This window comes from Microcebus murinus, chromosome 11 (genome assembly GCF_040939455.1).
Source record: "Microcebus murinus isolate Inina chromosome 11, M.murinus_Inina_mat1.0, whole genome shotgun sequence".
Taxonomy (NCBI): domain Eukaryota; kingdom Metazoa; phylum Chordata; class Mammalia; order Primates; family Cheirogaleidae; genus Microcebus; species Microcebus murinus.
The window spans coordinates 12518097-12786329 of NC_134114.1; the positions used below are offsets into that span (position 1 = coordinate 12518097).

The window sequence follows — 268233 nt, forward strand, 5'->3', positions numbered from 1 at the left end:
AATACGTCTATCGTCAGTGTATTCCAGAGACTCAAATTATAGAAGGTTTATTCCAGAGTCAAATTATCAGAGGGTAGAAGGAAAGTTCCTTTCGGCCCTATACAAACATGAGCTTCTAAAAAAAATAGTTTCATGTGCTTGAAGTATTATACTTCTAGGAAAATTGGTGTCCCATCTAATTTTCAATTATTCATTCATTCATTCAACAAATAGTATGGGTACCTACTAGACAGGAGGCACTGTGCTAGGTACAGGAGTTACAGAAACAATAAAATAGAGGCCCTGCTGTCATGGACTCACATTCTAGTTGGAGGGCAAAGGAGAGATATACAATAAACAAGTAAATACATGTCAGGGAAGATATGAGCCAAGGAGAAAAATAAAGGAAAGAGTATTTATGACCAGAGATAAAAAGCAGGTGCAAAACAAGCCTTCATTGTTTGACATTTTCCAAAGTTATGAAAGAAAGGGCAAGTAATAAAATTCTAGAGTTATATAATTAAACTTTGTCACAATGTTACTATAGATTCAGATATTTCTCAGGTCAAATCATGACCACTATAAAAGCATACATATAAGAAAATTTTAGCAGCCCACGCTACCTCATAAGGAGATGTTATTCCCAAACAAATATTGCAGTATGAAGACATAGTTCATTAAGATCATTATTACATGTACTAATATTAAAATTAATATTAATACTATTTGTACTATTGATATTTCCAAGGTTTTATTATATACGAAATTTGTATTTATCATGGAGCCTTAATTTAAAAGAAGCCTAGCCCCTTCTATTTTGAATCCATGGTGACCTTGATATAAAAAATTATTGTTTGAAAAGTCCAGTAGCATTATTCAGGGGGAAAAGAAAAACCTTATAAAGATTAAAATAATTACAAAAGCTTGAACTGAAATTATTTTACAAGTAGAAATACTCTTTAAAAGAAAGCTCTTTCAGACATTGTCTTCCAAAAAAAAAAAGAAAGCTCTACAACAAAATCTCTCCACAAATGTATTTTTTATAGGAGTCTCTGGTTTCTGTGTCCACAAGACTAGAGATTTCTGTGTACCTTCAATACCTCACTGAATTTCTAGACAGAGTTTCTTGGAAGAGACCCCATGATTCCACATCTTAATGTCCAGAACGTGTGAATGTGATACCATTCTCTTGATTGTGTTGTGTTACATGGCACAGTTGACCTTAAAAGAGGGGAGAGTATTGGGGTGGGCCCAATATAATCACATTAGCCTTTAAAAGCAGAGAACTCTCTCCTGCTGGTGGCACACGAGGAAGGCAGGAGAAGACAGAAGGAGAAGTTGGAGAGGTTTGAGGCATGAGAGGAACTCAACACAACGTCTCTGGCTGCAGACGGAGGGGCCACAAAAGGGGACCTCGGTCCTACAGCTGTGAGGAGCTGGATCCTGCCAACAACCTCAAGGAGATTAGACTTAGACGTAGATTTTTTCCCAGAGCCTCCACAAAAGCACATAACCTTGCTATGTTGCTAACCTTGACTTTAGCCTTGTGAGATTCTGCAGCAGAGAATCCAGCCAAGCTCATCAAGACTTCTGACCGACAGAACTGAGAACTGATAAATGGGTATTGTTCCAAGTCCCTAAATTTGTGGTAATTTGTTAACACGGCCTTAAAAAAAAACAAACCACACACACAAAAAAAACCTAATACACTTATCCCATGTCATGGCAAATGTCTCTAAACAGTTTCAGTTTCTGTTGTTAGGATTGCTTTATTGGGTTCACCCAACTGATCTGCTTGTCTCAATATTAAAGCACAGTGTTGTCTCTTCTTATGACTTTGACCTTGTTTGTCCTTTCCGCCCAGCGTATGTTTTCCCTGGTGCTGGTACAGCATCCATTAATTAGCGACAGACATTTACTCAGGGTCACTTTATGCTTTGCATTATCTGATGCACTGGTGGTTGTGTTGTCTGAGGCTGCTGGAAATTTTGTTAGCCTGGTTCTACCGTTCTTTCAGCAATCTTTGCCTTTATTGTTCTACTATTTTAACCAAACTGTAATATATCAAAGCAGTTGAACTACCAGTGAAATTAGTTTATTCTTCACATAATTTATTATTTTAATTGTACAGCTAGCTGTTGTTTTGATATTTGGTAGGTTGCAGTGTCAACAAGTTGAAGAAAAATGTCAGCCTCAGAAATCATTATTAGAATCCGGTAGCCATTGTTGCTGTAACACATAGCTCACCTCTCAGTCATGGTAAAATATGAAAATATTAGGGTCTTTTACAAAACTTTAGTCATAATTTATGACCTGGACTCTGCAAATGGACTCTCCTTTCCAAACTGAGTGACCAGGACTCTGGAATTTAGAAAATTCCACTTAACATACTTTTTAAAAGGATCTCCAACTGTGAAAAGGAAAGTACCTGGGTAGGACGGGAAGTAGATTCCTACACAGTAGATAAGGATGTCTGGGAATTAGAACCAACAAATTAAAATGAGAAGGGATAAAAACGAAGATTTGCAAATGAAAGAAAGCCTTGAACACAAAGTCCACCAAAATAGTTCTACAATAATGAATGTAGCCTCTAAGTTTGGAGGAAGCCAGAGACAAAGTTTTCAAGATATCACATAAAGAACAGTCCATTGGAGGTCCAATGGAGGGGTCCATTGTCACATTAAAAAGAAGTGAGCAACAGTTTTAAAAGCAGAGCAGGTGAGTATCTGGCTACAAAGACAGTTTAAAATAGGAATAATTTTAAAACTGAGAGGCATTCTTCTAGAAATTTTTCTTAAAAAGTAACATTATGCCAAAATGTGTATATAAGAATTTCTGTTCCAGCTTCGCTTATACTTTAAAAAAAATATTGGAAACAAGCTAAATGTTGAACAAGAGACATATTCTATTCTCCTGCTCAGCTTATCAGGCAGCTCTCAAATATGAAAGTGTAGATCTACATTTATTGTAATGGAAAAATGCTTGTGACCCATTGCCAAGTGAGAAGTAAGAATAATGGTGACATTTTAAAAAATATCAGGAGTGCCTACTGTGTGCTATTTGTTGTGTTTTTCTCATCTTAACCCCTGCAACAAGCCTCTGGGGTGTACATGCTATTGCAACCTAATTTTGAATGAGGAAACTGGGCCATGAAGTGGTTAAGTACTTTGTATAAAGTTACAGACTGAGAAAGAAGCAAAGCTGTGGTTTGAACATGGGTTTGTCTAACTCTAAAATTCATGCTCTAAACCACTATACAGAAAAAGCATACAGAATCTGATCTCTTCTGTCTTTAAGGAAAAATAATATTAAAAATGTAGCCAAAGTAAACTATTTCATCTACTCTAGGACGTACTTTTTTTTTTTTTTTTTTGGCAATTTGTTTGCATGTTATAATCGCGTGTGTCCTACAATTGTTGACAGCCTGGAATAAAGAGGTTGAATTCTTCCAGAGAGGATTTGGAATTGCTTCTGCCAGTTTTTTAATTAAATTAAATTATCTTCTTTAACATTTTTGGGCCACACGGGAGCTGTAAATTCAGGCCACAAACCTGCATATAGGTACCAGCTTGTGATACAAATTCTCAAGGGAGAGATTTTTTTTTTCTTCCTCTACCCAGCACTAACTTAAGAATAAAAGTTTCCTCCTGCTCCTTTCTGCATGTTGTGTAAGGAGCTTTTGTGTCTGGATTTATCTGGGAGAGGGCTCCTATTAGTCTCCCACTTGGTTGTTTTTCTCTCTCTTAGTGGTGTATCTTATAACCAGTCACTTTTTAGATTAGACAAAATGGTAACAGTGGTTATCATGAGTAGTGCTTTTATTTATTTATGTTTTTGCTTATTCTGTTTCCAAAGTTTTCTGCAAAAATAACCATTAACTTGTATTTTTAAGAAGCAATGTTAAAAAATTGAATAAGCCTGCATATTGTAATTCTGAAACAATCAATGGATATAGCTATATTACAGGGGAGGAAAATATCTTTTCCCTCTACCCTCGTAACAAAAGTCAGACAAATAAGAGAAAAACATACAAATTTATTTCATATATGTTTTATGTGACACAGGAGCCATCAGAAGGAAATGAAAACCTGAAGAAACAATTAAAAACTGAGTGTTTTTATACTAGGTTCGATGAAGTAGAAAGTTGTAGGAAAAATTGGGATGCCAGCTAAGAGGAGTAAACCAGGGACATTTAGCAAGCCCTGTGTGTTCAGACTCCTCCCAGCATCTCTCTCCTGTTTCAGATGCAAGTGTGCTTTTCTCCTCTGGGTATAGGGAGGACACCCCTCATGTAATGATCTTGTCAAGTTAAAATAAGTGACATATCAGGGGTGTCTACTTCCTTTATGTGCAACATCTGTAAAACTCTAGTAGCCCTGCCTGTTTTGAGGATATTTGTCTTGAAGCTCTAGGTACCTCTTTATCTCTGTTTTCCAAACCTCGGAGCCACTTCCATTTTAGGACAGTAATTTAGCCCTTTGCTTCCTTTTGCCTTGTCTTTAGAAATCAACATTCTCTTAACTTTGACCTGGAACAGTTGAATCTCTGGATCATATTGCCCTACATAGTTTGTGTGCATGCATGCATGTGTGTGTGTTGGGGAGAGGGGTAGCTCATTCTTTCTGAATTTTCCCTTTATCACCCTCCCTACTCTTCCAACCCTTCGCCTAGTAAACTTCCAACTATCCTTCTAGTTTCAGCTTAATATGTAGCTCTTTAATATGTTTTCCATGCCCTCTCAGTCTAATTAAGTCCCCATTATATACATGTACAGCACCCTGTAGCTATTCTATGTAGCACTTGTCATAATAGTAGTGAGCTACTAGGGTAATTGTTAATGTTTGTTTTCCCACTGATTTGTAAGCTCCATGAGGATAAGGACTGTTATTTTTGTTCATTATTATATCCCTATCCCCTCACATAATATCTGACATTGAGAAGATGTAAACAAATGTTGAATAAATGAGGAGATATTTTTCCATATTTGAGAAGTAACAGCCCAGAGGCCATTTTCTAATTTTTCATTCTTTAAATTTATAAAGTAATGACAGCTTATAGGATGAAAATAGTGCATGGGCGATTATCATACCAAAAGAGTTGAATAGAGTTGTTTCTATTATCCTCTTTTTATCTCTTTTACACGTAAAATATCTGTAGTGATATTTCCTTTTTCACTCCTTATGTTGGTAATTGAGCCCTCAGAGTTTATTGAAATAAAAATTTATATTCATCTAAAACACCATTAAGATAGTGAAAAGACAAACTAGAGTGGGACAAAATACTTGCAATATACATAACTGGCAAAGGGCTTATATCCAGAATATATAAAGAACTCTTTCAGATAAATAAGAAAAGAACAGATAACCCATCTAAAAAATTAAAGACTTGAATAGATATTTCACCAAATAGGATATTAAAATGGTCAACAAGCATTGTCAGTCATCAGGAAAATGCAAATTAAAACCACAACGAGTTACCACTACACACCTGTCAGGATAGATAACGTTTAAAAAGACCAACAACGTCAAGTATTGTCAAAGATGTGGGAGCTAGTAGAACTTTCATTCACTGTTGATTGGAGTGAAAATTGGTACAACGACTTTGGAAAACTGGCAGTATCCATTCAAATTGAATATATGTGTACCCAGTGACCTAACAAATCCATTCCTATGTAATGGTCCCAACAGAAATATATACATATGTGTACCAAAAGACATGTGCAAAATGTTCACAGAAGGATTATTTATATATGAGCACCAAACTGAAAACAACTTAAATGTTCATCAACATTGGAATGGATAAATAAATTGTGGAATATTCATACAATGGAATATCATACAGCAATTATAAAGAACAAATTATTACAACATCAAACAGCATGGATGAATCTCACAGATATAAAGTTAAGAAAGAAGCCAGATTTTTAAAAAAAGAGTCCATATATATCAAGTTCAAACGTGGACAAAATTAATCGATGCTAATAGAAACCAGAATAGTGATAGAAGATCAAGAGAAATGTGAGAAAGGCTTTTGGGATGCTGATAATGTTCTAGTCTTGATCTAGGTGGTGGTAACATGTGTGTGCTCACTTTATAAAATTAATCAGTCTGTATAATTAAGATTTACTTTTATTGTATGTTATACTTTAATAAAAAGTTTAAAAATAAATAAGAATACATTAAGAGAGAAAAATAAAATAAGTGACAAAGAGACTGATCTTCCAAAGCAAAGAGTTTATTCAGGAGTAGCAGGAGATTGCAATCTGGCGTACATGGGCTATGACAGATCATAGGTGCATCTGAGGGGGTTGGGGCAGGAGAAGCTTTTACAGACAAAAGGGAGAAGTCCACAGAAACTGTTTTGAAATAAAGACCATTGGTTGCAGGGGCTCGTTGCAAGAGTTGGCATTGACTCATTGGCAGAGACAGCCATTGTTAGGCGAGTGTCCTTATGCAAGTGACTTATCTGGAATGCTGAGGTTTTGGTGAGTTCCTTGCACACGTCCTGTCACAGCCATAGGTGCGTGAGGACTCCTTCAGGGCCTCCCAGCTCCATTTTGCTAGGGTTTGACATTTTGCCTCCACTTTGGTGTTGACAACTTCCACTGTCTTATGGCCTGCCCAGGGCAAGATCAGAGAGTCCTTCCGGCACCTGCTGTTTCTCAGATTCTCTAAGCTTAAAATATTCATTTCTTTTTTTAATAATTTATTTATTTATATTTTATTTTTTTTCTAGCCCACTTATCAATTCTTGCAATATCTAAGCTTAAAATATTCAATAGGCCAAAGTACCGTATTTTGGATTAGCATGTCCTAAACCCCATCAGAATCATAAACATACTAATACCTCGTCTATCTAACATATATATAAAATATATACACACATATACATATATAAAAAGAGAAATTATATATTATGTACATAAAATGCTATAAATCATAAATATATACATATAATTAATTATATTTGATATATACATAACATATACAATGTACTTTTATATTTTATTTATATTTTATATATAGAGAGAGAGGGATATATATAGAGAGAGACATTTTCAATATGCCATCACTCTCTGTTCTCTTCTTACAAGGGCACTAAAACCATCATGAAGACTCTAAACAGCAGCCTCACCAGGTCCTCATGACCTCATTTAAATTTAATTACCTAATTACCTCCCAAAGACCCCACCTCCAAATACCATCACATTGAGGATTGGGGCTTCCACATATGAATTCTGGGGAGACACAAACATTCAGCCCATAGCAATGCCCTTGGCAGCAACAGTTGTGGTAGGATGGGGTTAGAGGACACGTTGGAACGGGCTGAGGAAAGATGGAGGGTGTAGAAAGAGGACGAGGAGTGGAACACTCTTTCATGAAGGCTGGCCTCAAAAGGAAGGGGAAAAACAGGACAGTAACTTGAAAACAAGGGAGAGTAAAAACAGAAAGATATTTCTCAATGGGAAATAATTTTGTAACTTTATAGGCAGAAGGGAAGGGGGATGAGGGGATACTGAAGATGGAGGAAGGAGAAGGTGTGGCACAAGGTGTAGCAGGAGGGAATACGGCCCCCGAGCGGAGAGGCTGAGATTTAGGAGGACCCAGGACTTCTGTTCTTCTGAGGCAGGAGTCACTTCTAATTCTAAAGTGGAGAGGAAAGAAGGGTATTTGTCAAATAGCCTATTTTTGCTTTGCTAGAAGGTCTCGTCTTCAGCTTAGGGGTTGATGAGGGTAGAGCGAGGGTTTGATGGATGGTACGGGTTGGGGACATGCCAGAGACACACAAAGAACTTGGGCTCAATACTGAGGATCTCGTGAAGTGACTCTTTCTTAATTCGATATTTTATTTCCACTGTTAAAAGAGTGTGAGTGAAGTGAGGCCAGGTGACACAGGTATAAGCTTTTCTCCAAGAGTGCTTGCGCCCAGGGACAGAAGCTGAGAAAGGGCACGGTGCTGTTCCCCAGGGCTGGAAGTTGGCAGATCAGGTGTGGATCCTCTTCCCTCGCCCCTCCCCAGTCTCTTGTAACCACTGCTCTACTCTCAGCTTCTGTAATGTCAACTGTTCTTGTTTAAGATTCCACACTGGAGTGAGAGTATGCAGTATTTGTCTCTCCGTGTCTGCCTTATTTCACTTAACTTGATGTCTTCCAGGCCCATCCTCATTGTCACAAATGACAAGATTTTATTCTTTTTTAACGCCGAACAGTATTCCACTGTGTATGTGAACCACAGTTTCTTTATCCATTCATCCGTTGGCGGACACTTGGGCTGATTCCACACCTTGGCTATTGTAAATAGTGTTCCAGTAAAACACAGGAGTGCAGAGATCTCTTTGACATACTCGTTTTATTTCTTTTGGATATATACCCAGTAATGGGATTGCTGTACCAAGTGGTAGTTCTATTTTTAATTTTTTGAGGGACCTCTACACAGTTTTCCACAGTGGCTATAAAATTTACCAAGAACACGCGCAATAGAGAAAAGATAGCCTCTTCAATCAATGATGGTGCTGGGAAAATTGGATTTTCACATGCAGAAGAACAAGATTAGGCTCCTACCTCTCACCACATACAAAAATAAACTCAAAATGGATTAAAGACTTAAATTTAAAGCCCAAAACTATGAAACTGCTAGAAGAAAACATAAGAGAAATGCTTGAAGACAGGATTTTAACCCACGTCTTTCTGAATCTGAAGATTCTCCACACCCTGTGCAAAGGCTAAGTAACCAGTACGTAGACGCCCAAGGGCTGCTGCAGGTGACATGCAATTGGGCACAGATTGCTTCGGTTCTGGATGTCACTTTCTATCGAGAGAAGAACTCTGATGTCAGTGGGGCCAAGGAACTTCAGTGACTTTTGCTGAAAGTTCTTACTAAATTCTGCTTCTCAGGAGGCACCTGATACAATGTGATACTAGTTGACTCCTTAATAAAACTTAGTCTTACTACAACAACAACAACAAAAAAGCTGCAACAAATCACAACCTAGTAAAAAAAATCAAACAACAAGTTTCTTTTTCTGGAAAATTCTTACAGTCTCCTTCTTTTCCGGCTCTTGTCTCCCGCTGCTCTTGGTCATTTTAGAAGAGTCCTGTGCCTTATCTTCGGATGTGGTGCCAATCTTCAGAATTATGGCATTCAACCAAAAGCTGAACTCTGAAAATTCAACAGCTATTCTTCTACTTGATAGGGTGAAGGATAAATACATAAGTGTCTGGCTGAATAGTCAATTGCTTGACTTTCTTACCTCTTCACTCTACAGAATGTCTGCTCTGCCCCTTTCTGCTGTCTAACTCAGGCTTTGTCGCATTCCACACTAGTGAAACTCTCAAAACATACAGAAACTCTCAAAACAGCTAACGTGTACTTATGGGGCTGTAAGGGGGGCGTGCAGTTATAACTGTGGCATGCTGTGAGTCCTGTACTTTGGCTTAATAGCTAACTCTCTTGCTCAAAGACATTATCCAAAAAAAAATCAATTTTGTTGAAGTTTCTTTGTATTTGGAATGCAATAGACAGTTTACCTCTTGTTCCCAACAGAGTTAACTATTCTTATGCCATTAGATTAGAAGTGGTGTACGGTCGTATCATACAAAAGACAAGAATGGACCAAAGTTTACAATAAATGAACTGTTTAAAGAGCTATGTTCACACATGTCACGTTCCCTTGTTTGATCCTGGAAGCAGGAAGATTGACTCTCTCTCCAACTACAGCAAAAATGAAAGCACCCAATTATATAGCAAAGGTTTATCACACAAGGTCACAAGTTTAAGACCCACTTTTAAATATAGCTGGGTTGTACATTTTTATAAAACTACCAAGTTCACCCAAAAAATTACAAATAGAAAATGATTTTCGGAAGTAGAGTTTCTCCAATCTTCCCACAAATACAGCATGTGAATACGAACAAATCCTTTTAATTCTATGGTTCAAGGTTTCTCCAACTGCCTTGGTTTTGTGGTCCCCAGGAAGGAGACACCCCTCCACTCATGGACCAGACCTGCTGTAGACAGGCTTTTCCATTTGTGGGGAGTTTAAGGGATTGGGGAGCTGTGAGTGAAGACAAATATATGACCACTAGGTGGCAGTAGCACACACAAGCATTATTTGGGGGCCACTTTGACAAGTTTCCAGGCAGGAGGAGCCTGTCCAGAGGCTATGGTGCCAGGGCCACTATCCAGGAGTGGGGTGGGTAAGGAAACTCCCATGGAAGAGGACAATCGGAGAAGGCTCTACACACCTAGGTAATGTCTCTCAGCAGTGCAGCAGGAAGTCTCTGGGTCAGAGAGCTCCCAGGGGCAGCAAGCAGCCGCAGCCTGGGGTCTGTCTTTCCAGCCCCAGGGTTTACCTTAAGTATGGCCAGCAGGTGTTGGGCACAGTTTCATGGGGTGTGCAATGTAGGCAGGCTCTAAATGACTAAAAATCTGCTTATGTGGGCTATGTTTAAAGCAATCGATGTGTGAAATTTTGAGTTTGGTACTGGCAAGCTTTTGAGCTAACAAGTATCACTCCGCTGCAAACAAGAAAACAGGCTTGGGGGCAACCTGCTGAGGCCGCCCTTGGCTCACTGATGTGACACTGTCTCTTCCTTGAGCATCCTCTCTCTGCCTGGAGCTGCTGTTCCTGCCCAGCCACATCATCTCAGGCAGCTGTCAGGGGCCAGCTACGGCCATGTGGCGGGCCCAGCCCATTCCCCTCCAGTCCTATCTTTCCTTGTTTCTCCAAGGGGAGAAACCAAACTGGGGTTGTGATGCTCAGACTCCTACTTCATCTCTGACAGTCGCATCCTCCCTGGGCCCCTGTCCTTATCCTTGTGCTTTCTGTGGTCCCTGGGTGGTTCCTGCACCCTGGTTCTCTCCCCCTTCACTTCTTTTTTGTTGCCTTAACAACAGATATCTCAGTCTTGTTTATCATCTTCACTCTCACCTTTTTCTCCACTAGATTATGAACCAAGTGAAAACACACACCTCACTATATGCAACTACCAAGAAAGGACCACTGGACTTAGCAATGCTGTTGTCACAGATGATCTTGGTGGGAGTCATTTGAGTACCTTCCTAGGGGTGAGAGACCTTGCTGAATTCCATTCGGTTGGAAGAGAAAACTTGGTGATGGGGAGCAGAGGCAAAACATTCAAGAAGTTTTGCTTCCCTTAAGGGAGGGAGAGAGAGAAGACAAGGGCTGGAAGATGAAATGAAGCCAAAAGGTTTTTTCTTTTTTTCTAATAATAGAGAAATAGGAACAGCTCATATGCTGGTGGATGTGATCCAGGAAGCTGCCCGTGTATCCGAGAGGGTTTTAAATGGCTGGAGCAAGTTCCACAGCAGACACCAGTGGACGGGCCATTCAGTTTACTCATCCCTGGTAAGGGGACAAAAGTGAGATTATGAGGGCACAGGCACAGGTGGGTAGGCGTGGTGGCGGGAGCTTCTGACAATTCTCTTCTGATTATTCAAATTGAGATTCAGAGGTCGGAGAAGGGAGCCGGAGGCTGACGGCCTTGGGAGACAGCATGATTGCCAAGCAGCACGCACGGGCTGGAGGGCACTAGTAAATGTGGCGTCAGAGCGAGACCAGCCCACGTCACCATGGGTTTTCCAGCCGTGTTCAGGAAGCCAAGGAAATGCTTCTAATCAAGAGAGGGACAAGGGAGCTGAAGATACAGGAAAGGAAGTGATTTCAATGATGGACCCTAGAAGTTAAGGAGCAAAGTGAGGACATGAGAGAAGTGAGGGATAGGGAAATGATGACAGGACCCCCGTGGGTAGCGAGGTTGTTGGATTGCAGAAATCGGATACTAGAGAAAAGAGTTATTATATAAAGGTGGGAGGGGTGCGGAGTTGGTAGTTATTGAATGACAAGGAAGGAGTGAGTGGCTTGGATGGAGGAGGCTAAGATCACAATTAAGTGAAAGTCAAGGTACTTTGAGGGTACGTAGGTATTGAAATCCTCAAGAATTCATGCAGAGTAGCATGGGAGGGAGGGAGCCAGGAGCTACAGTCTTTAAGGAAGGAAAAAGAATGACGCTGTAATGATGAGAAGGACATAGGGAACTGACCCAAGAAGGCAGTGGTGAGGCGGGTGCAGCTGCCACACGTGTAGTAAGAGTTAGAGTCGATGAGATGTGACAAACCAACCACTGGATTCAGCCACACAGCAGCCAGCTGCTCCCCCTTCACAAGCATGGTCTCGGGGATGAGAGTCTATCCAGCAAATCTGCATAGAGAGCTGCCTGAAGCCTGTAAAATTCCAAACGCCAAAAGCACTCTATGGCGCTGCCTTCCGTTTAGTTCACAAACACAAACACAAAGCCACAGAGTAAAACGAACAGCTAGATCATTTGCTGTCAGTGGGGGAAGAACACAGTCTTTCCCAAAACCCCATGAAGCATTTCACAAGCCAGATCTTTAAATGCTCGGCAATGATTGGAGGAAAGTGTTATTTTAATTATTTTCACATGAAACATTTTCAAAACCGCCTCATGAAATTGTAGTCATGTAGCCTTTAATTATTCATCTTCTTGTTTCAGTGGCAAGCTTCGCCAAGGCAAGCCCACGCCGACGTTCCCATCCACCGCTCCTCTCTCCAAATTGGGGATATTCATTTCTCCAGCTCTGAAACAGCCACGCTTACCAGAATTAATGGTCAGTGGGACAGGAGTTCTATTCAAAATCAGGAAGCAGTTACATTCCACATGGTCAATAACTGAAAGAGTTATTTTTAAAAGGCATTCTCAACAGGTAAAGAGTAGACCATGTGCACTTTATTTAGAAATGCCCACCCTGGCCGAGCCTGTAATCCTAGCACTCTGGGAGGCCTCGGCAGGCGGATTGATTGCTCAAGGTCAGGAGTTCAAGACCAGCCTGAGCAAGAGCAAGACCCTGTCTCTACTTAAATTCGAAAGAAATTAATTGGCCAACTAAAAATATATAGAAAAAAATTTGCTGGGCATGGTGGCGCATGCCTGTAGTCCCAGCTACCCGGGAGGCTGAGACAGGAGGATCGTTGAGCCCAGGAGTTTGAGGTTGTTGTGAGCTAGGCTGACACCACGGCATTCTAGCCTGGCAAGAGAGTGAGATTCTGTCTCAAAAAATGAAAAATGCCCGTCGTGTTCTCTCTTTGAGGTCTTTGCACGTGTTGATCGGTCTCCCTCGAGCCTTCTCTTCTAAGACTTCTGCTTGGCTCGTTCCTTACTTCATTCGGGTCACTACTCAAAGTTATGTCATCGGAGAGGCCTGTCCTAGCAACCCTGTCTTACCCAACGCTCCTATCACCTATTAAACCACTCCATTTTATTTTTCTTGACCAATTCCCTGGGACCGGTCTGCTCTGGTCACTAGTGAGCATCCAATGCCTAGAGCCTGGATCTGGAGCAGAGCAGCTACTCAATAAATATTTATTGAATGAGTGAGCAGAAGAGAGCATAACTGAACAAAGAATGCAAAAAAAAATGTCATGCTGGGGAAAGAAAAGTTTTCAAAATGTTTTCAGTTCCTAATAAGAAAGCAGTAGTTTAAAATGCATTTTCTGAAATCTTAAATCATTAAAATATAGTAATGTCACACAAAAGGCTAAAATAAAACTTTCTGTTCAGAAGAGAATTCCACTTAGCTGGGAAAATGCGAGGAAGAAATGTTAGCCCTGGGAATAATTTTATTTGAAAGGTAAGTACTCAAAAACAAAGTCTTATAATGGAAGTGTTTCATCAAGCGCATTGCATGCTTGACAAAGCAGTTTCATTAGTGTGATTTATGTAATGGTGGGTTTGAGCACGTCAAGATACACACATATTAAACATAACAACTACGCAAAAAATGTACACACATATCCTTCTTGTCTAGTTCTGAGAAATAGGTAAGTCCTACTTCTGGTTGATAATCACATTGATATTTATGGGAACTGCTGTGTTAAGTTCCATGAGGTATTCCTTACCAAAGGATCAATTTAATGTTCTGCCCTAAAGAGCATCAATCGTCTGAATAATTTCCTCCTTATAGATTCAGGCAACGTGAGACGGCATTTTCAGATATTCCTGGCTGAATTCCAACCCAGTGTTCACAGATTCATTGATTTGGTTGGGGCAGTGTGGGAGGAGGTAGAGATGGGGTGAGAGGAGGGCTGGACACAGAGGCCAAAGTGAACCAGCCGAAGTGCTATTTCCATTCGTTGCACAGACCTACAAATAAAATACAACCATAGCTCCATCTCAGAAATTGCACTACCTCACTATCGCTTATTTCCCATTTTACCTTTTAAAGAAAGGAACCCTGCTAGCTTAGCAATATTATTATGTATAGAAATTTGTCTGTCTATTCATTTCTAAATATGTTGCTATATATAATTCACTCAACCCCATGATTTTGTTCCATTCTTTTATTCCAGATCCTTGGGCATCTACTTAAGCAGAAGTCTACAGATGCTCTTCTGGAATTCTTTTCTTGAGTTTGGACAACGTCAAAGGTAATTTTCACAAAAATCAGAAGGAAAAAATATTCACCTGTCTTCAAGACATTATGCCCAATCACCTACCTGAGTTAAACCACTGTACTCTTTCCTTAAAATGTCTGTTTCTTAAAACACTTAAAACTTGTTTCTAAGATTTTAATCCACACTCCTGACACATAGCCCTGTGGTGAACTCATAAACTTACCCAAGTAGTAGAGGAGCTATGCACGCAATTTTAATCCTATGGAACTTGACATTGACTTTCTTCTGTCTCAAACACAGCCCACAATCTTCCAAGACTAAGAGCCTTAGAACAAAAAAGAAAGACAAATATGTGTCTAGCACTTTGGATAATCCTGCTTTATGTGCTGGGAAATTTATCTTCGGTACGCTGAAAGTGGCCACTAGCCTTCATTCACTAACTCACGAAATTCAAATTCCATTCATTCATTTTTGTGTAGGCACCTCCTAAAGATAGAGGAGTGTACTAGGGGCCGAAACAGTACTGTCCTCGGGAATGACTCCTGCCTTTGTGATGCACCCAGCATTTTACATTCACCTAGTCAGCGACTCAGAGGGGTCGTGGAAGCAGCAGGCATTTCTTCGTGCTTATTATGCAAGTGGATGCATAATAGTCCCTTGAGGAAGAGGCTGTCTTTATTTTCTAGGGTATCTCAGGATGTCTATGGAACATGTTCAAAGACCCTTGATGCACTAATTTAATTAGGCTATGCCGGACCCAGGAAATGGTTCATCTCCAAAGGGTCAGATCAGATGTACTACGGAGTCTGATGTTTTCTTTACCTTCCGCCATGAATAATTTATCAAAAAGCATTCTCAAATTCTGAACAACACAAATACAGAATGAATTATTAACAGGAGCTTCCCCAACCTCATCGTTTTTTCTTCCTCTTCAACTTTATCCTCCTCACCCCTCTCGTCATGACTCAGTAGAAAAGTCCCTGTTCTGGGCTCTTCTGTCAAACAGCTGTACATTCAAAATGTTTGTGTCCCGCTCCTTTATCTGGAAAATGAAGGGCTGGATTAAATGATTTTATGGCCCGTCAGCTCTGATAGTTTGTCATTTTTATATCAAGATTTAGGAGTAGGAGTGATTCTTTTTCACCCGGTACAATCCAGCGGCTTCTCTGAATGAGGATTTGAGAAATCTCCCTCCAGCATTAGGCAGAGATCAATGCTCAGAATGCAGGGATAAGTTTTTCACTGGCTGATAGAGTAATGATGTGCCCAAGTCATTGGTAGCGCTTGTGCAAAACTAGAAGAAGATAAGAAGAAAATCAAGTAGAATAGAGAAATTACAGTTTGCTCATCAGGGCATCCTCTAAGAGAAGATTCTCCCGGTCACTCCCATTCTTCCACGGCCCCTCCCAGCAGGCGGCAGCTTTTCCCTGCTTGTCGCAAGTTCTAACCTGGTTGACTAACGTGCTTTGCTGTTATTTCCTTCTTGCTATTTCCCATCTCCTCTCTCGTCCCCACTCTGTCTCCACTCTCCTTTTTCTTTCACTCTACCAACCAGTGGCTATTTTTCCCCATCTGAAAGGGAGCTGAAAGACAGTGGAGAAAGAGAGAAAGCTGGGCATTGTCTGGTGGGAACAGAGAAATGCAATTAAGAGCAGGATGATTATCACACATTGGTTTCTCCGGCTTCTCCTCCTTCCGGTACAAGAACGCTCCACTGGGATGACGTGCACCGTGTGTCCCCTGGGCATAAAATGAAACCTGATATCCATGGCGATGCCAGATGTCTAGCCTCGGTGCACCCTGGAGTGAGTGACCAGTCTAGCACGGCATCGTGCCTCCAGGGACGTGACAGTGGCAGCTGTGAAGTCGGCAGTCGCCAAGGCGACTGGAGTGGGTACAGGGAAAGGAGGATGAGCTAGAGAAAGCAGGAGAGGGAAGTAAGGGGAAAAGAGAAAGGATATGTGCTGAGCTCTGAAAGTATTTGCATCTAGCTCAGCATATCTGCAAACCCAGGAATGCTTGGCTTGGGATAAGGGTAGATGACATCAGATTTCAAAGATTTTTTTTTTCCTTGACACCTTTAAAAAAATAACTACATCCACAAAAACTATGTTAACAGTGTAATTAATTGATCCTGAATGACAGAATGGTATATTATAAAATGCAAGACATATTACACATCACCGGAAAACACTATATCTGATGCATGGAAATGCTCACAAACGATTTCTTAGAGATTTTTAAAGTTTAGTTCAAGACTTACTGTGAACATATTACGTACCAGTACTCAGAGGACTAAAGGATAAAGACGTGATTCCTACCCAAGCTGACCATTCTGGTAGAACAGGGTATCAGTCATTCTTCTTGGTTGCCAGCAACAGAAACTATTCTATTTTCAACAAAAAGGGTAATTCTTAAGAAGGTCACCGGGTAGCTCGGAGAACCAGCAAAACAGCAGGACAGTCACACTGGAGCTAAGAGAGGCCGCCCTTGACACAGGCATGTGGAGAAGCAACCTTGCTGGGCCACTCCTAATGACAGAACTGGTGCCTGGACACTGCCACCACCATCGTCACCACCACCACCGGACAGCAGGTGAATTCTGAGATCCTGCTATGATTTTATGTCAGTCTGCCAGTATTAAAAGCTCCATGTCCAACCTTGTGAATTTCTGCTCCCAGGATGTCATCAAACTTATCCAATGGGGTTTATTTCGCACGTAGAAAGGGGAAATGGACACTGCCAAGAAAAACAACTAAAAAAAGATAAATATGCACTAAGTAGATATAAACTCATTCAACATGAAGTGGATGGAACTATCATGGCAAGGGTGTCGCAGGAAACTTCCAAGGGGAAGCTGAGTTTAAATGAACAGGTGGAGGTGTCCTGAGGAAAGACAAACAGACATGGAACAAGATGGTAAATTTGGAAATCTACAAATGTTTAATGCTGCCAGAGCAGAGGTTTTCCATCTTGGCTTCTCATTGTTCAAGGGGTGTGACTGGGAGTAGCTCCAGGTACCCCCAGACCAATCACATCAGAGTCTCCGGTGGTGGGGCCCAGGTGGAGATGCACAGAGATAGGACCAGTAGTGCTTCTCTCTCCTGCAGTTACAAAGGGACGTCCCTCTCTGTCTCCCTTAAGAGCTCTTGTCCATCATCACCACCACCATCATGCTCCAGGATATTTTGTTTCTCTTGGGTTTTTCCCCCTACAGGGAAATTCAAACCAGATTCCACTTAAAGCATAACTTTAGAAGTGAGCAAAAGGGAGAAAAAAATTCATTGACTTTGAAATGCATTCTGCTTTGGAACTGAAAAGGATTCTTAGGAGCAAAGAGAGAATATCAGCCAGACTTTGCAATTGACACGTATGAAGTAAATGAGCCAAAAGTGATCGATACCAACTAGTGAAAAGAATTCTACATAGTAATAGTTTAAAAGTTGTGTTGGACATCCATGAGTTGTATCAATCTTTTAAAAGACTATTTTATTAAATTCTGTAAAGAAAGATAAATAATGTTTTCTTGTCATGGAGCTATCCAAATCCGGGATTAAAATTTGCCACTTGAAAATATCCCTCTGCATTGTGAAAATACACTAAGAATGAGTGTGAGTCATTCAGTTGCACATCACCATAAAGAAAACAAATCAAGGCAATCAAATCTGCATATGGAAGAGCAATCAATACACTGCCACTGATATCATGTCTCTCTGTGACCAACCAGCCAGGGTGTCCCAGGACTGAGGGAGTTCCCGGGAAGCGGGACTTTCACTGCTAAATCCAGGGGAGTCTGGGCAAACCAAGATGGGCTGGCCATCCATTCCATGAGCTTCTCCTGCCCTGCTCTTGGTAAAGGAGAAAAAGAAAACTGGGATCTCACCTGCCATGTGTTCGGTGGCTTCATCCCTCGCCCAAGTCAGAAACAACCGTCGTGGACAATTGGCTGGCAACTGAGGCCTTGCTGACCCGCGGCACACTCAACCTGGTTAAGATGTTTGTGAGGTGTGGCAAGGAGAACCCATGTGTTGGTGGTTCTTCTACATTCGCTTAAAGATTTCAATAGAATGTCCCCAAGACATCGTTTCAAACGGCCTCTCTGCAGGCCTGGTGTTTGCTTTTCACTGTCTTGAATCTCTGAAGAGAAGAAAGGCGAAGAGGGGATGGCTTTGCTCATCCTCTGGTCTGCATGGTGGCCCTGTGCTTTTCTGCAGGCAATCTCTTCCCTTCTCTCTTCAGGGTGATTAGGGTGTATTTCTTAGGATTTTAGGGATGTGCTCATCCTCCCTTGACACTGTCTCCATCCAGATCTTTCGATATCTGTGTTGCCTGGACCTGGAGATGGTGGAGAAAATGCTTCCCAAGAACATAAAATGACCACCCATGCCCCGAAGTACGAGCAGCACCTAAACCTTGCTGGAAGGCTTCCAAGAGTCAAGAGCATTATGTTCATAGTCAGCATCCGCGATTCCCAGAATTTACAGGTGTGGGGGTCTATTAGCTGCTTTGTCAGCTGACGTTGAAGGATGTCAGTGAGTTTTCACTTATTCTAGCAATGTTACCATTACTTAAAAATGTTTAGCATTAGGCTAATGGTTTGGGGGAATCATTAAAACTGACCCTCCAGGGGCCCAGCAGGAAGCACATACATACTCATAAATTGGTCCATTGGAAGAGTTTAGCAAAGGGACTGTTTACAAAGACGTGGGCAGAGTTTATGGACGCCAACAAGGGACAGTGTCGTATCACTCTAAGACCTAAAATGAGAGGAAGAAGTTGTAAGATCCCTGACAGGAAGTGACAAAGGCCACCTGCCAGGAGTGGTGGCCTTCAGTGGAGGGTACACAAACCCCTGGTGACTTGGCAGGGAGAGAGATGAAGGAATAAATGCCTGCACCTCCCTCTCCTTCCACCATCTCCATGTCTAGCAATGTCCATGCTCTTATTGGTCAAAGTGACCCAGAAGCCAGGGCACAAGAGATCCACTGATGCAGCCCACACAGATCACCTTCCAGGATACAGAGACGGGTACAGTGGTCCTGGAAGAGCAAGTGATCCACGCTGTTATCCTTATCTCTATTGTCACTATTTCTGGGAAGACTGGAGAGTTGCGCTCCCACTCTTGGCATGCAAGAAGGAATCTGAGCGTCAACTCAGTCCAATCTCTTTAACTCAAATGTAAGCTCAAGGAGGGCAAGAATTTTTGCCTAGTTTTCTTCATGCTGTATCCCCACTCCCTAGGATTAATGTCTGGTGCATGATAGGTGCTCAATTAACATTTGTTGAGTGACTGGTTAAGATCACACCACTAGTTAGTGTCAACTTTGAGTAAAATCCAGATGTCCCAACTCTCAATCCTGCACTTCTTCCTTTATTCCTTTTGTGACTATAGCATAGATTTTGAGATTTCCCACAATTGTTGAAGGACTTATATAGATCTGTTCATACTGTTTGCCCCAATTTCCTTTGAGACACTGACAGGACTTTTTTTATTTTCTCTCCTTAAACTTTCTTGTCCAATGACTTCAACTCTCACATATGTGCAACCAACTCCCAGGTTTTTCTCACTGGCTCTTAAGTTTCTTGGGAGCATCAGCACCTGAATTTTCCTCCAGTGCAGAGGTTTTCACCCCAACTGCACATTGCAATCACTATAGCTCTTATAGAATACCAGCACCCTGAAATACCAGCACCACCCCAGAAATACTGATTTAGTAGGTCTGGGTGGGACCCAGGCATCCAGATTTTTTAACAACTTAGGGAATTCCAAAGTACCCCAGAGTTAAGAAACATGACTCCTGTCCCTTCAACTCTGCATGTCCAACTCTGCATCCCCACAAATAAGAATTTTTTCCTGATTTCCCTGTTTTTGTTATAAATTTACTATTTCCCAATTGCCCCTAACCCAAACCGTGGCATTCTCTTTGACTTCTTCTCCCACCCTCCTTTAAGCAACTGTTTGCTAAATCACAATGACAAGATTTCTCGTCACAAGATTTCTCCAATCCTTTCCCCATCTTCCATTTCCATGGTTGGCCCCAAATTCAGATCAGTAACAGCACAAAGTAGAGGTTCCCTCAGCCTCTAGAAGTGCCCAGCCCCCAGCTACCGCATAAGTAGATCCTGATGGGAGGTGGGGGGTCAATATCCACCCCACCCCATTCGTAGTCAAACAATATGGATTCCATTTTCTGTGACTTTGCAAGATGCACTTTTTCTCGTTTTATTTATAAGCTTCCAGTGTGAAATGTGGCAAAATCAGAAGTTATTTTGCCAAGGTGACAGAATCACAGGCAATTCTTTTCTTTCATCTTTTCCCCTTATTGAGGTTACATTATTATTTGTTCATAGAAAAAGAATGAACTCAGTAGGAAACTCAAGGACTTATCCCATCCATCCCAAATGTTAAACCTATAGAGGAGAAATATTTAATTACATCCCCAGGACTCTGAATACAAAACCCCAGGAACATTGTCAACAACAGCCTCCAGGTTGTCACCTCTGCCAAGAAAGCAATCAACTTATTGAGGTCAGGGGATCTTTCCAGACATTTACGTTTACAGTGACCTACAAGGCCCTCACGACTCTTTACCATTCCCTTCATTTGCACGCTCTCCCATTTGCCCACTCCAGCCATACTGTTTCTCACTGGATTTTTCAATATGCCTGATGACCTCTGAGCAAGGACTCTTGCCTTTGCACCTTCCTCTACCTGGTGGACCCTTGCCCTGGCCAGCCTCAAGTTTCAGATCCCCTCAGGCTTTGCTCCAATGTCCCCCTCTCAAAGAGACCTTCCCTGATGGCCCCGTCTTAAACTTAAACCCCTCCCCTCCCCGACCCCTGTCCTTTCATTTCTCTTTAGAGCACTTACCACCAGGTAGCACGACAGAATCACAACAAACCCTTCTAGAAGGCTCATTGTATGCCGGGCCTGTTCTAAGAGCTTGACAAACGCTGTCTAATGGGTTCCCTATCGTCCCATTTCACAGATCAGGAAACTGAGCCACAGAAAAGTTAAGCAACTTGCCCAATGTTACAAAACGATTAAGTGGGAGAACCAAGATTTAATCACCAGGAAGCCCGGCTGGAGAGTCCATGATCTCACCTGCCGTGCTTTCGTTACTTAACCTTTTTAGTTTGTTTATTTTGAGTCTCCCCTTTTATATTGCAAGCTCCACAGGGGCAGGAATTTTGGCTTTTTAAAAAAATTGCTGTATCCCTAATGCTCAACATAATATCTGACTCATAGTCGGTGTCTAATGTATTTGCCTAATTAATTAGTCCGTTAGTTAATATACATCTCTGTTGCCCACTTCAATTCAGCTGCTGGTAAATTCCTGAATCTCCAGGACTCTGAATACTCTTGGCACTCTGTTGAGTGCCAAGTAGTATTTTTTAACATGAAGTAAATCCCCAAGGTACATTTCCTTAACCATTTTCCCCCATTGCCCTGCTCTGGGAGGAAGTATGTAAATGGGTGTTGGAACAGAACTTTTCTGACTGTTGGTCAATGTCCCAAAGGCCAAGAACACAACATAAGTGCCAGGGCCCCTCATTCCAAGCCTGGTGCTTGGCCAGTAACTTGGGATCAGCACAGAAGGACTGAGGTGCTTTCCTGCAGCCGGACAAGCACGAGAAGCTCCGGGAGAGAGGCTGGGTTCTACTCTGAAGCCTGGTGGTCTAGACTCCTCTCTGCTCCAGAAACCAAACCTGACAGGACGGGCTGGTTCTGAGAGACACGTGTCAGCTTTCATCTCTTTCTCTGGGTCAGGACTGAAAACAGGCAAGACCCTCTTCTCAGCTCTTAGTCTAAGAGGCATGCAAATATCTCCGCCTGGGAGCTGGGAAACCCAGCTGAACCGGAGTCATCCTCCTACCTGACCCTTAGCACACACACCGGCATCATACTCTGCCCCTCCAAACACTCTTTCCTTTAACCCAGTTTGCAAGAAAGCCCTTTGAGCTGAATTTTTTTTTTATGGGAACTATTTCTTTATTCACAACTTTAACGTGAATATCAAAGTTCTTACCCAACTAATTTCTGATGATTTAGCAACATATTTTTTTTAACATTTTGGTTGCATTTTATATCTTTGCCTCTCCATAGCTAGAGGTATGCCCTTCCTCTCCACAATGCCTCTGAGCTGAATTTTAGGACCCCATGGTCTCTGTGAAACCTGTGCTCTACAATCCTTGCCCTCAGGACAACCCCAAACAGGAAATGAATCTGATGCTCCATAGTAGGTAATCCACAAGGACACTAACCTGCTTTGGAAAAGGCTCTAATTCACACGCACCCTATTCATCCATGCCCAGCCTCCCCCAGGCCCCCAGGCCAGAATACAACCCCCACCTCTAACGAAGACAAGAATGGAGGTGAAGACCAGAATCACTTTACTGCAATGCCTGCCAGCCCTTGGAATTAAGCAAGGTCAAAACGCCAAACCATAATGCCACCAGCCTCTTTATTGCCATGTTTGGTTAGTTACAAGATACTCCAGCTATGCTTGCCTCTAACCTTTGCAGAAGAGCTCAGGTTAAATAACAGGGCAGCCTGCCCTTCCCCAGTGCAACTCTCTGGATACAGTTGCCATCTCTGGGCAGCTGCCCACCCGCCTCACCATCTGTCAAGCTGGCCCTCTGCCCACAAGGGAAAACGAGCCTGTGGTTTATTGCACCCAGCAGAAGTGCCCAGGAAGACTGGGATTTGCTAGATCATTGGCATTGCATTTCCACATTCCACCCCCCCTTGCTGGAAGGCTTTCCTGATCACACTTGTTGACAACCATACTTGTGGAAGAATCTGGACACCCCACAGTATAAGAAAGTACCTGCCAACAGGGGAGGTTGGTACAGCAATTACTCCTGACAGCAGCGTCTACAATTCTTTCTGAGCCTGATGCCTTCTGAAAGAAAGGCTTCAGAAATCACAGCTCCATTTGTGTGCTCCGTCCCTGCTATTGCATTATCCAAAATCACCTGGGAAGAATTTGCCAATAGGGGCACAACTGGCCCAAGCTGCCCTGTTTGTCTCTTTGCAAGCTCTGGCAGCACATCTGAATAATGGAAATAACTAGAACACAGTGTCAGCTACAAGGTTGTGTGGTTACTTTAATTGCCAATTTGCTTCGTGTGTAACTGCTCAAGTGAGGGAAAATCAGTGTATGGAAATGACGCTGCCCCAGACACCCAATTAACCACATTCCTATCAACTGGGTTTCTATCTTGAGGCAGAATGTTGCCATTCTGCGGAAGTTGGGGGCTTAGAGGTAAGAGGGGAAAATGAGAATAAAGAAAGGATAATTAATTAAACAGACCAATTTGCAATCAAATTGGGGTGATGACGAGCCTGTTCCTATGCACCATTTAAGGTGAAAGAGAGAAATGTACATTTTTCTGGGATACTTTAGACTTCAATAAAACATCCATGGTGGTCACTACAGCCTTATACAGCCAGGCAGGTAGCATTTAGAGCACCGAATAGAAGCCTACTCTCTCCCACAGTTTGAGAGGGAAGAAGCAAGTAGCTGCAAAGTCATTCTTACAAAAACACACAGAGCCAACTCGGAGGTGCTGGAAACAGAATCCGGTGACGGAGTCACTCCAGGTATCTACTCCTTTGTGAGGGGAGACTGCAGTGAACCTGGCTTAGCAAATTTAAGGTCCCACCTGAGAGCCTGTGAGAGCAGCCCTTCTGGAAGACCAGTAAGACCAATAGCACAAGACCAGGCCCCAGGTGGCTCCTTGGCCTTGCTCTAGTCTGAGGCCACAGGAGGTAACCCATGCCCCAGTCAATTCTCCATGAATCTCCACTCCCACCACGGAGGAGAATTATAAAAACGAGTGGCAGGAAAACATGCTCCCCATGCCCTCCTTCCCAAGTACCAGTGGATCAATGGAATTGGCGTCTGTACAAACTTGGCCCATATTATTTTTAGGGGAACACGGGGGCAGGGGAAGGTCTGATTCAACATTTGCATTATCCAAACCGCTGCACTTTAGAGCACTCTTGGTCTTGCAGCTATTTTCTACTTCCTTTTCCTGTTATGTACTTTCAAGATACTAATTTATTTATTCGTGCTTCAGTGAGACTTATGCTTATGATGGTCAATAAACTGACATCGCTGTTAAATGATGCAAGCTCTCTGCAGGGCAGCATTGCCAGGCTGGGGAGAGAGGGCTCCTTTCTCACGGTGCGAGAATTCTTCTCCCACCCCGTGGATGAGTCCCCGGTCGCAAGCTTAATTGTGTATGGCACAGACTACTGTCCACGGTTTGCTGAGTCGAGACCATGCAATTTACTTTTCTTCGGGTTTCTGAGAAATCTGACTGACGCCATGGCATCGAAGGCCACTAAACGCATTTCCACCCATTCGGCAGGCCAGGAAATCTTTTATTCCTTTCGCTGAACTTCTCTACAGGAATTGAAACACTCGCAAAGTAGGCATAAGGGTAAATTATGAAACAGTATTGACTTTCCAACTTTAGTTTTCCTCCTTGATAACATGTCCACACTGAAACATAAATGATGGATTATTGAAACATCGCGTTGTAGTCTCTTTCTCTCCTTAGGAGAAATGAGTCCTATATTACTGGCAACTTTCACATGGATGTAGTATTTGTGATAAGGCCATGGTCTTAAAGAATTCGAATATAAAAAGGAATATTCCAGTAGGAAGGAAACGGCAACACAGAGCTAGGAAATGGCTTATTGCCAAACCACCTGCTCCCTACTGCCCTTTGATTCATATCTGGATTCTTCAATCTGACTTGGCTGTCTGTATAGGACCGAACTTCTCCAAAGGAACCTCCTGCAATAGCCTTCTTTATTCTGACCACATGCACTGCTTTACTTTCTTGCCATAGGCCTTAAGTAACCCAGATCCCAAACATTTCTCCCATCCCTTTCTTCTTTGTTCTTATCACTAAGGCTTCCAGCTTCTGGGAGAGCATCTCAGATGAGCCACACTTGCCCCTCCCGCATCCTCTGCCCAAACCCAGTGTGTATGTACACAAAGCATAGACACAGTCCTTGGGATTATTCTCGTGTTGTGCTGTGCATGCACTTGGTCGTGTGTGTGGTGGGGGAGAGAGATGTATCCCCAACACTAGACCTACAGATTCAAGAATTTTGTCATTTATATTTTACATCTCTGCAGGCCAAGGGCCTCTCAGACAGTGACCAAAACAACATGCTCATCAGATGAAGGGAGATCTCCCCATAAAATCTATTTGTGTGTGTGTGTGTGTGTGTGTGTGACAGAGTCTCACTTTGTTGCCCAGGCTAGAGTGAGTGCCGTGGCGTCAGCCTAGCTCACAGCAACCTCAAACTCCTGGGCTCAAGCAATCCTGCTGCCTCAGCCTTCCGAGCAGCTGGGACTACAGGCATGCACCACCATGGCCGGCTAATTTTTTCTATATATATCAGTTGGCCAATTAATTTGTTTCTATTTATAGTAGAGATGAGCTCTCACTCTTGCTCAGGCTGGTTTCGAACTCCTGACCTCGAGCAATCCGCCTGCCTCAGCCTCCCAGAGTGCTAGGATTTCGGGCGTGAGCCACTGCGCCCGGCCTCCCTATAAAATCTTAAAAGTCAACTCCAGGGCCACCCCTCTCAGGAAACCTTCCACAGTATCTCCCAACCTAGTCCATGTCAAAAATTAAATTTTCCTTCGGGTGTTTAGAGTACATGGCTTCTTTCACTGTAGTGCTTAGAACACACACCTGGCCATATAGTATACCTGAATGTTTCTGTCCCCTCTGGGCTGTGACTGCATCTCAGTCATGGACTGTATTTATTAAGGGCCTGCTGTGTGCCACTGTGCTAGCAGCTCAGCATGCATCATCTCTGATCCACACAGTGGCCCTTCCATGTAGATACTACTATTAGTACTCCCGTTTTAAAGATGAGAAAACTGGAATGTGCAGAGATTAAATTAGTACATAGTGGGTAAGAAGCTGAGCTACGATGTTGTTTGTGAGGTAATATAAAATACTTCTGCTCCTCCCTTGGTGTTTTCCTTCAGGAGAAGAGAAACCCATCCATGGTCCCCAAAACTCTAAGCTTCTCTCCGTCCCCTTGCTCCCTCCTCCCCTGGTCTCCGTGATGGCTTTAGTCTGGAAGGAGAATCCGGACATCACTTTCCTCTTCCCTTCCCTTCCTTTCCCTTCCGTCCCTTTCGTGCATGGAACACAAGTTCTCCTCTTCCTCTAATTGCCATAAGTCTTTTGAGAGTAGCCCCAGTTCCTGTGGCCAAAGGCACGGGAGACTCTAATTTGGGGGCTATAACCTCAAACCCACCGCTATCTGGCACAGCTCATCAGTAATCTTAGGAAAGACACCAGAAGTAAAACTCCAGGGGACTGAAATAACATAGAGTGATTGAGCCAGAGAAGTAAGTGGCGTTGAGCCTGGGATTTTAGTGTATGAGCAGGTGTTTCAACCTTGGAAGTTCTAGAGGCTCATGAACAATGGTTAATACAAATGTGTCGTTGGATTTTAACTGCTGCAGCCTGGGCAGAAGATTTGAGCCTTAGGCTACATAGTATTTTGACCTTGCTAAGTGACTGCAGCTTATGCCTGCTTTGTCCACAGGCTGTTGACTGCTTACAGAGAGGCAGGGTTGCTCACACGGTGCCAAAAGCTGATAATGTACACAGGCTTCATCAAAAGAGCAAGGCAGTGCAAGGATTAGCAAAGGCACAGGGGACCACATGGCACCAAAAAGCACAAGGGCTCCAGCCAAATATAGTTTGCACAGGTGTGCTCCATAGATGGTGTCGTCTGGAGCCAACACTGACCCTGCAGGCCTCTGCAAAGCTGTGGGCCATTAGCAGGTGAGGGTGGCCTCTGGGTACAGGTGCACCAGTGTGCCCTTGACCTACACAGGTGCAGACTTTCCCAATCAGGCACAGCTAAAGCAATGATCCCAGATAGAAAGCAGCTCATCGTCTCCCCAGACCACAGTCCTCAAAGTATGGCCCACAGACAATGGAGGGGTCCCCAGACCCTTTTGGGAGATCTGCCAGATCAAAACTATTTTCATAATAATAATAAGATGGTATTTTTGTAGTTGTTGTTGTTGACATTTTCACTAATGGTGCAAAAGCGAGAGTGGGTAAACAGCTGGCCCTTAGCACAAATCAAGGCATGGCACTGATGGGGTTTGGGACATGCTGCCCCAAAACATAGTCACTTGGCATTTGGGGAGACAGCAGAAACAACACAGGAAGTTGTTCTCTCTCACCTTTCCCACCCTTCTTCCCTAAATCAAGCCGTAAACCCTAGAGTTCTCTGACCTTCTAAAGCAGGTCATGAGACCCTCATGTGGAAGATGCCCACCCTGTACTTAGAGGACAGGAACATCCTTATCTCTGAAGACACAAGGACACAGAGAAGTTGAACAGGCCTTGCTAAGTTCCCCCAGTTTATTACTGTTAGATCACACCCCTTTGGCTCAATCATACTTCTTCACGACTACCCACCTCTTCATCAAACTTAGCATAAAAATAAATAGGTGTCCCTGTTTCTTTGGGTCTTCATTTCCTTATGAAGTCTCTCATGTCATGTAAAGTAAAACTTATTAAATCAACCCATATACTTTTCTCTTGTTAATCTGTCTTTCGTTATGGGGACCTCAGCCATGAACCTTGAGATGGTCCAGGGAAAGAGGTTACCTTCCCACCCCTACAGCACCCAACTGTACTAGCAGGCAGTGAATTCTTCATCAGCATGCACTCATTTAAAGCCACTTTCACTGAAGAATGTCCTTGGTGAAACTGTAAAAATTGTTAATTTTATTAAATCTTATGCATTGAGTACATGTCATTTTAATATTCTGTATGACAAAACCGGAAATTTGCATAGATTATTTTTGCAATTTACCAAAGTTCAAGGGTTGTTTTGAGGGCAAGCACTATGCAATTATTTGGAATAAGAACTGAATTAGTCTTTTTCTTCTTTTATTTAAAAATGAGCATCTTTCTACTTAAAGGAACTAAGTTTATAATTGTTCAAATTTGGGTATTTGACAACTATATGCTCCAAAAAGGAACAAGGAGAGCCTGTCAGTTCTAGCAAAAGCACTGACAATAATTGTTGCCAATCATAAAAGTCAAGCATTCAAGAGAAAACTAGAATTTTTTTTTTGAGGAGAAAGAAAGGGGAGTTTGTTAATATGCCAGTAAATGAGGAAGCTGTTAAACTCCCACCCCAAAGTACCAGTGTCCTGCTTCTGAGCAGAGTACAGAGGTTTTAAAGGTGCTGATTAATCCCATAGTTTCATCTTTGGCTAAGACAATCTTGTGACCTCTGCCTAGATTCATCCCATCTTCAGCTAAGATGATCTTGTGACCTCTGCTCAATTCATCCCATCTTCTGTGGCACAAATGACTAAGGACACTCCCCTGCCCCTGCCCACTGCTGGCCTGAAGTGAGGATGCAGGTCCTAGTTCTCCAAAAGGAAAGGGGGATGCTTTAGAGAGACATAAAGCATTTCTGCCATTTTTTTCAAGCCATTTCTTCTGTTATACATTCCCACTGTCAATATTACCCTTCCATATATATGAGAGGAGGGGCAACGTAGCTCCTGCTGAATTGGGGTGATGTTTTAGATGGAAGGTTTATACTTATGCATACCACTGCAAAGCTTTGGCAATATATTTCCAACAACAGATCACCAGGTGGAAAAAAAGTCATAAGCAATAACTACAACAGTGAGGACTGACAAGGCCAAATGGACTGTCGCCTTGCACACAATGTCGGATACAGGGCTAGGTTAGAAAGAAACATGGGACCTCTGAGTGCAGAGCTGTTAGCCGTACCCTGTCAATGATCTGAGAGACTGGCTTCTGCAAATTCAGAAATCACTGAACATTCAGAATGTACCTCAGAATAAAAAAAAAAAGAAAAAAAAAAAAAAAAAAAAGAAATCACTGAACAATGTTTAGGATGATGAACCCAGCAGCAAGACAGATTAACAGAAGAGGTTGTCCTCCATCCTATAGAAAAAACAAATTAGCAAAAATATCAATATTTCTATGTTTCCCTTTTCCTTTAATAGGTACTTTAGATTGCCTAAAGTTTGGCCTCTCCACTGGGGGCTTGGGTCCTCTTCTTCCTGATGTGATGGACTCAAGGTTCTCATTTCTGACAATTTCAATGAAGTGTGAGCTGTTAGAGGCACTTCAGAGGGTCTCTTGCACTTATTTGTTTCCAGGTGGGGCAGAGATCTGAAAGAGGAAAACTCGTGCACAGTGGTTAGCACCTGACCCACTTGTTGGACATATTGCTTTACTCTGTTCTCTTTATTCATAGTTATATTACGATACATACCTTGGGGTGCCAGGAAGGGTCTCTCATGAACTATTTTGGGGCGCTTAATTTAAGTCTACTTCTAAATGGATACCCTTATCCACAGAAGGGCAAGCAGCAGTACCTTATCCCACTTAAGGTGAGTTTCCTGCATCAATTCTAGGGCTTTGCTTACTTGTTGGGTTACCTCTGCCAAAAAGGAGGATCCATTATCATTCTTTCAAAATTCCCACGGCTCTGTGGAGTGTGCCTCTGGATCCTGTTGAGGATGGGGTGTCTGTTAACATAATCCAAGGTAGAAAATGGGGTGTAAGTCATAATACCTTGTTGGCTGCCCTTGTGCATTCAAGCCTCCTAGAGGGTACTCACTGCCACATGGAAACTGCCTGCCCCAGCTACGGGCACCCTCTGGCCCAATTCAGTTCCCTGCTGGGTAGGGAGAGACCATTCCCAACGCTGAGTCATAATCTAATGGACGTGGGATTGAAGAATGAGTTCAGGCAGTGTCTTCCCCGGCCCTTGCCATGGTGCCAAGATGGCGGCCAGCGGCAGGTGTTCCTTCCCCCTTGTTGTGCACCACTCGCCACTCAGGGGTGGGCCACATGCACCAGTCCTCCCTCCTGCTGGGTCCACCCTGGCTGTGGCCCCGCCCAGCACCTTGCCCTGGCCAGCTGCAGGGGTTCTGGCAGGGGCAGGAAGACCTCATTTATCAAAAATCATACAAACTGTAAACTGTAAACAATGAGTTTATCTCAAGCAGAGAGCTCGAGACTCAACATGCTATAGTAGCAGGTTGACCATTTGAGCTCTGAATTTTAAAAGAACCAACAGCTCAGAATAAACCGCAGTCCATTAACTGCCACTTTTCCTCACATTCTGCACATGCAGTACCAACCACCACTTTTCCTCACACGCCAAACAAGAGGTATCACAATAATCTTTAGACGTAGAGACGAAAAATCACAATCAAACACAAACAGTATAGGGAGTTCCCAGTACAATCTAAAATGCCACAGCCTATCAATCAAATGGGAATTTTCATTTAAAAGCTGCTTCCCCTCACACTCCAGCACGTACATTGGATTACAACACCGTTCTCTTTACACATAAGTTCGCAGCTACAAGTAAAACCATTCAGCCAAAGGTTTTCCCAAAGGACTTCGAGATAGAACTTCCTTATGTTGCAACAAAACTCACAAATAATGACACAGGGGATACAAAAATGCCAGAGCCTATCAAACAAATGAGAATCCAAAAGGGATATACACCACTCCAACTAGAAGGTTCAAAACCCTCCCCACATGGGTGGCCTAGTCCCCCCATTCTCTGGGAACCACAAATGAGCTCCAAATTCAAACCAGTTTCCATAGTTCCATTCAACCTCATGACTTCCATCCTCTAAATGTGCCTGAAAATAAACCAAACCAACAGGAAGTTCTGAAAAAACCCTATATGGGTAGAATTAGGATCTTGGCATGCAATCTGGGGAACTTACCCAACAAAAGGGCTGGCATCTGGATGTTTTCAAATCCATTTCCTTCTCCTCAACTCAGTTCAGGTTGCAGGGAGCTGCATTTACTTCAGGGAGACAGAGACGGGAGTTACCCAGAGCTAAAACAGGCTCCGGCAGCTTCTGGGGCCATCTCTTGCTCTCTCACCTCGAAAAGTTGTTCCTCCTACCAGCAAAGACCCATGGCTTTGACCCAGGGTTGTTCCCTGCCTCTTTGTGGGGTGCCATTCCACCAGCATGCCAATGGCCCACCCAAGGGGCCAAATTCTGTTACCAAAAGTTCAGTACTTGCCCCCAAGACTGCATCAGAAGAACAAGGCCAAGTGATTTGAGAAGAAGGAAAGATGAGTTTATTAATTTTCCGACAAATAAAGAGGCTGACAGACTCCCATCTCAATGTACCAGTGTCCTGAAAACGAGAATTTTAAAAAACATATATCCACCACCATGAGCTTGATGGGTTCCCAATACTTAAAGGCTTTTCTGATGAAATGGGTGATGATATTAACAGATGTGATTTTTTGATATAATGAAATATGTCAACATTTGTGAGATCTCCCTAACTTGGTAAATGAATATCTTCCAAGTGACCAATGTATGACACTGACAAAATCATGCCCGGTTAAGATGTCTTTTCAAAATGCAAGATACTTCAGTGGATTTTAATGTAGTAATGTGGAAAGTTGACTGGTATAGTTTCAGATTAAACATTATAACTAACCTTGAAGAAACTACCACTTGCCAAGTGTCAGCATAATATCAAAAAAGAAAATTCTCTCTTTGCCATCTTGTGGTTTAAAAAAAAAAGAGAAAAGAAAATCCACAATTATATGAAACAAGTATAAAATATACCTTCTTTTTCCAATAGCATCTCTGGGTGAGGCTAGATTTTCTTCAAATTCTTCATTTGAAATAACATATTGCAACAGATTGAATGCAAAAGCAGAATACAGCTGTCTTCTATTAAACATGAGACATGAAAAAGATTTGCAAACAAGTAAAAGAAAAGCCATTCTTTTTCACTATAATTTATTTTTTTAATTGACAAATAACAACTATGTATTTATGATGTGTAGAGATTATACATATACACAGAGTAGAATGATTAAATCTAGCCAATTAACATATCCATCACCTCATCTACTTACCATTTTTTGTAGTGAGAACATTTTACATCTCCTCTCTTAGCAATTTTGAAATATACAATACATTATTAACTGTAGTCACCGTGCTGTGCAATAATTTATCACCAAAAGTTATTTTTCATGTCTGAGACTTTGTGCAATTTGACCAGCCTCTCTCTTTACCCCATTTCATGTTATTGATGTTAAATAGTAATGGGTTAATTTTATTATGTTTAAATGAACAAGTATTTTTAAATGTCTCGGTTTTAATTTACAATATAATAAATATTAATAAGTACTTTGGTGTTCTCAACAATTATTCAGAGCTTAAAGAAATCTTGAGATTAAAAAGTTTGAAAACTGCTGATATAGACGATGAGAACCCTCTGGCTAAAACAGCCAGAATAAGAAATTGAGGGATGAGGGGACTAATATCTTTTAATTTCTAACACATTTGGAAAACAGAAGTTACTTCCAGATGTTAATTCCTGTATATGTTTAAACTTTAATCTACAAGGGGATTTAATCATTCAACTCTAATCTCTTGCTAGAAAATTTATAATGGGAGAAGGTTTGGAGTTAAATTTGAAATATCTGTGTTGTTGTACTATATTGTTGTACTTTGCTGTTCTTTGTCATGTAATTTTATCTGAAAATCACTGAATTAGAGACACCATAATGAACTGAATTTGGACAGTGTGGGTAATGATAATTGAAAATGGAAATGGAAGAAGGATTGCATTTTCAGCCTTAGCTTTGAATTTACTGATTTCAGAGTGGCCTTGGCTGTGATTTCACTAATCCACCTTTCTGACTCATACCAGAAACTTCTTTGAGCAAAATCTATACTTCCCTGGAGATATCAGGGGGGTGCCCAAAAGACGACAGTTGGTATGGGAGCAACATCAGAAGCATGAGTGGATCTCCCGAGAGCCAGCTGGTCTCCTTTGGGTGGAGAACAGCCACACCTCTGTGGGGCTCCAGGCCCAAATGCTCCATCTCCACCCCTGGAGTTTCCCCTCCTGAGACAGAATGGCCTTAGCACGCACTCTGCCCTCCACCACCCTGGCATTCACTGTGCCTCAGGGCAGGTGCTACAACACATCTGTTGGTGGTTTTGGAGTAAAGAACTGTTCTGTTGTGGCTCCTATTCCTTTTCTTCTGCAAGTGCCCAGAGAGCATGGGTTCTCTTCTACCCCAGCCCCTAGGGAGTGATTGGTGTAAGAGTCTGCCTAATTCTCAAGTTCAGAATTAGGAAGTCAACTTGCTCATGGATATAAGCCACATTCTCCAAAATCATCCCATCAGTAAAAGTGGTGAGATACTGGTTCCCATATATTGTCCTACCTTTCTGTCTTACCTCTCAGGAGGTTCAAAAGCCAGGTAGGGAAGCAGAAGTTGTTTACTGGGTTACCTCAAATACTATAAGAGACGAGCTTAGGTCCATTTGGTTCCGGAGGTCATGCTCTTTCCACTTCATTACTCTGCTTCTACTTTGCGTTTTTCCATAGCACAAAGATCAATACCTTCATAATAAATATGTATGGAATGCATGATGGATGAATGAATGAACAAGTGAAGGGGACACTATCCCAGCACTGCATTGTCTCCCATTGCATGAACTGGTATTCAAAATCAAGCAGACTATTTCTTTATGATTTCAAGTGATGACCAGCTTATAAAGTAAATGCTTGGATTTATTGAAACTCAGTGGCTTTCTTTACATTAAGAAGGTGGTTAGTCTTGAGAAGTAGGATGACATAATATACTGAGACAGGGTAAGAGTAGCTGTGAGAACTACATTACCTCCCTCCAAATTCATTAACTTCACTTAAATGAGAGGTAAGCATCTCTAAGAGAAAGCTCACAAGCATCCACAGACCATCTGAATCCTATATTTGTTGTTGACTGTGGCAGTGCACTTTTCTCCTTTGGCCACAATTCAAAGGAAATAAAGTTTTACCCCAGCTACTTCACAGGTAATTGACCCACCACATGCATGCATTTATATTAAAAACCATATTTAGTCATTACTTCCTATGTACAAAGATATGTAATGAGAAGATATATGGGAAAACCCAAAAAGTATAATATATGGGCCCCATATTAATTATCTGCTATTGCTTAACAAATTACCCCTGTGGTGTTATGATATATATATTTTTTTTCCCATAGTTCCTGGATTCTAACCCCATAGTCCCTGTTATAATGTAGGGGTGCTTCAGAGGTCAAGAGCAGCCTCAGGAAACAGAATCTTTCTCTCTCTGAACTTCTCCTGTCCTCCTTTCACCCGTCCAAGGCAGGACTCTAATCTGACCGTGAGTCAAAAGACCCTCATTCCAGAGAGGGTCCTGCTCCACACCCTGGAGGAAGGAATGCTGCACAGAGAGGCCAGGGAGACTCGGGACAGACCTTACTGGATTTAGATCATGTACTTTTTGTCCAATCACATATTTTCTTTCAATCTGTCCCACACTGGCTTCTCCAAATGTAAGGCATATTTGTATTGGTATTATTGCTCTATCTATTTCTAATCACATTTCAACACGGCCGTCCATGCTTCAGTCATGGACAAACAACAAAGTCTCCACAAATGGCCCAAAAGACATGGTTTCAGGGAGTTTCCAGACAGCTAAACACATGGAAGTTCCTGGAAGGTGGTGCACCCAGGGAGGGATGGCAGCTCCACGCTCCTTCCCCCAAACCTCACCCTACACATCTCTTCATCTGTATCCTTTGTAATATCTTTTATAAAAAACCAGTAAATGTAAGTGCCCCCCTGAGTTCTGTGAGCCATGCCAGCAAGTTAATCGAACCCCAACTTGAAGCCAGTAGGTTGGGAATTCCAGAAGCCCCGACTTGTGACTGGTGTCTGGTAGAGCAGGGGCAGTTTTGGGGACTGAACCCTCACCCTATGGAATCTCCAGGTAGATAGAGTCGGAATTGAATTAGAAGACACCCAGCTAGTGTCTACCTTTTGGTGTGTGGGGAAAAATCCTCACATCTGGTCACAGAAGTCTTCTGTGTTGATTGTTGTGGGGTTTGAAGGTCAACTAAATCCTCAGGAAAGATTAATTCAAGAAGGTCCCACTCTTAGGTAATTGTGTCTCAGAGGAAGGGAAATAGTTTATTCATTGAATAAAATTCATTGAGCTCTTAATAAATGCGGGGTACCAGACTGGCCCTGTTGACCCTTAGATAAATGTGGAGCTCACACGACAATGAGGAAATCAAACATGTGAACACATAATTATATATGGTAGGACACTGATAGGACTATGTGCTTCATACTTGGAAGGACTGAGGAGAGCTGCTAACTCAGTAGGACATGGGGGTATCAGGAAAGATTTCCAGGAAGAAGTGATATTGAATCTCAGTCTCAAAAGATAACTTAGAATTAGCCAAGCATACAGGCCAGAAGAGACAGCACGAGAAAAGGTATAAAGGTGAGACAGGCATGGAATGTGTAAGAGACCAAAGTCGGAGTGCTGATGGAGAAGGCAGAGATCTGCAGCATGGAGTTGGAGTCATAATCAGGGCCACTTGTGGAGAGCCAGTAGTTGGGTCTCTTGGATTATAAGCGATGGGAAATCTTTGGTTTTTGTTTTCAAGAGGACTAGTATGGTCAGATCTGTGTTTCAGATAGGTCATTCTAACAGCTTTGTGTAGGAAGAACTTGAGCAAAACAAGACTGCAGAGATAGACCAATTAGAAAATACTTGCTAAAGATGCAAATGGGGTGGTGAGAACCATGTCTAGGGCAATGATGACAGGCAAGGCAATAAAAAGACAGATTTGTCAATCAATAATGGATCCAGCACTGGGGACATCCAGCAAAAGGCAGCAGGCTCATTTTCCGGCAGGAAGGGAAAGTACAGTAAGTATGACACAATGAGGTAGAGGAAATTATTCTGGTGACCTGTATTCCAAGGGTAAGAGAGAGGATATTGCAGAGGTTGGTCATTTCTACAATTAGGTCTGGTTTGCTAGCCTATGTGTCTTGGACGAATGAGAGTCTACTTGTGACCGCCTAGACTCTTAGTTACTAGTAAAGGAGGGAAGAGCACCTTCTTGACAATAAAATCCAAGTTGCAGAATATCTGTGGACTGTCTCTTCATGTAAATCAAGCACTGGGATCTTTTTTTTTTTTTTTTTTTTAACATTGACTTACCTGATTTGCCTATTTCACCTGCAGGGAAGCCAGACCTGTAAATATACACTGAGAGACCTCGGTTCTTTCATGTAGCCAGATGTCCTTAACACCTCCACTGAGTATGGCATCGCTGCCTTCTACTTATAGTATTTTTCATATCAGAAATTTTTGGCCGGGCGTGGTGGCTCACATCTGTAATCCTAGCACTCTGGGAGGCTAAGGTGGGCAAATTGCTCGAGGTCAGGATTGGAAACCAGCCTGAGCAAGAGTGAGACCCCATTTCTACTATAAATAGAAAGAAATTAGTTGGCCAACTAATATATATATATAGAAAAAATTAGCCGGGCATGGTGGCACATGCCTGTAGTCCCAGCTACTCGGGAGGCTGAGGCAGTAGGATTGCTTGAGCCCAGGAGTTTGAGGTTGCTGTGAACTAGGCTGACGCCACGGCACTCACTCTAGCCTGGGCAACAAAGCGAGACTCTGTCTCAAAAAAAAAAAGAAAAGAAATTTTTGTTTGGTTCTTTATCAAATCCATCTATTACACTACATTGTATTTTCAATACTTTCTTTTATTAAAACATATCAGACATAATCACTTTACATTTCACATTCTATTTCTTATTTTAATCACATTCTATTTCTTATTTTAATGTCTATTGGTTTTACAAGGTTAGTTCTGTACTTTGTGTTTTGCTGCTGACTTTTGTTTATGGTGGTTAGTTTTTGCTTAATGTTTTTTAAAATTATGAACCCTTGTTCTTTGGAACTTTTATCTATGGGAATTTTTTTGAGGCCGTAGTTGAAAGTATGTTCATCTAGAGAGGATTTACATTTGCTTCTTCCAGCCTCCTGAAGGCACTATCAACACAAGGCTGCAGTAAATTAAATCTTGTACAACCAAACGGGCAGAGGAATTTTGGTCCTGTGATTGTAAACCTGTGGTTAGAAATAAGTGGAAAGTTTTTTTCCTCCAATTCACTGAAAGCCAAGAATGAGACAATCTGGTGTGTATTTCCAATGTCTTTATCAGCAGGACAAGTTTTTTTTTTCTATGTGTCCACCTTAGAGGTACTAGATTTATATGGGAACTCTGGCTTGACACCCCTTTCCCTGTTAGGGCAGGCTTTGTCTCCTGTCCCTGCGTATTTATCCCATTAACACCCCCAAAACAGGTATCAGGTTTTATTAAACACCCCTGGGCAAACACTGGCTTCAGCACTGCTACCTTGCTCTTTTAGATTTGTATTATCACGAGGTTTCTAGAAGGATCCTAAGAAATTGCTTTACTTTCTCAAAGCTCTACTTGCATCTTAAAAGATGGGAGAGGTTGATTTTTTTAATATAGCATTTTTAGGTGCTCTGTCCTAGAAAAGTTCTCTCTGAACATCTAAACTGCCACTTTGCAGAAATTGGAAGTTGGGGCTAATCTTATGCTGTGCCACAAGGAAGACAAGTCATTTACTTATGTCTTGTGCTTGAGATTCAATCAATAAAGAAGACAGTTGGACAAAAGGAGTTAAGAAGGCCAAGTTGTCTTTTGTTCCACATGGTCTACCAAAAAGGGTCATAAAGGAGGGCAGAATGGGCATTAGACAAGTCAATATCTGAGTGCTATTAAGAAGCAATAAAGTGTCAAAGGATGAGACTATTGCTCAATGTCTTAAACAAACAACAACAAAAAACCCACAAAACTGAATTTTTTACTTCCTTAAGTCACAAAGAGTTATACTGGATGGGAACAATCTCTCAGGAAGAGTAGGCACTTGATCTTATATAGGGTATTTGGAAAGTATGGCTTTCAGGGATTAGAAATACATCTACTCAGGTGAGACCATTGTAAATAGGTTCACTTTTAGAAGCCTGTTTACTGGAGTGAGTCCATTTCCTATGGGCTGACTTTCCAAACCAAGAGGCTGATGCTGATTAGTTAGTTGGCTTTCAGAAGCATATTCATTGAGGGGAGTTGTTGATTGATTAAATAGGTTTAAAACAGGTTCTGATGCTATAAAATTGTCTTCTTTTTTTTTTAAATAAGCAGGTTTAAACTTCATTTTGGTGGTTACTTGTTACCATGGCTACAGAATAATTAGTCTTTTCCTAGGCGTATGGGTACTTTTTTGTTGGCAAAAGAAAATGTCATCAAAAAGAAATATGCAATAATTTGTAGAATTAAATCCCCACAAAATTTCAGTATTTTTAGATAGGACTAAAATCCTCAAATTAGCATTAACCACAGCCTCTATTAACTGCATATGTGCATATATGTACATATTCATTCTATGAGAATGGTTGGTTGGGTGTCAAAAGGTTTATCTGGGCTCTCACACCTTCAGTGACACCTTCGCTGTACAATTCAAAGTATTACTCACCTTGTTCACAGGTCATAAAGCAAAGTTCTCAATCATAAAATAAGAGTTCAGTCATTGTTACAAAGTCTATATAGTAAAGGATGAAAGGAGACATGCAGCCTAGGATATTTTTAAACCAAGTATGAAATCAAAAATATTATGCTTGATGCTTAATGAATTAGAAAAAAATGAACTCAGACATCTAATTTCCTGATGATTTTACTTAATATCAATTACACGGAAATGAAAGTACAGTGAGAGAACCAGTAAGAAATGCCACAAGTATTGGTCTTACATTGTATTCAAAGGGCACTGCTAGGTAGTGATCAAGAGCACGGCCCCAGAGCTGGACTGCCTGGAATCACAGATCAGCTCTCTACCTGCCTGCTTCCTCATCTGCTGTTGTGGACTGAATTGTGTCCCCCTGCAAATTTATACTTTGCACTTCTAACCTCCTGTACCCCAGATTGTGACTTTATTTGGAAGTAGGGTGTTGACAAAGGTAATTAAGATTAAATGAGAGGGCTAGGCGCGGTGGCTCACGCCTGTAATCCTAGCACTCTGAGAGGCCGAGGCAGGTGGATTGCTCAAGGTCAGGAGTTCAAAACCAGCCTGACCAAGAGCGAGACCCCGTCTCTACTAAAAATAGAAAGAAATTAATTGGTCAACTGATATATATAGAAAAAATTAGCCAGGCATGGTGGTGCATGCCTGTAGTCCCAGCCACTTGGGAGGCTGAGGCAGTAGGATTGCTTGGGCCCAGGAGTTTGAGGTTGCTATGAGCTAGGCTGATGCCATGGTGCTCACTCTAGCCTGGGCAACAAAGTGAGACTCTGTCTCAAACAAAACAAACAAAACAAAACAAAACAAAAAAGATTAAATAGGTCATTTGGGTGGAATAGGACTGTTGCCCTTGTATGAAGAAGAGATTAGGACACAGATACATGCTGACAGATGACCATGTGAGGGCCCCGCTAGAGGGTGACCATCCATAAGCCAAGGAGAGAAACCTCAGAAGAAATCAATCCTCCTGACACCTTCATCTTAGATGTGCAGCCTCCAGAGCCCTGAGAAACTCAAATTTTATTGTTTCAGGCACCCAGTCTGTGTTGTTTTGTTATGGCAGCCCTAGCAAACTAATACGTCTATGAAATGGGACAATATTCAATTCACATCATAGGGTAGCTGGGAAGTGTCTGAATGTGTTTTGTGTTGCTACAAACGGATACCTGCAGGTGGGTAATTTATAAAGACAAAAGGTGTATTTGGATCATGATTCTGGTGGCTGAAAAGTTCAAGACTGGGCATCTGTGTCTGGCAAGGGCCTCGTGGCAGAAGGCGAAGGGGAGCCAGCATGTGCAGAGATCACGTGGCAAGAGAGGAAGCAAGAGAGAGAGAGAAGTCAGTGCCATGGTCTTTTTAACCAGCTCCTGCAGAAACTAATAGAATAGAACTCATTCACCCTCCTTTAATCTATTCATGAGGGGTCCACCCACATGACCCAACCACCTCCCATTAGGCCACACCTCCAACATGGGGGACCAAATTTCAACAGGAGGTTTGGAGGGGACACACATCCAAATCATACAAATCATAGCATGAGACCAAATTAATAAATGCAAAGTAATCATAGTGGTTAACATTTACTGACCACTTAACTATATGCCCTAGCACTATGATCAAAGCCTGGTGCATACCTGCTGCTCTATCAATGCACTTAGTATTTTTATTATTTTTCTAAAATATTAAGATTTGCTCAGTAAGAACAGAATGCAGTTCTAACCATAATTTTGGATTTGGTTTTAAGTATTAACTAGTCACCGCTCACCTTACTTCCAAACTTGGGAAAAAAGCATTATCTCCTCTTATAAGTGGCAAGTATGTATAGTTTTTCATTAGCACATAGCTAACTTGCAGTTTGAGGAGTGAAAATAATTCATTTAACCTCATCGAGTCCATTATATCAGGTAAGAGCAGGGGAATTTATGCTATTTTGGGTGTCAGGCAGTGATTCACTATATTAAATGAGATTATCACGTTTGACCTGCCCTTTTCCTCTTTAGAGATCTTAACCTAACTCTACCTTTACTTGGAGTGGTAGGGAGTTGGATATAAATTTTTAAGTGCTGACAGAAGAGACTTACCATGTCAGTGGGAGGTAGAGACAACTGGAAGAAAAGCATGCTTTAGAACGGAAGCAAGGATAGCAGCTCATAAATTTGCCCAGGTTGGACAGGGAACGAAGACAAGAAGATGGATATGTTGAGCACCTGACGGTGACTGGAGAAATTTAATGCAGGTTATGATACGATGATAAATGAGCACGTTTGGTGGAGTGTTTTTAGCATCAATGTGTAAGAGCTGAGAGGCAAATAGCCTTTAACATGATCCTAGAAAACCTGGAAAATTCCTGCAGTGATGGTGAAGGGGTCATTTGGTAAAGTGACCTTGTACGGAAATTCACTAGTAAATGTTCCTCTGGTCCTGTAGAAAGACGACGTGCAACGGAATCTAGAACTCCACGGAAGTCAAGCTACAACAGATATGCTGAGCTCTGCTCCACTCTAATCCTGGAACAGAGAAAAAGTATCATGGTAAAGTTTAGTAACACACATTAATAGGGAGAAAGGCAAGTTTGGATTTCAGACTTCAGAAGTCCAGTTTCTGTGTTTCAGGGACATGCAGAGACTTGAAATATTAATAGATCAACAAAATATAGGCCAGTGGAATTCCAGCTGACTTTGCTTTAGTAACTATTTAAGAATCACATATAATAAAGACGTATGATGTGTTTATATATAATGAACTGTTTGAATTTTTTAATTTCAGAAACAGAAACAGTTTTCATGTTATTCCTTGTATTAGTCAAATATTTTGTCATTAATGTATGAAGCTAAACTTCAGCCCAGCCTCTAGACCAATGATCATAAATTCATATTTATTGCATCAGGTAATTGAATTCTTGAGTGTTCTCTGTCTCATTGTCCCTGCTCTTCACCTCCCCTAAGAAGACTGCCCCATAAATTTATAACAAATCATCTTCCAGAAATTGGACAGACTCCTAGTTTGTGAGTTTCTTGATATATGATCTTAATGTATAGTTTGGTTTAACTTGATACGTTAATTCAGTAGATATGTGCCGAACTTTGATGACTTTTCCCCACAAAAACCCAAGCTCCACAAAATCAAAAGACAAAAATAAAAACAAACCTTTTCTCCCATGCAAGTTAGTCAATGTGATATTAAATTGCCTTAAACAGCATTTCCTGTTATGAGGTATTTCAAATACATTGAAGAGTCTAAAAAGTATATTTAAATAGTCTCACCTTTATCCTGCATCAACTATAGGGGGAGGAGGAGGAGCTGAGTTTAACCTGTTAACTAGGAATATTCTGGGTAGTACCAGTTTGGCTTTGTATACATACAATTACTAGCTGAGTGCCGATTGCAGATTTATGAATAGAATAAGTGAAAGAACAGGGATTGTTTGCTAAGCTGTTAATTGAGTTTACAGTTGTCAGAGTAGGCTGGGTGTGGTGGCACACACGTGTAGGCCCAGCTATACGGGAGGTTGAGGCAGGAGGATTGCATGAGCCCAGGAGTTAGAGGTTGCAGTGAACTGTGATTGCACCACTGCACTCCATCCTGGGCAACAGTGAAAAACCCTGTCTCAAAAAAAGAAAGAAAGAAAAAGAAAGCTCCAATACAGTTGTCAAAGTAACTCTCATTTTTATTTGTACATAAAACCAAAACGATAACGACATCACTGAAAAAGATTCTTGGGCCTATGGTTACATAAAGAACAACTCTGATACCTATTGGGTACAGTGAACACTATTCTGGTAACAGGCACACCAAAAGCCCTACTTAAGCATTATCTAAGGTATCTGTGTAACAAAAAAACTTGTACCCTCTTAATATTTTGAAATTAAAAAAAACAATTTGATAATTTACAGACTCAACTTATCAGATTAGCTGATTTAAACTTTAAAATTCTTTTTTTTTTTAACACAGCCAGAGGGGATTGGATGAACTTTAAAATTCATCAAACCAGTTGCTTTACTGGATTGACTGCTAATTCATTTTAGAATATGAGTGAGTTAGCCCCTGTATGTAGAATTTAAATTGCTACTCTATACTGTGGTTGCTTTCCAAGATAGGTAGCTGTAGGCCTACTATTCATTAGCAGTTAAAATTTCTATCTGCATGCTCCCTGCTCCATCTCCAACAATCCATGTAAACCACCTTTAATCAATGAAGAATCATTGTATTATAATCAGTGGTAATGTCATAAACTGCTATGAGACACTGCGACCAGCAGTCCCCGGATGGGAATGGAAAATGAAAATAGGGAAATAAAGGTGTCAATTTCCAGACGGTGAGAGATGCCTCCCTATTGTTCCTGCTCAATGATGGAAATTGTTATTACCCAGATGGATATTAACAAACAGCAGGAAAGTTGGCTTGCATTCACTATAATTAATGCATACAGTGACTTGGAGTGTTAATTTGTTATCAATGTAACTGCATGAGAGTTATCAACATAATTTCCTCTGACAAGTGATTCATTCTAGAAAAAAACACGATAAAGTCTCTGTGGCTAGTTATCGACATCTGTAAACTGCTTTTTTTCCTTTTCCCACCCAATCTGCAGGTATCCAGGCTGGCTTGATAACACTAATGGTATGCAAAGGGAAGGCTGTGATTTACTGAGACACACCTTCTTGTATAAACAAGGCAAGGTTCATTATCACTTCTAGAAAGTGTCTCCAATGGAGGTGACAACTCATGTTATAAATAGTGTTTTCTAAAGATCCAGAAACAAAATGAGCTGGGCTTGGGATTTGAAAACACATTGCAGACAGACCAGGGCGAATTAGTATGCACTGAGGAATTATCTCAGCCTCCTATTGATGCTAACATTTATTTCTACTTAATTGCAGAGAATGACAACTAGGAGAGGAAGACAATAAGTATAAAAGAATAACATTTGCCAGATAGAATTCAACATCCTGACCAATTTCAGCATCTCTTGGGAGACCTTTGTGTCAGCACTTAAAAGAAGGAAAAAGGGAGGCACCACCACCTTCCTTCTGTGCTTTTGTGGATCCATTTGCCTGCTGCTTGGGCCTCAGACTAATCCATGAGTCATCCTTCGCAGAGAGGGAGGATGGCGGTGGGAGGAGCGGAAATGGAAGCAGTTCTCTCTTATCTATTTGCAAGGGCTTTATTTGAAAAAGGCTAAATATAATTGAAGCTAATATTATTAGCATGCATCAACTCTCGGATTTTTTTAAAGATCCATTTGTTTGATACATTCATTTTCATAAAAGCTTTTGCATGAGTTGGATGCTTTTAACTTTCACTCTATTAACTGAAAGTGGTCAGGAAGAAAATGAATATTCTGGAGCAGCAATGGGCTCTTGTTTACAGATCTCTGACAATACACCACCAGTCCCCTTGTTGCCTAGGGGGGGGGTGCTGAGATTCCAAATAAACAGGACTGAATGCTTTATCCTTAGAAGGATGCCCCTCCTCAAAATGCCCTATATTTAGAAATGTAGAAGAAGTGGCTTGACCATTTTAAATATTTTTAGTGCCAATCTACCCACAGTTAAGCATCTGCCTTAATATTTCTGGAAACGTCTTTACTTGAAGGCAGCAGGTGGCATGTGCCACCAGCAGAGCAACTGGGTTTCATGCAAACAAATGTGTTTTGCCAAATGTAGCTTTTGAACAGAAAGCAAAGGAAGATGGTCGTCAATTCCAGGAAGGAGGTAAAAGGAAAGGATTTTTAGGTGCTGAGGACATCTTCTCAAATAAGCCCAGTGGTTAGGGCACAGAAGTAGCATATTTTTTTCAGGTCAAATGAGTGTAAGCTATTTACAACTGCTGCTTTTTTGAGGCAAGGAGCAGATTTTTAAGGATAAAATCACGCCCTCTAAATTTCTTGTTTGACTCACCCCTTCCTTGACTACAGACACAAATCAAAAATGAGATGATAGGAACCTGAAGTCCAAGAGCCTAGTAAAACGTAAACATATTTTCCAAATAATTGGAAAAGCTTCAATATTTCTAACCCTGGTTTCACATCAGAATTGCATCACCACCAGACTATTGATACAAGGACGTGTGACCCAACCTATAACGCAGTACCCATTTAGTCACTGGGTCACCTCCACATAAGACACAAACATCCCTTTCCTAATTGGGCAACATAACTTCCAAAAGGTTTTGAATATCTGAATTGCATGAGTTCAAACATGAACCTAGAAGTTCAAACTCATATTCGGGCTCAGGGAACTGTTCAAATAAAGCCCATTACCTGTATTTGTCACACATTTGCGCTCTCTGGCTCACTTCTAAATTTGTTCTTTGGCTATAACACTCTGTGAAAGAAAGGAGGGTCTGGGCCTGCTGGGCTGGGATATGGAGGAGATCACAGGGCTTTGAAAAGGAGACACTGCCTGAGGACAGAGAGGGGAAAAGGAGAAAAGGCTCAGAGACTCTTGGACACCCAGTGAACCTGGGGAAACTGAGAGGGACACAAGAGGCTCACGCTGACGTCACAAAGCTGGAGAAATAAGAAGAGGGCAAGAAGAAAAGAGCAACAGAGAAAGCACAGGTGATCTGGGGGAAGTTGGGCCTAGCGGGACATCTCACTGATGCCCTGGCATTACCAGTGGATGTGCCACTGTCTCCTTGCCTTCCTCCCTCCTCCCTTCAACAGGCATCATTAAGCACCTACTGTATTCCAGACAATGCCAAGCACTATGGATGATCGCAATGAGTAGGGAATCTCTGGTTTGTCCCAAGTTCAGTTCCAGCAACTACACAACACTCATACATTTGGACATTATTCCATCCTAAGAAAAATCCCCTTGTATCAGCCAGGGCCCAGAATCCTAGTGGCAAGAATTCTGTCACTAACTTTCAAACTCCTTGAGGACAATGATGCTTCTCCATACATGAAGCCCAGTGCCTCTCACATAGCACATGATGACAATATATTGTGAGTAAATAAATTAATGTTTAAATGGACATCTCAATGTATTTAAAATATTTTATGTCTACAAAATATATCGAGTCTATATAAAATACTCAAAAGAATTCATATTTATTTATTATATTTATTATTTAAAGAAAATAATACTGTAACAAACAGCTGAGATTCAGTTGAACACATAGGACATTTCTCTCTGGGAGGCGAGGCGGGCGGATTGCTCGAGGTCAGAAGTTCGAAACCAGCCTGAGCAAGAGCGAGACCCCATTTCTACTATAAATAGAAAGAAATTAATTGGCCAACTAATATATATAGAAAAAATTAGCCGGGCATGGTGGCCCATGCCTGTAGTCCCAGCTACTCGGGAGGCTGAGGCAGCAGGATTGCTTGAGCCCAGGAGTTTGAGGTTGCTGTGAGCTAGGCTGACGCCACGGCACTCACTCTAGCCTGGACAACAAAGTGAGACTCTGTCTCAAAAAAAAAAAAATAAAATAAGACATTTCTAAGTCTTTGAAGCCCTCTGTATGCATTTCCCAAATTGCCTCCTGGTCAATCACCCCATTCTGCAATAACTAATATCATGAATTTTGTGTTTATAGTTTTCTTACTTTTATTTATGATTTTACCACAGAAAGTTAATCCTCATTATTTGGGGAGTCAGTATTTGTGAATTCATCTACTCTCTAAAATTTATTTGTAATCCCCAAATCTATACTCATGGCTCTTTCTTGATCATTTGCGGACACACACGACGTGGTGAAAATTTTGAGCCAACGAATGCGGTGCCCTTGTCCCCAGCTGAGTCTGAGCAAGGCGACGCTCTCCCTTCTTATTTCAGCTCTCATACTGTGGGCAAGTGTCCTTTCCGTGGTCTTTAGTGCCACATGTTTCGCAACTTTGGGCTTTTTGTTGGTGATTTCATTGCTTAAAATGGCCCCCAAACATAATGCCGAAGTGCTATCTAGTGGGCGTAAGTCCAACAAGGCTATGATGTGCTTTGTGGCAAAAGTGCATGTTTTAGATAAGCTTTATGCAGGCATGAGTTAGATGCTTTGTTTGCGGCGTGTGCCATGTTAATGAATCAACAATATAAGATACAGGCATACCTAGGAGATATTGCAGGTTCAGTTCCAGACCACCACAATGAAGCAAATAACCAGAGTGAGTCGCCCAAATTATTTTGTTTCCCAGTGCAGTTGAAAGTTATGTTTACACTATGCCATAGTCTATTAAGTGTGTAATAGCATTGTGGCTGAAAAATACGCATATGTATTTCAGTTTAAAAATACTTTATTGCTAAAAAATGCTAACGATCATCTGAGCCTTTAGCAAGTCGTAATCTTTTTGCCGGTGGATCTCGCCTTGATGTGGATGGCCGCTGCCCGGGAAGGGTGGTGCTCACTGAAGGTTGGGCTTTGCTGTAGCAATTTCTCAAAATAAGACAACTATGAAGTTGGCTTCATCCTTTGACTCTTCCTTTCCTGAAAGAAATCTCTGCAGCATGGGATGCTGCTTGATAGCATTTTACCCACGGTAAAACTTCTTTCAAAATTAGAGTCGATCCTCTCAAACCCTGCCTTTACTTTACCAACTAAGTTCATGTAATATTCTAAATTCTTTGTTGTCATTTCAACAATGTTCACAGCATCTTCACCAGGAGTAGATTCCATCTCAAGAAACCACTTGCTTTGCTCATCTGTAAGAAGCAACTCACAAGTTAAAGTTTGGCCATGAGATTGAAGAAACTCAGTCACACCTTCAGGCCCAACTGCTAATTGAGCTCTCTTGCTGTTTCTACCACATCTGCAGCGACTTCCTCCACTGAAGGCTTGGACCCCTCGAAGCCATCCACAAAGGTTGTTATCGCCTTCTTCCAAACTCCTGTGAATATTGATGTTGTGACCTCCTCCCTTGAATCACAAATGTGTGTTTCCTGCCAGTGCCCGCCTAAGTACCCCCACTAAATCTCAAACTCATTATACCTAAAACATAATTTATCATCTCCTCTTACAAAAGAACGAAGCAGTTTTTAAGGCTAACTGGTCATTGCCTTAAAAAATCAGTATTGTCAGAATCCTGGTACCAGGATTTGGGAGTCAGCCCTCGCTTGCTTCTTGGTGTGCTATTGGCTGAAGAACGACCGGACACACCAAAGTGTCAAGTCCAGACTATTATCCCAGTCCTCCGACTCCTTTCTTGGAAAAATCACCAGCCAGGCCAACACGACAGAGTAACTCAGGCAGGGAGCAATTTCATAAGAGCAGCTCTTTATTGTAGAATAAAATGAGTCTGCCTCCAAGAGTGGAGAGAGACAGACCAACTCACTCACTGCCTGACCCACTCGCTTTCTCACTACTGACTTCTTGTTTCCTTTTATTAGCCCAGGCTGGAAGAGGGCTCTTGGGAGGTGTAGGATGTTATCAAATGATCAACAGGTGTCCTGCATATATGAGCTCCCTCTAAGAAAGCCCACCCCAGGGAGGGGGGATGAACCTCAATGCAGACTCAAGCTAATGGCATATTAATTACCTTTAGGTTACTCTAGGTCACTTTCCAAATCTTATTATGCCTGGGCTGAGGAATTCCTAGACTGATAAAGCATGCCTTCCTTCCCCAGGTGTGGCAGTTGCTCAGGATAGGATTAAGGGTGGGGTTGGGGGGGGGAGGGGCAGGGGCAATATTTGTAACCCTAACAATATTTGTACCTCCATAATATGATGAAGTAAATAAATAAAAATGGAGTGCCCACCCTCATCCTTCTTCCCAGGTGAAGCAAATGCTCTAAACAGCACCAAAACAGGGAACCCTTGTTTGAGGAAGAGGCAGAGATCCTATCTATCTACCTAACAGTATCGTTTTAGACTCCTTCATCTCCTTACTTCCAAATACTACTGGCTTCTCAATCTGGTCCTAGTAGTAGAATGTACCCCACCACCCCGACTCCAAAGGACATGTTCATGTCTCTATTTTCATCTCCCACTCTCTCTCCTAGATCATTGCATCCACCCTGTTAACCAGCTGTGTTTTTCTTATTCACATTTTGCTAATTAAATCAATCTTCACTATGGTTTAATGTATGTAAAAGAACAGCCTGGGCAGTGGGAAAAAATTTGTATTCGTTTAAACACATTTCTAGGATGTTGATATCATACTAGCCTCTTTCGCTTGGGTATGTACATCACAGAAAGGAACCATGACAATAGACCTCACATTTCCCTTCGTTAATTTGTACAAATTAAAGCTGCTATTATTGATCATCTCCTTAGTAAAGGGCACTGGGTGAGGAGATCAGGGGATATAAAGATGTGTAAACAAGAACCTTGTAGTCTAGAGCGATGCAATCAATTAGTTCCATTGGTTGAAATTGTGACTATTTGAAATATCTTTTACATTTTTGGAGACTGACAGCCGGAATTGTTAATCACCAACCATCTCTCTTACCTTTAGTCCTTTAATTAACTGGATCTACTAATCTACTACACACACCACGTTCATAAATCTTAGGCACAGATACAGTCATTTTTGTATCCTCCTTCAAAAGATGTTTTCTTTCACCCCACCTCTAACCTTGGATATAACAAACAGACAGCAAGGGCCATTGTCCTTGAGAACCATCCTAAATCTTTCTCCAAACTGCCTTAAGCATGTCACATATGCCCAAGAATAATGATTTGAAAGGAAAAACTGAAATTTTTGCCCCCAAAATATGTTGTCACATTCCATATTGAAATGAATGCAAAGAGTTGCACTTTTTCATGTTGAAAATACACGATTTTGTAAAGCTAGATTGAACAATTTTAACGTGCCAAGAATGATGGGGTCATTCGGTTCTCTTTTATTATATTACCAGGGAACTGGGTGAGATCATTACTGTTTGGGGAGGAGTCGTGGAGGGGGAATAAATTATGTAAATGTGCTTGGCCCCCAGGGCTGGTACTGGTCCACCTGGAAACAGGTGTGGCATGTCTGCTTTCTTAGGGTGTGCAGGAGCTCACAGACATGTCACCTGAAAAACATTAGGCCTTTTTATTTCTTACTACACAGTCCATAAAGGAGTGAGTCATCACTAACGGTGTATCAGCTAGAAAAAAAAGTAAGAGGGTGTGAGAGGTGAAGACTAATCAGAGCAGTCAAAATTTTGGAACACAACTGTGTCTCAGAAGGCTAGCAGCTACTGCCTCTTTCACCAAGACCACCTGTCTGCTTCTTCTGTAACTTGCTATGTTCAATGGGGTTATTTTTTTTAAGGCAAATATTACCCACTTGGAGACTCATTATTTCAGACTAATTTGTAATGAACAGGGAAGAGATTTGGGGAGCATGGTCTACTAAGAGATGTAACCTGGCTGGATATGTTGGCTCACTCCAGTAATCCCAGCACTTTGTCCAGGCAGGAGGATCGCTTGAGTCCAAGAGTTCAAGACCAGCCTGAACAACATGGCAAGATCTCATATCATTTTCATGGGAGTCTATGATTCCAACATAGTGTGAACCTAAGCCCAAGGAAAACATCTGAGTATAGGCTGCGAATCTGGTATCAACATCAGCCCTTTTCAATTCAGTCTACCTTTCTAGTACTTATACTCAATTTGATATTAAACAAAGATAGCTCAGAAATTTCCACTTTGTTCCCTGTGTTTTATCTTATTGTATTATAACAGATGTATATTATGATTTGCAATGCAAACTTGCATGCATTTTTAAGACAGAACGAGAGACTTCAAGGAAAAGTTCTTTTTTTTTTTTTTTTTGAGACAGAGTCTCACTTTGTTGCCTAGGCTAGAGTGAGTGCCGTGGCGTCAGCCTAGCTCACAGCAACCTCAGACTCCTGGGCTCAAGCGATCCTTCTGTCTCAGCCTCCCAAGTAGCTGGGACTACAGGCATGCGCCACCATGCCTGGCTCATTTTTTCTATATATATTAGTTGGCCAATTAGTTTCTTTCTATTTATAGTAGAGACGGGGTCTCGCTCTTGCTCAGGCTGGTTTTGAACTCCCGACCTCGAGCAATCCGCCCGCCTCGGCCTCCCAGAGAGCTAGGATTACAGGCGTGAGCCACCGCGCCCGGCCAAGGAAAAGTTCTTCTTTCCATAATCCCTTTGGGGCTATGTGTCCCAGTCTCTCTCAGAGATAACTAATACTTCTTTGCCATTAGGTACAAAAGTTTAAGAAGAATTGCTGTGGCAACTTCAGTTTGGTCGTCTTAGAACTCTTAACCACATTGAACAGGAGATTTTCCACTGGCTGTCTCAAGGAAACTGAACTGCAGCCTGAGCCCTTGGTGTTGCTGGGACAAGAGAGTTGCAACTCCCTTCACTGAAGAAAACAGGGATGCAGATGGGCTAATTCACTCTTAACCTCTGCACTCGGCCTCTCTTCCTGGCCGCTGGAAGACAACAGAGAGAGACATGAGGAAGTGTGAATCCTGTAGAGCAATCGATCACCAATAAACAGATCAGGGCAGGCATACTCAGCAGCAGGAATCTCTCAGTTGGTGTTTCCACCAAAACAAACAAATGAACACTATAGCTCAAGGCATTTATTCATCCAACAAACATTCGTGGATCACTTACTACATACTGACAGCAGTCTACTAGGCACCTTGGTTGGATTATGGCTCTTGTCTGGTTCTTGCCCTCAAGAGGTTTGTTGACATTCAAGCAGACATAGAGCATAAGAGGGAAGCATCAGCTTCATCCTAAGTGTGTTTGTTACATAATTGAATTTCATCATCCATTTTCAGGCTTAGTGAAAAAACAATTGTAGAAAACCTTTAATTTACAATGGAAAAACTCTGTGATTTCCTCCTACTGGAAATTTAGAGGGGGAAAAAAACTTATTATCTAATAAATTATCTGCATTAAAAATGCATTAGTAATCAATCTTCATAACATCTGGTGACAGCTACATTGCTTATTGAAAAAACAACACAGTCTCTTTCTCTGGGCATGCTTTTTATGGTTCTTCTGAAGGAAACTTATTAAACCTAACCATAGAAGAAAGTAAACTGCTTTACAATAAATTAGTATGTTATAAATAAGGGAATGCTTAGCATAATATTTTAATTGCCGTTTTAATTTAAGGTCTAATATATTGCTGCACAAAATGTCTATTGCAGAAACCTAAACACCATAGTTCTTGCTGTTGGTAAGTAAGCCCTAAAAAGAAGACTAGGCACAAAGTTTATTTTTTCTACTCTTCAAATTGAACAACAGAAGATTGTAAAGTGCTCCATGGGCTGTCCATATCAAATGGCATTTTCCTCCTGTTTTTGAAAGCACAGTGAGCCCAGTTGTCCTGGATCCCCATTATTCATGGTTAGATGCTTCAGATAGCACATTGGCTGTTATAAAATATATTGATAATGTTGAATTTTATTCTTTTAGAGCCCTCAATGTTTCTATGGTTCTCAGCACAAAGTATCGGGACATCCAAAAAGTATCAGAAAAACTAATTAGTTATAGATTTCTTTTGCCTAGTTTCAGACAAATGGGTCATTTCTATATTTGGCTGCCGAAGAGGCATTATTTATAAAATAAAAGAAGCCAATACCCCACAAAGTGATTCATTACTCCTTCCAAAGCCAAGAGTCCACTTCACTCTCTGAGGGCCCGAAGGAATCGACTTGGAAAGAAGTCCACACCCCATGATGGCCGAAGAGCCACTGTATTCCACGACGCCTAGCCAAGCAACAAGAAGGTCGTAGTGAAGCATTTGAGAATAAGGAACAATTTAGGGCTTTGGGGAGGTGGGGGTGGGGACTTCACACGGTTGGGAAGCTGGAACTCAGAGGAAGGATGAGTTAAGGAAATAAGGTATAATTGTGAAAATAATAATAAATAAGTGATGAATAAATGCAGTTGAAGGAAGAAAACAAGAGTTTTGTCTCCTTCCACCATGCTATGGTTTGCATGTGTCCTCTCCAATATTCATGTTGAAATTTAATCCCCATGATGGTAGGGTGAAGAGATGGGACCTGTAGAGGAGTGATTAAGTCACAAGGGCTCTGCCTTCAGGATGGGGTTAGATCCTTAGAAAAGAGCTGGAGGGAACAAACTTAGGCTCTTTTCACCATTCCACCTTCTGCCACATGAGGGTCAAGAAGGCCCCCACCAGACACCAGAGGCCAGCACCCTGACTTTGGACTTTTCAGCCTCCAGAACAGAACCACAAGAAAATAAATGTCTGCTGTTTATAAATTACCCAGTCTGTATTTTGCCATAGCAGCCCAGACAGACTACGACACTGCTGTGCTATCATTCTAATCAAGCCCGGTGCATTCTCCCTTTCTTTCTTGTCTGTCTCCTCTCCGCTTTCTGTTTCTTCTGGGTGCACATGGTCAGTTCCCCATGGTCATTTCAGGTCACTCTCCCGCAGTCACAGGCTGAATAAAAACCTGAGTCCGCTTCCCATTTCCACCATTTATTGGACTTGTGATCTTGAGCAAATCTATTACCCTCTCTGCACCTTAGTTCCATCATGTGTACAGCAGTGACACCACCACATACCTCGTACAGCGGGTGCATGTAATAACTTCCCCAGGATTGCTGATGTCAGCCCACTGTAGAGTGAGTCTGTAATTTCTAGAGAAATTACATTGCCAGGGAATGGAGTTCACATCCCTGACTCCTGATCCCAGAGGCCTGACCGCCTGTCAGCCCCAGTACATCCACCACCTGCTCCACGCCCTTCCATCAACACTGACACTGCTTCTCTCTGAAGTTCCCAAACATGTCTGGTCATCAGAATCACCCGGAAATCTTTCTAAAAATATCAATTTCAAGGACTGATTAAGTTAGAATCTCTCAAACTACTAAATCAGAATCTCAGGCAGGAGCGGGAGCAGGGTGGGGCCCAGGGTGTCTGCATGCAGCTTTTACAAAGTTCTCCATCCAACGATTCTGATGTGTCTAATGTGGGGAAGGGACCCCAGAGCTCTCTATTTCCTCCAAGTGAAGACACAACAAGAAGGTGGTTGTCTCTAAGCCAGAAAGAGAGCCCTCGCCAGAACCCAGGCATGCCAGCGTCCTGATCTTGGATTTCCAGCCTCCAGAACTGTGAGAGGTAAATGTCTGTTGTGTAAGCCACCCAGTCTGTAAGACTTTGCTATGGCTGCCCAAGATGACTAAGATGACCAGCTGATGCATAGAAATGGAACAGGATGAAAGGCATTGAGTGTGGAAAGCACTTATATATGGCATCAGTTAGATGCTAAAGCTTTATTGGCAACAACAAGAGGGACAGTGTTTACTAATTTTATTTTTTTTAATATTGCATCCAAATATGGTTTATCTTGAATACTGAGTTTGTTGAAACCTCCTTAAATTTTGTTCCCCACGCAGGTGCCTTACTCGCCTCACCTAGACCCATCCCCGGTTACTGCTCCCTGATAGTAAGTGCTCAGGGGCAGTTACTTGTTAATTATGGAGCAGCAGCTTAAGGACAAAAATAGAGTTAACAATGAAATTTTTACAAAGAATTTTATTGGTGTTTGTTTTCTAATTGACCTGGTGAGAAAATCCATTTACAGTCCCTTTGCCTGGTGTTTCTGGGTCGTTGCTTTGCACTGTGGCTTATGAACAGGTCAGAATAACAGTTTTTAAAAAATAGCCTGATCTGTGCCCCTGGCTGACCCAGAAAGATGTGTGACCTGCAGTCATGCAACCAGCCCACATTCAGGCGGAAGAGTTTGGGCCAGATCATCAATCTCCATCCGGGTCCTTGTCTGGAGTGCAGAGCCAGTTCATTCAGTGTGGTTCCTTTGGTCTCTGAGTCCCTTCTGCCTTGCTGGGGCTGCCTCCTTGCCCTGTTGGAATTGGGGCCTACAGGAAAATCTCTTGCTTTACTTTGCACGTCCATCACCCGCGATAGACATCCCTCCTGAACGTGAGGGGCCTCTCGACAAGCATCACCAAAAATACAGATTTCTACAGCCCTTTTCTTTCAGGGAGTTTAAATCACTTTCCAATCTCCACTCACCCTAACAACATCCCTGTGCGCCAGGCGAGGAGACACATTATTTCTTCCACTGGATACGAGTTGGTGCTGCAGACTCGCACCTCCCCTGACCGATGCGCAAGGCGTCAGTCCCAGCAATTCTGTGAGGCCATGATTCTTGGTCTTCATTTCACCTCCCAAGTCCATTTTCCTCTCCGCGTTGGTGCTCTTAACTCAAAGATTCAAGAATTTAGAGTTCAAGGGCCAAACGTTGTTAAACTGGGGATCCCATCCCTATTCCTCATGCTGATTCCACGGTGGGTAGAGCTGTTCCCGGAAGCTGTGCAGTAAAGAGGATCTTCATATGATAATCACGGCAGCACTGTCATTGTCACTGTGGCTGTTGGACGAGAAAGTAGAAAAGAGAGAGTCTACACTCTTTCTGAATTGGACACCCGATGGGGCTAGAGTCCTGATGCAGTGGTGTCTTCGGGGAGAGAGTTAGACCACGACGTCTGGACAAACAGCCCAGAACAGGCCCTGGAGCAGGCGAGGCAGCTCTGAACTCTGGTGGATAGAAAGGGACACTGCAGAATTCCAGCTCTGGCCCAGGAGTTTGGAAACTTGAGTCTTCATCTAAGATGTGTCCTCAACAGTATGACTTTGAGGAGCTCATAATAGCTGAGTCTTGGGTGAGGGATTTAGACTAGAAAAGTGGTTTTGTATATGGGTCCCTCTGACAAGTGGAAGTGCCTTTTCCCTTTTCTTACCTACCCCAACTCCCCCCACCCAGAGATAACTGCAGTGATGCTAAGATCCGCCTGCTTTGTGCACATATCCTTGGGAAATTCTGAGAGATGGCTAATAAAAATGAACAAAGAACAAAAGGGGAGAAGGATTAAAAACAAAATGAAAAGATGTAGAATTTTTCATAAATGCTGCTCGTTGCACCAACAAGCCAGCCCCAGTGAAAACTGCCCGATTTTTTATCAGGGGCTACATTAGCATCAAGGTGGATTTTTGTAAGGAGAAAATTTGGAGGACATGTGTGTCCTCTTGAAGACAAATGGAACTGAAATAAAAATGATTTTATTCTTTTTGGGGTGAAATAGAAAAAGGAATATGAAAGTAAATTGTATTTGAAGTTTTAGCATATTAGATATAGAAAACTGGTGAATATCAATTAAAAGCCATTTTCACATGCATACACAAACATACATGCTTTGCTTGTTTGGGTTTTTTTTTTTTGACATTATTTACTATTTCCTTGCAGGAGAAAGGGTTCCTTTGTGGAGTCAATGATTAGTAGAAAATACGCAACGAGAACGTTTTAAGTTCCTGGTCTAGGCTTCCCTCACTCTTGATCAGCCCTTGATCAGGACGATGTTATTGGGATGAGAATGGCAACGGTCAGAGCAAAGAACCGGGACTAAAAAACCAAAAGACCCACATCCCAGCCCCACCACTGACTAGCAATGTGGATGCTTTGCTTAGCAATGGGATCTTGGATGCATCCCTCAACCTCTGTGGGACTCCAGTTTCCTTGGCTAACAGATTCGGACAAGAAGCTCTTTAAAGTCCCTTCCAGCTCAGATGTGCAATGAGAAGCTGACCCACAGCCTCTTCACCAGAAACAGGCAGCCTCGTCCACAGCTGGATGGTCCCTCAGGCATGAGACCTACAACATGTAGCACCAAGGTAAGCACATCGAGCCTTCGCTGGTTTTGCCCTTTCAGCACCCATTCGTACTAGGCTCAACAATCTCTATCGAAAAGCTCCAATTGTTGTTGGTGATCCAGCCCCCTCTCTGTTCACAGTCCATGTGACTTGGATAAACCAATCAGAATTCCGTGGTTTTGGCTATCATGTTTGATTGGTCAACATAAATACCTAACTTAGATTTGTTCAATCAAAGCGAATCCTCCAACTTGTGAGGAGAACTAAGAAGACTTGAACCTGGGAGGATATGAGTCTGACCAAGTTTCTAGATCTAATTGCCAATCCATAAGAAATATGAGGAGGAAAGAAAACATATTAAGTACTTCGGGGATGCAATTAGCAACTATAGGACTCTATAGGAAAAATGATCCAATCGCTTCAACAGAAGACAACAGAGAGGAAGAGAAGGAGAAAGAGACAGAGAGAGAGACAGAGAAAGAGAGAGAGAGACCCTAGATATGAGGAGATCTGAAAACCTATTAACCAATCACAATGTATGGAACTCATTTGGATTCAAATACAGTCATGTGTCACTTAATGAAGGGACATGGTCTGAGAAATGTGTCTTTAGGCGATTTTGTCATTGTGTGAACATCACAGAGTGCATTTACATAACCCTAGATGGTGTAGCCTACTACACACCCAGGCTGTATGGAATAGCCTGCTGCTCCTAGGCCACACACCTGCACAGCAGGTTACTGTGCTGAATACTGTAGGCAACTGTAACACAGTGGTAAATGTCTGTGTATCTAAACATAGAGAAATTACAGTAAAAATATATTACAATCCTATGGGACCACTCTTGTATGTGCAGTCCATCATTGACAGAAACACCATTATGCGGCACATGACTACATATAAAACAATCAAAGAAATGTGAACTGACAGGGTATTTGGCAACACTAAAGAAATACTGATAAATTTTTTAGGCCGGGCATGGTGGCTCACGCCTGTAATCCTAGCACTCTGGGAGGCTGAGGCGTGTGGATTGCTCGAGGTCAGGAGTTCGAAACCAGCCTGAGCAAGAGCAAGACCCCGTCTCTACTATAAATAGAAAGAAATTAATTGGCCAACTAACATACATATAGAAAAAATTAGCTGGGCATGGTGGTGCATGCCTGTAGTTCCAGATACTCAGGAGGCTGAGGCAGGAGGATTGCTTGAGCCCAGGAGATTGAGGTTGCTGTGAGCTACACTGATGCCACAGCACTCTAGCTTGGACAACAAAGTGAGACTCTGTCTCAAAAAAAAAAAAAAAAAAAGAACTACTGATATATTTTTTAGATGTGACAGTGATATTGCAGGTATTGTTAAAGGAGTCTTTCTCTTTAGAAACACATAATAAAATATCCATAGATGAGATAACATCTGGGATTTGCCTCAAAATAATTGTAGCAGGGGAGGGAGCAGATGAAACAAGATTGGCTGCGTGTTGATAACTATTGAAGCGGTGATGAGGACACAGGGCTCATTAGATCATACTCCTCATTTTTAGATATACTTGAAACTTGCACTGTAATTTTTTACAATAAAATTTCAAATAAACATATTTACTTTTTTACACAATTTTAGTTTTGAGAAAGGATATAAATGATCAGCAATGATGTTCATCTTAAAATTATTTGTAATAGAAACTAAGTGTCAAACCACAGGTTAAATAGCTTATAGTAATTCCTTTCAATATAATGATCTGCACTCTTGGTTGTCTAGGAATAGTTTTTAAAGATATGGGAATGTGCTTATTTATTTTATTAATTAAAATATATATTAAGATTATACAATCACTAATAAGTGCAATATATATTACACAAAAGGTCAGATTTATTTCTAAATAAGGCCATGATTATTATTGAAGGGCATACATCATTATAGTTAAGATCGCAGGTTCTAGAGTAAGTTGGAGCCTCAACGCAGCCACATAACAGCTGTGACCCAGGGCAAATTATGACTTTACCTCCACTTTCTAACCTCCCAAATGGGGATAATTATGGTACCCATCTTACAGGTTATAAGAATTAACTAAAATGATTTATTTAAAACACCTGCAATAATGCTGCTACCTAGTAAGTACTTAATAAGTCTGGTGTTTATTACATTCTCGGTATCAAGCATATGATAAATGCTGAATACTGGTTGCCTGAAAATTGATTCTTTAAGTGTATTGCACCATCAACTTGAAATAAAAATGTATAGAGATGAATCTGCAAGCAAAAAGGTTTATTTAAGAACAAACAAATACGGGCATATGCACAGACTGGGGTGGTCTCTGGCATATTCAGGAAACAAAGGAAGTTTAGGGTTTTACTGGTGAGAAAGGAGATTAAGAGGTGACACAAGTACTTTTAAAAGAAAGTTTATTGGCCCTGGGAGCATCCTACAAGAGCTGGTGAATTCTGATTGGCAAGTGTCAGCAGTTGCTAGGTAGGATTTATAATCCTGGCGTTCTGGTTAGGCCCTTGTAGTTTTGTACTGGCTTTAGGACAGTTTTGGAAACAGGCAAGTGTTCTTATATAAATGGCTAGCTGTTCTTGTGCCACTAGCTGTATTGATATGACTCCTGTATAATAGTAAGCTGAGGTCTGAAAAGATTTCTGTGTTAGTTCCAGTTATCTGGAAAAATCACTTGTGAGAACCATGCCTAAAGACTGTCCCCAGCTCCATTTGCCAGAGTTGGACACAAGTGACTCCATTTGATTCTGACAATTTTCACAGTACAGTTGACCCTTTAACAACATGGAGTCTGACCCTCTGCACAGTTGAAAATCTACATGTAACTTTTGACTCAAAAAAACTTAACTGCTAATAGCCTACTATTAGCAGAAGCCTTTACCAATAGCATGAACAGTCAATATACACATATTTGTATGTGATATGTATCATATACTGTATTCTTACAATAAAGTAAGCTGGAAAAAAGAAAATTTTATTAAGAAAACTATAGGGAAGAGAAAATATATTTATTAAGTGGAAGAGATCATCACAAAGCTCTTCATCCTCATCATCCCCACATTAAGTAGGCTGAGGAAGATGAGGAAGAAGAGGAGGGATTGGTCTTGTCTCAGGGTAGCAGAGGTGGAAGAAAACCCACATATAAACGGACCTGTGCAGTTCAAACCTGTGTTGTTCAAGGGTCAATTATGCTTACAATTTTCCAGAGAGCTGTTGCCACCTTATTGTATTCTTATAACAAGTTTCAGACAATGACTATTTACAAAATGAAGAGTAAAACTTAGTTGCAGAGAAGTCAACAGAACTTTCCAACAGGACCCTGGGTATCTGCTTAGTGGTCCAGACTCTATCCACCCTGGCCACCTCGCTTCTGCTCTGCTAAGCCTCCTTTTCCATGAGCAATAAAGTTACCGCGTGGCTGTTAACCGCTGTCCATCAGGCCCAAACATTATTTTTCATCTCGCTACTCTAGCAGATAATGGTTCCAAATTCCAGGACTGGAGCGACAAGGGCTCCCCTGCTAATCATGCCAGAGCAGCCAGATGCCATTTCATGTTCCTGGGGCCGTGATAACTGATAGACTCCACTACTCCTGCTAAATTTAATTCCTCTTGCCTGCCCTCGCTCGCCCTGTCTGGGCACCTTCAGGAGGATGGTGTCCTGACAGCCCATCTTGGTCCAGTTGAGCTTGTCCTCCTGATTAGAATTCTATTTGCATGCAAATGAGCACTTGCCTTTGTTGCTCCCGGATTAATCACCACTATAAATCGCAGCCTGGGTCTGCAGAATCCAGGGAGTTGTGGAACATAAAGGGCAGAAGTGACTTTACAGAAGTCAAATTTCTTCATTTTAAAGATGAGGAAACTGGGGCTAAGCACGACCAGGTGGATTTCCCAGGGGCGTGTCGCTAGTGAGTGCCGCCAGTCCAGAAATCTACACTAGAACCCCGGTTCAGCTGGAAAAAAAGAACAATCACAGATTACTGATTACCATCAATGATTCTGTGTGAGAAAGAGAGAGAGCAGTGGGTTTTTCCAAACTGTGGGACTCACCTCTTTAAAGCAGAGGTTGTACTCAGTTAATAAATTTAGCCCATCAATGAACTTCTCTTTTTTAAATAAAATATTTTAAAATAAATGTATATGTTATATCATTGGCCATTTTTATTTGGTGAACAGTTTGACTCAACTGATACTAAAAGTACAAATGCATACTATCAAATGAATGACCAATCAATATTTTAATGTAAAAAGAGAGAGAAATTCAGAATCAAAAAGATTGGGGGTGGGGGGCAAGCTGTAAGTCAAAGAGAAAGATAAAGAAGAGTATCTCATTTGAAGATGAAAAGGAAGGGAATAAGAACCACAGTTGAGTCTTTAAAAAGTAAATCATTATCATTGACATTCACCTGCCAAAAATAATGGCAAACGAGCCATGGACCTCACCCCCATGTCCCAGGCCAGGGCCAGAAAATGCCCAGGGACAAAATCCAAGAGATCTGATCCTGCCCCAGAGCACAGAGAGAACGAAGGCGCCCCCAGCCCTCTGGAGATTGAAGAGTTCCACTGCTGCGAGGATAATACCACCCAGCACTGAGGGGTGAGCGAGGACATAGTTCTTCTGGAAGGGAACAGCCTTTTGAGGCATAGCTGACAAATATTGGGTCCAGGTGCCCTGCAAAAAACTGACTGTACAGCTGAGAACATGTGTAAATGCCAAAATGCCTTTACCCCAAGCTTGAGAGTCATTTTGATGATCATGGCGACATGCTCGGGGGTGACAGGACGGCTTTAGAGGGGTGAGAGGCCCCAAGGGGCTGTCAGTGGGTGTGCAATAGGTCTTGGAGGACCCCCCAGTGTGGGACGCGGTGGCAACGCCATTCCAAGATGGCGCCCGCTTCCCGGTCAAACCCTGCTGTTAGTCTGACAAACAAGTGCTCAGCGCATGTGCAGAGTTTGTCTCCTCCCTTCCAAGTGCCTTATCCAATCAGACAATGCCCCGTGTACTTACTGCCTTTATAAGCAGCCCCCGAGAACGCCTCGGCGTCTTCCGCATGTAACCAGTTAAGCAATCCCCATTAAAGCGCTGTCAGAAGAACTCCGGTTGCCGCGTCTTCCTTGCTGGTGAGGCGGGCGCGACACCCCAGGGGAGCCACAGGGGCCTAGCAAGGCCCAGCCGGTTCACACATGCTATCTGCAGAGCTGTAACGCTGTGGGTACCCAGGTCCGATGTGCTTGGGAGCTTCCAAGTTTTCTGTATCAGCATGAAGAGAGGAAAGTTGTGTATGCAAGGGGAAGATAGGAGGGAGAGCCTGGGACAACCTGGTGGCTGTCCTGCCCCACCCCATCCTACCTGGACTAGACTTGAGCCCCAGGAAGAGGTCTTAGGTCCAAGCATGAAGCAGTGATGCTCAAGGACTGGGGTGGGGGCAGGGGTTGGATGGAAGGGTCCTTACACATAAAACACCTTTCTAATCAGTACACATGCATGATATCACTTAATTTTTACTTCCATCCTATGAAGTAGGTACTATTATTACCCATACTTTATAGATATGGACGCTGAGCCACAGACAGGGTAAGCAGTCCCCTCAAAGACACACAGTAAGCGGTGGAGCCAACATTCTAAGAGAGATTGTTAAGTGTTAACCACTCATCAATACTGCTTCAGTTTCCCAGGCAGATGCTTCTGGAGCCTGAGTGACACAGAAGCAGACTAGCCCATTCTAACCCACTCTTCCCAGAACTCAGGAGGCAGCTTGGCCCCCTTAGCACCTAGGAAATAAACAGCCCTCAGGGTGTGGAGTGGAGCAGGATCTCACAGAGGCCTCGAGGCAGGTTCTGCAGGTCCGGACCAAGAGTGTGCAGCAGACAGGCCAGCAGGCTCGCTTCTGGCAAGAAGGTGACCACACCCAGACACACCCATCCACACACCCAAGATGGCTTAGACGGGCCCAGCAGCTCCCTGGGAGTGCCCTGGAGACAGAGGTGTTAGTATCAAAGAGATTCACTCACACTCCAAGCTTTGAAGGAATGGCCAAAAAGAGGAGAAAGAAAGCTCACAATACTCTGCCTTCATGCCCACATGTCACCCAGTCCTGTCCTTTTCTGGGCTAGTACCAAGATCCTCAATACCTCAAATTATGGGCATTTTACATGGAGGGAGTTAAGCTGTTATAAACCAAGCTAAGTGCTCCATCTCAAAAACCTAATCGGAATAACCACTGAGCCCCAGTGACTTAGAAATACTCCATGGGCTCCTAAGCTAAAGTAGAGAAAGAAGCTGGGCATTTAGTGGAATGGGAGATGTAAAGTGTGAAATGGTAGGTTGCAGGTACTATTAAAAAAAAAAAAAACAAGAAGGAGAAGCCGCCTGAGCACTATTGCCCTCCTGCAGCCTGGGTTTCCTATGCAGTGTGTCCATGGGCAGATTAGTCTGTTTGGGCAGAGGGAGCTGGCCAGAGGTGCCACCAGGGGGAGAGAGCTTAGCTCTGCACGTCCCTCCGGAGCCAGGTGACTATGCTGTCTGAATCTTGCTTCAATTAGGAGAGACGAGCTCCCCAGCTGCGGTCTTTGTGTCCGCAAAGAAAACCAGCGCATTGTTATTCCTGTGTCATCGTAGGAGTTGCTGAGCCTTGAAAGCTCCAACAGAGGCGGCTGCTGGAACGTTGCTGCGGGGGGACGCGCCACATTTAATTGCTTCACAGGCGAATGCCTGTTTATGGGGCCTTCGCTCTGTATTTAACACCGGAGCCGCTGATGGGCTTTCGCCGTCGGAACGCATGCCACGGCCCTCTGCGTGCTGCTTTAGAACTGATGGGGGAAGATGCCCTCTCATTTGGTAAACTGTATCTGGCCTTTCCAGCCCAGTGGTCATTATGTTTGCTCTCATCCAGTGGGCAGATTCAAAGAAATGCAGCTCTCATTAGCTCCTGCTCAACGAAGAAAAATGCTCGTCTGCTCCCATGCCTCGAGTGCTGCTACCAAGCTGGGGCTGTCTGAGTTACACAGCTGGAAAGACCGGGGCGGTCATCCAGGCCAACACGGCAGCCCTCAGGCCCAGCAACATCCAGACTGCTGATGGCCTCCAGCCCTGCCACCCACTCATGTACACCCACCTTCTAGTGAGCAAGAATGACAACAGCTGACTTTGCTGAGTGCTCACCATGGACTGGGTACTGTCCTAAACAGTGCACACAGTTGGCTCCTCTAGATGTGGTTGCAAATCTATGGCCCCCAGGGTCACAAGGACTCTCTGCAGCACAGTTCAAGAGTGCTCCTATGAGGCACTCCAGACACCTATGAGCTGTGTGAATGTGGGCAAGTCATAAAGAGGAGGTCTCTATTTTTGTACTTGAACCAGATCGAAATAGTAATACGGTGGATCTCAGGGGTCAGTGTCTCCACGGGCAAGTTGCCCTCACTTGGTTCCCTTCCCTCAGACTGCACCCAGGCAGCAGACCTCCGATACTGGTGACTGGCCACCAGGGCTGTGCGGGAAACGGAGAGAATGAATCCGCCAAAACCTATCACCATCCTTGAAAATAGCGCCATGGGATGCTGTCTTTGCACATCCGTAAGTTGGAGCTAAAAATAACCAGCGGTAGGTGTGTTAACTCACACGGCCTTTACGGAGCACAATTGCTGATATGTCAAAATTTCAAATGCACATACCCTTTGACCTAGCAATTCTACTTCTAGGAATTTATCCTAAAGAATGGGAGGAAAGGCCGGGCGCTGTGGCTCACGCCTGTAATCCTAGCTCTTGGGAGGCCGAGGCGGGCGGATTGCTCAAGGTCAGGAGTTCAAAACCAGCCTGAGCAAGAGCGAGACCCCGTCTCTACTATAAATAGAAAGAAATTAATTGGCCAACTGATATATATATAAAAAATTAGCCGGGCATGGTGGCGCATGCCTGTAGTCCCAGCTACTCGGGAGGCTGAGGCAGGAGGATCGCTTGAGCCCAGGAGTTTGAGGTTGCTGTGAGCTAGGCTGACGCCACGGCACTCACTCTAGCCTGGACAACAAAGTGAGACTCTGTCTCAAAAAAAAAAAAAAAAGAATGGGAGGAAAGTGTGTGCACAAGAGTATTTATGTACATATTGTCTTACGAGCATAAGCTCAGAAACAATCTACAAAGGGACTGACTAGATAAATTATCATATATTTGTACAATGGAATATTATGTCGCTACAAAAAGGAAGCTTTAACTAAATTCAAGTGAAACGATCTAAAATGGGTTTTCTCAAGTGAAAAACAGCAAAGCGTTGTCACTAGTATGTTTTTAAAAGGTATTTATACTCAATGGCTTCCATATCTCTGAAACAAAATCATCAATCAGATAATAGCTGCTAATTCTGGGGAGGAACGTAAGGTGGCCCGAAGTCAGGAGTGAGCAGGATACTGACTTTTACTGTGTACCCTTTTGAATCTTTCGAATTTGTGCCACAGGAATGAATTACATATTCAAGAAATAAATAATATGTAATTAAAACTTTTAAAATATTGATGTTTAAATAGAGAAAAAGCTCAAGTTTTTAAAAAGGAAGAGAGAAAATAACAAACTGAAAACCATGGATTTGCAGAGAACAATGAAAAAATAATAAGGTAATTATGCAGAGAAAGAAACTGGCATTTCTAAGGAAGATGGTGAGGCCAGGACGAGACCAGTCACATTCCCTGGAGCCTTTTTTAGCGGGAGTTTTGTCCCTCTGCTCAACACGTGGCAAATACATGCACTTGTTGCTGGAGAAAAGGTCTCTCCACTGGATGGCTTCCTAATTTCTGATGGGCAGTCCATTCAGGCGACATGGGAGAACCTACATTTTCAGGCTTCTCTGAATATTGGTCTGTCCCCTAACTATCCTCCCGCCATGAAGTGTCTCCCTACCTGTGATAATTGATTTTATGTGTCAACTTGGCTAGCCTATAGCGCTCAGATATGTGGTCAAACACCAGTCTAGATGTTTCTGCGAAGGCAGTGTTTAGACGAGAGTAACATTTAAATCAGTAGACTTCCAGTGAGGCAGATTTACCCTCCCTAATGTGGGTGGCCTCACCCAATCAGTTGAAGGCCTTAAGAAAAAGACTGAGATCCTCTGAGGAAAAAGGAATTCCTCCCCACTACCACACACCACACTTGGTGTAGCCTCTGCTATTTTCGTATCTACCAGTGTGCCTGTGTCCAGTCCTGCCAGTGAGGCTGTAAGGTCTTCATGAGCCAGCACCACGTCTCCATCACCGATGTCCATCTAACATTCGATGGAGAACCTGCACCAGGAACAGGTACTCAGTAAAGATGCGTTGTTGAATGGAAGTGCACTTTCTGTGGCAATGTCCTGATGCCGAAAGCTTGGCTTTGGCTCATCTGTACATCAGTATCCAAATCAGCTCATCGATTGGGAAGAGCATGAAGAAAAAGACAAAGGAAAGCAACCCTTACCAGTTGTTTTCGGTTCCCAGGATGCTTTATTTTACAGGCTGCTTCTTACACAGCCACCTGAAGACTATCACAGGGAACTGATTGTTCAGAATTCATCAAGCAGGCCACAGTGGTCAAGTTCCCAAAATGTAGGACATAGCCTACACTGTTTCAAAATTAAAATCATCAAGAATTATCTTTTGAAATAAGATATATTCGAATAGAAAAAAATATAAAGAAAAAAAAATCTGTGATTATCACCCTCCCTTATACTCCAAATATGTGTTGAATTTTATGGTCCATTTCAAAAGAGGGAATTGTGACCCTCAACTCTAAGATTAAAACACCATTCCTGAAAATCAGATTGAATCCTAGATTAGAAACTTCTGTGGACATCTTCCACAAAAGTTACTTTATTATTATTTGCCATATTTTTGAAAGATTACAAGACGAATGAATCTTTGATAAGTCAATCTGAATCCTTGGGTGAATAAAGAACTAATTGGTCTAGTTTTCTGATCAATAAGACTATATTCAATGAGCACCCAACACCAACAGTTCTGTCCCATAGGAAAACTGATTTATAAGCATGTCAAATGGAGATTTTATTTTACCCTGCCTTCAGTTGTCAACCAAGACCTTAGAAGCTCTCCCCAGGGAGCAAGGAGGCAGACTAGTATGAGGCCTTCAGAGGCCAGCCTTGAAAGCAGGAAACACTCAGCTTTGACCTGGTCTTTTGAAATCGATACAACATGGCATCATGAAAGGAAGCAGATGGCAGAGTATAGTTACATCAATATTTTTCTTCATTATATAATTTGCATTAAATTCTGCTAAAGGACAAGTAGATTAAATTGATCATGAGAGATACAAAAGGAGTATGTGATGAATCATATCTCAAATGAATTTTAATCAGCACTATAGGATTTACAGTAGAAGCTTATTTTTCTTTTAATTAAGTTATCTTATTTCTTTGTATTCTATGTGATGTGGAAATGTACAGTATGAGGCATAAAGAAGAGAAACATAGCCTGTAGCCCCACCATCAGAAGAAGCCACCACTAACATTTTAGCATATTTGATCATAATCGTTTCTCTATGCATTTTACATCATTGTGAATCCTGCTTTTAACACTTACGCTAGAGTAAAATAATTTTCTATGTTATCATAACTTCCTCTTCCTAATAGCAGTTCCTATTACCATCAGTTTGTGAGGTTAAGCCTTTTCCAAGACCCCAGAGGTATTAAGAATAAGCAATAGAGCTGGGTTCTAACCCTGATCTACCTACCTCCAAGCCCATATTCTTTCTACTATGTGAAACTACCTTAAAAATAGTTACTCCTTTTGACCAACTAAATCACCTTTTGGGAATGTATATGGAATCTGAAATGTGCAAGATGAGCTTGAGATGAGACAACTTCAGATACAAAAAAGCAAGAAACTATCAAAGATTAGATAGGTGATGTCAAAAGGAAGCCAACTTGAAAAAGGTCCCACTTGCCAAAATGGCATAGTGTGACTATCAAAAATAATAATAATCACACTCAATTTAAAATATTAAATATAAAAATGGATCTGTTCATAATGACACCTTCTTAAAAACTTATAAGAATACTAGCTCATTCCTCTGAAAATGGTAAATATATAGAAAGAATCAAGAATTTGTCCTGCCTTTCTTGTGCAAGCTGTATTTCAGGGCAGCCAGATAATTGAGGATAAATTCTTCTTTATAGAAGAATTATGGCTAAGTAATGCAGAGGGAAGAGCAGAATAAGAAAATTGCCTGTTTCAATTCCTAATGAAACACTGGATCCAGACAATAGTTGTCAGCGAATCCTAAAAACCATAGGTGAAATGTTCGTAGGAGGCATCAGAGGATGGAGTGCTCTAACATCACTTGGACTGATTATTGGCATTACTGAAAGTAGAGAAATCAGATAGCATGACTCATGGTATGATTCCACAGGAAGCACACAGCATAAGAAATATTATGACCTAAAAAACATTTGAGTCTTAATCAAATCAAGGCTCGGTTCTAAATACCTGTCTATAAGAAATTCAGAAAACAAAGTAACAAGTTAAAACATTACAGAGAAACAATCATGCGAAAATAGAATATAAGACCTAAAAGATAAAAAATCTGATTTCTCCAACAAATCCAATGGCATGAAAACAATTGAGGAGAGGGGAGGAGGGTCGGTGCAGATTAAAATAGTTGACAGATATCACAGCCACGCCATTTATGGGTTTTATTGGTTCTTATTATTTGAGTAGGCCAACCATAAAGACAACTTTGGCTGGGCATGGTGGCTCATGCCTGTAATCCTAGCACTCTGGGAGGCTGAGATGAGAGGATTGCTATAGCTCAGGAGTTTGAGATCAGCCTGAACAACAGCAAGACCCCCACTATTTTCTACTAAAAATAGAAAAAATTAGCTGGGCATGGTGGTGTATGCCTGTAGTCCCAGCTACTTGGGAGGCTGAGGCAGGAGGATTGCTTGAACCCAGGAAGTTGAGGTTGCAGTAAGCTAGGTTGATGCCATGGCACTCTAGTCTGGGCAGCAGAGTGAGACTCTGTCTAAAAAAAAAAAAAAACAAAAAACAACTTTGAGACAATCTGAGAACTTTGAATATGGATTATTAGAATATTTTAGATGTTATTATTTTTAGGTATGATAATACTTAGGTAGTTTTTACTGCTTAAATGCATATAAAGTATTTATGAAGAACATATGATATCGGGTATTTGCCTTATGGACGTGGTGGGGGGCAGAAGGTGGAGGTGGGTAGATGAAACAAGAGTTGCAAAATGTTGATAATCATTGAAGCTGCAAGATGAGTACCTGAAGATTCACACTATTCTCTCTACCTTTGTGTATGTTTGGAACATACCTTAATAAAAAAAAAATTAACACTAAAAAATGATGTTTATATAGACATCAGAACATGTAGAACATACATGTTCATACATGTCATGGACTGGAAAAACATGGAATAACTGAAAAAATCTAACAGAAAACCCTACTCCATATGCTGATTTCCTATCCTTATTTGAAATGGAATCACTGGAATGTTAATATCTAATTTGTTTTGAAATTGATGATGAAAAGATTAATCACTTTCCATATTATTTTGGCACCTAACACTACCACCAATTTAAATAGTTTTAAGAAAACTCTTAATCTAAGAAAGAAATTTAGTGAATTAAATGGTCTCTGATATGTTCAATAAGCATGTCTCTACCATGGCAAAGAAATAATTTGGAGAAGATCAACAACACAGGTCTTTATTAAAAAAAAAAAAAAAAAAAAAAAAAGGAAAAAAAAATAATTTGGAGAAGGAAAGAAGACATAAATTCTGCAGATTTTTATGTGATCCTCTTTAAGAGGGTAAGGTAGTAATTTGGCTTTTCAAAAATCTGATGCTGAGGATTACAAAATGAAGCAAAATTAATTGTTAGTAAAGGGAGGCAAAGATCACTTATAATGACACTTCCTTTCCAGGGATACTGCTATGCAAACTAATAGCATTCAGGGGGTAAAAATAAGTCCATTCACCATATGCCCACACACATTCCGTATAATGACAGATGGAGATCTAATTTTAAAAACATACTACACTTAAAAAATGCTTCAGAAACATCTGTATAAACAATGGATTAGCATTTGATTAAAAAATAAATAATTGAAACGCCAAAAGCTCATTAAAGGAGAGATGCTATGTGGAGATGCCTATCCATAGAGACAAAGCCCTTTGTGTCTGGCAAAATGTTTTCCAGCGAATGCAACGACTGAATATTTTAATTTTCAGCTTCTGAGGGAAACATTATTTACTCTTGATCACCAGTTTGTTTTTAAGCACAGAATTACAACAATTAGGAAAATAAAGGCATTCAGAAGAAGCTTAAACCAGAGCACATTCTTACCTAGGTCAGGTTCCTGGGAGCCAGGCTCTGAGATGGAAGGTCACGTGCAGGAACGTTATTGGGGATTGTTCTCAGAAACATCACCTGTGCGGGGTTAGGGAAGCAGGATTGGGTACAGAGAGACACAGAACTGTGACGGAGTTGCAAGAGACCTGAGCACATACCGCAGGGAGACCAGCGCAGAAAGGCCTTTCGATTTTCCCAATTGAAGCAAAGGGGCCAGGCCTTTGCATCCTCACATAAGCCTGTCAATGGATGCCAATGGAAATGGGCACTGGACGAGGTGGCTCCCTGTGGCCAAGAGCCATTCCCAAGTGGGCCTCACAGAGGAGTTCCTTTGCAGGGGTCAGATGCCAACTCTTCTGATGGCTTGGGTCATGAATGCTTTGATCCAGAAGGAGAGATCTGGGGAGTATACCTCCCCATCCATCATGGCCCACGCCTGGAGCCTCCCAGATCTAATTCCTTCACATAGAAAATGCATCCCACTTAGAATAGCTCCATATGCTTCTGGGTGATCTCTTTTTCATGATCTCCTTCTTCTGCTATCACACCTAACAGCACTGCTGCTAGTCTGGGTGGCTTACCTGGTGGGGTGATTCCCATCCCTGAGAACCCTGAGCCCTGGGTCACTATGAGGGCACAGCTGTGGTGGCAAAGGGCCAAGTTCAAGCTGTGGCTACTACACTTGCTCATTCTTCACCAAGATCTGGCAAAGGAGTAGCAAAAGTCAACTCAAGTGAATCGCCCGGGTGGCTATGGGTACAAGTGGGCAGCAGCTGTAGCTTAAAATTGAATGGAATTCTTGGTGTGTCCCTGGATAGGAGCATTCTCCCCTAGAGTACCAGGACATGAGAGACTAAATGTGCAAGGACACGGAAGTGCCAATTCCCCTGGCAACTCACTGGGAGTCATGGGAAGTGGAGCCAGGCCTATTTCCAATCCTGGTTTTCTGAGCCCATCAGTTCCACCTAATGGAAACAGGGCACTATATTATGGGCATTGATTTCATGCCAGCCCGTCCTCACAAGGTGTCATCTCCAAGCTGGTACCTTGGCTGTGCTTTCAAAAGGCTCTAGTTGACACATTGCTTCTGGGCGGCATGTATGTGATGAGACCAGTGGATCCGATGGTCATATGTCCATTGTTGCTCTTCCTGTGCTATAAGATGGGACCACTGGTACAGGGTTGCAGTATGCAGGATCTCATGTCAGTTTATCAAATAATCTGTTAGATCATGGATGGTTGAGTCCCTGTGGGCAGAAAAAGTCAACCCAGTTCTGGAATATGTGTCAATTCCAATCAAAATAAATTACTACCACTTCCAGACTGAAAGGGCTGCAATGTAATCAAGTTGCTAGGAAGTAGCTGGTTGGTCTCTGGAGACAGTGTTTGGGAGTTCAGTGTTGGTTTCTGTTGCTGGCAGTTTGGGCGTTTGGTAGTGGCAATAGATATATTAGATACTTAGTTGACTTTATGGTGATGATTGATCCATCTCAATCGTCAGGACCCCTGGCGAATGAAGCGGGCAGAAGGGTGGATGAAATGGGGACGCAATGAGGACCACTACCCTTGCAGTGTTGAGCATGTCTAGAGCAGCCACTCCAACCTTGCCACTCATTATAATAGTTGCATCTTCCTTGCTTCTGCCACCTCAGTTCTGCCACCTGGCCCCTATCAATCTGGGATCTTATCCCCGTTGCTTTTGGGGAGCCTGGTTCTACAACAGCATTGGCTATAGCATCAGCCCTGCCGTACAGAGGACGGCCACCACTGAGTTTCTCAAAGACACCAGTGCTCCTCTTGTCTGCTCTTTCCTGACAGCTTTGGAAACCGTGTCTTCTGGGTGCCCGTGACACACAGTGAACTGGTGGATTGTCCAATCTTCCAGAGTAGAACAGCCCGTTATCTGCGACAAATACATCCACCCCCAGTGGATGTCTGAAACCTTGAGTGGTACCGAACCCTATGTATGCTATGCTTTTTCCCTAAACAGGCACTATGGCTGTAACTTTTCCAGTCTGAGGGTACAACAGCAAGACTAGCACAAATGTCTTTGTCCTTCTTCACAATTTCACACATAAAAGATTTGTTCTCACCATAGATCTTAGCAACCTCAGCATGCAACTTTTTTTCTTTCCTTAAGTCAAGAACTCTCACCTTTCAACTTACAGGAAGCACTTTACAGCTTCTCTTTGACATACCCAAATTGCCAGCCTTGCTCCTCTGGCACGTTGGGGCCATTATTGAGTAAAGTGAGGGTGACTTGAACACAAGCACCGTGATACCTCGACAATTGATCTGATCACTGAGATGGCTAAGTGACTAGCAGTTGGGTAGTGTACACAGCATGCATCCACTGGAAAAAGAGATGATTCCCATCATGGGCAGGACAAAGCACTACTCAGAATAATGCACAATTTAAAACTTACGAATCATTTATTTCTGGAATTTTCCATTTAATATTTTTGGCCTGCAGGTAACTAAAACTGTGGACAGCAAAACTATGGATAAGGGGAGACTACTCTACAGTTGTTCCTCAGTATCTGCAGGGAATTGGTTCCAGGACCTCCCTTGGATACCAAAATCTGCAGATGCTCAAGTCCCTGATATAAAACGGTCTAGTATTGCATGTAACCTATGCACATCCTCCCATATACTTTCAATCATCTCTAGATCATTTATAATACCAAATACAATGTAAATGCTTTGTAAGTAGTTGTTACACTGTATTGTCTAGGGAATGATGACCCAAACCAGTCTATACATGTTCAGTACAGATGCAATTTTTTTTTTTTTTTTTTTTGTGAGACAGAGTCTCGCTTTGTTGCCCAGGCTAGAGTGAGTGCTGTGGCGTCAGCCTAGCTCATAGCAACCTCAAACTCCTGGGCTCAAGCGATCCTTCTGCCTCAGCCTCCCGAGTAGCTGGGACTACGGGCATGTGCCACCATGCCTGGCTAATTTTTTCTATATATATTAGTTGGCCAATTAATTTCTATTTATATAGTAGAGCCGGGGTCTCTCTTGCTCAGGCTGGTTTCGAACTCCTGACCTCGAGCAATCTGCCCGCCTCGGCCGACCAGAGTGCTAGGATTACAGGCGTGAGCCACCACGCCCAGGCACAATTTTTTTTTTTTGAATACTATATTTTCAATCCGCAGTTGGTTGCTTCAGTGGGTGTGAAAACCACAGGTACGGAGGGCTGACTGTATATCCACCCTAGCACGCCTGCTTCCCGGGGCCTTTTGATCTCTTTCTTCACTGTCTGCTAAGGCATTTCTCACATATCTCCTCCCACGGGTCATTGCTTGTCTACATAAGAAAAGAGTCAACCAAGAGACTCTAAGAATCAGCAAAGCAGTGTGCCAAGTCCTATTTCTCAGGAGAGTGCTCCCATGTAGATAAACTCTCTATTATCCAACTATATATTCCATCCTCCTTAATCCAGATTCAAGAGCCTTCAGGATTCACTCCCATAGGTACTCCTGCCAGTACTTGCTTGCTCGGTCATGCATCTTCTTTGGTGTGTATTCCCTTTCCTTCCTTATCAGGACCAGCACTCCCCCTGCTAGGTTTTATTATAATTCTACTCTATTTCAGGAGTCTACAAACTTTGCATATAAAGAGCCAGACCGGAAATATTTTAGGCTCTGTGGCCTATATGGACTTTGTTGCAACTACTCAATTCTCCCCATGTAGTATGAGGACAGCCATAGAGAATTTGTATGTCATTGAATGGGTGTAGTTGTGTTCCAGTAAAACTTCATGTACAAAAACAGACTGCAGGCTGGATTTGGCCAGTGGGCTCCAGTTGCTGTACCCATCCTAGTTACTGGTCTAGTGTCTAGGAATAGAGCTAGGATTGATCCTAAGTTGGAAACATGCTGTCTTAAAAGGCAGAGGCTTCTGCACTGTCTTCAAGGAAGGGGTCAGCGCCAGCTTTTAATAGGGAGGAGGGTTCAGGAGAATCTGGGGGTTTGGGATTTTGGGTGCATGGACAGATAAGTCCCCATTCCAAGTCTTAGCATCTCATTCCATCCCAAGCAGGGCTCTGACCCTGGCGCAGTACATTTGCAGGGGTTGAAAATTTAACCTTTTCTGGAGCTCTGATGCCCTTTTAATTAAGTCCTAGGCTCAATTCTGGCTTTTTTTCTGCTTTGGCTACAGGAGATGAGCTTCTCTTTATAAAATGCCATAGGTCCTCTGGCTTTCACACTTAGCCTTAAATTGGTGATTAATCGCTGCAACCTTCCATTGCCTTTCTCTAATTCACTTTATAGCACTCAGCACAGCCATCCAATTCCACTGTACTTGCAATTACCACTTCCCCTGAACCTCTCAAACACTTCAGATATTGGACCCACCAATGCATTCCCTTCCAACAGTAACACTGTGGACGTGAAAGTTCCAACAATTACACAGCTACAGCCTGCTAGGGGCCATCCTCCCTGAGGGCCAGCTAGCCGGTGACCCAGCTCCAAATCCCATTTTGGAGTTTCCTTCCTCAGGCTGTTCCTGGCACCTACCGTTCTAGGTATGCCTCCCTGAGAAATAAGCCCCGAAGTGGAGATTTACATGCAGTACTTTTACTGGGGAGTGCTTTGGAGATCAATACTTGAAAGAAAGTAAGAGCAAAAGGATTCCACAGAGGGAGAAGTCGAATTTGCACTAAAGGCCTTAGGCAATCCATAGACCACTGTCAGCGCTGTCCAGTCAAGGCAACGGGCCAGCCACAGGATACATACTGTCCCCTCACTGCCAACCACAGACGGTGTGGCCTTGGGCAAGGCAGCTCTGTTCTGCTAAGGAAAGGATCCCCCACAGAGGGACTCTTTTGTGAGACATCAAAGGCCAGCACTCCTGGCAGCTGGGGGAAAGTGTGTTTGAGTCCTGGAGGGGACATGGGGGCTGCACACCACCCCATCCACTACAGGCACATATGGAGTTGTTGAGTTCATGTAGTCATAGTAAGCAGATCAGACAGGCACCATGAGACCAGTTTTACCATCACCTCCTAGTTACTAGGAATGTTGGGAGAAGGGCTGGAAAAGGAAAGAAGGGGACAGGAAGGAAGGGGAAGAAAAGATAAACGGAGAAAAATCGAGTCCTCCCAACTCACTAGAGCAGCCGTATCTACTTAACTGGACACAGGTATAATAAAAAGTTGTGCTTTCTACTTCCCTGCCTTTTAACAAACATTTCCTGTTTTTTGGCATGGTTGGAGAGAGGACCTTTAAGTACCATGATGCTAAATGTGTGACAGTGGCAGAGTGGCAGAGGTCTACTAGAATTTTAAAACATATATGCATTTATGTTGGAACCAATAAAGCAAAGTGCCTATTAATGTGCGTGGCATGCATAGATGTCCAAATAAATGTAATTTAAATTCTAAAGTCAGAATAATAGTGTAGGCACCGTCAGAAAAAATAATAGTGTAGGCACCGTTAGAAAAACATCATTTTAACTTATTTTATCTTTGAAGCTGCAAATTATTATGGAATCCCACGAAAACCAATAGATGAAGTGGTTTCTCAAGATCCTCAAGCATTATCATAATATTAATACTTGTGTAATTAGAAATTCTGACGAATGCTTCAGAAGTTTACTTCCAACTACCTGTAATCCTTTCATACCGTTCAACATTAATTCATAGCCAGGACTTTTATCTTCAAACAACTTTAGGGCTTCTCCGTGAAATTCTGTTAAGTTGGAGATTATAAACATCGGACAATCAGTTTGAGCTCTTGTTTACGGATTTTGAAATGCTGCCATGTGTTCAATTTATATCCCCATGAATGTAGTGGGTAATGGATCTTGTTGATATCCAAAATATATCATTTTACCTTCTATTTATTCTTCAGGGAATTAGGTTCCTGGTTAGGTGGCTTTTCAATAAACTAAATATAAGCTCTCCGTGCATTAAGACATTTGTTGATGCTATTGGGTTCATTTTGAAATACACACACAAGTATAATCCACGTGTCTAATTCCTCCCCCACAAAAATAAAACAAATGTTTGTACTTTAAATTGCAGGCAACAGTCATAGGCAGAAAATCAAGGCGCCACTGCTCCAATCCTGGGATCTGTAAAGCTGACTGAAAGGCAAAAATTAGGCAAAGACGTTTCTGGATCCTTAGATGTCTCCTTCTTGCTCATGGAGTTGAGAGAATGAAATGAAATAGCGTGGGCACAATCCCTACCTTGGTGCTGGCACAGTGGCATTTGATAAAGTCCACCCCTCATCTACAATCCCAAATCTCAGAGTTCTGAACACTGAAAGACCTTTTTTGGATATCCTTTGACATCAAAACCTGGCCTGAACAAATAGGAGACTATTTTTAAGCCTTGATGTGAGTGGAATATGTTCTTCCTGAGAAATATGAATGGGTTTGATTATTGAGTGGTCCTCCAGGGCCTACTGAGGTCACATTATATACAGTATATGCACCAGAGTAAATTTCTAAAACCCCAAATGTATGACTCTGTAAACACATCTGTTTTGAAAGGTTTATTGATAAGAATTTGTAGACCTGCCTGTCCTTGTTGGCTCTCTCCCCCTTCCTTGGGCCGGTTGTGGCCTCTCCCCTTCCTCCCCTGGCCATCACTAGCCAATCTGAAATAAAAGCCACCCTCAGTCAGACATGCTCTATGCATCAGCACCTGGTAGGCACCTTCTCACGTGTTTTTCGGGAACCAACAATGACCCTGCAAGGGATTGGTGATGAGCCTTATTTTAAAGATGAGGAATCTCAGAGAGAGAGAAATGAAGTAACTTAGTGAAGGTCAAGAACTTCCAAGTGCAGAACCAGGCTTGCATTCCACTCTGACTTCTCAGCCCCTGCTCCTTCTCCTACAGCAGGTTGGGATTTACTTGAAGAAACAATGTTTCCTAGGGATTTAGTATTCAGCCAAGCCATTTTCTCTATGTACTGAGAGGCAGTAAAGTACAGTATTTCTCAAAGTGTGATCCAGGGAAGGGTTTGCAAAGCCAAAGCTATTTTTATAATAATCATTAGATGTTATCTTCCCTTTTCACCCTGTTCTCCCATTACAGAACTGTAGAGTTCCCAGAGTCAACATGACATGTATTAATATTGTATTAATACAACAGATTGAATGCAGAAGCAGATAGAAGAACCCAGTTGTCTTCTGTTAAGCTGGCTATTAAAGAGATTTACAATAAATGTTAAACCACTTATTTCACTATAGGTTTTTAAAGGAAACATAATTATTTTTCATAAAAATATACTGATGTTAACATGAAACTTTATTACTTTTAAAGGAGTTAAATTTTAAAATTTTCTCAATCTTAATTTCTAATAGTGTATATGTCAATAGATGTGACCAAGAAAAACAGAAGCTCTACAGAATCCTCAATACTTTTTAAAAGTGTGATGGGAATCTGAGACCAAAAAGATGTAAGAACTGCGAGTATAATAAGAATGCAAACTCTCAATCCTGACTAACTGGATTTATACCCCAATTTTGCCACTTACTAATTATGGAGGCTGCTTTGTGCCTCAGTTTCCCCACCTAGAAAATGGAAATGATATATTACCTACCTCATAGAGTTGTTGTGAGGACTTAAAAAGTTAACACATGTAAATCACATACAACATGTTATTTAATACATTGTTTTAGCAGTTATTGTTATTGAACTTTTATATACTCTGTATACTTGTGTTTATTTCCAGGAAAAAAATCTACTCACGTTTCAAGATGAATAAAAAGAATAAACTACTAAATTATCCAAATATTAATAGATTTCTTTTACTTGAATTAGATATAGGAAAGACACTTTGGAACCAGGGTCCTGTTTCAAGCATAAATGTTAAAATAGTTTCCATTTACTCTATTTACTATCAATTGAATATTCTCATTCTCTGGCGCTAAGCAATATAAAAAATCTCCTGAGAAAAGGTAAAATCCATCACTTTTATAAATAGAGTCTTATTTTCCGCATTTGCAGATGCTGTGTTTAGAAAATGGGTAAACTAGGGCAGGGCAACCTGTCTGAGACACATTACCACAAGTGAAAATGGTACATGAGATTGAAATACCAAATGCAGTGATTAATAACAAAACATGATGCCTTCAATTCAGGATTTAGACATCTTATTCAATGAAATAGAAATTGTAGATTCCTTAAGAAGCACAGATTTGGTGTTAATGTAGTTTTACGTATGTGCTAAATATAGATACATTCTTTTCCTCTAAAGAAATGCATTAATGCTTACTCAGTGTCTCAGGTTATTTTGTGCTGCTATAAAGAAATGCCTGAGGCTGGGTAATTTATAAAGAAAAGAGGTCTATTTGACTCACACTACTGTACAAGAAGTATCATGCCAGTATCTGCTTCTTCTGGGGAAGGTTTCAGGGAGCTTCCAATTAAGGCAGAAGGGAAAGTGAAGGGGGAGCAGGTATGTCACATGACAAGAGGGAGAGCAAGGGAGAGGAAGGAGGTGGTACCAGGCTTCTTTTAAACAACCAACTCTCACGTGAGCTAACAAAGTGAGAACTCACTCATTATCATGGGAGGGCACCAAGCCATTCATGAAGGATCTGCCCCCATGACCCTAACACCCCCAACCAGGACCCTCCTCCAACAATGGCGGGTCAAATTTCAACATGAGATTTGGAGAGGCCTAACATCTTCCAAACCATATCACTCTGGGAATAATAGTTTATACTAAATTACTTTCTGAAGTACTTGAAAACAATTTGGCTTTGCAGAGCAGCATAGTGACTAGCACACACACTTGGAGAAGAAAGTTTTTTCCTTGCTCTGTCAATTACTAACGCAGACCATGGATGGGTTACATTATACTATCCAGAGCACTGAGATTTTGGTATGTCATCACAATGGGAGGGAACTGGGCTAGATCAGTTCAGATGTGTCACCGAAGTCTAAAATTTTATGACTGCAGAAGGTTCTCATTTTCCAGCACAGACAATAGAGAGTGTCATTATTAAGAGCAGCATGACCTTGCACTGTTATGCCCAAGTCCTCAGCTGCAAAATGGAAATGACAATTGTATCTACTCCTTAAGGGTGTTGTGAAGATTAAATAAGGTAATATAATGTATGTAAAGCCCTTTCCTTTAAAATATTGACAGAAAGGACTGTGGCCATGAAAGTCAGAATCTGCTAAGTAGTGTGTGACAGCTCACCTCCTGAATCAAGTAGCCCTGAAATTTATATTTAAACAAAAAAAATTAAAATATTGACAGGAAAACTCCACCACAAGGTGGTAAGTGGAATCCAAAAAATCCAACCATGCAAAACATGCGATGGTGTGATGGAGAGGTGTTCGTTACTATTGCTGTATAAACTTAGTGGTGTCAAAACTATTTTATTATGCTCACAGATTCTGTGGGTCAAGAATTACGGAAGGACTCACCTGGACAGTTCTTGCTTGGCTCTGTCACCTGGTTGCAGTCAGATGTTGGTGGGGGCTGCAGTTATTCAAAGGCTCAACTGAACTGGACATGCAAGCTGGTGCTCTCAGTTGGCGCTGGCTGTTGTCTGAGGCTTTGGCTAGGACATCAAACAGCCCACCACATGTGATCTCCTCACCTCCACAAGGCCTGGGATCCTGCACAGCAGGACCTCCTCTCCTCCGGGTAGTGAGACTTCTTACAATGGTCAAAATTCAAGGAAGCAAGGTAGGAGCCGAGCTGCATTTTGTTGACTATGCTGAGATGTCAGCAGCATCACTCCAGCTGCATTTTATTGGTAATGAGCAAGTAATTAAGGCCCACCCAGCATCCAGGACGGGAGTGTCAAAGGATTAGCTGGCATGTTGTAAAGTTGCCATGTGAGGTTAATGAAAAATAATACTTTTAAGCCTGTATTGTCTCCAAAAGAATAAAAAGAGACAATATCGAAACTAATGAACTGAGAATGTCCCAAACAATCCTGGGGGACTTCCTCACTGTCCCCAAATCCAACCTTGTGTAAGAATTTAGCCTACCTCAGTTTGGGAACAGGGTCAAAGGAGAAGATAATAGCAATTGCCAATTCCACCTCAAACAAATTTGCATTATGCCAAGTCACATTAGCATTGTTGTGGGGTTTCACTATTATTAATAGATTATAAAATAAGCTGCTATCATTGAAATACCACAACACCATGGCTTCAATTTATTTCACCCAACAGTCCAGCTCAGGCTAGCAGGGAAGCTCTACCCCATGATGTCATTTACCACCCAGGCTCCTTCCATGCTATTGCTCTGCCATCCCTGAGGTGTTGTCCTTATATGCACAGGTAACGCTGGTACACCTCACTTCTAGCTCAAGAAACAGAGGCAGGGTCTAGAAAAGCAGCTTGTTTCAGAGTTGGAGAGAACTGCAGCTTTTGCCTCTGTGCACAACCATTGGCCCAAATTTAGTCCCATGACCACATCTTGCTGGAAGGGAGGCTGGGAAATACATAGTTTCTGGCTGGGAAGGCATGTGGGAGAAAGGAGAGAACTGACCAGGGAAGTAACTGTCTGCCCCACAAATGATCAGTAAATTATTATTCTAACATTCAAATGTTTGCAGCATTAATAAGCTAATCAAATCTTCTTAATCTCCACCAATTTCAGTGTCATAAATAATTAAGGTGCCAACTGCAAGTCAATCTGAATTAAATGACATGCATTCTTTGAAGCACTTACAAACATCTCTAGGACTGCCAGCAATTCTTTTGCAAAAATGTCTGCACACTGAAAGTTAGCAAGACAGCTCTTACCTGGACTCCTGCATATGAATTATTCTGAAATCCAAATTAGTATGTCCAGTGAGATCTCAACAGAACTTAGAAATGATAATCAAGGTGGAAGAAAACAGCTTAACAATTAAGAATCCACAAATAACCAAAATCATTTGCATTCTAGGAAAGAAAAGGTGATATTTTCTTTTATGTATTAAGTAAACATTAGATTGTATGAATTTCTAGATTTAGAGATTTTTTCACAGCTGCTGCAAATTTAAAGGACTTGAGTAAGTTTTTATAGCTTCACCTTCTCCCTCTGAATGTACTCCTTAGGATGGGATGATGCTGACAGCAGTGCACAAGTGTGTAGCAATATTAAGAATTCTGGACAAGAAATCATCTCTAGCTTCCTTTGGTGTCTCCTTTAAAAAGTTATTGAAATTCCCTGAGTCTATTTCTTCATCTGTAAAATAGGAATACTACCTACACCTCACAGTGGAGAAGTGTAAAATGGCACTTTTTACTGAGGAAAACACAAATTCATCCTGTGCAAAGCAGAAACACTGGCGAAGTGCCTAGTCTGCAGACAGGCAGCAAAGCCTCCAGCAGCTTCTGTAACACTCATGGAGAGGGACAAGATTGTGTTCCCTCACTTTCGATCCCAGCCTTGATGTCTTAAGCTACAGACAGACAAACCAACTTTGCCAGGGCCATCTGGCTCCCAGGAGGAAAAGACTCTACACAAGTCGCTGGCAGCCAGCTGCAGCAGACAGCACAGACTCGGTCCTGACAAAAAACCTTGAACGTGATTACTCTGATGTCCCCTGTGTAAGTTTAGACAACTGTCTTAAAGACAACAGGTGCTGGAGGTGGGGGTAAATACCAATACAGATTGGACTGGTTCTTCCAATCAAAAAGAAATGTGGAGAACAAAAATTTGGAGGAAGAAAAGCACTATGTCAACACCATGTTGTAAACAGGGAAATTTAAGGGTATAAGCGTCCTCTAGGCTTTAAACTTGTAGCTTTGTTGGGCAGGTTCTGCCCACATGCACGTGTTCACTTCTCCAATGTTACAGGCATAAGACACCAGGAAAGGGACATGCAGCTGCAAAAAAACCAAGAGAGGGAGATCTGATAATAGATAACTATGTGGGAATAGACTAGGAAGCCCAAAGAATCCTAATACAGAAGACAAAGAGTGGGGAAGAGCATGTACCTAGAGAAGGAAAAATAAACACACACCAAAGGAATGATAAGCAAATAAGCTATCAAAGACAATTCCATACTTTCCTACACTGCCAAGAGGTTCACCCTAAAGAACAAATCCATTTTGTCATGTTTCTTGTCTTACTCACTTAACTATAAAGGAGGTGAAGTTTAAATCTGTTTCTTTGCCCACCTCCTGCAAATAGAATTCTATTCCAGGAAGGCAAATGGAATTTTATAAATTATAATGTATATAGAAGTGAGACAACGGATTGTTCCACACACCCAAAATCAAAACTAAGAAGGTTATCTCCTGAAGCCTGGAAGAAGTAGCTAATCAAATAAACATAGGTGGTATCAGTATTGTACAGGTCAGTACACATGTCCTCATTGCCTGTATGTAAATAAACATATATAAATGAGGAACACACGGATAGTGCTGGGCTCGTGTGCTAATGTGGAGCTGGAGATAACCAAGGCATCAGCTCTAGGGAAAGAGTAGGAACAGTGTGGGAGACACACACTATGTAATGCCAGGGAGCAGTCAGAAGCAATGATTGAGACACTGCTAGATGTTGATTGAGTGTAAAACTGTTGGAACGAAAAATAAAACTAAGAGCTATGGCATAATATCATGCACATTCAGTTAAGTATAAATTAAAAACATACCACGTGGAAAGTACTATACCATTTTCTCAGGATATAAATTAAAGATGTGTCAAGCACAAGAGGTTGGGTACTTGGGTGGGGAGAATGTTAGAAACAGGATGAAGGAGCAAAATTAAAACCAGAGAGTTCTCCACTGTTGGGTAATAGTGAACCTAAGTACCAAGAGACTATAATTAATTCAATTCAGTACTCACAGTTTTAAGAAAAAGATGTACCTCAAGCAAAGAGGGGCCAGTAAGGACAACCATGTTCTCCTGGCATGTTGAACCCACTACTCAGAACACTGTGCTGACTAGAACATCCGCCTCACTTGGTGTAGCATCTAACTGCTCTGTAATGAACTTTAATCACTAAATTCATGCTGGGGTATGAGTGATGGGTCATTTGACAGATTTATTCAACCCCCACAACCATCTGTGAAATAAACACCTCCATTTTACGGATTTTAACAAACCAAGTCACTTTTCCAAAGTCACAAAAGTAAGTCAGTGGATTTGAACTTCATGTTTAGCTTCATTTCAATATATTAGTACCTTCCCCTAAGCCACATAAACTGAGAAGAATCTCTTGAGATATTTAACCCTCAGGTAATCTTTCTTTCTAAAATGTTATCTTAGCATCTTAGTTTTACTTTCTTCCTAAGCTAACTACTCAAGTAAAAGCAGCACGGGGGGCTGAGGGCACGGCACTGTCATTCTGCACATGTTCAATGTAGAAATAAAAAGCCTTTGTCACACTCTTTTTAACTGTCTGGATTTAATGAAAGCGCCCAAATACATTCACCACCTCCTGAGCCACAACATAGTCAACAAGTGACATTCAATTTTGCTCCTATATAAGCCTCAAAGCCCCCTCACATGGGTCCCAGTGCTGTGGCATGGTGAGTTGTTCTGAAAATTAAACTAAGTTTGAAGCAGATGAGTCACTCCTGAGTTTCCCACATTATTCTGACAGCCATAAATCATTCAACAGCTGAGGCAATGAAGCAACTGCCAAGCAGCAGTGCAGGTCCCAGACCACTCAGCAGACAGACCACTCACTTTGTGACAACATAACCTTTAAACAATATTCAGCATGAACTTTGAAAACCAGTATGATTCTGACTTTTATTATTAGGTCAGAACAAATGGAGTAGCAGCAAAAGGGCCCATCATACAATCTGGCCTTCCCTGGTCCTCAGACGAGGAGGAAACTTGAGCAGGAGGTTGACTTAACGCCGCAGACTCTCAGAATCTCACTTGGACCCTAAAGTGCATCTGCTTGGTGGCATTATTCTTCATTCCAGTCTTCAGCATCCACTTTGATTTCATCCTTTGGACATACTGCATGTCTCGTTCTCGCATAAGAGCCGCTCCTGTGGTTGCAAGGCAGTTAAGAAATGAGGGAAAAGTCTGTTATTTGTGATCAGAGCAAACCCAATCTTGACAGAGAATCTAAAAGTTAGTCTGAAGTAACTGGGTTCTTATATTTTAAAAGGAGGTCTTTAAGAAATGGGCCTCAGGGATCTCTGTGCCTGTCAGAATTGCACACCAAACTTTTGTATGTATACATTTTTCGGAGGAGTTAATCTTTAGTTTTTATCATCTGGAAGCCTGTAAGCCAAAAGGTGAAGCCCAATTGATCTAAGAGGACAGAGAAAGGCAAAAACTATACATCGAGTCAGATAATTCCTGACAAAAGTTGAAGTCAGTCTCCACCACATTCAAGTGGCCAACAAGCAGCCAGAGTGAAGAAAACCACGTTAACAGCAGTGTTTAAATGGATTTTAGTCACCCGGAACTTCCCTGGCCATCAGAAGGCAGCTCCTTCTTAATGCTCTCCACTGTCCTCTGGTTTGATGGATGTTTTCCCTGAAGATCTAAGGATAACCAGCACCACAATATCATATAGATGAGGTTTCAAAGCTTGACAATTTCAGTGGCCTACTTTACTCTTCTGACTCCAAACTGTCTATGGCTGCGGTCTCTAACCCCTGGGCCACAGACCGGGCCACCCGCCCCCCCAAGCCCACCCCCTTGGAAAATTGCCTTCCATAAAACTTAGGAATGGGGGGCATGCTGCTTCTGAAGCTTCATCTATATTTACAGCTGCTCCCCTGTCACTGGCATCATCACAGCTTGAGCTCTGCCTCCTCCCCCAACCCCAGTTCTGTGAAAAAACTGTCTTTCATGAAATCACTCCCCGGTGCCATAAAGGTTGGGGACTGCTGGTCTATGAAAAAATTATAAAAAGGGGGACTGATAGCTAACCTTTACCATGTGTACTCACCTATCACACATGGATGATATTCAACCCATTCATCTCTAAGAGGTAGGTCCTACCTATCATTATCATCTCCATTTTATAAATGAGGAAACGCATGCTTAGATTAATTAAATTACTCATGCCCATCGTATAAGAACCTATAAGTGGGGCCGGGCGCGGTGGCTCACGCCTGTAATCCTAGCTCTTGGGAGGCCGAGGCGGGCGGATTGTTCAGGGTCAGGAGTTCAAAACCAGCCTGAGCAAGAGCGAGACCCCGTCTCTACTATAAATAGAAAGAAATTAATTGGCCAACTGATATATATATAAAAAAAAAATTAGCCGGGCATGGTGGCGCATGCCTGTAGTCCCAGCTACTCAGGAGGCTGAGGCAGAAGGATCGCTCGAGCCCAGGAGTTTGAGGTTGCTGTGAGCTAGGCTGACGCCACAGCACTCACTCTAGCCTGGACAACAAACCGAGACTCTGTCTCAAAAAAAAAAAAAAAAAAAAAAAAAAAAAGAACCTATAAGTGTATCGTATAAGTCATGTTTGACTCCACAGCTCAAGATATTAACCACTAGGATTCTATTTAACTTCTCTATGTAGCCTCCAGGATAATTTCAACCTTTGATAATTATTAAATAAAAATTCTTTTTGTAACCATTATCTTCTGAAAAAGTTAATGGTATACATAAAGTTACTGTGCCAGAAATATGAAAATTTTAACTCATGGAGGTTTGGGCTTATTGTCATTAATGTATTGTATCAAGTGGTAATAAAAGCTCCTGGCGTCACGAGATTAAGTTTCCCCTAGAGAGGATCCAAAATGACAACGTAAATGGAAACAACTTTCCCCAAGCCCATTCTAGAAATCCAAGTCCTTAGGCAAGTACAAGTCTGTAGCTGCAAACATCAACCCTACCTGTGCTGCCAGTCCACCCCAGGGCTCTGTACTGCTGAAGGACGCGGCCCACAGCCTTCTGGTTTTTAGCAACTGTCACAGCTCTTGACAAGCCAAATCGCTGTTTGTAGTATCTCATCAAGGAACGATGACCCACTCTGGCACCTGTTTTTCAAAAGAGCAATATATTTAAACCACTGAGTTGGGCAGTGTTTTCAAGGCAGAGCTATAAAGCACAGGCTTTTCAAATCACATCTTTAAGTATATCTAGAGGGAAATGGATATGCCAGAAGAAACAGTGTTCTACCTACTAAAGAAAGATGAAGCAGCATATAAAATAAAAATAAAGGCCAGGCGCGGTGGGTCACGCCTGTAATCCTAGTACTCTGGGAGGCCAAGGTGGGAGGATTGCTCAAGGTCAGCAGTTCGAAACCAGCCTGAGCAAGAGCGAGACCCCATCTCTACTAAAAATAGAAAGAAATTAATTGGCCAACTAATATATATAGCAAAATTAGCCGGGCATGGTGGCACATGCCTGTAGTCCCAGCTACTCGGGAGGCTGAGGCAGTAGGATCACTTGAGCTCAGGAGTTTGAGGTTGCAGTGAGCTAGGCTGACAGCCATAGCACTCTAGCTGGGGCAACAGTGAGACTCTGTCTCAAAAAAAAAAAAAACAAAAAAAAACAATAAAAAACAATTAAATAGGTGAAAGAAAACCAGAAAGAAAAAGAAAACCAAAGAATAAACAGATTTTTTAAAACAGAGCAAAATGGCAAGTCCACTATTAAGTGCAAAATTCAGCATCTTGTACTTACAATATGACTTCCCAGAAATTCACATAGCAACCCCTATTAATACAGATAATAGGCCCCTAGGAGATAAGGGATTTTTAGCTTTTTTTTTTTTTTTTACTAGAAAGAAGATTAAACAGAGAGAATAGTCACGATGTTTAGGTCTACAAGCCACAGTCAGGGTCTAAAATAGAAATCAATCCACCCTTCCTTTGCTTAAATTCTTTATTGCAGTGATTCTCCAATGGGGATGGAATTTACCCCACAAGGAACATTTTTGGCACTGATTAGAGACATCTTTTGGTGACTGCAACTAGAGGGGTACTACTGGCATCTAGTGGGTGGAGGCCAGAGATGCTACTAAATATCTTAAAATGCATAGGACAGCCCTCTACAACAAAGAATTATCTGGCCCAAAATGCCAATCATGGCAAAGTTGAGAAACCTGTTCTATTGCTTCCTAAATGATGGAAAACACCTGGTGAGCCAGAATATAAAAAGATAACTAAGTTCAATTCTTTCTACAGCTTTTGCATATTTAGAAGGATCTGATAAAGTGAGTCAATCACGCTTTCAGAAATGAATTTCTAATTTTAATTTCTAATGTATTCTAACATCTTTACAATATATAATTGTATATATCATTATCCCAAAGGCCCATTATCAACTTGTAACATAGTGGGAAAAAAGAGACCCTGCACATTTCAAATAAAAAAACTATGGGACATTTGCTCTAATGATAGTTTCCTTGGCTGTGCAGAAACTTTTTACTCTGATCAGATCTCATTTGTTTATTTTTGATGTTGCGGTGATTGCCTTGGAGGTCTTCCTCAAAAATTCTTTGCCTAGACCCATGTCTGATAGAGTTTTCCCAACCTCTTCTCCTAGGATTCTTAAGGTTTCATGCCTTAGGTTTAAATCTGATATCCATCTTGAGTGAATTTTTGTGAGAGGTAGGGATCCTGATTCAATCATCTGCATGTAGCTATCTAATTTTCCCAGCACCATTTATTGAAGAGAGATCCTTTTCCCATTAAGCTTAAGCCCATTATCCAAAGTGAGGCAACACAAGATCAGGAAAATGGGCTCCACATGTACTCACCATCAAATTGGTACTGACTGATTAAAACTATAGTGCTCAAACGGTGGTGTTCACCAGGGATTGGGGGGGGGGGGAGACCCAGATCTTAGGGATGTGGTGAGCATTGTGGAGGGGAAGGGCATACCTCTAACCCTTCTTAGGGAGAAGCAAAGATATAAAATGTAACCAAAATGTCAAAAAAAACCAACCTTTGATTAGGTGGTGGGCATGTGGGAGGGGGAGGAAGGGATGGCTGTATACTTACATAATGAGTGCAAAGCGCACACCCTAAAGGATGGACACACTTGAAGCTCTGACACTGTGGGGGTTGGGGGGGAGGGAGGGGTGGCAAGGGCAATATATATAACCTTAACAATATTTGAAGAAAAAAAAAACAAAACAGGCCGGGCGTGGTGGCTCACGCTTGTAATCCTAGCACTTTGGGAGGCCGAGGCGGGCGGATTGCTCAAGGTCAGGAGTTCGAAACCAGCCTGAGCGAGACCCCGTCTCTACTAAAAATAGAAATAAATTAATTGACCAGCTAAAAATATATATACAAAAAGAAAAAAATTAGCCGGGCATGGTGGCGCATGCCTGTAGTCCCAGCTACTCGGGAGGCTGAGGCAGGAGGATTGCTTGAGCCAGGAGTTTGAGGTTGCTGTGAGCTAGGCTGACGCCACGGCACTCACTCTAGCCTGGGCAACAAAGTGAGACTCTGTCTCAAAAAAAAAAAACAAAAACAAAAACAAAAACAAAACAAAACAAAATTATTTGTACCCCCATAATATGATGAAAAAAAAAAAATATATATATATATGGGACAAAGGTATTGGCCATGAAAAGCTTTGGAACTTCTATAGCCGGGCTAATAAAAACCCAAGATAAGTGAAGACATGTACTGGAGGAACAATTCAAGGTTCCTCTGTAAGGCTGAGGCAAATCTGCTATGTTAATCTAGGGGTGACAAACTACAGCCAGAGGACCAAATCTGGCCAACAGGCTTATTTCCATTCCTTTTACTGGAACACAGCCATGCCCATCTGTGTAGGTATCACCTCTAGCAGCTTCTGTGCTACAGTAGCAGAGGTGAGTAGCTGCTGCAGAGAAAGAACAGCATGCACAAAGTCTAAACGATTGCCTCTCTAGCCTTTTCTAGCAAAGATGTCTCAACCCCAACGTCTTAGCTTCATAGCAGAGAAACTGAGGGGACAGGCCCCAGCGGTGAATAACTCCAGGTTCCATCAGAGCGGTGGCTTTCAAAAGGTGTTCCCCAGGCCCATGGCATCAGCATCACTTAAGAGCTTACTAAATATAAGCTATGCTTTCACAAAAATATTCATGAGGACATAAACAGTCAAATACCTTCCCAAACAGACATAAGCATGTAGATATTTAACAATAGCATATACCCAAGGCATAAAACAGCCATTCCCACTGAAAACTGAAAGAAAATATGGCTATAGAACCCTGCGTAGAGATTCCAGGAAAGTTTTACATTTACATATACATATATAAAACCATTTCTTTCAGAACATTTGTGTAAAAAGACATAGACTAGGATACTATAAATATTGTGGAAGGCTGTACTTGCTTTTAGGATCTAAACCTTTAATTTGTGTGAGAAAATGCTGTCAGGTTATTTTAAGTCTCCATACCTGGCAAGACATCTGGAAAATACTTTACTTGCTACACAGATATGGAAAAGTAAGTTATTTTCAGTTGCTTGTTTTGTTATCATACTCAAGAAATGACAAATTCAATTCAAAGATATGGTCTTTGGATACTTTGGATACCAGTATGGATAAAAACACGCTTCTCTGAACCTGATGGTTCTGGCAGCGGAAAAGTTAACAAAGCTCCTAGACTACAAGAAATAAGTGAGATGTAGCTAATGGATAAAGATGCAAGCCTAAATGGGAGCTCTAGCAGGAAACCCCAGCATTGTTTACTATGATTTACAGTATTAGGTCTGGATGCTCCAGGTTTGCAAGGATTACCCCCAAACCATGAAATGGTAATGCTGGTCATTAGTACATAATAAATCAATATATTCATAGCCTTCTGCAGCATTTGGACATACATCTTCCTGAAGGCTGGCCTTTTAAAACATCCCTAAAAGGGTTTCATGGCTCAATGCTGAGGTTTCTGACAGCTGACAGGAGAGAACAGAAAACGGTGTTTAGAGTTATTCCTGCCTGTGTCAGTGACAGTGACCACCTGACATTAGCACCAAGTATAATGTGCTAATAAGGACAGCTCAACCTGAAGGCCCTCATTAAGGAAAAATATTTTCTAGAACTGTGTGACTGCCAAATAAGTAAGAGATTGGTTATGTCTGAGTCATGGTGAAGCATACAGCCTGTCCAACTAACTTTGACCTCCACAGTAACTGCTTACGAAACTGTCCACACCTTCTTAAACAGCTTTACAACTGATGACGTTAGATACTGGAAAAGAAAGTGTCTTGGACTATAATTTTCCTAAGAAGATTAATTATGTATCTCTTGCGGATCTACCAAGAGTTTGCCTGGCTTGTGAGCAGCTAACTGGGTCTCTCACACCAACTTCCTCCATATGAGCTGAAGAGCAATGAAGAAGGGCAAGGAGCTGAGCTAGGCCAGTCTTCACATACATGCTCACAGCGCCCTCTACCGGATGCTTTTTGTCATTGGCTTTGGGATCATCAACTTGGGGATTTTACTAAAGTCCAATTTAAGTAACTAGATTTCAAGTATCAAAACTTCTGATTTTGAAACCAGTTTAAAGCAGACTCCAAGTGTAGTTGATTAAAAATCACTAAGCTCTATACATCAGAATCTTTTCCAAATTAGTTATAAGCTAATATCCATGCTAACCCAGTCAGACAAAAGAACATAATCAAACAAGTTTCTGAACGGTAAATTTGTTCAGAGATAAGTGATTATATATGATGGTCCTATATTTTTATATAGTGTTTGTTCAGATCTCTCCCATTTTCTTGGGTCATTACAAGCCCCCCTAACCTTGAATTAAGACACAGGTGCAAACCAATGGACTGTCATGTCTCATGGTAAACATGACTGACTAACATATGACTGATTTTTAAAATCTGAGATGGTAAAAGTATGGTTGACATTAAAAGATGGAAGAACTTTCAGAACACTGGTAGATTTTTAGTCCTCAGACATCTGTTTAGTTGCCATTTAAACACATTCTATTCTAAGGTCTTGGTTATCTGTGATGATCCCAGAAAGCAGTGAATAATTTGGATTTGGATATTTTTATTAGTGGTTCTTAGTCTTCTCCAGGTCACACAGCTTTTAAGAAACTATGGCCTTTCCCCCCAAAAATGCAAATGTCCACAGAAAAATATGTGCATAACCTAATTAAGAGCTCTTGCAATAAGACAGTTTCTGGCTGTTGGTTAGGTCTTTCCTGATTCCACCTAAAAGTACAGTATTACAGTATCCTCATACCAAATCTGTTACCTCACTGCTTCCAAGTGTATGTCAAAGAGCTGTCCAGGGGTTATTGTCCAATCTTTTCAGCCACTTTCTTCTTTGACTACATAATATAGTGGCAAAGCAATCTTCTCCAAGGACTTAAAAGGGTACTCTTGGCAAATAAGATTCTAAACTCCTGAGAGCAACTCTGTTCTCCTTTTCCTTTTTATTACATAGGCACAAGGGAATCAGCCTTGCTTGCCTTTTAAAAGTTACCTTTACTTTCTCAGCCAACAAATATTTATCTGGCTCTTACATGTCTGAGACCCTGTACTAAGTTAAAGAGAAAAAAAGAACAGTCTTTCTTCTCAAAAGTAATGGGGAAAGCCAGGCAAGCATGGTGAATGTGACAACAGATATGCAAGTGTCCTGGGAGCAGAGGAGACTCTCATCACCCAGCACGTGGACAGGAGAGGAGTCAGGAAGGCTTCCCAGAGAGTTGAACTCAAGTCAGTTGAGTGTCATGGAGGAGTAGGAACAACACAAGGCAGCACACATGCAAAGGTCCAGAAGAGGAAAACTGTAAGTGGGTGGGCAAAGGAATAGCACAAGACACCTGAGGGACAAGAGCTGGAGAAACCAAAAGTCACCTTAAGGCAATGGCCCCCAACTGAAGGAATTCCAGAAGGTAAAGAAAATATACTGGTGCTTTAGAATGTTCTGGTGGCATGTGGAAACCAGATTGGAGATGGCCAGATGGGAAGCTGTAATGGTGATACAGAAAAATGAACAAAGAGGGAACGAAAAAATATTCAGAAGACATTTAGGAGCTGCCAAATCATCTTGATGTGGGAGATGAAGAGAGTATCCTAAAAAGATACCTAGTTCTGACTTCGGCTAATGTTAGAACACTCAATCACCGGAGGAAAATGTGCTTTCTACATAGCTGGGGAGTCTTTATTTTTTTCAAGTTTCAAAAGCTTAAAGTACAGATGAAAACTGCTCTCAAATATACTGTATTTTCTTAAATAGGATATGCTCATTATGCACATTTTTGTTATATAATGTGCCAAAGTAGATGCAAACTGAAGCGAATATTATAGTGATCCTACTACATGTCAGACACTGCTTTACAAGAATTATCTTATTCAACTTATTTAAGGTCTGTTGTTATTTCAATCTACACTTGAAATGGAAGCTAATGAGACAACAGGCTAAACAAGGAGTCCTGGAAAATAAGTCATTAAACATATTTCTGATGTTCTATATTGGTACTTTCACCAGAGAAGGACTAGAAGAGGTTTTCTGGGACTCTAGGTTTGGCCACTGTGTATTGTATAGACCACGGTATTATACTGCTTTGTAACTTTCATATTCACTGCAGGAAGAACTGCATCTTCAAAACAGGTTCTGCCTGCCCTTTCCTTCTACTGTCATATTATAAAGCTGCCCTTGATCTTAAAGGGTTATTGTTCTGAGTTAATGACGGCTGTCTGTCCCTAAGCAGGGATATTCTATGTGAAACCCCTAGAGGCTTGCTTCATTGCAGACATCTCCACTGGCAGGGTACTCCTGCCTGCACCATTACTGCAAATCTCTTGAGAAAGTATAGGGAAGCGGGGAAAAGGCTTCACTGACTAGGTATGTGATCTGGAGTAAGTTACTCAACCTAAGCTTCATGTAAAATAAAGATGTTAAATCTAACTCACAAGTTTGTTATAAAGATAACATACCTGCCTGAATGTGCTAATTGCTCAGAAAATACTGGGTATTATTAGGATCTTATTATCTCTACCTTTTCATTCTCTTTCAGATCTCAAACATGTCTTTTGTAGCTTTCCCTATTCTTATCAGCTAATTGCAACAATTCTTTCTTCCCATACAATAAATAACAGTGGGTGCTTCTCATATTCATGGTTATTCTTTATCTTTTCAAACCTGGGATAAATTTCTACCATGAGCCAGATACACCCATGCCACACTACCATTTGGAAGTCTAAGCAACACAAGGAAACAGAAAATCAGTTCAAAGAACTGATTGCTAGGTTAAGATTAATAAGAAAAACTTAGATGGGATCAAAAAAATAATGAATAGAATAGAAAAGGTCTACCTTTTGTAAAAAAAAAAAAAAAAAGAGAGAGAGAGAAGAAAAGAAATGGCTGGTAAAAACATTCTGAGTATAACAGAAGTGAACAAAAACACTGATCCAATTTAAACAAAACAGCCAATTTGGAGTTAAGTGGCAACCTTCAGAGTTTAGTATGTACATGAGAACACAAACATATATTTTAAGTTTTATGATCCATTTCCCTCAGTATGGAAGGTAATTGATGGGGATATGTCTCCTCTTTAATCCCAATGACACTAAGCTATTTATTTTTGACAAATGCACTTACCAGAAGGCAGAATCAGCTCCATGGTTTCATCATTATATTCTAAGTTCTTTTCTGAGGGCAACTCCTCAGACTCAGTGGCATCCTCTCCTTCCTTGTGATCTGGGTAGCTACTCCTGTAACAGTGAAATGGCACTAATAAATACACTAATACCTGAAACTGAACCACAAAAACATTTACTGTGTTTGCAAATATGGCAAACCTGCTAGCTACCTAAAAGGGAGGTGGGGTGGGAAACAGCTGTAGAGACTGCTAGCTGAAAAGTCTGGGAAAGAAAATAACTTGTTAACATTTTTCTGTAGTAAAAGTGAGCAAATGACTTATAACAATTCTTTCTCCTATTTGTTTCTCCCTAGGAAGGTTGCAAATGGAATAGGAGAATGTAGAAATGAACAAGCTCTATTCAATTTAATCATTATAAAAATAAGTTCTAAAACAGTGCTGTACAATAGAACTCTGTGACAGAAATGTTCTATGTTTTATTGTCTGTGTGACCAATATGATAGCTCTAGTCACACAGGCTTTCAAGCACTCAACTTTGAAATGCAGGTAGTGTGACTACTGAAGAACTGAACTTTTGAATTTTTAATTTAACTGTAAATTAAATAGCCACATAAGTGCACCTGTCCATGGACAGTGTAGTTCTAGAAGAATCTGTGTTCCTAGAAATATTCACAAATTCATATTCACACATACACATGGAAAACTAAAAAAATGTACACTAAAATATTAACAGTAAGCCAGCCAACCCAACAGGAAAATGAACAGAAGACTTGATCAGACATTTCACAAAAAGATATCCAAATGGCCAATTAATACATTAAAAGGCTCCTGATGACAGTAGTTATCAGGGAGATGCAAATTAAAACCACTACACACCCACTAATGTGGCTAAAATGAAAAACTCTCCCTCACTACAAGTGGGAGTACAGAGAAGTACTTTAGAAAACAATTTGACAGTATTTTCTAAAACCAAACATATGTACATCCTCTGGTCCAACTCCTACATATACACATAACAAAGTATACACATTTGCCAAAAGACACATACTAGAATGAAGTGGCAGCATTATTTGTAATAGCTCCAAACTGGAAACAACTCAAATGCACATCAACAGTAGACTAGACATTGTGGGTGCTAAACAGAATACTCTACAACAATGAGAATGAATTATCTACAACTATATAAAATAGTGTGAATGAGTCTCTCCAATGTAAAGTAGAGCAAAAGAAGCCAGATCCAAGAGTACATTCTTTGTGATTTCATTTATACAAAGTACAAAAACAGGCAAAACCAATTTATGCAGTTGCAAATCAGAATAGTAGTTACTCTTGGAAACAGGAGTAGTTCCTGAAAGCACGCACACAGGAAACATCAGGTATTATTAATGTTCTGTTTCTTCATCTGGATACTAGTTATACTTAATATTTCACTGGACTGAATAATGATATCAAAAGTACAGTAACCTCTTGGCATCCATGGGAGATTGCTTCCGGGACCTCCCTTGAATACTAAAATCTGCAGATGCTCAAGTCCTTGATATAAAATGGCACAGTAGGCCGGGCGCGGTGGCTCACGCCTGTAATCCTAGCACTTTGGGAGGCCGAGGCGGGCGGATCGCTCAAGGTCAGGAGTTCGAAACCAGCCTGAGCGAGACCCCATCTCTACCAAAAATAGAAAGAAATTAATTGACCAACTAAAAATATATATACAAAAAATTAGCCGGGCATGGTGGCGCATGCCTGTAGTCCCAGCTACTCGGGAGGCTGAGGCAGTAGGATCGCTGAGCCCAGGAGATTGAGGTTGCTGTGAGCCAGGCTGATGCCACGGCACTCACTCTAGCCTGGGCAACAAAGTGAGACTCTGTCTCAAAAAAAAAAAATGGCACAGTAGTTGCATATAACCTATGCACATTCTCCCATATACTTTAAATCATCTCTAAATTACTTATAATACCTAATACAATGCAAATGCTATATATAGTTGTTATACTGTATTGTTTAGGAAATAATGAAAAGAAAAAAAAACTGTATGTTTATAGTTTATAGTACAGATGCATTTTTTTTCCAATTCCATTTTTTTTGATCCACAGTTAACTGAATCCACAGATGAAGAACCCACGTATACAAAGGGCTGACTATACACATATGTGCAGTTTTCTGTAGGTTTATTCATCAATAAAAAGTTTCAAGTAAAAAGTAAGTTAACACTAGTTATCTTGAGAAGGTGCTGGCTTTGTATGTGAAGGTTTTTTATTTTCTATTTATTAAGCAACGTTTCAACTTTTTTTTTTTAGAGAAAGGGTCATTATGTTGCCCAGGCTGGCCTTGAACCTCTGGGCCCAGGTGATATTCCGACCTCAGCCTCCTGAGTAGCTGGGATTACAGGCATGCATCACTGCACCCAGTCAACTTTTGTTTTTTTGAAGGAAATAAATAATTTAGTATTCATTTTTAAAAAGACTCACAAAATTTCTCATTTCTACGCACCAACAGAATAAAACTCAATAAATGGAATCCAAAAACACAACATTTGGACTACGGGAAAATTCACTTCTTGAACCATTTACATCAGTTACATATTTTAATTCAAACTAATAGTTTGAGCCACACCCAGTAAACAGTAATAATAACAACAAAAGGCCCTACCATTTTGAAGCTTAGATTCCAAAAGGAAAGAGGCAATATACAAATTATATCTAATATGTAAAATGGCAGTAAGGGTTCTAAGAAACACACTTGATACCATAGAGGAATAGCTAGGAATCTAGAGAGCAAGAAAAAAACACAGGAACCATAGCTGGGCCAGATCATCCTCCCAACTCGGTCTTCCAGAGTGCTAGGATTACAGGCGTGAGCCACCGCCAGCCTAGGCCATTGTACTCTGAGTAAGATAGAAAATCTTTGGCAGATTTGAGTAGTTTGATCTGATCATGGAGGGCCCTGTAGGTCATTATACTTTTGGCTTTTACTTTGAGTGAGATAGGAAGTCTTTGGAAGATTGAGTAATTTGATCTGAGTATTTTAAAAGGATTCCCTCTGGCTACAGTTTTGAGAATATAATGTAGGGGTTGGTGAGTCAGGTGAAAGATAATGGTGGCCTGGACCCAGGTAGTCACAGTGTAGTAGTCATACTCCAAAGACAATGTGAAAGTAGATAAAATAGGATTTGGTGTTGGATTTAATGTAAGCCTGAAAGAAAATAGAAGAATAAAGGATGACTAAATGGCTGGCTTTTGGCTTAAGTAACTAGAAGGACAGAGTTGCCATATACTTTGGGAGGAGCAGGTTATGATGCATAGCAGGAGTTTGATTTTGGACATGCTAAATTAATTATGCTTTTTGGACACAAGTAGAAATGACAAGGAGGCAGTTGGATATATTTAAGTCTGGAGCTTAGACAGCCTTATAGGAAGGCTATACTAGAGACATAAACTTGGGAGTCATGAGCCTGTAGGAGGTGCTGACATCTATGAGACTGGGTATGATCCTGCATATAGCCACAGGGTGAGAGACTGAGTGCTGCGGCAGCCTAAGCCAGCTGCTGGTTGCAGCCACTTAGTTCCACCTATGCTATTTGCTTTGACTACTCTGATTATAACATCAATCAAAAGGTCATAAAGTGCTGTTTGAAAGGAACCCTGAGAGAGATAAATATTATCTCCTGCCTGGAAGAAGATGCTTTTCACTTCCAGCAGACACTCAACCTCATCTTCTCCACTGCCACCACCTCTAACCCACCCCAAGTTCCCCAGTGACTTCCCACCAATTGGTGGGAAGTCTCTAACTGCAAAATGAGAAATCAGGGAGAAAAATGCAAAAGGAAAACTTAAAAGACTAAGGCTTTGTTGAATACCTGTATCACTTGGACTATGCATGCCTGGCATGGTAATTATACACAGCTGCTTATCTCCTACAGTAAGTTATAGGAATTTTGACAATAGGAACTAGTTGTTCATGAGCACGCAGCACACATTTGTTAAATGATGTATAAATTATTCAAGATTCTAGTTAGGAGTAAACCACCTATTGGATAATCTCATCACCAAATGCCTGGATGTGGCCTAGCTTAGTAGCCATCTCAACAACCTCAGAAGACAGCTTGTGGTTCAAGGACTCTCAGGGAACCCAAAATGTGAAACCTAATTTCTATACCTCTGTTCATGAAGTATCTGGCAAAACTCCCAATGATTTACCCATCAAAAAAATCCCCAAAACAAGTGAGACAAACATCAGTTTAGGCCTAAGATTTTTTTCTTTACTAGATGCTTTACTCTGTCAAACTGCGTTTCCTACTTACGAAATAAGAGAAAATAACTACCTTAGATAGGGGTGTTGTAAGGATTATTAAGAATATATTGCCAGCCTGGTCAATAGCGAGACACCTCCCCCCAAAAGAAATGTTATCTGGCCATGATGGCATGTGCTTGTAGTCTCCGCTACTTAGGAGGCTGAGATAGGAGGATTGCTTGATCCCAGGAGTTTGAGAGTGCAATGAGTTATGACCACTCACACCACTGCATTCTAGCCCAGGAAACAAAGACTCTGTCTTAAAAACAAAACAAAAAAACCAACATATTGTACAGTGCCAGTCACATATCTGTCACTGGCACATCTAACAGCACTTCAATGCAAATATGATGACCCTACTTCACTTCACATTACAAACCACACTTACCTAAAATCATAGAAATCTGCAAATTCCAAAGCAGCATCGCCATCTGTGAAGAGCTTACAGTGGCTTTTGTCATTCATGTGTGCCTGCACAGCCTCTGTGGAGTAAAAGGATTTCCCTTTCTCATTGCACCACAAGCAAATCTTCCCAACACCAACTTTCTCTCCTGGAAAAATAATTTGAGAAGAAAATATGAAAGAAGCTTCTTGCAACCAGATGAAATCTCAGCATTTATCTCTACAATTCAAAAAATATTCATCAAGTTGTTTTTGTTTTTTTTTGAGACTGAGTCTCACTCTGTTGCCTGGGCTAGAGTGCCGTTGCATCAGCCTAGCTCACAGCAACCTCAAACTCCTGTGCTCAAGCAATCCTTTTATCTCAGGCTCCTGAGTAGCTGGGACTACAGGCATGTACCACCATGCCTGGCTAATTATTTTTTATATATTTTTAGTTGTCCAGGTAATTTCTTTCTATTTTTAGTAGAGACGGGGTCTTGCTCTTGCTCAGGCTGGTCTCAAACTCCTGACCTCAAGTGATCCTCTCCAGTCTGGGCCTCCTAGAGTGCTAGGATTACAGGCGTGAGCCATCACGCCCAGGCTTATCTCAAATTGTTGGTTTTCACAAAAATAAGCAAGCAATTAAATCAAACACTGGTGAGAAACAAAACTAATGTTCCCTTGGGACCAGTCCCCAAATAATGTGACATTTCCTCACTAAAAGGAAAATTACTGTACTTACCTAAGTATTTAATCAGTCCCTTAAGATCTGAAAGATATTCTATATCAGGAATAAAGAAGCCGTGGACTTTTGTCATATGAGCCACATTCTTCACGAGTGAGCTTGAATGATGGGAACAAAATAAGCAGTCTCTTATAGGGATGGCTCCAAGGGGTGGGCTTTCTCCAGCCTTTTCCTCCTCTGCCTCATGCTCCTCCACTGCTTCAGTATCCTCACATTCCAATTCTTCATCAGAATCAATATCTTCCCAATCTTCAAACCAAAATTTTGACCAAGTTCAAGATAAGCGTTAGTCACAAAGATACCACAAACATTCATATGAGGTAGTACGGTCCTATACTTGGGGACACAGCATGCCAATTACATCCCCCTGGGGACAAATCCTCTTTCAAGAGCTCAATTATAACTATTTATTTTACCAAACTAGTTTGCATGGCTAAAACACTCCTTAATCTTTTCCAGTACACAGGATTCTTTCATTTCTTTCCTATGCCTCATAGCACCTAGCCCTGTGCCAAATACACAGTTAAGTGGTTTCAAATCTGGCTGAATACTTTTATAAACTGCTATAACAATGTCTGTATCTACTGTTTCATGGGAGTATTATCGTGTCTATGTATGTGCTGGTGGGCTGCTGTATGAACTGGTATACTTTGTATGTGTCCCTCCAAAATTAGTTACGTTGAAACTTAATCACCAACGGAATAGAATTAAAAGGGAGGGTCTTCCAGAGGTAATCAGATCATGAGAGCAGAACCCTCAAGAATGGATTAGTGTGCAGACGAAAGGGCTCAAGGGAACTGCTAGCTCCTTTTTGTCCTCTGTTCCTTCTGCCATGTGAGCTAACTACAAGAAAACTCCATGTATGGACCAGGCCCCTCACCAGACACTGAATCAGCCAGCACCTTGATTCTGGCCTTCCCAGGCTCCAGAACTGTGAGAAAATACACTTACTTAGTTTATGAATTACCCAGTCTCAGGTATTTTGTTATAGCAATACAAAGACATTAACATATACAATACCAGCGTTAATAGGATTAGGATGAGGAAAGGAAGGAATAAATAGCTCATGAAGTCAAGAAGGCTAGGTTGCTAGCTCAAGCGCCACATTTCAGGTTTGCTAGCTGATTTTGAGCTCCCTCATTCTGTTTTAATCAACGGAATTAAGTACAAAGGCACCTCCCCATCCAAAACATAGAGGGCATCAATTCATTCTACAAATATTTATTAAGCACCTATTCTTTTTCCAAGTAAGGTTTAGGCCCTGAATCTACAACAGTGAACTACACAGACAAATTTTCCCTGTGGGGATGCTGGCCAGATAAGGTACTTAAGAAAGGGTCTAACCTATCTTCACTTACCACTTTCATTTTAAAAAAACTGACACACATTAACATTCCCACCTCGAGTATAGGGGAGCCAATTTCCTCCTCGCCCCCCCCCCCCGCCCCGCCCAAGACAGAGCCATTACCGTCTTCATCCAAGTCCTCCTCGTCCTCACTGCCCTCCTCCTGCTGCTTTGCCAACTTCTTCGCCTGCTGTTCAAACCACTGAAGCCGGGGCGGTTTCTCGGTAGGGTCTCGCTCGTGAGTCACACGGCCACCAGCAGCCACGGCCACAGAACTCGTGGACTCCTCTGTAGACGCCGGCGGCGTCTTCTTGGGAGACATAGACGGCTGAGCCTTGATGGCCTGCTGGATGGCAGCGTTCATGGCATCCTTGTCCACACTGTCCACACCCAGTCCTTTCTCCAAATTCTTTTCATTCATCATCTCCACTTTCCGATTCACGGCCTGCACGGCCTTCTTTTCCAGCTCGACGTGCCGCCGGGACTTGAGGTGGTTTTCGTAGGCGTTGAAAGAGGCAAACTTCTTACTGCAAACGGTGCAGTAGGTGGCGGAGCCCTTGCTCTCCTGCTCCGCCACGGCCCGCTGCGCCCGCACTCGCTCCTGGAAGCCCTCGGCGGTGACAGGAGCCATGTTGGCCACTTTCCGCCGCAGGTTGTAGCGATGCCAGTCCGTCTTGTAGTGGGCCCGCTGTATCTCCGCATCGCGGAACGCCACCCGGCAAGTTATGCAAGTGTACATCGCCATCGCCAGTCGAGAAATAAGAGGCGACCAAGCCAAGAACCTAATGATCAGCGCCTTGTCCACACAAGATCCTCAGACCTTAACAAGCCTCAGCTGCCACGAAGAGCCACTCTGCGCGCAGACTTCCTGATTCTCACTGAGGCCCCTTCCGGCACATGCCGGAAGTTTTTTGACAGCTGGACAGGAAATCCCGCCTCTCAGCCTGTGGCCACGCCCCCGCCGCGGGGCGGTCCCGGAAGGCAAGGGAATCCCGCGGTTAACCAGGTAGTGGATCTGCTTGGTCAGCCTGAGGTGGGTGTGGCTAGAACGGCGTCTTACGCTCCCAGTTACCTTCCGTGGTAGTTGTGTCGTGCGGTGTGACGCAGTTAAGGCGACGGCTGTGCGAGAAGGGAGGGGTGAGGGGCCCGGGGCTGCGCCTGACCGTGGGAGGCCCCCAAGGAATGGTCCAGTCAGTGACGCGAGGGTCGGGTTTTCTCTGAGGGTCGCGCGCTGCGACCCTAGAGCCCGGTGAATGGATGTCGAGAAAGCGAGGGCTGCTTTTAGCTCTCCAGTGGGACCCCCGGAGCCCTCGCCGGGCCGTCTTGGACAGATTCATCGGGAAACCGGAGAGCCCAGCCTGGAGGCTGGGCCTTTCTGAGGCGGCCCTTCCAGCGAAAGCCCCAGGTGAAACTCTTGAATGAAAAGTGTGCCCGCTAGGTGCAAACAGCACGGTCGAGCCGCTGTCCAATAAAAGTATAATCCAAGCCGCAGATGTAAGTTTAAATCTAATAGTAGCCACATTTTTAAAAAGAGAGAAATAGGTGATATTGCTTTTAATGATGCATTTTGTTTAACCCAGTATATCTAAACTACCATTGCAACATGTAATCAATGTAAAAGAATTGAGATATATTTTACATTCTTTCGTTGGTACTAAGTCTTGGAATCCAGTGTGTATTTAACAATTAACAACACATCTCAATTTGGACTAGCCCAATTTCAGGTGTCCAGTTGCCTGTGTAGCCTCATTCATATCGGACAGCACAGTTCTGTAGAAAACATGAACTTTAAAGGCTTAGGGAAGTCAAAGATTCATCTGCAAGAGCCAAGCCAGAACCAGAGTCAGCTTCGTTACAGAATCGAACGTTGCATGTTTAGAATCCAAGCTAATGACAGCTCCAAAGAAGATAAGGACGTTCTCAAAAATACAAGACAAGTGGTACTGCTCTTTTTGCGCAAAACCCTCCAGTGGCTTCCCTTGACTCAATAAAATTCAAACACCTTTTTATTCTGTAAGACCCTACAGGATCTGCCACCACCCCTATCTCTACTTCTGATTTCCTACCACACCCATTTCCCCACTCTACTCACCCCACTTCAGGCGCAGTGACATTTCTGTGTTTTTTTAACAAGGCTAAGCAAGCATCTTTGGTTGGTACTAAGTCTTAGAATTCCTGCCTATAGGCCACACGACCCTGAACACGCCCTATCTTATCTAATCTCAGAAGCTAAGCAGGGTGGGACCAGGTTAGTACTTGGATGGGAGAAATCCTTTATTCTTCTGCTTGTAATGTCTTTTTGCTAGTTTACTTCCCTTACTTTTTCTATCTCGGCCCAAATGACTTTGTGAGAGAGGCTTATCCAAACCCTTTTGTTAAAAATGGTGCCTACCCTCATAGTCCTTAACAGGCATAACTTTATAGCACTGTATAGTTATCTATTACTCTGTATGTAATTACCTCAAAATTTAACATCAACTTTATCTCAGTTTCTGTAAGTCAGACATTTGAGTGGCTTCGCTGGGTGGTCTGACTACACATCTCACGAGGTTGCAGTGAACAGCTCACCAGGGCTGAAGTCAAGGTTTGACTGTATTTGACTGTGGCTGGAAGATTGCCTTCAAAGATGGCTCATTAATATGCCTGATAGGCCAGGCGAGGTGGCTCATGCCTATAATCCTAGCACTCTGGGAGCCCCTGGCGGTGGATTGCTCGAGGTCAGGAGTTCGAAACCAGCCTGAGCAAGAGCGAGACCCCGTCTCTACTATAAATAGAAAAAAATTAATTGGCCAACTAATATGTATAGAAAAAAATTAGCTGGGGCATGGTGGTGCATGCCTGTAGTCCCAGCTATTCGGGAGGCTGAGGCAGCAGGATTGCTTGAGCCCAGGAGTTTGAGGTTGCTGTGAGCTAGGCTGACGCCATGGCACTCTAGCCTGGGCAACAAAGCAAGACTCTTGTCTCCAAAAAAAAAAAAAAAAATATGGCTGATAGCAAGAGGTTTGGATTCCTCACCAAGTGGACCTCTCTGTAGGACTGCTTGAATGTCCTTATACATTGCAGTTGGCTTCAGATGGAGAGAGCAGAGTAGAACCATAGTGTCTTAACCTAACCTTGGAAGTCACACAGTCATTTCCAGGACGTGCTATTGCTTATGCAGGTTGGCCCTGTTTAATGTGAGAGGGGACTACATAAGGCATGAATATCAGGAGAGGGAGAGGTAGGGTGGTCTTTGGTGATCATCTTCGGAGAGTGGCTACCACTCACATTTGTTGTCACTGACTTCCCAGTTTTAGCACTGGAAGTCCTCCATTCCAGGAAACCCTTTAATCCTGGACAAACTAGGATGACTAGTCATACTACATGTTAGTTATCTGCATCTGGAATATAAGCTCCATGAGAGCACTCCTTTCATTGTTGTATACCCCAATGCTAGACCAGTGCCAATACCTAGATTGTTCAGTATTTGTTAAATGAATCTTTGCAATGCAAAAGTTGAGTCCCATGATGATTTTTATTCCAGAAAACTGACTTTGAGATTATCAAAATCTTTTATTTATTTATTTATTTATTTTTATTTTTTTTTATTTTAGCATATCTTTTAAAATAGCTGAGCCCCCTGGACAAATACCCACTTTAAAAATATGGCTGGTATTAGTCATCAACTGGAATAAGCAAAGCAGTATGTATTTTCAAGCTTCCCTAAAAAGTAGAGCAGAAGATGGTTGTATAAAGTAAAGAACTTCTGATTTTACTCTTTCCTATTATCATTCTTACATGGTTCCTCCCACATCTGTTCTTCAGGCCATTATTTCCTCCCTGTCTCCCTCAGTATATTTTCATGATCCTGCCATTTTAGCATCTTTGAGTTCTCCATAGATTCTTCTCTTTTCTTCTGTAAAGGGTTGTTTCCTACACCATATTAATTTTCCAATGTGCTCCTCTTCTTCTGCAATCTCCAACGTGACCTTACTCTTTTCCTTTAGCCTATTCTACATTAAATTTAATTTTCCTGTAGAATTTTACTTCTTATGTCGCTTGTTCTATTAGAAAATGGTTGCCTGTTGCCCATGAGATAAAGTTTACATTCTTTTGCCTGGCTTTCAATATCTCCCATAATCTCTCCCCCATGGTATCTGTCTTTTACAGTAGTCTACTGGTTCTAAGTTAAGACATTCCTAACCCTAAAAAGAGTTTTTTATAATTTGTTAGGGATGGTAAAAAAAAAAAAAATACACAGTTAACTATCATAAATTACGTTATCAAGTATGAAATGTCCAGTTGCCTTAAATACTAAATTTGACAGTTGATATCTCTGACATTTCACTTTGACATTTCTTATTTTATTTTTATTGTGAAGGCACATCTTCAGTCTTGCAAATGCATGTGTTGGCTTGTGATTATCTTTCAGATTTTTTTGAGCAATTTTTGTAAAATCATGGATGAGTTAAAAATTCATGTTATTTTCGAATATGAGTTTCGTCGTGGAAGAAATGCAGTGCAGACAGCTCAAAATATCAACGAAGTATTTTGAAAGGATATGGCAAATGAATGTACAGTTTGTCGATGGTTTGAGAAGTTCCATTCTGATGATTTTAATATTGAAAATGAGCCACTTGGGTAACCTGAGACCAAGGTGGATGGATAATGATGATCTCAAAGCTGTAGTGGAAGTGAATCCATCTCAACCTATGTGTGAATTAGCAGCAAGGTTTGATGTTACTAGTCCAACAATATTGGGTCATTTGGGATAAGGTAAAGAAGCTGGATAGATAGATTCCACATAAATTAAACAAGCATCAGAAGAGAAGGCATCTTGAAGCTCGGTTTTCTTTGCTGTCATGACATAAATGTGAACCATTTCTATACTATTTTGTTATGTGTGATGAAAAATGGATTCTTTTTTGACAATCACAAGCATTGAGCACAATGATTGGATAAATGTGGAAACACAGTCCAAAACTGAATATTCATCAAAAAAAGCTAAAACACAATGGTGGTCCAGTGCTGGTGATTGATATCCACTACAGCTTCACGAAATCCTCCCTTGTCAGTTGATTACAGTGGATATGTCTACTGCATCCAATTGGATGAAATAATTAGGATGCTTGCAATTAAGCAACTGAGGCTGGTCAATAGAAACAGGCCAATCCTGTTGCAAGAAATGCTTAATCACATGTCACACAAACAACACTGTTCAAACTGTCGCAGCTGGACTTGGAAACTCTGTCATCAGCTGTATTCACCAGACCTTGTATGAACCGACTACCACTTCTTCCAGTCTTTGGGCCACTTCTTGCAATGAAAAATACCCAGTTTTCTACAAGCTGTGGAAAATGCCTCTCGTGATTTCATTGCCACTTGCTCTGCAGGCTTCTTTGCTGCTGGCATAAACAAGCTACCCTTAAGATGACAAAACTGTGTGGGTAGTTGAGGCGCATACTTTACTTGTACTGCTTTTTTTTTTTCCCCAGCCACTTGTGGAGCTAGCGCGTACTGCTTCTTGAGATATTATAAGCTATACTTTTGATTCGAAATCGGACATTTCATATTTAAGTACCTTAATAGAATGAAGACTGGGTCTACTACAATGAAATATAAAGAAAGGGGAAATGATCATTTAGAAATAGAGAAATATTATCCAATTAGAGAAATCAGAAAAGTTTTCATTAAGGAGTTGACATTTCAGATGGGTCCTGTAGGAGGACTGAGGACTTTTTCTTCAAGTGGAAAAAGGGATGTGGAACAGGTAGAAAAAATACTGTGGAGCAGGGGTCCTCAAACTTTTTAAACAGGTGGCCAGTTCACTGTCCCTCAGACTGTTGGAGGGCTGTTGGAGAGTGCGCCGCACATTCCACACATGCGCACTGTGGGCCCCGGACTAGTCGGCTGCTAAGCAGGACAGGCAGCTGTGGAAAAAACACCGGACGGGCCGGATAAATGTCATCGGGCCAGATAAATGTCCTCGGCCCAGCCCTCAGGCCGTACTTTGAGGACCCCTGTGAGGAAGTAAAATAAAGGACATATTTAAGACAACTATGTCTAGTTCGGGTGAAGCATAGGATACAGGTAAACAAGGGAAAATAAGACTAAAAAGTGTTAAGGTATCATTGGCGAGAGACTTGAATTCTAGTGTTCGCTGTTCATTCATTGCTTGGTAAACAGTAGAGTCACAGAGTGTTTCATTTTATATGGGCATCAGAAATAGAATGGGACCTTGAGTAGATCCAATAGCAGTATCCGGAACTGATTAGAGAAATACAGGAAAGGAGCAGGTCTACAGCCAGTAGTTACTTGGTAAATGCAAACCAGGGACTGTTGAGTTAAATCTCTGCAGCACATCCATAGCACTGTCTTAATGTGTCTAATCTCTGCTGGCAGTACTGCTTTCAAAAATATTTATTACCAAATTGATCACTCTGCTGAAGAATTTAAATGAAGACCATCCATAACAAAAAAATTGAAAATGTTAAAAATTAGAATTCCTCTCAATACTGTGAAATAGCCCTTAAGATAGGTCACTTACTTCTCAGACTACACGAGTTATGGTGCACACTGTAGAAGTGACAGTACACACAATAATGTGGTTCCTGTTTCAGTCTTGGAAGACTTTGGGATATTAATCTTTGATAATTACAGAATTTAAAATAGAGGTAATAAGGTTGTCTTAGAGTCCATTGATATACTGATCACAATAGTCTCTTGTGACAGGCTTACTGCTTTTCAAATATTGCAGTGGCACCTTGGGTGGTTTTTTTTTTTTTTTTTGGTATTTTTTTAAAGGAAAGTGACAAAGGAGATTGGCTTGGTTGAGGTTAACTTTTGGGGGGTAACAAATATAGAAGAAATAACTAAAATACATTTATCGTATAGTTTACAATTTGTATGAATTCTGTGTTCATAAAAATGTTAAGTGCTATGAAATATTTTCAGTCAATTGTTTTTGGCTATCTAGATATATAAAGTCTTCTTCTTAATTTAATAAGGAATTGGAATTTACAGCAAAGTGTGTTTATTGAGCATTTTAAACAGTGTAGATCAGCTAGTTCCTGGATTCTTTGACAAAAAATTATAATAAAACAAATATCTAATATTTGATAAAATTCTGTTAAACTATTTTAGATTATGATCATTCTTAATGCATCAGAAAAAAAAGCTAATAAGTGTTAGGTAATGTGATATATTGGAAAGAGAATAGGCTTTAGGGTCAGGCTGGTTTTTCCTCTTACTCGCTAGGTGACCTTGGACAATTTACCCTATTCTTTGGCAAAATGTTCTTACTACAGAGTCATAAGTATTCAACTTATGACTTAACTATAGAGTCATAAGGATTAAATAGGATCTTAACTATAACTGAATGTTCTCTATGTGTTTGACTAAGGATTAGCATGCTTTTCCTGAAAAGGGCCAGATAACAAACATGCTAGGCTTTGTAGATCTGTCACAACTATTCAACTTTCCTATGTTATAACATAAAAACAGCCACAGACAATACATAAATGAATGAGAATGCCTATGTTCTCATAAAACTTTATATATGGATGCTAAAATTTGATTTTCATATATTTTTCACATCATGTAAAAAGCTGGGCACAGTGGTGTGCACCTGTAGTCCCAGCCACTTGGGAGGTTGAGGTAGGAGGACTTCAAATTGGAGCCCAGCCTGAGTGGGTAACATACACAATCTCCCAAAACAAAACAAAAAATCATTCTTAGCTTGTAGCCCCTACAAAATCAGGTGGCATGGCCCATGGGCTATAGTTTGCTAACCCCAGCCTTAAGACATTTATTGGATCTTTATTTTGTAGATGAGGGAAACAGGTAAGGAATTGTTAGGTGGTTTTCTCAGAACTAGTTAAGTGTTATAATCATTAAAAATGACTAGTATAGAACCCTACACATGGTTTACAGAGCCAACTGAAATAATAAGACATTTTGCAACACTTTCCATCCATTTATTCCACAGGCATTTATTGGACAATGAGGCTGATACAGTGCTATGCCCATTAAAATAACCTTACAGAGTTTTCTTGTAAGCAGTTGCTTGTTGATTGCCTTTGTTTTAATATTTAAAAGGATAGCTTAGTTGACACACAGGAAAAAAAAATCAGTATCTTGGTTTTATACAGACTTCCCCCCTGCCCAAAGTGCTTCTGATACTTTTTTGTCATTCATTCTCAAAGCATCCCTGTATGAAAGGAGGAGAATTAACGTCCTTATTTTATGAGGAAATAGATAATTTGGGGGGAAACTGAAGCTGTGGTTTGGGGATGTTATTTGACTTTGAGATTGTGTGTTATGACCATAATATTAACATCAGAACCAGAACTCATATTTCCTGTATTCCTTTCTACCATAAATGCTGTGGTGGAAATGGAGGACTAATACACAAAAATATAGTTCTGAGACTTTCTAACTTCATCATGACACAAATCATACATGACAACAGTAATTCAGTAAGGGTTTTCAGAATAATTTCATGTCTTACAACTAACACAGCTGCAACAGTGTAAAGAAATACACCAATCTAAATTATAAACATAATAAAAAACATTAAAAATCACCTTTTTTCTTAAATGTGCATTCACTTCTTGCCTAAAATCTGTAGTATGCTGGAATTTGTCATTTTTATTAAAGGAAGAAAGTTGCACTTATTTCAAATATAAGAGTGAGATGCCTAAAATATGTTGAGGATGTTTGCAAATTGCACAACCTTATAAAAGTTTCTTTTCCCAATATTCTATTAAACTGGGAAGGAGGCAGTTTTTAAGAAATTGATTTTGAAGATTTTTAGGGTAAGAAAAAAGCAAAGGTGTTTCAGAATGAGAATATTCAAGCCTGAATTGACCTTTCAAAGCAAGTCTCAACCTTTGAGCACTGCTTTATTGCTTCAGATCAAAATGCATGATTGGCAAATACTATTCCCATTGTATGGTTTTGCTCAGCACTTTATAGGACATATGCAAAAACCTTTCTACAGCTCTTAATTAAAAAAAAAAATCCATGGTTCACATTTAATGACTGGATTCCAGTTAGATCTTATAAGCCATTCTTTATCAGTTGTTTCATTATTGGAGAAATTAATTACTGTTGATATAAATTCTCATGGTAAAGGATATGTAGTTCCCTAGTTAATCACAAATTTGCTACTATATCTTACACCAGAAACAGTGCCTGCCCTACCAAAACACCCACACCCTTAACATTTGTGTTTGTTTGAATTGTAAGTTTTGAGAAGGGTATATTATTGTATTATATAAATTTGCAATCATATATTCTTATACAAATATTATTAAAGTACATATATAGTTATAGGGCTACTGTCCATTGAGAGCTGGTATGTCTTTTCCATAGTGCTGATAACACATTTTTCTACCCTACCAAACTACCCCCATTCTCAAACCCCTTTTGATTTACAGATTATAACATTTTATTCTAGATTTATTGTTCACACCATCAAACATTCTCAGCCCTTGAATATATCTTCTTGTAACCTTGTCCAGTGAATTATAATATATTCTTTAATTACTTGAATTATTAACTTTCTGTTTTCTCTTCAATGAAAAAACTGAAATGACCTTTAAACTTTTTGACTTCGTGGCAAAGGATGTCTTTTAAAATGAAGAAACATACACATAAATAAAAGAATCCTGGTAACAACTGTTTTATAAATATGTGACTGTATTTTTTCATTTCCAGAAACTCTTATTGAATAGAATTCAGGTATATTCCTCCAAAACCCACACAGTTCAGAGATGTTCTAACACCAAGTTTCCATTTGTATTAAAATGGGCAAGATAATAAAGGCACAGGCTCACTTTATCAATAAAGGACATCAAACACAATCAAGAGGCACTAACAACACATAAGCATAGTCAGTCACAAAAAGCAAATATTCAAAGTCTTCAGTAACTTTTCTCCCTTTAACATTTGGCAAAATTCAGTCTAGATACTTTAATACCTCAGAAAGAAAAAATAAATAAGAGAAGCTACATTAAAATGTCAGATTACCTAGAATTAGTCTTTAAAAATATAAGAAAAAGGGATAAAAATGAAAGGAAGAGAACACAAATTTCCTATATTCTTAGATTATCCTTCCTTTCTGAGGGTCTCAGATGTCTGAGTGCATCTGCAGAAATGCCAGCTATACCTGAAGATTTAAGAGATTTTTGGTAGTTGCTGACATGGTCCCTCGACACTTAAAGTTTGTATCACAAAAACAAAACTAGCTTGGTTTCTGCTTTTTAGTCCTTTGTTAAAAACCATAAATCAAATTTGGTTATTTAAAAGTGATCTAAAAAAGTTTAAAAGAAAAAAAATATATTCTGTCTTCCCAAGAATAAACAGATTACATAATTAGACTTCAGTGGCAAATAAATATAAAGCCAAGCAAGTTCCTCTCTATCTATACAGACTAAGAAAACAGAGTTGTTATTTCTTTATTGTTGATGACCACATCACTCAGAACATATCAAGCACTAGTTTCAGAATTTTAGGAGACTTTTTCCATGACACAATATGAAAGATAAAGGTTTAAGTCTGAGCAGGCAGAATAGATCTGCACTCACAATATCCCTATGACAAACATATGACAAATGAACAGCAAAACGGCTGAATCTGTTTACATGATAGCCATTGTCTATGTGATATATAACTACTTGCTTTCTATGGGTTAATGCCACCCATTGCAAGAGATGGCCATCAATGGAGCATGCCACTTCACAAGTAAGCCTAAGTCTAACTGCAGAAATAACATGGAAATGTTTCAGCCTATCCATAGTACTTAAATATATTTTTAAATTTTTCCTAGGAAATTAATTTTGATAATATTTCCCAAGTCCTTTAACTAAAGGTACCTTGATAATTTCTGTCTTTTTACATCAAAATCTACCAGTTGTTTTTTTTTTAACAAAACTGTTTCCAGGATTAGGAATAAGGGAGCTGATACAGCATGTATTCACAATTAATTGTTAATATTTTTCAATGAATTACAATAAACTGCTTTTGCATGCTTGAAAAATTAATTATAAAGAAGAAAAGAAAGAATACTTATAGGAAGATTTTAATAATTTGGTGTTTTGGATTTTTTTTTTTTTTGGCTTAAAAACAACCCCCAATATTTATCTCTGACAACACAGTGTGTGTGTGTACATAAAGTTCATTTCCATGCTTATTACATAAAAATAACTATCAGAAATATCAGCCTATCAACACCAGCTGATGTATATCCAATCAATTCACTGCAGAAGGGAAAGTAAAACAAAAAACTAAAGTAATAATTAAAGCTTATAGTTTAATTTTTTTCTGTTTTTCTTTCTTTCTTGTTTGTTTTTTTTTTTTTTTTTTTTGCTTGTTTGAAATTTTTTTTGGTGGGGGTTTTTTGTTTTGTTTTTTTTTGGTGTTCTGTTGCAAGCTGCTGATTCCTAGATTAATGGCCTCCAAGTAGATTTGAAAGGAAGCCTGAAGACTTCTTATTTTGCTGTGTTTCTGCTTCCTGGTCTTGTGTAAGTCCCAATTCACTCTCAATTTGATCCAGCTCTGACTGGTCAAGTAGTTCAAAGTCATCACCTTCTTCAGTGTCTGTGTCTTCTCCTGGGCTGGGTGCAGCCTCAGAAATTGCTTGCTGCACACCCCCTAACTGGTCTTTAATAGCAGCAGTCACTGCAGCTGTGATGACGTTCCCAGCCAGGTTGCTCATCAAGTTAAAGGTTTGGTCACTGTTCAGAGGAAGAATGAGACCAGCTGCTGATTGCCTCTCTTTGCTTGGCCTGTGACCACTGTCCAGCTGTTCCTTTTTTCTCTTGAGCTCAGTGGGCAAGCCAAGGCTTAATTCGTCTTCATCATTTGTTCCCATGCCATTTTCTAGAGATGGAAAATCTGAAAGATCTCGAGAGAAAACTTCCTCGCTAGGTCGGTCAAGATCTGTGAAATGCATAACAGAAGTTCATGCTTAAGTGCCATAACAAATTTGAAATAAAAGAGCTGTCTAAAAGATGTCTGACCTTAATCTGAATCCTCTGGGCAACTTTGGCATTCATCTATCCTCCTGAGTCAACCTGAATCAATTTAACCACATATTGGACCCTTCCCAAATCTGTGACACTCTCTCTACAAACATATCCCCCTCCCAAAGACACATCCCCTATATCTTTTAGCTTTCCTCTTAAGCACAAAACACTGTAAGTAATGATTTAATATTCAACCTTGTCTAAGCTTAAGGCTTTGACTAAAGTTTAAGCATTCACTATAAAAATTCCATCCTGCTCCTAGGGTGGGAATTATCTTAAGCCAATGGACATAATGTATTATCATAAAATAAAAAAATACTTCAATTTAAAGTTTTCATGGGTTCTGGCATATCAAATAGTGAGTATTATCTAGCTTCATTTTCATACATGGAGAACTAGCTGAGTATCTGTAACCTATATTTGTTTGAAGCAATGAAAAGAAGATACTGTTCCTTCTATTCCATGTTCAACCCAACAGCTATGGAAACATTTGGCTGTAACTACAGCTGAAATTGACCATTCTAAGATTCAGGACATCTGAAATGTCAGATTAGGAGGTAAGCTGATTATATTGGTTTTATTTTTCATAGGAAATCTTTCAGTGTAACAGTTAACTCCTTAAAACAGTGATTTGAAATCTTCAATTCAATTAGTGAAAAGCCTTATATCTGGGTTGTATTATTACTGTCCCTTTTATTGTGTAATCTGAGATAGGATGCTTAAGAACAAAGTACTCATAATCCTGATCTTTAAAATGACCTCAATTGTATAAATTGAATGAGCTTGAACTTGAAGAGCTTGAATAAGCTTCAGTGATCTTCTTGTTCTAATGTGCTTTAAAGATGAGGAAATTGAGGCCCACAAAAAACGTCACCTATTCAAGGTCACACAGTCAGCTGGTGACACAGGCAAGACTCCACTTGTGTCTCCCAACCTTCAAACCCATCTTCTTTCAAACACTGCACCGCCTTCACCCTCTCCTTGCTATAGAAAAGAAAGAATGTTCTTGGAAAATAACTATGAAACAGTTTATTCATCTACTCTGTTCACGTGTTCAGTATATGGCTAAGACCACTTAAAATAATCCACTTAGACTAACAGAAGTTAAGTTATTGCACAAATGTCCCTCAACTGAGGTTATGGATGGAATTTGCATTAGTGCTCTCCAATATTAAATTTTATTTAACCTAAATATTAAAAACAATGGAGCTTTTTTAATTTTGAAGACACATATGAAAAACTTCGGAGTCAGTTTTGTACTCAGGGAACTTTCCTTCCATACTTTAGTCCCTCTCAATGAGGACTGGCCCTGAATGTATGGAATTAGCTTCTTTCTCTCCTCTCGTTATTTCTAAAAGCAATGCCACCAGACATTTCAGAAAGTAATTTTTAAAAATGTTTCAATTTCTTTTGTTTTCAAAATAAAAGATTTGGACAGTGAGTTAGATTTTTCCCCTCGTACTGTTTAAAATGTAACAGCTTTTGAGATATAATTTATATACCAAAAACCTCACCCTTCTATAGTATATTCACAAAGCTGTACAACCATTACCACTATCTAATTCCAGAACATTTTCATCACTCCAAAAGGAAACTCATACCAATTAATAGTTACTCTGTATTCCCTCCTTCCTCCAGTCCCTGGCAACCACTCACCTATCTTCCCTCTATATCGACTTGCCTGTTCCGGATATTTCATGTAAGTCCAATCATACAATATGTGGCCTTTTGTGTCTGGCCTCTTTCACTTAACATACTGTTTTCAAGGTTCATCCATATTGTACCAAGTATCACTACTTCATTTTTTTTTTTTGGAGACAGAGTCTTGCTTGTCCCCTTGGCTAGAGTGCCATGGCATCATCATAGCTCACAGCAACCTCAAACTCCTGAGTTCAAGCGATCCTTCTGCCTCAAGCCTCTAAAGTATCTGGGAGTACAGGATTCAGAGCCCAGCTAATTTTTTTTCTATTTTTTGCAGAGATGTGGTCTCATTCTTGCTCAAGCTGGTCTTGAACTCCTGACCTCCTGACCTTAAAGTGATCCTCCCACCTTAGCCTTCTGGAGTGCTAGGATTATAAGTATGAACCACCACATATGGCCTTCGTTCATCTTTTTTTTTATTTTTTTTTGAGACAGAGTCTCACTTTGCCCAGGCTAGAGTGAGTGCCATGGCGTCAGCCTAGCTCACAGTAACCTCAAACTCCTGGGCTCAAGCAATCCTGCTGCCTCAGCCTCCCAAGTAGCTGGACTACAGGCATGCACCACCATGCCCAATTAATTTTTTTCTATATATATTAGTTGGCCAATTAATATCTTTCTATTTATAGTAGAGATGGGGTCTTGCTCTTGCTCAGTCTGGTTTCGAACTCCTGACCTCGAGCAATCTGCCCGCCTAGGCCTCCCAGAGTGCTAGGATTACAGGCGTGAGCCACCACACGGGGCCTTCATTCATTTTTATAACCAAGGAATACTCCACTGTATAGATACACCACATTTTACTTACCCATTCAATAGTTGACAAACGTTAAATACTTTCACATGCCCTTATAATAATAAAAATAAGGTTATCCAGAAATATTAGCATACCGTCGGAAGTGTCTGTCTGTGGAGTGTATCCTTCTGAAAGGTTGAAGGTCCCATTATCGGTCCAGGACACCTCTGAGACATCTGTGTCAGACACAGATAACTCTTTGGCAGCGACAGTGAGGCTAATCTGTGTTAACATAAATACCAGTGGCACATTTTAAGCTGCTGAAGGAAATGCATTGAAAGATCCATACTAACCCCCAAAATGTCAGAGTAATGAAAACTAGATGAGTATTTTCCTTTTGAAATCATCAATCATCTTACAGAAATAGAAGGAGTCTATTAGAAAAATCATTCATCTTTGGTACATGTAAATAATTTTACAGTTAAACCACACAGGAATGGAAAACTAAACAAACAAAAAAATACCTTAGGACAAAGAGCTGAAAACTCTAATTCACTGTCATCTTTGTGACTTTTTTCTTTATCTGCTTCTGTTGAGAAAAAATTTGGAAGCTTTCAGTTTCTTGGCCAGCTTTGACATGGTGTAGTTACTTCATTATATATTCTTACCCCCCATTCCTCACATTCTCTAATACCTCCATATAATTAACTGTGTGCGCATAAAAACCTCACATATTTGTAAAATGTTTGATTTAAAGGAAATGGTCCACATTCGTGGTTCTCCTAGTGTGGTCCCTGAACCACCACCAGCAGCAGCAGCCCTGAGAACTTTTTAGAAATGCAGATTCTCAGGCCCTACCCTAGACCTACTGCATCAGAAGCTCTGGGTGGTTCCCCGCAATGTATGCTTTAATAAGCCTTCCAGGTGGCTCTGGTTCGTGTTTGAGAACCTAGAAGGTCACAGGCCAAGTTAAAAGGTAAAAAATGATCATACTGGTTTTTTCTCTATTTTCTTTTCCTTCCTTCCCCTGTTCTTTCAATCTCCTCTCACATGGCTCCCACGCTCTTAGCCCTACCTGTGTTATCTTTTTATTTGCAATAATAGTCCAACCCAAAATAAAACAAAGTAAATCACAAATAGCAAAATATAGAGTGTTGAGGCCTTTTCTCCCTCCTGACAATTTGGATTTAAAAGTCAATTTATTTGTTATGTTTGAGAAAAAAAAATGTCTAAATAGGAAAGGATATATATATTACTTTGGGGGGCTTAGCTTCTACAATAATATTTAGTAAACGGCTAAAGGTACCCTGAACTATATGAAAGGTGATTTCATAAAAAGAGCCTGTTAATGTCTCATATTTCATGCAAAGAATCTAAAATTGAGACTTCACCTACCTGATCTCTCACGTTTCTTCTGATTAATATATTCTCCAATTCCAAAATCTAGTTTCAGCAGAACTGACTTGATTTTGCTGTATATTTTTTGTCCAATATCATTACACTTAAACAGTGGACACAAAAATGCACACAGTACTGAAATATAAGAAGGAAGAAAAAATAGGTAAAATGCCCTTCATTTTAAAAGGCTACATCTTAGTATTTCACAAAATACTACAGTTCTCTTACCGAAATAATAGAAGTTTTGGGTTTTTTGGGGGAAATGCCTCTGTAAAATAAATTTAAACTTGTATTCTTCTCCTGTAAACATTTTCTATGAAATACTCTACAGTACACGCACATATGTGTGTGTACATGCCATGCTCATAGTCATTGTTTTTAGATTTACAATTAGATCAACTTCCTCCCCTCAATCCTTTTACGCTCAAAACTTATAGAAAGATTACGTGCTTTCCAGACAACAGTCCTGGATTAAAACTTCAACTCTATTTATTAAATGCCATTTTACCCCATGAGAAGTTATTATCACCTATTAGCTTCTCATCAGTAATACTTTCTTGAGGTTACTGTGAAGTATAAATGAGATTAATGCAAACCTTCTAAATAAAGCCTTGCCCAAATTAGACTCTCATTCCCCAGCCCTCTTCTCCTTTAACTCCTAAACAGTATAGAGCAAAGAGTCCTGATATGATATTGTATATTAGTTCTATCTGGGAAGAATGGATTTTAGCTCCAACTATTTGCCATTTGCATTATACATTAGGAATACAAAAAGAAATGAAGATTGCCACACTGAATGTACTGAATTCCTAAGTTCATTTCTTTGTTATTAGGAAATGTCCCCTACTACCTTTTTAAAACAGGAGCTAAACTCAAATATCTCCAGAGACTAAGAAATTATATGTAAAATTTAAAAGCCAGTTAAGAAAAATAGGAAAATATGAGAGTTAATTAAGTGGAGAGTAACTGCCCAGGTTGTAGTGCCAGATCTTCATATTTTTCAGGAGAAGCAGAAACTCTACACTTTATAAACAGCATTTTTTTAGAGTTGACATATGCCAAATTATATAAAGTGATAACAATTCGGTAAGTTTTGACATATGTATACACCTAGGAAAGTATTGCCACAATCAAGATAGTGAACATATCTGCCACCCCCAAAAGTTTCCTCATGTTATTAATCCTTCCCTCCCGCCTCTCCTTGCACTCACCCACCTCTCATCCCCAGGTAACCACTGGCCTGCTTTGTCACTAAAGATTAGTTTGAATTTTCTAGAATTACATATAAATAGAATCATACAATACATATACTCGTTTATTGGCTTTTTTCCACTCAGCCTAATTATTTGGGGCTTTATCCATAATGTTGCACTAATTTGTTGTACTAATTTTTAGTGCTGAGCAGTGACCCATTGTATGGATATATCACATAATGGTATATGGTAACAGTTTGTTTATCCATTCATTCGTTGATAGACATATGGACTGTATTCTGCTTTTGGCTACTACAAATAAACCTGGTATGTACATTCATGTACAGGTGTTTGTGCAGAAAAATGCTTTCATTTCTCTTGGGTAAATACTTAGCTGTGGGATGGCTGAGTCATACAGTAGTTTTTAAGAAACTGCCAAACCATTATCCAAAGTGATTTTGCCATTTGTTGGCAAATGGCAAAATTTGCCAATTGTTCCATATCCTTAATATGGTCAGTATTTTTTATTTTAGCCATTCCGGTGAGGGTGCAATGGTGTGTCATATGGTTTTAATTATTTTTTGAACCACAGAACATGCAAAAGACAAAGGTCTTGGTGTATTTTGTGGGGGTGGGGCACAGAGCTTATTTATAGTTTTCTTGATATATTAACATAAAATTATTCACTAGCAATTCTTCCAATTTTAAAATATATAAAAATATCTCTAGGAAAAAAGAAGAAACTTTGCAGAACAGGAGATTAAAGGATAATCCCCTTTTTGTCTTATAATTAAGAGCTCATCCCTCTTCTTCCAAACTGCAGAATGTCTGCTGACCATAAAATGATACCATATATATCATACAAATTAGCCAAATGTTCTATACATACTTACATAGCAGATAACTGAGTATAACCCCAGGAATGTAACTTCCCAAGATCGTAAAAAATGTGCACACACTGCAGACCAGGAGACAAAACTAGAAATAATAGAAATAACACAGGATAATTATTCATAACACTGACATTTTGGAGCACAGGATACATACACAATTACGTATCTATAAGCAAACTATCAGGTTATGGAAAATGTTTTTCAAACAGCATTCTTTTGTACTTAGGTCTAATGACTGTTGCATTTAACTGGCCTTAGTCCACTTCAGCACTTAGTAATAATCATGTGAGGACACAGGAGCTAATTTCTGACACTGACAATGACAATTGCCATTACTCATGCCTGTGGCTGTATTGCTGCCAGGTGTAAGAGAACAGAAGAGTAGTATGTCCCCGGAAACCCTTTTTATTCAGCATCATTTAATGAAAGTAATGCAGCCAGATAACTAAATCTGCAAGTTCAAACTATCACTATAAGCCCATCAAAATTCATAAAAACACAACAAAACATGTTGCAGAAATTTGAGAAATCTACATAAATCTAATTTAATTTACACAGCTGGAGATCTTCTGGGATAAATCTATGACCATTACTATCCTCCCTTCTAATCATATCCACCCCTCAAATTAACCCCACTTCTACGTCACCTAGAAACCAACTGCAAATGAAATGAAACTACGATGGTGAAATCCAATCATTTTCCTTTTCTCTGTTATTTACCATTAAAAAAATCTTGGTTGTTTTAAGAAATTAAAAAACAACCTACAGAAAATCTCCTTAAATCCCATTAGAAACATCAAGACAGAAAAATTGTCCCATAAAGTCTTCACTTAATTTCCACACTCTAGTCTTGAACTATCTTACTTTTTATCTTTATTTGTGATATTAAATTAAACTGAGAAGCATGCAAAGAAAATTCATTAAGAGAATTTCCAAAAGACACATGAAGCAGGAATATAGCTTCTGATCAATAACTAATTAAGAGAGCAAGGGGGGGGGGTCTAAATTTAAGGTTAACTGATTTTTTATTCTTTGGTAGAGGGTTAATAAATTTACTAGTCAAAGGAGAATTCATGAACTTGTGGAACAAAATAAAGAGCTGCTTCTCAAACAATAAGGGACCTTGAAAGAATCTGGAATTCTAGGAACTAAATGGAAAAGGAAAGGCCATAAAAATCAAAAGGACAAATAAGTGAATAAAAGCATTACTATGTCCAGAATTTAGTTTTATAAAGGGATTTCTTACTATCCCCTTGACTTACAACATTTTCATCTTAAGGTAATTGACTTGGGGCACCTTAATGAAACAAAATACAGAAGTTTCAAGTTTAGAATCTTCCAAAAATATGTTTAATTACTTCAGTAAAATAGGTATCAACAATACATTGTACCCTCCCCTATGGATATCTATTCTAAAAAATTACCTTCAGTGATTTAAAAAGTCCATCTAAACATAGCACTGGCTCTTTAATATATGTTCAAAATGTCTCCAAACATAATTCTATTATTTCATACTAGGGAAATTTTGAGATTGCCTGTACATGGTACAATGAGAGGGATTTTGAGTGCTGACATTCCTAGTTCTTCATTCCAACTACAGGTGGATATTCAAGAAACTTGAGGCAACACCTGAGCTATCAGGACAGTCAATCAGCATTAGAGCTGCCTCTCCAGATAAAATAATCCAAGTGTGTGCAATGCACCAGTAATCCCTTTCCAACCATGCATGACTCTTCCCCTCATGGGTTTTCGCCTCAATTGGAAAAATACTTTTTGTTTATATAATCACTATAGATGTTTTGCCAAAAGTTTTCTTTCTTAAATAAATCATACAAGAATCTCCACTTTTTAGATTGAAAGTGAGACTCAGTTTTCTTGGAATGTCCCCTCAAAGGACGACATGTTCATTTCATCTCCCTTTGACACCAACACCGGGCTAAATATGGTAACTGAAAGTCTTAAGACTTTTTCTCCTTGGTCCGGCTGATAAGACCAATCACCATTCATTCTAGTTAATGAGCTAGATATATATGTATAAAAACCAATCCAATTCAAATGTCAGGTTGAGGATTCTCTAGTGTTCACATATTAATATTTATAGCAGTGTTTAAGGCACATGTTCCTCATATATTATTAATATATTCAGAACATCTTATGAGCTGATACAAGAGGTTAGTTCATCTGTTTCCAAGTACATTGCACATTTTAAAACACACTCTTGTCCTGGAAAACTTGCCTTGCCAGGGCTCTGCTGTTTAAAAAGAGACATTTCTTGAAGAAATATGCTGAAATTCATCCATGATTCTGCAATACAGTGGCTGAGTCTGGGTCTTTCATCTGGTTTGGAATTGATAACTTCCCAGCTAAAGAGAGAGACAGAGAGAAAAAAAGGAACTGGATTTTAGATGATTCAGTCAATATTCATGGCTTCAGCAAATACTTATTGAGCATCTACTGTTGGCCACCCTACCCTAGAAAAGCCCTGTGCATTCAGAGGTGAATGAGCCAGATACCTGCTCCAGAAAGCTCACATTCCAAAAGAAACAATGAGCTATATAATTAGTTATCCAATTACAACAAGGGAAACGCTGAGGAAGAACCAGGCAAGGGCTTTGAGACATCTTCTCTGAAGTCATGTTTTAAATTTCTAATTTTTAATTATTATGGGTACACAACAGTTGTGTATCTTGATAGGGTACATATGATGTTTTGATACAGGCAATCAAGTACATTAATCAAATGTAATTGGGGTATCAATCACCTCAAGCATTTATCATTTCTTTGAGGTAGGTACATCCCAATTCTACTCTTTTAGTTATTTTAAAGTATACCATAACTTATTGTTGACTATGGTCACTTTGTTGTGCTATCAAATATTGTTCATTCTATCTAGTTAGCTAACTATATTTTTGTGAAGAAGTCATTTTTAAACTCAGACCTGGAATGGATTAGACCTGGTGAACTGCTGTTCACCATAAGGGTTTTGGAGAGACCAATAGACAATATATGCAGAGGCCCTAGAACGGGAAGGAGCTAAGAGCACTATCCTATTTGTGCCTGAGTATGGCTCCAGCAAAGTGAATCAGAAGCTGGGAAGGAGGAGGGTCCCAGACCATACAAGGCCTTACAGGACTTGTTAGAAACTTTTTAAACCGCAAGGATTGAGAAGCCACAGTACTTTCAAAGAAATCTTGGCATTAAGCATTATAATAATAATTATTAGTAAACACCAACACTATATTTTCAATATATACAGTGGTTAGTCAACTCTAAAGAAAATCGTTAAATTCAAACTCAGGATCTCACAGTATTCTCTATTTTTCTGGAGTTATCTTTTTCCAATCATCGTGTTGAACGTGCTGCACAGGCCAGGAAATGTGCAGTGACCCTGCCCTCATTTTTCCACAAGAATCTCTGCAAGCTAAAAGCTAGAAGCCACCACTCCAGGAAAAAGACATACATATGCAAATACACGTCATTCCCTAAAATTCCAATGACGTTAAGGTTAATTCCTGCTCTTGCAATCCTAACTTACACAAGTTCAAACAAGCTGTGTGAAGGGCCCTCAAATTCATTCACTAAAGAAATAATTAGTGCCTATCCTGTTGAAGACATTGCCATAGAGTTGTGGATACAGCAGTAAACAATGCAGCAAAGTTTCTAGCACATGATAAAAATGATCTGTGACCTCTAATCTGAGCTATGACTGTTAAGTATCAGGGTGAGGCTGACCTTTGGATTCAACTCCCATAGCCCTAAGACAAATCAAAACTACCTGGGCCCTTAGATGCTCAACTACACAGAAATTGTGTACATAGAGAGATTCTGTCACTTTTAAATATAGTTTGTTGTTGTTTTCTATTTCAGCATATTATGTTAAGGTTATATTGCCCTTACCCCTTCTCCTCCCTCGAGTCAGAGCTTCAAGCGTGACCATCCCCCAGACGGTGCACATCTCACTCATTATGTATGTATATACCTGTCGAATTTGTAAATTAATTAAAATTCCTTTTTAAAATACAAATTTTATTTTATTTTATTCTTATTTTTTTGAGACAGAGTCTAGCTTTTTGTTGCCCAGGCTAGAGTGAGTGCCATGGCATCAGCCTAGCTCACAGCAACCTCAAACTCTTGGGCTCAAGCGATCCTCCTGCCTCAGCCTCCCGAGTAGCTGGGACTATAGGCATGTGCCACCATGCCCGGCTAATTTTTTCTATATATATTAGTTTGCCGATTAATTTCTTTCTATTTATAGTAGAGATGGGGTCTCGCTCTTGCTCAGGCTGGTTTCGAACTCCTGACCTCCAGCAATCCGCCCGCCTCGGCCTCTCAGAGTGCTAGGATTAGCCACCGCACCCGGCCTAAAATACAAATTTTAAATCCAAGTTTAAATGAGCACAATAGCATCAAAGGGTGGGCGGAGTATCTCATTTTTCTTCTTCTTTGTTCTGTCAGCCTCAACTACTGCTCTAGAAGGTCACTGTGCTACCAGTTGTCCAGGCTGGTGTTACTCCCCCAGGTAGACATCTGCAGAAGGATTTTCTGCCTGTCATAAGAAATGCACTTTTGGGGATGTCTCACTATTAGGGAGTGGTTTATGTCTCCACTAACTCTACCTCCTTTTAAATCATGGAGCAAACTTGTTTCCACTGGTGACCAAGTCTGGCATCAGATTTGCAGACCCCCATGAGTGATTCCAGACCTCTTTAAAAAAGCACTTTAAGTGAATGGCTAAGAAGCCAATATCTGTGACAAAATGTTGCCAATACATCTAATTAATGGGAAAAGATTTTGCACAGGAGAGCAAAAGCTGCATGGCAAGGAAATATAAGGTTATTAAATTGTAGTCTCTTTTCTCAGAAGAACACAGACTTTGGGGCAAACTGGCACAAACAGGTTAGGTTACTGTTCAGTTTAATGAGACTATAAATATGACAAAAACACAGATTTTAATTTCCGTTCTGTATGCCTATTGAGTAGTTATTTAAGGATTCAGTTAAACTGTTTGGCAAATATAATTCTAACAAAAATCAATGAAAAACTTATGATGGAAGGATTTGACTAACATTCTTTTAAAGATGAGAATGGTACCAACATTAGCAAAAGAGAAGAAGAAAAAATAAAGATTAAGATGGCATAAATGAACGTTTCATATTTTGAAACAAATTTAAAATATACTTTCATCAGGACAATGAGCAAATAAGATGAGTTGTGTTCAAGCAATGGAAGACAACAGTGAAAATGAATGAACTTAAACTTTATGTTTGTGTATGAACCTCACAATCATAATATTGAGAAGAAATCACAGAAGAATATATACAGTATGATTTCATTTATATAAAGTTCAGAATTGTGGTAGGCTAAACAGATTAAGCAAGGAAACGATGAAAACAAAATTCGAGAGAGGGGCCTAAGTAGAGAATGTGATTTAAAGCAAGGCATGTAAGACCTTCTTAGTTATTGGTCATGGGCTGTTTCTTAACTTGGGTGATGGATAACTTAGGTGAGAACCCACCTCCTACTGTTCTTAAAGTTACATATACATGTATGTGTAGGGGTGTGTGTGTATTTATATGTTTATGGCACTTTCAAAATCCTTTGATACTTAAATGTATAATCATGCTTTTATTTCATGACTAACATTCTTATATAAGTATATCCCACTTTAAATTCTATTGTCAAAAATACAAGTGTATTTTTACCTAGCTTTTGCCTCAATTTATTTGTGATGTAAAAGCAATATTTCTGTTGGCTAGAGCCATGAAAAATCATTTTGTTGAATAGATGGTACTTTGTATAGATGCTGGAGCTTTGTTCTAATGCTACCATTAGGAATCATGTCCAAGAAATGACACTATATTTGTATACATACTTTTTATTCTAGTAAATAAATGTCCTAAAATTGGAAAGAGCCTAGTCTAATACTAAACTACCACTATAGAGATAATTTTAGAACAAAGAATTCATATAACTAAATGTGCTTTACAAAGATCACAATGAAATAACTAAAAATTCTCATTTGCATTTAAGGGTCTTAACTATTTTCCATAGTGAATTTTAAGTGGATACCATCCATCCATTAATTTATTCACTTATTCAATGAAAAGTTATCAAGTTCCCTTTTTGTGCCTTGCATTATACTAAATGTGTAAAATACACATTTATATTCCCTTAGAGTTTCACATACAGGTGAAACCATAACCTCTTCAGCTGCTGAAAAAGCACATTGTTCTGGCTTAGGGTTCTTTGGTAAATAATTGCTTATCTTGACTGCAGAATGGCCTTTGACAAAACACCTGGCTTGTTTTTCTTAAAGAAGGAAAGTTTAATCAAATGGCATCTGCCAGTGCCTTTTTGGGAAGCGTTTATAGCTGCAGATCTTTGGGCAAACCCCATTGGAAAGATGGCATGTCCATGGCCGGCTGGGAATTGCAGTTACTTCTCCCTGGGAACCTCTTGGACTGGACTCACCAAGTCCAGTAGCACTATTCCTTTCTCTGTGTCTATAGAAAACACTAGTTGATGGGAAGAAATGAGAATATTCACCTTGTAACTATTTTCCAGGTCTATAAGAAAACACTCTTAATTAAATTTCTTCCCTTTGATAGTTTTTTTTTGAACAATGAATTCCATTGTCACTTACATTTATATTAAAATAATAACAAATTATAATTGATATTTGAATTATTACAATCGCAATGAGAACTATTCATTGTGAAAAGTTATCTTGGGTTTTGGAAAGACTAATAGATGTTTGAGATAAAACTAAATGTTCAGACTATGCTGAATAAAATTTAATGGAAATATATATGATTTAAGTAATATAGTTATTAATTCATAATGAGACAAGACTTTGATGTCAACTTTTCAAATTCCTTTATTTTATATATGAAGAACATAAAACCCAAATTTTCTCAGCTTGTTTGGGACCAAGCCAAGACCCATGGCTGAGACTCCTGATTTCCAATACACTTTTATTTCCTTTACAACTGTGGTCCCCAACCCCTGCACAACACAACAGGAAGTGAGCAGCAGGTAAGCAACGAACTTGAAGCTTTGTCTGTATTTACAGCCGCTCCCCACTGCTCACCGCACCTCCTCCCTCAACAGCCCTGCCCCATCCCGAGAAAAACTGTCTTCCATGAAACCAGTCCCTGCTGCCAAAAAGGTTGGAGACCGCTGCTTTAAAACATGTGCCCTCTTCAAAGGATGAATAAATAAATTCAATGACATCCTTTGAAGAGACCACGTTGTAATTTAGAATGAAAAAGAACATTTCACGTTCCTCCCCACTCCTTCCTAGAACTAGCAGGGGTGAGGCCTGATTGACCAATACCAATGTGGCATCATGTGAAGACCAGCCCTTTCCAGGAAAATAGAGAACTTCATGTGCAGAATCCAAACGCTCAACAGAAACTAAGACTCACGCTGGGTGCTTGGTTGACGTTTAATACAGGTGACATCTGCACACGCAAGCAGAGTTGCTCCATAATGAAACTCTAGGTTTTCCTAGAGAGCCTTGTGTGGCAAACACATAACCGGAGAAAGGCTCTCCCGTGAGTGCTGGGCACGGCTCGGAAAACAGATCTTTTCCATCGTGTGTGACCGTCTTCCCACCACCCTTGGCACTGGTCAGTGTGCCACGTAGGCCCGGCTAACATAAAAGGAATTGAAATGTGCCTAAGGCCTCAAAATAGTTTGAGTTTTTTGTTTGTTTTTTTGAGACAGAGTCTCGCTTTGTTCCCCAGGCTAGAGTGAGTGCCGTGGCGTCAGCCTAGCTCACAGCAACCTCAATCTCCTGGGCTCAAGCAATCCTGCTGCCTCAGTTTCCCGAGTAGCTGGGACTACAGGCATGCGCCACCATGCCCGGCTAATTTTTTCTATATGTATCAGTTGGCCAACTAATTTCCTTCTATTTATGGTAGAGACGGGGTCTCGCTCTTGCTCGGGCTGGTTTTGAACTCCTGACCTCGAGCAATTCGCCCGCCTCAGCCTCCCAGAGTGCTAGGATTACAGGCATGAATAGTTCGAGTTTTTACCAAGTTCTTAACCAAAGAGTACAAGTCTTTTGTGACTGAAGCTCACCTAAGAGAGAAAATTAGTTACTGATGGCTTGCTTCATTAGTAATATTTCCTCCTTAGTTTCAGAGAGAACATGCATTTTCCAGGTTTAGGGGGTAATAAGGTTCTTTAATTTGTCCTTCCAAACATCCTCTCTCCGTCCTTCTAACTTTCTCTCCCACTCTTGTATTTACTATGGAGCGTACCTACTGCACACTCCAGCAACAAGATAAGAACCATGTAGGAGTCACCTCCAAAGACCATCACCCCCAACTCCCATAGTCTCGGTGAGTCCAGTCCAAGAGGTTCCCAGGGAGAAGTAACTGCAATTCCCAGCCGGCCATGGACATGCCATCTTTCCAATGGGGTTTGCCCAAAGATCTGCAGCTATAAACGCTTCCCAAAAAGGCACTGGCAGATGCCATTTGATTAAACTTTCCTTCTTTAAGAAAAACAAGCCAGGTGTTTTGTCAAAGGCCATTCTGCAGTCAAGATAAGCAATTATTTACCAAAGAACCCTAAGCCAGAACAATGTGCTTTTTCAGCAGCTGAAGAGGTTATGGTTTCACCTGTATGTGAAACTCTAAGGGAATATAAATGAAAAAAATGACTTCTCAAAGAGCCTCACTTCATCCACAGAAAGCAGCTTTGGTTTCTTGGCAGAATTTCAGGCAAGCATCCCTTCTTTCTGCCTCCATCTCCCTACTAGAATACAATTAGTTACATATGCTAGGTGATCAGGCCCAGGTAAGCCCTCATGCAGTCGCTAAAGATGGAGTTGTGAGACTCCCACCTGAAACAACTGAAAAAACAGACAAAATATAATAGGAAACTATTATTTTCAAAACCCTTGGCATTAGGCAAGAAAGGACCATGACCCCAGGGAGCCAGGACACCAGCAAGGTTTGCTATGATTACCTAGCTCGCTGCCCTGGAGTTGGGTGGGGGCACCCAGGAGGAACCTGGTGACTCCCTGAGTTGAGGAGACAAGAGTTGAGGGTCCAAAGACGCGATCCAATACTATGAACACTATTTGGGTGACAGGCACACGGTATAAGCCAGGACTCAAGCATTACAAAAATGATCCATGTAACCTAAAACATTTGTACCCCCTTAATATTTTGAAATGAAAAAACAAAACAAAACAGAGGTAACCAAAGCAGCCAGAGTTTGCAGGACACAGTGTCAGAGTTGGAGCACTGTGCAGAGAGCACGCTCTGTCGATCTGTGGGGGGATCCCTTGGAGTCTTCGGCTGAGGACTGACTGGAGTGTGTGTGTGAGGAACCTAGGGGCTGGAAAAGAGCCATCATAAAGGACAAGGAACAGTGTCTTGTACCAGGAACGATTCCTAGTCCCACAACTATACTGGAAAACCTCAAAACTCCACAAACATTGGTAGAGTATACTCAGCAGGGTCTTGGTTCAGCAGCAGAGAATAATCAGTCCTAAACTAAATGCTGCTCTGCTTCTAATGAGCCTTAAAAGCAGGCCCTAAAAGGATTGAACTGATTTTAAGTAATTCAGCTGTCATTTGTAGGAATGCAAGGCGGTGGGTTTTGTTATGAACCAAATAACTGAGACAAGGTAGGATCGGAATGATTTTACCTCTTTTATTTTCATATGTTTTATCTTCTAAATTTTTGTGTACTTTTTTTTCCTTTAAAAATGTAGTTATCAAAAACAATGTTTTAATATTACATTAAAAGATCTGTCTGCGTAGTTTGGCTGCATAAGTGGAATCGAATGCACTTGGTCTATGGTTTCAGAATGCAGTACACAGAAGTGTCCATTAGGGGGATCTGTAAGATTGAGAAATATGACACTCTTGTGCTCTTTAAAAATAGATTGTAATTCTGTAAGAGAGATGCATGCCAGCAGCCTATTCATCTCTTTCACCCACAGTGTCTTTGAGCACTACAAAAAATAATGCTGAAACAAATGAATCTTGGCATAAAATAAATAACATCTCTCGGTCTCGTTTCACTTCACTTCCGTTCATTTCAATAAATGTGCATTGAGTGAATGTCAACTGTCACCATTCCAGGAATTTAGAAGTGACTAAGGCACAGCCCTCAACCAATAAAGTTTTACATGTGACCCCAGATTCAGAACACATACACATACATACATACATACACACACTCATTATATGGGAAATTCACCTTTTAAAAATGGCATTTAATTGTATGTAGGGCTACTGGAGAAAAAAATAGCAATAATTTGAAAACGAAGTTGGGGATTGGATTTGTAAGAAAAACTTGTTAACTATAAGATACTTTATTGTACATTTTCTAGGACAATAAAACGTTTTAGCATATACTAATGAACTTAAAGGTCAAAAGAAGTATTTTGAAAGTTATTGAAGTTGAGAAAGTTATTTGCAATGTAAAAATTGTTTTTTAAAAATATCAAAACTCAAATCCTTTCATATATTTCTTGAGCTTTAGATTTGAGGAGATAATTACCAATGAGACAGTCAACCTAAAGTGGATGGAAAAGAGAGGGAAGGGAGGAAAGGAGAGTGTGGGAAAGAGAATACGACAGAAGCCTGATGGTGGAGTTCTTGGGTCCCGTTAGTCCCAAGAGGCAAGGTGCAAAGCACACCCACCCATGGACACTCCCACGACTGGAGTCAATTTCCTTTGGCCTTAAGCTGCTTTCAGGCATTTGTAACATAAAATAAAGTGCTGCATTTTTCAGTGCCAGCAATGGAAAATTGTATATTTTCAATTAGGGGGTAGACATGACTATAAAAAATTATAGAACAAGATTACACAGATTACTATGACAGTTTTATTTAGGTGACAATTTTTAGCAGAAAGGAAAACTGCAGATAGGCTGAATAATAATTCAAGTAAAGGCAATTTATTAACAATTCAAGTAAAGGGGGTTACAGGTAGAGTGAAATATGGATAGTAGCTAACACTTAACTATTAAGCCAGGTAATCCTCTGCATCTTGTAAACTATCCTTACAAGGATAGTGAGCTACTATTTATTATTCCTGTTTAACAGATGAGGGCATTAGGGCCCAGATACATTTTCTTTTCTTTTTTTTTTTTTTTTTGAGACAGAGTCTCACGTTTTTGCCCAGGCTAGAGTGAGTGTCGTGGCGTCAGCCTAGCTCACAGCAACCTCAAACTCCTGGGCTCAGCGATCCTCCTGCCTCAGCCTCCTGAGTAGCTGGGACTACAGGCATGCACCACCATGCACGGCTAATTTTTTGTATATATATTTTTAGTTGGCCAATTAATTTCTTTCTATTTTTAGTAGAGACAGACAGTCTCGCTCAGGCTGGTTTCGAACTCCTGACCTTGAGCAATCCGCCCGCCTTGGCCTCTCGGAGTGCTAGGATTACAGGTGTGAGCCACCGCGCCCGGCCCCAGATACATTTTTCTATACCTTGCTCAAGGTCACAGAACAAATGCACAATGGAATAGGGAAGCAACGCATGGACCTGAGAAGGTTCCTAATGTGAGGTTGAGATACAGAAAGAACACTCTGGATGGGAACACGGAGACCATTTCAAAGATGAGTGGGAAAGCACATCAGGGCAGGATCACGGACCCCTAAATGCCAAGGTGCATGCACAGAAATAGCTAACAAGCAGCTTTGGTATCCAGGTGAAATTCCTCGGGCCTAAGGAGTTTAGAGTCCTATTTTCTCTCTCAACCCCTTCAGCTGTTTCTAAATTAGTACCCACCAAGTGGGTCCACAATCTCATCAATCTCAGCTTCTCAATCCTAAATTACTACATGTGCCCATGCTAATCATGACCATGGCTACCGTTTGCTGAGCTCTCACTGTGTGCCAGGCGCTAAATTAAGCACTCTGCCTTCACTGGCTCACTTAATCTCCACCGCGTGAGCTCCTCTCCACCCCAACCACCGCAAGTGGGGACCAGTGTTATCTCCATTTTACACAAGAGAAATCTGAGGCTGTGAAGGGTCTGAAGCCCAGTAGATCTCCTCCTCATTACGACCACCATAGCATTTTGCAACGTTCTTTGGTAGCAATTATCAATTGCAATTAATTTATGATGTTGGAAATACTGACTCCCCATTACACTTTAAATTCCATGAAGGAATTCTTGGACCCAGTCTGTCTTCAGTAGCTAAGAGAGCTTGACGTCTGGAGGCACATAAAAATATTGAATGAATAAATGAATATAGACGTAAACATCCAAAGAAAATATCAAAAATAGTCAATAGTGGTTATTTAATAACCCCATATTTATTCACTTATCTCAATGTTTCTATATATTACATATTGACAATAACCAGCATGCATGCTTTTATATGTATAAAAACATATGAAATAATAGACAAAAAGTCCTCTTAAAAATCTGGAAGCCAAGACACATAGGTGCTAAAGTAATAGGGTATTGGGCAGGTGGGAGGGGGGAGGGGGGCGGGTATATACATACATAGTGAGTGAGATGTGCACCATCTGGGGGATGGTCATGATGGAGACTCAGACTTTTGGGGGGAGAGGGGGAATGGGCATTTATTGAAACCTTAAAATCTGTACCCCCATAATATGCCAAAATAAAAAAAAAAAATCTGGAAGCCAATTTTCATCTATATGAAATAGTTTTCAGTTTTTTTTATTTCTTGCAAATGGGCAGTAAACTGAGTTCAAAATTAAGTAATTAGGAATTATGCCTTGTAGGAAGTCCAAGACTTCCTAGAATGGGAAATCAGTATTTCATGTGGGATTCCTTCTGGCAAACTGGGGCCTTAATGCTTGACTTCCCCAAGGGGAGCCCTGGATCCCCAAGAACTTAGGATAGGCGTTGCTCCCAGAGGACCTGCCGGGCACTTGTGATGCCAGTGGAGAACAAGACTAAGCCCACCAAAACTGAGTAGGGCAAGCAGGGGAAGATCAACGAATACCCAACCTTCACATAAGAAATCAGAGGAAAATGAGTCCCTTGTTTGTATTTTTCAAGTTCTTGTAGGGCAACCTCACTCCACTGGAGAACAGTTTCAGATACTGTTGTCTTCTCTCAAACACAAATATACGCACAAACACATACCCCTTTCTAACGACTTTTTTAGTTTTTTTCACATCCCTATGAATTCACACTGCAATAACTGTTTCCAAAGATATATTTAGATTTCTGTGATAATGCCTCCAGAGAATATACATTATTTCACCTTATTTGTGATTTTTAAAAATCTATAGGAAATGGAAATTGAAGCCAAACAATATTTTTCAGAAAGTTAGTTATGTCAACTTTCCATATTGACAAATTAAAAAAAAAAAAGGATAAGGTGAGAGGGGGGGGAGGAGGAGGAGGTAGGTATATTCACACCTAATGGGTTCACGGTGCACACTGTCTGGGGGATGGACACACTTGTAGCTTTGACTCGGGCAGTGCAAAGGCAATATATGTAACCTAAATGTTTGTATCCCCGTGATATGCTGAAATTAAAAAAAGGATTTGTTATAACCTAAGTTCTCACCTGGCAGCCATGACAAACAGCTGCTGCAATGATCACACCTATAAATATGCTTTGGCCTGGAGACCTTTCATTCTCAGCTAGTGACTAAGGGTCTCATGCTGTCTATTGGTAGTGGACATCTGTTGATGCTAATTCCTGTCGAATTTTTCTTAGAAAGGTCACTCCATATCTGGTTACAGATTTTAACATTTCTTAGAGTAATGTGCTAGAATTTTTTTTAATCCTGTGGATACTTATGTATCCACACTTTGTGTGTGCGTGTGTTTGTGTGTGTCTGTAGGCAGAGAAACAAAATAAAAACACGGATATGTTTCTCTGCACCACCGCTCACAGAATTAGAACCATGACAAAGCAAATGAGATTTGTCAAGTGGAGGATTAAATAAGCAAACACAAGATTAAGAAATTACATGGCACTCAACTTGAAGTCTTCACTTTCTCAGACCAATTAGCCACGTGACAACTCCTCCCAACGCCCAGGAGGCGCCAGTTGAGTGCCTGATTTTTCTGCCCAGAGAAGCTGAGCCCCACCTTCCTCAGGGCAGCTTAGTGTTCTATTTGGGGCCCGTTGTCTCTTTAGGCCAAGTTGGAAACAAATCAGAGACCAGTTACTTTGTGAGACTGTCCCTTTCGCCTTCCATCTCAAACTACTACAGCCCTGAGGAGTCATCAATTATCAGATCCGCCAGGATCATTGGGACAGCCGACCCTAAACTGCCCATCACGTTACTTATGTTACTATAGTTTCAAGTTCCTATGAACAAGATGCCAGTTAGAAGTCACTTTTCATGGTTTTTAATTTTGTTAACTTTTCTAATAATTAGGCGTGCAGAAGCCCAGGGCAGGACAATGTAAATTCCATTACTAGCATGGGACAAGCACCTACTTGAGACATGCCTGGAGATTAAACACCCTTGCATTTGTAAATGCTAAGATTTGCTTCAATCACTATCCCTGGGGGAAGAAAAGATTTCTACTTTATCCCTGAAGGACAGATAATATCAGATAAGTCAAGGAACGTTCCTCAAGGTACATAGAAAACTTGCTAATTTGGATTTAAACTCTTCCTTGTATTCTACTTGGGATCTACAATTCCAACGAATTACAATCCAGGATTTACTGTAGTTAGAGTCAAAAGTAAATGTCCCCTCCCTGTTTTTTCTTTTTTTTTACCTTTGGCCTAGTTATATGAAACCTGCAACATTAAAAAAAAGTTTCTTACACTGCAAAATATTTCACTAACAATATAGTTCCTGATTTTGCTTTTTAGAAATTGTACACATCACACTGGGCTTGAGCAAGTATACACAACCCAAAGAGACTGAATTATCAAGTTCACACAAAGTGCCAATTCAAATCAATTTTATCTGGAGAATTTGTGAACAATCCTCCTGATACAGAGAGATAACTTCAATTATGATAAACCTGGAGTATCACTCATTGAGATATTCAATCAAGATACTAGACCGGGCCACATTCCCACCTTAGTCCTTTAAAGAATGCATCTGTCATTTATCTTCATATAGGTCTTATAAGTCAGCCACTGAATGACATAATCAGTGGCTTCCAAAGGAATACACTCTTACCAAAACGATCAGGTCCTTATCAAATAACAAAAAGTAATGTCTCCTAGTGATAGGTTCCTTTTTTAAAAAATAAGAGATAGGGTCTTGCTCTGTCACTGAAGTATAGCGGCATCATCCTAGCTCACTGCAACTTTGAACTCCTGGGCTCAAGGGATCCTCCAGCCTCACCTTCCCGAGTAACTGGGACTACAGGCACACACCACTACACCCAGCTAACTTTTTAATTTTTTTGTAGAGACGGCGGCTTGCTATGTTGCTCCAGCTGGTCTCAAACTCCTGGCCTCAAGTGATCCTATGTTCTTAGCTTCCCAAAGCTCTGGAACTACAGGCATGACCCGGCCTCTCCTCATGATACAGAATAGCAATAGGAATTTGCTTAACAAAGACCTGAAAAGCACCAGCCTTTCATGTATTTCTACTAACCATGATAACAGTCATTGTATATTTTATATGTGATTTAAGGGGTTTCTGAAAACAGTTATTTGAATAGTTCCTCCCACGTGTCATTTCTTTTCATATTATTGATTTGCTCAGGAAAACACATTTTTAAAAATTAGTGTACCTTTGTGAAACGTAATGCAGTGCAAATAAGTGAAGCTGGAATGACCAAGGCTGAACCTTGCTGCACCAGCAAGAGAGATGCCTGCCCATCCACTCCATCCCCCTTCATTTTTACCTGTTGCAGGTATTCACCCCTGCCTCCAGGGCTCAAGTTTCTGTTAGTGGTGGCAGGAAAATCTAATGGCTGCCACTCGTGCTTTACATGTGGCTAAACTGCCAGGCCAGCACACTGGAGATCATCCGCTAGCCCACACTGTTTTCAGAAGTCAAGTTCACTAATCGGAACTCACAGGAAGGTAATGTGAGTGTTCACACCCACCACGGCTCTCTCAGGTGTAAGGGCATACCCACCCTCTGTTCCTCTCACTCTGTGTACTGAATCAGCCAGGCAGTACAATTATTTTAAATGTCTTCTATTTGTTACACAGGCAAACACAGATGCCCAGACACACACGGTTTATAATAATGATTGATAATTATTATTACATTTTCTCTTTGCACTCTATACTTTAGTTACATGAAATAGACTGGGTAAGATCCTCTAGTAAGCTGAAATGCTTTGGTCAGCCTCATTTACTTTTCCTCCATGAGAACCACCCAGAACCACAGGACTAGAAATGCTGTGGAACGGCATTTACCTGGGCCTGGACATTCTCAGAGTTGTCTCCCCCCAGCTAAGTGGATCCACCGGTGGCGCTAAACATTTTATCCCAACCTACTTGGACGCTCATAAAGCTAGCTGATGAGTCTTCAGAGAAGTAGCACAGACAAAATGAAACCAATGGGGCCAGCTGGTCAAAAGAAAACCACCTGTTATTAATAAACAATGACTTTTAAATAAACAACATGCAATGGAAGACAGAGAGGTACCTTAATCACTGCTTTGAAAGATATTCTATGCTTTAAATTACATTTTGACCAGAACTGGCTCTATCATGGACATTCTTCCTTTTTTTTTTTTTTCCTTTCTTGTTCATGTTACCATAATGCATTTTCAATAAAATGGAAAAATGGCTCATCAAAATGAAATTAATGTTCTTTTAACCAACTATGCTAAAGAATGTGGGGATATAATAATACACGAATCATAGTAGCATGGTGGCCACAGCTGTCACTGGGAGGCCATTTGGAAGCCTACCTACTCCACCCGAGGGACATGTGTTTCTCTTTCCTCTACATAAAGAGCTAGACCAGATTGGGCATTAACCCTCCTTGGGTCATGGCCCCCTTTGAAACATCTGTGGGCCTGGGGTGAGTACTACCAACAATACCTTCTGCTCAAGGATTTTATAATCTAGAAGGAACCTATCTATTCACATGTTTACTTGAAAATATGAATTTAGAAAAACTCTGAATACTTTAAGCCCTCTACTTCTAAGAAATAAACATTTACCTTCTCATATAATGAATGGATTTAGAAATCGGTATTAACTTAACAGAGGAATATATAATGCTGACAATATCCCTTAAAACATCCCTGGTGATAATGATGGGAATGAGAATCTTAGTAGCTGTCAGTGACACTTCAAGTACAATACTGTCATAGTGTCAGGTCCCAGGACCAAAGTGGTTCCCAGCCAACAGGCCTCCTAACATGCGGAGAAAGGCCCAGCCTACTTCTTTTCTTCTGATGCTGTGAGCATATTTAAAATGTAAAAATGTCAAACCCAGGTTATTCCAATATTTGTGGTCCCATAATGGAAAAGATTAAAGCCATAAGGAGTTTCACCTTTCATTTATAATGGATTTCTATGATGTCCCAGGCTGATTTTCAGGCCCTTGGGACTGCATGGTGAGAGCAGGTGTCCTGCTGGCCTGCCTCCTGTAGGCTCAGCCAGCTGGATCCTCAATGATGTTATCTTTCTTTAGCAAAGTCAGTAAAATACAGAACTAGAAGTTCTGTGTTTAGTCAAAGCAAGGGTCTCTGATTTCACTGGAAACATGCAGCTGGAGATTCCATAAATGGGAGTTGGAAGGTAAAGGCAAATTTACTAAAAACAGTGGGTGCTGCTACATGTCAGGGCCTAATTTCCTGGGAGTAATTAAATCTTCCATTCTAAGAGTTTCATCATGAAGTTTAAAAGGGCTACTATATCCTGTCCTTATATATTGCAAACAATGGCCACTTTTAAGCTGCTTTTTCAGTATCAGATAACACCTCCATCCTTTATCTAGGATGGTATAGATTAGCTATTAATGCCAAACCATATTAACAAGAAATTGGTATGAATATTCTTAGATTCAGGCTATAACTTTAATGCAGACTAGGGACTTAACAAACCAAGCAATACAACCCTGGGGTATTCAATTTAATCCAACAAATATTAACTTATGTATAGGTGCTGAGGAAATTTTATAAAATTGCCAATTGATTTAGATAGAGCTTGGAACAAAGATTGGTGTTATTGCATAAAACATACCCCCATGTATTATGCATGATTTCTAGTTTCATTTATTTTAAAAGGAGCAAGAATTTAATGACATAAGTCAAAGCCAAGTAAAGGACCATCCTAAAATTTTATGCTCAATCCCTACCAACCTTTTTAGTTGTTTTGTCCACATATTTATTTTATTTTTTTTAATATACTTAATTTTTTCAATAATAATTTATACTTCATCTTTTTTTTTCCATCTTAGCATCTGTTACTGGGAAGACATATTTTTTAAATAGCAATATTAGTAACTTGCCCTTACCGACTCTCTCCAATGCACTGACTTAATTTTCATGCAGATAAACAGCTGTCTGTATTAAAAATAAATTCAACTATTATATCAAATGTCAAAGCAACAGTGGTTTAAACAAGAGAGCAGTTCATTTCTTCCTCTTGTGAGAACAGAGACTAGAGGTCCCGGAGGACATGGTATGTCCATAATGTTACACCCATCTTGTTGCTCAGACACTCTCCAATCACACTGCCACCCCATGGACATGGATAGTTAGTTACTACAGTTCCTGCTACCCCACCCACATTGCTGCCAGCAGGAAGGGGGGAAGGGAAGGGCATTCCCCTTTCTCCTTAAAGTCATGGCCTGCTAGTTGCACGTACAACTTTCACTCACCTCCCACTGGCTGGAACATAATCCCATGGCCACGCCTAGCTTCAAGAGAGTTTAGGAAACACAGTTCAATTGCTGGTGGCCACCATCCAGCTGAAACTTGGATTCTATTACCCTCGGAAGAAAGGGAAGCTGGGTATTTGAGAATAACCAGAATCTGCCACAATACTCTTTTTGATCTCATTTCACCAGTTTAATAATTTATAATTAAATTATGCAAGTACAATAGCGACAACAATGGGCACAAAGAGATTTGAGAATAAACACAACTGATTCAGTAAGCACACAACTCAAATGGTGGAAGCTGTTATATACCAGAGTGGGTTAGGCAACTATTTTCTGTAAAAGGCCAGATAGTAAATGTTTTCAGCTTTGTTGTCCATACTCTGCCAGTGTAGCAAGAAGGCAGCCATAGACAACATGAAAATGAAAGAGCACGGTTATAATCCAATAAAACTTGATTTACAAAATCAGGCTGCAGGGTGGATCTGACCGAGGGCCACAGGAGTCTGCTACTTCAGGGTGTCATGGTTTCAGACATGTAGCTGTACAGAGATGTTGGAGATCACTGATTAACCTAGCAAGCTACTACTAGGAATTGTTAAGAGAGCTTCTACTATAATAGTACCTCCTATTTATTAAGCACATACCAAGTGCTAGGAACGACATCAGAGCTTTATCTCTATTCTCTAATCCTCACAACAATCTGACAGAGTGGGTAAAATGCCTCTATTTTCCAGATGAGAAAACAGACACAGCCACGAAGTGGCAACGCCAGGGTCAGAACCCAGTCTCTCCACCTTCAACCCACCAGCCTCCCAGGCCTGTTCTCTTCCAGATGAAACAACGTTCTTCTACAAAAGTTGGATGAGAGATCATCCCTCAGCTAACAATAAATGAAATAAATGCACACAACTTCTTGTCACGTCATTGGCAAAGCTGCCCTGCTGGATTTGACTTGTAAAGTTTTACCATGGCAAAGTTTTCCCCTCTAATCTTAAAAATAGCACTTGCCCTAGATGTTTATCCCAGGTTTAGCAAGGAGGCACCTAACCTTCATATTTTCCTAGGTAAAGCTGCCAGGATCTTAAGTGTCAGAACATTGGCAACTAATGGGAAGGGGGATAAAAGTCACAGTGACATCAACATCACTGAACATTGGTAGGGTCTTTCAAAGTTTATCTAACTAAGTAAAAAGAAAAATTATCACCCCCTGTCCTCACCCCAGGGAAGGCATGCACTAGTCCCCTCTTCCCACACATGGCGGGCTGCGCTAATGGGTTGTAGTACTCTTTCCAGAAACTTCCCAACAAACCCTCATGATCCTTATCAGAGCGCCAGGCACCATTTCCAGTTTGTAGGAGTTGGCACGAGAGAGGGAAGCTATTTGCCGTCAAATGCTCAACACTTGCCGTATGGGACACGACAGATTCCAGTTTTCCCTTCCACTGTGCCCAAAAAAAAAAGGATTATCAGTTACTTCCTTTATCACTGATGCCAATGTTTATTGTATCTTAGTTCATTGAACAAATCTCTTCTTCTTGTTTCAGCAAGCAAGTCCATTCATTCTAGGTTTATAATTTCTCTATGCATGTATTCATTTTATAATAAAATCTATATCTCAAAGCCTTCCTTAGCACAAATTAACTTCTAAAAGGTAGTTTTCACAGTATTTCAGGATGGAGAAACTATGACTAGAATCACGTGTCACTTTATAACGGGAATACGTTCCAAGAAAAGTCACTAGGCGATTTTGTCATGACACAAACATCATGGAGTGCACTTACACAAACCTAGATGGAACAGCCTGCCACGCACCTAGGCTATAGGGTGTGGCCTCTTGCTCCTAGGCCACACACCTGTACAGCACACACCTGTACTGAATACTGTAGGCAATTGTAACACGATGGTAAGTATGTGTGTATCTAAATATATTTAAACACAGAGATATACGTAGATTATATATCTAAATACATATCTACTGTATTTCTACAGTAGAAATACAGTATAAAAGATAAAAAAAAAAAATGGTACACCTACATAGCATGCTTACCAAGAAGGGAGCTTGCAGGACTGGAAGTTGCTGTGGGCGAGTCAGTGAGTGAGCAGTGAGTGAATGTGAAGGCCTAGGGTGTCACTGCATTGTACTGAAGACTTTGTAGATACTGTACATTTAGGCTATACTGAATTTTTAAAAATTATTTTCTTTTTTCAATAATACATTAACCTTAGCTTACTGTAACTATTTTACTTTATAAACTTCTTTAAAAAAAACTTTTTAACCCCTTAAGGTTTTTTAAATTTTTTTTTATTTTTTTATTTTTTGTAGAGATAGGGTCTTGCTATGTTGCCCAGGCTGGTCTTGAACTCCTAGGCTCAAGCAATCTTCCCGCCTCAGCCTCCCAAAATGCTGTGATTATAGGCATGAGTTACCATGCCTGACCTGACTCTTTCGTAATATCACTTAGCTTAAAACACAAACACATTGTACAGATGTATACAACTATTTTCTTTCTTTATATCCTTATTCACTATTTTCTATCTTAAAATTTTTTTTATTTTTTAAACTTCTTCGTTAAAAACTAAGACATGAACATGCACATTAGCCTAGCCCTACCCAGGGTCAGGATCATGAAGACATCACTAAGCAGCAGGAATTTTCCAGCTCCACTATAATCTATGGGACCACCATCATATATGTGATCTGACCTTGACCCAAACATCATTATGCAGAGCATGACTGTACTCAGAATTTTTGTTCCATTTACTCCAATCATGGAGTTTGCTCCAATTACTTTGGAGGGGAAGTTATCCACCACTAATGTTATAAACTACTCCAGAAACATTATACATATGTCACACAATTTGTGATTCCCGAATAGAAGAAGCGGTAGAAACTAGTAATTGCTAAGAAATATAAATACACTTATAATCCCCTTACCTGAACTAAAGGTGGAGTTTATCATTTTTATAGGCGTAATTTTAAGATGCTCCATTGATAGATGGGTTTATTTTCTTTACAGAATAAAGCATTTGCTTCTAGTGCAACCAAAACACCACCTGGCTGCAATGCCACTTCCTGAGTCAGAGCGCTATTGGTGCGCAGCTGCTTCTGTTTGGCTTACACGGCTAGCAAGGGGGCCGAGTCCTGATGGTAATTACTACGTGACACTCATTAACCACCGCCACCATCATGTGTGCGTGTCTGCCCAACTCCGGGAGTGCCAGTCCCCACCCATGAAACACTTGCATGTTGCGGACGCAGTGACCCTTCATAAATCACTGCTACCAGCCAGAGAGAACATTCTGGGCTTTGACCCTTTCTGCTCACCTATTCCCCAATCAGGCACTCACAGCTGCAATCCCCCTTCCAAAACAAAGAATCCACAGTCTGGTGATGCCTCCCCCAGACAGGACTAAGGGCCACAGAGCAACATCTTTAATAGCCCTCCATGGTATTTGCCATGGGGTGACAATTACTCCCAGAGCAGGCTAACCCTGCAAAAATGAGGCTGAAGCAGGAAAGAGGGTGGTGGCCTGGCAGACTTCCTTTGAGACTCGCATTTCCTCTGTCTCCCTGATGAGCGGGTTGGTTCGTCCACATGGAGCCAGCCAACACGGCGGTCCCCTAGGCCATCACGTACCCCGTGTGCATTTCCCCAGGAAAACTGGGACATTCCACACCCCACCATTTCCCAACTTCTGCCTCAGGACACTGTGACTTAGACGCATTGCCGTACATTGCTATATCCAGGCTTTGCCTCTTGCCTTTGTCAACTGGGGATCCAGAGACAGCAGGTGCGATGGGTTTGAGACGGCAGCTCACTGATGCGAAGAGAACAGGGAGCGGAAAGGGTTAAAGAGAAATAGAAGAATGAGAGATTATGGGGATGAGCAAGAGTGTGAGGGAGAAATTACAAAAAATGCAAGTAAGAGCCTATCGGGGTAGAAGTGTCTTGCCTAATTTCATCTTCCTCACAGAAGACACTGGATGAGGACATGCCTACTCAGGCCAGCGTTCCCACAGGAGGTCATTTTATTTTCCCACAGTTGACAAGTGGTTTCATGAGAACAGCTGAAAAAAACGTAAGCAGAGTTCTAAAACTCACTTCTGCCTGGAGGTCTTTCTTCTGAGTTGTGGCTGGCTCTTATCGTACATTAAGAATGTAGGCTGCAACGGGGCCGACCAGCCACAGAAACAAATCCAACTCCCTGGATTTTAGTTGAAGGAGATATCTGATTGCTGAATAAAATACCAATTCTCAAAGCAACCTTTAAGCACTGAATGGCTGATGCCCCACTTTCTGAAAAGCAAAAATCGATGCATTGCATTTTTTTCTTCCTATTCCCAACCCTTAACTGACCTTTTCTAGAATGGAACTGCTTTTTGTGTCCTAGCCTTAAATTTAAAACTAGGTGAATGGGACACTTAATTGTCTGCGTGTGTGTGTGTGTGTGTGTGTGTGTGTGTGTGTGTATACATATACTTAATCTGTGTATGGCAGAGGCTGTTCTCTTAGCCACAGGATACATTTGTGCAACACAGAAAATGGCACCCTCAACCCAGGAGATGAGTACCAAACCAGGACATCTGCTGCTCTGGGGTCAGAGTCTGGGATGACTGGCAGTCCCACACTGGCTCTCTCAGCTGGATGCCTTAGCGCACAACCTATGTAATCCTGGGGTGGGGGTGAGGCGGCAGGGGGTGGGGTGAGGTGATACAATGAATGAGGCTAAAGGACCTGAAGGGAAGAGGATAATAAAGCCATGCAAAAGAAGAGCATATAGAAGTGCATTCCAGAGAGTTCGACACACCTGCTAGAGAGGAACTATAATTGTAGCTCCAAACTTTCGAATGGCTCAATCAGGGATGGAAATAGGACCCTTTAGAAGATTCACAGTGTCCATAAGATTAAAGCAAACCAACCATACAAGAGACATACCCGTCCTGAGCCTGCAACCCTGCTGTGGATACTCATATCATATCAAAGTGAAGATGCACTGGGCGACATCTTCACTTCCCCCTAGGGGATTTGTTCACTCAATGAAATCTGTGCCACAACACTGACATTCTCCTGGGTTAAAGCAATCCTAGGAAGTGTCAAAACAAGGTGAACCAAACACTCGCCCTTCATAGTCCTATCCCAAACAGGAAGAGCCCGTAGACTGCCCAGACCAGACCAACCAGCAATGCACTTCAGAGCTATTTAGGGAGTTGGACAGGTGACGGCACACCCTCAGTTGAGACCCCCACCTAGAGAGAATGGATACACCGCACACGCTGAGGACACTCCCTATATGTTATGTCTAGCAATCGGGATACGCCCAAGGGATAGACCACAAATAGTCGAGGTGTTTTCACTCTAGTGTGACCTGTTTTGTATTGCTTAAGGAAATGTATGAATTACGTATTATTATTATTATCATTATTGTTAACAATCACTTTGAAGGAGTTAACAATGAGCCATTCACTAAACTAGTCAATGTGGCTTACCATATTTAATCTATAAAACAAACCTATAAAGTAGGTATTATTATCCCCATTTTACTGATAATAAAGTGAAATTCACTTGTCCAGGGTTACCCAGCTAGGACATGGCGAGGCTGAGATTTGCAGCCAGGATCAAAAACAGCTTTGCATCATTCCAAAACCCATGCTCACCGCCACCCTGCAGAATGGTTAAAAGGGCTAGACTTGTTTATGCTTAAAAATGTGAGCTTTAAATAACCAGAAAGTTATTCTATGTAAATGAGCATGTTCATCAAGAGAACAGACCACTGGAGCATCACCTGCTAGGGAAACAGGTCGTCAGACTGCAATTTTTCTAAGAGCAGGAGAGAGGGCCAGATAGCAGATTTCACTATAGATATCCTTTCCACTGACAACTGATAAAATTTTATAACAATAAATATTAAGTAAGCATTTTTTTCTGTTTCCTTTATTTGTAAAAAAAAAAAAGCCCTAAAATTCTCTGATATTCTTCCCAAGGGAAAAGTGGGTTCTATTTTCCCTCTCGTCAAATCAGGCTCTTGGGCTGCTCCACCAATAGAATGCAGTAGAAACAATGTTCTGTTGGTTTCCAGGCCCAGGCCTTAAGAAACCAGCAGTTGACCTTCCCAACCTTTGATTCCATCATTCCCCTAATTAGAAAAAATACACTGTTATATCCCACTCTCATTTATAAATGCAAAACAATTTTAAATAACAATGATTAATACCAATGGACAAATCCAAAGGACAGAATATATTTGCAGGCATTCAAAAATGCCTCTGATGTTCAGATGCCACTGGGAATGCTTATGAGAGAGAAAAGCAGCACACAAGTATATGCATCATACACTTATTATATGACTATAATATAATATGTATAACATGTATTTCTTTGCCAAGAAAATACATCCAAGAAGAACTAGAAAAAAAATACAACAGTATATTTGTAGGGTTTTAAGCTTACAGTTGATCTTTCTATCTTTATCATCTTTTCCCCCCAATACTACTTTTATCTCCCCAAGTGAATAGCTATAACATCCTTTTGTGGGAAGCCATTTAATGAGATGTTGTTTTATAAAACATATGAGTAACAGTGTATGAGATTTGCCCCTTAGGCAGGCCTCTGTGCTCACATACCTTCTGCAGGACCCAGATTAGTCTGCTGTGGAGAAGCAGCAAGACATCGAATGGATGTGGACACAGATTTGCCATAAAGGGACAAGGGCAGGGAGGAAGGGGAAGCCCACACAATGAGGCTTTTGTTCCATCAGCCACCAGGGCCAGACCGTCCCATGGCCCACCAAACAGCAGCTGCAGCCCTCCTTGGGTACTGAAAACCAAACAAACTTTCATCACATTTTAGGGATGGCAGCAAAAATTAGTCACCCTGTGTTTATAAAATAGAAATCAGCTCTAACAGGGGCTCGATTACTGGAAACTAACTGGGGAGCTGCAAGGGTTTAGGAAGCACAGTACTTATTAACCGGTGATTAAGATATCTCACACAAAACAAACTCTATTGTAGCAAGGACAGAACTACTGCGTTGTTCTACGTGTTCTTAATCAATGGCAAATATTAGCCCAGCTGGGTCAAAGTGGGATTTCAAAAGTGGTAAATGTTTTCCATAACCTGATAGACATTTTCCATGACTGTATAGGAGAGTGGAAGAAAAATAAATCATTAATTCCTTCAACAAATCTTTGCTGAATGTCTATTACACCTTAGAGACGTGTAAATGGAGAAGATGTAACACAGAATTAAATGCTAACCCTTGTCTGGGCCTCAATCAGTTGTGTGCCGGGGCTGACCACAGGCTCCCGAGAGCCAGTATTGAGATTATCTACTTTCAGTGACCTCGTGTGGGTGTGTGGCGTGCACTCATCCACAGTGGGAGTATTTACACTGCAGGAATTGGCAAATGCTATGGCTCAGGGCTTCCCTCCCCCAGAGAGCCGGCTGTACAACTCTCCCCAGCACACCACCGTCTACAGGGCCCAGTGAGGGGCTCCTGTCCACCTCACCCCTCCCACTGATCCCCAGCCACTCTCCTTTCTCCTGTGCACCAATCCCACTGGCCTTTCTTGAACCCACACTGACCTTCTTTCTGAGTGTTAACACCCCCGTGCAACTACTATATACGTGTCTATTTGCACGGACTCAAGAGTCAGCTCCCTGCCTTCAAATCGCAACTCCTTCCCTTAACGACTTTTTATTTACTTCATCTCTCTGTGCCTATTTCAAAACCGAAGGCAGCAGAAGGACTTTTCTAAACATAGAAAAGTTGAAATACGCTCGTTCAGAGGAGTCTGCCTCCACTGAAGGTTGAAGCACACAAACTTGAGTTGGAGCACCCTGGTCAGGTTTCTGTGCGAGGCTTTTCTCATCCTCACCTTACATTTTAAAGAAAGGGTATCATCGACGCTGGGCTTTATCCACAATATAAAATTAATCCCATAATCTGTCCAACTTGAATTATTAGAACATCTGGATTAAAGCATACATTAAAAGCAATTTCTTTTAAACCTTCCAAGGACAAAATTCAATGCAATTACTAATGACATTTCCAAATACTACACAGACCGTTGAGCTTTAAAAGAGCTTTGGTTTTCTTAAATACAACAGCCCTTCGTATACCCTGAACAGAGAGAGATGGCAACTTCACCACTCTAGAGCAAAGCCATAACAAAAACTTCTCTGAGCAGCCAAAATTGGTGATTGCAAAGTTACAGTTTCACAGGCTCCGTGGGCTTCCAAACTTTTAAGTCTTTACCAAATGACACGTCAAAGAACAGTGCTTCACAGAGTCCTGAATTAGTGGCCGACATTTGGTTTTGTACCACCCACTCACCCCACCCCACACACCCAGTCCTCTCTCACATTACCATTTTGATTTTCTTAGTCCTTATGGGCAGGAATTCCCTTAATCTACTTATTTTTACCTTGCTGTGTGTCTCCCCCATTCAGGCTGTGTGCTCTGTGACAGCAGGGGCCGAAGCCATCACCCCATTCCCTGGCACAACAACTGGCTTAAATTCAGAGCTCTATAAATACCCACCGAGTGAACCAATGGACGTGTGAACGTAAATCTCCGCCGCGGAAGTGACAAGCCGCATTAAGAGCTCAGTCTTGGTGGCTGGGCTCCTTCTCCCTTCTGTGACAGCTGGGACCACCCTCTGCCCAGGCTGCCGAAGGCATTGCAGAGGACCTGCTGGGCCACGGCTTTAAGGTAGGCCCAAGATGAGGTGGGACAAGGAACCACCGTAGCTCCAGGCCTCTGGCCAGGGGAGACTTTTCCTCCTATTTCTTGATCTCATCCACTTCCCCCCATTGCTCTTTCCCTCTTCTCTAGCGCCCGATGCTCCCTGTTTGGGTTTCTGTCTTCCTCCCTTGCTGCAGAGTGTTATTCTTTCTCACCCTCTCGCCTCCCCTCACTGGGGGGATGGGCACACTTATAACTTTGACTCAAACGGTACAAAAGCAATTTATGTAACCCAAACGCTTGTACCCCCCTAATATTCTGAAATTTTTAAAAAGTAACAAAAAATAAAATAAAGACGAAACTCAGATTTAGCTCACTGGCAGTGACAGAGCAATCCAGGTCCCCAAGTCCCAAAATGGGACCAAAGTAACATCAATAAGTAACGTCAATACTAAAGTAACATCAATAAGTAACGTCAATACTAAAGTAACATCAACGTGAGATCCAACTAGAACCTGCTGCAGTCGAGTGCTCAGAACAGGCTCTGGCAGCAGATATACAACTTATAATAGTTATTTCTCTTTTAGACATGGCACCAAAGGACTCGTCCAATGGCATTTGATCTCAAATTTAGCAAGAGCAAAATTCCCTCTCAATATGTTATTTCTAGCCTAGCTCTAAACCTTCCCGAGTCTAGGACGCCCGTTCTTTCTGCACAAATAGAGAAAAAGCAAACAAATGGATGATGTAAAGCAAAGTATATTGCAACGAAAACCACCACTGTTAAGAGCTAAAAGTGATCTCATCAAAATAAAAGGGGGTAGGAGGGCAGAATAGGCTACTGCAAAGGAGAGGGAGTTTCCCATTTTCAATCAAATATGTTATTAACCTCAGTAATAATCATTATATGTGTATGTAATATATATTTATGTGTGTGTATATATACTATATAATATATATATGAGAGTATATATGCATTCTCCTTATTTATTTATCCTTTTTAACCAGTAAAATATTCTTAGAAAAATCCTTATGTTGTTTAGTCTACATCACAAACTGTTAGTTCAAAATATTATTAACCATTAACTGCTATTTAATTTAATTGTGAAAATACTGTATTTCATTAAAGCAACCCTATATCACATTTCTGTCAAATCTCTCCTCCCTTTCAGTCTCTATAATAATCAGGCTCCCTAGATATGTACTGAGGGTATAAAACGGCTTATAAATAGTGTTATTCCATTAAACAAGTATTTATTAAAAATGCCTATTATGTGCAAAATTCTATGCAGAGAGCTGCTGGAAATGCCTACGTGCCAAGAGCAAAAGGAAAGTCCTGTTTCCAGAAATATTAACATGTCACAGAAGGGGATACACACAACACCAGAAGATCAACCCATCACCTCCAAACCCATTTACATGTCTTCAAAAATGTTTTCCTTACTAGTTAGTTGACCCATATCCCACCCTAGGCACTACTATAAATTTCATCTTCCCGCAATTGATTCACTGTCTCATTTTATGCAGAAAGTTGTTTCATTGCTCAATTAAATGTCAACTTAATGTCGATGTACTGGAAAGGAATTTGTAAGAAAATAAAAGCTAGAAAATGAAAGAGATAATTAGTCTTGAAGGACGCTATGACAACTGATGACAATCACCACCCACACAAACATGCCCCACATACCGTGGCTGAAAGGGGATGCTTGTCTTTAATACAATGACAAAAATATATTTTGGTGCTCTTGTTCCTAGAGAGTTACCAGTTTCCACTTTCTTTGACAATAAAATTGTCAATGACCCCTTTCCCTTGTTTAATAGTTTTCTTCTTACTTCCTCATATTCAAATTTCAATGACCCCAATTGGAATTCCGATGAAGACATCTGAGTCATGCAAGTTTTGTTAACAGCAATGGGTGCAAATGGGCACTTTCAATATGGGGATAGTTGTGTTCACATTAGCAAGAATTCATTGCCAGTTTCCTTTACCCTCTCTAGATGCCACCTTCTTAGATTAGATATTAATAAAATTAATATCTAGAATTAGATATTAATAAAAACACTGATACAATTAATATAGCACATATGGGGGCCCAACTGATCACATTTTCAAAGATAAGACCTGTGGTTAAAAGACAAAGTTTTAAAACATCAAAGTTGGTATATTGGTCCATTATTCGGCCTCTAGAAATGCTCAAGTCTCTAAAATGCTCATTAGCTTAGATTTCCAACAACTATTGTCCAAAGTTAAAAATCCACCATCAAAAAATTCAAGCAGACTTTACATTATGTATGGAGAAACATTTTTTAAAAAAAAATCTCGGGCTACCACTTCCTTAATCAGGAAAAACATATTTGCATATGTTTTTATGAGTATATGATTTGTATCTCTTCAGGCAGTTCATGTCAAAGAATATTCAGTTTCCTGGAATTAAGGAATTGTATTCTTATTTTTTTTTTAATTTTAAACTACTTTTTAAATTAGTGATAATATTTTCATAAAGATAACCCGCCAATGCAACAGACTCAAGAAAAATAAGTGCAATATATACCACAATTACCTTTTGCCTGGTCCGAAGTCCTCACCTTCAGGCATTTCTGCCCTTTAAAAATAATACCAGTGGAGAAGGCTGTGGCACCTGCTCCCCACGGCTAATGAGGCCAAACAATAGTTTCTTTTCCACTCTAAAGTTGAATATCAGGAGAGGAAAAACCGCAGTAGTGAAGTTCTTTCCTTTTTGGGAAAAAAAGCGCTCCTCCCTTACTCAGAAAATTGGTGTTTACAAACTTCCAAGGCGTCTGCCTGCCTTGAATGAAGCTAGGAGCGGGGTTATTATGACTGCCCCCTTCTAAAAATAAATAGGTCACCTCTTACTCCCAGTACCGTGACAGGCAGCTGGGAGCAAGCGCTGCCCAGCTTCCAGCATTCTCTCTGCAGTCGTGTGAGAAGGTGCCCTGCCCAGCTGGTAACCTTTATTGGATGACTTCACCGAGGCCTGCCTGCCCTTTCCCGCTCCTTTTTCAACCCCTGGCATGAGCACGGGGAGGCAGACACTTCGCCCTGGGCTATCAAATCTCCTCTTTTGAGTCACCGGAGGGAGCTGCAAAGCAGAGAGCACAACGGGCTGTACCTGCAAGGGCTGAGCTTGTTTGTTCCGAGAATGTCCAGCCACTCAGCAAAAAGACCCTTTCTCAAAACAGTGAAACACAAAGGCCAGCACGCAATTGGGATGTTGTTTTGCAAGAAACTCTTTCTTCAGATCATCTAGATTTCTCAACTCAGAATAAGCAAAGCATATACACAAATGTTGAGTCCATGTGTTCATGTGGGCAAAATGCTTTCTCCCCCCCAGACGTCCCTGTCACTGGGCTGTGGGTTTTCACAGCTTACCTCATCACTGCCTAGGAGTTACCCATGACCAGCTACCCTCACTTCCCGACTGTTTTAAGACAAAAATCGCTTCACATCTTGCTTTCAAAAAGACCCAGAGATGGCTGGGTGCGGTGGCTCACACCTGTAATCCCAGCACTTTCAGAGGTCAGGGTGGGAGGATACTTGAGGTCAGAAGTTCGAGACCAGCCCGAGCAACATAGTGAGACCCTGTCTCCACAAAAAATAAAATAAAATAATTAGCTGGGCATGGGGCATGGTGGTGTGTGCCAGTAGTCCCAGCTACTGGGAGGATCACTTGAGCCCAGGAGTTTGAGGCTGTGGTGAGCTAGAGAACAGAGACCTTGTCTCAAAAAAAAAAAAAAAAAAAGGCCCAGAGAAATACTACTGGGATTCTTTTAGGAATATACCCTAAAAGCTTCGGATAAAAAGTTTAAATCATCTTTTTTCCCTGACTGGGAATATTAGAGAAAGCAGGATCTAATTATTAAGAAGCAATACCCTGTTAAAAATATGGGTGTTTCATTGATATGTTACAGCTAATCCTAGCAAGATATCTGTATTTCATATTTTACGTTTTATATTTGTCAAAGTGATTTTCTACAGCATTAAAGAGAGTAAAATGTCAAAACAATATAGTCATCTGCTTTCTTTTGCATAACATTAGCTATTCTGTGATGTGTGCTTGTCACAATTAGAAACAATTCTTTAAAGGATTAAATATTTCACACGAGACCTAACATCTTAGACACTTCAAAGTCTTAGGTTAAGCAGGTCCAGTTCCTCAGACACACAACTCAAGTACCAGGAACTTGAAAGAAAATAGTCATAAGCTGAGTTCTGAAGATCAGGGTGTGCAGAAACCTCTTAGAAGCCAAGAAATGTATAGTATTGTTGGAAATTCCAGGTTTTTAACACATTGATGGCCATACCAGAAAAAAAAAATTCCTGGGTGTTTTATTACAAAAATAGAATAAAAATTTTGAAAACAAAACAGTCCTTTTGAATTTAATGAAAAATTAGGGTGTTTTATTATTTTCTGTGCATGAGTTATATATATACCCCTTGAAACACAGTTCATAAAGGTAAAAGATGCATGAGTTACATTTGCTTCACGAGGCCCCAGGCTCAAAACTAGCATGAGTTAAATACAGCTCACATGGCAGTTAAGGTGTTAAAGAACTGAGAAGCTGAAATATACTGAAAATACTATCAGTGATAATATTTCAGCATTTGTATTAAACCTTATCAGCACAAAAGACTAATTCTCTTGTCTAATTCTTAGTTCTACCATTCTAGCCCATGAATTTTACCTTTTCTTCCTCCTAAACTCCTAGTTCACTATTTCTTGACTATCTGAATGCGACTATTGTTAAACATAGCTGCTGGTTACGACAGAGCCAAATATATCCCTGAAACCTGCCTCTCAATTTTACAGGACATTTACCTGATTAGTGCTGTCACAGATGAATGATCCAGTAGCACCAGGAAATATTTACCAATACAGATGGTCCCCGACTTACGGTTGTTTGACTTACAATGGCTCGACTTTACAATGGTGTGAAAGCAAAACACTTTCAGTACAAACTGTACTTCGAATTTTGATCTTTTCCTGCGGCAGCGCCATGCAGTGGCATAATGCCTCTTGATGCCAGGTGGGGGCAGAGTGCCACAGCTCCCGTCAGCCCGTGATCACGAGGGTAAACAAATGATACTCTACAGTGGACTGTGTTGCCAATGGATTTTGCCCACCTGTAAGCCAATCTAAGTGTTCCGAGAGCACGTTTGAGGTGGGCTTGGCTAACCTGTGCTGCTCAGTAGCTTAGTTGTATCAAATGCATTTTCTTTTCTTTTCTTTCTTTTTTTTTTTTTTTTTTTTTTTTTTTTGAGACACAGTCTTATTCTGTTGCCTGGGCTAGAGTGCCATGGCATCAGCCTAGCTCACAGCAACCTCAAACTACTGGGCTTAAGTGATCCTCCTGCCTCAGCCTCCCAAGTAGCTGGGACTACAGGCATGAGCCACCATGCCCAGCTAATTTTTTCTATGTATTTTTAGTTGTTTGGCTAATTTCTTTCTATTTATAGTAGAGACAAGGTCTCGCTCTTGCTCAGGCTGATTTTGAACTCCTAACCTTGAACGATCCCCTTGCCTCAGCCTCCCAGAGCGCCTGGCCTCAAATGCATTTTCAGCTTACAATATTCTCAACTTCTGATGGGTTTATCTGGCCGTAACCCTGTGGTAAATGCAGGAACACCTGTACTTCCTTCAAGCATTTCTTCAAGCATTTTAAAATTGCTTGCTCCAACCCCTTTGAGTACACCCGTGCTGATTTCTAAAACTCATAAGGACAAGAAGGGAAAATGTAATTTTCTAAAATTCCTGAGGATGGCACAGATAAAACCAGAGTGTAGCTTCATGACTGACAAGTGTTCCCACTAAGGTCCTACCTGTACCTTCCTCACCCAGATGACACCTTCTGTCCTGCTGGGAACTAAGGTACCAAAGTTTCCTTCACCATTGCCGATCTGAAATCTACTAGACATCCAGAATTTAAGGACTCACAGAATACACATGTGGCCACTGAAGCTATCACCAGGATTTTCAGATGCCGAAACTGTGACCCAGCAAAGTTAGGTGATCCGCTGGTGACAGAGCCAGGGGTAGCCTGCAGGCTGTCTGTCCCTTGGCTGAGGGATCTTCCTCTCCAGCAGAGCTCACACATTCTGGAAAAAGTCCACGTGGCCCAATACTTCCATATTTTACATTTTCTTGTATTCACACTCTTGCAAAATATGTACGCATTTAATTTTAGTAATATACTTTAGATGAGCATTTTATTTTCCTTTCCAATTTAATCAAATCATATGGCCTAAGAAAATCACTGCCATTTCAGAGCTAAATGTCTACTTTTCTTTTCTTTTCTTTTTTTTTTTTTTTTTTTTTGAGACAGAGTCTCACTTTGTTGCCCAGGCTAGAGTGAGTGCCATGGCATCAGCCTAGCTCACAGCAAACTCAATCTCCTGGGCTCAAGAGATCCTACTGCCTCAACCTCCCGAGTAGCTGAGTCTACAGGCATGCGCCCACCATGCCTGGCTAATTTTTTGTACATATATTTTTAGTTGGTCAATTAATTTCTTTCTATTTTTAGTAGAGACGGGGTCTCGCTCAGGCTGGTTTCGAACTCCTGACCTCGAGCAATCCGCCCGCCTCGGCCTCCTACTTTTCTTAATGCCATTTTCCTCTGCTGCATTCCCAGCAGCCATCTTGGGCATGAGGTGACTTGCGCAATGGAGGCCAAGCATGGCGGAGCCCACAGAAGCAGCAGCCTGGGGCCGGCAGGCACTGAGGGCAGTCGACAGCCCTGGACACCTTCTGCCTCTGAACTTGCAGGTAAGAGAGAAATAAAGTAACATTTTGAGACTTCATTACTCACACCCAAACCTAACCCTAACTATTTTCACAAAAAGTATAAGGAACAATCATTAAAACGAAACAAAACCGTTAAAACAAAAAGGACACTAGACTTCCATCTCAGGTCACACGGTGAGATCAGTCTCAATGTGTGAGGAAAAAAGCCAGATGTCTTCTGTTGCCCGATCCTCACTCAGGCCTGTGAGAGGGGTTCCCGATGACAACCAGAAAGTAGTTCATTGAAGTCAGCAGTTTGTTGTTGTTGTTTTTAAAGTGTGTGTTCTAGAGAAGATCCAGAATAGAGAATTAGATTTCAAAGATGATCATTCAGATCAGGAGAACTCAGAGAAAAGACCTTAGCGACACAACAGCTCTGCTCAAAGATGTCAAGGGGCTTCTTCTGAAGAATGATTGAATCTAGTCTACAGGACCACAGAGGGCAGGTCAGAGATAAGAAGAGGGGAAGTTAAAGGAGAGTAAAGGTGTTCAAGGTGTTCGAGCCCAGAATGAACCTGTTCAAGAATTCTGGACGTGACCCCCTCTGGTGCCTCAGGACTGGCCTGGGCGTCTTATGCATTGAGGGGCAGCAGGTTACAGGAACTGTAGACCTGCTCCATCCAAACCCTACCAACAACGAAGTCCCCGGAGATTCCCTAGGAGACAATGGTGGGCCTGGCCCTGCAGCCAGGCCACCACTCTGATGGAAAAGCATGCTGCACAGGTAAGCCCTGAGCTCACCACTGATGGGGATGTGAGGAGGGCAGGGTAGTTCTTTGCTAAACTGACCCGACAGGATTCTTGCTGAAGGCAGGCCAGGGGGACCACACAGCAGGCTGGAATTCTTAGCACCTGTGCTAGTTTTGAGGGCTTCTCAATTTGCAAATTGTTGTTTGCTCAATTAAATTCAAATTAAATTTAATTTGTTAAATTTAATTTGTCTGAAGTTTTTCTTCTAACCAGCTGCACTGTCCAATACGGCAGCTACTGACCACATGGGGCTATTGAACAATATATTTACAATGCATGCACTATTTTACAATGTATGTACTGTCTGCAAATATATTATGTACTTCATAAATCATACACATAAAATTAAAAATTTAGAGATAAAATGAATATGTTTTCTCTAAAACAGTAAAAAAATGATAACAACCTAGAGTTCTATCAGTAAGAGGTTAAATAAATTATAGTTCAATGAGATCCTATGCTGCAATTAAAAAGAATAAGATTGTTATAAAAGTCTTTTCCTAATATAGTTGTAAAAAGAGAGAGAAAGAGAACAGAAAGCAAAATGTATCCCATTCATGTGAAAATATACATTTGTACATTGAAGAAAATATCTGGAAAGCCATGTATGAAGATGGAGAGGCAAAGGAGGAGGACAAAGGGAGAAGGAGGAGGAGGGAGCGGGGAGAAGAGAAAAGAAAGAAAAGAAAAAGAAGAAGGTTTCAAAGGACCTGCACCAAAGTGTTCACTATGGCTTTCTTCTCTGGCTTAGGGAAATAATGATTATTTTTCATTTTACTGTTTGTATTTTTTTAGTTTTCGGCAACAAATACAAATTAGTCTTACTATATGAACAACAAAAAAATTACTTTTAAAATATGAAAAAGAAAAAAGATTACTTTTAAACGGAAGGGGGGCACTTTCCGGGGCTGTCCATAAAGGAAAGAAGGAAGGGCCCGCTCTTTCGCTTGGGACCCAGGCCTTCGGGAGCACGTCCCCAGCCGGCCGCTGCAGCTTCAGGACTTTTGCTCAGGCCCGACCAGTAAGAGTCCCTGCCTTTGAGGAGCTGACTGGTGAAAGACATGCACTGGTTGAAAGAGTGAGAGAAAGGAAACCAAAGCAAGCTCTCCGCCCATTGGCTCGAGAGTGTAAGAATTCCCCTTCTCCTCCCTTCCGCATCCTACCAAAGACTTCCAATGTCATGGAGACAGAATGCGCTTCCCACAAAAATTCAGAGTATGTGTTATACACTTTGTGAAAGTGCAATAACGGGACGGAACTAGTAACAAACCAAGTCTATTTCTGGAACAAAGTAGAAGAAGACGTTTTTCAAACCAAAAACCTTAGATCAAACAAATAAACAAAAAAAAACCCAAAATCAAATGATCATATATGTCCAATGGTGTAAATGATGCCACTTGGTAATGATGATCTGGTGGATAAATAATCACTCTGTCAGCCACACTACCGAGGGCGAGACAGTGGCCCCCTCCCTTGATTTCTGGTTGGTGGAATCATACTGACACTTGTCCTAGACCAGTGGCCTTCAAAGCAATATAATATCTAAAAGACACAACCGCCAAACCAACAAGAGCTATTCAGGTTTAAACAGGGCAGGACACTGAAGTGTGGCCTCAATCCCTGTAAGAGGCAGCCCCTGACTCAGGTCCTTAGAAACCCAGAGCTGTGCAAGAGACAGCTGGGAACAGTGGCCCGCCTAATCCGGACAGCCAGCAGGAGAAAGAGGGAGACTTCTTCTCAGCCTCTTCCCATAATAATTAGATCAGACTTAACCCAGTTACCCATTTTATCTTCCTACCTTTTTCTAAGCTTAGCACACGAAGTGTTTTCCTCTAAGTTCTTTTCATCCCCAAATAGCCAGCATTCTCAAACCAACACCCTGGGCCTCTGAAGTTGCCCCTGCCCCCAGCTCTCCTGTCGGCCTCTTCCATTCTTTTTCTGGAAACATCACTGTAGTCATGTTTCTGTCCAGTCTGCCTGGGACAGTCCTCGGTTGCACCTCTTGTCCTGGTGCGACTATGAACAAATCCCTTTTGCTCTTCTCAGTGTCTCTGTCTAGGCCATGAATTGTAGGGTAACCCAATATAACCCACCATTTTCTTACCCCTGATTGTCACAACTTTGATTTTGTTCATTTGTGTTGGAATGTCATGACTCGACTGTCACCTAATCTGTTATGGTCTTGGCTGGGACCAACACCTGGTGCCACATCTTTGCCATGGACCACTCAGTTTGGCTGAGCACCTCTCACGCCCTTTCTGTCCGGTCCTTGCCATGCCTGCTGCCAGATCCAGTTCTGGGTTGAACTGTGTCTCCCAAAAGGATCCGCTGAAGCGACGCTATCTGGAAAGGTGAACAGTAAGGTCTGGACAGAGCAGGTGCAGCCACGCAGGGAGGCTGGGCGAGGAAGCCAAGCCAGCCCAGTGCAAGGGAAAGGCCGGGAGTGGAGGACACAGATTTGCAGAAGGTAATGACGGATGGGGGCTTGAGGAAGGATAGAAATAAGAAAGAAGAGTCTGAAAATTGTGGGAGCAAAAGGGAGTGGAAGAGGCCACGAGGGAACATCGTAAAAGACTCAAGAGCCTCCAAGGATGCTGTGCTGTTCCAGCTAGATTTTTGTCATGCCAATCTCTGTAGTAGTATATTTCATGTCTGATCAAATATGCTTCTTAATAAAATTTCATTATATGTTGCTAACTTTTTTTTTTTTTTTGAAGACAGAGTCTCACTTTGTTGCCCAGGCTAGAGTGAGTGCCATGGCGTCAGCCTAGCTCACAGCAACCTCAAACTCCTGGGCTCAAGCGATCCTCCTGCCTCAGCCTCCCGAGTAGCTGGACTACAGGCATGTGCCACCATGCCCGGCTAATTTTTTCTATATATATGAGTTGGCCAATTAATTTCTTTCTATTTACAGTAGAGATGGGGTCTCGCTTTTGCTCAGGCTGGTTTCGAACTCCTGACCTTGAGCAATCCGCCCGCCTCGGCCTCCCAAAGTGCTAGGATTACAGGCGTGAGCCACCGCGCCTGGCCTATGTTGCTAACTATTAATTTGTGATATTTAGGAGTTCATGACCACCTGACTGCGTGACACGAGGTGTAAAGTCCACTGTGACCCATTTGCGCCTCACTCAGGGGTTCACTGCAGGGAGGGTGGGGTGATGGCAGGTGGGGAAGAACAGCCAGAAGTGGCGGGGAACTACGGGTACAGGAGTAGTCTCGGGAAACAAAGAGAGGAAGAGGAGGCAGCTTGGGGACAGCTTGAAAACAGGACAGGTGCCCAGACCTCATGCCTCACATCACCCGACTTCACCAGCTTGTTTTCTGTTGTGCCCTGCGTTTACTGAGACCCATGTCAATGCACTCTCCACAAACTCCGGTTTGTGACTCCCTCTCAAAACGTCTGTGGGTCACCTGGGGCTGGTTGGGTTCCTACTTCCTCATTCCTCCATCCTTAAAACACAGCTACTCTGCCTCTGATAGCAAGCCAATTTCTTTAGATTTCTTTATCTCTCTTCGTTCTAGTCCTTCCCCATACCATTTCACCCCCTAAAAACTTCCATAAAACCCCTGCAAAGTTTACAGACTTGCAGAAACCAAATTCCCCCGGGGGGGGGGGCAGCAATATTACCAGTTGGCTCAAACTGCCCTCCAGAGAACATCCCTGTGCCTGAATGATCTCCCTGCCTGCTCTCTTCCTTACAGCTCTCTTCTAAGGCTGTATAGTGTGTGTATTTCAGGGGCGAAGTTCCTTGACGGAGAATCTTTGGTTCCAAGAAATTCAGAACAAATAGCCACAGCAGCGAAAGAACCCTGGCAGGTCTCCCTGCTCTTAGCAAACATAAGGAAGTGGAAATTTTCCAAGTCCACAGACCGTGGAGACAGAGGTCTTTGTGGATGGTAAAGACTGGAGTGACTCAACAAGGGTGGCACACGGCACAAAACAAACCTCGTCTCTTGTGTTTAAAAACACCCTGCAATACAGGGGCAATTACCTACAACCTTCTGTTTAACGATGGGTTATGTAATACTTTGGGTACATGTTGATCTTCCTTATTACATTTTGCTTGTGTCAGTGTTAAACATTTTTTTCATTCCTTGAATGGGAAATGATATAAGATGCTTCTTGGCTATACATTTACCCAGTAGTTTTGGGGAAGCCCAAGAGAAAGGGAGACTTGTCAGCCCCACAGCCCTGTCATTTAATCATCATTTTCATATTCACTTCGAGGGTGCGGGTCGGGCGGCTGGAACGCGTCCTCTGGCCACCCTCCGCCATGTGCCGTCTTGTGACTCCGTGGGCTTGGCTACGGGAGCGCCACCTGCCGCCCCAGCCTTGGATAGGGAGCGGAGAGCTGCTCAGACTCTGAAAGAACTTCTGCTCCAGGCCATGGGTGTGGGGGAGTGGCTCCCAGGCCAACATCCTCTAGCCTGGAGGCTTTGTGAGGAGGAAGCAGCCTCTTTAGAAGCCCTTGCTACCAGAACAGCTGGGCACCCTGCTGATCTTGGTAAGTAGGAAAAAGAGGGCCCTCACTTAAGAGACCTCATAACTGTTTCTTCTTTTTTTTTTTATCTCAGCATATTATGGGGATACAAATTTTAAGGTTGCGTATAATGCCTTTGTCCCCCCTGCCCCCACAAGTCTGAGCTTTGAGCATGACCATCCCCCAGACAGTGCGCACCTCACTTATCACGTATGTATACACCCATCCCCTCTCCCCCCCCACCTGCCTAACGCCCAATTAATGTAATTCCTATATGTCCACTTATGAGACATGGTTTATCTCCAGGCAGTGACTGAGGCTATAAGGAAATGATAGCCTCATCATTAGGTTGTCACAGGAATCTGCCCTTCATAAGAAGCAATTATGTCACCATTGTAAACTGCTTCTTATGAACGGCATGGGCTGTCATTTTCTTATAGCCTCAGTCACTGGCTGGAGATAAACCATGTCTCCGGATGGTTTATCACGTATCTTCTCAGAAACAGGCTTTATGTCCTTCAGGACACTTCAGGGTTCCAAATGATATAGCAACTGGAAGGTGTCCCATAAGTGGCTTCATGTCTATCAGGGTATGAGCAAAATGCCTTCAGGGACTAGGAAAAGTAATGAGTTTTCTTTTGTTTGAGACAGAGTCTGACTCTTTGCCTAGGGTAGAGTGCCATGGCGTCACCCTAGCTCACAGCAACCTCAAACTCCTGGGCTCAAGTGATCCTCCTGCCTCAGCCTCCCGAGTAGCTGCGACTACAGGCATACGCCACCATGCCCGGCTAATTTTTTCTATTTTTGGTAGGGATGGGCTCAAGTGATCCTCCTGCCTCAGCCTCCCCAGTAGCTGGGACTACAGGCATGTGCCACCATACTCGGCAAATGTTTTCTATTTTTGGTAGAGATGGGGTCCTCGCTCTTGCTCAGGCTGGTCTCGAACTCCTGACCTCAAACGATCTGCGCACCTCGGCCTCCCAGAGTGCTAGGATTACAGGCGTGAGCCACCGTACCCGGCCACGAATTTTAAAAATAGAATAAAACAAACCCAAAACTTGAATCTTGAAAAACCCCAGAAGAGAAACGGGGTCCAGTAAGACTGACGGCGTCGATCCCTGATCTCCTGCCCGCACACCAATCCCTGTCTCCTCTGGCATCTGGCACTCTCTCCTACAGCACACACGGACTTCTTGTATTTCAAGAAACTCTTCATTTCAGAATAATTTGGGGTTTGCAGAAGACTTACAAAGACAGCACAGAGAATTCCCTTATCCCCCTCACCCATTTTCCCCCATGTTAACATCGTCTGTTACCATGGCACATTTGTCAAAGCTAAAAACCAACATTGGTACATTACCAGAAACTGAACTCCAGACTTTATTTGTACTTTGCTCGTTTTTTTTTTCCACTAGTATCTTTTTTCCCTTCCAAGATCCCTTCAGGGGCGCCAGCCCGCACTCAGTCGTCCGATCTGCTTCGTCTCCTGGGATCTAGGAGAGCGCTCAGTCTTTCCTTGGTTTTCACATCCTTAGGAGATCTGAGGAGTATTTTGTAGACCCCCCTCGGTGTGGATCTGTCTGACATTATTCTCACGATTAGGCTGAGTGTGACTTTGGGGGAAGAATGACCAGGAGGTGAAGTGCCCGTCTCATCTCGTCGTGCTGGGGGGTCATGAGGGCCACGTGGTATTACCTTGATCACTTAGATGACACAGTGTTTGCCAGCTCTGCCCACTGCACAGTTATCCTTTCCCCTGTCCATACTCTATTCTTGGAGAACAAGTCACCAAATCCAATCCACACTCACAGGAGGAGGGAGGGTGGCGCAAGGGACAAAATTCTAACTCCCGAGGGGGGGGGGGTTGGGGACACGCAACATTTGGAATTCTTCCACTGGGAAGGTTTGTCTCTCCCCTCCCCCCACTCAGTTGTTCAGCCAGTTACAGTTATTTATACAGCAAGGATTCGAGTATTTACCTTACGCTTTGGGGTGATAACCGAGCGCTATGTTATTTCTTTTGTTCCTCAAATTGTTCCCACCACGAACTTGTTTTTGCCTCGCTTCTGCCGCCCTCAACCCCTTAGGCCATCTGGAAGGGCCACCTCCCTGCCTCAGTGCCCCCTGCCACCCTCTCAGCGGGGCTCCCCTCCACTTGCCCAGCCCTGCACCCCTCTCCGGCTGAGCTGGCCTTCACCACGGAGCGAGCACCCAGCCTGCTCCGCGACGATGTCGCTTCCTTCCCCATGTCGCTTCCTTCCCGCCTTGGGCCACACCACGTGCACCCATCTCTGGGAACACACGTGCGACAGGTGACCCCATGCTCTTCTGGATGCTACGAGCGTACCCAGAGCAGTGGGCTGCGTGAACTCCTTCCAGCGTGCCCTTGGGAAAGCCACGAACAATAACCTGCCCATTTCCTCCTCACTTTGATAAAATCTCCAAGACTCCGACCAAGTCCAGATTTCCTTTCACTCCGTGCCACGAATCCTTACCTTTCATGTTTCTTTCCTATTTTGAGGATTAGAGGAAGCCCGAGCTTTAAAAATAGAAAGGAGACTTGGCTTCTTTATGTGCACCTACTTTTAGCATCAAACCATGGCAACGCCATACACACAGTTCATCATAAATGTTCACGGTAGATTCACACTGACAGACGCTGCTTTCAGTCTGAGTATTTGTAACCAATGTGAATTATTTTTCTGTCAGACTTCATTTTATGTTATATTTGTTAATGAGACAATGAAATCACAAGTTGTGGCGAAAACTGTGAAGGGCAGTGACCTGTTTAAGACGCCTCCCGACCCAGCTTCTGTGCCCATCCCAAGCAACTAAAATCTAAACATCACCTCAGTCCTAAATATAAGTGACGAAAAGAGATACGCTGTGTCAGAAACCACACGAGAGGCCAGGAAGTGATGAGTTTCCACACAGTCTAGAGATGGCTGTGCGAGTGGGGACATTATGTTTACATATGTCCCCCCGGATGACTGGGCTCCCTTCTCCCCCACGCAAGTACAGCTGGCCGCACGTGCGGAGACAGACACAAGGAGTTCCTACCAACAACAGGTTCTTCCCGATTACACAGCATTGCAAAGCCCAAAGGCAAAAGCGGGCTCCTCTTGGGCAAGTCAGCTGGGGCACAGGCTTAAACGGGTGGGGCGGTGCCTTCCTCTCTGCCCTGCAGACGGGCATGGCGGCAATTTCGACAGAACAGGGGGATGGACACTGAGCACACACCGGGTGCCTAGGTGTATTCGTTGGGGTTATTCAGGAAAACGGAGCCAGCAGGATGCATAGAGAAAGATTTATTTTAAGGAGCTGGCTCACCTGATTGTGGGGCTGGCAAGCCTGAAATCTGCAGGGTGGGCCAACACGCGGGAAATCCCAGCAGAAGGTGCCATCCTGAGTGTGCAGGCATCTGGAGGCAAAATTCCTGCCTCCCTGGGGGGCCTTCAGTTAGCTGGCTGCAGCCCAGCCTCATTATGAAGGAGAATCTGCTTCCCCCTAAGTCTGACCTAATGATGCTAATTGCATCTATAAAGTACTTTCCACCTAGACAGGTGTTTGACCAAACAACTAGGCACCATCACCTGGCCAGGTCGACACATAAACTTAACCACCACACTAGGGAAACCTCCCAGTGTTCACGGAGGGCCAATGCTGTGGGTATCAAATGGCTCAAATCGATTCTGTAGAAAAGTATTTTGCATCCAAGAAAAACCAATCAATTTTGATCCATAGGCATGCTGCAGAGCAGACAAGAAAATCTCAAGCCTCATTTGTTCCATCACCACGTTCTTACTGGGGGTGTACTCTGTGCGGTCCACGTGGTGTGACAGGTCGTAGGACAGCTCCGGGCAGTGTCACCTGCCTCTGTTAGGAGGAGGAGTAGAGCAGGAGAGGCTCAGAGGCCCCAGGCTCAAAGGCTTCCTCCTGCATTACGTGGGAAGATGTGGACCCAAGAACAGATGTCCCAGGAGTAACCACAAAAGCCTCGAGTAAGGAGTGAAACTGGCATATTCCAGAAATAGGGTCTGGAACCTAAGAAGGTGGAAGTGTAGTTAAGAAGACAGTGAGAGGAGACGAGTCAGGTCCAAGATTTTAATTTTGCTTAACAAACACGCATCAGTTGCTGTGAGTCAGACACAGTTCCGACGTTTGCACATATATTAATCCATTTAATCGTCAATATCAAGCATGCGAGAAAGGGACTGTTATTCTCCCCACGGTGTGTCCTGTGATGCAGGGCCAGGCCCCCTGGGGAAGGAGGGACCCACTCCGGCAGCTGCGGGAGCACCCAGAGAACGGCTCACCGCCGTCAGCCCTCTTTGGGTACGGTCTTCGCGGAAGGAAGCTGCCTCTCCCAATGTCACACCTCCACCCAGGGTGAGCCAGTGGCTGATCAGCACAGGGGTGCAAGAGTGGCTTCCTCGTCCCATTTGGGACAACTCTGCGTGGTGCTGGCTGTGGCCTTTGTGGGGACCAGAGTCACAGCTCAACTTTTCCCTCTGCCCCCTGCTGCCTCTTTCTCTCCCCTCCCTGCTAGTCATCCCAAGAGCACCACTCCCCATTAAACTTGTTCATCTCCAAGTCAGAATCCTGGGGGACCTTAGAGACAGGGGCAAAGCACTTATGTCCCAGAGCTGGTAAACAGAAGGGCTAGGATTGGAACCCAGGCTGTCTGGCTCCAGGGTGGAGCTCTAACCCCCCAAGTCAGGCTGCTCCTGCAGGCCGACTGGGCCACCCCGTGGGCAGGGTTGTGCAGGGCTGTGTGGAACTGAGATTTCATCTTTCGCATCTGAATGCAAGGCAAAGTTTGAAGCTTTGCTTTTTTTTTTTTTTAACCCAAATTATCCCTCAAAAAAGAGGATGTGGTCAGACACTTATATACCAGGGCTGTACATTCCATTTATTTTGAATAGAACAGTACTGGGGAAGGAAGAATGGTTGACATGATATCAGTGCTAGCTCAGGGGCTTGTAGATATCATAGACGTTCCTGATATAATTGGTACAGATCATAATAAGAACAATAATAATTTTAAAAAGAGAGGTAGGAAAAGAAATTTATTACAGATTTCATAATGCCTTGTTGGGGGTGTGACCTCACCAGTGAAAAGGCATCAGAAATGTGAAATGTCATCATAAATAGCCTTTCAAACGTTTCTTCAAAAGTAATACAGTAAGAGGTCGCTTGATGAACACTGATCAGAACAGTTGTTCACAGCTTAGTACAATTTCCAGTGACCTCTCATTTTTTAACCTGCTCTATCACAACTTAGACAATTTGTTCTGGAAAATGTGTTAGACTCAAAAAGTGGCCCTTGTTTCAATAAAACTGGCATAAAGAGAGCATAGGAAAAGCAGCATTTGAAAACTAAAACATTATGTAAAGAAGATGGAATTTTTACATACATGAACATAATTAAATTAGCAGTGATTTTACAGAGATCATAATTAGTAAGAATAGAAAATGTGACACTTTACATTTGTATTTCTGGAAGCCTATAAATTCAAGGTGGCCAAAAGCCACACCTGGACCTTGGCAATGGAAAGGGTGTGGTCACCGCATGTTCAAGGTCACCTTGTGTTAGGCATATACTGCATCTGCATGGAACAGGGAGTGGCCAAAGTAGTCAGATTCGGCTACGTGGGGACCAGCCTCCTCAGGCCAAGAGAAGGAGCAGGGGGCCCAGGAGGGGTGACAGCAGGGCACACGGGACATGTTTTGGAGACAGAGCCAAGAAGGTTTATCCATAGACAGAGTGTGTGCAGTAAGGGACAAGATGAAGTCGAGTGAGACTTCAATCCACTCAACCTGAACACCACGCAGACCTTCAAAGCGCATTTTGGAAGAACACCAGATGGCCCGGGATCCTTGACTTATTAAAACAGGGATTGGAAAACTTGTCTGTGAAGGGCTGTATAAGGGGTTCAGCTTTGCAGCCGGTGGTCTCTGTTACAAATCCTCAATTCGACTGTTTCGCCATGAGCAGACAGACAAGGGTGAGCCATAGTTTGCCTACCTCTGCATTTTACAAACGCACACACTCACACTTTATATAACTTACTTAAAAAGTTACCTATTTTGAAACTGATTAAAGAAAAAAAAAAAAAACCATCTGGAAGAAACTATATATCCCCCAACATTAATAGTGATTATCTCTATGATTTTTATTTTCTTTCAAGTATTTTGAAAAACATTTCCCCACCTACGCATTCCTTGTATAATCTGATAAAATCTATAAATAAAAAATAAAGTCTCAGATTCTCTTTTAAAAATCTGCAGATACAAACAAGTCCAGGATTCTGTGTTTTGGTGTCCTGTTGTCAATCATGCTTTTTTACTGAGTGTGATCAGTGATATAATTTATTTAATATAAAATTTAATATAAAAATACTTAGAAGGTCATCAGTAACTCATTTCTAAATGACAAAAATAAAAATAAGTTATAGTTGTATTTCCTAGACCTGGAGAGTAGCTGCGTGAGGAATGGGGAAAGTTGTTTTTTATTGCATTGGCTAAGTCTCTGGAAAAGATTGCATCTTGAATTAGCAGCTTGACTGTTTTCTGTCCAGATAAATATTGTGTTGCTAGGACTGAAATTGCCACGTGGGTCACCCTGTCGTATAATTAGCTTCTTATCATATCAGGTGCAAATCAAACCAGCAGCACTTGCTGCTAATGTGGTAATTTAACACATCAGATACACCGTTTTCATGTATCAACATCTGATTTAATGCTATCACCACCCACCAAAGACACACGGGTTACTGTGCAGCATTGCTCAATGGCAAGCTTAACCGTGCTCAAGTTTATAGCTATATCAGCTAGTTCGGCCTAACTTTTTGCACCCTTAATTGCATTACTTCATGTTTTGTCGGTCCAACCCAACGTGAAATAGGGTATGGGGTAGAAATTTAACCCTGGGTGTCCTTTTGGTGCATGAATACTATGCTCAGCCTCTCCCGTTCAGGTTCATCTCGCATGGTCGTCGTTAGGTTAATTTTCAGCCTCTCTGTTTTAATCAGCAGCAACTCAAGTCTAAGCACAGCCGGATACAGCTTGACCTATGTCCGAAGAGCTGCACCCTTTACTCTCCATATCATTCGACAATGCTCTCCCTGCCCCGGGAGGCCAGGGCCGCGTTACAGCCCCTCTCCCCTCTCTCCTCTCTTACTCTTGCTCCTCCCTTCCCAGGTGCAGGTCCAGATACACGTCCTACAAGCCCATCTCCATCTCACAGTTCATTTCTGCAGGACCCACCCTGGCTACAGGGCCACTCCTCTGCATCTAAACTGTATTCACTTCCCCCTGCGACTGTAGCCCTTTGCCTGAACAGTCGACCACGAAAGGGCAGTGTCTCTGGCATCCAGTCCTCTCACTGTGCTGGGTCCAGTGCCCGTGCTCCCAGGGGCATTTCTGCCAAGTTGACCCCTGGAGCCAGCCTGCCTGGGTTCGGATGCTGGCTCTACCACCTGCTGGCTGTGTGATCTTGGGCAAATTACTTTACCTCTCTGTGCATGCTCCCTCATCAGTAAAATGGGGATAATAGTACTTCATAGATTTGTTGTGAAGATTTAATACATATGTCAATGTCCATAAAGTGGATGAAGTATATGATTATGTTGGATTAAGTAGAAAGATTGGATGAGAATGTAACCATCTGCAAAACACAGAATAGGGCTTGGCATGTTGACTGTCTCACTGAAGTGTCTGTTTTTAAAAATATCCAAGAGGTAAAGAGATCCAATTGTACATTTTCCTTGTTGCTTTCTCCAATCACAATGATCTTTCCTTTCTCTGACTTTCATCAGAATTTCAACATAAGAAATGAATGGTCCAGAGCATTTGAGTCATCAAAAAAAAAAAAAAGAAATGAATGGATTAATGAAAGGAATGAAGGAGGGAGGGAGGAAGGAAACTATTTCTTAGCTTTCTTAATCTCTCATTTTTGGTCCCTAACTACTAACCCCTTGGTGACAGATAATAATCATAGCAGCTAAAATGTATTTACTACGTACCCAGTTCTTTATGTTAATTGTTTTATATAATCCTTATAGTGTCTCAAGGAAGGTGGTCCTTCCCATTTCACAGACGAAGAGGCTGAGGTTGGGAGAAGCAAAGTGCACATCTTGCCTGAGGTCACAGAGCTTGGAAATGGCTGATCCAGGACTGTGTTTTTCTTCTCTTGAGTCCCTCATTGCTCACAGTACAGTTCTAGACTCATCATAGATGCTTATTAATGACCAAGTTTGGTTAAACGACTGACTCATTTAGCAACTGGTTATTATTGCCAACTGCAAGCCAAGCATCAGGAAGGCAAAGATAAGAAATGGTTCCTGTCGTCACCAATTTTAAGTCTGGTGGGGTAGACAAATCAACAAGCAATTACAGAGCAAGGTGACAGATGCTATTAGGACAGGGAAAGTACGAAAGGATATGGAAATCCACAAAATGAGCACAGGACATAGTCTCGGGGGTCTGGCAGTCACAGGGAAGGGATGCCTTGGTGATGCTAAAGGGTGTGCTGGGCTTGGAAGTCGAGAAAATTCCAGGCAGAGGCAAGATGACACCTGACACATCTGAGGAACTGAGAAGGGGGATGGTTAGACAGAGCCGAAGGGGAAGGGGAGGGAGTGGATGCTCACCAAGCATTCACTGCACAGGAGTTTCCTTGAACAAATTAGCCTGCGGAGATCGCTGGGTTTGGTTTCTCTTTCACAACACACAGTGAGGAGAGTAGGAAGGTTTCCATGCACCCTTCCTCCGGTTACAAGGTTCCTTTACACCAGTTAGGAGAGAGAGTCCCACGAATATGTCAGACCATGCAGGACTATGTCTGTCCTGTTAAGGTATTTAGATTGCTGGGATGGGGAAACAGATCCAGGATCTCCTTGGCCTTGGAAAACTTCCTTAAATGACAGATACAGGAAGGCACAAGTGGAGATTAAACAATAGTTCCTAATATCCAATGGAGACCCAATGGCATCACATGTTCATAGCTAGTTTTTCACTCAAGTCTTTGGGGGTTAAGGTCTGATGCACAGTTTTCTAGAACACCCAAGGTCTCAACTTACTAGTGTTCAGAAGGTTTTTCTGTTTGTGTTTTTGCCCATTTTGTTACCTCACATGGAGTCTCCATGCAGACAGTAAAGAGAAAGACTAAAGCAATTACCCAGATGCCGTTGAGTTTTACAAAGTGTGCCACCGCTATCTGCATATTCCTGGAGAAACTTTCACAAATCACCTGCACATGTAATAACTGTGGGAATTCTCAGCATAAAGTTACAGTTTAAGCGCCCACATGTGAGGAAGTTGTGGGGAAACAAGCTGGCTTCATTGTTTATCATCAGGGTATCTTTGTTTTATAAACTGTTAGAACTCCTATAACACAGCTCACGTAAAAGCACTGGTGAAATGTAGAACAATAACAACAACTACTTCGAAGACAGATAATTTAGAAGAATTATCTCATCCCACAAAATGAATTGCAGATCCCAACACAGATGCAAACATACATTTACACAATATGCTGTCTGAATTCATTGCATGAAAGATCTGAAAAAAACCCTTTTAGGAAGATGCACATCCTGGATTCTAAACTTTAGGGTTGGAGGGAATTTGAAATGCACATTTTCACAGTTGATAAGAGGAACACAAAGTCCGAGTGATCTAAGATTCTATAAACTGCTTAACCCAAGAGTCTAATCACTGCCCCCATCCCTCCTCACCTTCCAGAAGTGCCAAATTTCAAGTGGGGAGACAGTATGTCCAAAAGCAGGCCAACCTAGGGGTCGCCAGGCCTAAGCCTTTCTCAACGAATGCTCACGACTGAAGAACTTCCTGTGGTAACCAGCAGAGGTCGGACAGGGAGCCCCAGAGTGATTATGGTGAGAATTCAGACCCCTGTGGGTTCTAGGACACGACTGGCCCACAGTATCACCCAGGGTTCCTGGTGTCCAATAATATCGACTTACTAGGGCTGGTCCAAGCGGGAAGGGAATTCACTGCAGGGTAGCTCAGGGAGTGTCTAGGAGGCTGGAGAACCAGGTCACAAATGTGACTCAAATCACACCACAGAACTGCTCCCCCAGAAAGACCAAAGGAAGCGCCTGGTGTCGCCCCCCAGAAGGGTGCACATCTTAGAACCTTCACCACTACTATTTTGGAAAATGGATGTATTGACCACTGCCCTGGCCAGAACGGATTCCTTTAAGCCTGCCTCTTTCATTTCTAGCTTCTAATGCAAAGTCTGGCGAGAATGCACCTGGCTGGTGGGGTCTGGGGTGACGTGCTTACACCCTAGTTTCAAGGGCGGCTGGGGAAGGAAGCTCGGCTCCTACTTGGCAAAGGCATGAACTCATAAGTCAGAAAATTCCCCTTCGTGGGACAGTCCTTCAAAAGGTCCAGGCAACCAAAAAGAATAACACATTTTCCCTGCACTACTGATTTACAATAATGAACATCTTACCAACAACAACAACAACAACAAAAATCCTAGCATTAGAGTACGTTCACGGTAGCTGAGACTTTGGTTGTGTATGAGAACATGACTGTCTGCACATACTTTCAGCACTGAGATATGAATTACCCAGGACTTAAGCAGACCAGAACAGACCAGAAGGGGTGCCCCCAAGGTTATCGTCCTGCGCTTGCAAAGGGCACCCCACTTGTCCAGCCGCTCTGGCGAGCGAGGATGTATAGAGCAGGGCAGGGAGGAGAGAGTACCAAGCTTATTTCAGCCGACCTTACCAAGGCTGAGGCAATCATGTGATAATGTGCGAATGAATCAGAAGGGGTAGCCCGGGTATTTCTGTGCTCATGTCAACATTCACACTCCAGTTCCAGCCAGCTGCCTTTTTCCTTTTCTGAGTTTTCACAGGAGACGCATAACCTCTATCTTAGTAATTTGCTGAGAGGAGAAGCCCCCTCAGTACTATACTCTGCACCAGCGGCGGGAACACTGATAGTACATCCCTACCAAACTTCGAAAGGAAATGTCTTCTGCCGCCATTTTTCTTCTTCTGTATATAATGGTCTCTTTTATGGAAGCCAGATCACTCATTCATTCTACAGGTATTTTTACTAAGCATCTATTAAGCGCCAGGAGCTCAGGAAGGTCCTGGAGATCTAGCGGTGGACAAGAGAGACAGGCTCTCTGCCTCACGGAGATCCCGGGATGGCAGGGAAGCTGGACATAAACAAGCGAAGACACAAATAAATATACAAAGACCCATCTTTGTTAAGAGGAACAAGAAGCTGCTATGAGAAGCTGGATTCTTAACAAAGTGGATTTTATTTTAATTTATTTTTTTAATTCAAAAATGCTTTATTGCTAAAAAATGCAAAAACAAAAAAAAATCTGAGCCTTCAGAGGTTCATGCCTCAATTTTGTTTTTGTCTTTTTAACTAGAATGCCTATATTGCTTTCCTATCCTTTCTACTCCCTGTCAAATATATTTTTATATACAGTGTATGTTTTATAAACATACAAACATATTTTTAGTCAGCTCACTCCTAGGCTGTCTGGCTGGGGTCAGCTCTTGCAAGATGTGAGCATTCCCCTCAATCTCAGCAATGCCAAGTGCAGGGAGAGCCCTTCTCAAGGCCGGAGCAGGGGCCACTGCGTGCGCGCTGCCTCGGGTGGGCAGAACAGCCACCTGCCACGTGCACCTGCCACGTGCACCTGCCTGGTCTAATGTCATGCAGGAGCACACAAAGCAAGAATCTGGCGGCTTCTTTTGTCTCCTTGGGAGCCCCCTACCCACCCACTTCACTTCTCTTGCTTGAAATGGACCATCCAGATGAAAGCCAGGAGGGATCAGAATTTTCAGGCCAGATTTCACAGAAGTAGAACCCTGAGGCCCTGAAACCAGGGAGCCCACTGATTCACTCCCAGAGAGAAGCACTCACAAAATGCCCTGAAGCTGGACAGTGTTAATACAAACCCAAACGTACTCCTTATTACAGCAAATATGAAGAATCCAATTACTCACAGGGGAAACGGGAGTTACAAGGGTTATTAGTCAGCATAAGTGGATCAACTCACAAGACACCACTTGCCAACCTGGTTCACCCCTTGGACCTAGACATGCCAACACTTCAACACATTTTAACTCCTCTCCCAAGGAGCCACCAAGAGACAAGGACGTGGGACAAACATATATCTCCCGTTTCATTTTCTCAACACTCTGACATTTGTTCCTTCATCCCATCCAATAGGAAATACTAACTCCACAGATGTGTCAGATTGCATCAGATGGAAAAATCACGAATCACCGTGGGGTGGGACGGTTGTTTGCCAAAAGACCGGAAATCGGCGCAAGGTGCCGATGGCACCAAAGTAAACGAATGCCTGAGATCATGTTTTTACAAATTAAAATTAGAGTTGGCATGTTTTATAGACGAACGGGCTACAAAAGTTCATCTCAGACTCTTGTCTTGTGGGAACATCCTGGCGGATTAAAATAATGTTTTTCCAACATGGATTTGCTTGAGGGCCACTGGTGGGGGTCACACCAAAGGCCCCACGTCAGCCGACCTCCTGTCCCTACTCTTGCCCTGGCCAGCCCCATGCCGATCCCACCCCGCCCGTCCCGCCCCTCTGGAGGGGTAGGGCTGTGTGCACCCGCCGTGCGAATCAAAGAGCTCTGTGTTCTCAGAGCCCTTCCCAAGGGTCAGGCCCCGCGCCAAGCACGTTATGAGCTTCCGTGTGCTTCCATCCACACCACGACCTCCCAATTAAATAGCATTTTCTACATATTAAAAGTGAAGAAATGAGGCCTTGAGGGTTTGAAACTTGCCCAGGACCTGGTACCTGTTACGAGAAAGAGCTGTGTTGGAACCCCAGGCCTGAGGCTCAGAGCCCGCGCTGGGACCGACCCCGGCCGCTGCCTGCAGATGGCGCCAAGGCAACCCGATCTGGCGCGGCTGCCAGCTGCCAACATGGGCAACAGTTAGAAGCAGCGCGGGTGGCGGGAATACCTTGTGTAGGGTGTGTGGATTTGGCCGCGGATCCAACAAAGGTGTTAGTTCTTTAAGGGCAAAAGGACAATGTGAAGCACAGGTGGGGTGGCAGGAGAAAGAGGGTGCCACTCACAGATGTGGTGCCCTTCACCCAGGAGCAGACAGTGGCGTCCCTGCCTGGGACTGCTCCCGCCCTGCGCCGCAGGGTCCACGGCTTTTGGAGGAAATATCAGGCAAACGAAGCCCACTTGATCTCAGCTCTCAAGTGTGTTCCTAGAACCACAGAATTTTAGTAAGGGAAGGAACTTGGGATCAGCTTAGCTCAGCCCCTCCATTTGACTGTGGCCTGCACAAGAGGGATGACGTCCGCAAGGTCAAATACGGAGGCCAAGCAGGGTCCCCAGTCAGACCAAGATTTGCAGAGCTGCGGTGCAGCCCTGAGCCTTGGGGAAGACTCAGAAACTTAACCCCCCACCACACACCACCTGCCTCAACTGAAGCCGGGAGCAGACGGCGCCTGGCTCCCAACGCTGGAGACCAAGCCATCACCCTTAGGGGAAAAAAATGACGAGCCAGCTTTGGACAAAAGGAGCCTGTGATGTGACTGCTCCGGGCAGCTGCAGGATTAGTGCTCGCGCCTGGCTCCCAGGAGTCTTGCTCTTCGCGTGGGAGTAGCTTCAAATCGGAGGCTCTTTTACTTCTCAAATCAAATGAAGATAACCACAGATAACAATGTTGATGATCACTAAAATGAACCAAATGTACACTGTGTGCCACTTTATCAAGTGCCGTACATTCATGACCTCACTGAATCGTCCCCAAAGCTCTGTGAGGGTGTTTCTATTACTACCCCCATTTTAAAGATTAGCACGGGAAGGCATAAAGAAGCCTGAATGCAAGTCTGTCTAAACCACAACGTCCCTGCCTCTCAGTGTAACCACAGACCTACAGAGACACCGTGTACCTCGCCAGTGGGGTGGCAGGCACAGCCTCACAATCAGGAAGAACAAAAGCACTCATATTCAAAGTAACACTCAGGGTTATTTGCAAGAATACGTTACAGAATCGCTTTGTATTCCAAGATCTTCCAGAGGTGACCAAAATTATCTCTTCAGACATAAAGCTCACGTATCACTATAAGGAGCCTCAAAGAGCTCTGCCTTAGAGGCCATTTGCCTAGGAAGGGACAGAGTATTTCATTTCTAGATGGCCAGGTACGGCCATAAAGGGTGGCACCCCAGGAAGGAAGGGAGGCCAGACATCACGGCCCGTTGAAAAGAGCCTGGAGGAATAAACAAGTTATTTTGCTTCTGCACTCATGTGCTCTGACCAAAGGCCAGCAGGGAAAGTCCTTAGAATTCAGTGACTAATCAGATGATGGGCCACAAAACACACCCCTGAATGTCATCAGAGTCCAGGCATCTGCACCAGGAATCCAGAAATAAGCTGTCACCAAAGGGACGTGTGCCCTCTGGAAATTATTTCCAGAACATGTTTCGTAATCCAGGGCCGGGACTGAGCTCGCCAGGAGACGAGGAAAGGTCAAAACACAGCCCCTTGTCCTGCCCGGCGCAGCCTGGGCCCCTGCTGCCCAGGCGAGCTGCTCCACGCTCTGCGGCCACTTCTGATCCTCAACGTCTTTTCCAACGTCTTTTCGACCACCAGGAAAACCAACCATCCCGGCACCCGGGTCCTGCCACCACGGCGCTATCGCTGAAGGCAGATCTCATGCATTTGTCGGAAGACGTTTTCATCGCTTCCCTGATTTGCCTTCAACATATTTTGAGTAACTGTCAGAAATTAACGAGTAGTTTATTCACCAGACATTTCCACGTCAAATAATTACTGTGCCAGATTCTCCACTTATCAAATATGACTACATTGAATGGCATGTTTTAAAATAACTTTTCTCTTTAAATGTTGCCTCGGCACAGAGAGTAAGAATGACATTTTAAAAATGAACAGATAAGAATCTCTTCCCAAAGGAAGTGCGCATTCTAATACCATCCCAGCATGTAAAGCTTGTGATTATCTTATTTATCTTCTTGAGTGCTTTCTGGTGAGGACAAAGAATTTGGCAGCTGATAAGACTACAGGACGTTTAGTGAGTAGATTTATCAAAAACAGTTGTTTTGGAACTCAAGCATGATGGAGATCTGAGAATCTAAAGTGAATTTCTTAATCCAAGCTTGGATTCCCCCAACTAAAAATTACCAAAAAAGCGGCATTTTATGCAACAGTTTTATTTCCTATGGCAATAATTTCTGTCTATTGATGCAGGTGAACCACTTACAAATATCTTAACAGCAAATCAATTACCCTCATTAGCCTTGTTTATGGAGCAGAGTCATTGATAAAGTTGGTAATTGATAAAACTTGGAAGGACAGAGTGTACCTGCCTGTGGGGAGAAGTGCTAAAGGCTTGACTAAGAGCTCAGGAAGCCTTCTGCCAACGACAGGCCAGGGCTAAACAATGGATTCATTTCCACCATGAATTCAATTATTACAGAGAGGATCTTGAAAACTGAGAGTCTCAAGCCCTTTGATTCTGTCCATTTCAGGAAATCCACAAACATGCCAGTGAATGATTCACTTCGTCACTGTATGAAAACCAAATCTTACAGGAAAAGAGAGAGTTGTTAATGAGTAATTTGGAACTAACAGATGATTATATAAAAGGGACAGGAAGCAGAGACAGAACACTGTGCCTGTTCCATGCGACCACGGGTGCCAGGCGTGCATCTGCTCACCCACCCTCCAAAGAAACACACAGGAAACCACAGGTCTCCTTCACACCAACCACTGGCCTCCCAACGACTTGAGCACAAGAAGCAACAAAAAAAGGAGATGCGGCCACGCGTGGTGGCTCATGCCTATAATCCTAGCACTCTGGGAGGCCGAGGCGGGCAGATCGCTCCAGGTCAGGAGTTCGAAACCAGCCTGAGCAAGACCCCGCCTCTACCAAAAATAGAAAGAAATTAATCGACCAACTAAAAATATATATACAAAAAATTAGCCGGGCATGGTGGCGCATGCCTGTAGTCCCAGCTACTTGGGAGGCTGAGGCAGCAGGATTGCTTAAGCCCAGAAGATTGAGGTTGCTGTGAGCGAGGCTGACGCCACAGCACTCACTCTAGCCTGGGCAACAAAGTGAGACTCTGTCTCAAAAAAACAAAAGAGGAGATGCAAAGCACATTGTGAAGATGTCTAATGGTTGGCTCATCTGTCCCATGTGTCTTTTCAGTTGTGTCTCTTTAAACCATGGGGCTTGAGGAGTAGAGCAGCTGTCGTGGGTAATTCAGACCAACTAAAGCAGCGAAAAGCATGGATTCCACCAACTGACAAGTAAACAAGTATTTTATCAGGCACCATCACTATGCTCGAGAGATCTGGGAAGAATACCACCTCGGTCCCCTCACTGCCCCAGAGCTCACACATCTGAGGAGACGAAACTAATAATCCCACTTCTGTCATATTCAGTGTTATGGTCTGAATGTTCACATCCCTCCAAATTTTATACATTGGAACCTAATATCCAATGTGGTAGTATTAAAAGGTGCGCCTTTTGGGAAGTGATTAAATCAGGAGGGAGAACCCTCACCAATGGGATTAGTCCCCTATGAGAGGCGTTGAAGGGAGCTGCCTTGTCCCTTCCGCCACACGAGGTCACAGCAAGAAGGTGCCATCTGTGAGGAATGAGCCCTCACCAGCCGCTGGCTCTGTCGGTGCCCTGACCTTGGATTTCCCAGTTCTCCAGAACTGTGAGCCATAAAAAATGACCCGATCCCAAGTATTTCATCATTGCGGCCAGAATGTATTACATACACTATGACAATTAGCTAAAGCAAACTGCCTCAATTTCATACCCGACTCTTTGCGCTTAGAAATACAGATGTAAAGGAATAATATCCGAGTTTAAAAATAAAAACTAATCTATATGCCTATGGTTGCAAAAACTAAAAGAGAGGCTTTAGTCTTGATTCCTAAGAAAAATTACTCAGGGAGGCAGAGATACGATTATTTTATTAATAATTGTGTGCAGAGCCCACTATGCTCTAAGGCTGAGGCCAGAAAGGTGTGGAGTTCGAAAAGTAACAACTTTATTGAGGTAGATTTTACGGAGGATAAACTGCATCCACTTAAAGCAGAAAAGGTGGTGAGTTTTGCCAGATGTCTACACTCGTGAAACCATCACAAGTAAGATACAGAGCATTTCCAATGCCCACTGCAAAAACACCCAGCCACCTTCCTCACTTCAGACGCCTCTGTGGCCCTGGGCAACCACCGTTCTGCTCTCTGTCCCTGCAGATTAGTAAAGGCAGGAGCTTTAAAGGTACTAAGGGAAAAAAACAAGCAAACAAAAACCCCACCTGACTTCTGCCTGAAGGCTTTTCAGCCGATGGGAAGGTTGCAGCATGTGCTGGTCTCATTTAGCTCATTTATATGCAACAGTAGCAGGTGACAGGCTTTTGAAAATTAGAAGATAGTCAACAGAACCTGTCTTCCTCCAACCAACCCCCACCCCTTTCATTTTTGTTTTTATGACATGCAAACAAGAAGGCCCAAAGCCATACCCCCCTAGTAAACTCAGCTCATAATTCAGGTCTACGCTTACCCATGCTGGTACCATGAATCTATAAGGCATCTTTTTAAAAACATTAAAATAATACATTATTCTCAAAAGTCAAAGGGCCTTTTAATCATTTTGACTAAAGGAAATATGTGCCACACAGCACATGCAAAAATGATGTCTCTGCAATGTGAATGGCTGTCAGAACTAGCTCTGGAATTACCCATAGACAGCCTAATGACATTCCTGCTTAGCAGAACAGCGCCTACCTCCGCGAAGTTCTCACTTGCGTATTAGTGTTGACTGCTGTACCCGCTTTGCTTTATTTTAAACAGCTTTATGATGTATAACTGACCTATAATGAACTGTGCATAGTTAAAGTATATTCTCTGGTAACTTCTGACATATGTATATAACCATGAATCCATCACCAAAATCAACATAATGAACAGCTCCATCACCCCCCAGAGTTTTCTGGTGCCCCTTTTAATCCTTCCCTGCACCCCCACCCCCACCCCAGGGCAAGACTGATCTGCTTTCTCACTACAGGTTAGTTTGCATTTTAAAAATTTCATACAAATGGAATCAGACAGTATGCACTCTTTTTTGTCTGGCTTCGTTCATCCAGCATAATTACTGTGAGGTTCATTCATGGTGTTTGGTTTCAATAATTCACTCCTTTTTATTGTTGAGCAGTATTCCATTGTATGGATAGACCACAATTTATCCGTTCACCTGCTGGCAGTTTTTGGCTATTGTAAATAGAGCTGCCATGGACATTCATGTGTGAACATACGCTTTCATTTCTCTGAGGTAAGTACCTAGGAGCAGAAGTGATTGAATTATGTGGTAGGTATATGCTCATCTTTTTAAAAAACTGCCAGACTGTTTTAGAAAAGGGTTGTACCATTTGATATTCATTCCCACTAGAAAAAAATATAATAGTTCCAATTGCACTGTATCCTCACTAGCACTTGGTATGACCAATATTTTTTCATTTCTGCCTTTCAAATAGGTGTAGTGGTATCTCATTGTGGTTGTAATTTGCACATTTCTTTCTTTCTGTCTCTTTTTGTTTTTGAGACAGAGTCTCACTCTGTCACCCTGGGTAGAGTGCAGTGGTGTCATCACAGCTCACTGCAACCTCAAACTCGTAGGCTCACGTGATCCTCTTGCCTCAGCCTCCCAGGTAGCTGGGACTACAGGTGCGTGCCACAACGCCTGGCTAATTTTCTTCTATTTTTAGTAGAGATAGGGTCTTGCTCTTGCTCAGGCTGGTCTCAAACTCCTGAGCTCAAGTGATTCTCCTGCCTCAGCCTCTCAGACTGCTAGGATTAAAGGCATGAGCCGCCGCACCAGGCCTATAATTTGCAGTTTTACTGACTAATAATGTAGAACATCTTTTTATGTGTTTATCTTCTATGTTGAAGTGCCTGTTCAAATATTTTGGACTTTTTTATTGGGTAGTTTGTTTTATTACCAAGTTTTAATAGTTGTTTATATATTCTGGCTGTTTTTTTTTTAATCAAATATATGATTCACAAATATTTTCTCCCAGTCTGTGGCTTAACTTTTCCATTTCCTTAACCATGTCTATCAAGGAGCAAAAGTTTTCATCTTGATCAATACCAATTTTTCAAATTTTTCTTTTATGAGTCATCCATGTACCGTGTTTCCCCGAAAATAAGACCTACCCATAAAATAAGCCCTAGAAGGATTTCTAAGCATTTGCGCAATATAAGCCTTACCCCGAAAATAAGACCTAGTGATGGGCGTGGCTACACAGCGTATCTGCACAACCCATGCATTTCATCAAGGAGTGGTAAAGAAGACTAGCAGCCCTTCTCATCTGCCCCATCATGACAGCCACTATCCCAGAGGTGACCGGGAATGTGTGGGCAGCCCCACCAACAAGATCGGCTCCCCCTGTCAGGTCCCGGCCATCCTGTGCGTGCTGCAAGCTGAGGCTTTGAGAGAAAAATAACACATCCCCTGAAAATAAGCCCTAGGGTGTCTTCTTGAGGAAAAATAAATATAAGACCCTGTCTTATTTTCAGGAAAACACAGTAGTATTGTATCTAATAAGTCATTCCCTAACCTGGGGTTATGAAGGATTTCTCCAATGATTTCTTCTAGAAGTTTTATAGATTTAGGTTTACATTTAGGCCTACATTCCCTTTTGAGTTCGGTTTTATATACGAATACAAGGAATACATCAAAGTTCATATTTTCACATACCAGTTTTTAATTTTTCCTGCACTGTTAGTTGAAAAGACCATCTATCCATTCACCACTGAACTGCCTTTGAACCTTTTTTGAAAATTACTTGTCATATATGTGTGAGCGTATCTGTGGACTCTCTACTCTGCTCCACTAATCTATTTATTACACTGCCTTGATTACCATAGCTTTCTAACAAGCTACTTTGTTTTACCAGTAAGGAAACTGAGGCCTAGAGGATGGAACTGGTACAGAGAGGTAAGTCATTAGAAGCAACATGTTGCACCATGCTTTTAGAGTTTAAATGGGAGACATCATAATTATAACAGGTGTTTGGAAAACAGGAATAAAAGAGTGCTGATTCAACATAAACAAAAATGAGTGCCAGAGTCCAATTAAAATAGTAATCAACATGTACGAAATAAATGTGGTGGCCTTCTTCAGTCATCCCTCCCCCTCCCACCTTTTCCTTCCTTTGTCTTCAAATTATCATTTCAATGAGCAAAACAGAATCTGTCTAAATATAACCATGAACTTGTTCCCTTTCAAGGCCTGATGTACCAATGGAGACTTTTCTGATGATGTAAGACTCAACAGCTATTTTTATGCTGGTGGCACATTCGCCCTCTCTTTATGTAGCGCGAATAGCAGCAGAATCTCTTTAGAATCCTCTGAAAGGTGAATTCACACCGCTTCTACGAAGCCCAACACTGGACAACTCTCCTGTTCTTTCTACCACCTCGCTGGCATCTGAGACCTTTTCCCCACGTTCCAACATCAAGGGAAAAGCAACAAAATCTTAGCATAAGGTGAAGTACTATGCTACATGTCCAGTAGCGGTCTCCCTTACACACAGCAGGTGTTTAATAAATGCTGGAAGAATGAGTCCACCGGCTGCAGCTCCAGCCCACTGCAGGAAACATGGCCCCAAAGTGTGAGCAGGAATCCAAAATAGCGGCTCTGTCAGAGACCGGCAGGGGACCTTGGAAAGCAGAAAGTGTCACCGCCTTCTCTCTATTCAGAAACAAAAAGATTGACATTTATAAAGCGTTTCATCCCTTCTGCAAATATCACAAGAAATTCAAGTGAAGAATTTCAGAGTCAGTCCCAGGATAAAAGATATTTTAGCCCGGGAAAGCACAGATGGCTAAATAAACTCTTGAATAGGAAACAGGAGAATTTGGTTTCTTCGGAACAAAAGTAGCATCTTTAGGACATTCCTCTCCATTCCCTTTCAACCACACTCCCGCAGAGCCTCGAACTATTGGCTCTTTGTTAACTTTTGTTGAATAACCATGAGTGTTAGCAACAATGGGAATTTAATTTATGATCCCAAAATTAAAAAACTCATGTTTCAGTAGCATTCATTTAGGCTACAGAAACAGGTGGATGATTTTGCTAAAGAATATATGTGATTCTTCAGAGTTGCCCCTTCAATGTGTACAGCGAGGCCCTTCTATGAATACAGAGGTACAAGACGTGTTCATAGTCATGTCACAGCAGGTTTTACAAAGCCCTTTAGCTCTGAATATATGAACACGCGCAAACGCACCATTATTATGTCAAATTTGCCAACCATTTTTATATCCTGAAATTATTAGTGGGCAAAAACTGTTCTGGTTTTGAAAGAGAAAAGAAAATAATAAGGTATTGAGTAAATTCCTTGAAATTCAGGCCGCGCAGAACTAATAATTATGGTAAAAAAATTCAAGCAACATTCATAAAATACTAAGGGTTAGAAAAAAGTCTTTAAAGTAGCCATCTTTAAAAATAAACAGACAGATTGGGTTATAAGCATAGAAGTGAAAAAATATATACGTATACCTCAAAAAGTAACTATTTTGAAGGCTTTTGAAAGGCACTAGATATAGAATAAAAACCTGTATAAGTATACGAAAGGAATTCTCACCTAAGAACATAAAAAAACTGAGGTCAGATTAAATTATGAGACACGATTCTTTTTTTTTTTTTTTTGAGACAGAGTCTCGCTTTGTTGCCCAGGCTAGAGTGAGTGCCGTGGCGTCAGCCTAGCTCACAGCAACCTCAAACTCCTGGGCTCGAGTGATCCTGCTGCCTCAGCCTCCCGGGTAGCTGGGACTACAGGCATTCGCCACCATGCCCGGCTAATTTTTTTTTTTTTGTTTTTATATATATCAGTTGGCCAATTAATTTCTTTCTATTTATAGTAGAGACGGGGTCTCGCTCAGGCTGGTTTTGAACTCCTGACCTTGAGCAATCCGCCCGCCTCGGCCTCCCAAGAGCTAGGATTACAGGCGTGAGCCACAGCGCCCGGCCGAGACACGATTCTTTACTCCCCTACAGTAGTGGTGTGATACGTCCATACCCCTGCATGGCCTGGTGGTGTCCAGATATACCTCCCCCTTCTTGGCTTTGGACTTTGCCATGTGACCCTCTTTGGCCTCCTGAATGTTAGCCAGCAGAGGAGGCTTGAGATGTGCCTGAATTACTAGGTTTATGCTCCTGTGCTCCTCCTGCCTTTGTCCGTGAGAATGACATGCCTTGAGTAGCATACCAGAGGCTTCTGGTCCAACGAGGCTGAAAGACTGTAAAGCAGGCCTGGATGCGACCCCAAACTTACAGCTGCACCCCAGCTGACCCACAGAAGCCTAAGCAAGGAATAACTGCACACTGTATGCCCCTGAGACTTTATACTTGTTTGTAACACAGCAATACCTGGCCGTGACAAGTCCTTATGTAATAAAAAAACAAAAGTACAGCAAATGAAGGGGTCATAATGCATTTCACTATTAATGCTGTTTCTGTTTGCTTTCACATGAAGAAAAATTTAAAGGAGTTAAAGGATCTTGAGAATACTGTATTATAAACCGTTTCGACTGAAAATACTTGATACAGATGCACTTTTCCATTTCATTGGGATTCTCTCCTTCTATAACATGAATGAGACGGTAGGGGCTATCAGACTCTAGGGTTGGAGGAGGGGATGCTGATCAGGATTGATTAGTGGCTCCACCCTTGATATTGTCATGATGCCAGATGACCCTGCCATGTGACACTTCCCACCAAGTACCTGCCACAAAGTTAGATCCCTGTTAGTGGCTGCATCTTCCAAAGGTATATCTTGCATATCTTCCATATGCAACGGAAAATGGGTAAGTCCTCCATGGTCCGAGCCAAAGTATCCCCAACTTCCCTTGAATTTAAGGGCCCCAGAGCTCGATAGTAATAGGCAGGAAAAGGGGTCTAAAAAGAACATTTCTTCTTTGTATCTAAAAGGGTTGTGAGATGTGAGAACCATTTAACCAAAGGCCAATGTAAATAATCCTTCCGAAGGAATGTGAAGGCAAGGCAGATTATCTTTATTATTTTGTTTCATTGTGAACCTTTTCAGAGGCTTGGATCACCTGTAGCTTCATTCTGCTTTCCAACTCTGCATTCCTATGAATTGTATCAACACAATTAAGTCCCTCTACTTACGCTAGCTATTAAATCTGAAAGGGGAAATGGGGCAGGGAAGTGGAGTGCTATGGACTGCATGTTTGTTCCCCTCACCACCAAATTCATATGTTGAAGCCCTACCTTAACCGGTTTTCTGCTGCTGTAATAGAATATATCACAGCCTGGGTAATCTATAAAGAAAAGAGATGTATTTGGCACCCTGTTCTAGAAAATCAGGGGGCCGCATCTGGTAAGGGCCTTCTTGAGGCCTTATCCCAGGATGGAGTGGCATCCCACGGTGAGCAAGGGGGCGAGACAGAGAAAATGGGGGCCCAATGTATCCTTTCATCCAAGCCCACTCCTGGGATAACACCATTAATCCACCCAAGAGGCCTCTGCCCTCATGCCCTAATCACTTCTTAAAGGCCCACCTCCCAATACCACCACATTGGCAATTAAATTTCAACATGCATTTTGAAGGAGACATTCAAACCACAGCAAAGCCCTAACCCCCAAGGTGCTGGTATTTGGAGGTGGGGCCTTTGGGAAGTAATTGGGTTTGAACGAGGTCACAGCGGTGGAGCCCCCCTGCAATGGGAGTGGTAATCATATGAGGGGATGAAGGAACCAGAACATTCTGGCTACGTGAGGTCACAGGAAAACGCCCCTCTGTAAACCAGGAAGAGCACCCTCACCAAGAACCTGACCACACTTGGCACCCTGATCTCAGACTTCCAGCCTCCAGAACGGTGAGAAATAAACACTTGCCGTACAAGCCACCCAGTCTGCGGTGTTCTGTTATAGCAGCCCAGCAGACTTAGGCAAAGGGAATTCCAAGCTAAGAGGCCACACGAAGTCCCTGCAGTGGGCACCAGCTGTGCTGCTGACGCAGGAGAAGAGCCAGAAACCCCAGCCCAGCAGCCTCACCACCCTTCCGCCGGCCTCCCTCTAATTCTCGAAATCACTTGTTTACCAGAAAAAGAGTTTTTTTCCCCATTCCAGAAATCAGGTGGCAGTATCCAGAGGAAAACCTTTCTCTAGAATTTAGCTGACTACCTTCCTGCTATTGATTAAATTACCAATCCCATATTCTAACCAGCAGGGCAAAATTAATTTATTATAAGCCATATATTCTTTCACTGTTGGAAGACTTTCATACCTTGGTCAAAAAACAAGACAAACTTATAACTGGGCTCTAACTTTCCAAGTGCCCTACACAAAGAGCACAAATTCCACAAACCAGGCTCATCTCCCTTCTTCCATTAACCAGGCAGAAATGGTCCAACTTAATCAGCTACATAAGCATCGAACAGCTCACATATAAGAAAGATCATGCAGAAGGACAGGATTTTCTATTTCTATTCAATAAAAACCTGGGATGGTCCTGTTTGGCCCCAAATCAGTTTTCGACCCTTTTCTCAATTTAAAAATATAAGTTTGTTATATTTGTCATAAGTTTGTTCCATTTAGAAATTCTCCCAATTACTGAGTCTTCATTATATATTCCAAGCATGATGCATCCATTAAAAGCCCTTTGAAGCAAGAAGATTTCATTCCAACTTAGCCTCAGGGGGGAAAAAAGTATTTAAATGTGCAATTTATTCAAAATAAACAGTAATTCTGACTTGAAGATGTTCAGCTTGATGAGCTTTGGAATTCAGACAGTTTTCATTCCATAGCAGATGACTCCTGAGTCATAACTGAAAATATCTTCACTGATTTTAATAAAGACAGCAATAACTGACCCCCCAAAATAAGGCAAACATCAAGGAAAAGATCTAGAAAATTGTGTTTACTGTGGAAGTAAAAAAACTAGTCAAAATCTAAAGTTTATAGCACAGGAGAAATAAATAACTCAAAGCATTTCTTGGGCTTTAAGTGACATGAGATGGCTCTGAATGTTATAGTTTAAAAATACTCTCTGAGAATACAAGCCAAATGACTGCAGGATTATAAGTCCTCTCTCCCAGTTGTTCAGGTATTAAAAACAGGCACAAGTAAGAATAGCCTTCAAAAGAACTAATAAACAGCACATGAGTAATAATGCACTATACCCCAGAAAGGATACTACACCATGTACCTTTTCCTCCTTTGACCAAATCCCTCTAAACAATAATGGTGACTCCCTCATTTTCCTCCTTCCTGCAGACTCCCTCCTCTTCCGAAAAACATTTAAAAGGAGACAGGACTTAAATGACAAATGAAGGGCACATTCTTGGGTTCCTCCTTTAGACACAATGGTCTTGCCACTGGAGGAACCGATGTGCCTAGAATTCAATTTCACAGCTGACATTCTGGCATTTGCCAAATCACCTAACACTATTTTCAGTTTTCCAATAGAGATTTGTGGATGATGAGCAAAGCCAATCACGTGCCCTGTCTACCCTCCCACCCATACCCCCACTTCCCACCCTCCCTACCCCCACACCCGGCATAACCCCACCCCTAGTGGCCAACCAGACTCTTCCTGTAAGTTCTCTCAGCCACCTGGCAACATGCATGAGGCTCTGCCTGGTGGACAAAAGATGTCCAAGCCCAGCTGCTCACCTCTTCTCCTTCACCTGCGTGGCCACATCTGTATTTTCAAAACAAAACCAAATGAGATAAAACCAAACTGCTCACTAGTCACTATAGCCAGAGGGTGGGAACAACCTAAATGCCCATCAATGGATGACAAATCAAAATGTGGTTTATCCAAGCAGTGGAATATGATTCAGCCATGAAAAGGAAAGAAGTACTGTTAAGCGCTGTAACACGGATGAACCTTGGAGACCTTATGCTTCATGAAATGTAGTATGATTCCACGTACATGAAATATACAGAACAGGACAAATCCACAGAGAGAGAAAGCAGATTGGTGGTGGTCAGGAGCTGGAGGGAAGGAGAAATGGGAAGTGACAGCTTCATGGTCACAGGTTTCTTTTGGGAGTGATAAAAATGTTCTGGAACTAGATGGGGTGATGTTTGCACTACACGTGAATGGATATACTAAATGGTACTCACAGTAAATTTTATGTTATATGTATTTTATCACAACTAAAAAAAATCTTTGTAATATCAATAGCAACAAAAACCAAGTCTCTTCTTTTCCTTGGTACTGTTAATTTCTCTCCATTCATTTACGAGCAGTATTTTCCAACATGTGATTCGCACTACCTACCTCCCTTCTCTCAGCCCACATCTCATCCTTAAGCCCCCTGAATTTGGATTCTTCACTCCTAAAAACCTCTTCCTCCAGACACATAAACAAAAAGCATGGAGAACTATTTATAAAGGTCTCCAAAAACATTTTTATGAAAGCCAGCGACCTCGCTCAGTGCTCTTAGAACCCCAGTTGATGGCCACTCTCCTTTAAACACTACATGGCGTCCAAGCGTGGCATGTTCATGACCGTTCTTAACTGCCTTGGCCATGCTGGCTCCTTTTTCAAACTCTCTTTTTCCACTTGCCCAGTGGGAACATTCTTCCAGACTCATTCATTATCCCCCTGCCCTTCCCTTTGCTTTGGTGAAGTTGGCTAGCCCGTCCTGCGTACTCTAGCCCTCCTTGTTTCAGGATGCGGTTCTCCCAAAAATTGGGGTCAAACTGCATTTCTTCAGTGGACGAAGATGTGAGTTGGAAAAACCGCCCTCAACATTTTCAAACGAAAGCTGATTCTTTCACAGTATAAACAACACTACCTTAGTTTCCTGTTGCTGTTGTATAGTTTCCTGTTGCTATTGTATAATAACAAATTGCCACAGATTACGTGGCTTAAAACCACACAAATTTATCATCTTGCAGTTCTGGTGGCCAGAGTCTTAAGTCTGTTGGGCTGCCTGCCTTCCAGAGGCTCTGGTGGAGAATCTGTTTCTGTGCCTCTTCCAGCTTCTTAGAGGCCACCTGCATTCCTTGACTTGTCTCAAGTTCCATGTTCAAAGCCCGCAGCCTAACATCTTCTCTCCTCTTTGATTTGCTTCCCTCTTGAAAGAACCCTTGTGATTTCACAGGGCCCATCTCCCCATCTCAAGATCCTTAATCACACCTGCAAAGTCCTTTTGCCACGTTAGGCCAGGTTCTGGGGATAGGGCATGGGCATCTTTGGTGGGGGGATGGGATTATTCAGCCAATCCCAACTATTCCAGGATTCTGAGGCTGTACTTGGGCAGCCACTGTTCTTGTATGCTGTTCTAATAAGCAGGGACCTTCGCCTTCAATATACAACAGGTCAATGTATGCCTGGGGCCAATAACTCACTAACACATCCTCTCTCTACACAATCACTCAAAAATTAAGCTGTTTTCTGGGATTCATGATTTGAGGTTACTTAGAGTTCTCATTTCCAGGAGAGGAAAATGTATTAAGTCAAGGACAAAGGAGAGAAAGGAAGACTTTTGAGAGCACAGAAATAAGAACATTCAAAAGATTTTATAAAGCAGTGAATTGAAACAAGAAATAAAAAGGTCATGAATTCAAAGTACCATTATGTTCTTAGAAGCCTTGGAAATGCTAAGCTTATTTCTCAACTAAAAAGCACAGCCATTTGTCACTGATCCATGCATTCAGCTGTGAATTTCCTCCCCACCCAGTCTCTATCTTATTCTCCATCGATGCATCCTACTATGCATCACTTTCCTTAGTCCCGATTTATTTATTTCACTCCTCCACAACACTAAAACACACATATCCACTCATCTATGTGCATACAGGTGCAGGTATAGATGTAACCTTTCGGTGGACTTTCTTTTTGTAAGTGGATTAATACTAATGTTTTTGCCCTGCAGGAATGTGCCAGCACTAATAATGCTCTGGAGCCACAGGGCTAGCTTTGAGCAGGAGCCAGGTTATTCTTAGCTTTTCGGACAGCAGGGAGATGTCCCATCTCTCACACCCCCCCTAGTGGCGCCTGCACTAGAACGGTGCTGAGCAGGCGCAGGCGAGAGACTCAAGAACACCTTAAGTGTTTCTGTAACAGGTGTCAGAACCCACGCACTGGTATAGAGTCTACACAACCTTTCCTAGATACAATGTTCTGGCTTTGGAAAGTGCTCACTTTATGCATTTGGCATTTACCTGTTTCTTTTCCCTGATCTCTTGTGCTGCTATATAGTAAACTCAGAAACTCACAGGAACGGTGGGCAGTATGAAAAGAAACAAAACCCAAAAACCCTCGAGTCCAGTGAAAATAGGAAAATTAAGTTGTGGTATAGTCACATGATGGAATATTACAGACAGCAGCAAAAACTGAATGAACCATAGCTATTCACAGCAACACGATCAAACTTTTTAAAAAAATGTTTAGGGTCAGACACCAGTCCTAGAAAAGTGCATAAATATGCTACTATTTTTTATAGACCTCAAAACCAAAGATTTTATTTAGGTATACATATAGGTAATTTAAATGCATAAATATTTAAATTTCATTTAAATATACATTTTTAAATGTATAAATATTCTTATTTCTTTCTTTCTTTATTTTTGGAATAACAATGGAATGAAGAAGAGCACAAAACTCAGGACCACGCTTGCCTTTGGGAGCAGGACAGGAAGGGGAGTAGCAACTGCACCAGTCCTGGTTGGTTCATGTATATTCATCTCAATATGCTTCACAACTTATGTATATGTTATATATTCTTCAACATATTTAATATGATCATTAAAATATAACTCAGGAAGATATGTAGGTAGACAGACAGAAGTGCCCACAGATAGAATCCAGGCATAGACCCTCGAGAAGAGAACACGGCGTCCTCTCAGGTTCGTTTTTGTTCAAATTTGTCCAAAGACTATAGTTTGGAGCATAAGGAGAAAGACCGAAATCTTATTCTGGATGGTACAGAGAGTTTCCAAATCTTTACCTGAAATATTCTTGGGAGTGTAGCTAAATCGTGAGCATATGCATTTAGGCCACATCACTTATGTGGCCGATAAATATCATGTTGTAGCAGAATATTTAAGGATATGGAAGGTCATCGTTTATTGCTCAGTTTTTATAAAACATTATAAAGTCAGCACAGTGAGGTGTCATGCACAGCACATCGCCTGTCCCTAGAGGCTCGACTTGGAGCTTGCGGAGCAGCCTCAGAAAGGAAGCATTTATGAGCTTTGATCCCACTCCTTAGGGCCACCATCTGACCTTGGAAAGGAACATTTACCTTCGCTCCAATTCTGTGATACTTTGTATCAAGGGACACCTGGACTGGTTGGGCCCCACCTGTGACGACTCTGACTTATTTCTGAAGCAGGATTCCACTCCTTCCAGTTCAGTTTCCTTGTCTGGACTTCAGCCCTGACCTTTGTTTCCAGCAACTGGGCTGTGCCAGTCTCTCTCCTGGTAACCAGAGCCCGTCTCCAGACAGCAGCCCCGGAGCCACCGCCCTTGGGCACGCAGGTGAACTGAATACCTCACCTCGTGGCTTCCTCATATTCTTCCTGCCTGCTGGGACACGCCCTCTTCCGTTGACTATCTTTTATTTCCCCTCTTGATAAAGGCATGTTCATTATGGGAAAAAAATGTAATAAGGGTAAACAAATTCAAGACAATTAAAAACACCTATATTCCCCTCCCACAGAGATAATCACGTTTATGTACCAACATAGAACTGATGTACTGCACATGATACCTCACGGTGCTGACTTTAAATCTATAATGTTTTATAAAAACTTAGCAATAAATGATGACCTTCGATATCCTTAAATATTCTTCTACAACATGATCGTTATTGGCTACATAATATTCCATTCATTCCAGTCACTATGGCTGTAAAACACAAACAAAACAAAACTTACTGGTATAAAACAACAATCCCCCTCACACACGGCACCTGCCTCAGGCCCTTTGCACTTGCTCTTCTCTCTGCCTAGACACGCTTCATCCAGACACTGAGTCATAACCTCACTTCCTTCAAGTCCTTGCTCAAAACTCTCCTTCAAAACTCAAGCCCTTCTCAAAACTCAGGTCTTTCTTGACACCCTGTTACCAACTGGACCTTCCCTGCCCCTCACCACCCCCCACCCTCCTCTCCTGCGTTAGTTTCCCCTGAACACAGTTCACCAGCTAACATTAGTAATTATTTATTATTTATCATTCTCACTCAATGTAAAATCCATGAGGACAGGGTTGTCTGTCAGTTGTTATTTTTTTCCCCCTCCACAAATGCTTAGAAGGTCTGGCAATAAAGGTACTCAGGCTGGGCGTGGTGGCTCACCCCTGTAATCCTAGCTTCTCAGGAAGACAACATGCAAGGATGGCTTGAGAACAGGAATTCCAGACCAGCCTGGGCAACATAGCAAGATCCCATCTCTACAAAAAAAAAAATAGCCATGTGTGATCATGTGTGTCTGTAATCCCAGCTACTTGGGAGGCTGAGGCAGGATGATCACTTGAGCCCAGGAGTTCGAAGCTGCAGTGAGCTATTACCCAACCACCATGCTCTACCCTGGGTGAGACTCTGTCTCAAAAAAAGAAAAAATTGGAAGGTACTCTATAAATATTTGTTGAAAGAATACATGAATGAACAAACATACACATATAATTTTATAAAAGGACTGGAAGAAAATTTACTAAAAATTGAAAGTATAATTTCTGGGTGATGGGTTTGTAAGTGATTTGGCTTTTCTTCTGCAGAGTTTCCTTTATTTTCAATTTTCTAAATTAGCATAATATTTATTTCAAAATCAGAAAAAAAATTAAAGTTATTTTTTAAATACCACTAGGCAAATATGACTATAAATAACAATATTTGGCAACCATAAATAAATAAACAAGAGAAAGGGATTTCTAACCACCTACGAAGTCTTCATTTATATTCTTATAACTGTAACATAGGCCAGGTTGAGTTCAAAGACATGTTAACTACTAATCATTCTTCCTTCTCTGGTAATTGAAATTTACTGAAGCAACCATGATATTGTGTTACTTAATTATTCTAGCTAAATTATTTTGTATATTTATAAATGAACTTCATTTCAAATCCTTAATAACTCAGGATCTACTAACTAATCAAACCTAATAAACTTGGCGCTAATAGAATTGAAAACAGATAAAATGATCAGAGTTGTGACTTTCATTTGTTATCAAGCAGTTACAGAGACCCAAGGCACTGCCTTTGAAAATATTTTTAATTAAGCACAGATGAAGTAGCTCTAAAATAATCGGAAAAAAGAAAAACGGGTTCTTGAACTCATGTTAAATTAGATTATTATAGAATTATATTAACTTAAAGGAATGTGGAAAGCTATCCTAAACAACAAAAATTTTAAGTTATAATAAAGTATAATATTCAGTGCCTTTCGCCTAGGGAATCCTGAGTTATTAAGTCATTTAGGAGTCACCTAATGTCTACTGCTGCTATACCACAAAAACCTGAAACCCCTGATTTTCTGCCTATATTTGTACTTGACAAATCTGTCTAAATTTAAGGAGAATACCTTATTTATGAAAGGAATATGCAACCAGGAACAGGTCTGAAAATTCGCCACCCTTGTCAATGAAGCAATTGGAATATGAAATGTACCTCCTGTTTCATTTTATTTTTAATGCCTTAAGAAATATTGCTGTCATAGAGAGCCACGTCAACTTCCTAGAGGGCTTTTGCCTGTACTTATATTCCAGGCATGTACTTACTGCAGTCTGACAGACTCCTGAGAGAAAAGAGTGGCCCTTCAATGTTCAGCATGAGACATTTTAAAAAACTCATACAAAAATTTTTACTAGGTTTGCACTGATGGTGACAGTTAACAAGCATAATTTCCCATATCAGTTTAAAACCTACTTGTAGTCCCTTGCTTCATACTCGTCTTCAATGGATCTAATTTTCAAAGCACAACTTTTAAAAAAATTAAAAACGGATTGGAATCTGGATGTAGGACTTTGAGAAACTTTCAGACCAAACCCCAGCAGCTCTGGCTAAGGGCTTCTAGCTGTTATGTAATGAATGGATCCATTCTCTTGTCAGGGAGATGAAGAAAAGGGTTTTGACTCTCCATTGTGCAATATATGACTACAGAATTGTACTCGATTATGATTTTTGAAAAAAGGAATAAAAGGCCTATTTGGGTTTTTATTTTGGCAGGGGACAGACTTTAAAAGTGGTGGCCAGTTCCCAGGCTTGCCTAGGCCTCTTCAGCCAAAGATTTACCCAAGCACAGACATGCTCACGCATAACGCATTTGTCTAGCATCTTCTGCATTTAAGTGCCTTTTTTTTCTGATGAAGATTTTTTTTCATTTAATCTAATTGCTATGGTTCGAATGTCTCCTTCAAAACTCATGCTGAAATGTAATTGCCATTGTGACAATATTGTTAATGAGATGGGACCCTTAAGAGATGATTAATGTTATTTGGGGAATGGGTTTGTTATCTCAAGAATGAGTTGTTATAAAAATGAGTTCATGGCCAGGCACAGTGGCTCACGCCTGTAATCCTAGCACTCTGGGAGGCCAGGGTGGGCAGATCACTCAAGGTCAGGAGTTCAAAACCAGCCTGAGCAACAGTGAGACCCTGTCTCTACTAAAAATAGAAAGAAATTAATTGGCAAACTAAAAATATATAGAAAAAATTAGGTGGGCATGGTGGCGCATACCTGTAGTCCCAGCTACCTGGGAGGCTGAGGCAGGAGGATCACTTGAGCCCAGGAGTTTGAGGTTGCTGTGAGCTAGGCTGACGCCACAGCACTCTAGCCTGAACAGAGTAAAACTCTGTCTCATAAATATATAAATAAACAACTCATTCTCAGATATTCTGTTATAGCAACATAAAATGGACTAAAATACCAATGCATCCTTCAAAACAAAATTTTCCTTTTAAAACTTGTTGAGTTGTGGCTAGCTATCTGTAGTCCCAGCTAAACATAAAACTAATAGTATGCCTTATTGGCAAGGTACAAGTCTTACCATACAAGTTACAAAGGTAGAAGTACAAAGTTACAAAGTATAAGTTAAAAGGCAACTTTAGGTGCAGTGGTTCACACTTGTAATCCTAGCACTTTGGAGGCCGAAGTGAGAGGATCACTTAAGGCCAGGAGTTTGAGACCAATCTGAGCAATATGGCAAGGCCTCGTCTCTACAAAAATGAACTAGGCATGGTGGCATGCACCTGTAGTCTCAGCTACTCAGGAGGCTGAAGCAGGAGGATGGCTTGAGCCCAGGCATTTGGGGTTGCAGTGAGCAATGATGATGCCACTGCACTCTACCCTGGGCAAGAGAATGAGACTGTGTCTCAAAAAAGGGGGGGGGCTTTAAGACACATTAGAAAAAATTAAACTGTAATTAAAACTGTTTCAACACATCAGAGTTAGAATTTTTGTTATGACTAACATGGAAACAGATTAAACCTTTTAGGCTATCAGGTAACTATTTAGTGCTTTTTACTTGGGAATTCAAATCAGCCACCCTGTCTAGGAAATATGATAAGAATAATGATATGAGTCATAAACATAAACACAGTTTTCTCACTAAGTTCCATTCATCAGAGGAGACAATTTAGCAAACACTGGATGATTTTTCACTTTTAACAGTGGCATAACGTTGTGCTCAAGCATTTAACTTATTACACATCTCTGATTTAAATGCTCCAATTTGTTCTGGGCCTACAAGATGGGTCAATGTCAGGACTTGGGTTTTACAACCGAAGTTTCCTGGCCTCCCTTTTTCTCCCCAAAATACAACCGGCTAGAACAATTTTCACTGGCAGTTATCTGGAAGCCCACAAAACAAAAGGGCATTTCATCCCAAGAACTGGGGCCACACAACTGCTTCTCTGAAGAGTTAGAGAGCGAAAGAAACAGGCTGAGGCTAGAGGCAGAAAGCTCAGGACTCTCTTGCCACTCCCTGCTGGCCCTAGGAAAACTGACCTTGTGAGTTCTGTGCTCTGCTTTTCAACAGTCAGCTCAAGGTAAGGCCATGAGATGCAATGCCCTGTTTTCATCGCTGGAAAGCCACTACCCCACCTCCTGCAGACAACACTCTGCTAGAGGTATCCGGATTCCTGGAATGCCGGTCAGAAAATTCCATGGCTCTCAGCCATCATTTTCAAGTTTCCAAGTTTACTTGCCATAGAACAAAATTTATTTTCTTTCAATTGGCACTGAACAATAAAACAAGATGTATGATGATACTAACTCCTGAATCTCGGTTATAATGTACCCACTATTAAAGAACTAGATAAAGAAGTTTTGAATGATTGTTATATGTAAGTAAAGTTGGTTTTTTCTAATTTATACTTACTTAGAAAAGTGGGGCAATTTTATGTTTTTAAAAGGTGACGTACGCACAGAAAATCGTAATGCGCAAACATTCCCATTTGTTAACAGAGGACTTTATTCACTCAGCTGCTATAGTTTCAGGCAGAAACGAAAAGCTATTACAATCCTATCAATCAGGTTTCAATTCAGTACTAGGAATGAGCCACAAAAGATGTTAATTTGGTTCAGTTGACAGCTCTGTATAAATCTTGTTCATAGATTGTAGAGTTCCTGTTTATTAAAGAAGTAGGTCAGGCAGGGGTTCTACTCAGAACACACACACTTTGAGAATTATATTTTCCCGAATGAATTTTCCAGGTACAAATATGGGCATGTGAATGGCACATGATTAAAGCTATCTACATTTTATTGTTGATGACACCATCAGAAATCAGACCCTGCCTGTAACAGTATGTACTAGTTCAGTGTAACACTTGTGAACTTTATGAATACTCTTTAACTGTCCAGAGAAACTATACACAAGCATCAGTGTACGTAGCCACCACCATCTTCATACTAAATTTTGAAGGAAATACTTTAAGCTTAGTTTAGATGACAAAAGCAAATTTTCCCAAAGAGTAAACAACAGTCTATGAATTAACAAGCCATTAGGATTATAGCAAAGGAAAGAAGCAGTTCCTTTTCGTTTAAAGGCTTAAAATGGCATTCACCATTAGGAGTGTGTAAATGGTCCACGATTTTTGATCCACGTTTTTAACAGTGAAATTCATGCTATGAATGTCGCTTAAAGCTACTGATTAAAACCCCATGGAGCGAAGGCTTGGCTGATTCTCAGATTTAGCACAAACCAAAAATTGATCTAGCACGATGCTGGAAAGAGGAAAATCTAACCCTTGCTGAGCGACCTGGGAATCTCAGCTGTGGCCAAAGGACAGTGGGAGGTGATTTCTAGCTATAGCCACGTGAAGGGGACGTTTCTGAGCTCAGCACACGCACATGTGCAAAGGACGAGGGTGGCTCATGTGAGCAAAACAGCTCTCTCTGGCTCCAAAGATCAGCTTATCAGCCACTATACTTCATCTTTAAGATAGTTTTTTAAAATGTTTTAACATTAACATAAGCACTATCCAGTGCCAGACACTAAAAATCACTGCACACAACTTACCAAATCATTATCAAAGAAGTCCAAATAATAAATATTTTAATTTCACATTTCTAATGTGATAAATAGTATTACATGTTGGAAATTGCAGTGGACAAACACAGGAAAGTATCTGTTCAGGTATAAACTGAATCACTTTGAGCCGGCCGAGGTGGCTCACGCCTGTAATCCTAGCACTCTGGGAAGCCAAGGCGGGCGGATTACTTGAGGTCAGGAGTTCGAAACCAGCCTGAGCAAGAGCAAGACCCCCGTCTCTACTATAAATAAAAAGAAATTAATTGGCCAACTAATATATATAGAAAAAATTAGCCGGGCATGGTGGCACATGCCTGTAGTCCCAGCTACTCGGGAGGCTGAGGCAGGAGGATTGCTTGAGCCCAGGAGTTTGAGGTTGCTGTGAGCTAGGCTGACGCCACGGCACTCACTCTAGCCTGGGCAACAAAGTGAGACTCTGTCTCAAAAAATAAATAAATAAACTGAATCACTTTGAAAGAGCCACTGGCCAAACCAAAGTGTAAAAAGATAATAACACAACATGAAAGGAACCCATGAATTCCTCAAATTGCACCAGAATAGACTTTTCAGGTTGGGCAGGATATCTGAGATAATCCACTCTCACCTCCCACTAAGCAGGTGAGAAAACTGAGGCCAAGAGAAGTGAACTTGGCTGCAGGGTTAGCACAGGGTGGAAATTAGTTGGGCCTGGATATGCACAGGTGAGTCTGGAGTTAACGAGACTTTTCCTACAAAATGTTATTTTCATTAGCCTTCTCCGGGGCACAGGAGCACTTTTCCAAAGGAGACAAATACATTAGCAAAACCAAACTGTTAGTGAAGTAAGCCCCTTTGTCTTGCTGTGCTAATATTTTTTCCAAATCATCATCAAACACTTAAACAGCTTCTGTGTTACGAGAAAGCACACAGCAGAAATTGTCACATGCAAATTGTGGATGCATTCAGAAGGGCGATGGACAGCAAGGACTCCAAGAAAGAAAGGGAGACAATGCTCTAGTGAAAAACTGTGTATCAGTAAATCTGAAAGAACTCTGCATCCAAGAGCACAAAGTGCTTTTTAGAAATGCTTTGAAATTACAGTAGATCACTTGGTCTATTTTTCCCCAACCACAATTAGAGAGCAAGCCTCAATTTCCTCACCTGGTAAATGGGGAAACACAGGCACAGAAAGCTTAAGACACTTACCCAAGGTGGCCCAGCATACCGGTCCGTGGTGGCCTGAACTGCCAGGCCAGGGGTGGGAGCATGCCTAGCATCTTTAACAAACTTCCTAATTCCTCCCTCTGGCTCTGTTTTCATCAATAGCCCTCTGTTCTTAATTCCATTTCCCCAATAGATTCCCCTGCTTCAAAGGGAACCAACTTGGAGAAACTTAGCACACACTACGTCAGCCAGCTGATCAAGGTTAAAATCAACCGTCGTAAATCCTGTTGATGGCACATACATACATCACATTGTACCTCTGTGGTCTTTCTCCCCCAAACACATAAGCCCATTATAGTCTTGAGAAACACATCAGACAAATTTCAAGAGGGGGCATCTGACAATGTACCTGACTAATATTCCTCAAAACTGTCAAGGTCAACAAAAACAAGGAAATTCTGAAAAACTGTCACAGCTAAGAGGAGCCTAAGGAGACATGATGAGTAAATGCAATGAAATATTCTAGATGTGATCCTGGAACAGAAAAATGACATTAAGTATGAATTAAGGAAATCTGAATAAAGTATAGACTTTATAGTTAATAAAAATTTTATCAATGAGTGTTTCATATATAGCAACCAATGTAAGATGCCACGAATGGAGAAACTCTGTGAGAGGGTAGGGCGTGTGTGAAAATAAATAAAATTTAAAGAAACCCAAAAAGACATTTTAAGCATTGAGAGAACTGTAACTGTGTTCAGAGTTACATGTAGCATATAGTTGTAACTCCCGATTCTTAGATTACAGATTAACTCTCTTCCTCACTGCTCTTGTTCTATGAAGGATGAGAGACCAGAGACCAGGCCTCCACCCTTCCAATCACTGATCTTTGCTATAGAGGATTGCTCTAGATTATTTACTGTCTTGTACCTAACTTGGACCAGATGGCACAAAAGACCCCATGACTGTTACCTCTTCAGGACAGAATACTAAACATACTTTTCCTGAAAGAAAAAGACCACTTCAACTAATCAGATAATCATAACTATGCCTTATATATAATAGAAAGATGTTGAAATTCTGTTAAGCTTCCCTAAACTTTGTCTACATTAAGGAATCTGAAACTTATACAGTTTGGAAGACTGATTTCCATTCTTTGGAATTCTGTTTTCTAGACAGCTGTCCTCAAATTTTGCCCTTGAATTAATTCTCTTTATACTAAATTCTGACCGTTTTGATTATTTTAGGTTGGCAGGGATATATGGGAACTCTGTGCTATCTTCTCAATTGTTTTGTAAATCTAAAACTATTCTAAAAAAAAAAAAAAAAAAGCCTGCTAGAGAGAGAGAAAGAGAAGCCAACTAGTGTAAGACTCAAATCCACTGGGCAGTTTAATTCCTCAGCAGAGACGGATCCACTTCATTCACATTCATACATTTTTGTCTGGGGGCTTTAGTTGGCAGGAATTGTTCCTCAGAGCCTAGAAACTTCTGTAAGAACTACATGTCTTTAACATACATGGAGCTGGAGAACAAACTGTGAGCCCATGGTAAGCCTATCCCAGTTTCTATCCCTTATCAAGTTATTCATTCGTAAACTGATTGATCCATTTATGAAAATTTTATTTTAAAAGATGACCCATGTGGATAAAATGTATTTATATTCCTAGATGGAAATGTTTTCCTATGGAAAAGCTTTTAAAACATTAATCTTTATTTTTATCAATAAGGCCTAAAAGCAGAAAATCTTTTTCTCATGTATTTCAGACTTTATTTGCTAGATAAATTAAAATACTAGAAAAGAGGAAACTTCTGTTAAATAAGTCACTGAACATATTTTATTATGTATGATTATAGGAATTATGTCATCATATCCATTGGCAATATATCTTAACTTTGTTTCCACTTATACAAACTGCTTTATTAAATGAATTCAAGCTTTCATGTTATTCATTTTTAAAAGAAATCTAAAATTTAAGCATATTTCCCATTGGTCCCATGTATGCAACTGCTGGGTCACAAACGTATTTTCTGCTTAGGAACCACGTTTTAGGTCCCCAGGTTGCTTTTCCTTCTCTTCTTTATCCTCCCTTTTACTAAACTGTGTAAAACTGTGATAGTAAAGAAAGTTATTGCCTGTGCATATTTGCAATTTAAAATAATTCTAGAAACTCATACTGGACAAACAATGTATGAAATTCCTTATCTTCACAGATGTCTTTTATTGCTTTCCAACATTATGCGTAACCCGGATGTTATTTCCAGCTAAGACATTCTCTTACAATTCTCAATCCAAATGCTTTCCCTAAAAGGTGACAATGTAGAAAAGCACACAGGAGTACGGAAGCAGGAGGACAGCAAAACCCAAAACACATTTTAACCAATTCCAAAACACCAGCTATTTCTCAACGATCTCAAAAGAGCGATTTTGAGTTTTCTTTATCTTTACACGTCCATAGGGAATTTCTATAAAATAGAAAGAGAACTTTAAACTGCTTGTGCACAGCACATAGATCAGAACACCAGGCAAGACAAATGCCTGTCACAGCCTGTGCTGGCCCCTCCCAGGCAGCCCCTCACCTCCATGAGAACCACCAGGGACCAGATTTCTCTCCTTATACCCAATGTCACCCTCTCCTGAGTCCCTTGACAAGTTCTCATTCTGCCCATGAAAATTTGGGATCCAAAATGAAGGAACAAGCAAGCAGTCATAAACTGACCATAAATTACTCTTTATACCTGAAAAAAGCATTATTTGCATGAGCACAGCTTCCAAAGGCAAATTATATAAAATACTAGAGGATTTTTATGGCATTGTTTTGTCCTCTTTTTCTGCACATTTATTTCACAATGTCCCATTTGATATGAGTCAGACACCTCAATCATCCTTTTTAAGTAAAACAAATATATTTTTAAGGCAGAAGTTTTAAAAAAATCAATTCCTACAAAAATTATTTCACTGGAATATTAATCCTCATACTTTCTTCATTTTTTCACTTCTCATATGTCCAGCTGGTGGAGTGAATGATGTTCCCCGCACCAACTGGCCCAGCTCTCTTCTCTTCCATTTGGAAACAGCACCTGTCCCATAGGATGGATGGATGGATGGATGGCGGACGGGACATGAAGAGGGAGCCCATGTTTGTCCCTGGCTGGGCAAGGAGTCAAGAGGTCGGTCGACAGCTACCGCACCCTCGTCCCTAAGAGCCTCTCACGGCCCAGTGCTCTGAACTGACGGCATGGACAACCCTTCAGGAAGATTCCAGCAGAGCCCTGACTGAGCAGTCCTGTTCCCCTCCCCACGATAGCCGTGTTGCTCATGCCCCAAGAATGAAGTCTAAAAGGAAATCCCAAATGAAAATGCCCCCCTCCCTTCACTTCCAAATCCTCACACATTACCAACCTCACAGATTCACGCAGCCCAACATTGTAGCAGAATTCAAACCATCTCCTACAATGAGCCCCAATTTTACCCTTGTGTTCAGTTTGATCATGTTGTTCTTCATTTTTCCACTCTTGTAAGTTACCATTGGATTTAGGTTCCTGTCCCTGAACTCTTAGTTCGGAGGTATATCTTGGTGGCTCAGTCCCCTCCCCGCCCCGCCCCCAATTAACCCCAACATTGAAGGAATCTCCCTACCTTTCACTGAGACTTCTCCACAGCTGTGCACCTGCAACAGGCAGAAGTAAAACGAGAAACTTAACTGAGGTATTTTTCTCCTGAGACATTTTTCATCTTAGAAATATTCCAACCTATTTAAAGTGGAACGCTTAGTCCGGGCGTGGTGGCTCACGCCTGTAATCCTAGCACTCTGGGAGGCTGAGGCGGGAGAATCACTCAAGGTCAGGAGTTCAAAACCAGCCTGAGCAAGAGCAAGACCCCGTCTCTACTAAAAATAGAAAGAAATTAATTGGCCAACTAAAAATAGATAGAAAAAATCAGCCAGGCATGGTGGCGCATGCCTGTAGTCCCAGCTACTCAGGAGGCTGAGGCCGAAGGATGGCTGGAGCCCAGGAGTTTGAGGTTGCTGTGAGCTAGGCTGATGCCACGGCACTCTAGCCTGGGCAACACAGTGAGACTCTGTCTCAAAAATAAATAAATAAATAATAAAATGAAACGCTTAGATCTTTAAATTCTAAAAACTATCAAATCATACAGTGTATACATAATTCTGGCACCATGACTAATACAGCAATTAGTCCACAAATATTTATTGAGATCCTACTATTAACAAATACAAAACACTTGGGAATGTACCATGGGAGATGGAATGCTCTGTAATACCTGTTTCCTGTCTCAGGGATTTTACTGTCCAGTAGGGCAGACAAAATATGCACTCAAGTAAATATAAACCAAGGTATATAGCATGGGAACCATACGAAAGGCACAAACCATGAGAGTTAAGGAGAGAAAAGGGCCAATTATAGAAGTGGCATTTAAGGTGAGTCCTGACATGGTACTCACAAAACTAAGACAACTATTATTTGAAAAAAAAAAAGAGGAGATTTTTATTTATTCATTCTTTAGATGTTTTGAGCTTATATTTAGGCCCAAATGAAATCAACAGAAAAAATATATATACCTAAACCTCATTTGCTTTCTTAATTTTCCACTAAATGTCTTTATTGGACTATACATTGATATTAAACTCCCAGCTATCAGCTTTAATGAAGCTCAATATAAGAAATAACCATGAGAAGATTACTGCATTTTTCCATCAAACAAAAGGCCAAAGGTGTTGTTCCCTTATCTTCTTTAATATCCCCTTTCAAAGATCTATGTGATAAATTCTTTTTAATATTTTATTTCCAGCAATACATTTCCCAAAATTGCTTGTTTCATTGTTTTCCGTCAATTGGAATTGTGCAATTAATCTGATTTCCCTTTGTGCCTTGGCTGCCAGTAAGCACAAGGATAAACCTATTGCTCAATCATGGTCACCACGTTAGAGTCCTGCTCTTTTAAACAATTTTGCGTTTTATGTTCCTAATAAGCTGCTTCACACATTTTGGAGTCAGGTGGCCTGTAAAGACAAATCAACAACTTAAAAGAACCCAGGGAATTGTGAGCAGTAGTGAAGTCTCAACTAAAATTGGAAAGCTGGATAGACTAAATTCTAAAGGCGTCAGTTTGTCTTGTCATCTGACATTTCTCTAACAACACTGAATTCAAGAGTAGAGAAAGTAGATAATGGTATGGGATGTTTGCTTGCTCCTTTTATTATTAAAAATTGGAGAAATTGTATGGCTGATGGATAAGGAAACAAGGACCTTCAGAATGGTATGGACAGCATCTCTGTAATCACCGAGCAGAGATTAGACAGGTGCCATGTAGAGGGAGAAAGTCAGGCCAAAGACAAGGCTATGGGACAGTATGGATGGCAAAAGGCTGAACAGGGAGAGAGTCAAACTCATGGGCAAAAACCTGGTTCAACAGGAGCAAGAGGCCAGGGAGGAGCAGAGAGAGGGTGTGTGCTGAGAACCAACTCTCAGACTCTACGGGTATTAGAGACACGGTACTACCAAAGGCCAAGGTCAAAGATGAGGCTACCTAGCAGGTGACCGAACCCAGGCTGTCAGACAAGCCGCCATCAGGGTACAAGTCGGGATGGCAGAAAAGAGTGCAGGAAGGACTACAGTTCATGGGCCCCATCCCTACTGGGTCCACAGTGAACAGCAACGGGGTTCTGAGGGTGTGGCGTAAGTGGACAGTGGAGATTTCACAGGAGGGAAGGTGTAAAGAGGCAGTGGCTGCAAATGCTCCACAGGTGGCCGGGGGAGCCACAGGGCCACCTGCTGAGCCCCCCTCTCATGGCACAGGACAATAGCCGAAGAGGATCTTCAAGGGAGCCAGGTGCAGAAATGACTGGTTCTATCTCAATGAGAGACAGGGAAAAGGTGGTTAAGGAAAAGTTTCAGGATGCAGGAGGAGTTTTCCAGGCCACAGAAGAGTTCCCCAGAGCCTAAACAAAGGCATTAATGCAGGCAAGCACGAGTTCAAGGCGCACACCAATAAGAGAGACCCATCGCAGCGGGCAGTTGTTTGCACAGGTGGCTCACAAAATAGAGACTGAGTTCCTGTCGGCCTCACAAAGTCAATTCACAAGATGTATCTCTGCTTTTTTTTTTGCCCATCTATTTCATATTAAGCATGTAGGATGGTATCGAAGATAATAACCGGGAGCAGTCAAACTCAGAGGAGCAGAAAGAGGAATGGCTGGAGGAGGGAAAAAGGGAGACTCAGCTGTTCAATGTGTGCAGAGCTCCAGCCATCCATGCTGGAAAGTTCCAGGGATCTGCTGTACAGCAGTGAGCATACAGGCAACTTTGCACTTAAAAATTTGTTAACAGAGTAAAAAAAAAAAAGTAACTGGGGGGAGGGGTACGGTTAAACTCTTAACAATAAAAGTTTAATATCTTTAGCCAAAAAATATGGAAGCAGCAAAGGTGAGAGAGAGGGCAGGAGGTAGAGGCCCTGATGAAGCCATTGTCCTGTCGCTGCTGTTGTCATTGCTGTAAGCCGAGACAGCTAACGAGAGCGGCCGGCAGTTCTGACAGAAGCCATGGGGTGACCACAACTGCGTGTGGATCTGACTTGCGCCTTGCAGAGACCAGTCCATCCAGTCGTGCCCTGCGCCCCGGGCCTGCGCGTGCCGCCCCTGCCAGCTATTCACGGGGCTCAAATGGGTCTTTGTCCCAGAAGACTTTACCGAAGGAGGAGGAGGAAGCCAGCACCCTTGTTTCTTCAGCCACAGGCTAAAGAGCTCTGGGAACGCAGAGTGATTATTCCCATTTCTTTTTTTTTTTTTTTTCCTTTGCAGTAGAAATGCTATACTTGGAGCAATGTCACCCGGTGAAAACTTTGACAGAAAGAGCAGCCCCTGACACAGGCCTGCCCCACGGGGTGGAGCGTGTCTGGATCCCGCAGGCAGCCCAGTGCCTGCGAGAGCCGGTGACACGAGGGGGCTCGACACAGACCGCCCGATGCACGGACAAACCCCATGTGGCCCCAGGGCTGCGTCAGCAGAACAAAGTGGCCGGTCACTGTGCTGAAGGCATTTCTCTTTCATGCCTTTATTTGACCCTTATAAAAAACATTGTGGTCGGAGGAGGGGTTCTACCATTTTACAAGACAAAAAGGTTCAGAGGGTACAGTAGGCTGAATAACAGCTCATAAAGATATCAAGTCTTAATTCTTGAAATCTGTGAATGTTACTTTATATGGGAAAAGGGTCCCTGCGTTTGTGATTAGGTCGAGAAACGCGAGATGAGGAGATTATCCCGGACTGTCCGGGTAGGCCCCAAATGCAGCCGCGAGTGCCCTCACCAGAGAGGGACAGGGGATGTGACACAGGCAGCACACAAGGCTGTGTGACCACGAAGCAGTGACTGCAGTGATGCAGCTTGGAGCCACTGAGTGCCAGCAGCCCCAGAAGCTGGGAGAGGAAAGGGACAGATCCTTCCCTAGAGCCCCGGTGGGGAGACAGTCCTGCCAACACCGTGATTTGGGGCCAGTGATACTGACTTTGGACTACTGGCCCCTAGAACTATAGGAGAAGAAATTTCCGTTGTTTTGAGCCACCGAGTTTGTGACAATTTATTACAACAGCCATAGGAAACAAATAGAGTCTATTATGTGGCTTCTCCACAGCTAGGAAATGAAATGAACTAGCTCAAGAATTAGACTCCTTAGGCTAGGATTCTTTTAACTCTACCACCTCAATTTTTTTAAAGGACGGAACTTTGCAATGTAAAGGCTTCCTGTATGAAATGTCCACATTTGCATCAATATCAAGCCCATGAGGCTACACTGGAAATGATCTCTGTGTGAGGAGCTAGGAGTGAGAAAAGGACAGTTCTGAAGTCTTTCAATTTGATCCTTGGGCATCTACATTTGTCTGTGCCTTTCCTCTCCCAGCTGTGACCTGATACAGCCAGATTTGATACACATCGAAAATGCTTGGCTTGAGATGCTTGGTTGGCTTTTGAGTCAACTTGCTCTGCTGAGCCGAAATGGCTGCGGATAAATGTGTGAGTGGCTTTATCTTCCAAGAGTCCCGTGGGGGAGGTACTACGAGGGTGAAAATATCACAAAGCCTATTTGAGAAACACGGGCTCTATCAGTCATGAGTCAGGGCTGAAACACGGCAATCTCCACGGATTGATCTGACCGACTTGACAAAGCCCTAACGCACGGAGAGGGCCAGCTCCAGGTGGTTTCAGACATCCTCGGCGAACAGGTGTCCGAGCAAGGGCCTGCTAAGGCTAAAAGCTGGGGAGGTAGTTATCTGTTCTCTGAAATAGAAGAAAGGAAGATGAAGGGCAAGGGGAGAGAAGGAAGACCGTGCACAAGAATATAACCTAAATCCACAGATGCATGAAAAGTATTAATTGGACAAAAACATATTTGTGTGTCTTCCCAGAGCACTGGGAAGGAATTACCCTCAAACCTGGAAACACGCCAATGTAAAACAACCTTTCTATAAACGGTTTACATGATGATTTGGTTTGAAAACAGGATAGTCTTAAAATATAAACTGGATTTAAAGCAGACCCACGGAAGATATGAAGGTAAGTCCATAACCGCTTATACCCCTGTCTCAAGTTGGCAACAGGGAAGAGAAGGGTGCCTCCCGCAACGCAGGCCTCAGTCTCCCCACCAGGACCAGAATGCCGGGCAGTTCACATGCACCTCGACACACATGGACTTCAACCGAGAGCATCCCTCCGTTTGGGGGTACATTTGGTGTAACGAAACGCCTCATTTAACCTCCTCTTGAGCACTTTCCATCAAATCTGCCTTCTTACCTTTAGGCTCATAGGGTTCAATTACTCCCAGGAGGGCTTTTTGCCCATTTACAAAAAAGTAGCTCAAACATGGGTAGACAAGGCCCCTTCAAATATGGAAAAGGTTGACTCAGATTTCTAATACGGTTAAATTACTCAAAAAACACCTTAAGCAAATTTTTAAAAAATAATTCGGGGGGAGAGAGGGGGCAGGAGCAATATTTGTAACCCTAACAATATTTGTACCTCCATAATATGATGAAATTAAAAAAATAATAATAATTCAAGCTCTCACTTTTAAACTTAATGCTTAAAATTAATTCATTTTTCATCATTAACTTATTTTTCAAAATAGTTAAAAAAAAGTATTATATTGAAAACAGACAAGTCAATGCCTGTATAATCTATTACTTTGCTCCCATCCAAGGACTAACTGGTTAATATGCCTACAAAAGACCAGAAATTCAGGATCTAGAGAATTAAATATCATAAAAATGAAATCTGGGTGTTCTTACCTCTTGTTCTAGACAAAACCATATCCTTTATTATTTGCATAATAACACGCCCCAGTATCATGACGGAAATCAGGTGGTACACCCTCCACGGAGTCAGCGCGAGGAACCTGTAACAGCAAAGCAGACCGGTCATTATTTCAACTGGAGGATTTTAATCTCTTTTAAAAATTAGGTTTACTTCCTGCCACAGAAACAAAATATGCAGTCAGTAACGATTTCACTTTTGGAAATCACCCCATGTGACTGCATGGGAGTTATTTAATAGGCATCAAAGTCAGCAAAATAAAAGTACTTGAGCCAGATGCACTTTTGTGCTAGGCTTTCTGCGCTACCCTCTAATTTGGGCAGAAGACTTGCTATCTTGGGTATGGCCCCATATTGCACCGAGCGCTGGGCTTCTCCCCTAGCAGATGGAGAATGTAACTGACATGAAACAGGATGGGCTGGAAAGCCTCGAATAGACCCACAGCAGGTATGGCAGATGCCCTTTACTCCCTGTCCTCTGTTTTATGTTTCTCTTTTATGCTCTGTTCTATTCTTTGACTACGGCATCCCCACATCTTCAAAATAGCCATTATTAAGGATCCAATTTACTAACTTTTTCTCTTTAAGATCACTGCCCTTTTGTCCACCTGTTTACCTCCTCTGTGGAGGGAAACCAACTATGAATAAAAATGCTTTACTACAAACAGCACACAAACCCTGCAGTACTTTTTTGGGTTGGGCTTATAAAGGACTACAATGGCAAAGAAGTTACAAGGAGATTTGAGCCTTCCTATGAGACCAGAGGCTGAAACCCCTGTTTTATACAAGTTAATTGGCCAGGCTGCCAATTGATATTAACTTTGATGGAATCTGAACTCATAGAAAAGTTAATTTTAAAAATGCTTAATGCTGGTTGCAAGGCTATATATAGAGAGAAGTGAAGGACACATGAGTGCTGCCTTCTTTAACCACTTCGGTACGAGCGTCGACTGTAGTCGATAGCCACAGACGAACATGCACAGCCAAGCGTGGACTTTAGTCTATAATTTTGAATTGACTTTTCTAATTTTTCATTTATCAAAATAAAATTGTGAACATTTAAAAATAACGTAATGAAAACATATATGTATATGTTACCTATTCCGATTTACATTACAAGTAAAGCTGCCTGTAAAGTAAAACAAGCTTTCAGTGCTTTAAAGAAAGCTTTCCTCATCACACAAGAGCAAAACGGATTCATTGTCAATGCACAGCACAAACTATCGTGCGGACTGTGAGTGCCAGCTGTGGGCAAGGGTTCGCGGCCGGTGAGCGCCGTGCCGCAGTGGTTAAACTTGCTTTCTCATCAGACAATCACAGGCTGAGCTAACAAAGTCCGCAGCAAGTCCTAGGTCTGTACTAGAATATGGGCAAAGAGTGAGGAGAGCACAGAAGGAGGAATCATTCCAAAGCAGGGAAGGTTTTATAGATGTGACACTCGACCTTGGTCTGGAAGGATGGATGCAATTAGAGGAAGCAACATGAATAGAAGGTCAAGGTCAGGGTCAGGGGACGGGGAAGGTGCTACACCAAGCAGGCTGTGGCACTTTGTCTTATGCTACAGGCAATGGAGAAAGCCAAAGGTATAGAGCAGGAAAACGAAATGTGGGTAAGTTAGGAAAATGCCCAGGGGATGGCAGAAAGCATGACGTGGGAGTGAAGGGAGGAAGCCCAAAGGCTAGGCCATCTGCTAGAAGGCCATGCAGTGTGTCTGGTGAGAAGTGGCTCAGCATGAGGTGCTGGATGAAACTGGGCACCAACTTCCACCGGAAGGTGGGTGACCCAAGCGCTAGCTCCGTTCTAATGCTAACCTTGTGTGGTTTGCTGCCTGGGCCAGCAAAGTGAGTGGGTGGACTAGATCAGTGCTTCTTAATTACTGGTGTGCAAACAACGCCAGACTGGCTGTCTGGAAAGCTGGATAAAATGCAGATTCCTAGGCCCCAGGCTCCACCCCTAAGTGCCCCTGAAACAAGTGGTCTAATTACTAATATTTGCATTCAATAAATACATATTTAAGGGTTGCTACATTGTGCTACCAAAAGGGAATAAATGGTGAATAAGGAGCATAGAGAGAAGCAGACAAAAACATAAAATTAACAAAATTAATAAAATGCCATAATCCATGCCTTTAGCAACAAGCATTTGTTCCTCCACTAATGAGCCACCACTTGCTCTCTTTTTGTGGCCCTTACATTTGTTTTCACCAAGGCTGCGCTTTGGTGTTTGTTTCGTCTGGGGCTGCCTCCTCCCTGTTCGTGTGTGACCCATTCCTGCTGCTGTCAGCGTGCGGGGCTCCCACGGTTCCCCACCGGGGAAAATTCATTTACGTCTAAATACCAACAAATGAAAACAAGCTTCAGAAAATAATGTCTACCCTCACATCTCATACTGCCTTTCAATATTTTCCATTCGATTCTATTAGGTGTTTAACTGCTGACTCTGACTCACGGAACTGACTCAGGACCCGCTAACGAGCTGTAACACAGTTTGGCTCACACTGCATGACAGGGAACCAGTCTGTTTCCTTAGAACAGACTTCCTTGCAGAGACAGAGAGTTCTCTTAAGTTTAAAGGTCTTTAGTGCAAACCAGAAAGCCATTTAAGTGTCTTTAAAAAAAAAAAAAAACAACAAGGTAATGCAATACCAACAGTGAGAGCCATTAATTATTTTCTCAGTGGAAGTTGCAAACTTCCACTGAGAATTTAAAAAGAATAAAAAAAAAATTAGGTAGCAACAGGACTTTGACCCACAGACCTGGCTGCCAGACCTCATTTGGAGGGCATTGCCAGGTTCCCTTTGTGTCCTGGGCAAGGGTCCAAATGGCATCTTGGCCAAGGTCTTTTTGGTCATTAAGAATCCTCAGTCAGCTGAGAAGGCAACCCCAGCGATTGCTTGGGAGGGCAATGCCGAGACTATATGGGACTGTATCATTTATTCCTAGGTAGGTTGCATTGGTTAGCCTTAAGTATAATGTATAGAATTGTTTGAGAAATAAATCCCTTAAGATGAATAATTGGTATTTAGAAAACTCTTTGCATACTTGGTATTTTAATTATTTATAATGTGTAAGATCATCCATCTCATGGTTTCACTTTAAAATATCTGGTTGAGTAATTTAGACTTGTGACTTGAAATTAAAATCTTAGAAACACTTATGAGTTTAATTTATTCATTTTACAGGTATTACCCAATATTTGAGAAGGCTTAAGTTGTTAGACAATTGAAGTAGTTTATAAAACTTTTTTGTTTTTGGTAAATTTCAAACATATACAGAAAGAAAGGCCAGATTATAATGAGCCCAGTTTCAATTCTTCACTGATAATCAGTCTTGTTTCTTCTAATATTATATATTCCCCCCACCACCACCAGGCAGCTCCTTCCTACCAAATTATTTTATGCAAATCCCAAACATTATACAATGTAATCTGTAAACATTGCCATTTATCTTCCAAAAAGGGTCTTTTTAAACAGACAACAATACCACTATCATGTCTAAAAAAGCATTTTAATTCTTAAAGTCATCAGATATTCTGTAAAGGTTTATATTTCCCAAATCATTTTCACGCATGTACGTACACACACAGAATGAAACGGGATCAGAAAAAGTCATACATCAAAATGGGTAGATGTTTGAGTTTCCTGGCCTCTGATGGCCCTGCCATCTTTGGGTCTTTTTTTTTTTTTTTTTTTCTTAAATTTTTGAATTTTTTTGTGGAAGAAACAGACTCATTTGTCCAGTAAAATTTTCCAGACTCTGGGAATCACTCATGGTACCCTTGTGGTTTAGTTTAACATTTTCCTCTATCCTGCATGCAGACTATAAATTGGCAGTTGGACCCAGAGGCTCAATAAGATTTAGGTTCTGGGGTTTTTTTGTTTGTTTATTTGTTTTTCCTGTAAAACCTCATGCTAGGTGGTGATATGTGTTTCCACCACAAAGCACATACACTGTCCGGATGTCTGGTGCCTACATTTTGTGACGTGGCAGCCATAGATGATCACCGCCTAGTGACAAATCCCTCAGAGGCTACACGAGGTGACAGCCCTTCCCTTCCTCCTTCAGGTATTAGCTGGATCACGTCTATAAAGACAAACTCCTGCTCTCCAGTGTCTATTACCCTGAGAGACAGAGCTCAGAAGAAAGGCAGGATCAATTCTTGATTCTTTCCCTCTATTTACCAGGTTTTTTTTTTTTTTTTTTTTTGAGATAATGAGGCAGTTACTTAATGCCTGCTGAAGGTAACTAACTTGGTTATCTTCAGTCTCTCTTTTCCCCGTTACTATGACTCAGGAATTCGCACACATTTGCCGTGTTTCAGTCCACCGCAGCGACATCCTTACTGGTCTCCCAGCCGCTCCCTGGGAGCTTACTCAGGTCGGCTCCGAAGTCCCTTTGGCACAACCTTAGTTATTTTGACAGTGAAGTACTTTAAAGGGATGTAGAAAATATACAAATTACAAGTGCAGTTTATTTATTTATTTAAAGACAAGAGTCTCACTTTGTTGCCCAGGCTAGACTGAGTGCCATGGCATCACCCTAGCTCGCAGCAACCTCAAACTCCTGGGCTCAAGCGATCCTCCTGCCTCAGCCTCCCGAGTAGCTGAGACTACAGGCATGCGCCACCATGCCCGGCTCATTTTTTTCTGTATATTTTCAGCTGTCCAATTAACTTCTTTCTATTTTTAGTAGAGATGGGGGGGTCTCGCTCTTGCTCAGGCTGGTCTTGAACTCCTGAGCTCAAACGATCCACCCGCCTCACCTCTCAGAGTGCTAGGATTACAGGCGTGAGCCACCGTGCCCGGCCAACAAATGCAGTTTGAAATGTTCAAAGGAATATAACTCAACTTTTTAATGACACTAATCATTGACCAAAGACTCTCTTAAAAGTGGTTGTTAAAACTTGCTAGCTTTGTAAACTAACGTTCTGTCAGCTAAGATGGAAAGCTCAAAGAAAAATGAGGGTTTTGAATTGATAACTTTATAAAATCAAATTTTGTAAATAAAAAGAAATTAGAAACAAGTTAGCTGGACAACTAAAACCATATGTATAAAAAATTAGCCGGGTATGGTGGTGCGTGCCTGTAGTCCCAGCTACTCGGGAGGCTGAGGCAGCAGGATCGCTTGAGCCCAGGAGTTTGAGGTTGCTGTGAGCTAGGCTGACGCCACGGCACTCACTCTAGCCTGGACAACAGAGTGAGACTCTGTCTCAAAAAAACAAACAAAAAAAACTCACAAGTACATGACGTTGTGGAAAAGGTAAAACTATGGAGACTTAACAGATCAGAGGTTGACCAGATTCCTGGGGAGGGATGGACAGGTGGAACACAGGGGATTTCAGGGATGATACTGTGATTGCGGATATATGTCATCACACATTTGTCAAAATCCATAGAATGTATAACACCCAAAGTGAACTCTGATGTAAACTATGGACTTCAGTTAATAATAATGTATCAATATTGGCTCATCAACTGTAACAAATGTCACACACAAGTACAAAATGTTAATAATAAACTTAGGGGGGCTGGGAGGGGGAGGTATATGGGAACTGCACATTTTTGCAATTTTTCTGTAAATCTAAAAATGGTCTTTTAAAATAGTCTATTAATTTAAAAATGTAAAAGTAACAAAAAAAAAAAAAAAAAGCAATCGAACAAAGTTGCTTCCAACCAATCTAAGGACATCCAAAAAGCAATCCCTGTCTGCTGGACACGGGTGGCTCTGCAGCCAGGACCGTGTCTCCCCGCCCGGGGAAGCGCTGTGACAGGATCACTGCGCTGGAAGACGCCCTGGGGCCACCTGATTTATACGTTCACCTCATCCCTGAATCCCCCGAGTTGCAATCACCCACCCTCCCTACTTAAACAGACCCCAGAACAGGGAGCACAACATTTCTTGAAACATCCAATTTCCCGCAGTATCCTGTTATTACCGGAGGGAGGGCGGAATTCTGTTTTCATTCCATTAATGAGCATCTGTCAGACACTGAGCTCGTTGCTGGGAAAACAGTGGTGACTAAACCCCAGCCTGCCCCTGCCAAGCCAGGAAAGCAGACGGGGAACCGACTCTGTTTAACCCAAGTACTACTCAGAATGCTGTGGGAGCGGGAAAGAGAGTTTAAAGCTGCACAAGGAAGGCTGAGAAGGCTCTCGAGAGAAGGCGGCATCTAAACTTTGACTTCCCAAAGAAGTCAGATTTGGCCAGGTGGAAAGGAGACAAACGCATTCCAAGTTGGGGGACAGCATACGTAAAGGAAACTGCAGGATAGCAACGAGGCTAGAGCCTAAGAGTTAGAAAGTTTGCCCTTGACTTTGCCTCCCTCCACCAAGGGTGCCAGTTCTGCCCTCCAGAGCCAAACTGAGGATGAATAACAGAGCTGATGTCCAGTGAGCGCAGACACTGCTCCCCGAGCTTTACATGTGTTCACTCATTTAATCCTGATAACCATACCTTGAGGGAAGTATTATCATCATCCCCATCTTACATATGAGCAAAGAGGTTAAGAAACTCGTGCAAAGGCCCAGGATAAGAAGCAGGACCAGCATGTGAATCCGGCAGCCTGGCTCGGGGCCGGCTGTCACCACTCTGCCAAACGGCTGCTGGACACCATTTCTGCCCTTGGTCCACCCACTCTCACACGGAAAGAGCAGGAAAGACTGGCACCAATTTGCAGGTTTTTCTTTTGTAATTCGAATTTTTATTTTCTAGAGCAGTTTTTACCACATTCTATGGGTTTTGACAAATGCATAATGACATGTATCCATCATTATAGGATCTTAAAGAATAGTTTTATTGCCCCCAAAATCCCATGCTCCTCCTAGTCATCCCTCCCTTCCCAAGCCCTTGGCAACCACTGATCTTTTTATTGTCTCCATGGTTTTGCCTTTTCCAGAATGTCATGTATTAACAGATAGGATCACACAGTAGGCAGCTTTTTCCTACTGGTTTCTTTCACTGAGCAGGAGGCATTGAAGGTTCCTGTGGGTGATTTTGTGGCTTGCGAGCATATTTCTTTTGATCATTGAATAATAGCCCATTGTATGTTATACCAAAATGTATCTATTCACCTATTGAAGGACATCTTGATGGCTTCCAAATTGGGGCAATTATGAATAAACCTGCTATAAACGTTTGCGTGCAGGATTTTGTGTGGATGTAAATTTTCAACTCGTTTTACCACAATCTCACCTTTTTTCTTTTAACGGTTCCATCAGCATGCTGGCCTATGCTGAATTCACAGGCAGTTAAAATCCCCCAGGGTTCTATTTCTCAGATGCCATTTTTGGATCAAAGTATGTCCTATTCAATTTGTTCTCGTTTGACACTGCCCATCATTCAAACCTACAGACTCTAATGGTGGCATCAATCACATCTGTTCTCTTGTCCAGCTTCACATTGGCTATCAGTCCTCATCAAGACTACTGATCAAAGATATTGATCGGTCCTGGAGTCCTGTCATTCTCCATTAGCAGAGTGACCTAGAATTATTAATCAGCACTTTGTGAGTACAGCAGACAATCCAGTCTGCCACTGCATGTCTGTCCCTATCATTCCATATTATTCACAAAGACAGAATAAGAGCTTCTCCTAAATGCTTTGCTGAGACCTACTGCATTCCTAAGGTCTAAGAGTGTCTGCAAGTGCTGATGTGCTTGACGGCTGCTGAAAATTACTTTGAGGTATGTAATAGTTCTCTGCAGAAGAACTAAACACCACTAGGCTCTGCCAAAAATATCATGGGACACAGCTGGAGCCAAAGCCCCAGGGTAACCTTACTGATCTGCTCAGGCACAGAAATCACAGAAATGTGGTAACCATGAAGGAATTGGAGGCAAAAACAGCCACACACAGGTGATTTCATTATCATGGGGGTGTTGCAGTCACCATGCAGGATGCCCAGGAGATTATGAGAGCACAGTGATCACGTACAGATGCTGCAGTGGGGGGCTGTGGATAGGCATCACCATCCTTACTCAAGGAACACCATGATTTTTGAGGTCCAGGGCAAAGTGAAAATGCAGAGACAGCATCTGGGCTGAACAAGTCAACACTCCCCTTCCTACTCTTCTGTTGCCCCAAACAGACACACAGGAGATCCCCAAGATATTGCAACCTGCACTCCAGGGCACAGTCAGGACCCAGATCCGAGGCGGGTGGGAGGCCCCTGCCTGGTCACCCACTGAATGCACCACTTCACCGCTGGCCAAGGTGAGGACGAACACCACCTGCCTTGCAGCTGCAGGGTGCTCGCCCCTCCTGCTCAGGCCCCTTCCAGGAGCAGATGGCCAAAATGGAACACAAACCTTCCCCACTGATGCAATCGGCCACCACCCTGGGCAGTCACACAGGGTGGAGTTGGGGAGGGAGAGGCTGGGAAGGGCGGGCACCAAGTGGCAGGGAGCAGGCGGCCAAGAACGCATCTGGGGGAGATGGGCCAGTGGGATGCAGGACTGCACATGAGCGGAGGCTCCAGGCCCCTGCGCATGCCCCAACGTCCCCCTACACTTCACTTACAAAACACAGATTCAGAGAAGAAAGTACTAAGAATCGCAAGACGACAACCACAGAGCATTAGTTCCCAAGTGCGGGGCATCCTGAAGCCCAGGCCCTATGTGGCCATACAGGTCACCCACCTGCCCTACCCTCACTCTGTCTTCGAGGTGAGGTCCCCATCACAGTGACCAATGAAGGCTTTTCATCTCCTTAAAGTAGTTTTCAGTTCGGTGAAAAAGGACACTGACCCTTGTCTTTATCCAAATTCGCTTGGGGACCTATGACTGCATCGATGGATCCTAGAGCCAAGAGGATTCAGAAGCACCATTTGTACCGATCCCTCAGTCTCCAGCTACCAGAAACATCTTTCTGTAGATTGATGGGCTTTTTATAATCAATAAAAAGAAAAAAAAACCTACTGTACCTTTTTAAATTAAAAGATCATTTATTTACTATAAGAGTTGCATGTTCTTTTGGCTGACATAGAATATAACATTTATCTGATAAAGGATATTCCAGATTTGGAAACTAAGATAGGCAAACATTATGTATTATAATTATAAATATACATATCATGATAGTTAAATACTACATATGACAATTCTATACTATATATGTAAGTACGTAAAATTTTATGTGCATAATAATACCCCATTTGTCTTATGAAGACATATAGCGTGGTTTGGCTGCTGTTGGAAAGGTACAGTTCTGTAAATCACCATTGTACTTTCTTTTAGCAAGTTAGGGCCTATTTCTACATCTTACTGTGATGATTGCTTTAAAAAAGATACCACTTTAGCCGGCTGACTCATGTTTAGCTTGTGATTACCACAGCCTGTACTGGCTAAATCTACTAGTTTTTTCTGCTGTTTTTTATTTCTTCTATACTTTTTTCTATTCCATTCCCAGATTCAGGAACATTATTTTGAATTTTAATCTGGTTTTCAAGCAACCAATTGTCGGGATAGTTTATGGGACTAGTCTGTATCCAGTTATCTGGGTCGGCTAAGAGGTAAGCCCCACGCCACATGCTCAGAGACAAAGGAGGGTGAAAGGCAGGCAGGTGAGGATCCCCAGAAAGCCTCAAACACTGTGAGGGCCTGGGTAACCCCCAGATTATTTCCATTTCATAATGCACCATGATTTTAAGAAGAAATATTTCCTATCGAATTACGGGCTTTGGCCAATATCAAAATCAGTCTGCACGGGCTTCTCCTGAGCTGCCTGAGAGCGGGGCACTCACTCCACTATGATGCTCCACAAGGAAAACCACAGGCTGGGGACAAAATTGCTCTCGGGGAACCCGTCATCTTCTCTTTCCGTGCTCGGATTGTTCAGACCCCTGCTAAGGCTATGGCTCTTCCTTGTCTCCACCCCCACTTTTTAAAAATAGAAACCTTTATTTACAATGACATCCAAAACAGCCAGCAAAGTAGTCACAGCTCACCACTCTCCAACTTATAAGTCATTTCATGTAGTTTTGATTCTTTGCTGGGTAAAGAATGATTGCAACTTTTTTTTAAGCAACATTTAATGTGAACTTGATTGAAATTGAATTTATTCTCAATACTGTGAGTCAGTTCCTGAGAATTTAAATATTGCTCCCAGGATGGCGTTTCCATATATTAGAAAATTCCATATATTAGAGAAAGAAAGAGAGAAAAGGGAGGAAAGTAAAAGAAAACACCCTGCTCGGTATTAAATAGTGGGCCTTAGAGTTGAAAACAACTCTTGTTCCTTTGCAACAGAGGATAAGTTTCATCTGTCCTAGAGGTTTTGCTCCTGTGAATCTCCTACTTGTAAACAAAACTCGTGGCTTTTGCAAACAACGAGGTAACTGAACAGGCATATGAGTAACTGGCAATCCATTCTGTCTACTTTCTAGCTGCATCTACCTCTGGATCAAAGAACTTCTGGAACACCAAGCCAATTATCTTCTTTTTTTTTTTTTTTTTTTTTTTTTTTTTTTTTTGAGACAGAGTCTCACTTTGTTGTCCAGGCTAGAGTGAGTGCCGTGGCGTCAGCCTAGCTCACAGCAACCTCAAACTCCTGGGCTCGAGTGATCCTTCTGCCTCAGCCTCCCGAGTAGCTGGGACTACAGGCATGTGCCACTATGCCCGGCTAATTTTTTATATATATATATCAGTTGGCCAATTAATTTCTTTCTGTTTATAGTAGAGACGGGGTCTTGCTCTTGCTCAGGCTGGTTTTGAACTCCTGACCTTGAGCAATCCGCCCGCCTCGGCCTCCCAAGAGCTAGGATTACAGGCGTGAGCCACAGCGCCCGGCCCAATTATCTTCTTTAATACCCTACCTGTAATATACCCTCAACTCACCTTAGATATCAAGTACCGATAAACTAAGTAGTCCTGTTTATTGATATTTACACCTTTCAATCCAGATGCACAATTTAGAAGAGTGGCATGGTAACATAAACATTAACAATGGCAACTGCTATTTATTTTTTAAAGGAAGAAACATTTATATCCCTTATTTCATTTTGATGTTTATAAAATATAATTTGTATTTATCTATCTTTGGACGCCTTGTCCCTTTGTTGGTTTCCATACATATAGTTCTACTGCAGCTGCTCCAAGCAGACACCTGTGTCTGCTCAGCTCAGCAATGGAGGAAGTTACAGCCAAGTGGCCAGTCTGGCCAGAGAGTGGGGACAGGCACTGTGCTACGTGGACAATTTACAGGATGAAAAAGAAGGTGATGGTACTAGAGCAACCACCAGTGGAACTACACTCAGTGGCTAACTACAAAAAATGTTTTCCAACTAGTTGTGTATCTATTTGACAAGGAAAATTTTCTATTACTCCATGCTGAATTTTTGCAAAGCTAAACTGAATGGCTCAATAAGATACATTTCTTATAAAGCAAATAAAAGAACAGTTCAAGAAAAAAAGAAAAGAAGGGAAGGGGAGGGGAGGGGAGGGGAGGGGAGGGGAGGGGAGGGGAGGGGAGGGGAGGGGAGGGGAGGGGAGGGGAGGGGAGGGGAGAGGAGAGGAGAGGAGAGGAGAGGAGAGGAGAGGAGAGGAGAGGAGAGGAGAGGAGAGGAGAGGAGAGGAGAGGAGAGGAGAGGAGAGGAGAGGAGAGGAGAGGAGAAGAGAAGAGAAGAGAAGAGAAGAGAAGAGAAGAGAAGAGAAGAGAAGAGAAGAGAAGAGAAGAGAAGAGAAGAGAAGAGAAGAGAAGAGAAGAGAAGAGAAGAGAAGAGAAGAGAAGAGAAGAGAAGAGAAAGCTTGTTTGGTAAGGGACGAAAAATGTGTGTAAAAAATCAAATCCTCATTTCTGGGTAAAGCACAACTCACTTTGTACCATGAAATGAATGATGCCAACAGCTAAAATATACATCCTTTTTGTCATCAAAGAAAGAAGGTCCATGGATAAAAGCACTGGAACCCTTCATAATTCTGACATGGGAATTAATATGCATTATTTGCTTTGTAACTCTTTTAAAATAGAGATCCAAAAATGAGGTTTTGTGTGCCTTTACCGAAATACATATAAATGAAGACACCTAGACACAGTCCTTCATTTCTGATGGCTGTATATAATCTTACCATGGCTCTAATTATAAAAGGAAAGGGGAACTTAAAAGGCACAGTGATTTACTATACATTATTCAAGGTCCAGATCATCACATTTCACTGGAAAACAGTGATCTTTGCAAGAGTTAGGCACACTGACAGCCATCTAATAATATCTTAATATCACAAATTTCTGAATTTCAACTAACACTGGCCTTAATTTTTCCTGGCTTTTTATACAGATTCTGCAAAATTAGTGACTGAAGATGTAGTGTGAAATTAAATTATATATCAGTAAGAAAGAAAGCTATCAAATAAATGATGATCCTCCGAACTGTAATATGCATCCCATTTTCAGAGCTGTTTTAAAAAACATATGTGCGTTGGGAAGGGGGATAAATTTCTTAAAAATCAACAAAATACAGAGTTTGAAATAATTTGCAAAGCAGCAGCACATCATAAAATGGATCAATATAAAGTAATGTCAATTAATTATAAACCAGAGGTTAACACTCAAAAGCCTTTTTTTTCTAGAGAGGTATTTCCTTAGTTGGGATGACCAAAAGTGTGAATTAGAAGCATGATAAGAGAGGGAAAAAAGGCAGGGGACGGGGGTGGGGCTTCTTTCTATATAGGGAGATGAGGAATTCTGGAAGACATCAATCAGCAGGGAAATGTTGGGTGTTAGCAATCAGCAAGAGCCCGTGCAGTGGAGGAGGGAAACAGCCCTGCTCTAGGAGAAATAGGTCGTGATAACCCAGTGAATTCAGGGAATGTGCCCAGGTCAGCAAGGCGTGGTGGTGAAGCAGAGGGAACAGTGCGGAGGAGCCGCGGGGAGTTCACATTCTGTTTGCTTTCTTGAGCCCACGGAATGGGAGAAGCCACAGGCACGGCTGGAGTGGAACCAAGGCCATCTGAGGTCAAGGCCAAATGGAATCAGGCATGATCTACTCTGCTGTCTCACACTGGAAGTATGGGAAAAGCCACAGGTAAGTCAAGTCAGCAGTGCCTCAGGAAAGTGCAATGGGCTCCTTAGCTCCACCTACTGTATACACTAAATACGTGCCCAGTCGTACTGCCCACACCTTCCACCGGACCTGTCCTCCCTGTACCCGTTCCCTTGGCAGATAAGGGGACTGCCACGCAGGACAGGTCAGTCAACCCCTGCAGCCCACTCCAGCTGAGTCACCATGAAATATGACCAGATTCAGTCACAGAAAGGAGCTATCCGAAGAAAGAGTATCAAATCAAAGTCATGCATTGCAATGTAATGCACGACAGTTACAGGGAAGAAATGGGTAGCAAGAGGTATGGAGAAGAAAGAAGAAATAAACATATGAAGGTCAGGAAGCCGTGGTCATAGGCAGCCCAGTTAGTTTCTTTGGATTTTTTTTTTTTTTTTTGCAAATGGCAAGGAGATATTCCAAATATCTTCCCACTAGGGACTCATAATATGAATTTCAGGTCCTAATCACAGAGAGGCCCCAGCACGGCCAGTGAAAAACACCCTCACTTCCCCTACCTCAGTTCTTTCATTTTTAAGTTGAGGCACTGACTAGATAAGCCCTTCCCCAAACTGCCTTCCCATCAGCAGAGTTACTGGAGCACTTTTAAAAATGACAGATTTCTTTGCCCAACTCTGGACCTGGCAGGTCAGAATTCTAAGGGCAGGTGCAAGAATCTACATGTTAATAGCGAGGTTTACAGACCACTGGACTGCGAGGATCTCTCAGGGCATTTTCCTTTCAACATTCTCTGCGTCCATAAACCCTAGTTCCAGAGCATGCCATGTAACAGTTGATCCAAGTATCAAACTGAGCTCCGGGGCCTCTTCCTGCATGCATAAATAAATTCATGTGCTGGTGGCTTAGTCCATTTGGGATGCTATACCAAAATACCATAGACAGGATGGCTTATAAACAACAGAAATCTATTGCTCACAGTATTAGAGGCTTGGAAGATTTGATGTGTAGTGAGGACCTGCTTTCTACTTCATAGATAGCACCTTCATGCTCTGTTCTCACATGGAAGAAGGGACAAGGGGTCTCTCTGGGGCCTCTTTTACAAGAGCACTAATCTCATTCATAAGGGCTCCACCCCCATGACCTAATCCCCTCCCAGAGACCCCACCTCCTATTACTATCATATTGGTGATTAGGCTTCAAAATACAGATGGGGGTGGGGGGTACATAAATTCAGTTCTTGCAGCTAGGTTCACGGCACAGTGATAGGTGCCAAAGAGGCTTCTAGGAAGAATGGTTCTAGGAGGGGAAGACACACACTAACAAATTCAAGGAAACTTGGGCACGCCCAAAGAAAGAAAGAAGCTGATACGTAATGAGTGCTCACCTTGTGCTGGGTATTTTCACATCTCTATCTCATTTACTGTGCCTAATCAACATGATGGATTTAGATATATGGAAATTAGACATCCATAACTAGATTAGGTTGGAACAATATGTCTAAAATTAGGCAGCCTATAATGGAAAGAGACAGATTATAAATTTGGGTTTTCTTGACTCCAAGTCCATGGCTCTATTTACACACCACTTGTAAAGCAAGCAATCTTCGAGTGGCAGAATGCTCTAGAGAACAGAGTTGAAAAAACAATTGTCATGTCAGCATCTACCTTTTAAATTCCCATCCAGCTGTGGTCAACCGCTTATCAGTTTATGTGCACAGTCTGTTCAAGAGCCCATTCTGATGCACCTGACCCTATACAGGGTCCCAGGAAGGAATTCAGCCAGTCTGTAGTTCCAAGATTGTTAGCGTTGCCACAGCTGTAGAAGAGCTTCTTGTGTCTCCACCTATTTCACTCCCAAAACACCAAGAATGCAAAGAACTAGACTGTGGCCGAGGTGCATCTATGTGGCACCCACTGTCGCCTTGGTTGTGCTCAGTGGTTCTGCCTGGCTCTCCAGCCCATCCTGACTCTGGCTCCTCATCTTCCCCTCCTTGCCAGAAGCCCTGCCAGGGGTCTGCTCACCCAGCCCAGTCAACCCCTTTCCAGGTGAATGAATCTTGATCGTATCTTAATAACCCATTGTCCAAGATCACAGCCACATGGAGACGGATCACTCCTTGCCAAATTCCTACCTGGGCTCAACAGTAAGATTTCACACTGCCCAGACCCTCCCCCTCTCCTGATCTGAAACCATGGTATGCACTTCTAGAACTAGGACTGAGGCTTTTACATCTGTTGGGCCGAGTGTATTAGTTTGCTAATAACAAAATACCACAGACAGGGTGGCTTAAACAACAGAAATTTATTTTCTCACAGTTCTGGACACTGATGATCAAGGTGCCTGCAGGTTGGATTTTTCCGAGGCCCCTCTCCTGGGCTTGCAGATGGCGCCTTCTCGGTGTGTCCTCACATGGTTTTTCCTCTGTGCATGTGCATGCCTGATGTCTTGCTCTCTTCTTATCAGGACATCAGTCATATTGGATCAGAGCCTACCCATATGGCTTCCTTTAACCTTAATTACCTCTTTAAAGGTCCTATCTGCAAATACAGTCACATTCTAAGGTCTACTGAGGGTTGGGACTTGAACATTTGAATTTGGAAGGAACACAATTCAGCCCATGACACCAAGTATCTGGACCCTTCAACTACCAGCTCCAAGGTCACTCCCATGTCAAGGTTAACCAGCCCTGTCAGCCCCACAATGCTGAGTACACATCCTGTCCCCTCCCAAACTCCCTACTGGAAAGGCAAACATTCTCTCAGGCTGCTCAGTAAACAAAACCAGAACAAGGCTGTAATATCTGAACAAGCTATAAGAAACTGTGTAGAGGCCGGGCGCTGTGGCTCACGCCTGTAATCCTAGCTCTTGGGAGGCCGAGGCGGGCGGATTGCTCAAGGTCAGGAGTTCAAAACCAGCCTGAGCAAGAGCGAGACCCCGTCTCTACTATAAATAGAAAGAAATTAATTGGCCAACTGATATATATATAAAAAAATTAGCCGGGCATGGTGGCACATGCCTGTAGTCCCAGCTACCCGGGAGGCTGAGGCAGAAGGATCACTCGAGCCCAGGAGTTTGAGGTTGCTGTGAGCTAGGCTGACGCCACGGCACTCACTCTAGCCTGGGCAACAAAGCGAGACTCTGTCTCAAAAAAAAAAAAAAAAAAAAAAAGAAACTGTGTAGATTAGAATGAGCAGGCTACTTAAGATCAGAGAAGCCCCAGTATCCTGGTTTACACCATGTCCTGGCCTACTTAGGTTTGGACAATAAATTGTATGTTCATCCTACTTAAAAATCTAAATGAATACATGACACAGAGAAGCAACTGCCTAATTTGTTTTGAAAGCCCAAAACATAAAATATACTGGGCACTGAATTAGTGATTTTGTCATCCTATGGGGGCCACTTATCTGAAGGCCAAGGTCAAGTCCTTTATCAGTAATGGTGAAGCCACACTGCTCAGCAGAGCTGACCTGGGTCACGCCATTCACGCACGTGCCTCTGTCTGAGAACACAGTACTGCTGGGATGAGCAAGCAGCCTCCTTACACAGACCTTCCTTTAATATCTAGGACCACATATGCAGTAAGTAGTTGTTCTTGGAAAACATCACCCACTTTTATTTCTTATTCAATGCCAAAATGTAGGAGAAACCATATAAAACCCCAAACTGGATATGAACCCGTTATCACAGTTTCCACAGACATATTCAGGGGGTAGAAAAGTGATGACACCCTTGGGCATCTGTCCCTATGGAAGGCAACCCTGGGATAAAGAATTCAAAGCTGGGGATTATAATCCCACTGTGTGCAATTGTCCTGACCAACGCAGGGTGGGAGATGTTTTCAAAACCTGAGTTTAAAAGAAGGAGCCTGCAGTATATCCAGTGAATGCCCTTCTAGCTGCTGGCATGGAAGGGGAGAACCGTGGCCCGCCAATTCCAGTGCATGGGGAGCTATGGCTTCCTGCTATTCTGTGGCCAATCCTGAGACAGCACAAAAGGTGACAAATATCTGGGCACCAATACTAAATATCAGGAACGTCCAGTCTGGTCCTCATGCCAATGGCAACGTTCCAGTTAAACATTGATTGGCAGGGCCACCTCAAGGCCAGAGACTGTTGTGTCATCCCAGGGAGGAAAATCCTTCTTGACTTTTTCCTATGGGTCAAATTAAAAGAGAAGACAGAGAGAAAGAGAAAGAAAGCTTAAGCAGACACCCATGTATGACAGCAAAAGCCTGAGAGAGGACTAGTAGCTGCCTTATGGACCTCACTCCTTAAGTTCCCTAGACTCTGTTTCTAGAACATTCCAAACTGCGAGTGAACCTGGGATGTGAGCGAATCTTTTTTGATGGTTGTCCATTTGTCTGGGTCCCCCAGCCTCAGCCCCAATCTTGGGACCTCCAGGATCCCTCAGCAGGGTGTGAGGATGGGGCGAAGGGAGCCTCTCACACAAGCAGGTTATGGTGCCGGCTCTGGTGGAGAGAGAAGCATGAAAACACACTCCTGCCACATAGAACAGTCCTCAAACCACAAACCTGCACAGCCGGATGAACCGAACCTAGACCTTAAAGTACAAGTAAAGTTACAAACCAGGCTTCCTTCAGGTGTGAAGGTACTTTTATTTAAAATAATATTTTAATGTCCTGTTTCACATTTTGTTGTTTTTTTTAAAACTGACCTTCAGTAATTTTAAATGTTCAATAATATAAAATTTAATGAAACATCTTGAACTGGAAAAACGTGATTGTGAAAAGCCACAGGACAAGGGTACCATGCCTCAGATGTGAGGGGGCTTCCAGGGTGGGCTGCCTCCTCCCAGGGCCTCACTGTTATTCTGTGAGGTGATGGCATTACCTATTTTTCACCAATAAGGAAACTAAAAGCCCAGAAAGATTAAGTCATTGGACTGTGTTTATCCAGCTAGAATGTAATTCACCTCTTTCCAGAAACCCCTACTCCCTGACCACACACACACACACACACACACACACACACACCCTCACACATGCACAAACACACATGCACACACATGCAAGCACACACACACTTGCCTACCTCCATGATGATTTATTTCTATTATACCTCAGTCCAAAAACCAATTGAGAGAGCTTAAATATCTATTATAACACAGAATAAATATAAAAAAAAAACTAAGGAAACTGGGCAAAAGGAAAACAAACCAAGGAAAAGAAGATGACTCAGGTTGAAGCTTAGCCCACAAGAATGCAAGCCATGAGTTAAGATGCTAGAAGACAGCCACAAATTGGGCTCTAAAATGACCTCTTTGGGGTAAGAACTTCATACCTCATCATGAAAGGAGCCCTTTTTTTAACCTACCAGGAGAAGAACACAGACTAACACAGTGAAACTTTCCATATCTTCTTCATATGGAAAGACTCGATCACGAAAACACTGCAAGCCTAGGAAACAAGTGACTGTCACAGACGGCCCCACCCCACGCTTACTCTTCGAGCATCCGAGAACAGCAGCAATACCACCCCGATTTGTTAAAAGTGAATCTCTTGGGATGTTTATTTTTAATGCCTGTCTGCCAAAAAAGAGTCATAAAACGGAAGAACAAGAGAAATGGTGGTGAGAAGTGTCACCGCTTTCTCCAACACACACCGTTTAAAAACTCACTTGGGTTTGCTAGAAGGCGTTCCCTTTTCCCCAGAGGTTGGCGTCCACTGTTCCCTCCGTGTGCACACGTGCAGTACACAGGGGTGCAGACGGCCCTAACAACTTTCTCTAATTAAACAAGCGAGACAGAGCCCTCCCTTAGCACTGGCCCTCACCAAGTCCAAAGGAAAACATATGTCTCTCCTGATAATTCCACCTGAGATTTCCAGCACCGTATTTACTCTCCAAACAAGACAGGCAAAGCCCTGAAAAACAATGCAGGGAGCAAGAAGAATACATAACAAGAAAAGAGACAGCAGTTTCTCATTAAGCTCTCCGAACGAGTGGCACAAGCTTCTGGGTTTGTGACATTTGACATGATGAAACCCAAACAATAAAAGAAAATGCCTCAGTTCAACCACAAAGTGCTCCCGTTCGTAATCAGCACTGTGAACCTGGAATAGAATAGGGTCTGTACATTTTAATCATAAGCTTACATTTCAATCGGATGAGAAGTGAACAGGGGGTAAAAATGATGATAGAGAACCGCCCTGGGTCGAGCACATTGTTTTTGTGTTTTTTTTTTTTAAATAACCCCAATTGTGCATTCAGCGACATCAGAACTTCAAAGCCACTATACCCAACAGGAATTGATGGTTTTGAGAAATGAGAATGTGGGTTCTTTGGCAAAAGGCGTTTGCTTTCAGAAGCTTGGCAAAGGCACAACGGTGAGCTTCGGGCCACCATCCCGTGCGCCGTAGTCAACGCAGCGGCTGCACCACAATGGAAACACAACTCAGACTCCTCTGCAGCCTGAGGCCAAATTAGGTCACCCCTCTGCTCCCCCAGAGTGACATGCTTCTCCTTGTTAGCCTCCTGGGTCCCCACTTGTATGTTTGCTTGCTTGTCCATTTGTTTCCCATCTGTCTGTCCAAGCCCCATCCCAAACTACACGCTTTGTGGGGGAAGGGCCCACTCTCGCCTGTTTGCCATTATCACCCCAGCACTGGGTCACCACCTAGCCAATGGCAGGTGCTCAATAAATATTTTTGTGGGCCAGGCGTGGTGGCTCACGCCTGTAATCCTAGCACTCTGGGAGGCCGAGGCGGGCGGATTGCTCGAGGTCAGGAGTTCGAAACTAGCCTGAGCAAGAGCGAGACCCCCGTCTCTACTATAAATAGAAAGAAGTTAATTGACCAACTAAAAAAATATATATATACAATTAGCCAGGCATGGTGGCGCATGCCTGTAGCCCCAGCTACTCTGGAGGCTGAGGCAGAAGGATTGCTTGAGCCCAGGAATTTGAGCTTGCTGTGAGCTAGGCTGATGCCATGGCACTCTAGCCTGGGCAACAAAGTAAGACACTGTCTCAAAAAGAAAAAAAAAATATAATATATATATATAGATATATATGTGTGTGTGTGTGTTGTTGCTCATTCAGTATTTGTTGGGTGAGTGATTTAATTAATGTAATTAATTAATCATGCATGTAATCTATGTGCTCATTAATCATGAATTCCCTAAAGCACACTATCATAACAGTAATAGCTTGCCAAACTGAAAAAAATGTATGGGGAGCATTAACATGTCTACACCATTTCTGAAGACCTTTTGTGAAGTGTCAGAGAACATGAATGGCCCCTGGATCTTGGCTTAGACTAATCTAATTTCCTCTTTAATCAGAAGACCTGGCTGCTCTCAGAAGTAAGTCTGGCTCTACTCATTTGCCCGACGCTAAAGTGGCATGTTGCAATGCCTCGTGTTGCAAGGGTGTGGCTGGCCAGGTCAAGGAAGATGGCACCCTGCCCACTCATGCATCCTCATCGCCAAAGAAGTTGTAGCAGACGTATCTCCCTCAAATCTAAGCAGCCGTGTTTACCGTGAAAGCTGCACCAATACAGAATATAGCGTAGGTCTGGGCTTCTTTCTAGACATCTGGTAGTTCTCCTAACTAAAGGCCAAAGATCAGCACTGACATTGGGAGGATTGTAACCCCAGAATGGTTCTTTTGCCAACGGCCATACTCCTCAATGCCACACGCTCCCAGCAAGCATGTAATGGGCCACAGTCTCATAAGACTTAAGATACCACCTGTCTACACCAGGCAAAACCCACACACAACAGAGACTCCCTGGGCAACATCACAGCAAAAAGCTGGCATGTGCACAGAATCAAATATCTCGGTCACACACAGCATCAATATACAAATGTGCTGAACTTCTTTCTCAGCTATATTCAGTGATATATCCAAATTTCTCCTGAAGCCCAATTTTCATTTTGATAAGTAAAAGCTACTGTTCACTTTTTTTAATTCACTAGTATTAGCTAATTCGCTAATACTAGTGAATTAAAAAGAGCAGAAAAGCAATTTTTAAATCTTATTTTTCATTTCCATTCTATTTTAAAAGCCATTTAATCCATTCATTTAAAAATCTATTCTAACAATCTTAGAACTGGAGCCAAATGTGAAATTTCATTGTCAAATACCTTTAAATATTGAGATAACTTTTATAAGAAAAAGGTTAAAAGTTTAACATATCATTTTTCATAAACTATAATAATAATAAATAAACTGGTTAAAAGGCTCCCACTGAAAAACAGGAAGAAATTTATAGATGGCATAAGGATGCAAGCTATTGTTTTGAATTTACCCAGAAGGTATTTGGAAGTTTAATTCAAAAGGTATGCCAGGGATCATACAGAGTCATTCCTAAAAAGATAAAGAAACTGATGAAGTAAGGTTTCTATACTATAGTCAATACTCCCAAATATACCCAATTCAGGTTACAGGAGTTTCATATAATGGCCCTCTTTGAGCTTATGAGCCATTTCCCTCATATGCAAAGAAAGATCTGGATTTTGCGCAATTTCCAAGCAACTGCCCCAGATGAGAGACCATGAAGCCATCTTCTGACTCATGGTAAGGTCCCCTCAGGATGCTAGTGATACCCAGCAACCCTTGCCATTCTAATGGACTTCTTCAGTGGTCCTTGTTTGTATTTTGCTTTTATTTCACGAGAAAGGCTGAATTTTTTAGGCACTGAGTGCATGTATGTTTTTTGTTTGTAGATACCCTGTATTAAGTATGATAGCTATAGAAGAGCTTAATAAAAATAGGTCAACAACAACAAAAAAATAGGTCAACAGCTCTTTTAGAGAAATATTATTAACCAAAACAAATCCTCAAGTTGTGTTATGATAAATAATATGACTACAGTATTAAAATGACTGTGTCCATTTTAACAGGGCTTGGTGTTGTTTTAGCAAACACACGTATCAACGTGTAGTGAGGAACACTTAAAAATGTTTCCTGTGAATAGTAAATATGCATTTTCGACTGCCAAGAATTTCTCCTATGAAAGGTTTTCCAGGATGGAGTTGCCCTCCCCATTTGAAAGAAGGCCGCATTGCCATCAGCTGGGCGTTAAACACCTTGTTCCAAGTACATGTGGTCAAACACGAGCCATTACTACTGAGAGCAAAAGAAAGCCCTCGGTTGTCTCCTTTTAGCAAAGTGACTTTTAACAAACTCTGGTGCATTTGCCAGGGGAGCAGGAAGGGATGGGTGACATCTGAGGCAAAGGCCTGAATCTCACAGCTGGAGCTTTTTAGGGTCCTGTCAGATCACGTGGCCATCTGTCAACACCCCCATCTGCCAAGGTCCCCAAAGATGTGGCTGCGTAAACACAGCAAAGTTCCCATAATGGCCCACAAATTATCATCTGTGACCCTGGAACTTGGACTTTTCGCCCTCCTGAGTTTCATCATGCTCATTGTTTCAACACTTAGCCACACGTCATTTTAAAAAAAGGGCCAGGAGGCTCTGATACAGGTCATGTTGTCACCAGCTCACTATGGGACCTTGGGACACAGTTTCTTCATCTCTAAAACGAGGTGGTTACACTGGAATGAAGATTTCCTCTCCTTTCATTTCATCATACAGATGCCTTCTTTGGAAAGACCTCAGCTGCTAACAAAACAAATAACATGGTTTACTAGGTCAGAGCTGGTGCAACTGGATCACAGAAGTAAGCATCTACCATTGCGTGTTTGAAATGCTGAAGACAGGTTAGTACCTTCAAACAACTGGGCAGCTCTGGGTCCTAGATGATTTAAATGGGATTCTGATGTAATCCCAGCACTCTGCGAGGCTGAGGAGGGAGGATCATTTGAGCTCAGGAGTTCGAGACCAGCCTGAGTAAGAGTGAGACCCCCGTCTCTACCAAAAATAGAAAGAAATTAATCAGACAACTAAAAATATATAGAAAAAATTAGCCGGGCATGGTGGCGCATGCCTGTAGTCCCAGCTACTCGGGAGGCTGAGGCAGGAGGATCGCTTGAGCCCAGGAGTTTGAGGTTGCTGTGAGCTAGGCTGATGCCACGGCACTCTAGCCCAGGTGACAGACAGAGTGAGACTCTGTCTTAAAAAAATAAATAAATAAATGGGATTCTATGGCTGAAATCTGCTACTCCATAGGCACACTTTGAAAGAACGCCACACAGAGTAGCAAAACACATGCAAAACTGCCAGGGTGGCATTTTGGAAGCTGACAAGGGAAATGAGCACCTATGTAGCACCTAGCTCCAAACCAAACAGAAAATGTAAATAGCAGGGACACTTCCTCAGCTCGATGCATCCTGGTCAATGGTGGGTTAGGATATTTGTCTTCAAAGTTGTGCTGCTAAGACCAAGGTATGAATTCTTTCTGCCCTTTGGTTCAATTAGCGTTATCTATTCTGTGATCACATGGTTCCCACCAAGACAAGCCAATTACTGGCCTGACACCCACCCACCCCCAGGGTACAACTCAGCAAAGCCCACGAGATCCTCCCAGGGCAGCCTCACTGCCAACTCCGGGGGTGCAGCTCACGCTGTTTTCTTTGAGTGCCCCGGAGATGCGCAACACAGAAGCCCTGTGTCCAACCCTATCCGCCTGGAGAACGGACCACAAAAATCACGTGCACCTTTTATGCGGCAAGCAAACAGTGGGTCTTGGGCCAAGTACACAAGGCAAAAAGAAATGCTTTAAGCTTTCCCTGAAGGTGTAAAGGATGACAAATGATAACGTGGGAGTCTGGCTGGCTGACTCCCCTGCTCACCGAAACACTGGAAATCAACAGTCAATAGTTGGACCAACTATAGAGAAATGCATCTACACCACGCGACGCAGGAAGAATATTGAATATCGAAGCCCGAGCAGGCTGGCAAAGGAATTGAATGGCAAAACGGCTCAGGGAGTTGAGGACATACTCTGCAAGCAGATGACACAGGTAGAAACTGGCCACGACCACATACAAGCTGTACACCCTGGGAAAGTCATTTCACTCTTCTGGGCCTCAGCATCATTAGGAATAGTAGTGACTGCACCGAGCTCCTCATGCAGCTGTTTTGCAGGTGGAATAGGAGACGCTACGGGCAAACTGCCTACAACATCTGGCGCAGGACAAGCACTCAACACCTGTTAGTTGGGAATCATCACACTATTCTTCACTGTCACTGTGTCACTCTGGAGGGGCTGGGCAGTGCCTGCTTCTGACTGCCCTGAGAACAAAGCCCAAACCCCTTCACGGCCAGCCCGTCACACCCCATCCCTACCTCTGTGTGCCCCTCACCCTTCCCCTCCTCGCTCTCCCAAACACACGGATTTCTTGTACCTCATCCCGCAGCCCATGCTCCTCCATCTGGACTTTTGCACTCGCTGCTCCCTTGCCTTGGAACGATTCTGTCTCCTGCATACTCTGGCAACCTGGCCAACTCCTACTGACCCTTTATTTAGGTCTCAGCTAAAATGTTACTTATTCTAGGTTTTCCATGACCACCAAGCACCATGGCTGTCCCTCCTACACGACCCTGATGAGAACATATTGGAAAGGCTCTTTGACCTGAGTTTCTTCCCCAGATTCTGACTTTCACAAAGGAGGAAGTCATGGTGTCTGCCCCCAAGTGTCCAGCACAGTGACTCCTACCTGACACGTCCTCAGTGAGCAGAACCAGGGCCAAGTTACTCACTGTCACCCTCTTAGACCCTCCATGGCCCTCCGTCATCCTGGAAGGCCCCTCTCACCTTTACTCACCCCAACTGCTTCTACACATCATTCAAACCTCAGCAGAAGTGTGACCTCCCTAGGGTCACCAGATTTAGAGGACCAGCCTGAGTACTCATCACTCACAACTGTCATACCAAACTGTAGTTGCCGCTTTACTTGCCATCTCTCCCAAGATCGACAGATGTTGGTGGCTCTAACATTGTAGAAGGGACCAAAACTACCCTGCCCACCCTTTAGAAGGCACGGACCCCTCCAAGTCCCAGGTCTGCTGCCAGTTAAAGTTCAACGACAGACCCAGGCAGCCTGAAGACACCTGGGATTTAGAGTTTGATACTACAGGCCCTTCGTTCATCAAATCATGCTCTGTTTGTTTAGTTTATTTTTTAAAATTTTACAAAAAAAATGCTTAATGAAATACCATTCTCATGCTGACAAGACTAGCTGGAACCAAATATACTTCATGTATGAATATTCTACTTGGTAAACTTTTCAAAATCCAGATACGTATTACTCAGTCATAAATTACCATCAAGCCAATTTTCAATTTAAAATCTACAAAGTGGTGCACGTGGCTTGGGTAGGATTTCTCATGACCGCACCATCAGTATTTTGGGAAGAAAATGGAAAAATTATCCTTCTCAAGGAAGTGAGCAGAGGACTTAAATACCTACTTTGTCCCACAAGCATGGGAATCATGAGGAAATGGATTGAAAACCTGAGAGTGTCATTGCAGTTTTACCTACTCAATTATTGAGCACCTACTAGATGCCATGGTGCTGAGGACACACAGCTGAAGGGACAGACTGGTCTCCGCCGTCCTGGAGCCGCAGGCAGGTGGGCAGGACAGACCCGTGGTCAGGCACCGCACACTGAACACGCACATCTTTCTCCTCTTTGTCTCCAAGCCATGCCAGATTAAGGGTAAAACAATGACAAAGACATGCATGCATGAGACAAAAAGAGGGCGGAAAGGGAGTCAACAACCTCCATGTCTACAAATTTCTGGAAGACAGAAAGTAAGCTTAAGAGTGACAACTGAGCGAACAGCATGAACAACACTGGAAACCACAGGTATGCAAAAGGAACACTTCCCAAAGTCATGTCCACTTACACTGCACAATCCAGAAAAGCACAGGAATGGAACGTCCCAGGAGAAGGCAGGGGCTGAGGGCAGGTCTGAAAATGGGAGGACTGTCTGAAAATCTGTACAACGAACAGGTCAAACTTCAGATTCTACTGCCTACCCTGAAGGAGCAGAGAGGGGCCCCCTCATCCACCATGATAGAAATGGGGGGTTGTTCTCTGGAGAAATTAAAGCGCTGGGGCTACAGACTCAGGGGTGCTGGCACAGAAGAGAGCAGGGGTGAGGAAGCACGCTGAGAACAGGGGGGCAGAATAGGCATCTCCCCTCCCCAGTGTTTTCATCTGCGCACTTGTTCAGTCCCCAGAACACCAGCAGTTGGGCTTCTGCTCCCTGTCCTGTCCCCACGGGAGATGTCAGCGGGCCGTCCCCCAACGAGGGTGAGTCTGATGAAGTACAGCTACTCCCATGAAACGGTCACACCTCACCCCTGCACACAGCGCTCCAATCAGCTTTGGAGTCCTTTACTGTGACATGAGAACGGGAACCTAATGGCCCCTTAGATATTCAAAGCCCCCAACATCTAACAGAGTCCCAAACACACAGAAATAAGGAACTCAGGACAAACACCTAAGAAAACCTTAAATAAACTACCTCCTCCTTTTTTTATCAAGGAGGAGAAAAACTCAAGAACCAACACAAGGGCATTCTAAAAGGAAAAAAATCAAAAATGAGAAAAAAATGTCTTAGCATTAAAAGTGAGACCATAAATTTTAAACCAGTAGAATGGCTGAAAGATCAAGGAAACTTTCTGAAAGGAGAACAGAAAACAAAGATGAAAATAGGAACAAAAGCTGAGAAAATCAGAAGCAATCCAGGAAGTCTGATGTTGGATCAACAAGATTTCTAGAAAGGAAACACAGAGGAGGAAATCATCAAATAAATACTTTAAGACAATTGTCCAGACTTGAAAGACCTAAGCTTCTAGGTGAAAAGGTCTTGAAACCTGGAATAAATGAAAGAAAACAAAAAGAGGCCTATCAACTTGAAATATCAAAATACCAAGGATAAACAGAAAATCCTGGAAGCTTCTAGGGGAAGACAACCATGGCATCTACAAGCAACCAGGTGTTGGCAGGCCTTCCACCTGCCCAAAGGCAACACTGAAGCTGGCAAGAAGATAGGGAAGCAATGCTACCAATTTCTAAGGGTGATTATCTGCAGCCCAGAATTCTAAATCAAGCCCAACTAGCAATCCACGCCAATGGTCGATGCATGTGTCTCCCACACACAAGTTCTTAAAACATGTATTTCGTCTGTACTCCCTCCAATCTAGACAATGTGCTCTCCCAATAGAGAGGAGTGTAGCAAGACAGACTTCAGGAACAGAAGAGAAACAAACAGAAATCAAGAGCTCAAAACAAACTTAACAAAACCTTGAACTATCATGAATACTGAAGAAGAAGCAATATGAGCCTCCCTGTTCAGGATGATGACTTTGTGCTGACACCTGTTTTTGGCATGAATCTGGTACCAGAGGCTCCAGCTCATGGGAGAAGGAAAGGGATGATGATACAGATGTTCTAAGTGGACAGCAAGCTCAGCAGACCATCAGACGGAGATCAGAACAGGAGGATGAAGGCTCCAAGAAGGATGAGGACTCTGAGAGCGAGGGCTCCAAAGGGAAGAAAAAGAGAACCTTTTAGGCCTGACACCAGAAAAGACATTAGTTCGTGATCGTGGAAACTGCTAAAGTTCACAGTAGCTGCAACGTTTAACCTACTCAAGAAGTAACATGTCCAGCTGAACTGTTATCAACTTAAAAAATCCAAAAAGCTCACATTGCTTGTACAGGTGACTTATTGCAATTGTTTACCTCCACATGCTATTACACCTAGAGGTCACTTTATCAAGCAGCAAAAGAATGTACGTCACTCAAATTCAGCTCAAACTAAGGCAAAGAAAACTGCTCTAGGTGAAAGGGGGGCAGGCAGCAGGCAACCCTACTGCTCTCAGCCCGCCCTGGCATGCCAGGCTCTTGTTCCTGCAACTCGGGCCACTGTCGCATAAAACAAGCTCAGTTTGAAGGGTGGCAGGTCCCAGGGCTCCCTTAGTGACGGTTACAACTTTCCTTACCAAGCAGCCACGTTCAAGAGGCAAAACCCTCCTTCCCACACTAAGTGCCAAGGACACCCTGCCCATCAGGCTGGTAACCCAGGTCTGGCACCACAGCCTGGCCACGTGTCAGAAGAAAAGTAAACTGCAATTCAAACTGGGTGCCCTAAATCCATTTTATTCCCATCACTCTGTTTCTTTAACAAGGAAAAAAAAAAGAGTTAAAAAGATCAAATTAAAAAAAAAAACAACTAAGAAGAACAGCAAAATAAAGTTGTACAAGAAAGAAAATGTACAGGTGGCATTCTGCTTAGCTCGTGGACAAACGATATTTACATAGTTGTAATGATTTAACCGAAACTTGTGATATAATTACAGAGGACCAGGATGGGGAGAGTTTATGTGACCCGGCGTGCGAGGGGAAAATTAATGTCTTAGATTGCTAAATCAAGAAATGGCGTTTTAAGAATATTGTTTAGAAAAGTCTATATAGAGCTAGGAGAATACCATTAACAATATTTGAAATTAACAGGCAAGGTCTACATGGGGTGGCCAAGGATGAACTCAAGGAGGAGGTGACAGTAGGGCCTAATGACGACAGAGAGGGGCAGGGAAGGGGACACGGAGGCAGGAGGGTGCAGGCCCAGGGTGTGGAGCCGCGCACAGAGTGCCAGCTTTGCAGAGTGACCCAGGGGGCTTGGGCTCTGCTGACACCCTCCCTTCCCTGGGCTCCTTACCTGAAGGCACCACACCCACCGCCCACCCACGCCCGTGTGGCAGAGGCGCTCCTTCAGGACAACACGTTACTTCTCCAAACTCCAGATGCACCCAGCTGGTATCCAGGGCCACACACATGCCACGTGTATATCTGATTCCACCAGAAAGCGGGGCGATCAGCGATGAACGGGCGAGGGCCCACACGACATCTTACCTGCAGGGAAAGGGTCAGCCCCGGGTCAAAGGGACAGACACAAAGGGGAGCTGAAATATGATGAAACGGGGCCGCCTGACAACTCAGAGAAATGCACACTCTGCCTTGGTAATTAATGCCTAAAACGGAAAACAAGGGCGGCGGTGCAGAGGCCTCTGCAAAGATGAAGCTGTGGTTGGCGCTGAAATTTTACTTGGAAAAATAAATTGACTTCTTTTTCCAAAGCAGATAGAGATAGCAAGTGATGTGGGAGACCGATGATGCGGTGTTTTCATTTGAGAAGCAAATTAACTTTGTCCTCTAGAAGCAGAGGGGAGAAGCCGGACAGAATTATGCTCTAACTGTATACTGCAACCTCCCATTGCAGAACGTCTAGTTTTCTAGGGAGAACACAGAAAGCTGGTTGGAATCCCCACGCTCCCATGCATGGCTATCTTGGGCAAGTTACTTAAATGCCTTGAGCCCCAACATGTGCCCTGCCAGATGGGGCAATGACACCTTGCTGTGTGGTGTGAGACTTAAATAAGGTAACCCTGCCAAGAGCCCAGCAAAGTAGGAGCCCAGCAAACGGTCACTGCAGTTAGCAGTGATCACTGCGGGAATCAGGAAAGGAAATTATACAAGGCCACTGAAACAGTGCCACAAAACTGTCAAAATATTAATGAAAATGCGCACGGAAGTGGCCATGGCTCACCCAATATGTTCTCACTTAGGTTTTTTGCCATCTTCATCCCTGAGACAAAACCTTCCCAAATAAACTGAAATCAGCAGAGAACAAAGAACACTGCACTGAATCACTTGGCAGAATCCAGGAAAACAACTTAAGAGCTGCATGCTTCTAACAGCACGTCTGGACTGACATGTGGATGTCACATTTTATCTTTAGCAAATGGGAGATTTCCCGTAAGATATTTTACTGTTAAGCGTACATAGTATGAGGCGACCACAATACTAAATTTAGTAATATTCTATTAAAAAATGGCCCTTGAAAAAAAAATTGGTCTATGAAGACAAAGAAGAAGATACAGGAATCTAATACAAAATGTTCTCACTGAAGAAAAGGCCAAACATAAAGCAGTGTCATCTAGCATTCCCCCCCAATCATTTGTGCTTTGCTGATATTCTTCCTCGCTAACGCTACAGCCAGTCTCTGCAGGAAACTTGTCCTGCCTCAACCTCCCCAACTGCAGTGGATCTCCATCTTCCTCCTTCAGAGAGAAATTGGAGGCCACGGGCCAACACGTGACTCCCCGCCCACCACTTCCACTATAGGCACACCCATCCTTCCCTTGTCCTCAGGAATCAGAGGAAAAGGTGGACTTCCCTGCCCACCCCTCTCTCCCCCTCACAGCCTCACGCCGTCACAACCCCCACCCACATCACTGACCTTGTCTTTCCATTGGCCCCTTCCCCACAAACCCCAGTGTCCTTCGGAGTACCCGCCCACATGACAATGGCATGGCAGGGGCATTAGGACACTACAGAAGGAACGCGAGTAGATGCACAGCTGAAATTCAGCTTCTGCAATTCAAAATAGGGCATGTCACTGAAGGTGAAAGCCAGGCATCAGAGAGAGGGTGTCTTAGTCTGTTCGGGTTGCTATCACAAAAATACCATCAACTGGGTGGCTTATAAACATAGCAGAAATTTATTTCTTACAATTCTAAGGACTGGGAAGTCCAAGATCAACCGCACCAGCAGGTTTAGCATCTGGTGAGGACTCGCTCTCTGCTTTACAGATGGCACCTCCTAGCTGTGTCCCCACATGGTGATAGGGGTGAAAAGGCCCCTTTTGTAAGGGCACTCGTCCTATTCGTGAGGGCTCCTCCTTCATGACCTCATCACCTCCTACAGCCTCTGCCTCTTAATGCTATTGCTCTGGGGATTAGGTTTCAACACATGAATTGTGGGAGGACGCAAATATTCAGACCATGGCAGAGAGAAAAGATTTCCTAAACTACCTGAATTCCTGTTGGCCGGGTCAGGAGCTATCCTGAGTACCAAATCACACAGGGACTCAGGAATAGAGAGGAGGGGACCCCGTTCTCCACTGAGCTGCCACGCTGCACCAAGGAGGTGGTGTCATGGAGGAAGGGAGAGAGAATCCCTCCCTTCTGCTGCAATTCGAGACCACCAGGTCCCTGTAGAAATGGCTTCAGCTAAGGCCAGGAAGGAGCAATCACAAGTCAGGTGCAGGATGACTTCAGTGGTCACTGCAGTTGGCTTCTCCGGAACAACCCTCTGCTGGGACTCCCCCACGCTGTCAGTCTATGTGTCTTACCTAACTGATGTACGTGGATAATTCACTCGAGCTATAGGCACGTCCAATGCAACATCCTCAATCATGGGCACATCACCCTCCACCCCCACGGCCCCAGCCTGCGGCAACCTCAGTGACCCTGTCATTGGTTAATGACAGTGCCAGTCACTCTTCATCTGCCCATCGCCTCTCTCTTCCGCCACCCACCAAATCATTCAGTACTCCCAATTTTACCTCCAGAGTGACCCCAGAACCCATCTCCTTGTCCCCATCCCCACTGCCACTACCTTAGTGCAGCCTCTCCACACCACCACGTGGTCCTGCAATGGTGTCCTCACTGGTCCCCGGTCCCAGGCTTCTTGCTCCCCTAATTCATGCAGAGGGGCCAACAGAAAGCTGACAAGCAGAATGTGGCACAGCCATAGCATGAAAATCTGAGCTGAACTAATACTTCCTGCTCTGGTTCACCCAGCCCCCAGCCACAATGGTCTTTTCGCTGTTCTGAAAATACCCCACACCCACTTCCAACCCCAGGGCCTTTGCAAGTGCCATTCCCTCTGCCTGGAACAGACTGCTTGAGAGTTATCTGCTTGGATTATTCCCTGACTTGCTTTTTAGGTGTCTGCTAAAGGTCATTCCATGATGAAGTTGACCACTCCAGCAAAGTAATACCTCCTGGACACTCTCTGTTCCTTGTCCCTGCTTTAGTTTTCTTCACCACTTTTACCACTATCATATAAGCACCATGAGAATAGGGATCCTATCTGTTTGTGCACTGCTATACCCCTAGCACCTAGAACAGTGTCAGTTCTATAGTAGACACTCAATAAATACTTGTTGCATTTTTTTAATGGAAGTCTTGAATGAAGGAGGAATATGATGGCATTTATATTCAGGTAATAAATGGAGACTGCTTATTTGATATGGTCCAAACTCCTTGACACAGTCCAATAGTAACCTCTTCAAAAATTGGCCCAAACTTTTCTCTTTCCCACCTCCCCCCTAGGCCTTCCCCCCAGCACATAAAACTACTCCCCACTCCGTCTTAAATCAGCCCCACCCCATCCACAATAGGGGAATATTCTCCAGTCCAGCTCAGTTCACCAAAGTTTTCTGAACATCTACAGCATTTCAGATCCTGTGCTGAGCCAGGCATCATCCAAGATTAATTCTCCACCCCCTAAAACATCCCCTGAGGGTGAGTCAGGTGAGTCTCCCCATCTTGACAACATTCAGCGCTCACCCCACATTTTCTCCTGGGTTTGTGCTATGGAGAAAGCTCCCGCCATTAATTTCGCTTTTAAAATTACACCCCTTCTTCCAGGCCTATACAATAAGTCACATAGCTCTATCGACTTCTCCAAATCCCCTGATCCCCATTTTACCCTAACCTGTAAAGCCCTGGAGACTGCGGCATGCGATTCAGAACTGTGATGTTCTATCTCAATCATTGAAGCCACCACATCTCCTAAACTAGAGGGTAGGCTCTGGGTGGCAAGGTCAGACGCTGGACTTCCGGCGTGGCCCCTGGGCCCGGCTCCACACTGGGCAGGGAGCAGACCTTCATCCATGGCTGCCGACTCTCCAGGCGGAGCAGAGATAAGGCAGGGAACTTAGACCAGACTGGTTAACAGACTAAAAACTCTCTATTAACGCAGAAGCAAACATCTCCCAATATAATTTGTTTCACTCCATGCTGGAATCATTAAGCGTAATTCTGTAATATTGAAAACTAGGGCCGGGCACAATGGTTCATGCTTATAATCCCAACACTTTGGAAGGCCAAGGCAAGAGGATCACTTGAGGCTGAGAGTTTGACACTGTCCTTTGCAACAAAGTGAGACTCGCTTCTACCAAAAATAAAAGTACTGGGTGTGGTGTCACACACCTATAGTCCTAGCTACTTGGGAGGCTGGGGCAGGAGGATCGCCTGAGCCCAGGAGTTCAAGGCTGCAGTGAGCTGTGATCACACCACTGCACTCCAGCCTGAGCGACAGAGCGAGACCCTGTCTCAAAAAATAAAAAAGAAAAGAAAAATGTAAGCCCTAATTGTCTTCTCCTGTTCTTTAGAGTGATGGAGTAGAAAAAAACACAGAATATATGGAAAATGGATGTAGCTTCATGACCCAGCCCCAGCACTATTATCTGGCACTGTGCTGTCTAATACGGTAGCCACTAGCCACATGTGGCTATTTAAACTTACATGTAAATTAAATAAAAATAAAACTACACTTCCTGAGTCCCGCTAGCCACATTTCGTATGCTCCATGGCCTCAAGAAGCTACTGGCGACCGTACCAGACAGTGCAAATGTAGAATATTTCCATCACTGCACATGTTCTATTGAACAGTACAGGACAAAGTCATCTTTTATTGCTAAATTAACTTCCACGGGCCTCTTGTTTCCTCTTGTGTAAAATGGGAACAACACGTACCTCAGTGGGTTTATATAACTATGTAGTTATAGTTTGATGAAAGTCTAACAACCAGCAACGGTAGCTGCTGTCAGAGGGAGTTTCTGTCAACTGAAATAAAGAAATTCTGTCTTGGGCTGTGTGACTAGCAGGCTGCCGTCCAGGACGAGGCGGGAAGTACACAGTGGTCAGACCATCTCGGGAATGCTACATTCAAGGCAGAATACACACAACCTGAAGCAGGTGCAAAAGCGTCCGCAAACCCTACAGGAAGACACAGAGCAGGTGGAGCCCAGGGTCTCTCAGCAGGGAAGAAAAAAAAACGATTCAGCAGGAACCAAGAACAGAATGAATCTCTCAAAACAGACAAAAGGACTGTCCTGGAGAAGGACCTAGATTCTGGGCAGCTGCAGGGATAACCAAGAGATGGCCTTAACTCAATGAAAGAAAAAGATTCACCAGTAAGTGGTCCCCAAGAATGGGAAGGCTGCCTTATGGAGAAGAAAGGTCACGATTTCAGAAAGTGCTTCGATACGATAGTTCTCAAACATGAACATGGATCAAAGCACGTGGAGAGCTGAAAGAAGCCCAGCCGTCATGACTGCACCTCCAGAGATTCCTGTTCAGTAGGTGTGGGGGAGGCCCATGAATCTGGGTCTCTAACAAGCACCCAGGTGATGCCAGTGAAAGCGTCCAGGGCCACACTTTGAGGGGCACAGCTGGAAGAACCCATTAGTGCTGGCAGAGAGGGGGCACTTGACACCAATTTGGAGGTCAGACCCTGCAAACTTCCAAAGCAACTCTACAGACAGTGCTCAAAACACCCCCGGCAGGTCCTGCAGGCATTGCAGACTGCCTGGTGCCCAGCCTGAGATGCTGAGAAAGTCAGAGGACCCAAGATCTCCTGCCAGGTGTGCCCTGTGCAGTCACCTCGAGCAAATCACCCTCTTACAGTTTTACTAGTTATACAAATAGAAAGTGACGTCATCACCTTGTAATGCCAGATATGCTGAGGAAAAAGGCCTATGCATAGAATTTTCTCAATGTCATGGTCTCCAACTGGGCGTTCAAAACCAAATCACGTCCGAGTGGCTTTCTAGGCTGCAGAGGCAAATGCCCCAAAAAAGGAGCTTCATAGTAAGCCATTACATTTCAGTATTATGACCAGCAAGAAGACTAGAATATGGGCATTTGGCTCCATTACTTGCCTATAGAAGGCAACCACCACGTGGCCATACAAAACACGGCTTACCACCTTCCTCACCAAAAGCAGACATCTCCCACAAAGATTTGTACCTGAATTTTCCCAATAGCTTTATTCATAACAATCAAACATGGAGACTTCCCAAGTGAATATCAACTAGCAAGTGGATAAACAATTTCTGGTATATCCCTGAAATGGCATACTACTCAGCAATAAAAAGGAACAAATAACTGGTATACACAGCAGGGATGAATCTCAAAACTTTACAGTGACTAAACAAACCCAGACACAAAAGCCATTATACTACACCATATCATTTATATGAAACTGTAGGAATGACAAATCTACTCTATAGTGACAAGAAAAGGATCAGTCCCCAGGCATGGATGCTGATAGGAAAGGATCGCAAAGAAACCCTTTGGGGTGACAGAATATCTCGACCCTGATTGCCATTGTGGTGACAAAGATGTATTCATCTGACTGTACACTTACAGTGTGCGCATTTTATCGCCAGTAAACCCCAAAAAGTTGATTCCTTAAAAACAAAAATAAACCCGACATTTTCTGTTTCATTGGGTGCACTCTATTTCTGGATGTGATTACAGCTGTGACATCGGTTGCCTCTGGGTGGCCAGGGACAGGCGCGGGAAAGAGATGTTCAGAATGTTTACCCTTTTGTACTTTTAAACTGTAAGGCTGTGTGTCAGTTATTTTTTTAAAAAATAAGTAAAATTTAAAATTAAGGAGAAAAATTCTAAAAACATGTTCCTCGTTGATAAAATGAGTGAGATATGATCTGTGGTTCTCACAGCCACAGGACTATTGGACTGTTGCCCAATCCATTTCAGTTGCGGAAACCCTGCTTTGTGACCAAGTACTGCAATTGGTTTGTATTTTATCAGCCTCCTCTGAGCTCTCAGTGAGTATCCCTTTTTTTTTTAGCATTTTTTCATATTGTAGTATTTTTCATAAGATATATCATAGATAGGAATCTATATATGTATGTGTATGTGCATATCCTATTCAAGAATGTCTTTTAATTTCTTTGTAGTTTTATCTCCTAAGTGTGTACCCCTAATCAGTACTGTTTAGTTTTGCACATTTTAAAGTGTTTTTTTTTTAATCGAATCATTCTGGATATATTATTTTGTACTTCCTTTGCCCAAAATCACATTTGTAAAATTCATCCATGTTATTGCCAAAGCTATAGTCTATTTTCACTGTTTATATATTACCCACTCTATGGTAGGAATAAATAAACCACAATTTACTTGTCCGTTCAAATATTTACGGACACTTCTACAAGGCATTTTCTGGTCCCTGTTGCCCACATAAAATACAAATCGAAACATGCAGCATAGCATTTCAGGCAACTACTGCCCCTAAATGTGTCCCCAAACCACCCAGTCAACCCCATTATTTTTCTTCACCAATTCATGCTGCCATTGTATCTGTTTATTACATTGTGATTGAAATATTAAGCACACCTTCAAGATGCTGTTTGGTTCATTTTATTAGCTAGAATGCTAATTTTATTAGGGCTAGAATGCTATTGATACATCCAAATCATTCCTGTCCATCAAAGTCTACTTCAAGTATGATCTCCTTATGAAGATTCCCCACAGTCTGTTCCATCCACAATGCCACTGTCCCCCAAAACCATATCAAAACAAATTTTCCCTTCTCGACTCTTTTACCACACTTGCTTCATGCAACCTTGAGTTATACTCCTTTGGGATGGTCATGTCTCAATTTTTGTCCTTTCAGTACACAGCAGTGAAATCTTGCAGATAATAGGCAAGTAATAAATGTTGAAGCTTTGAGTTGAACTCAAAATCCTAAAAGCTACTGCTAGTACCACGTATTAAATCATTCAAAAATATATGTTTAACCCTTTGCACTCAGATGTCGAGTGTGACTCGACACGGTTAGCAAAAATTATAGAGATTAAAATTGCTCTTTGAATGTATCGATAATTTGAAATATAAAAAAATCCAAATAAATAAGTTTGTATGAAAAGAAACTCCAGGTTTTTATTCTACTGCCGCGCTTTGTAAAATCTGGGGTATTTAAAAAATTAAATCCCGAGTAGAATAAAGGAATCGAGAAAAAAGCAGGCGAGTACAAAGGGATTAAAAAGTTTATTTCCATGAAAATCAAATCATACCAATTAAAGTGAAAACAGTATCACTGTTGCTTAAGACAGATATGAGTTTCCCATATTTCTAATATTGATTTTTGTTTTTCTCATAGAAAATACAGTGCTTCAAAGTTCCTGGGACACAGAATGTTACAGAATCACATAATTTAACCCTTTGCACTCAGATGTCAAGTGTGGATAATGTTGAGTGGATAATGAGAAAAAAGCAAGCAAGTGCAAAGGGTTAAGATCATTTGAGAAGAAATACATTATTTAAAGAAAATCCAATGTCCTTGAAAAGAATTTTGATCCCAAAATAACAAATAAAAGGAGAAAAAATCCAAAATTTTAATAAAATTAATAAATGGGTCATTTCCAATGGATTATAACATAAAAGCAACAGCAAATATTTCAGAATTTAAATATCAGGACTATTATCTTTGTCAAAGAAAATACATGCATAGGATGCAGATACTACAAACAAGAGAAGAAATAAAATACATAAGCAGAAGGCTATAACTGTAATAGGTTGAATGCCTGGCCATTGTTCACCTCTCCATCATGGTCATAAATAAAATGGATGGAAGATATCACTCCTGAATAATACCAAATATGCCTTTTAATTATTTTCTGCAAAAATATTATTTTTAATGGGTGTTATTAAAGAATATATAGAAAAATGTTTGCAACTCTTATTACAGAAATTAGGTTAAAGTCTTCAATATAAAAAGAGTTCCTACGAATCAATAAGGAAAAGACCAATGGCCCGATTGAAAAAAATAGACAAAGGTTATTTAATATAAACAAACAATGCAGAGAAAAGATAACTATAGTGGCTCTTGAACATAAGAAAAATGCACAATCTCAGAGAAATGCAAATTAAAATCATTCTTTTTCACCTATCAGATTTGCAAGATCAAAAGTTTCATAAAATAATTTTGGCTAGGGTGTACCAAAACAGGCAGTCACACACATTGTTAGTGGGAGTATAAATTGGTAGAACCCGAAGGAAATGCATGCAATATGGTGATATCCACCAAATTTACAAATGTACACTCCATCTGACCCAGCAATTCCACTTCTGGGAATTTATCTTACAGAAATACTTGCATACATGAAAAATGATGCACGTACAGGGCCAGTAGCTGTAACACTGAAACAGCAAAACCTTGGAAACAACATCAGTGCCTCAGTAGGAGACAGGTTAAGTGATTTGGAGACATCCTTACAATACAATTCTATGCAGCTGAAAAAGAACCAGGAAATGATCATAATACTAAGAAGAGGAACAGCCCATATGGCATCCCACAATTTGCATAAGATATTATGTATTTGCTGAAGTATGCACTATCTGGAAAGATACACAGGCAACTAGGAACATTGGTTGTCTCTGTGAGGAAACTGGGTGGCCAAAGACAGGCATGGGAAAGAGATTTTCAAAATGTTTATGCTTTGGTGCCTTTCAACTTTTGAACTGTGAGACTGTATTAGTAATTTTTTTAAATAAACACAAATTTAAATTAAGAAATAAAATTGTAAAGACATGTTGCTCATTGAAAAAACGAGTGAAACACACCCCCCCCAAAATTAGTGAGACAACAGCCCTCAAACGATTGGACAGGTGCCCAGTCTAGCATAATACAATGTGTCTTCCTCGTTTAAGTGCTCGCATAACTTCCTAACAAGATAGATTGTGGAATAAATTCTAGAAACAAGGTAGCTAAGAGACCCAAAGCAAAAGTTAATTCACATTCAGGGACCCCCACAAGATATAGCTCATTTTAAAATCGGGACTGGCACAGATCTGCAGAAAAATCTTCACATTGCTCAATTTAACCTAGAAAGTGACAGGCTGTGTCTATTTTCTGCATTTATTTCTCAACTTTAAGAAATCTGTGTCTATGAACAAGGTATCTGTCCCGCTTATCTTGCACAGTGTGGGTCATGTTTGTTAAGGGGACACTTAGCAAACCAAGAAGGTTTTTCTCTGCCCTCAATCAGACTGGCAAGAGACAGGGCACGTCCTTCAGCGAAGGAGCCAGACATTTCCTTGTCCTTATCAGCGAAGAGCACTTTTGGGAGAGACAAACCTGTTGATCAGGGGCTATTAAGAGGGCATTCCCGTGTGTTCTTCCCGTACTTCACCTAAAAATATGACTGTTTTCTATACTGCAACCCCCGGGGGCGGGGGTGCTGTGCACAATCCACCTGTTTGTTTGGCTCCTGTCTTCTCATGAGGGAGCAAAGACAGTAAACCCAACCCTCCAGGGGAAGGAAAAGCAAATCATTCAGTGCCTATCTCAGGTGGCTGGTGAAGGCGGCGCAGTCTCGTGCATCTAAGCTGGTCTAGATATGCCTGCTGGGGGTGCAGGAACGAATACAAGTTCAAGCACGCTTGCTGCGGCTTGCTAGGGCGAGCAGGTCGAGTTTTAGAAAGCAGGGGCCGAAGTTCTCATGCACGCTGGGAACACCTGTAGGTACAGGTGCCCCCGGGTCAGCCCACCGCCTCCCATCTGCGGCTGGATACACTCGAGGGATGACAACTGTTTACAGGGAAGTGCTTCTGGAGGAAAGTTGAAGCGAGTGTCTACCTGTTTGAGACAGGTGACCAAGAAAGTGGGGCAGGGCTGACACTTCTTCCTCCGCAGTGTCCAGCGTGCACCCCCCACACACTGGGGCCCCCTCCCGGGCGCCCCAAGGTCACCTGCCCTCCTGGGCGCCCCCACCCAGCCCGCTCTCTCACCAGAACAGCAGGTTGGCACCGACGAAGGCGAGCAGGCTGCGCAGCGGCCTCTTCCAGCTCAGGAGCTCGTCGGCGCGGCAGCCCAGCCACAGCACCGGCTCCCCGAGCAGCCAAGTCACCGCGGCGGCCACCCGGCCCGCGGCCTCCTCCACCTGCGGCCCCGGCCCGGCCGCCGCCGCCGCCCCCTCCCCCTGCGCTTCCTGCTCCTGCTCCTTCTCCGGGGGAGCCCGGGGCGGCGGCGGCTGCTCCTCGGCAGCCGGAGCCGGGCATCCTTCCTCGGCGTGCTCCCGGGGCTCCGGGCTCGCCATCTTCAGCGGCGCTCCCAGGCGGGGACAGAGGCGGGGACGCGCGCGGGCGCGCCGAGAGGGCGGCGGGCGGCGGCGGGTCCCGGCGCAGGGCGCGCACCGCGGGGCGCAGGCGGCTGGGTGCCTTGTGACGTCAGCCCGGCCGCGGAGGGGGCGCCGCCCGGGGGAAGTGGGTGCGGCCAAGCGCGCGCAGGGGCGGGGCGGGGCGGGCGCCGAGGGGCTGGGCGGCACCGCGCGGTGGGTGCGAGCGGGCGGCGTCCCCGGGGAGCGCGGGCCCCCTCGGTGGCTTCGCCAGGGACCCAAGGAAAACGACCCCCCTTTTCCTCGCAACCGCGGGGCAGGGCGAAGTGGAGGACCGCTGCCCGGCCGCTGATCTAAAAGGGGGTCGGGGTCGCCGGCAAAATACACTGGACATTTTCATTTTCTCAAGCCGCGCGCCCATCCTGCAGCCTCCGAGGGCGTTATCCCGGCTCCCCTTCCGCCTGGCAGCGGATTTCAGCTCCAGGGGACACCCCTCCCTGACCCATCCCCTTGCAGGGACAGCGGCACGACCCTAGCAGAGGTCTTTGGCCCCCTGGGAATAACGTGCTGATATAAATATTGGATTGAGAAAGGAAGAAAAACCACTTGGGGTCAATTAAGGAGTGTCTGGCCCTCTGGTTTCACACGTGAGCAAAGGCCAGGCCGCAGCGATGGGGGAAGCCGCTTCCTCTCTCTGACTCTCGGTTTCCTTGTGGCTAAGTGATGCGGCTCGGAAGTGCAAGTCGCTCTGTGCAAGGGACAAGTGAGCAGGGAGCTGGGAAGCAGGACCCCTGCGGAGACCGCACCTGTGCACGTGTGGGCCGAGGTCTGGCAAGCTTTGCCCGAGGCTACTGCAGAGAGCCTGGGTCTCCGAGCCTCACGCGGGTGTCTGGGCAGTGGTGGGGTGACAGGGGATCCCGGGACCTGCCATGCCGGGTCTCTTTGGCCCTGCTTCTGCGTGAGTGTGGGGAGAAGGGGAAAGAGGTGACTGTTTATGCTTACTTTTTACAATTTGCATTCTTTAATTTTTATCTTCTTTAATCCCATCTTCTTCTCTTAGAATAAAATGGCCCTCCCCCATCCTGAACGTTACATCCGTGGATGAATCAGGGCATGTCATAGCCTGTTACTGGCACCAGCCTGCCTGCACCAGAGGGGTGGGCCCATTCCCAGGGCAATGAAAGACCCTTGCATCCAGGGAGCCTCTGGGGGCGTGGTCTGTAATGCTCCCGTACACGCCGTTATAACCCTGTGTGTGTACATATGTAAAAATGCATTGATGGCTACATTCATTGCAGTGTGTATGCCTAACTGTATGTCTAACTGAACCCCAAGGGATTATATTCCCAGCGGTCACCCAAAGGTTCATCAAGCACCTACTATGTACGCGACGCATTGCTAAGCTCTGTGTATACAGACGGCTTAGCACCCACAGGAAGTCCACAGTCCTAGGAGGGGCCAATAACTATGGTGATAAGTTCTGTGATGGAAATCACTGATAAGTGCTAGAAGATTCCTTACTTCAACTAGGAGTCCAAAATTAGGGAAGGAGTGGAGGGATGAGGTTTCAGGGACGTCTATTCCAAATGGAATGGTATGGGACGTATGGAGGGGTGGGGGATTGGCAGCTGGATGTGAAAGGAGGCATGGAGTTCCTTACTCATAACACATTCACCAAGGCCTTGAGTGGTTCAGTGGTGACAGGACCTGAAGTCACGCAGCGTATCTGGCATTTCTGACTTACCTTTTCTGGAGTATCCTTCCGACCACCCAGTGGAAAATTACCTGGCAGTCAATGAAAAAGCAACATGGAAACAATTCAGGTTTTTTATCCACTAAAGAAAGAGTATCTTTTCCCAGGTGTGGGTCTTCCTTTTGGTCCTAGCAGAGGGGATTTAGGAAGATGAATGATGCCTTTACTGTGTGATTTGGCCTTTGCTAGGCACTTGAAACAACCAGGGATAAAATTTGTCTGTAGGCACAGCAGAAAGGAGAATGCAGAGGGGAGGAGGGCCAGGCATCCCATTGTTCAGACTGGTGTTGATGTGTTTCCAGAAACGTGTTTGCAAGATTCGTCACATGCCTCCTGCTCCCCCTGAATTCTAATTATTGTTGTCAGGATCTGTTGAAGCAGTAAAAGCTGTTGGCATCCAAGACACATAAAAGCTAAGCTCCAGTTGCTATGTGTGGTTTGCAACACTTACTATCCCTGTTTAATGCTAAATCTCCCTGTGCACAGCTATGCGTTGTAAGGTCTATTCTCTCTCTCTCTCTCTCTCTCTCTCTCTCTCTCTCTCTCTTAAAATCACTATGGAGAAAAACGCTACATAAACTGTTTTGCATAAAAGTCCAGACTAATTGCTCTTATTTGTCTATTTCACCTCCGACCCCTAATAATTACTGGCAAACAAATCATGTGACAGGAATAGATGCTGGCATAGACACAGATGGGTGCTGCTGGGTGTGTTATTCTTTATCTAATGGTTTTTATGATGCTTGAGTAATTTATTCAGAGCTAAGACTACAGAACAATACTGCCTAACAGTAGTTGCAATAAACCTTGCCTCTTAGTTTCAAGAACATGCTATGTTCCTAAACTCCTGCTGGCAACCATACTGTTTAAGATTCTCTTCTGAATTTTTTATTGCTGTCTATTGGGAACAGAGTGATTAACACTAATGAGCTAGATGATTTGACAATATATATCTGAGAAAAACAAGGAAACTGAGAGTGTGTTTGAGAAAAAAACAGTGTAAAAACAGTCATAGCCAGTGAATCTAAGAGACAGTTTAGAAAATAGCACAGCACCAGAAAAGAAAGTCCAAATACAAATCATGCAAACTCCCTAAAAGAGGCCACTCACCTTCTCTTCTAAGTGTATGTAGAAAGCTTGTAACAGGAGAGAAAAATAATGAATAATTAATTCCCACGACCAGAGGTCTCCTAGGGCAAAATCAAACTAAGCCTTAGAATGAAGGGGAAATGCCCCAGTATGATTACTTTTTTCCTAAACGTTTCATGTTCGAATCCTACACTAAGTCCATGATCCCTTGAGCGAAAGGAGCTGGGTGTACATGTGGAATTGTTTATCGGCCCTGCAGATAGTTTTTTGGTGTGATAATTTTATTAAAGCAATTCTACCCTCCTCTTCTTGCCATATTCTTTACTCCTTACTCCCAAATTTCCCTAATGTTTTTGTCGCTAAGCCTAGACAGTTCACTGTCAGCACAGATGACCACGAGCATCGCACAACAGCCACAACACAGAGACAACGGAAAGGGAGATCATGTCCCAGGTCATGGTCTCTTCGCACCTGGTTTCCAAGGCCTCGCCCAGAGCCCGGGTCTCACAAGGCGTCCACTATTTATGTTTGTGCTGAATGTCCATTGTGCACCGACAACCAGAAATATCCAAACTAGAACAGTCCGTGTTTGACAAGCATTCTGGAAGGGACGTGCTTAACAGAAACGAATAAGCTCACCCAAGACGGTGGCCACCCAGACACCAGTGGGGGTACCCAGTCTGAGTATTGGTAGATAATACACAAAAGAGGGTTTTTTTAAGGTTTCAGAAATGGTTATTTAAAAAGAACCAAGGCTACACTTCAATATGAGTATGTCCCCAAAAGATACCTATCTATCCCTCCACGTGTATACATACAAACACACATATGATCAGCGAAGATGACTGTAGGGCATTAACTTCTGACCCCTTCCCAACGGGCCATCAGTTGCGCCTGAGCCAGCAGATCAAACACTGTTCGGTCCCAGTCTGCAGCCTCTTCCCCACCCCACCCCTGCCTGTTTTGATGATCCTGGCTTTGCCTCATTGCACTTGTGAATCATTCGTTCATTATTTCATTTCTTCATTCCCTGGTCATTAAACATTCATGAAAGCCTGAGTGTGGGCTTCTAGTAAGATGAACAGGACCGCGTATTTGCCTCATGGTGCTTAGGGTGTAGACAAGGGATAAAGAGCCCGAAGAAGGCACCAGGTGAAGAGAATTGGGGAGAGTGATGTGCACGGCCCGGGGGCGGGAGAGAAGCCAGCCTGGCCTTCGAAGGAAAACTTGAGAGTCCCCAGCTAGAGGACAGGGTTGTTTGAGCAGAGCCAGGGCGGACAATGGGCGTCCTCCTGTGTGACACCAGGAGTTTCTGCTTTGCCCCAAGAGCAGCGGGAGCCATGGGTGGGCTTGCAGGAGGAGGTGGAAGTGACCTGCCTCGTGTTTTAGACAGGTATTTCGGGACAGTGGGTTAAATAGAGCCTTGCAGAGGAGAGACACTATAAAGGACATTTCCCTCCTCATTCACTAGGATGGAGGAGGTGGAGGAGCCAGTTTGGGAGGGAAGCTGAGGAGTTTCATTTTTCAAAATGGGTCTGCTTTGGGGTATCTTTGGAGCTGTCACTTAGGTCATTGGATACAGGGGTCTGCAGCTCAGAGACCAACAGGAGCCCTGAACAAGAGACAGATCCAAGCAGATGGAATGGCCTGTACCAGAAGGTGCCATAGGGCACGACCAAGGACAGTTCAGAGGCCCTGGCCACCTCACAGCCACTGCACGAGGCAGAGTATATGGTAAGACTTTTGGATAAACAGATCAGATGGAAGAAAATTTTGAGTATCAGTCACAGGAGTTTAGACACAGTCCCATGAGAAGTAGAACGTTCCTAAAATGCATGGACTTCTTTTTTGTTGTTCATTTGTTTTTTATCAAGGAAGTGACAGAATCAAAACAGCAATCTCCTGAGGTCCCGGGAACTCCAGCATGACTTCCATCATCAAAGCAAAACTGTGGTATAATTGTCTCCAAATCAGGCCTCCAGTCTCCAGGGGTATTTTCTCTGCTAAAATTAGATTAGTGCAATGCAATGGAACAGCTCTGAAAGTGACATCCCACAAACAACCCTTCCAAAGGTGCGTTTGGTGTGTCACCTGCTACTAATTTTAGTTCATCAGAAATTAGGCACAAAATCTGGTGACTCATTAGGCCATGATAATAGCTGCATGCCCCATACACTGTCCTCGTAGGCCATGCATACATGGCCCACCCGTGTTTGCGGCACAGCCAGAGGAGTTCATGGGGACCCGTAAGCATTGCGAGACTCAGGTGCCTTCTGAACCATCAAAGAAATATTAGGGTTATATTTATAATACTTCACAGTTCAGCTTATTTGCCTGCACTAATTTATTGAAAATTGATGTTTTCTCTCTACCCCTTGTTAAATAAAAATTATAAGAGGCCATTGTTCTGGAATGAGCTCCTGCACTGAGTCCCTACAGACCAGACTCAGGATCAAAACGCAGCCACACACGCTGAGGTTCTGCATCACCAAACCGAAGCTGAGTTGTTATATGATCTCCGGAGAAACCAGGAGATAGCCAAATTTCTCCAACCTGCCAGTTTTACTGGGCATATAATAAAGTTCCCTCTGCTTTAATCCTTACAAAAAAAAGTAACCCAAAGTAACCCAATGTTCACCAATCACTTTTTTATTGTGTTTCCCTGTTCCCACTTTACAAGGAAAATAACTTTGAAATGACCGATCTGCTGTGTGTTCTTTGTTTCTGCATTCTCCACCCTTCTCTGGGTATAACACCACCCTCCCCTGCTCAGCTCCTTGGAACACTTGTTCTATTTTATGGAATGAAGCATTACCTGGTTCTAGAACTGCAAATAAAGCCAATTAAGATCTCTAAACTAAATCTATTATAATTTTATCCTTTGACTCTCTGAACTATTTTTACTATTTTTCACAACAGTTCTGACACCAAATATATGGGTTTTTCCAAACCAATGCCCAAGTCTCTAATTCTCTGCACACCAGCTGGGTGTCAATTCTGACGCTACCTGGAGATAGCATCTGATGCTGTGGGTTGAGGGCTCCGCCACACAAGACTGCCACCACTCAGACGCCAATCATGAGTCCTGGGCCTGCCATACTTCTGACTGATCAGCTATAAACCAGGGGTTCCCATGACACCCTCCTCTGGTTCGATAATTTGCTAGAGCTGCTCACAGAACTCAGAGAAAACAGTTTACTTACTATTACGAGTTTATGACAAAGGATTTTATAAAGGATACAAATGCTCATCCAGAAAAAGAGGTAACATAGGGTGAGGTCCTGAAAGGTCCCTGACATGAAGCTGCTGTCCCCATTGGAGAGTTGGAGTGTGCCATTTTCCTGGCACATGGATGCATTTCTTCACACCCAAAAGCTCCTTGTACCCTTTCATTTAGGGGTTTTGATGGAGGTTGCAATATATAGGCACAATTGATTAGATCATTGGCCACGGGTGATCAGCTCTATCTCCAAGCCTGCTCTTCTCCCCAGAGATCTGGAGATGGAGCTGAAAGTTCCAACCTTCTAATCACATAGTTTGTTCCTCTCGCCAATAGCCCACATCCTGGAGCTATCTAGGGGCCCAGGAGGAGCCATCTCACTAGGATAAAGTCAAATGGTTGAAGGGGCTTATTATGAATAATAAAAGTTCCTCCTCTCATCTTTGTCACTTAGGAAATTCCCAGAGTTTTAGAAGCTCTGTGCCAGGAGCTGGGGTACTATGACCAAATAGACACTTCTTATTATGTCACAATATCACGCTACCCCACTTGCACCCTCGCTCCTCCACCTCTGCCCTGAACCAGGTACTTTGGTGTCACAAGCAGAAATATCCCAAAAAATGGCTATGGGAGCTCACTCTGGGTTGCCTGGACAAGATCCTGCCCGGGGCTGAAGGCCTCTTTTCTTTCTCCAGGGAGAGGGGATGCTCTTAAACCCAGGGTCCCACAGATTGAATGGTTCCCCTTCCAAAACCAACTTCTGACGAGCCCTCAAACTGAAATGGAGAAGAGACTCCGCGTAGGGCCTGCTGGGCCCCCCAGGCATGGAAATAAAGGGAAAATCTTGAGTCCCTTCAAAGCAATTCTAGGCACCTAGCTAGCCTTAAAAAGTATTAATAAATGAGCAACCTGATAAGCAAGAAGACAGTAACAATGGTCTCCCAAGCAAGCCAGTTCACAAAGTGGTTTGGTTCCCTATAGAAACGCAAAGATAATAGCATATGTTGCCAGTCGTTTTTCAGAAACCCTCACCATATGGAAAATGCTATCACATAGACCTCAGATAAAGGGGTACTGAGGACTTAACTCTGACCTCTGTTCTTTGTTCTAAATTCCTTCCTGTGTGGACTTGAGAGAGGGATACCCATGGGCCACACCGATGCATAACCTCCACGTATTGGTTTAGGATTTTGCCTGCAACTTACATAGACAGAATGTACCCCTGAAAGGTGCCCCTGCCTTTCAAAACCCTTGTTTATAACCCATTGGGGAATGTGGGTCTTAAACATTAGCCGCCCATTCTCCTTTCTTGGCACCATGCAATAAATGCCCTTCCTCCCACTGCAAATCTCGGCGTCAGTGTCTGGATTTAGTGTCCCGGGTAAGTGGACCCCAGTTTGATTTTGTTTTTTTTTTTTTTTTTTTTTTTTTTTTTTTTTTTTTGCACACATCACACCTGGGAACCCAGTTTGATTTTGTAACAAAATTCCCCAGGTACTGGGTAGCTGGATTTCCCAGACAACTCCACAAACTGCTGGCATCTAATATACTATAGATTAGTCTCCCATGGACAAGGTTGTTCTTGCTCTTGTCCTGTATAAGATGGAGGTGACAGAGAGTTGCAGTGGAGGGGGGCCCTCCCCAGGCACGTCCACCCCAGTGGGTCCCAGAGAACACCCCGGCCCTGGCACACTCCCCTCTGAGTGGCGAAGAGGAGTAGCACATGCCTTCTGCCCGACCTTGCCTTGTAAGTTTCCCCAGTAGAGCCTCATACTATGAGAGGCCGTGTGATTCCCTACAACCTCTGTTAGGGGGCACAGGCGACGATCACAGAGAGACTGCCCTTGCACAAGAGGTAGCATTTACAGCTGCTCTATGAGCCCGAAGTCCGCTAGGCAAGAAATATTGGAGAAGATTGGATTTCTGGTCCCATCTGGAGTCACCAACCATGTCAGGTTAGCCCCAGACAGTCCTGGTTAATGCTTGCTGTCTGGCGTGGTTATTAATAGCGCTTCACTTTCTCAGAGGTGTCTGGTTTGGATGATAAATCGCATGGGCTCCCCGTCTATCTCCAGGCTGTCAACAGTCTCTGAGACCTCCCCCTCTTCAGTGTCCCCACCCCCACCTCGCCCTCACCCTCCAGTCTCAGGGCTGCCAACCCTGTGGGAGCTTCAGTGCTCGTGCTTGTCTTAACTTCGGCAGCCTCTTGTCTCCTCTTCCAAGGCACAGGTACACTTCTCTAAAACACCACTTTCAACATAGAACAGCCACCCCCCCAAACCCCCACACCCCCACCTCCCCTCCCCCACCCCCCGTGCTTACAGAGATGCCCAGTTTCCTACAACTGCTAAACCTAATAATCACCAGCCACCTTCTAAAGCCCTTGTTTGTCTGGCCAATCTCTTTCTAAAGGCCACATCTCTGGCTGCTCCCTAATCTGATCACTTCGCTATCACCAGATTAGCTCTTCGTGGAGTCTACCCTCCAAGCAGATTTTCACCTCCACACTGTTGCCCACGTTGTGCATGTTTCCTGTCTTCCCAACCTCCTCCAGCCCCAGCTCTCCTCTCGGCAGCTCTACTCGCTCCTCGTCCATAAGCCCTGGATGGAATGGAAACAGAGTGGATTTCGTAGCCATGAGCATCTGAATTTGATCCTAGGCCCACCGCTAACCACTGAGTTTGGCCACTTTATTTTCTACATTTTAATGTACCTGGGGATGGAATGTGTCTTAAAATCCTAAGCATCTGGCCGGGCGCGGTGGCTCACGCCTGTAATCCCAGCACTCTGGGAGGCCGAGGCGGGCAGATTGTTCGAGGTCAGGAGTTCGAAACCAACCTGAGCAAGAGCAAGACCACGTCTCTACTATAAATAGAAAGACATTAATTTGCCAACTATTATATATAGAAAAAATTAGCTGGGCATGGTGGCGCATGCCTGTAGTCCCAGCTACTTGGGAGGCTGAGGCAGGAGGATTGCTTGAGCCCAGGAGTTTGAGGTTGCTGTGAGCGAGGCTGATGCCACGGCACTCACTCTAGCCTGGGCAACAAAGTGAGACTCTGTCTCAAAAAAAAAAAAAAAAAAAAATCCTAAGCATCGTAAATTCAACAGAAAATAGCAGCTCTGTGACTGTGTGTTACAACACAGACTCGCTGATGCTTTCCTCATCTTTAAAACGGGAATACTACCTAATCTCAAGACTGCTGTGGGAATTACTTGAAATCACTGCAGTTGAGACGCAGTGTGAATATCTCTGTGGGAATCTGGATTCTACACCCAACCATTTTGTAAGGATTGCCCAGTATCTCTTGAGAAAACCTGCACCACATGGAAAAATTTTTGCAACTGACACCAAAGTTTGTGTAACTGAATTTAAAAACAAAAAACAAAAAAACCCAAATTCTCTGCAGTATACAAAGTCAGACGGAGAAACTTGTCTGTCTCACTTGCTGGAGTGGTTTAACCACAACAGTCTACAGAGAACTCTGTTCAGAGGAAATAGCTAAAGGGGACATTTCTCCAGGCGTAGTGGGACAAGTAGCTTTTTGCAGGAAACACATCATTTGCATGGACAAAAACTACAAAAGCAACTTTGTCCCTAATTTATTCCTCCGTAGAAAATCTTCAAAAGCTTATTTTATATGAAAAGTTCACAGGTAGGTTTCTTAAGAACTAAGTCACAGGTGCATGTTTTCATAACATCTAATTGGACAATTTTCATCCCTTCGAGACGTCCTCCCTCTCCTTTCTGTATAAAAGTTTGCTCACTCCAAGAAGGCCCCGGCAGCGGGCTACCTGGGGTACAATCTTCTTTCTGCCTTCCTCTGCCGCCACACCCGGGAGAGGCCCAGCCTCCACAGAGAAGTCCCAAGCCCAGATCACTGAGCGTTGTGTTTACCTCTTGCTCCTGGAACTAATGAGAGCTTTCGGTAATGGGCACGAGAACGTGGAATGTGGGTGAGGGATGGAGACGCCTGTTGCGTAGGATTTGAGTTGAAGCTATCATTAAGTAGGAGATCGTGATCTGATGATATTCTACTCTGTCCACTGAGAAAAGCCTAGAATGAATGATACCTCATAGCAATAAGCTCACTTAGGGACCAGATCTTGCTTTCTGAATACGATTGCCTGCCAGGAAGAACCAGGGATCCTTAGAGAATTGGCTGATGCTAGGTCTAAGTTAGGAACCCCTTGTGTGCCAGAAAGCAAAGATATATTCACAGACTATTTAATAGTCCATGTCAAAAAGACACAGAAGCCAGCTTGAAAGGAACCCCACTGACCAAATCTCAGAGACTTTAAGGATCAAAAAGAATAATCCTGGTAAATGACTCTAATGCATTGAGTTAAGAAAATTTCATGACTCCATAGTGATTCTCAAAAGAGAGAGAGAGAAAGAACAAGCTCTGCTTTATAAAAGATTATAAGCTAGTGTGTATAGACTAAATTTTAGATTTAGGAAAGCACTATTTTGTAACTCTCAATGCAATAAATAATTGATACAGGCAATGATCATCAATGAATAATATGACCCACTGGGAAAAAAGAGTGTAGAGGGAAAGGCTGTTTATCCAACCTCACAGGTTACTGATTAATTAACGAAGGCAAAAGCATGCCTTTGTGTTGGAGAGATCTGCCCATCTTACCCTATCTGTATCCCATTACGCTTGGCATGGCCAGTAGGTGGCATGGCCTATACGCCCCTGATCTGATGCCACAGGAGGGACACCAATAACAAAACTTTCTAGAAACAGTTGACCCAAATCAAATCCTGATGGAACAGAGGACTCCAGACTATGGGATCCTTTGCAGGTCACCTGGCCCGGGTCTTCAAAGGGTTGCATGTCAGAGCAGAGGCAGAGTATGGGGAGAAGAAAGCCAAATCTAGGTGTGAACATTGATTGGATTCTAGGTCAAAAAGTAACTAGCAAGGACATTTTGGAGGATAATTAGGGAACTTTGAGTCCAGATCGTATGTTAGATGATTTTGTTGAATTTACAACAAAATGATTTTCTTAGGTGAGATAATGGTGTTATGGTGATGTAAGAGAATGTCCTAGTTCTGAGTGATGCAAGATGCAACATTTCGGGGTGAAATGCCAAACCCATAGCCACTTGTTTTCAGCAAAAGGGAAGTGTAGGGGGCGGCGGTGAGAGAGAGGAAGTAGCTGTGGCAAGATGGTGATGAATCTATGTGAGGGGTATCCGGGTGTTCATTGTACTGCTCTTTCAACTTTTCTGTGGGTTTGAAATTTTTTGAAACAAAACAGAAAAAAATGTTTTTCAGAAGACAACATGAGAGAATAAGAAATAGAGATAGTTCTCATACATTTTTTTTTTTTTTTTTTTTTTTTTTTTGAGACAGAGTCTCACTTTTGTTGCCCAGGCTAGAGTGAGTGCCATGGCGTCAGCCTAGCTCACAGCAACCTCAAACTCCTGGGCTCAAACGATCCTCCTGCCTCAGCCTCCCAAGTAGCTGGGACTACAGGCATATGCCACCATGCCCGGCTAGTTTTTTGTATATATATTTTTAGTTGGTCAATTAATTTCTTTCTATTTTTAGTAGAGACGGGGTCTCGCTCAGGATGGTTTCGAACTCCCAACCTCGAGCAATCCGCCCGCCTCGGCCTCCCAGAGTGCTAGGATTACAGGCGTGAGCCACCGCGCCCGGCCTCATACATTTTTTTAAAAGACAGTTTCCTTCTATTTCCTCTTCACTACAACTGTGACTCTCAGTGACAGTGATTTCTCCTTTCCGTGAACTCTTGCTTGACTTAAAATCATTGTGACACTGCCCAGCAGGGAATCCCATGATGACTGACATGTCTGGTAGCAACAGGAAATGAAATATTTTTATTTGCTCCAGAGAACTGAAGCTGATCTTTTAAATTTAAACTTCTTACATTGAGCTTCGACTATGAACGAGAGCCTAAGAGAAAAGTGACATTAACACAGAGATGAACAACAATATGGTCTCCGCCTTTAAGGAATATAAAATACAACACATAGAAAAACGAGTCAACAAACATTTTTGAGTGGCTGGTATGAGCTAAACAAAACACCAGGACCAGGGATCCAAGTATGAATAAGATATAGGGACCATCAAAGGGTCCCTTGTCTTTTGGGACAAATACATCGATTTCACTATATTACATAAGGTTTATGAAAACATCTTTATCATGTGCTAAAAATTATGACCAAGCCCTGAGGGACAGCTTCCGAACAAAGAGAACCTCTGAGCCAGGGCCTGAACTGAAGGTCAGAAGGTTTTCCTGACAAATTGACAAGGAAACTAAGTTCCAACTAAGTGGAACAGCATGTGCCAAAGCATGAAGGTATGGAATGAGCGTGACATATCTGGGGATCGACAGCAAGTTAAATAGGGCTGGAAGGTAGGATACTTGTAGGGGGAGTAGAGGAGATGGAGCTGGGAATTTAACATGGGCTAGTTACTAAAAAGCTTTCATGCCATCCTAAGGCGTTTGAGCCTATACCTTGTAGGACATGGGAAGAAGGGGAGACTTTGGAAGTAAGGGACACGGTCAGACGCTTACCTTGGAATGATAAGTCTGGTGGTGGAATGGCAGGTGGTTTGGGAGAAGATGAGGTAGCAAGACTGGATAATAGACATTTCTGGCCGGGCGCAGTGGCTCACGCCTGTAATCCTAGCACTCTGGGAGGCCGAGGAGGGTGGATTGTTTGAGCTTGGGAGTTCGAGACCAGCCTGAGCAAGAGCCAGATCCTGTCTCTACTAAAAAAAATAGAAAGAAATTAGCTGGACAACTAAAAATATATAGAAAAAATTAGCCGGGCATGGTGGCACATGCCTGTAGTCCCAGCTACTCAGGAGGCTGAGGCAGAAGGATCGCTTGAGCCCAGGAGTTGGAAGTTGCTGTGAGCGAGGCTGACGCCACGGCACTCTAGCCCGGGCAACAGAGTGAGACTCTGTCTCAAAAAAAAAAAAAAAAAAAAATATATATATATATATATATATATACACATTTGTGACTGTCCCAGTGAGAGATGCTGATCACCTAAACCAAAACAGAGGGAGTGGAGACAGAGAAAGTGTGGATGCAGGAGACAGTAGGTAGATTGCGACAATAGGGCATGGTCACTGATGGATGCTAGGAAATGAGAGAGAGAGAGAGAGAGAGAAAGAGAGAGAGAGAGAAGTCGTCAAAGATAACCCCTGTGTTAGGGTTCTCCAGAGAACCAACAGGAAGTGTGTGTGTGAAAAGAGAGAGGGACAGAAACATTTTAAGGAATTGGCTTACTCACTTGTGAGTGTGGGCAAATCTAAAACCTGCAGGGTAGCTCACAGGCTGGAAATGCCAGCAGGAGTTAATGCTGTAGTCTTGAGTTCAAAGTCAGTCTCAAGACAGAATTCCTTTTTTTCTCTCAATGTCATTTTTTTCTCTTAACATCTTCACTTGATGGAATGAGACCCACTCACATTATGGATAATAGTCTGCTTTATTCAAAGTCCAGCAATTTAAATGTCAATTAAGTCTAAAAAATACCTTGCCAGCAACATCTAGACTGGTGTTTGACCAAACCATAGCCTAGCCAAGTTGATACATAAAATTAAGCATCACCTTTAAAAGATTGGTTATATTTTGGTGCCATTACTAAGATATGAAATAGAGGAGAAAAGACAAATTGGGGGTAGAAAAAGAACATCAGTTTAGAAGATGCTGAGGTTCAGTTGGCGTGTCCAGTGGTCACTTGGGATGGACATTCAGGAGACGGGTTTTTCTAGTAAGCCAAACTTAGAGATCTTAGCAGGTCCACGTGGTGCTGCTGGGTTTGTTGACGCATTTGTCACCAACTGGCAGGTGCTGGATGGCTTTGCCCACGCATCAGGCCGGGGCTGGGCTGCTGGCTGCTGTGCACAATTACCTCCACGGGGCCTCTCCTAGCTCAGCCTTCCTCACGAGGCAGCCGGGGTGCCATGAAGGCAAGCCCTAATGTGCACGCACACATCAGGCCTCTGCTTGGGCCACATTTTTTCCAATGTCCCAATGGCTAAAGCAAATCACACGGCTAATCCGAGGATCAATGTGGGAGGGGACAACGCATGGAATTCATTCATTAACATGACCATTGAACACATTAAATGCAAGGAAGAAAGATTCAATAGAGCAAAAAGACAGAGAATTACATTGCAAGAGGGGGCTTTAATAGACAGGTGGTCAGGGAAGTGACTTTTGAGCAGAGACTTAAGAAAGTAACACAGGCACTAGTTTGAAGTGCTCAAGAAACAACAAGAAGGAGGAAATAACAGAGCAGGCCGGGGCTGTGGAGGAGCAAGAGCAGATGGTCACGCAGGGCTGCAGTCCCAACCCCGGGTCGTAGCCTGGTACAGTCCATGGCCTGTTAGGAGCAGGGCTGCACAGCAGGAGGTGAGCTGTGGGTGAGCCGGCAAAGCGTCATCTGTGTTTACAGCCGAAAATTATACATGCCCTGGTGGGCCAGAGAGTGTAGACCGGGGGAGGAGAGAAGCAGTGGATGTTGAAGAAAGCGGTGGCTCACTGGTTTGGAGGCCTTCGTGGGGTAGCATCGTTAGAGAAACGCCACTAGAGGGAGTGTGCTGAGAAAACATGGAAATGAAATAGTCTGGAAAGAGGATGCTCAAGGTTAGAGGGGAAGACTATTGGAAGTAAGGAGGTCAGAGAACCAAAAAGCTAGGGCAATGGATGGATTGTTTATGAGAAGGAAGTCTCCAGAAAGTGGTGCAGAGAAAGACAGTGGACCAGATACATGTCCGAGGCAGAGGGGTGGATGGTTCAAGGAGTCTGAGGATTTTCAGCAAAAGAAGAAGGCAGAGGTCCCCAGGGACCGCTAGCCTCACCCCAGGCCCAGTTCTGCAAGGCTAGGACACAAACCATCCTCACTTGAGAGGGTTGCTTGGAACATGCCTGATTTGAGTTAGAGCCAGAAAAGGGGGGCTTAATCACCACCAAGGAAGAGGTGGTGATTATGGGGGTTTTGCAGATGACAGATTGTGAGCTGCAGAGGATACACGGAAGTACAGAACAAGAGGGCACCTGTTGAGTGTGATGAAAGGGAAGATAAGCTTTTCTGACCCCTTCTGGACACAAAAGGAATCAGCAAAGCGAACAGGAACTCTTATTAGTTACCCACATGAATCCAAATTTTGCTTCCTCACAGGTTCTTGGCCATATTCTGAATTACTCAGTTTATCAAATAATTAACCTATGAATAATTTATTAGTATAGATAATGTCATTTAATGTTTAATTATACAACTCTCTTTGAAGAAATAAACCATGTCCTGCATGTCTCATCTATCTCTAGACATATAGCTGGACATTCTGATTTAAGTTCATTTGAAATTAGTTCAAAAAACAGGATTGCAAAAAAAAATGTATGTTAAATTGCACATACGTACTCAGCCCAAGCAATTCTACGTAGCCATGAAATTACATCTGGCACAGCAGTTGCCACTGGGATTACTAACTGCTTGGATGAGTTTGCCATGGTCCACTGTTGTACTTCAAGATTTGTCTGGTTTTTTTCTTTTTTCTTTTTTGTAGGGTTCAGACTTGTCAATTAAATGGCAACATGATGGGACCCATCACTCTGCACCTCTAGTTCTTTAGGGATGACACCAATTTCTGACACCCACATAGGATACCATATCATTTTGGATTCGCTATCTGTGGTCATTGAGGGGCCTCATTTCGGAGGATTCTCCTTGGTCCTCTCCACTATGAGAGTCTTACCCCAAGCCAAGGAACCAACATGAGATTGCGCAACTAGGAAGTACATCTATTCCATTACACATTTGGGGGCCAGAGAAATGGCCACTGGGTGGATCTGCAGAACTAGGATCCACCTAAGTAAGCTGGAACTGGGCCAGTCTCTGTGCTTTACCTACGCTCAATATCCCCCACTCTAACAGGGGACAATGGCCCTGATTTGTGTCTCTATGTATTAACATCTACTTAAACCTTGTCCAACAGTCACCCAAGTGTTTGGGTATTCCTCAGTGTTTAGTCACCCAAATAATTCCCTTTGGTGAAGGCCTGGGAGATCCAGGACCTCACACCCTTGCTGTGGTGTTGCAGGGTTCTGCCTCCTGGGAACACAGTGTTTGCTCCAGTCAATGGGCCTCGGTCCAAACCATTGGCCTGGGAACTTTTTATTGGGGTGGTGGCTCTCAGGCTCCAGAACATGCATCCTTGATCTCTTCTGATTATACAGGTTGAACTATCTCTTGTTGCCTGCCTATCTGTTTTGCTGCTAGGGATGCAGTAACTCAGTAGAATCTTTTTTTTTTTTTTTGAGACAGAGTCTTGCTTTGTTGTCCAGGCTAGAATGAGTGCCCTGGTGTCAGCCTAGCTCACAGCAACCTCGAATTCCTGGGCTCAAGGGATCCTCCTGCCTCAGCCTTCTGAGTAGCTGGGACTATAGGCATGGGCCACTATGCTCAGCTAATTTTTTCTATATATATTAGTTGGCCAATTAATTTCTTTCTATTTATAGTAGAGATGGGGTCTCGCTCTTGCTCAGGCTGACCTCAAGCAATCCGCCTGCCTCGGCCTCCCAGAGGGCTAGGATTATAGGCTAGGATTACCTCGCCCAGCCTCAGTAGAATCCTGAGTTAACTCCCTTGAGTTTTCATTTATGGCTGAGGGAAGAGTTTGCTGAATTGGGGGATAAGGAGTCTTCATGACTATTTCTTAGCCAGAGGGGTGGACTGTGGCAGTGACAGTTAACTGTCCATCAAAGCATCAATCCCCCTTTACATACTGTAGAGTTGTTACTGAAAAGGCAGTTGCCCGGCATCCTCTGCAGATGAGTGACGCCACGTGACTAGATCTAGATAGTGGATTGTGAGCAGAAAGGAAATCACTTCCATGCCAAGGAGGTTAAGAAGTGGTTATCCTTATCCAATTGATGATTCCCTTTCTGCCAGCTCTTTGTTGATTCCCAGAGAGACCTTGGAAGCTAAATGTTGAGGAAGGCAAAGCCTCACCAGCCTGGGCGTCTGAATAACCATAAGGAATAACTGAATAACCACAAGGAATAATTACCAAGCTGTTAACATTATAACAGTATTGAACTGTCATGTAACCAAGAAATCACCTTTCATTGTGTTAGATAGTTGAAATGCAGGAGTTTGTTGGCTAAACCAACTAGAGTCACCCTCATACATACTCTTCATAATTCTATATCAATGTTTCTGTCTGAACAGATTTTTACCTAATTTGAAAGGTGTGTGTGTGATGGTCTGAAGAAAGAGTATAAATCAGGTGCCATATGTAAAATTCACTCCCAGGGGCCCCCAGGATGTCTCACAGAGCTCAGCCTGATGATCCAGTCTTCACAACTGAGTCCTGTGGTTCCTCTGTGTTCATGGGTTCCACATCTGTAGATTCAACAACCATGGATGGAAAATATTTGAAAAACAAATTGCATCTGTATAGACTTTTTCTTGTCATTATTCCCTAAACAATACAGCAACTATTTACCTAGATTTTACATTGCATTAGGTATTATAAGTGATGTAGAAATGATTTAAAACATATGGGAAGATGTGCATAGGTTATATGCAAATATTATGCCATTTTATATTAGGGACTTGAGCATCAATGGATTTGGGTATCCACCGGGGGTCGTGGAAGCAATGCCCCCAAGGCTACCGAGGCACAACTGGATAATAAAAAGCAATGTTGGCTGGGCGAGGTGGCTCACGTCCATAATCTTAGCACTCTGGGAGGCCGAGGCGGGCGGATTGCTCGAGGTCAGGAGTTCGAAACCAGCCTGCACAAGAGCGAGACCCCATCTCTACTATAAATAGAAAGAAATTAATTGGCCAACTAATATATATAGAAAAAATTAGCTGGGCATGGTGGCCCATGCCTGTAGTCCCAGCTACTCTGGAGGCTGAGGCAGGAGGATTGCTAGAGCCCAGGAGGTTGAGGTTGCTGTGAGCTAGGCTGATGCCAGGGCACTCACTCCTGCCTGGGCAACAAAGTGAGACTCTGTCTCAAAAAAAAAAAAAAAAAAAGCAATGTTAATACAACCAACATATACACATTCTCTCTGTCCACACCTTCTTAACAGAAGCAGTTATTTTAAATATAGGCCCCTGGATTCTGCTTATCTTACGTACCTCCTTAGATTCCCTTGGCCTTATCTGTCCTCTGGGCTCTTAGCAGCCTGGTCCACCTCAGCACCAAGATGGCCAAGGGACTCTGCACAGGCCTCCAATTTCCACTCCTTAAGACTGACCAGCTGTATACCTGGAGCCTCTGGATCCTCTTGCCACAGACTTAGATAAAACGCCACCCTACGGGGCGTGTGTATTTGTTCCCTGTTGATGCTGTAACAAATTATCATGCATGCAGTGATTTAAAGACACGTAAATTGGCCCGGCGCCATGGCACTCACTCTAGCCTGGGCAACAAAGCGAGACTCTGTCTCAAAAAAAAAATAAATAAAGACATGTAAATTAATTTTCTTACCATTCTGGAGGTCAAAATCCTGAAATAAATTGTGAGGGTCTAAAATCAAATGTCGGCGGGGCTGGGTCCTCCGGAGAGCTCCATGCCTCTGCCAGCCCGTGGCGGCTGCTGGCACTCCTTGGCCTGGGGCCTTTCTCACATCACTCCAGCCTCTTGCTTCTGCCACATCTCCCACACTGACTCTGATCTCCTGCTTCCCTCTTATATAAGACAATTGTGATGCCATTGGGCCCACGTGAGTGAGCATTCTAGAATAATCGCCCCATCTCAAGATCCCTAACTTAATGACATCTGTCAAAGTCCCTTTTGCCATAAGGCAACGTTCACAGGCTCTGGGATGGCACTTCCCAGAGCATCGGCAGCAAATCCCTGCCTGTGCCCTGTTCTGCAGGGAATCTCAGCGGGGGTGGCCCCAAACCGAAAGCCACAACTTATTCCTTCATTTATCTAAGAAATAATTACTGAGCACCTACTACACTGAGACACAGTTCTAGTTAACAGCACAATAGTTATAAACATGAAAAGATTTCTGCTCTCATGCAGCTTCCATTCTAATTGGGAAACACACACAATGTGCAATTCAACAAATTAGAAGATATCATTTAGCGGCAAGTGCTATTCAAAACGTGATGAGGCAATAAGGACTGGCTGTTTTATATTTGGTGATGAGGAAAGGCCTTTCCAGAGATGGTATTTTAAGCCGAGGCCTGAATGACAAAGAACCATTTGTGCAGAGTCAGGAGAAGGGGTGGTGCTCTTAGAGGCAGGTATCCATTTGCAATCACTGTGCTTGGCACATGGATGATTCTAGACGGGTGGCATGGTCTAGTTGAATAGCAGCAGGAATTGACTTTTAAAAATTCATGATTCTATCAAGTCACAGAAGGCTGGCTGGTTTAAAATACAAAATAAACATTTCAAGCAGAAGCTCTCTACTAACCAATAAATGGGACTTTCTCTTTATGGTGAAGGGATGTATTTTATTATTAGAAGTTAGAATTTTTATTTTACTTTTTATTTTATATTTATTTTTGTTATTTATGAGACAGTGTCTTGCTCTGTCACCCAGGTTGGAGTGCAATGGCATGATCATAGCTCACTGCAACCTTGAACTTCTGGGCTCAAGGGATCCTCCTGCCTAAACTGCCCGAATAGCCGGGACTACAGGCACATACAACCGTGCCCAGCTAATTTTTAAAATTTTTTGTAGAGATAGGGTCTCACTATGTTGCATAGGCTGGTCTCCAACTCCTGGCCTCAAGTGTCCTCCCAGAGTGTTGGGATTACAAATGTGAGCCACCGCACCTGGTCAGAAGTTAGATTTTCTTACTATGTTTTACAATCAGCATAATTTAGAAGGACCATCAAAGTAGAATTTATGAACCTTTAGCTTCTTCAGCTGTATAACAAAAAAAATTGGGTTATATACTCCTTTTCCCTTCTATCTCTGACATATTTTTGCTTTTATGATTGGCTATTTGTATCGTAGTAATTTCCACTTCTCATTGCATGTGTTTTGTGGATCAATTCACATCCCATTCAGGCTGAAGGAGAAGTCATGGGCTTTGACATCAGAGGATGTAACATTTCCTTTAGATTTTCATTTTCTCTTAGATATTAAATTTTTAGAAACATTTAATATCTATTTTAAAATTTTATTTTATAGTTCATTGTTGTTCCTGTGTAGAAATGCAGATTTTTAACACTATTGACCTTTTATCTAGTAATCTTGCTATAGTCACTCATTAATTCTAATAGAAAATCCAACTTGATCAACCAACAAATTAGGTGCTTCATCTTATCAGCTGTGAATAATGATAGTTTTATATCTTCTCCATTCCTCAGACTTTTCTTTCTCTTTTTGGCTTACTGAAGTAGCTAGAGCCTGCTCAGTGGGGAAGCTCATCTCCATTCCCCCTGGCATCAGGCGAGGCAGCCCGAAGGCTAGGAATTAGAATCATTCAACGTGTCTGGTGGGTGATGTTGGTAAAACATAGTTGAGAGTTGGCACAGCTGGGATTCCTTGGGCATCTTTCTCTCCGGGGCTTTCCCATGTAGTCTCTCAAGCACGTTGGCTTTAGGGCTCCGAAAACACATGTCCCCAGAGAGAAAGACTTCTGATGACATGGCTTTGGAAAGCACACAGTGTTACCTCTGTCACATATTCTATTTGTTAGGAGCAAGTCACCATATTCAAGGAGAGGAGAGTTAGACTCTACCTTTTGATGGGAAGAGAATCAAAGAATTTTTTTGTGAATATGTTTTAAAACCACGGCCCCCAGCAAGTAGCCTGTCAGGAAATGGGCCACGCATCACCACCTCAGCCCCGCCCCACCACTCCCCCACCCCTGGTCTGTGGAAAAATTGTCTTCCACGAAACTGATCCCTGGTGCCTAAAAGGTGGGGGAACTGCTATTTTAAAATGACCGCGATTGGCCCTCTGGCCCCAATTTCTCACATTTCTCCTTTATGCAAAATACACTCACTTCCTCCCACAACCCATCACAAGTTGCGTCTATGAAGACATCAGGTTTAGACTTGAGACTCAGGATCTTGTCACCTAAATCACGTTCCCATGTGGGTGAGGCTCCTTGCATGTAGTTCCTCGAGGATAGCTCATTGATTAACACTTTCTTGATCTGAAGATCAAGAGATAAGTTTTCAGTCCCCCACACTCCTCGTACAATAGACTGGCATTAAGATAACGGCTGTAGACACTCTAAATCAAAAAAGGGAGGACACAGGAGGTGCATGGCAGTCATCACTCTATACAGAGTTTCTGAAACTCAGCCCAACACATGTTGCCAGTTCCTTCATTAGGGCTCAGATCCAGCAACTGGGAATCATTCTCCATGGTTTCTTAGATATATCCTCTGAGTCATCTTTTTTCTTTTGCCCCCTATAAAATGTAGCCACATTCTCAGCAGATTAGTTTTTTAGTCTGCATCCTGCCTGAAGAATCCTTGTTTCAATACAATTCTCTTACAAAATTTTGAGTTTAGTGTGTACCCTCTTGGAATTCGCTCCATTAAATAAAAGCCTCACTTGAACGATTCTCAAGATAAGTCTTTTTCTTTTTTGAGACAGAGTCTCACTTTGTTGCCCAGGCTAGAGTAAGTGCCGTGGCGTCAGCCTAGCTCACAGCAACCTCAAACTCCTGGGCTCAGGCGATCCTGCTGTCTCAGCCTCCCAAGTAGCTGGGACTACAGGCATGTGCCACCATGCCCGGCTAATTTTTTGTATATATATTTTTAGTTGTCCAATTAATTTCTTTCTATTTTTAGTAGAGACGAGGTCTTGCTCAGGCTGGTTTTGAACTCCTGACCTCGAGCAATCCGCCCGCCTCGGCCTCCCAGAGGGCTAGGATTACAGGCGTGAGCCACCGCGCCCGGCCTCAAGATAAGTCTTTTCTCTACATTGGGATCCCTGAAAGGCTGCTGTGGAACAGTTCCCTTAAGATTCTCAGAAGCCCAAATTGTGTGACAAAGAGGATCTGCAAGGCCTATCCTTACTATCATCGTAGTGGAACGTTTATCTGTTTGACCTTGATTCTTTCAAGAACTTAACAAAGGGTTTTACAGTCACACCTTTGGATTCTTCTTTAAACTATTTTGTCTTGACAGCGCAATGCATTTTGTATCTTCCAGAAATCATTTCTTAATTTTAGCAATCATTTGTCAATTGGAGACATTGGGGAAAAAAATTTTATTGTCAACCCACAAAGTCCAATGTCTTTTATATTTAACATTCTTTCTTTAGCTTCTCTCTTTTTGTTATAAGCAACAAAAAGAAACCAGGCGGTACTTTCAACACACTCTCTGGAAATCTCCTTACCTAGATCATTCAGTTCATTGGGTGCATTTTCTATTTCCCACATTACCACACGCAACAGTGTTGCTAAACTTTCTGCCATTGAATTACAAAGACCCGTTTCTTCTCCTCACCTTCCTTTTCATCCTCACGGCAACCCCTTGGGGGTCTTCAAGCTTCTGCTAATGATCCCTTTGAAGTCCTTTATGCTTCACTAACTTTTTTTTTTTAATTTTTAATTTTTAATTTTTTATTTGAGACAGAGTCTCACTCTGTAGCCCAGGCTAGAGTGAGTGCCATGGCGTCAGCCTAGCTCACAGCAACCTCAACCTCCTGGACTCAAGCAATCCTTCTGCCTCAGCCTCCCAAGTAGCTGGGACTACAGGCATGCGCCACCATGCCCGGCTAATTTTTTTTTCTATATATATTAGTTGGCCAATTAATTTCTTTCTATTTATAGTAGAGACGGGGTCTCGCTCTTGCTCAGGCTGGTTTCAAACTCCTGATCTCAAGCAACCCGCCCGCCTCGGCCTCCCAGAGTGCTAGGATTACAGGCGTGAGCCACCACGCCCGGCCGTCACTAACTTGTTTCTTAAGTTCAGCTTCTTCCCACGGCTCAGTCCCAAAGCCACATTTTTAAGGTTTTGTTACAGCAGCACCCTGCATCTGATACCAAAATATGTTCCAGTTATCTATTGTTGTGAAGCTAACCACTTCCCAAACTTAGTGGCCATTTAAAACAACAGCATTTATTTCATTCGTGAAACTGCAACTCGGGCAGATCTTAGCAGGCAAAGCTCATCTTTGCTCCCCTCAGCACAAGGTCGGGAGGGCTCCACGCTAGGGGCTGGGATAGTCTGAAGACTCCCTGACATACCTTACAGTGGAGGTTGGGAAGACAAATGGCTAAGGGATGGCACACCCGGGGCATGTCAGGCATCTCTCTCCATGTGGCCTTCTTAAATAGTCTTTTCAACATCCCAACTTCAAGCCAGCGAGACTTCTTACATGTCAGCTTGGAGTGCGCGCATGTCCCAAGAGAAAGGGTAGGTAGAGACATATCACTTTCTGTGACTTAGGCTTGTGAGTCATGCAGGGTCATTTCCACCCCATTCTATTCATTAGAAGTGAATCACTATGGCCGGTCTATATTCATAAAAATTAGACTTCACCTTTTTATGGGAGAGATAGCAACAAGTTGCAGCATGTTTTATTTTAAAGTGACCACACACACTAAGCTGCTAGTGAGCCTGGGATATGTATCCTGTAGCCAAGCATTTATTGCATTTATGTAGGGAAATTCTATTACTAGAAGGTAAGAGGTGAGAATGGCCAGATTTTGGGGTGATGACTAGAAGTCTCTGTCGTGGGCAGCTTTGTTTAGAAATTAAAACTTGAACCAGATTATCATAGATGAAGGGAATCTGCATAGGGAGAAATGCCATTACAAGCAAGAAAAGAATATGAGCAGAGACTTGGAGCAATACGGTGGACGCATGCGTGTTTGTGCTAAAAGTGTGTGTCTAATTTGAGGAAGCTGGTGATGGGACAGGGGTAAATCACATCACATACAGTGAGTGTGGACATAGAAGGAGGCCAGTGAAAAACACAGAAAGTGTTTAGATTTAGTATAGTTTTGTGATGAAGAGCAAGATTTTGGACTCAGATGAACCTGGATCTTAATTCTCTGTCAATAGTAATATTGTGATTTTGAGCAAGGGCGGTAGATTACAAAAAATAGCCAAAATTCCCCAACCTCTTGTTGAGTGGCTTTGCAGCAGCTTCCATCAAGATATGGAGTCAATTTCCTCATCTCTTGACTATAGCCTGGCATTGTGCCTTGCTTTGATGGCTAGAATGCAGTGGAATTAATAATGTACCAGTTTTGAATTGAAGTTTCCAGAGGGCTTGCTTCTTCTTGTTCCTTTTCTTCAGACCTTGCCAAATGCCCTGTGAACCAGCCAATGCCAGCAAGCAGGAGGAAGAGAAGCCACACGGAGCAGAGCTCAGCCATCTCATCAGAGGCCCTCAGTGAGAAAGCCAAGGCAAGATCAACAAAGCTGACCTGGCTGTAGGTGAACTGAAGAGCCATGAGTGAGCCCAGCAGGGAGAGACTGCCCAGGTGAGCCCGCTCAAACCGACAGCCGATAGAATCATGAGCTGAATTAATGGTTGCTATTTTAGCTACTGGATGTGGGGGTGATTTGTTACACAGAAAAGCTGTGAAAGCAAATTAGATAAATTGCTTTCTAAATCTCAACATCCTCACTGTAGAACAGATTTTAAAATAGACTGTAAATAGCGTGGACATCATGGCTACCATGAGGACAGAATGAGATGCTGGTGGCAGCACACTTGGCCCCAAGCCTGAAACGTACGTGCTGAGCACATGGAAACCAAGGCCACTGATCACATGAGAGAGATGATCAAAGGAGTAACTCAGAGTGTAAAAAAGAATGACTTTAGAAGTGCACGTGATGCTCATTTTTGCCTCCTGAATTTTCTTCCTTCATTGGTTCCACTACACTGGCACGTACCCACACTCTACATCACAAACCTGCTTTTTTTTTCATTCAATATTTTCCTTCTTTCAAAACTTTCCTCTTTGAACACTCCTTTTCTGGAC

At 42.4% G+C, this 268233-nt stretch overlaps 2 protein-coding genes across 3 annotated transcripts; both read right to left on the reverse strand.

The window, feature by feature from the left end:
* Nucleotides 1-83479: 83479 nt before the first annotated feature.
* On the reverse strand, nt 83480-100898 carry ZNF622 (zinc finger protein 622). Its single transcript, XM_012758556.3, has 6 exons — nt 100108-100898; nt 98637-98888; nt 97902-98064; nt 93226-93338; nt 85557-85700; nt 83480-83746 (listed from the first exon to the last, which is right to left on the reverse strand). Exons 1-6 carry the CDS (start codon nt 100727-100729, stop codon nt 83619-83621), a joined length of 1422 nt encoding a protein of 473 aa, XP_012614010.3. The 5' UTR covers nt 100730-100898; the 3' UTR covers nt 83480-83618.
* A 7433-nt stretch (nt 100899-108331) lies between these two features.
* RETREG1 (reticulophagy regulator 1) lies at nt 108332-243352 on the reverse strand. 2 transcript variants are annotated; one of them, XM_012758552.2, is made up of 9 exons: nt 242914-243352; nt 203344-203450; nt 197682-197712; nt 120144-120270; nt 117908-117992; nt 115819-115956; nt 114948-115012; nt 114579-114705; nt 108332-111906 (listed from the first exon to the last, which is right to left on the reverse strand). In XM_012758552.2, exons 1-9 carry the CDS (start codon nt 243219-243221, stop codon nt 111413-111415), a joined length of 1482 nt encoding a protein of 493 aa, XP_012614006.2. In that variant the 5' UTR covers nt 243222-243352; the 3' UTR covers nt 108332-111412. The 2 variants fall into 2 exon arrangements, with proteins under 2 accessions (XP_012614006.2, XP_012614007.1); XM_012758553.2 differs by lacking the exons at nt 197682-197712; nt 203344-203450; nt 242914-243352 and adding an exon at nt 147891-149001.
* Between the last annotated feature and the right edge of the window lie 24881 nt (nt 243353-268233).

Coding starts and splice junctions, on each gene's coding strand:
- ZNF622 (XM_012758556.3), bottom strand. CDS start 100,729: ATGGCGATGTACACTTGCATAACTTGCCGGGTGGCGTTCCGCGATGCG. Junction 93,339..97,901: donor GCAGATTTCTATGATTTTAG/GTAAGTGTGGTT, acceptor TCACTGTTACAG/GAGTAGCTACCCAGATCACA. Junction 85,701..93,225: donor GGAGCTGATTCTGCCTTCTG/GTAAGTGCATTT, acceptor TTTGAAAAACAG/GTGCCAGAGTGGGTCATCGT.
- RETREG1 (XM_012758552.2), bottom strand. CDS start 243,221: ATGGCGAGCCCGGAGCCCCGGGAGCACGCCGAGGAAGGATGCCCGGCT. Junction 197,713..203,343: donor GGTTTTGTCTAGAACAAGAG/GTAAGAACACCC, acceptor TGCCTGTTGCAG/GTGCACAGCTGTGGAGAAGT. Junction 117,993..120,143: donor AACAGCAGAGCCCTGGCAAG/GCAAGTTTTCCA, acceptor TATTATTTCTAG/TTTTGTCTCCTGGTCTGCAG.